Here is a 284,276-nt window from a genome sequence, read left to right as displayed (position 1 = left end):
AGGAGGGGGAGCTCCCTTGGGAAATCCATCCCCACATGGGATGGAACCACCAAGCCCTCCATCAGGGAAGGTGCTAATTAACCATTAATTAACCATTCCTGAAATAAAGACCCAAACAGCTCCTCTTAGGACTCCCAGGAAATACCAAGAATTGCTTTGGACACCCAGGTCATTAACCATTAATTAACCATTCCTGAAATAAAGACCCAAACAGCTCCTCTTAGGACTCCCAGGAAATCCCAAGAATTGCTTTGGACACCCAGGTCATGCTGGGAGAGCTCTCCACACTTGGGCCAAAAATATTCATTTTGTACCCATCCCTGAAGGATAAAAACACCACAACAAATAAAGTCAGTGCTGAAAGGGCAAAGGAGACAATTTGAGCTGCACAGCAAAGGCTGCAGGGGTGATCTGGTGGATTCCCTGATGGAATTCCCAAAGGCCAGCTGGGTCAGGATGGGCTCGGTGCCCGGGAGCTGGTACCTTGCAGCGCCTGCAGGATCTCGTAGGTGGCTTTTTCCCCCAGGCTCCTCTGCAAAGCCTCTGCAGTGCCGTGGCCCTGCTCCCTCTCTCTCCACTTCCTCAGCACCAGCAGCTTCTGCATGGTCACGTCCTCCTCCATGGCCCGGACGTCATCGATGTCCTTCATCTCCATCTGCAGACACTCGATGGCCATTTCCCTCCAGCTCCGGTCCAGCAGCTTGGCAATCACCAGCAGCTGTTGGTCCGTTAAGCTTTTTGCTCCCATTCCATCTGAAAAACATTGGATTTCCCCCAAAACCCGCCCTGACCTCCCCTGGCCCAGCCTGAGGCCGTTCCCTCTCCTCCTGTCCCTGTTCCCTGGGATGAGATCCCAAATCCCCCCGGCTGTCCCCTCCTGGCAGGAGCTGTGCAGAGCCACAAGGTCCCCCCTGATCCCCCTTTTCTCCAGGCTGAGCCCCTTCCCAGCTCCCTCAGGATTCTCCAAACTCTTCCCAGCTCCCTCAGCTTCTCCTGGAGCTCCAAACCCTTCCCAGCTCCCTCAGGATTCTCCTGGAGCTCCAAACCCTTCCCAGCTCCCTCAGGATTCTCCAAACCCTTTCCAGCTCCCTCAGCCCCTCCTGGGGATCCAAACCCTTCCCAGCTCCTTCAGCTTCTCCTGGGGCTCCAAACCTTCCCAGCTCCCTCAGGATTCTCCAGCCCTTTTCCCAACCCCATTCCCTGCCCTGGACATGCTCCAGCCCCTCCAGGTCCTCCTGAGAAACCCAAAAGTGTCCCAGGGCTGGAGGAGCCTCAGCAGTGCCAGCTCTCCAAACATTAACTGCACCAAACACTTAACAACCATTACTGTGGAACTTTCAGATGTTTAAATCGAAGTCTGCCCAAACCCAATGAAGAAAAATCTCATCCCAAAAGAGAGAACTGAAATGAGCCAAGCAGCAGCGAGAGAAGCAATTTCCCAGCACTTGGAAGAGTCTGATACTGCTTTTTTTAGCTGCATTTGAAAGGACAGCTCAGGGGACAATCACAGCCCTGGGACCTCCTTGGCCACCCCTGGCTCATGCCCAGCATCACCCCCAGCCCCTTTTCCACCAGGCACATTCCCAGCTGCCCTTCCCCAAGCCTGGACCATTCCACAGGGAAAAACCCTTGAAAAAGCCAGCTCAGTCCCAATCCCAGAACACAAAATGCCAGCTCAGTCCCAATCCCAGAACACAAAATGCCAGCTCAGTCCCAATCCCAGAACAAACACAAAATGCCAGCTCAGTCCCAATCCCAGAACACAAAATGCCACCCAGGTCCTTTCCCAGCCAGGCCCCACCTGCAGTGCTGCCAGTTTTCTGCTTTTTGCTGCGGAGCTCCTCTTCCTCCAGGATGCTGAGGGCTGGCTTCCTCTTCTTCACACCTGGGGAGGGAGCAGAGGTGCTGTCCCTGCTGTCCCTGCTGTCCCCTGGGCCAGGGCCAGAGAGGGGCACGAGGGTCCCACCCCAGCTCGTCACTCACTGCCTGTGCTCCTCTTCTGCTCGTTCTTGTTCTGGTCATAATGGATCCAATCCCCTGGGAAAGGGCAGAGCAGGGAAATGTCAGCCAGGAATTCCCAGTGCTGGGCCCCAGCTCCAAGAATTCCCAGGCACAAAGCTGGAATCCACAAAGGAATGAACTCCAACCCCTCACATAAAGAGATTTTTCCCCTTTGATTCCAGAGATTGCAAGTTATGATGCAATAACATGCAATTTTTTATTATATTATCCAATCCTCTGGATGATATATAGAGTAATATGTTATAACATGGAATAATGTGCAGGAGGGTTGGAACTAAATGGCCTTTGAGCTCCAGAAGAAACCATTCCATGAGCAGAATGATAATATAACATGGAATAATGTGCAGGAGGGTTGGAACTAAATGGCCTTTGAGTTCCAGAAGAAACCATTCCATGAGCAGAATGATAATATAACATGGAATAATGTGCAGGAGGGTTGGAACTAAATGGCCTTTGAGTTCCAGAAGAAACCATTCCATGAGCAGAGGGATGGAGGAGCTCTGCTGGGAGAGCTGGGATTGCTCAGCCTGGAGAGGAGAAGCTCCAGGGTGACCTCAGTGGGGCTTGGAGGGGCTCCAGGAGAGCTGGAGAGGAACTGGGGACAAGGATGGAGGGACAGGAACAGGGAATGGCTCCCAGTGCCAGAGGGCAGGGCTGGGTGGGATTTTGGGAAGGAATTCCCTGCGAGGCTGGGCAGGGCTGACACAGGGTGCCTGGAGCAGCTGTGGCCAAGTGTCCACCTCCAGGCTGGACCCTGGCTCCTGGAGCAGCCTGGGGTGGTGGGAGGTGTCCCTGGGGTGGGTCTGGGTGGGCTTTGAGGTCCCCCCAGCCCTGCCCACCCCCTCAGGGCTCACTCTCTCTCAGCCTGGCTTTCCACACGGTCTCATCCGAGTCCTGCTCCACCAGGGACAAGGTGAAGTCGTCAGGCTTCTCCAAATACACCTCGAAGTAACTCTTCAGCTTCAACAGGGACCCATCCACAAATTCTATCTCCTGCACAACAGAAATGCAAAATAAACGTAAATATTCACCTGAAATAAATGGAAGGGAAGGCAACTGGCTGGTGGGAGAGATCCCAACCAAACCCCGACTTCCTCAGAGTTTTGCTGTTGACTTTAGCAGCGGGATTTCATCCCAAAATTTTAGGGCTCCAAGAAGCAAACGGTTCCTTTTTGTGGCACACTTCCAGGGAAGCTGCAGTGCAGGAAGTGAGGGATGTGTAAGGGCCTCACCTCAGGAGTTATTTCAGCTTCTGGCTCACAGATCAGTCTGTACTTCTTTCCTTCCTGCAGCAATTTTTGGCACACAGGGGGCTTTTCAATTTGAACAAATTTCCTTTTCGAGTGTTTTACAGCCTTTGAGATATCCTAAAATTTAAAAACACCATTTCAAGGTTAAGATTTCAATGTTGCTCATTTCAGTAAAGGATTGAACATCTAAAACCTGTGTTCAGGTGGCTCCTTGGGCTGTTCTCTGGCCCCAGCTTTGCAGAAGAGCCATGATCTGTTCCACAAACATCCCAAAAAGCTGAGGAATAACCACCACACTCAAAAAGCATCACTAAACCTCCCCAGCTGCTCTGCCACGGGGGTGAAATGAGGTTAAGGGAGTTCACCAGCTGAATAAAAGGAAGCTTTTCGTCCCTGTCCTCAGTGTGATAGGCTGAATTAAAGTCCTGCTGCCGCCAGAGCTCCTGAATGATCCCACAAACCAAATTTCCTAATTCAAGGAATTAGGCAAGGGCAAGGCAAGGAATTTTCCAAAGCTGGTTTAATCCAGGGTCTCTCTTTCCTCTGCAGACACGCTCTGCTCTCCTCAGAGTTATTTCTGACGTGACCCTTGCCAGCAGGAGAGCTGCTGGATGAACCCATTGTCAGCTGCTTTCCCAAATCCCCAAATTTTCACTGGGGACTCCCTGGGCAGCCCATTCCAATGCTTGGCCACCCTTTTCCTGAAGGAATTTTCCCCATTAGCCAACCTAAACCTCCTCTGGCACAACTTGAGGTCGTTTCCTCTTGTTACCCAGGAGAAGTAAAGAATGGAAATGGAAAAGCTCTGAGAGAGACAATTTATTTACAAGGGATGCAGCGACAGGAAAAAGGGGGAATGACTTCAAACTTAAATACTGTAGGTTCAGATGGGATGTTGGGATGGATCATCCCTGGGAGGGAGGGGATGGGATGGAATTCCCACGGCAGCTGTGGTTGCCCTTGGAATCCTGGCAGTGCCCAGCTTGGACATTGGGGTTAAAGACTAGGTTCAGATGGGATGTTGGGATGGGGTTGTCCTTGGGAGGGAGGGGATGGGATGGAATTCCCAGAGCAGCTGTGGTTGCCCTTGGAATCCTGGCAGTGCCCAGCTTGGACATTGGGGTTAAAGACTGTAGGTTTAGATGGGATGTTGGGATGGATCATCCTTGGGAGGGAGGGGATGGGATGGAACTGGACCTTGGAGCTTGGAAGTGGAAGGTGTCCCTGCCCATGCAGGGGTGGGATGAGCTGGAATTTCACTCCCCTTCCCACCCAAGGCACGGAACCAGGACTCTTCACTCGCCCAGCCCACGGGCAGCCCCGCGCCGAGGGCGGCCGTACCTTGATGAAGGAGTCGTTGTTGGTGGCCAGGTAGACCCAGAAGGACAGCGAGGGGTGCTCGTCCACGGCCTTGTAGAGGATGACGGCGCCGTGGTAGCGCGGCGGCTGCTGGCTGCGGATCAGGGGCCCCACGGGGGACAAGGAGCTCACCACCCACTTGACGTGCGACGAGGAGAACTCGGCCGAGGGCTCGACGGCCGCGCCGCCGCCCTGCACGTGCAGCACCGTGAAGGCCACGCCGGCCCCGGCGTCTCCTGCGGGGACGGAGCGGAGGCGGCACTGCCGGGGCGGCCGCGCCTCCCCACCCTCAGAGCCAGCCGAGGGCTGGGTTTGGGTGGCTAAAAGGCTTTCAATGGTCTTTTTGAAAGTCTTGTCATTAACCTGCTGTTAATATTTACGTGTTTCTGCTGGAGTTCCCGCGCGCTAATTATGTGGATAATGATTGTTTTGTGTTGTATGAAGTATAAAATGTGTAAATGTAAAAAAAAATGTAAAATGTATAAACTATAAAATGTAAAATACGACTATGTATAAAATATTAAATGTGAATTACAACTATATATAAAATAAATAAATAAATAAAATGAAATACTAATACAAGTAATACTAATAATATGAATAATACGAATAATACTAATAATACTAAAACACTAAAAATATAATAATAAAAAATAAAATAAAATAAAAATATAATAATAAATAAATAATTATAATTATAATTATAATTATAATTATAATTATAATTATAATATTAATAATACGAATAATATGAATAATACAAATAATATGAATAATACTAAAATACTAAAAATATAATAATAAAAAATAAAACAAAAATATAATAATAAATAAATAATTATAATTATAATTATAATTATAATTATAGCAAAAATAATAGTAATAATATTAATAATATGAATCATACTAAAATACTAAAAGTATAAATATAAAAATAAAAATATAATAAATAAAAATAAATAAAAATAAAAATAAAGATAAATAAATGAATAAAAATAAAAATAAAATTAAAAATAAAAATAAAAATAAAAATAAAAATGAAAATAAAAATAAAAATAAAAATAAAAATAAAAATAAAAATAAAAATAAAAATAAATAAATAAATTAAAAATAAAAATAAATAAAAATAAAAATAAAATTAAAAATAAAAATTTAAATTAAAATAAAACAAAAATAAAAATAAAGATAAAAATAAAGATAAAAATAAAAATAAAGATAAAAATAAAAATAAAGATAAAAATAAATAAAAATAAAAATAAAAATAAAAATAAAAATAAAAATAAATAAAAAATAAATAAAGATAGTGCTAATCCTGTAATCTGCGCGTGGAGCAGCTCCGCGGCGGCGCGGCCGCACTCACCGCGCAGGCAGAGGCAGTGCGGGAAGTGGATGCAGCGCAGCGCGCCGGGCGCCGAGCAGCGCACGTCGAACAGCGGCCCCGCCACGGCCCAGGCCCGCGGCACCAGCGCCGCGAACTTGCTCCAGGACAGCAGCGAGTAGGTGACCCGGGCCGGCGCCGCCGCCTCGAACAGCAGCCCCGTCACGCTGCACTGGAAGGAGCCCTCGGCCTCCAGCTGCACCCTGCGGGGACACGGCGCTGGGCAGAGCTGCCCGGAGATGCCAGGGCGGCAGGGACAGGGTCAGGGGGACAGGGTCAGGGGGACAGGGTCGGGGGGACAGGGTGAGAGGTGACAGGGTCAGGGGGACAGGGTTAGGGGGACAGGGTCAGGGGGACAGGGTGAGAGGTGACAGGGTGAGAGGGGACAGGGCGAGTGGTGACAGGGTCAGGGGGACAGGGTCAGGGGGACAGGGTGAGAGGTGACAGGGTCAGGGGGACAGGGTCAGGGGGACAGGGTCAGGGGGACAGGGTGAGCGGGGACAGGGTCAGGGGGACAGGGTCGGGGGGACAGGGTGAGAGGTGACAGGGCGAGCGGTGACAGGGTCAGGGGGGACAGGGTCAGGGGGGACAGGGTCAGGGGGACAGGGTCAGGGGGACAGGGTGAGCGGTGACAGGGTCAGGGGGGACAGGGTAAGAGGTGACAGGGTGAGAGGGGACAGGGTCAGGGGGACAGGGTGAGAGGTGACAGGGTCAGGGGGACAGGGTCAGGGGGACAGGGTCAGCAGTGACAGGGTCAGCGGGGACAGGGCGAGTGGTGACAGGGTGAGAGGTGACAGGGCGAGTGGTGACAGGGTCACGGGGACAGGGTCAGGGGGACAGGGTCAGCAGTGACAGGGTGAGAGGTGACAGGGTGAGAGGGGACAGGGCGAGTGGTGACAGGGTCACGGGGACAGGGTCAGCGGGGACAGGGTCAGGGGGACAGGGTCAGGGGGCCAGGGTCAGCGGGGACAGGGTGAGCAGGGACAGGGTGAGCGGGGACAGGGTCAGGGGGACAGGGTCAGGGGGGACAGGGTCAGCGGGGACAGGGTCAGCAGTGCCCGGGATGAGCAGTGCCAGGGATGAGCAGTGTCTCCCTCCTGCTTCATCCCAACCCACAGCTGCTCCAGGCTGCTCTGGAGCTGTCCCTGGGCTGTCAATAAACACTCCAGGCTGCTCTGGAGCTGTCCCTGGGCTGTCAATAAACACTCCAGGCTGCTCTGGAGCTGCCCCTGGGCTGTCAAAAAACACTCCAGGCTGCTCTGGAGCTGCCCCTGGGCTGTCAAAAAACGCTCCAGGCTGCTCTGGAGCTGTCCCTGGGCTGTTAAAAAACGCTCCAGGCTGCTCTGGAGCTGTCCCTGGGCTGTCAAACCTGAGGGAGTGTCGTGGTTTGACATGGAAGAAGATTTTCTCGGAAAAGGGTCAAGCCAGGCAGTGATTGGGGTTGGATACTGGCACTTGGGTGACCAAGTGAAGGCTGGACACGCCTCTGAGAACACAGGGGGGTTAAAATAACACCAAGGGAACACAAGGAGTGGTGCTGCAGTGCTTTTCCCCATTTCCAGGGACCCCTGTGACTGGGATCAGGTAAGTGTGGTCCCTTCCTTCCTGCTCTGATGGGGTTGGAGGAGAGCCAGAAAAGCCCTCCCTGTCCAGAGCCAAAATAAAGCCACGACCCTTCCTGTTCTCTCTCCTTCCCCCTGATCTCATGGAATAAAGAATCTGGACAACCACACTGGGGATAAAGCCTCGTCTGAACCTCTCCTGACACTCCTCCCCTCAAGGCCTCGTATCTCTGGGCTAGCCTGATAATTTGGGGGTGAGAGGGGCAGGAGCATCAAAGTGGCAGCTGTGTTTTTTGGGGGGTCTGTGGCACAGGAGGGGCTGAGTATTGATTATCTGAAGCATCAAAGTGGCAGCTGTGTTTTTTGGGGGGTCTGTGGCACAGGAGGGGCTGAGTATTGATTATCTGAAGGGTGGGAACCTGACTGGGGGTCCAAGTTGTGTCTCACTGTGGTTTGTTGGAATTGGGTGTTGGGGGAGGAGGAATGTTTTGGAAGGTTTCCATTTTGGATTTAGTGGTGTTTGTTTTTTTTTTTTCTTTCTATTCCCTTTCATGGGAGTAGTAGTTTAATAAAGTCTCTCCTTTGTTATTAAGCTCGGGCCTGCTGTGCTCTGCTCCTGATCTCACAGCAGATCATTTGGGGGTTGTATTTTCATTAACCATGGCCCAGCCCTCAGCAAATCAGCTGGAAAGGAACGTTTTGCATGAAAGGAACATTTTGCATAAAACTTCCTGTGCCAGGAGCTGCTGCCACACAGGGCTGGGGTCACATCCCACATCAACCCAGAAGGGAGAGCAGCCAGGGACATCCCACAGGGACCACACCAGGGCAGACAGAGGATGGGCAGTGCTGCATCCCAGGGAAAATGCAGGGTTAAAGGGGAGGGAGAAGCAGGGCAGGATGAAAGCAGCACATAAAAATGGGCCTGCAGGTCATCCCAGACCAGGCAGCAGCCTGAAAAACCCTCCCAGGAGCTCTCCTGGACTGGGATCTGGAGGCAGCACAGGCTCTAAACTGTGATTTTTAAGGATTTGTGTGCCCCTTCCAGTAAAAATCCAAATGTGTTTGTGCAGCAAATGAGCTGTTTGCCCACTTCAACCAAAGACTGAAGCACCCTGATGAGAACAATGCAAACTCAAAGCCATTACATTAAAAAAATCCATACATAAATTGTCCTCCAGCGAGTCTCCTGGGGGTCACTTGCTCCTTCTGGTCCTGGAAATAGATTTTTTAAAAATTGTCTTTAAAAGGGTGAGGAGAGAGTAGAAGTACAGTTTGCAAATGATCTCATGCAAAATAAGTGGGTGGGTTTTTTCCCCTCACAAACCTACATTTTCATTCCTGCAGTGCTCACAGGACAGCAAGCAGCTCCCTCCTAGTGGGAAAAGAGGAACATGAGCTCGTGAAAAGCCAAATAATTAAACAGCCAGGAATGAAAAAAAAAATTTTTAAAAAGCCCTGAGGAGATCTGTTCCTACCTGACTCATTGCAGTAAGGTGGGGATTCCTTCTCCTCCTGTTCTTCATCTAGGAAAAAGGAGTTTGGAGGAAACATCTCAATGCCCAGGGGGATTGTACTCCCACATTCACCCAGGACAACCCCACACTTTCATTTGCCTAAATTCACCCCAGGAGAACATTCCTGAGAGTCCTTGCAGGCTTTGCACAGCCTGGGTGTGAAGCTGAACATCAGGATACAAGTTTTCCAAAAAGCTCCTAAATTGCCCAAACTCCTGGGAATTTTCACAGGGATAAAAAAAAAAAAAAAAAATATTTGTCCTGGGATGAGCTTCACGGTACCAAGGTTCCAAGGACAAAGTTCAGCCCATGGCATGGAAACCAGGAACAGCTTTCCTGAAAAAACACCACATTTTCTGCAGGGTGTTTGTCCCTAAAATGATTTTAAAGTGCCTGGACTCTCCTGGCTGAACCCAACAGGATGGAATTCCAGCAGAGCTGACACTTCAGGCCAAAGGCTGTGTCCTGAGGGGTGGATTTGGGAGCAGGGGAGTGGCAGAGCTGCCAGGACCAGCTGATTTCTCCATCCCAAAAAAAGAATCAGAAGGGATCCTGGAGGCTGTCCCTGGGCTGGGAGGGGCAGGGCACACTGGCTGTGTGCCCCAGCCCTGCCATCCCAGGGCTGGAGCAGCACCAGGAGCACTCCCTGCCCCTGGGAGCTCCTGGCCTCACCCCTCAGCCCCCAGGGATGCTCTCCAGCATCTTTTTCCCAAAAGAGATGGAGCTGATGGCTGGGCCAGCCCAGGATCCTCCCTGCCACCCCACACCCCCCTCGGGCACTGTTCACCCCCTCCTCAGCAGGGGAAAAAACACAGGGGCAGCAAACCACACTCACCCAGCCTTCCTCCCCCCATCCCTGCATGTGCCCAGAATAAAACATGGGGATTGTTAAATGATCAGTGTTCCATAAAGCCAGGAGAACTGCTGGCAGCAAATCCCATGGGAGCACAAACCCACCAGCAACAAACACTTCCTTGCATTATTTTCCTGCCCATCCTGTTTGGCCGGCTCTGTTGCCAACTTTTGAGGAAATTTATGGCCTCGTGGTGTTTGGACAACTGCTGTGGTGTACAAATATCCGTGGGTATTGTGTCTGCAGGGTGAAAGCAGCACGAGCTGCTGCCCTTTGGTCGGTGATAGGAAATCACTGGATCCCAAAAAATTTACTGGGAAAGCAAGCGGAGCTAGCATTCCCTAATAAGTGTGAGATTACACCCAGGAGAAGCAGCTGGTTTAAACTGAATATCAGCTTTTAAAAAAGCAAACAGATAAATAAATCATAATGTTCTGCTCACCTGACTCCTGAGCTGCTGCCCTTTGACCACTGACAGAAAATCATTGGATCCCAAAATTTTATTGGGAAAGCAATCAGAGTTAGCATTCCCTAATTATAAGATTATACCCAGGAGAGGCAGCTGGTTTAAACTGAACATCAGTTTTAAAAAAGGGGATTACAGGTAAATAAATCACAACGTCCTGCTCACCTGACTCCTCTTCCGAGCTGCTGCTGGAGCTGTCTTCAGAGCTGGCTTCTCCTTAAAAACAGGCACAGGTGGAATGTGAGTCCAGAACCCATCCAGAGGTTTGGATCCATCAGGGCAGGCAGCAGGATAAATAATGGAACAGAAAAAAAAAAAAAAAAGAAATATTGAAGCAGAGAAAAACATGAGAGCATCAAATCCAACCCAAGGGGAGACCCCTTCTGAGGGGTGCTCAGAATATTGAATTCTCATGTTTTGTACAACCTGGGACAATTCTGGAGCTCCACCCACGGCCCATCCCAGTTAAATTGTGGTTTCCCAAGGCAGGTGGGAGCAGCCTTGGTGGGAGCCGTGTGTCACGTGGAGGCACCAACCCCTTCGTCGTTCTCACAAACATCATTGGAACAGAAAGCAGCACTGGAAAGCCAGGGATGTGGTTTGGGGGGAAATTTGGGATGCAAGAGCAGGCACAGCAGCCCAGGAGTGAGGAAATCCCTGAGCCGTGGTGGCCTCACCCTCCGGGTGCTCCTCGGCCGATCCCGATCCCGACCCCTCCAAGCCATTGGGTGTCACCTCTGCGAGAGAAAGGCAGGGAGTAAAATTAAATAAAAGTCTGAGCAGGATTTCACTCTTTTTTTACCAATTCTGTACTCAGAGAAAGGGAATAAATAACAAAAGAACAGGCATTTTAAAACCCAGCAAAAGAAAACAAAGCAACCCATAAACAAAGCGTTTACACCAAGGTTTTAAAGCCAATTATAGAATTCCCATTCCCATTCCAAAGCATTTCCCAAAATCCCTGTACCTTTTCAATTGCTTTTTAAAGCCAGTTTTGGAATTTCCATTCCAAAGGATGGGCATTTCCCAAAATCCCTGTACCTTTTCAACTGGTTTTTAAAGCCAGTTTTAGAATCTCCATTCCCATTCCCAAAGATGGACATTTCCCAAAATCCCTGTACCTTTTCAACTGGTTTTTAAAGCCAATTTTAGGATTCCCATTCCCAAGGATGAGCACTTCCCAAAATCCCTGTACCTTTTCAACTGGTTTTTAAAGCCAATTTTAAAATTCCCATTCCCAAGGATGAGCACTTCCCAAAATCTCTGTACTTTTTCGATTGGTTTTTAAAGCAAATTTTAGGATTCCCATTCCCAAGGATGAGCACTTCCCAAAATCCCTGTACCTTTTCAACTGGTTTTTAAAGCCAATTTTAGGATTCCCATTCCCAAGGATGAGCACTTCCCAAAATCCCTGCACCTTTTCAACTGGTTTTTAAAGCCAATTTTAAAATTCCCATTCCCAAGGATGGGCACTTCCCAAAACCAGCGTTACTTTTTCTGGCGCCGCCTTTTAAAGCCGGTTTCAAAATTCCCATTCCCCATTTTCCCAAAAATCCCTGTACCTTTTTCATCCGAGGAGAGGGACTCTGCCCCGCTGGAAGACAAAAGCAGGCACACATGAGAACCCTGCCAGCCCTTGCCCACGCCTCCTGAGGGGCAGCATTCCCAGCTCCCTGCCCTGGCATCGCTCCCGGGAATCTGGGAGCTGCCCTGGCATGGGGGATTCCACATTCACCTCCTGCAGCATCCCCCAGCCATGGCCCCCTCCTGGTTTTTTGGGGACGCCTGGCTCTGCTGGACAATTCCCACTGGCACCAGCTCCTGCTTCCAGCCCCTTCTGCCAAGCACCAGGAGCCCGTGCCAAGCGCCCGTTGGATTTGGGAGCGATCCAACCAATCTCCAGGCAGGCAGGAGGGACAGATAAACTCTGCTCAGCAGCAGAGCCGTCCGTGGCAAACACACAGCAGCATCCACCCACTCCTGGGAAGGGGAAAGCTGCTGTGTGTGTCATTGGAACAGGTTAAAATCCCGTTAAAATCCCATTAAAATCCCATCCGTGGCAAACCCACACCAACCTCCAGCCTCCAGCCACCCCTGGGAAGGTGGAAGCTGCTGTGTGTGTCATTGGAACAGGTTAAAATCCCGTTAAAATCCCATTAAAATCCCATCCGTGGCAAACCCACACCAACCTCCAGCCACCCCTGGGAAGGTGGAAGCTGCTGTGTGTGTCATTGGAACAGGTTAAAATCCTGTTTGGGAAGCTTTTCCAAGAGCTCCACGACATCTGTCGGGCAGATCCAGCAAAGAAAAGCTGCCCTGAGGAAGGGAACGGCCCTGGGTGCTGTCACCATCAAGCAGCAGGTGACATCCAGCAGGTGACATCCAGCTCTGCTGCACTGTGGTGGCACCAGGAAATATCCCAAAACCTCCGCCCTGCCAAGGGGCAGCTGGAAGAGAGGGCAGGGAAGCATCACCCAGCCCTTGTTTTGTTTGTTTGTTTGTTTTTTGGGGCTGTGAAGGTCACAGTGATGGTCCAGTGAAGGTCCAGAGATGCTGGGGATGGTGGAGCAGAGGTGTGGGAGCTGCTCAGCTCTGGGGGCTGGTTTTGGCCACCCTGGCAGCTCCTGGAATGAGTGGGCATCGCCAGGGGGGCCACAGCGGGGCACTCAGCCACAGAACTGGGCAAGAAATAAAGAGATGGGGACGGCAGAGGCAGGAAAATCAGTAGGTGAGGATTCCTGAGGAGCTGGGGGAAGCTGGGAGATCCTGGCAAAGCACAGCAAAGGGGCTGCAAAAGTTTCTGGGTCAAGGGCAGGAAGAAGTGGAAAAGTTTTTCTCCCCCCCACTCCCCGCCAAGAAATTACACAACAGTTTAGTTTGCTCTTCCAAACTGCATCTTGTAAAAAAAAAAAAAAAAAAAAAAAAAAGAGTAAATGTATTTATCTGGAGGACTGGATGGAGCCTGGATGCTCTCCAGGGCCAGGCAATGTTTGTACAACCCTTTCACCAAGTGGCGGCTTGCTAACTCGGCACCGCTTCCCGCGAACCCTCCAGCTGCATTTCCCTCCTCCCGCGCGCGGAGGGCGAAGAAAGAAACAAAACAAAGAAAAGGAAAACAAAAACCCCAATTCGGCCAGGCGGGCACGGCGGAGCTCACACCGAACGCGGCCGGGAGCGGCGCGGAGCCAGAGGGGTCCCCGAGCGCCAGAAAGGCACGGAGAGATAAACACAGCCCGGGGGGCTCGGGCAGCGCGGAGGGGCGCGGAGGGACAGGAGGATAAAGGAGGGAGGCGGGGGGAACAGGAGAGAAGAGGAGGGAGGCGGAGGGAGCGCGGAGAGAGGCGGAGGGAAGCGGGGGGAAGAGGAGGGAAGCGGAGGGGAGCGCGGAGAGAAGAGGAGGGAGCGCGGAGGGAGGCGGAGGGAAAAGGAGGGAGGCGGGGGGAAGAGGAGGGAGCGCGGAGAGAGGCGGAGGGAGCGCGCAGAGAACGCGCAGAGAACGCGCAGAGAAGCGGTGAGCGCGGTGGGAGCGCGGAGGGAGCGCGGAAAAAGGCGGAGGGAGCGCGGAGAGAGGCGGAGTGAGCGCGGAGAGAGGCGGAGGGAAGTGGGGGAGCGCGGAGAGAGGCGGTGGGAGGCGGAGGGAGGCGGAGGGAGCGCGGGGCGGGGCGGCAGCGCCGCTTTGTTGGCGGGCGCTGCGCGGAGCCGGCGCGGCCGCAGGTGCACGGGCGCACCGGGGCGCCCAAAGGCACCGGGAGGGGATCTGGGCTCCGCAGGGACCCCGCGCTCGGTGCGCGGCGATGGGGACGGGGCCCGGACGGGACGGGGAGCGGGAGGATGCGCGGGATGCAGGCGGGTGGGAGGATGCGGGGGACACGCGGGGACACGCGGGGACACGCGGGGGCCCATCCCCGCTCACCTGTCGGGCTCCGGAGCCGGGCACGACATCGCGGCGGCGGCACCGAGCGGGAACGGCCGCGACCTCCGCGCGGGGCGGGCGGGGAGCGTGGGACACGCCCACGGACCGGGACACGCCCCGAGACACGGCCCGGGACACGCCCACGGACCGGGACACGCCCACGGACCGGGACACGCCCACGGACACTGACCGGGACACGCCCATTGACACGCCCATTGACACGGACACGGACCGGGACACGCCCATTGACACGCCCACGGACACTGACCGGGACACGCCCATTGACACGCCCACAGACACGGACCGGGACACGCCCATTGACACGCCCACGGACACTGACCGGGACACGCCCATTGACACGCCCATTGACACGGACCGGGACACGCCCACGGACACTGACCGGGACACGCCCATTGACACGGACACGGACACGCCCACGGACCGGGACACGCCCATTGACACACCCACGGACACGCCCACGGACACGGATCCCCCCCGCTCGCCCCCGCCCCGCTCCCTCGTTCGGTGCCCCGTGTGCACCGCAGCCTCCCTCGGTGTAATCGATAAATGCAGAGATTAATTTTCATCTTCTCGGGACTTCCGTGTCACTCATTGAGTGTTTGTGTTATTATTAGACATGGTATTATTATTATTCATGCATTATACATTATTATGTATATTATACGTGGATATTATTATATACATGTATAATGTATATATGTATACATTACATTATGATATTATATTATGTATATTATATAATATATTATATATAATTCTATATAATATAATTATATAGAATTATATATATTCTATATTCTATATTCTATATTCTATTATATTATATTATATTATATTATATTATATTATATTATATTATATTATATTATATTATATTATATTATATTATATTATATTATAGTATAGTATAGTATAGTATATTATAGTATATTATAGTATATTATATTATTATATTATTATATTATTATTATATTATATTATATTATAGTATATTATAGTATAGTATAGTATAGTATAGTATAGTATAGTATAGTATATTATACATGTATATTATTATTATACATGTATATTATTATTATACATGTATAATGCATACATGTATACATGTATTAGTGTACATGTATAATGTATACATTATATTATATTATTATATTATGTATATTATATCATATATAATATATTACATATAACTATATATAATATAATTATATATTATCTATTATCTATTATCTATTATCTATTATCTATCTATTATATATTATATATTATATTACATTACATTACATTACATTACATTACATTATATTATACATGTATATTATATTATACATGTATAATGCATACATGTATACATGTATTAGTGTACATGTATTAGTACACATATATTATTATACATGTTGTTATTATTATTATTATTTATTATTATTATTATTATTATTATCATTATCATTATGCTAAAATCCCACGAGGGTTCTGGTGGGAAGTTACCTCCCAGATCGTCTCGTTCCCCCCCGCCATGGGAAGGGAGAATTTTCCTGGATTTGGTTGCTCCAAGCCCTGTCTCACCTGGCCTTGGACGCGTCGGGATCTGCCTGCTGCTGGCACGGCTGCTGAGGGGGAAAAAAATGGGCAAGTTACAACAAAAGACAAAATAAAACCAGCCCAAACCTGCAGCGGATTCAGGTGTATAAAACAAACAAAAAAAAAAAAAAAAAAAAAAAATCTCAATCCCGAGTTTCCCTCTGAGAAATCCCAATCCCAAACTTCCCTCTGAGAAATCCCAATCCCAAACTTCCCTCTGAGAAATCCCAATCCCAAATTTTCCTCTGAGAAATCCCAATCCCGATTCTTCCTCTTGGAGGGTAGCAGGAATATCTCAGGAGCTGAGAAGAGACATCTCTTCCTTCTTCTCTGGTTTTCCAGAGGTTTTTCCGCACAGGAGTTCATTAAACTTCTTCTCCCTTTTCTTTTCCTCCTTTTTTCTCTTTCTTCCTTTTTGTCTTCCTTCTTCCTTCCTCTTCTTCTTCCTCTTTTCCTCCTCCTTCCACTTTTTCCTTGAATCTTCTTTTCCTCATCTTCTTTTCCTCCTCCTTTCTCCTGTTACTCTTCTTCACTTTCTTCTAGTAGTAGTAGTAGTAGTAGTAGTGTTAGTATTGTTAGTATTGTATTATTGTTGTTAGTATTATTAGTATTAGCATTAGTATTCGTATTAGTATTCGTATTCATATTTGTATTTGTATTTGTATTTGTGTTATTACTAGTGTTATTACTAGTGTTATTACTAGTGTTATTACTAGTATTATTACTAGTATTATCACTAGTATTATTACTAGTGTTACTGTTATTATTACTACTTTTGCCGGCTATCCATTCACTTTTTGGGTACTATTTGATCAATTCATGCATTTCCCAGAGCTCTAAACAGAAAATGAGCAAGAGGCACCAAAAATCTGTTGCAAACTCCTGGAATCCCCCACTTTTCTGGCGCCATCTGTTTCTCCCTTTTCCCGAGGGCAGCTCAGATGGGTTGTTGAGCTCTTCCAGGGATTCCCATTTTTAAAGGAATTTCAATGGGAATGCATGGAGAGAGCAGCGATTGCAGGAAGCGCCGAGGGCAATAATTCCCTGAGGAATTCCGGTGCCAGGCTGGCCCGGCTCTGCGCCGGAACGCTTTGGTCAGGAAATTCCGATTTCTCATCCCAGCCCCAGCTGAATCCCGGGATTCACCCTCCGCACTCAGCCCGAGGATGGAATTTCTGCTCCTGTTCCACCGGGGAGAGAACCGTGAAGTTGTTAATCACAGTATCAGAAAATTCCTATTTGTGTCAGCCGTTCATCACAGGGTCAGAAAATCACTCTTTGGTTTAGGTTGGAAAAGGCTCTCAAGAGCATCCGGTCGGAGCATTCCAGCTGTGCCAAGGCCACCCCTGCCCCTGTCCCCAAGTGCCACCTCCCCAGGGCTGTCAAACCCCTCCAGGGATGGGGTTCCACCCCGGCCAGGGCCCGACGCCCCTTTCCAGGAAGGAATTTTCCCAATATCCAACCTAAACCTTCTCTGGCGCAGCTGGAGCCTGTTCCCTCTCCTCCTGTCCCTGTTCCCTGGGATAAGATCCCAAATCCCCCCGGCTGTCCCCTCCTGGCAGGAGCTGTGCAGAGCCACAAGGTTCCCCTGATCCCCCTTTTCTCCAGGCTGAGCCATTTCCAGCTCCCTCAGGATTCTCCAAACTCTTCCCAGCTCCCTCAGGATTCTCCAAACCCTTCCCAGCTCCCTCAGGATTCTCCTGGGGCTCCAAACCCTTCCCAGCTCCCTCAGGATTCTCCAAACCCTTCCCAGTTCCCTCAGCCCCTCCTGGAGCTCCAAACCCTTCCCAGCTCCCTCAGGATTCTCCAAACCCTTCCCAGCTCCCTCAGGATTCTCCAGCCCTTTTCCCAACCCCATTCCCTGCCCTGGACAGGCTCCAGCCCCTCCAGGTCCTCCTGAGGAACCCAGAAGTGTCCCAGGGCTGGAGGAGCCTCAGCACAGGGACAATCACTGACCCCAGCCTGCAGCACTGGGTGTTATCTGTCAGAATATCTGTATTACACACACACATGAAATAAGTGTAAAATTATTTAATATGTGTATCTAATACAAATATTTTAATAGATACATAGATGTTACTGCAATGATATCTATAATAAATAAATAAAGCATAATAAATGAACAAGATAAAATAAATACATTAATAAAAAATAAATAAACCATATATTACATATAAAATAAAATAAGCAGAATACAATAAATAGAATAAAATAAATAAACAAAAAAGAACAAAATCATAAATAAAGTAATAAACAATAGATAACAATATATAGAATAGATAAAATAAATTAATTAAAATAAATAAACATACATACAAAAATAAATAAATAAATAATATATAACAATATATAGAATAAATAAAATAAATAAATTAAAATAAATAAACATACATACATGTTTTGGTTCACTGCATTGTTTATTTTTTTATATTTCTATTTTTAAAGATCTGTTATTCCTGCTCCCACATTCCTGCCTGAGAGCCCCCCTTAATTTCAAATTTGTAACAATTTGGAGGGGAGGGGCTCTACGTTTTTCCATCTCAGGGGTGTGGATTTCTCTCTCGGGGTTCCGGATGGTCAGGGTGACCCCAGGAGAGATCCTAAAGAGTCTTTGCTTCCCTGGCCCAAACGCAGCCAAGGGAGGAGTCTGAAACATTTCCAACTGTGCTTTAAATGTTTTTTATTTCTTTTTAATCTAAACATTCTTTCTCTGACCTGCTGAGCTCCGGCTCGCAAGTCCACCCTGGCCTGAGGCAGCTCCCATATTATAATCTCACAAATACCCGTGTGTGTTTGCAATTTCTTCACCAATTTCCATCATTTCTGTTGGATTGTGAATGTCTACCTTAAACCAACAGAAAAGTGTCACCAGCACAGCAAGACACGGAGGGCAAGGAGAAGGAGAAGGAGAAGGAGAAGAGAAGGAGAAGGAGAAGGAGAAGGAGAAGAGAAGGAGAAGGAGAAGGAGAAGAGAAGGAGAAGGAGAAGGAGAAGGAGAAGGAGAAGAGAAGGAGAAGGAGAAGAGAAGGAGAAGGAGAAGGAGAAGGAGAAGGAGAAGGAGAAGGAGAAGGAGAAGGAGAAGGAGAAGGAGAAGGAGAAGGAGAAGGAGAAGGAGAAGGAGAAGGAGAAGGAGAAGGAGAAGGAGAAGAGAAGGAGAAGGAGAAGAGGAGAAGGAGAAGGAGAAGGAGAAGGAGAAGGAGAAGGAGAAGGAGAAGGAGAAGAGAAGGAGAAGGAGAAGAGAAGGAGAAGGAGAAGGAGAAGGAGAAGGAGAAGGAGAAGGAGAAGGAGAAGGAGAAGGAGAAGGAGAAGGAGGCCGGGACACGCCCAAATTCTCCATCCTGTCCCCTTGGACCCTGTCTCTACGGGACACGTGAAAGCACGACATGAGCCACCTGCTGTTTGCAACGTGAAAAAGAAAGTTTATTTTCTGACTCCAACTTTTACACTTTCCCAAAGGTGCCAGTGGATTGGAGAGTGGAGGTGCCACCTCTCCAATGACATTGGACAAACCACCAGCACATCAACTTCCTCCACCCCCACGAAGGAATGCAAAACAATGTGTTGTTTATAGAAATGGTGTGGGAAAGTTCTCCAACAGAATGTAAACTCAGAAGGCTTTAGAAAATCTTAAGAATCAGGGCGACAGAACCCCATTCTAAAAACCCCAAAATCCTACTTTTCCACCCTGTGTTAATTGAAATATCACATTAATCGAACCCTTGTGGTTTGTAATTCCTCGCACAGAGTTGGCAGGTTTTTTCCACGGGTAAAATGGAAGCCGCGGGTGTTTTTGACTTGGTGCCGGGCTCTGGGACAGCCAGGGGTGCGCTGGCCTCGGCACATCTGCCTTCCCAAAGCGGACCCCCGGCCAGATGTTCCGTCCGCCTGCAGGTGGCAACAGCTGGCCAGCCCCGCTCCGCGCCTCCTCCCGGGCCCGGCACCGGGCCGTGAAAACAGCGCCGCGGGGTCATCAGAAACAAAACAAAGTAATAAATGAAGGAATGATTTGTCAGGGATGGTTTTATTCTAAATTTAATTTGAATAATTTAGTCGTAGGGTTGATATTCTTAATAGGCGTGTTGTTTGAAATAATCATTTCAAATAATTGTTGTTTGAAAATAGTATTAGAATGTATTTATATTATATGGAATAATATATATTATTATTTATATTAGCTATATTATATAATTATGTATGCAATGCAATGCAATGCAATGCAATGCAATGCAATGCAATGTAATGCAATATAATATAATATAATATAATATAATATAATATAATATAATATAATATAATATAATATAATATAATATAATATAATATAATATAATATAATATAATATAATATAATATAATATAATATAGTTATTCTCATATGGTTCCTTATTATACCAAATAAGGAAGTAATATTTGAAGAATAAAAAATATGTTTTCATCAGAAACCAAAATAGTAATACATTCAATAAATAATATATTAATTCTTTCTTTTATTTGAAACTGAATGCAAACAAATGTATCATGTTAGTAACAATAAATTTTATTATGAATCATAAACAATAATAACGAGAAACAATAATATCAAATAAGGAAGTCATGTTATAAGAATAAAAAAATAATGCTGTAGCCAGAAACCAAAACAATAATAATAAATTTAGTTAATAATTTATTATTAAATTTACTTTAAATATCACTTAGATAAATAGATAGATAAATAAATAAATAAACAAATAAATAAATAAATTTACTCAGTATATATATAATTTCATATATAATTATTATAAATAGATTATTTCTAGTTATATATATTTATAAATTTAGATATAATTTATATTTCTATTTTTATATGTTTCTTTTTCTTTATTCTACATTATCATTAATATACAATTCCTATTCTATAGCAGCAGGGTCCCCTCCCGAGGCCTTCATCCCCTTCCTGACCCCAGAACCGTGCCCAGGCCTGTGCACACCGAGCTCGAGCCGGGTTTGCTTTCCACCAATGCTGCAATATCATTTTTTTAATTAAAGATGGGGTAACTGCGAGGGGTTTTTTATCTCCAATTTCCATGTGAGCCTTTCATCAAATCCTGAGACTTTTCTCCAAATCCTCTCCCGCACTCCAGCTCTCCTCTGCCGCTGGAGCTGGGAGCATTCCGCTCGGCCCAGCGCTGGTGGCACCGTGAATTTGTCACTCAGGAATCATCCCAAAAACCCAGCGCCTCCTTGGGCTGAAGGAGCCAAAACTGTGTCCCCCAGCTGCACAGAAATGGGGGCACAGCCTGCCTCTGGTGGTCCCGCTGATTTATTAAAAAATCTGGATTTTGATCTAGCACCGATATCCAACTGTGACGGACAAAAACTCCCTAACAGTGTAAAGTTAGGAAGTGTGTGTTTATTGTGTGTGGGATCATTCCCAAATCCACACTGCTCCTTCCAGGTGATGACAGAGCCCTTTTATCCATCCAAGTATTGAACACCCAAAATACAAATACAAATTCATCAGTTTGGTACATCCCATTCCCAAATCCATACTGCTCCTTCCAGGTGATGACAGAGCCTTTTTATCCATCCAAGCATTGAATACCCAAAATACAAATACGAATTCATCATTTTGGTACATCCCATTCCTCACTTCGTGTATTTGAAATGGGTTGGTGTCCCTTCCATGGGAGGGGTCCCAAAATGAGGAAGTCAATGAAGTCTTCCTCCTTCTGACCTTTCCACCTTTCCAATGCCAATCTGACAAATGAACTCTTGGTAGAACTCCCATTCCTTGTCTTCAGTTGGTTTCAGAGCAGAGGAGCCCCACAATTGTCTTATGTTCCTAAAAGCAATTTGTCAATTTATATTCTTCATTATCAACCCAGCTAACTCAACATTGTGCTGACAAGCAATCAGTTATTAACCACTAACTCTTAACCTCATCAAGGCCTACTCATTTATTTTAATTAACTCTAGTAAGGTTTATATAACCGAGTGAAGCAACAACCCCAAGCAGGAAGCCGGGGCTGGACACGGTGAATCTCCTGGGGCTCGGCAGGAGCCACCCACCTCATTTTCCAGCAGGGAATATTTGTCCTTCTCCAGCCATCCCACCGCTTTGTGCTGCCCAAAAGGGAGCCGGCAGCGCCAGCAGCCTGGGCTGGATCCAGGAGGGGCCATTCCAGAGCTTTTCCCTGTTTTCCACGCCGCCTCCGAGGCTGACACGGTTGTTTAAGGAGAGTAAAAATAGCAGGGTCAAACCTCTCCTGCCCCCTCAGCATCCTCATCATCCCTCCTTGCATCTGCACCGTTCCCTGAGGATTTTCCCTGTGGAGCACACAGCCCTCGCTCCTGGAAAAAAACAGCGGAGAGGGTTTTATCTTTTTTTTCCCCCTTCATTTTCTCCCTTTTTTCCTCATTTTTTAACAACCTCCTGCCTGGGCAATGCCCTGAGCAGCCTCAGCTGGGGGTGCTGGATTTTCCCCCAGGAAATCCAGGGAATTCTGTGGATTCCCTGTGCTGGATTTTCCCCCAGGAAAAGCCTCTGGCTTCACAAGGAATCCAGGGAATTCTGTGGATTCCCTGTGCTGGATTTTCCCCCAGGAAAAGTCTCTGGCTGCGCAGGGAATCCAGGGAATTCTGTGGATTCCCTTTGGATGCACTGGGGTGGCAAATGTTGAGTTTGGTAAAAATGAAATTTCTTCAGGAGGAAGGGGAGAACGAGAGGAAAACGGGAAAGGGTTTGCTGCTCATTCCCTCTCCTGACCCCCACAAAAACTGGGATCCCCTGGAATTCCTGGAGGAATGGCAGGGAAGCAGCTGGGATGCAGCCAGGGGTCGTCTGAAATTCCACTCTGGTGGAATGGAAAGCGGTTGGGATGCAGCCAGGAAAAGCGGGATCTCCCGGAATTCCTGGGATCACCTGGAATTGCCAGAGGAATGGCCGAGAAAAGCTGGGATCACCTGGAATTCCCTGGATCACCTAGAATTCCAGAGGAATGGCTGGGAAACAGCCGGGATCACCTGGAATTCCCGAGATGACTGGAATTGCTGGGATCACCTGGAATTCCAGAGGAATGGCTGGGAAGCAGCCGGGATCTCCTGGAAAATTCCAGGTGGAATGGCCGGGAAGCAGCCGGGATCACTGGAATTGCTGGGATCACCTGGAATTGCCAGGATAAACTGGAATTGCTGGAGGAATGGCCGGGAAGAAGCCAGGATCACCTGGAATTCCAGAGAAATGGCTGGGAAGAGCTGGGATCACCTGGAATTCCGGAGGAAGGGCCGGGAAGCAGGCGGGATTGTCTGGAATTCCCTGGATCACCTGGAATTCCAGAGGAAGGGCCGGGAAGCAGCCGGGATTGTCTGGAATTGCTGGGATCCCCTGGAATTGCGGAGGAAGGCCGGGAAGAACTGGGATCCCCTGGAATTGCGGAGGAAGGACCGGGAAGAACTGGGATCCCCTGGAATTGCGGAGGAAGGCCGGGAAGCAGCCGGGATCCCCGGGAATTGCGGAGGAAGGCCGGGAAGCAGCCGGGATCCCCTGGAATTCCAGAGGAAGGGCCGGAAAGCAGCAGGAGGATCCCCTGGAATTGCGGAGGAAGGCCGGGAAGAACTGGGATCCCCTGGAATTGCGGAGGAAGGGCCGGGAAGAACTGGGATCCCCTGGAATTGCGGAGAAGGGCCGGGAAGCAGCCGGGATCCCCTGGAATTGCGGAGAAGGGCCGGGAAGAACTGGGATCCCCTGGAATTGCGGAGAAGGGCCGGGAAGAACTGGGATCCCCTGGAATTCCAGAGGAAGGGCCGGGAAGCAGCCGGGATCCCCGGGAATGCCGGGCTGGCAGCGCATCCCTCCCGCTGCCCCGGCCCAGGCGCGGCCGGTCCCGGGGGTCCCGCCGGGAATTGCCGCTCCCGAGGCGCGCCGGGAGCCCGGGAAGGCACCGGGGCGGAATCACCGCAAATCCACGCCCTGGAAAACACAAAGGGTTTCAAAAGGAAAAACAAAAGGTTTTGGTTGTTCCCGACCTCCACGGGGAGCCTTCCATCCCAATTGTCCTTAGCGCCTTTTAGGGTGTTTCGGTGTTTCTGCCCCGTGTGGGTTCCACGGGGATGCTTTGGGATCGAGGCTTCATCCTAAAATCGCTTTTAGGGCTTAAGGTCGTTTGATTCCAAGGAAAAGCAGCAAATCATCCCTGCTAGGAAGATGTGCAGTCATTGCATGAGTGGGAGCCTTTCCATGGAGTCGGGGGATTAGAATCCTAATTATGAGGAATTATTGCAATGGGAAAACCAAGCCGAGCCAATATTTCTAATGCTTCTGTACAGCAGAAGGAATAAGGAAGAATATTTTAAGTGTCACATGCAAGCTGGAAGCCTGAAAAACCCGTTGATATCAATATCAGTGCCCTGATACTTCCATCTTTTATTTATTGGAGAAAAGAAAATCGTGTTAAATAAATAAATCTTTTATATATAAGATATAGAAATAAAGACATAATAGATAGCAATGAATGAATTTTATTTATTTATTCGATCTGATTTATTACAGAAAACACATTTCCTTTCTGGAGGACACCCAAACTTGTTAACAGCCTGGGAAGGAATCAGAGCTGTCAGGGGGGTTTCAGCCTCCCTCACTTTCCCCGGGTTTTAAACAGTCCAACAGCAAATATTTGCTGGCAGGGGAGATTTCTGAGCTCTGAGGTAATGGCTGGTGGGGTTGTTCACATTTGCAGAGTCATCTCCTCGAGGTTTGGGCCTTATTGCAGTTCCAGATGTGCTTGAGGAGGGGGAGGCACTGGAGCTCAGCTTTGGGTTTGATTCCAGCAGCTCCGAGCTGTCGCCGAGCCCGGCTCCGAGCTCCCTGCTCTGGATGAGTTTCCTCAGGAGCTGCCCTGGCAGCTCCTACAGCAACTTTCAGAACCACTTGGCGCTATTAAGAAGGATTTTAAGGATTATTTTGGCCTTGGAGGAGGTTCCCAGCAGGCTGTGTTTGATTTTCAAAGAATCCTGGAAAGGTTTGGGTGGGAAGGGACCCTCAAACTCATCCACAGCTCCCACCATCCCAGGGTGCTCCAGCCTGGCCTTGGACACTTCCAGGGATGTGGCAGCCACGGATTTCCTGTCCAACCTCCACTACAGCAACCATTAGCTCCTTCATTTCTGTAAAAGCCTCAATTATCACAAGGCTCAGATCTATCAAATGTTAAAATATTGAAGCTGAGAGCGCTGGGCTTGTTCCTACCAACATCCAAAGCTGTGCTTCCCTCCATCAATCCATGGGATTTTTCCAGCTGCCAAACATGAGGCTTTCAGAGTCTTCCCAAAAACCAAACCTCAAGTCATTATGAGTTTGTTGTTTTTTTTTTTTCCTGAGCAGTTTTCCCATATTTGAGGGGAAAAAAACACATCAAGGCAAATTCAGATGTGAAGCATCACTGTGCCAAGAGCATTTTATGGAGCAGTTCCTGTGGGGAAGAGTTTGGAGGTCCCCAAATGCCAAAGGTCCCAGGGACAGTGACACCATCAAATGGTTGTTTTGCTGTGTCAGCGCTTTGGCACCACCCGAAAGGTCTGGAAGTCGAACCTTAATGATCTGCTGCTCCAAAAGGATCGATGGATTTCTGCAGGGGTCATTTGCAGGATCAATAGTTGTCCATCCCCTGCAAAACTGGAGAAAATCAGCTTGAAAGCTCCTTCCCAGAAAGAGCACGGCAGCTCCGGGTTTTACCTGACTCCAGGGAGCCTCAGAGTGGGTTTCCTACAGATTTTGGGATGGGGGAGGCAGGATGTGGCCACTAATGATGAATTTATTCCTGCTCACAACTCCTGCCCCAGTGCTCGCTGTGCTTGGGGACAGAGAAATTCCAGCTTGGATGGAGCTGGGAGCGGCCTGCTCTAGTGGAAGGTGTCCCTGCCTGTGGAATCCTGCTGCAATCCTGCTGCAATCCTGCTGGAATCAAAGATCCCTGCCTGCCACCACACTCCCGCTCCCCACAGATTTCCAAAATGTAGCAGCTGAGGCAGCTGCACCTCCCCAAACGCCCCAAACCCACCGAGGGTGCAGCCCCTCCACCCACAGCCACTCCAGGCTGAATCCCCTGGCCCTGCTTCCTCCTGAGCCGGTGTTCCTGCGTTTTCCCAAGGCAGGCACGGGGCTGAGGCAGCTGGGGCTGCTGCAGGGCACAGCTGCACGCCAGGATTGCAATTTTTGATTCCTTCCTGTGCCCTGCTCGCTCCAGCCACAATGCTTCTCGTGTGGTGGAGCAGCTCCCGAGCCGCTGCTGCAGGCTGAGCAGCAAAGCCCAGCTCGCAGCGCCCAGGGCCGGCCAAAACGTTGTGTTTGAGGAGCTATCAACAAGCTTTAATATTTCATGGAGCTCGGAGGGAGCCCCAGCTGATCAGAAATGCTGTTGAAAGGCTGAGCTCTGTTAACGGGAGGGCAGGATGCACCAGGAGCCTGCTGTTTGCTCCCAGTTTGCCTCCAAAACGCCACACCGGTTATTGTCAGCTCTGCAGGGAATGGGGGCCCTGGAGATGCTGCTGGGCACCCCAAATCCTGCTGGCCACGGGCAGGGATGAGCCCCCAAAAAGTCACCCCTGTGTGAGGCAGCAGCTCCTAGAGCAGCTGGGGCTGCACCCGCTGCTGGCACCTCCTGCCCTCCTCTCCCAGCCCCTGCCTCCTTCTGCAGGGAGAAATGTGCCCAAAATGAGGGCACAGATGCAGAATAAACCCCTGAAATTCAGAGAGAAACAACAGCTTTTCCTGGTTTGCCAGACGCCCGGCACCACCGACACCTCCTTCCTCAAACTCCGGATCACGGCTGAGAATTTTTCCCCTCATTTTTTGGCCCCGAGCACTCCAAAACTTGTCATAAACACAATTACCCAAAAGTGGGGCTGACAGCAGGGGGTGGCTTGTAGCTATCAGCAGGGAAATCATCACCAGGCGGGTAAACAGGATAAAGGAAACAAATGAACCCCCCGTGAGGCTCACGTAGGTGGGTCAGCAGCTGCCTATCAGATTTGGCAGGGTCACCCAAGAGGAAACCAAGCAGAAAAGGTCTGGTCACTTTTTGCCGCGTTACTGGCTTTGATGTTAGTCAGCTTTTCCATGATGACAGCTCCCTGTCCTCTCCCTTTGGCTGCAATGTTGCAATTAAGCTGGAGGTAATCAGCAAACCGCACAGATGAGGGGCTGTGCTCATCATGGGGGAGGTTTGGGACATCACTGGGTGACACAGGGACCTGTGAAACCTTAACAGCAGGAATAAAACCCAACCAAAATGAAGAAAGAAGGTCTCACTGTGCCTGCACAGGTACCAGGGCCCCAGTCTGTCAGTGCCTGCTCTGACTCTGCTGTTGCCTCCCGGTGGGCTCTGCACCCCGAGTTGGTCAGGGCTCAGGTGTCATTTGCCTTGATGTCCTTGGCTCCTGCCTGTCCCTGCATCCTCAGATTCACCCTACGGGCTCAGGCACTGCCCATCCACACATCCCTGCATCCTCAGATTCACCCTACAGGCTCAGGCACTGCCCATCCACACATCCCTGCACCCCTGGGTCCACCCTACAGGCTCAGGCACTGCCCATCCACACATCCCTGCACCCCTGGGTCCACCCTACAGGCTCAGGCACTGCCCATCCACACATCCCTGCACCCCTGGGTCCACCCTACAGGCTCAGGCACTGCCCATCCACACATCCCTGCACCCCTGGGTCCACCCTACAGGCTCAGGCACTGCCCATCCCTGTGTCCTTGGCTCCTGCTCATCCCTGCATCCTCAGATTCACCCAACAGGCTCAGGCACTGCTCATCCACACATCCCTGTGTCCTTGGCTCCTGCTCATCCCTGCACCCCTGGGTCCACCCTACAGGCTCAGGCACTGCCCATCCACACATCCCTGCACCCCTGGGTTCACCCTACAGGCTCAGGCACTGCTCATCCCTGTGTCCTTGGCTCCTGCCCGTCCCTGCATCCTCACATTCACCCTCCCATCCTTGGGTGCCGCTCATCCCCACATCCCCGGCTTCCTCCCCGTGCTGGGTCCCGCTGTGACCCCCCCGGCCGAGCCCTGGCCGCGTTCCCCGGCCCCATTAGTCGGCGAGCGGCGGCCAAATGTCCTCCCCATCAATATTGGATGCGGCCCGAAGGCGGCCGGGCGCGGATAAAGCGCGGCGCTGCGGGCGGGGCGCGCAGCGGGGATGGCGGGCGGCCGCTGCGGCCGGGGCGGCTGCCTCGGCCCGGCGGCGGCTCCGGGGGCGGCTCCGGGGGCGCCGTGGGTGCCGCGGGCGCGGAGGCTGGCGCGGAGGCTGGCGGCGCTGCTGGTGCTGCTGGCGCTGCTGGCCGCGGGCTGCGCGCTCCGCCGCCGCGCCCGCCCCGCGCCCCGCCGCGCCCGCCCCGCGCCCCGCCGCGCCCCGGCCGCCGCCAGCACCGGCGGCACCGAGAGCACCGGCAGCACCGGGAGCACCGGCAGCACCGGGAGCACCGGGAGCACCGGCAGCACCGGGAGCATCGCCGCGCCCCGGCCGGCACCGGGCGTGGAGCTGCCGCACCTGCCCAGCTACGAGGAGGTGAAGCACCTGCCCAGCTACGAGGAGGCGCAGCGCTGCCCGCCCGCGCAACGGGGCGCGGCCGCGGGGATGCGGGATGGAGCATCCTCATCCTCCTCCTCCGGAGCCCCGGGAGGGACAGCGGACAGCCCCCGGTGTCCCAGCAGGGATGCGAGGGCAGGATCCAGCAGCGTTCCCTGGTGGGATGGAGGAGCCCCGGGAATGCTCCACGGCGCTCGGTGACCTGCGGGACACCCGGCTCTGCAAAGGGACCCACCAGGGACACCGGAGATTCCCGGGAATGCTGCACACCTGCGGGATATCAGGGATTCCAGGGAATGCTGCACACCTGCGGGATATCAGGGATTCCCGGGAATGCTGCACACCTGCGGGACACCGGCTCTGCAAAGGGACACCGGGGATTCCCGGGAATGCTGCACACCTGCGGGACACCGGCTCTGCAAAGGGACCCGCCAGGGACACTGGGATTCCCGGGAATGCTCCACAAGGGACCCGTGCAGGAGTGGGACAGCCTGCAGGACACCAGGGCCCCAGAGGGACACGGAGCCCTGGAAGGAGTTCCAGGAGGAAGGTGACTTGGGGACATCACCTCCAGAGCAAGGACACGGAGGATGGGGAGCCCTGGCTGTGGTTCGGCGCAGCATTCCCAGCTGCTCTCACCTGGGCTCGAGTTCCCCGGGAATTTTGGGATGGCTGGGCTGTGGGATTTTGCTGCGTGGACACGAGTGGGTGATTCTCACCCTCACGGGTGCCAGAGGGAGTTTTTGGGCCAGCAGGACCAGGCTGTGCCCCCTGGCCTGGGCAGCAGGGGAAGGAGGGAACCTCTCCAAAACCTGCAAATGAAATCTCGGCACATCCTGCCCCTGCTCAAGCTGGGAATGGATCCACGGCTCCTGCCCACGGCTGGCACCTCTCCCATCGGCGAGACAAACCCCAAACCCCGAGGCCAGGCAGGAACCTCCTCCACCCCTGCAGGAGCCAGGAGTGCCTCCTGTGCTCCTCAATTATTCCTGCAGCATCAGCCCGGCTCTCTGACAGTGGAACTGCCCAAAATTTGCATTCAATACCTTTTGTTTTCCTTTCCTTTTCCAGGAGTGCCTCCTGTGCTCCTCAATTATTCCTGCAGCATCAGCCCGGCTCGCTGACAGTGGAACTGCCCAAAATTTGCATTCAATACCTTTTGTTTTCCTTTCCTTTTCCAGGAGTGCCTCCTGTGCTCCACAATTATTCCTGCAGCATCAGCCTGGCTCTCTGACAGTGGAACTGCCCAAAATTTGCATTCAATACCTTTTGTTTTCCTTTCCTTTTCCAGGAGTGCCTCCTGTGCTCCTCAATTATTCCTGCAGCATCAGCCCGGCTCGCTGACAGTGGAACTGCCCAAAATTTGCATTCAATACCTTTTGTTTTCCTTTCCTAGCTTGGCTTGTTAGCACTTGGGACGGAGGGTGTGCTCAGTGCAGGAGCAGCAGCCACGAGCTCCTTTCACTTTCCTCTCTCTCTCTTGAAGGTGTCTCTAAAGGCAAAGCAAACCTGCAGGTTTATTTAAAATACACATTAGAGCTTTTCAAACTGCAGGGCTCCAACTAGCACACTCATTGCTTTATAGAAAGTGAAATAATTCCTGCAAACCCTTCATGGAAAACACAGAAATAATGAAATATTTAATTGTTTTGTACAACCAAGCTCTGTGCAGACTCATCCCTCTCTTCCCCTGAAGGTACCAGCCCCATCCTATTTTCCCAAACTTTTACAGGAGGGCAAAGGCACCTGAACTAAAATGAAAAAGGTCAAATCTCAGGATTGGAAATTTTATAGCACAAAGCAATTCCTGACTGATTTGGATCAATACAAATAAACTTTGGAAATAGAGATTCTCACATGTGATCAATTCATAAAAACCATTTTTCTCCCTGGCTCTTCCCCATCCCCTGCAGAGTAAAATCTCATCTCTGTTATCATGAAAATAAAGAAACTGAGGTCTTCAAATGTTTAATAAAAACCAATATAAAAACATATCTATAATATAAAAATAGTAAATAGCTTCTCTCCAACCTGCCCCCAGCGGCAGGTGATACAAACTTTATATTAATACCAATTAAAATTTCAGAATTAAATTTTAGAAAGCTTTGAGCTTTTCCATAGTTGCTCATTTATAATTGTGACTACTTTCAAGTGAATCAGGCAACAATCACCAGTTTTTCTGCAGGATACAGTTCCACATAATCTGTAAAATCAAATTTTCATGTCAGATGATTCAAACCTTCCTCCTTTGCCAGTCCCAAAGGGTAAAATCCCACAGACAAATCCAGATCTCAAAGTTTTATTGCCTTAAAAACCAGAAAACAAAAGCTATTTTTAATTTTTCCTCTGAACTCTTACAAATATGCAGTAGGAGTTAAACACCCACCTGAGCTTTTACTTTTGCCTCATTTGAGGACTTCATTTTTCACCTAAAGATGTATTTTTCAACCTCCCTTTTTATAATCAGAGAGGATTTACTGTGGCCAAGGTTAAATGAAGTGAATGAACTCAACTCCCACCCTGCTATGGCAAAATTTGGGTTATTTTTGACTTTTGATCCATCACAGCAGCACCTAAATGACTGAATTTTAATCATGTTAATTATTCTCTGTTTTTTAAATTGGTTTATGATGGTTTACATTAAGCAGTCAATAATTAAATAAGAGGTATTTCTTTTTAAAAGAGGGTTTTGAAATAATTTCTTGTTCTGGGCAGTAATGTAACCAAAATGTACCTGAAACATCTGTATCCTTCTGCTATTTATTTTTACTTAATACTGAAAATAACTGAAAACAGGTAAAAATACAATGCAAAACTTTGCAAACCCCAGAAAAACCAGCTTGGAACGACAATCCCCAAAATCCCTGCCAGTAAAATCATATAGGAACATTTTCTCCTGAGAATATCCTGAAATTCTGATCTCATACCCAGGGTCATGACTGTATTTGGAACCTGGTGAAAACAAGAAATAAAAGTGCTCCTCCAAAATATTTTGCTTTGTTTTCTATTTAACACCAGGATGTGTGTGATAAAAAATGGAATTAAACACCTCTCCCATCCCTTCCAAATGTAATTAAAACACCCCAAATATTCTTTTTTTAGCACTCAGGGGAGATCCCCACGTGCAGCAGCTCTCAGACACATTAAAAACCTCCACTTTAATTTGGTTTTATTAAGAAATTTATGAACTGTGCAAGGAAGGGTCACAGAATGCTTTACAAATTTGCTGTATGTACAGATATTGAACATTTTGCTGGTAACATTTGGAAGATACGTAATAAACTTTGTCAGTGATGAACAAACTGGTAATATATTTATAACATGAAGAGAATGCAGCCAGCTTTGGTGCGAAACAAAGGAAAGTGTATCTTGATGAAATAACATAAATTAAAAAAAAATTATTTACAAATCAAGTGCTTTGGGCAGAAAAAATACATGAAATATTCTCTTATTTTAAATATTGTCAATTCTGCACGTCAGATGCTGCAAGTGCTGTTTGTTACTTCCAACAACCCTGAAAGCACATTCCAAAGTATTTTAAACAAAACAAAAAAATCCTTTTACTGCTGAACGTTTTGCTCAGTGACAAACCTGAGTTGCTGAAATGATCTGAAATCATCTATTAAAAAACTCACTAACACATATGTATTCCCTCTACTGTGAGGGAAATATTTGTAATTGAGAGGCTCAAGCTCCTTTTTATTTTTTTTTTGGATTTTCAGCACTTCCAGTTTGCTAAATTTGTTTTAGGGCAATTGAAACCAGTCTGGAGAGGTCCCTGGGGTTGCAGAAATAACCAAACTGCTTCACTTGGGGCTCAAATTGTGATTTCAGTAGAGGCAACCCAGGTTAAAGAATATTAATGGCAATAAAAATTTAACATCACTAAGAGAGGAACTGTTAATTCCATTTTTTCTCATATATGCAGTCATCACTGACATCAGAACACAAACCCAGCTCGAAATGAAAGGAAATAATTCCTCCTGTGTCACCCAAAGATTCAAATCCACAGAAATTCTCACTCCTGTACCCACAAAATGTTTGCTGTGGCTTTTTTTTTTTACAACAAACCAGTATGAAATATTGAAGCAGCACTTTGAAGGTGCCCAAAATGTGAATTATTGCTGCACAGTCACACTGCTCCTTCCTGCAGCACTGGCTGCTGCTCGTTCTCTCTCTTTAGCAATTTCCATCTCTATTTTGGCTTTGATTTTATTCCAGTCCACTTCCAGCTGCAAGAAGAGAAAAATGAAACACACAGAGCTCAACATCAGAGAGCCAGGTCAGTTATTCCATTTAAAAATACAATTACCAGGTGTTGGGTACCCAAACTAATGGAAGATACAAAGGCACAGCTGAGTTCTAACTGAGCTTCACCTTTAGAATAAACCAAGCCTGAGCTATTTTAATAAATCTCATTGTGTCTGGCAATAAAACACAAAAATAACCTGCTTCTAATTTAATTTTATGACATCAGCGTCCTGTTACTGAAAATTTAGCCCTGCATCATTAATTTAGGAGTGCTGTCTCCTCCAAGGAGCTGATAGGATATCAAAGCAGTTATCTGCTCCAAGAGAAATCAGATTCCTGCTGGAAACTGCCCTTCTGCATCAATAAAAGGTTTGGTTTTAACCTTGGCATTTTCTGGCTGTGTTTTGTGCCAGTGAAACCCCAAGCAACACACACAGCACAATACCACAGCACCAATGTGGGCAGAAAAGTTGTTTCTTCCCCAAAAAATGCTTGACAAGGAAAAAAAAAAAAGGATCACGGTGCATTTGATGACCATAAAGCACATCCAAAAATGTCATTGTGCAGCTCAGTTTATTGCTGGAGAATTAACACTGGCAAAGGTGGGATGGGAGAATTTCAAGGGCTGCACAGGGAATTTTCACTTGTAATTAAGTAATGGAATAACAGGGGAGATTCTCCAAGAGGGAAAGTGAAATTAAACACCCACATTCTCAGGTGAAAATATAATAATAACACCTCAGTTCTAGAGGCATTGGCTGGGCCCAGGATTCTCAGGATATGTGTAAGGTATTGAGAACCTGATATGTAAATTAAGCACAATTTTAGATTCTGCTTGGCTGCAGAAAAGAGAGAAAAAAACTCTTTATTTAAGCCTAAAGAGGTTTTAGGCTGTGAGAGGGAAACTGAGACTCTTTTTTATCCCTGAGAAGGAACAGCAGCACAAAATCTTGCTTTTCTTTTCAATTTCTTTCAGATTTTGCTTTCTGTGTCTGACAGGTTCCATGCAGAATTTAATTACAGCTTAAAATTCACATGATGTGGATCCTTCGTATTCACAGATCCAGCAAAGACCTCCAACACTTGGGTGTGGAAAAGGACTTTTTCCCTCCAGAAATCTCCTGAGTGAGAAATTCAAATTTCAATCAAATCTCCAAATTTCCAAATTAAATTTCAGAAAGCTTCAAAAATCTCCAAACTTCAAGACTGAGTAAGCTGAAAAACCATCCTGCTCACACCTTGTCACTGCCAAGGTGGGATTCCTTAGGAAACCTTCTGGAATCTGCAGCTTCCTGCAGGATTTTTAGAAAATCAGGATTATCTCCAATGTCCATCAGAAGCATCAGGGAATTTCTGTGATTTTTGCTCTATAATGGGTTTTATAGAACACACAGAGCTGGAAAAGCTGCAGGGTAAAAATGTTTGGATTCTGTGCTTTATTTTCTGTATTTTCCAGGTAAATTACAGTGGAATGGTTCATTAGGGGCTGACTTTTGCTTAGGAAATGAGACACTCCTTAAAAGTGCTCAAAGCTAATGAGCTTCCCTGGGAAATCCAGATTTATTCCAAGAGTTCTGGGCAGTGTCCATGGAAGGATGGGAATTCCCAGCCCAGGTGTTCCCTGAACCCTCAGCTGCAGGGGATAAAAGGATTCCACACAAAGAAAAGACCTTTTTTTGAGCATTCCTCCTCAGAATGCTGAGGAACAAGGAGGGGAGAAGGACAGGAGGGAACTGTGCCTCTCCTGAGGGAAATGTGTGGAAATATTCCAGTGGAATCCAAGATCCTTCAGGATGTGCCCTCAGTGAAACACTAATAAATTGATTTCCTGGTGATGCAGAAGGTTTCCAACAAATGGATATTGAACTGTTGATCATATTTTAAATCAGAATTGTTTGTGGTTCATAAATATCTTGATTCCTTCAAAGTTTCTTACTGTTTCTATCCATAAAATGCCAGAAATAAATGTTGGAAACCATGCTTCATGAATCATGGTAAAGTTTAACTCCCTGTTTTCTATAAACTGTGCTTTCACTTGTGTGATCTTCACCAGATATTAAATCTATATATTGTGAATCTTCAAATACAACCCATGCCCAGCTATTCCTGGCCAAGCAGCCCAATATTAGGCCAAAACCTGTAAAAAACCTGTAAAAATTCCACGTTTCTGTTCACTTTTGAACTCCAGAAGGAAAAGTGAGATGCAAACCCACCCCACCCTCCAGCAGGAACAACCCTGAGGGACACTTACACCTTCTGCATACTGCAAAAACCTTTGGTTGGTTTCTTTTTTCCCAAAATCCTCCAGGAATTTCTGCCTGTAAGCCAGGACGGTGTCCACGTGTGTCCTGTGCTTCACTGCCAGGTCCAGGGCTCTGCAAGGGAGCAGGAATTGGGCTGGGGAAATGCTCTGGCACCACCACAACCACCCGGGTCAGGGCAGAGATCCCAAATCCAACCCCACATTAGGATCAGGAGGATAAAAGTAGCCAGTGATGAAAAAACCCAATAATTATTCCCACTGACAACCTCATCACATCATTAATTTAACCCTAGGAGGCTTTTTAGCTCATGGAAATGAAGAATATTTCTGAGTTTAGCACAAAAATAATAATGTTTAGTAAGTTTTTTCTAGTCAGAAATAGGTTCTGAACACTCATTATATATTTTATATAACATTTGTAAATACTGCATAAGTGGAAAAGGTCAGACGTTGGATTGATTTAATGAATTACTCACACTTGGTTTCTTCTCAATGGCTTAAAAACACTGATATTTGATCTACAGAGAGTTTTTAGATAAAAGAATATTATTTCCTAATATCCAGCTTAAACCTCCCCTGACACAGCTTTGTAACAAAACAAAATTACAGATTTGTGGGGGAAAATCAACCTTTTGCCTGAAAATATCAATGTAACGGCAGAGAAATTAGGAGTAAACAACTCAGAAAATGTGGGGGTTTTGTTTAAATGACAAATTCCTCCTTTGTTTTCTCAGCCTTAATTCATATTTTCTCCACCTACACAATGCTGGGAGTCTGGGTAGCCACAATTTTATTTTTAGCATCAAGACATTTCCAAGCAGCCCAAATTCCACAGCCAGTCTGGGACATCACTGAGGGCTCCTCTGTGCTAGCAGCGATGAGAAAGCAAACTAATGTTATTTCAAAATGTTTCCAGGAATATTTTGGGCTTTTATCACCAAATGTTTGTATTTTCTAAATACAAAAATGCTGTTTTTTTGGTTATTGTCAGATTTAATTAGTTTTTTGGAACTGGTGGGTGATTAAAAGATTAAAAGTGAGTCAGTAATATAACAACTGATGGAAATAATTAAGAATTTTTTTGTATTTTGTATTTATTATTTTGTAGTTTGCATTTCATATTTAAAATTTTATGTTTTAATGGAAAAAAATCTCTTACCTCTCCCAGTTGTAGAGGTTGATGTTGATTTGGATGGCTTGGTAGAGCAGCCCTGCCTGGAGCAGGAGGGTTTCAGCCTCCTGCGTGCTCCCGCTGAAGAGCAGCACGTGAGCCAGCCTGGACTCCTTGGAGGGCAGCTCCTTGATGGAATGGAGGTACTGCACCTTGTCAATCTGTGAGCAGGAAATTCAGTCAGCTTAGTTTTGCAAGGATTTAATCAGGATTTAATTCTATTTTCTGCCAGAGCTCACCCTGGGTCAGGGGTGGCTCCGTGTGGTGGAAAAATCTCTCCTCCAACCCAAGCTTCCAAAGAAAGGCTCAGCAGTCTCTGTTGTTGGGTCTCAAGGCAGTTCATTGCAAGTTTTCTAAAAGATTTTCTCCTGGAGCTGCTGTGGTTTGCTCAGAGCTCAGGCAGAGGCACACACACACCCTGACATCCTCTCTGACTCCTTCTCCTCTTCCTCTTCTTCTCTCCCCGCCCAGGGCTGCTGCTCTCTTTTATATGGTACATTACATGTTACATGTTCACAGTTTTTCCCCAATGCCCATTACCTATATTAAATGGTGCTTTTCTACTCTAAACCAATCTGTGAGTGCCAACATCACCAAGAACATGGAGGTGAGGAAGGAGAAAGAGGGAGGACAGGGCAGGCACAAATCCCAAATCCATCTTAAACCCTCTGACCCCCATGTACAAAACCAAACCCCCCTGTACAGCACTCAGAAATTCTTCCCTTTACTTTGTGACTACTTCTACTCTAATATCTAAACTTTTGTGACTTCTTGTTCTCCCTGCAAGGTTGGTAACTCATCCCATGGCTCAAACCCAAAATCACAGCTGTTTGCAGCTGCCTGCCAGGGTCTCAAATGCTTCTGAGCAGGGCCTGGAACCTCCAAAAACGTCTTTGGGACATTTTGAGTTCTGCCCATTTCCCAGCTGGCTCCTCACCTCGCCGATGGCTGCGTAGGCGATTTCAGCCGTGCTCATCTCCTTGCTGGCCACTGCCATGGCAGCCAGGCAAGCCCACAGGGTCTGGTCCTGAAATTCCAAATAAAAACAACATGGGAACCTTCAAATGTTCATCGTCAGGCTGCAAACGGCTCCTCAAGGCAACGACACAAGGTTTAGAAATGATGTGGGATATTGCATTTCTCTGTGTGTCCTTTGTGCTCTGTGGCTTTGTGCTCTAAGTCTATTGTTAGGAAATTATTCTTTGTTTCTCAGAATGAGGAATTAGAAAAACTTCATGGTAATAATAATATTACACTTTTAAATTATTATTTTACATATTACTTTTTAATATCTTGGTTATTCATAAATTTTTAAGTAAATACACAAATATATTATGTATTTATTTTTATATATTCATATGCTACTTTTAAAACATTTTTTTATTATTTTATATATTACTTTTAATGATATTTTTATATATCTTGTTTATTTATAAATAAATACATAAAATATAGATATTATTTATACTATATATTACTTTCTAACCTTTTTATTATTATTACTTTAAATTATATTTTATATATCTTCTTTATAAATTTATAAATAAATACATAAATATATATTATTTATTTATATATATTTCATATTACTTTTTAACCCTTTTAATTATTATTTTATATAATAAAATGTAAATAATAATTAGATACAATAAATAAATAAAATATAAATAACATTTATTATTCTGTATTATAAAATACAAATATTATATTTTATATCTTATTTGTGTATATATTTTTAAATAAATATTTATTTATTTTTATATATTAATTTTTTACCCTTTTATTATTATTTTATGTATTACTTTTATAGTTTCTGTGAGGGTTTTTTGGGGTATTTTACCCAACCTTGAGGAAACCCCATGAACTCAGAATCTAGGAAGATCCTAATGACATTTTGATGGATTTTCAAGTGACAACATTACGACAAAGACACACTAATAAACCATATTTTAACATAGTATAGAGGATATTTTATAGACTAATAGATGATATTTTAATATAGTTTAAGCTACAACATCTAAAACTCTATTCAGGCAGGAAAATGTAATTTTGGATGAGCTAGTCCAGGAATTCAGGAGAATTTTGTTGAGTGTGCTCAGTGAGAAATGTGGAAATAAAGACTTTGTGAGGGTTTGAAAAGGATCCTCCTGCCTGAAACCAGAGGGAGCAGCTGCACTGAGGCTGCTCTGAACACATTCCCATATTTCCCAAGAATTTGGGAAAATTCAGATTGTTCAGAGATCAAACACTCTTAAAATCTTTGTCGCATTCCCTTCCCACTTCACTTTTATTTAGAAATTCAGGTGATAAAATACTGAAAGCTCAGCTTGAAATTATCCAGGAGATGAAATTTTTTTTTTTTATGGTTCCAAGCTGTTTATTGCTGCTTTTTCCCCCCCCCGTCAAAAAATTGACTCATTTTGTTATTCCTGATTGGAATAACAATTCTCTACCTGGACTGCCAAAATCAAAATATCCTGACTTGGATGCTTAAATCAGGTGATGTGGACACTACAAATAAAGATTGTTACAATTAATTCTAATTATGCAACCCAAATTAACTGTTATCCCAATTTATCTGAAATCTCAATCTGCTATAACCCAAATTATCAATTAATAATTGGTTACACAAATAGCTGAAATACACATTTAAGGCACTAAACTTTTCTACGAATAAATGGGAAGGAAGGTTTGAAGGGATATTGTTTTATAAACTACCACACTCACCTCATCTGCTCCTGTTGTCTAAATAAACACAAAAGAAAGCAATGGGAAAGGAAGAAAATAAAAAGAAGTGAAATAAAAGATGCAAATAAACAGTAATTGTGGAAATGTCACTTTTCATTGGTTACATTAAGGCCCAGACCTTAAGTTAAAAACCTTTAAGAAAGTTTAAGTTTAGAACTGAATTCTGTGAACACCTGTGTTCGAGTTTAAAAACTTTAAGAAAATTTAAGTTTAGAATTCAATTCTGTGAGCACTTGTGTTCAATCCAGCTGGATTCTGGTATGGCTAAAAATAAGAATTATTATTTACCACGGAACTTATGGAATGATGATGTTATGGCATTAACAAAACCACCTCATTTTCCATGAGTGACAAAGCAGGCTGGAAATGAGCTGCACCATTTGATATGGAGAGATCACCATTGAAGAACACTTAAAACCATCAAAAATGGTTGTGAATATTGCCAAAAATCACGGGTACCTTACTGCAAATGCAAGTGAAGCCGGTGGGAAGGAATGATGATGTGTAACTCCAGAAGGCTGAATGATTTATTATAATTATACTATAATACATTAATATACTATTTAAAGGATACTAAAACTGCAAACCTACTTGTTCTAACTACCATATCTAACTCACTCACAACTTGTGACCCTCTCGTGAGAATCCAGCCCCAGGTGGGTTGGATTTGCCATCAGGCTCAAACAATCCTCACCAGAATCCAACCAAGCAATCACCCCAGGTATGATGGAATTTTTGGTATTTAAATTATCCTGAGATTATAGGAAGTCTCTGGTGTCCCAAAAATGCTGATTTTTTGCAGGTAGGGCTGCTTGGCTCCTCCCTCTGGGTGGAGCATCTCACCATGGGCTGATGGAACTTTCCCAGTCATGCAGGGAGTCATTAATGGCCCATTAACAAAAGATCTCTTCCCAGAGGGAGACATTGTTCTTGGGAGAGATAAGAAAACTGCCCAGCCTCCAACACATAGCAAATAGAATCCATGCTGATTTCACAAATTCCTGGATGAAAAATCCTGGAAGAAAGAAAAATGCTGATTTTTTGCAGGTGGGGCTGCTTGGCTCCTCCCTCTGGGTGGAGCATCTCACCATGGGATGATGGAACTTTCCCAGCCAGAAGATCTCACCCTGGAGGGAGACATTGTTCTTGGGAGAGATAAGAAAACTGCTCAACCTCCAACAGATGGCAAATAGAATCCATGCTGATTTTACAAACCAGGACATCTCCTGGATAAAAAATCCTGGAAGAAAGAAAAATGCTGATTTTTTGCAGGTGGGGCTGCTTGGCTCCTCCCTCTGGGTGGAGCATCTCACAATGGGCTGATGGAACTTTCCCAGCCAGAAGATCTCACCCTGGAGGGAGACATTGCTCTTGGAAGAGACAAGAAAACTGCTCAACCTCCAACAGATGGCAGATAGAATCCACGCTGATTTTAGAAGCCAGGACAGCTCCTGGATGAAAAATCCTGGAAGAAAGAAGGAGGTGGTGGCTGGTACCTGGACGAAGCTGCAGAGGCGGAGGCCCTGCTCCCAGCGGGCGCCGCTGGCGTGGCCGTGGAGGATGGCAGGGAAAGGGGACACGTGCAGGTGCACCAGGGACCCGTCCGCCCTCCGGATGGTCACCTGGCTCCCCACAAAGCTCAGGATCTGTGGGGCCTTGCTGAATTCACTGCGTGGAAAAAGAGAAAAAAAGTCAGTATTTCTTTGTTTCTCTGTGAGGTGTTGTTTTGCCGCTTTTAATTTCAGACATCATCAGAATAAGTATTTTCTTTTTTTTTTTTTTACAAAACCTGAGTTAAAATTATAGGAGAAAGAATTCAAACTTTGCTATTACCTCTCTGCTTTCAAACCTTGCATCATCATTGCAACCCTAAACTTTATAATTTTCCTTATAAATCCCTTTTCCTTCATTTCCCAAGCAAGAAACAGGAGAATTTTACAAGTCGCAAGGCCCGCTTTTACTTCTCCCATGCACCATTTGTTAGGAAATGAGGCAAATAGTTAAAATAAATCAAATTTGGATTAAAAAAGTTGCTTACCTGGCATCTTTTTCATACAGGGTTTTTGGGAGAAGGTCTTTATCCACGTAGACTGTGTTGGGATAATACCAGACTGTGAACTTGGAATCCTGAATGCCACAGAGGATGTTGGAGGTGTCATTCCAGGCCAAACTCTGCACCATTGTCCCTTCATTTACAGACAGCAGAGAATTATCAACAATTAATAAATAGATAAAGAAATAAAGAAGACATTTCAAGGAAAAACTTCAAATTCTAACAGGGTGGTTATTCAGCATTTTTGGTTGCTTTTTTAAGGTTTTAACCCCAAATTTGTAACATTTTAAAAGCTGCTTTGCATGGTACTGCTAGAAAAATTAGCAGAATTTAGATAAAATTTAGTGACATTGTTCTTACCTCTATCATATAAAATCCACAGGTTGGTTTTTTTTTTCCAATTCAATTTCACTATTAATTAAGTAAAATGTTGCCTCTGGTATTAAGTACAAATTTATTTCCCTCCCAGCATCTACCAAACATCAATTTGAATTTTTCTCACCTATTTTGACGATCTTCTGCTCTTTCCCAAACCTTTTCACTGAGGTGATGAAAAGATCTCTGTTCTTATCAATAAAAGCTATTTTTCTCTCACTTGTCAGTCCTTTCTGGTCCAAAGCAATCTCTACAATCTCTGTCTGAAAAGATAAAAAGAGAATCTCTGATTCTTCTTTTGCAGATTTTATATTTGAACATTCAAATTGATTTTTTTCCTTAAATCAAGGCACAAAATTCTTGGATAAAGTGGGTTGGAAAAACACTTTGTGTGTGATTTCTCTGTGGAATAAATAATTCCATGGGGTTAAAATTAAGAGTATTTTAAAGTCCTTTCCAACCCAACACATTCCATGATTCTGTGAGTTTATAAACTGAATTTCATGAAGATTAAAACAATTATGAAGACAACACAAAGCATTAAAAGTCAGCTGAAAAGCTCCTTTCTATTAAGATTTTAAAACCTTTCACAGGTTTTTAGTCCCATTATTGAAGAAAACCATTAGTGATTCTTAATTTTTGAGTAAAATAAAAACATTAAAGCCTTCACTTTACCTTGTGGGTCAGAGGTTTTCCATCACCCAGTGGCTTCCCAGATAAAGCTTCAAAGATGTAGATAACTGAAGAAAAATAATTTTATAGTTTATTAATAAAAGCAGAATTCTTAATGTATTTTTCCAGTGACTCCGTTCTTTTTTGAGTGTAAATTAGTGCAAGTGGTAAAATATTCCACGTGAGTTTTACCAGTGACTTTCACATGGTGGTGAAAAAAATATTAAAAAAAGATTTTTTAAAAAAATCTGAATTTTCACTTCCTATCCCTATTTTTCATTTCCTATCTCAAATGGAGCTTTCCAGAAATGACACCAAATTGTGATAAAAGCCTGCATCCATAATCTAAATAAATCCACATTTTCAATATCAGATTAACTCACAATTTATCAATGCTTGGAAAGAGAGAAAATTGAGAAATGCCTTCAGGGAGTAAAAATGTATTCAATATTCTGTAAATATTCCATGGATCAACTGGAAATTCAGAGCCAAACCATTCTCTTGAAGTTTTTCAATTAATAGAATTAATTTTCAAGTAATTCAATTAATTTTAAGCAAGACCCGTAACTTGAATTAATTTTTATACTGAATAGATGAATGGATGTGTGTGTTTCATACTGAATAAATGTATTTTTATCCGAAATAAAGCAGATTTTACCCTTCTCATCAGCCTTGTCCCTCACTGCCAGGGTGTCATTGCTCAGGGACACTGTCAGGGCATTTAAAATCTCTGTCCTCATGCCTGGGTATTTTGGAGAGGAAATCAATCTGCCTTCATAGGAATATAAATAAAGTCCTCCACCATCCACGAGAAGAAAATGCCTAAAAAAAAAAAGAAAAAAAAACCCCACTACAATCAGTAAATCAGTAAATTATATAAAAAATGGTATTTTCAACAATGGGAAATGTTTAATATTCTGCAACTTTTCTTCCAGCTTCCATCATTCCTAAGCTTTAAATTTTCAAGATATTCTGGAAATTCTGTATGGAAAAGTTTGGATTTTTTAATGTATTATCCTCTTCCAGGAGAAATATTTATTATGTCAAATATTTATTATTTTATCTGGGTATTTTTTTGTTTATTTCTGCTATTTCAATTTGAGCTTATTTTGTTCATTATATATACAATGAAGAAAATATAATCAATAATACTATTATAATAAATAATGCTATTATAATAAATAATAGTATTATAATATATAATACTATTAAATATTAATAATGTATATATAAAGTATAAAATACTAATAAGTATATAACAAAGTATAAAACAGTATAAAATACTAAAAAATTAGTATAAAATACTAATAAGTATACAATAAATAATTCTATTATAATAAATAAAACAATGGATTTATAATACAGATAACATAATAAATACATTTATTTATAGTATAGATAATAAATGTATTTATTTAATAATTTTATTATGTTCTTAATGAGCATTTTAAATTCAGGCACCTTTCTGCTTGGAGAATCAAACTCACAGTCCCTTCCTTCAGGTCAAAAATCAATGGAGTGTTCCAGTTCTTTGTGCTGCAAATATAAGAAAATCAGCATTAAAATCAGTAATTTCCACATATTTCAAACACAAACTTGGATTCAGCACATAAAATACACATTTTTAATCATCAAATCACATGTATTTTATGTAAAAGACACATTTTTAATCATCATATCTTCCTAAAATGGAGATTTTCCAGCTTCAAGCAGCTTTTGGGAAGCCAAGGAACGCTGAGGAGCACAAAATATGATGGAATAATATTATTGCCTTTGTTTCATCCACTCCACACCCCCAGGAGTCTGAAAAATCAGCAAAATTTATTTATATGGATTATTTTATTTGTAAAATATTTAAAAAATATTTCTGACTCTTTTACAGCGAACTGCACTAGAGTTCACTGAGCAGATATTCCACTGAATATTTCATTTAAAAATAAAATTTTAAAAAATGAAAAATAAATATATTACTCTGATTCCAATCAAGTTTTTGCCACTCTTTTCCAAACATTGTGAGGAAGAGGAATTTGTTTTACTCATGAAGACATGTAACAGAAAAATCAGCAAAATTATATTTCTATGGATTATTTTACTTGTAAAATATTTTTAAAATATTTCTGACTGATTTAGAGTGATCTGCACTAGTGTTCACTGAGCAGATATTCCAGTGAATATTCCAATCAAAAATAAAATTAAAAAAAAAATATTTAAAATAAATGAATTCTTGTGCTTCCAATGAAGTCTCTGCCACTTTTCCAACCAAAGTGAGGAGGAGGAATTTATTTTACTCACAAAAACACATAACACTGCAGGGAAAAAACAGCAAAATTATATTGACATGGATTATTTAATTTTTAAAATATTTCTCTTTTACTAGTGTTTACTGAGCAGATATTCCATTGAATATTTCAATTAAAAATAAAATTTAAAAAAAATATTTAAAATAATTGAATTATTGTGCTTTCAATGAAGTCTCTGCCACTTTTCCAACCAAAGTCAGGAGAAGGAATTTATTTTGCTCACGAAAACACATTACATTGCAGGGAAAAAAATGGCAAAATTATATTGATATGGATTATTTAATTTTAAAAATATTTCTGTTTTACTAGTGTTCACTGAGCAGATAGTCCATTGACTATTTAAATTAAAAATAAAATTTAAAAAAATAAAAATATTTAAAATAATTGAATTCTTGTGCTTCCAATGAAGTCGCTGCCACTTTTCAAACCAAAGTGAGGAGGAGGAATTTATTTTTTATTTACTCACGAAAACACGTAACACTGCAGGGAAGTGGCGACCACCAAATATCCAAAATTCAGGGAGGCTTTAATGACCCTGTCCCGGAATTCCAGCAGATCCACGGCCTCGTTGATGACGTTGTGCACCTGAGCACAGGGAAATCTCATGGAATTACACACAAGAGCTGAAATTCAAATTAGCCCATCAAATATTCCTGCTGAGAAAGTCATTTGAGATGGAGGAGTCTTTGAATATTGTTTTGTTAAATTTGTATAACTATTATGATAATTAATACTTATGTTTATTTTTAAATGTTTATAATGGTGTAATGTTCAGTTAATTAAATAGATTATTTAATGATGAATTTTTATTTTGAGTTTATATTTTAATATTTTATATATACCTTAAACATAAATATTTTATATTTATATATAAATACTATATATTTTGAGGTTATATTTTTAACTAGATGAAGTCTGAAAATTCCCACTTTAAGACTGCTCAGCTGTTGATAAATTGAGTATTTGAAATGAGCACGTCAATGTTTATTTCATTGTTATTTAAATAAATTTCGGTGTTATTTAAATAAATTTTGGTGCTATTTAAATAAACACTTCATCCAAACAATCCAGCAATATCCAGCACTGGGTGAAGATGTTGCAGAGCTCTGGAATTTTGAGGATTCCACAGCTGGAAGCACAGGAAATTCAGGAGATGGGCTGGCTGAGCAGGTTGTGCTCTTCTTATTCTGCTTAAAATTTGCTCAAAAAAATCAGAATTTGCCACAGATTTTTCAGCTCAGAGATTTTAGATTGGGGGGGACCTCAAACAAAAGAGTATTTTGTTTTTTTGTGGGGTTTTGGGTTTTTTTTTTTGAAGATGTCACCATTCTGAGGGTGGTAACTTCCTTTTGATCTTCTCCATTATGCAAAACAGGGACTGACCTCAATTATTCCAAGAGCCTGGAAACCATTTCCAAGGATATGTTAATTACTATGCCCACCACAGCATCACTAATTAACTTTGCCATTGTAATACTCAGGAAAAAAAAAAAAAAAATCCATCTGCAAGTTTTTGTAGGATTTGGTAGAGTTTTTCCTACATAATACATAGGATTAAAATCACCGTAAAAGAATGAAAATTTAAAATGAGTCAGGGTTAGCTACGTCTCCTCACTCTTTGAATTGACAAAGAGAATTCAAACCTCACAGAGATCATTCCCAAGTGCATCTGGAACGAGTCGGTGTCTGGGAATGAGGGGAAAATTGGGAATTTTGAGCCCATTTGTGCTGTGTGTTCCCAGACACTGACTCACAGCATCCCACCCACGGTCCAGCCCCAAACCCAGCCCTGTTCCAGCTCTTCCCAATTCCAAACCCAACATGAAAATGAAAAAAAAAAAAAACATTGAAGGGTCTCATCAGGAATTTAGGAACTCGATGCTGAAAAGCCCCAAATGTGTAACTTGGAAAATGTGGAAGGATGGAAATCTTGATTATCCCAGAGAAAAAAAAAACCTTGTGAGTCAACGTCTGGCAACACAAATTCAACCCAAAATCCCCATTTTGCACTGAAACAAACTTTGGGATCGGGCTGTGCAGCTCTGAGGGGATTTTACCTTCATGGTTCTTCTCTTAATTAAGGTAATTAGGAAGTTTTGCCACTCCCAGTGCTGTTCCAGCAGGTGGGCAAAGATGACCTGGCCGTTGGCGCAGGCTCCTGCCAGCTGCGTGCCATCGATGGACCAGGAGATGCCAAAAATGCTGCCAGTGCTGGGCTTCTCCAGGGCATGGGACCACTGGAAAAAAAGAGAAAAATCATCATTTCACTCACTCTGTACTTTTAGAAATCATTTCTTGCCAGGAACACGTTTGCAGGGTCGGGATTTTTCAAGCAATTCCCATTTTTAAATTCCAATATTTGAATTTCAAGGAAGGAAATGTCAATAAATGATGGTTTTGAGATTGGATGTTGCGGAGTCTGGGGAAAAAATAAAGGGAAAAGCAGCGGGTAAAGCAGAAATTCAAAAGTCACAATGTTTTAAGTACATCAGGTACCAGCTTTTTACACATAGTTTATTATTCCAAGTGTGTTCTCATTCATAAATCCAGGTAATCACTACGTAAAATTAAGGTGCTTAAGAAATAATTAAGTTTTCTCCACTCTGCTACTGTCCCAGTGAAGGATTAATTAAAAATTAAAAATTCTGGGTGGAATTAAAGCTCTTTTTTTCCACACCAGGGGCAGTAAGAGGTGATGCTGGCACTGCCTGAAATTCCATTTTCAAGCCTTGATTTAAAGGCTTCACCTTCCCCATCAGCCCCTGTGTGAGCTGCACTTGGGGAGGAAATTCCCAGTTTGGAATTCCAAAGATGGAAATTCCCATTTTTCAGTTCCAAGGAAGGAAATATCAATTTATGAATTCCAAGGATGGAAATTCCCATTTTTGAATCCCAAGGAAGGAAATTCCCATTACTGAATCCCAAGGATGGAAAATTCCTATTTTTGGATCCCAAGGAAGGTTGTTCCCTGGATCCAGGATCCCCCCAGGAGGAACCAAAGGCCACCAAACCAAAATTCAAAACCACCTCAAGGAACTCCAGGAATGTTTTTTTTTTTTTGGAGCTCCTTTTCCATGGAAAGCAGAGACACTGCAGCTCTGATGGGATCCATTCCCAAAACTCCTTTTTTTAATGATTTTTATTTTTCTTCAGGCCACTGAAAAATCACTCAAATATTTCCAGATCATAACCTACATTAAAAAAAAAAATCCCAGAAAATTCCATTTCCAAGCTTTATTTTCCAGCTGTTTTGAAAGCTCTGGGTAAGTCAGAGCACTCCCTGCAGATGGCTGGGGCATTATCACGGCCATAAAATGTTATCACAAAAATCATTTTAGCTCTTCATTTTTCATAGAAACAATTTAAAAACTGGAATAGTTGCTGTGGAATTCCTAAATACATGGAATTTTTTTGTTTGTTTTAGGAAAGGTCTGACTATGACTCCAGGGATGAATGCTGGTCCAACATAAATGCAATTTTTGCCTTCTACTTTTCCTGTGTCATAATTAATTTTTCACTGAATTCTCTCAAGAACAAAGCCAGGACTTCTAAATGTTTTAATTTATTAAAGAAATCTATAAAAGCCGGAACTTGAATTTCCCTTTTCTGATTGCACAATGCAGTAAAGTTTGCAGGATGTTTTCCTCTATTTTCCAAAGATATCAGGCAATATTCCATATTTTTAATAGAATGTCTAGAAAAATTCGATAGAAGAGAAAAATAGAAGAGGATCAGCCAAATATGCAAACTGCCAGCGTAGTAACATGGCCAAAAATCACTCTGTAATACAAGGAAAAGTTTGAAGAGTGTACAAAATGATTTTAAAATTGATGGATGAATGGAAATAATTGCTTTTATTACACAGAATTTTCTCAGCAGAGTGTTGAAGACGGGAGCAAAACAAAGGGCAGGATTTAACAGTCAAATAAACATCGATTTATAGATAAACATCAGCAGAAAATAAATGTTCGACAAGAAGAGCACTAACAATTTGGAAAATAAACAAAAACTTTAAATTAAACTGATCAATCCCATCCAGGGTAAGCAAGTCATTAAGAGAAGATACATAATTAAATTCAGCATTATTTACTGGATGCCCCTATTTACTCATTAAAATTATTCATTTGACCAGTGTTTAATTTTTAATATTTTTTATCAGTGATCCTTCAACACTCCCAAGGCTCTGGGAACACAATTTGCATGTAGGACAGTTGTAATAATTTATTTTATATATATTTTATATATTTCTTATTTTTATATATTTTTTATATTTTATATATAAATACCTCATTTCTTTTCATGATTTTTAATCGAAGAAATCGATTTAACAATTAAAGTTTAAATTTGAATTTAACAATTTAAAATGTTAACATTAAATTTGTACGTTTGGTCTTTACCAGGAAGCTGCTTGAACATCCCAGGGAGGGAGGAAAAAATGAGAAAAAAGAGGATCGAGTGCAGGAATTTCATGGAATGATGCCCCAAAATGAACATATATGCTGGAGGGGAGTTAATGATAAATATTTATTGTCCTGATGGCTCCCTGGGGAGCAATTTGCCAGGGCAGCTCAGTTCCATCAGGCAATATTTACATTCAGGGACATTATTTAGATTTAAAATCCTCCATTTGAAGAGAATAAAACCTGCTCAACACACAAAGCAGCTGCCAGCAGCTACTGTTCATTTTTATTTAAGAATTGAGTAATAAACTCTTAGTAAATAATAAATTCACGTATAAAAAAATAACAAGAATAAAATAATAATAATCCTCTTAAGAAACTTAAGTAAAATAATCTTCATCATCATCATCATCCTCTTAATAAACTCAAGTAAAATAATCTTTTCATTTTCTACAAGAAATAATCCAGTCTGCATTAAAATTCCCAATGACCTGTTCAGTGTTAAATGCTGATTAAAACATTAAAACATTGCTTTTTATCTTGCAGGAGGTCTGAGGCAGACTTAACAGTAAATTAAATTAGAGGTCTATAGATATCAAAAAAAATCCCTTTTAAATCAGCAAACCGACACTTTGCAAAAGAAATCTGTATGTGAGTACTTTTCCTTCAAGATAATGGTAATTAAATTTTACTTACAAATTTATGATTAAATTCTAGTTATATACTGTCAATGAAAATCAGTGAAATCAGAATCACTACAGAAGGTGAAACAGGAAAATTCAGAGTTTATCCTTATGCCTCTTCTCAAATAAATCTTTAATTTTAACTTTATACCTTTTATAACCTTATTATAACCTTATAAATTATTATTATTATAACCTTATAGTTTCTCAAATAATCTTTAAAGGTTCCTCTTCATGAATATAAAATATTTGAAATACACACTGCAAATTCATGCTGAGGTGAACCATGACTGACTGAACACGCCCAAAACACCACAGCAATTTTTCCCCAAAAAAGAACAATAAACACAACAGGAAACCAGGACAATAAAAATCCCAAATAATCAAATTTTGCTGCAAAAAAATCTGAGCAAAAATGTGCAGAACCACAGAGACAATGAGGACAATCTGTGCTCTCAAGGAGCAGAGGTGAAAGTGCATTAAATACATTTCAAATTAATTTAAATGGAGATCAAGTTGCAAAAAACCCTATAAAAATAAGGAGTAAACCTTCAAGGGGGGAAAAAAAGTAAATAATAAAAGTGGTTATAATAGAATATAGAAATATAATATAATAATAAATGGTTCTTCCATTTGCTTTTCTATCAGGTTATTGTGATACACTCCTTTTTATGGTTAAAAATAGCAATTTATGATTAGTTATGATCACCAGAGATGCTTGTGAACTCTGTGGTTTACAGGTAAAGAATTTCATGTCCCAAATGGCAAAATATTATTAAAAATAAAATATTCTGGTCAGCAAAAGGTGCTGGCAATCACAAGCAGTTTCTGCTAATAAAACACCCACCTGTATACTGATGTCCTAAGGAATATTTGCTTTATTATCAATACATTTGGAGTTTTACTCTGGAATTTTCTATTTTTATTATATTTAATAATTTTTTTTCATATATATAAAAATAAATTTACAGAGTTTTACTCGGGAAAATATTTTTAAATATAAAAAAATAAAAATAAAATAGGAAAAAAAATGAAAATATTTAAACATTTATTTATTATATTTGATATTTTAAAAAATAATCTCTATAAAATAAATGTGCAGAGTTTTACTCACCCCAGTTTTATCACAGAGACGTAAAGTGTTGAAAGATCCCACAGCAAAGAATTCTCCATCCAGAGCCCAGGCAATGGAAGTGATGGGATACTCGTGGGGCTGGGAATTGTACAGGGCACGGCCAAAACTGTCCCAAACCTGCAGAAAATTCAAATTTCCACCCCTGGCACCACGCTCTTGGGGAATTTTTGTTAGTCTGAAGAATAATTTCCCCTCATGATTTAGTGGGATTTGAAAAATCACTATATTACAGTTCATTTTTGATTTGTATATATATTTTTTTTGTATTTTTGATACTGTGTAAGTGTAATTTCCCCTCAGGTTTTCAGTGTGATTTGAAAAATCACTATATTATAGCTAATTTTTGGTTTATATGTATATATTTTTTTGTATTTTTGATACTGTAGAAATATAACTTCCCCTCATGTTTTCAGTGTGATTTGAAAAATCACTATATTATAGCTCATTTTTGGTTTATATAGACATATTTTTGGTATTTTTGATACTGCAGAAGTGTAATTTCCCCTCATGGTTTAGGGTAATTTGTAAAATCACTCTATCACAGTTCTACGGTTCATTTTTGGTTTATATAGACATATTTTTGGTATTTTTAATACTGCAGGAAGTGGAATTTCCCCTCATGTTTTCAGGGTTATTTGAAAAATCACTTGCATTTTATATAAATTAATAATAAATAAATAAATAATATATATATTTTAATATATATCTCATTTTTGTTTTTTATATAGATATATTTTTATTTTTTTGTTACTCCAGAAGTGCAATTTTCCCTCATGATGAAGTGTAACTGGAAAATCACCTCTACTATTCCTCACTTTTATTTTATATATACACTTGTTATACTTTCATTATTCCAGAACTATAATTTTCCCTCATGACATAGAAATTGGAGAAATAATTGCCCAAGTTAATTAAGTGTAATTATATATATATATATATGTGTGTGTAAGTACATATATACACATACATACCTATATATACATTAATATAAGAATTAATTTAGTTAGTATTGGTTTATTTATTGCAACAGACTTGCTTTTTGCCATGGCAAATGTCACATAATTCTGAATAAAATATTCTGGATAAAATATTTTGCACCCCTGAATTTTATTTCCTGTAAATTACCCCAAGTCTCTAAAAGATCCCTCTGGAAATTTCCAAAAAAGGAGATTTTTTTAAAAATGGAATTCAACAGAATACCACGAAGTCAATCAAAGTAATAATTTATTGGAGATTTAAATTTTTTTAATTGTATATTTTCTATCACATTCACTACACAATTAAATGACAGAACCAACCCATGAACACATTTAAAAATCAGTTTTTATTTAAGGGAAGATTCTCAAAAGGTGCTTTGTATTTTGGATACAGATTACTGATTACATTTCCTGCATCCAAATTCATATTTTATATTAATAAAATATAAATGGACTGTATTTATATTAGTATCATTAATATATTTTAAAATTTACTGAGGGATTCCCTCAGTAGAAAACAGCAGTTTTATCTCCTCTAATTTGATATGGCATCTTAAATTAATTCAAATAATCACTTCTATATTTGTACATATTTCTTTTTGTTTCACTCCAATTTTACCAGTTTTCCTCCTGCTGTATTAAAAAAGATTTGTAATTTTATCTTACTACACAGAGTGAGGTGTATTTATAAAAAATAAATAAATAAATTTATGTATAATAAATAAATTTATCCATAAAGAATTTTTTTTTTTTTGAAAACTGAAAGATTTCTCATTTCATTTTGGGCTTCCAGGGTAAAATTCAAAAATTTCAGGATATTCAAGAAATTTTTGGGCAGGGAGTTCAAACTGAAGCAGAACTCACCTTGTACCTACAATCCTCCCCTGCAGAAAGAATCAGATCATTTACGGAATTCCAGTCACTTTTCAAAATTAACCCATCGTGGGCTTTCCACTGAAAGGCAAAAAAATCAATTCAACAATGCTGACAGCTTCTATTTTTAATATTCATCAATCCTTGCACTTGAAGATCTTGGAGGTTTTTTTATAACCTTAACCATTTTATGATTCAGCAGAAAAATAAATTAAATAAAGCTTGAACGAGGCAGAATCGAAGCACAAACATCTGCATTAAAATCCTTCATCCAAAAATCCATTCCGATTTTTAATCCGAAAAAATTAAAATTCAACAACACCTTGTTAACAAGAGAAAAGAGAAAAGGCTTCTGTATCTTTATTTCTGTAAATAAATCTTATTAATCAATCAGATTATTAATGGTACCTGCAGAACTTTAGCATTTGGCTGGAGGGGTTTAATAATCAGCTGCTGGCCTGAGGTGTAGAGAACTTTGTCAGAGTCAGGTGCCCAGGACACTGAGTACACTGGAGATCCTGTGGGCATGGAAAAAAATACTATATTTTTAATAAAATAAAAATAAAAATTAAGAAATAATAATAATAACATTATTATTATTATTATTATTATTATTATTATTATCAATATACAATAGTGCATAATAAATAAAATATATAATTACATGCAATATATAGAAATATGTATAAAATATTTAAGTGCATAAAATATAATACATAATTCTTGCATAAATTAGATTTATTATTAGATAAATATCTATGTAGATAACACTGTATTACAGAAATGCACATTAAACGTTTCTCAAGCTTTTTTATCTATTGTCATTTACCACATTCTCAATTTTTTAAAACTACAAACTTCATTTGTAGTTTTAGAAATTGAGAATGTGGTAAATGGCAATAGATAAAGATAGATCTTTAAGCATCCCAAATTCTGTATTTTTGATTCCTTCTATGGCCCAAATGAAGGGTTTTAAGTACAGAAAAGTCCAGAAAACCACCAGGAAATAGCTGCACTTTGTATTTATATTCAGATAAACACAGATTTAATTCACTGGTATATTCAGATTTTATCCACTGATACAATTTTAATCCCAACTGCCACTCCAGAAATACAGAAAATCAAAATAATACTCACCAAGTGACATCAGAAAATAAATCTTTTTACCCCAAATCATGAGGCTGAACACAAAAATGGGTGGAAAAATTCTTGTGTTGCACCTAAATTTGCTTTTTTTAGATTTTTAGGTACCATAATTAACACAGATTTTTGTTTTGCTTCACAAAGATCCCATTCACAAGTAACTTCCAAAATAAATGACAATAAATTCAACTGGCCACAGGCTGGACAGATTTTTCCCAATTAACTGAAACTTCCTTAGACTGAAACTCTCCAGAATTTTGTATCTGGAATAAAGCTGACTGCTCCATTTTAAAATCATGTTCCAGTTTTCAAATTAGATTTTTTGAAAAGAGAATAAAGCAAAAATTACATGGAAAAAGATCCAAGGAAAAAAAAAGAATTTAAAAAAGTCAGACCTGCCAACTATGCAAATATTTTCCATATTATTTGACAAGATTTGTCTCCTCTGAAGAAAAATCAAAGGATTTTGCTACTTGATTCCTTGGAATAAAAGTAAGAAAGTTTAGTAAAAAGCTTTTCCAAGTATTGAACTGAGCAACTGAATTAAAATTGTTCAGATAAACTATTTTTAATGGAACTTTATGGTAATAAAAATCCCCAAAAGGGTTAAAAAATGATCTTACAGGGCAAAATTCTCGGTGACAATTTTGGCATATTAAATTCTATCTCCAAAAATGACTCAGGATTATTCTTAAAAATATGGGAAATTAAAATATGGGAATATTTTGATGAGATTTAGCTGACTAAGTGATTGAACTGCCCTAAAATCATCCAGTATCTCCCCACTTCTCCCTGTGCAAAAAGCTGATTTTATTATGGTTAAACTCCGTTTGAGCTCCCAAATATTCACCCTCTCAATGGAGACCCGGTGTTGTTGCTCCTGAAGATTTCTGTATTTCACAGATTTTCTTTCAGGGAATTTTATTCCTTAAAAATACAGAATTATGGCTGATTTTTTGAACTTGTCAACCATCAGAGCAGACAAGCCCCAGAAACACAACATATATTAAAGAAATGTGGCTCTGGCTGTTTTCCTCCTGGCAATTCCTGGTGAAGATGCCATAAATTCTGTCCCCAGCTGGAGCAGAAATTCTAAATAAACTCTTTTTTTTTTTTTTTTTTTTTGTCCTTTCCTAATGCTGATCTAACAATCAGAAGAGTTTTCTATTTAAACCAAATGTTTGCCTTTTTTATGATGGCTGAGGATTTAACCACAATTTCCAGGGCTTAACAGCAGGAGCTGAGTTAACTCATTTCCTCCTGCACTTAACAAGGACTGGCTTGGGAAAATGCTGCCAACACCCTGGGAAGCCCAGAGGAAAACTGGGCTGCAGGGAAAATAGGAATATTCTGGCAGAAAAGGAGGCAAAAAGGCAGAAAATTGGGATTTGAGGAAGGAAGGTCTGGCTTATCCCACAGCAGACTTGATAATTGCAAGAATTCGTGGGAGATTTTGGATTGTCACAGGAGGAGAAACATTAATTGAAATAATTTTCGATCTGGTGAGGGTGTTTCCAAAAGCATGTAGATATCAGGGATAAATTCCTCCCTGGGGAGGCTTGGGATGGAATTCCCAGAGCAGCTGTGGATCCCTGGAGGTGTCCAAGGCAGGTTTGGGATGGTGGGAGGTGTCCCTCCTTTAATGTCCTTCCAACCCAAACCATCCCAGCATTTCATGAAAATCCTGTGGGTTCCCAACACATCATCCAAGAAATCCATGGAAAAAAAGTTTCCTCATCAAAATGGATCAGTGGAAGCCCAGACAGAACATTTCAGTGTAAGGAGAAGGAGGAACAAAAGGAAGAATTTTAAAGGAATCTTCAGGAGAAATAAAGGCCAAAGACAGAACGGGCACGTGGATCATCACCCCAAAATACCAGCCTGAAAATTTATTTCTAACACAAGGAATGCAATGAGGCAAAGGAATGTTGGCAGTGGGGGTTTTTTCAGTTCTTATTCTAATAAAGGAAGGGAAAAATTGGTTGAACACGATGCACCACTCCTGCAGAATCCTGTCCTGACCCCAGGAATGGCCATGCTGACCACAGGGACTGTGGGATTCTGACTCTGAATTTAAAGGATTTCAGGGCCTCACAAGATTTTAAGTTGAAAACACAAACACAAGGTGACAGTTACTCCATGGGGACTCAGCTGTGCTTTTGTACTGCACCAGAAACTTGCAGAAATAAATGTAAATTCATATTTCAAACTACAACACAGAATTTACTTGATAGGCTTTTTCAAACCTCAGATAAACAAAATAATGCATAAAAAAATTGACAGCACAAACTGAGAAATGTTAAAGACTATATGCTTCAGTTTGAATATTTTTTTTTCAATTCTTGTTCAGTTGGTTTATCTTTTTACCTGACAAACACTGCATGAGCAAGTGAACTTCCTTAAAAGAACTGAAATGCATTTTATATTCACTGCTGTGGTTAAAATGCCTTCCCCAGGTTGAAAGAATTCAGATCATTTGTTTCAGACAGAGATAAGGGCCTGACATTTAACCCAAGCCCAGGTGCATGTGGTTTCTTCAAAAATGTCACAGGGTCACACAGCCTCCATCTATGAAGGCAGAAAAACAAAATTTAGCTGAGGATCTTCACTGAAATGGCACCAAATCCTCAGCGTGGGACTGAAAGTGCTGCCTAAAAATATTGCAACACTTTTGAATTGGAAAAAATGCAATACTTAAAAAAAAATCTTATTAAAATGCAACTCTGATTTACATTTGATTTTAATTAAGGCCTTAACACCCTTGAACAATCACTGCCATATTTAGGGTCTGTTATTTAAATATATTTCAGAATAACAAGTTCTGATGGAGCTTGGAGCACAGAACTCACCTTGCTGAGCCAGAGTGGATCTCAGCATTCCAGTTTTAGACCAGATTTTCACTTGGCCATCTTCCCCAACTGCAAATGAGCACAGAAATCAGCAAATGCCATGCAATAATCAGTCCAAAAATGTATTTGTATTTTACTCAGGAAACACTTCAATTAAAACAAATACAGCTTTTCTTACAGGTGAATTCCTTTTGTTTAGTCTTCCAAACATGCAATAGGAAGTATATGAAGGAAAAGTATTTAAGATTGTCCTTTTGTTATTATCGAGAAATTCTCCTTTCCTGAAAATCCCTGAATTCTTTTCTGAAGCTGCTCCCAGGAAGGGAAAATCCATCATTATTGAAGCATCCCAAATTCTGTATTTTTGATTCCTTCAATGGCCCAGAAGCTGCTTAAAGGAGTCTGAGAAGGCCCAGGGGAGCAGGAGCAGATTTGGTGGATGAAACTGGAGATTTCACAGCTGACAAATGGTGGAAGTGAAGAAAACTCTGTTTAAATGGCTCAGTTTTCTACCATAACTGTGTGTTACCCAATAATCCAGTTTATTTATTGAAGAATTCACTGCTCAACACTACACAGTTAGGGCTGCTGTAACAGCACACAATTCCTGGTGTGGTGTCAATTTTAAAATGCTCTGGTCCTCCCATTTAGGCCTCCCAGCTCAAATTAATGAGGAAAAAGATGCACCTATAAATGAATGGATTCTTCCATTCAAATATAATTTATTTACCACATTTCAGGTTTTTATATCTGGCCAATGTTGTTTCAAAAGTTTAAAAATAAATCTCAACAAAATTAACAAAATTAAAAATCTTATTTGTGCGCAATTGATGCTATTGAAATATAACCATAAAAAAATTTGAAGTAGTGCAGTAGCAATGATTTATTTACTCTTCCTCCAAGTACAAACTGGAAGTGGTGATGAATTCCCACACTCCCCAAAAAGTGTCAGTGTCATGCAGTCTCATTAAAAAAAAAAAAAAAAAAAAAAGGGTTTCAAAAGACAATTTTGACTTTGTCTTTGGAGAAGTTCCTGAGGCAAAGCTGTCTTTAAAAAGAACAATATTTGTGTCCCTCTGGGATTCCAGAGGAACAGGCCAGACAAGAGTTCCTTGAAGCAGCATTGCAGAGGCTGGAAATGAGCAGATCCAAAATTATCTTCAGTTCTTGTGGCCTGAGCTGGAACGTGGCCAGAGGAATCAGCTGTGCTCCATCAGCAGGAGCTGACACACCAGGAAACCCAGCAAGGAGCCCAGCACAGGCATTTCAGCAGCTCCCCCAAAACCAGACAGAATTTGGGAGGAAAAACGCCAAAAGGAACTCATTAACCAAAGATTGAGGACAAAAAATGGTGTAGAGGTGAAGAAATTGTGGGCTCACTCCCCTAGCATTAATATAAACAGGCTGTAGGTGAGAATTACTGATAATTAAGGGATAAAGCACAGGAATATTCAGGATCAATGAGCCTTTCTGGCTAAAAAAACCCAAATCTGCAGAGATAAATGTACCATAAATGTATCAACTTAGCAACTTTTTCTTGTAGCAGATAGAAAAGAAAGAAATCAAATATTCTCCTTTCTGAAGTACAGAACAGCCACAAAACCATCTAAGCACTCTGGTATTAAAATACTTACTTTCAATTGGATTGGATGACTTAAATGAAAAAAGAAAAATACTTTTACTAGATCTATTAATTAGAATGGACAACACTAAGCTAAAATAGCATTAATTAAATAGTACAAAATGAACTCCTAGTAAACAAGGTGGTAACAACCTCTGATAATTAAGACCCAAAAAAAGTAGATTATTATTTTAGTTTTCAAAGCACTTTATTAATACAGGAATGCTCACCTGTAACCAGGGCTGTTCCCTCATAGTTCCACCTTCCTGCAAGGACAGCTCCACAATGTGCTTCTACACTTTTCTCCACTCTTCCTAGCTTGGAAATCAAGTGGAATTTCCCTAAAAAAAAAAAAAAAAAGCGACAGCATATATAACTTACATCATTATAGATAATTAATTATATTACATTATTAATTACATGATATATTACTAAAGCAGTGCTGGTACCTTCTGTGGAAAACACACAAAGAAAGCAACAACACAAAGAGAACATCCAGTTGTTTTCACAGCTCAGATCACAACTATTCCTGCTCCCAGCAGCCACCCCCAAAGTTTGTAATGATTTCAACAGAAGGATCAGGAAGCTTTTCTTCCCAAATAAGGGATGCTGCTTAAATCCAGGAAGATCAAATTTAAACTGGAGCAAAGAGCAGACAATGGAGAGCTTGTAAAAATGAGCAGCCCAGTAACTGAAATAAATGACTTTAAAATAAAATTATTTTTATTTATTTGATCTAAGCTGCCAGACTGAACCACTGCAAGGAAGTTCCTGAGTGCCCAGAACTTTTGGCACTATCATCCAGCCAAATCTCTGTCAGTGCAAGATTTCCAAGGAAAAGATTTTTAACACTGATAAAAAAAAATTACAGTTTGGAGAAATCAGTTTATTTGAAGAGATCATTTAGAATTCCATGGAATCCCAGACTGGTTTGGGCTGGGAGGGACCTTAAATCCCAATTTAACAGACACCCAATGAGCAGGGACACCTTTCACAGACCAGGCTGCTCCAAGCCCCCTCCAACACTTCCAAGGTGTTCATTTAATGCATTCCATTATTTTATAACTACAAAATAGAGTTTATCTCATAAATGTATCACTTATTGCATAGAACACCTCTCAGGTCTGAGATTTTCATGTTTCATGTATAAGCAATAACTGGATTTAGAGGAATTCAGCGTTCATTTCTCCAATTCAATTGCCAAAATGGCCTTCTCTGCTTCTGCATTAAAAACAACTTTTATTTTCTGAGAAATACATATTTTATTTTCTGCACCTTTTTCCATGCAGTGTCTTTGTTCCACCTGCATCCAAGACCTTTTTCACTGGAGAATCCTTAAACCAAATCTCCCAGGAGCAGGAATATTCCTGTGCCATCACCTACAGGACTCAGCATGAAGTGTCTGAGCTCTTCAGAGCCATCACTTTTTTCAGGATAAACAGAATTCCATGGGATTTTATATATTGAAACAGCCTCTACTGATCTAAGCAGAACACCTGGATATTTCTGTGAGCAATTCCTCAGCTCATAAGAGACAAATGAAATTCCAGTAAAAGCTCAAGCAGCTGGGAAGGAACTGAAGGCCTTGGCAAAGTGAAAATATCAGGAAAATGGCAAAGTATCAGATAAAATCCTGTTATCCAGGGAAAACTCCACTGATTTCCCAATCTTTTGCATCCTCTCCCACTCCTCAAGCTCCTACTTCTCTCACAAGGCCCCTCCCAAAGAGGGAAACAGAGGAAATTGTAGCGGGGCAGGGAAGAACACGGTTACATGTAAAAGCAGGATCAACTTTCCAGAATTCCTCTGGAAAAAATGTGATCATCACTTAAAACTGTATCCTAATCCTTCTGCAGAAGAGGGAGATCAAGTTTTCAGGGATAGCAGCTTTACTTCTGTAACTTCTTTGCTTTTCCAACAGGGAGATTCACAATTGCTGCCAGTCAAATGCTTTTTCCATGGCATTCCCATAGGGAGGTTTCTCCATTTCCATGGATTTCTGTTCTTCAACTGAGGCAACAGAGACTTTCAAATTACAGCTTACTACACAAAAAAAGAGAAAATTTGAGCCAAAATGCCTGGAGTAGACAGAAGTGATTCCACTTAATCTCTGGTCCTTTTTTTTTTTTTTAAAGTACTGAAGAAAAAATGTCCTCAACCTGAAAATGACTCCCCAGTTTTGAAGGAATTCCCAATGGGAGAATCCCAGCCTATCCAAACATGGAATATAAAACATGTATGTTTTGTTCATTAACTTCCATGGACTCTTAAATGCTGACCTAATATAAAACTGTAAATAAAAAAAGAAAAAAAAATGTTAAATCACTTACGATTTGTCCTTAATTTGAAGGTTAAAGCCAAAAATATTCTTCATTTTTGTCAAAAAATAGCAGCAAGACCAATGTCAGTAGGAAATAAAAGAACAATATTCCCCAAGAGATGCACTTCAGAAGAAAACCCAAGGGACTAAATTTACATTTGCTCTGATTTCCAACATCTGCAGTTCAACTAGGAATTAATGTAAAGACATTATGCTGCTTTTCCATTGGATTCAGCAAGTTTCCAGAAATCTTTATCACAGAGGGGAGTTTGCTGGTGCAGGAAAATTCACACAGGAAGAAAAATCTGATTGGGCACAAGATCTATTTAGGAAGAGAAAAAAAAGAACCCATCCCAAGCAAACCTCAAAGCTTCTTGCTCCCCAGATAATGCCTTGTATTTGACTGAGATGAGCACTAAAGGGTACAAAGATTTTAAATTCACCTAAACATTTTAAATTGCTTTTGTCCCTGATTTAAAGGCAAGATGTTTTCTGTTTGCCATCTTGTGTTAAGTGAGCAGTTTTCCTTATCTCTTCCACAACCAATCCTCTCTTAGGGGAGACATCTGCTAATAATGGGCTACTGAATGTCACTGAATAACTCATAAGAATTAAGAATATCCCACTGGGAGATGCTCTGCCCTGAGGGAGGAACCAAGCATTCCCAGCTGGATATAATCTGGGTTTTTGGGACACCAGCACGGCTTTTCCTGCTCTGGATTTCCCAGAGGAATATCTACCTCTCCAGAGGAAGACTGCACCCTTTTCTGCGGGATCACTGCTCCAACAGAGCCACACCTGACACTCCAGGAGGATTTTAGCCACAATTCCAATTGCACTGCTGCAAACACCCTGACCAACAGTGTCAGGTTGTGTTCTGACTCTGCCAGTGTTGATTTGGTTCACTGCATTATTTATCTTTTTAAAGATCTGTTATTCCTGCTTCCGTATTTTTGCCTGAGAGCCCCCCTTAATTTCAAATTTATAACAATTTGGAGGGGAGGGTTCCTACATTTTTTTCCATTTCACGGGAGGCTCCTGCCTCACTTAGCAGACCTGTCTTGCCAAACCAAACAGCCTTACCATCAGAACTGGTCAGAACAAAGCTCTCAGCCTGGGATTGCTTCTTGCCACCAATCCCTCTGGGAAACCAGTGCAGATCTATGGGATAAACATCATCTGGAAGCTTCAGCACTCGAGTGGTCTCGCAGGTCACAGGGTTCCATTTCAGGATCTGGTGGTCATCGCTGCAGGAGTAGAGCTCGTCAGCTGTTGTCCAGCCCACACAGCTCACCAGGTCCTTATGTGTCCTTCAGCTAAGGAATCTGAAAATTTACCTATTAAAAATAATCAAATACCCCATCTATTCAGAAAGGACAATAGGAAGATTAGTTTGGTAAGATTGCGTGGAACGTTTAATACTTCAAATAAAAAAAAAAAAACTTCTTTTGTTTGCTCTTCTGTGTGAAGAAGAGCTGGTAAAAATTCAGCCAAAAATGAAGCAAATTGTCATTTCATAAAATGAATATATTTCATAAAAATAAAAATTCTTATCATGATGTTAAGTTAAAGTAATGGAAACATGGCTAAAACGTTGGGTTAGTGAAGGGTCTTAGTGCAAAATACAAGTGCAAAACATCCAACTATCATTCAAAAGTGTTGGTTTATTAACACCACATCATATTTAAATGTTCAATATCTCTTAAAACATTGTCCTTAAAGGCTGCAGTCAATGACAAGGGGAACAAAGGAAGAACAGAAAAAAAAAATAAAGGCATCTGCAATTTACTAATATTTCACTGTAACTTCAACAACAAAAGAAAAAGTTTTCTGGAAGCGTCTAGTCAGAATGAACACGATGTTCCATGTTTTTTTCTGTGACAAAGGATATGTTTTGGCTCCTTTAAAAGGGAAGTCTTCAGTCTCATCTCAGTTGTTCAGATGGAGCATTAAAACCATGTGTTATAACTGTAATAAAACAAATACAAACTGTATAATTAATGTAATATATATGCATACACAAGCAGCCAAAATGAAAAAGGAAGACACTAACACTACCATTAAAAGTTCTGAAGTTATATTACATCACTACTGGGGAAAAATAAGCACCTAGAAATACCTGAGTTTAAAGAGAATTTTGTTTTCACATTTTTCAACTTAATATGGACAACTTGAAGAAAAATTGATGCTATGAACAGTGAATCCTTAAAGTTGGAAAAAACCTTTAATATCAAGCCTGAAACATCAGAGGCTGGAGCACTGGAGATCCCTTGTGCAGACACACAGCCAGGAAAGGGAAATGTGGTATTTTCCTTTCAAAGCCCAGAACTTTATTATAACTTTTAAAGCATTTTAATCGCTCTGTATGTGCTACTAAAAGGCTGAACGCCCACCCTGGGCCACCCACAGGTACATCCATCACTGCCAGCCCACGTATTCCCTCCGTCCCAAGGAATCCAGCAGGGCTCCGCTGGAATTTCAGGAGCGATGTGGCAATAACCGGGAATTACAAGCAGGAATTATAACTAGGAATTATCCCGATTCGCAGAAATCGAAGTGCCTGACGCCTCCTCCCTTTCCCATCCGGAGCTGCTGGCCCTGGAGATGAGGATCAGGGACAGCGGGGAATGCCAGAGGGAAGGATGGGGGCAGCAGGGAAGGAATGCCAGAGGGAAGGATGGGGGCAGCAGGGAAGGAATGCCAGAGGGAAGGATGGGAGAAGCAGGGAAGGAATGCCAGAGGGAAGGATGGGAGAAGCAGGGAAGGAATGCCAGAGGGAAGGATGGGAGCAGCAGGGAAGGAATGCCATAGGGAAGGATGGGAGAAGCAGGGAAGGAATGCCAGAGGGAAGGATGGGAGAAGCAGGGAAGGAATGCCAGAGGGAAGGATGGGGGCAGCAGGGAAGGAATGCCAGAGGGAAGGATGGGAGAAGCAGGGAAGGAATGCCAGAGGGAAGGACGGGGGAGCAGCGGGGAGGAAAACCAGCGAGCTGGATAAGGGAAGGCAACGCGAAAAGACGGGGGCAGAACAGGAAAGGGAAGGAATACAGCCGGACGGGGGGCATTAGAAGGAGACCCCAAACCCTCGGGGCAGCCTCGGGCAGCACCGCCCGCGCCAGCACCCGCTGCTCCCTCCTTTTCCAGCTTTCCAAGCAGCAATTATCCAACCCCTCCTGGGGGCCGGGGCTGAGCTGTCCCCCGGAGCTCTCCCTGCCCTCCATCCGCCCGTCCCACGCCCGGCCGGGGGTCACGGCTCCCGAGCCGCTCGCCCACCGCCGCGGCGCTGACGCAGCTGAGGGGAGGGCGGCCAGCGCGCCTTTACCTGCGCGGGCAGCGGCGGGGAGCGCGCAGAGCGGCGGCCGGCGGATCCCGGGGCGCTCCCGCGGCCGGCGGATCCCGGGGCGCTCCCGCGGCCGGCGGATCCCGGGGCGCTCCCGCGGCCGGCGGATCCCGGGGTGCTCCCGCCTCCCTCTCCCGCTCCCGTCGCCTCAGGAGCGGCGCTCCCGCTCCCCCCGCCGCCCAAGCGCCGCCGTCGCTATGGCGACTTCTCGCGAGACCACATCATCTTCATCCTCCTCCTCCGCCACCTCACGGGTGCCCCCCCCTCAAGGTGCCACGGCGCCGCCCGTTGATTAATTAAACCCGCCTCAAAATCGCCGCGCTCTCGCAGTTTTTTTTTTCAATTTTTTTTTTTACTTGTAAAAAATTTTTTTTTTACAATTTTTTTTTTTTGGTGGTATTAATTTTAAACCAGCGCGCGTCGCCCGGCAACCAGGCGCCGCCCACTGACCTACTTCTAAAATTAAATTTAACCCGTTTCTCCGCCGGCAGGGCCGCGGGGCTGTGTCCCCGCGTTGCCCTCAGCCCCTCGTGTCTCGCAGCCCTCCGCCTGTGCCCAGCAAAAGCCGCTCCCGGCGGGTTTCTGGGCGCTTTCCCCTCCCCGCCGTAACGAACACAAGATGGCGGGCGGGGGCGGCGGTGCCGTTCAAACCCGCGGGCCCGGCCCCTCCCGTCCCAGCCTGCCCCGCGCTTTTTTAACGAATTTCGGTTCGAGTTCGCCGTTTCGGCGCCATTTTCGAGCGTGGAAGCGGCCGAGCTTCTACGGCAGCCGCTGCCGCCGCCTCGCCGGGGCACGGAGCCGCCGGGACGAGCAGGTACGAGCTCGGCGGGAGGAAGCGATGGTGGCTCGCCTCAGGGCGGTGGGGTGGGGGGGCTTCGCGGCGGAGGAGCTGCCCTCAGGGGGGTGCTGAGGGGATGGTGCTGATGAGGGGGGAAAAAAAGAGATGCTGCGAGAGTTGAGGGGAGACAAGGGATGCTGAGGTGGAGAGGAGGATGTTGGAGGGGAAGATGCTAAGGGAAGGTGCTGAGGGGGAGACAGGCGGCGCTGAGGCGGGGGGTGCTGAGGGCATGGCCGGAGGCGCTGGGGGACCGGCGGGTTCTGCCCGCTTCCCTCCTCGCCCGGAGGGAGCAGAAGCGGCGGCAGCGCCTCTGCCCGGGCTGGGCTGTCCCCGCTGGGGGCTCCTCCGGCGGGTCCGGCCGGCTGCTGCCGGCGCCGGGCTCTGAGGAGCGGCTCCCCGGGGCTGGGCAGCCCGAGGGCTCCCGCGGTGCGCTGAGGGAGCCCCGCGGCTCGGAGCGCGGCGGGGAACTTGAGCGTTTGGGTAGCGCAGAGACCCGATTTTAATCTGCTGAGAGCTGGGACCCTTCTGGCTCCGGCTCTGCTGATGCTCGGAGGATGAGAGAAAAATCCCAAGAAAGCCCTTAACGATTCGCGTAAAAGAGCTGGACTCGATGATCCCCGTGGGTCCTTTCCAGCTCGGAATATTCTGGGATTGTGTGACTTGGAAAGAGCGTGACAAGGGTGCAGTCTGGCTCCTTTAGGCTTTAAAAAAAAAGCCCCAGATTTGTCACTGACAGGGCTTGTCTCTATCAGATTTAATCGGCTGTTAATAAGGAAGCTTTTCTGTCCGTCTCCAGCTCATTTTTTCGCCATCCCCGTGAGGAAAACGGCGCTTGGCAGGAGAGATGCTTTTACCGAACACCTTCGAGCTGGCTCGGGGGAGGGGCTGGGCACGAATTTGTTAAATTTGTTAGAGACTATATGGCAGCTGATTTATCGCGATTTAAAAGCTGAGGTCAAGTAGTTCGGCTTGTTCATTCTGGTGAAGTGTCCGAGGCGGGGGAAGGGTTGGGTAGGTAAATAGGTCTATATTGCACAATTCTGTTGGAGTGGAGCAGTTCGGAAAAAAAAAAATAATAAATGTGCTTTGAGAGGCTGTAATTGTCCGCGACAGCCATTGCGGAACAGTTCTGAACGGGGGCATAGACTGAAATTGCCTGAAAATGAGTTCTGTCTCTCATTTCCCCCCCTCCCCCATTGTCCCAAAAGAAGGACTCTCATGAGAGTGTGGGCTGGGGGTAGGTCTGAAAACGTCAAATGATTGGCACCAATTGTAAGATGACTTTCTAACCACGTCAGTTTTTTATCTTGTGAGAAGTAAACTTTCTCATGTCTGTTTTTCTGTGAACTCACTTCGCCACTTGCTGCGATTTCAACTCTTTGGGGAGAGTTTCGCTCCTTTTCTTCTCATCGGGTGCTTTCTCTTCACCCATTTGGGGAGCTGTGCTCGAGTGCCAGCTGATGGCTTTTGTAACGCTCGTCCTTACTCATATCACTTTAACATCCCGACTAGATGAAGGTATTTCGTCTTTGCTTTCTCTCTGAAATGCTGAATGCTGGCAGGAAGGGTTGTGTTGTGTTTTGTGAGCAGAGTGTGTCGATTTAAAATATTTAAGAGTGAAATCTTTGCTATAATCACGCAGGGTTTTTGTTTCTCTATCTGTTTATCAATCTCTTAATAGCCATACAGATATTTAGCACGGATTACTGAAAGTAAAACGAGTGTCAGGTCTGAAATATAACGAGTTCTTGCAGGAGAGTTAGGGACATGTGGCTCCTGGGCTTGTTGTTGAATGTGTCTTTTAACTCTTTTGCCCCCGTGTCCCCACGAGCTGGCAGCAGGTAGATCCACGCTGTTAAAGCCCCTCGTTTAGGGGGGTGATGTGTCTTAAATATATCATTATAAAGCTAACCTCGATGGTTTTGTTTTTTTTTTTTCAAATTTGGATTTTTATCTTCTAAATGCTGCCAGTCTTGAGTTTCTAAATGAGTCAAGCATCTGGGCAGAGGTGTAGGTGAATTCCTCGCCGGGGCTGTAGCTCAGTGCTGAGATCACGGGGTTCTCTTGTTTGTGTTAGCAAAGGAGATAGAGCCCTTCAGTTGTTTGATTACTTGGAATGGAAGGGGAGCAGCCAACAGGGACCGTGCCACGCAAGAGCACCAAAACCTCCACTGCAGCCCGTAGGAAGGGCAGGGAGCCCTTGGAGGAGTCCTCCACGGACATGGAAGTGGAAGATGAAGGCACCAGGGAGCCTGACAAAGAACCTCCCCAAGGTAGGTCTGGGCTGCCTGTGGTGGTGCTGACTGAGCTTCCTTAGCAGCAACTTGAATTTCCCAACTCTTCCAGATGGGATTTGCTCTTTTCCCTTCTACAAAGCAACGCTGAAACCCCTGGCAACTTAAAACCGGTTTTAAAGTGGTCAAAAGAGCTTGCAAAGAGTTAAGGGGTTTGGCCCGGTACAAGTGCAAAAGCAATTTGTAGACTTTCTCCTAATAAAGCCTATTTCGGAGCTCTGATCTGGAACATTGTACTTAAGATTGTGGTACAGCAGCAGGATTTTTCAAATTTATAGGCAGCCAATGGTATGGGATTTCTTGGAATGGTATAAATGTCAAGTTTATTTACTTAACTCTTAAAATGATTTGACTTTCTTTTTCATGAAGCAGTGTGTTTTCTTGAGTTCCTTGAGCTGAGCTTTCGCAGAAAAAAATCTGCAAAACCAGCAGCTGTGTAACTTTTTAGGGAGCCAGATGTGCAGTTGTTAAAGGCAGGTATTTGACAAATACATAGAAATTGGTGGCAAAAACTGCTGCTTGCTGGAAGGAGGAGTTGCTGGTGCCTGAGGAAAAGCTGCTCTGCTGATATCCAGGGGGCCAGTTTGTTTTCGTAACAAACTTCCTGTCTTTGCAGAGCAGCCGTGCTGTCATTGCAGCTTTCAGAGCCTCCTGAGAGATCCCCAAATCTTGCACAGTGGCTCTGAAATGTGGCTTTGCACTTATTCATTAGAAAGGCTTTGCCTGCTCCAGATTTGCAGATTTATTGTGATGGTTGGAGCTGTTGGAATTGCAGGGGGCCTGTTAAAGTGTGTTGGAATAAGAATTACATAATGAAAGGACAAACCCAGCGATGGGACATCTTAAGTAGCTCTTAAAAAACATTTTGTTTGTGGAAAGAAGAATTTTAATTCCACTCAGCTCATATTAATAACTACAGGCCAAAATGTAACTTGTTTCAGACAGAAGTGATGTTTGCTTTTTCGGTTCAACATTTTAAAAGGTGTCAAATCACTGAGAGCTTACAGTTGTTTTTTTGTTGTTTTCTTTTTATCTTTCTGTTTATTTGTATGGGTTTTAGCAGCCTCAGATGAGGTGGTGGATAATCGAAGTTTAGAAGAGATTTTGGGTAGCATCACTCCTCCCCCACCTCCAGCAATGACCAGTGAACCTGGTGCTCCTCGCCTCATGATCACTCACATTGTAAACCAGAACTTCAAATCCTATGCAGGGGAGCAAATTCTGGGACCTTTTCACAAGGTATCTTTCTTTTTCCTTAAGTAGTTTTGAGCTGAAGGTAAGACTTTACTGGGTGGTATTATTCCTTCCTGCATTTTCTTCATCTAAGCTGACCTCAAAATAACTGAAAAAATATTTAAGGTTTAGAAATATTTTGATAGTAATATTCTAAATTAAGTAGAGAAAACAGCTAAGTGCAACTTTCCAATGCTGTGCAATTTTAATTTGTCAGCACAGCTTAGAAAAGCTCTCTTTTCTCTTGATTTCGTTTGCTGGAGAACTTTTAGGGCTGTGTTTGAAGACAGAATATTTTTTTGTGCCCACAAGAGACTTACGTGGCTGAGCATGAAACTTAGCTTGTGAAGGCTGTGAAGTGCAGGGCTTTGGGTTAAGCAGTGCAGCTGGGAAAGCTGAGCTGAGCTGTGGGGCTTTTACTCACTTTTACCTTGGCAGCAGAAGCTCAGCTCTCAGACACTTGCACGCACGAGGAATAATTGTGCTTGAAATGGGTGATGGACACTGGGCAGGATTTATTTCCCTCTGAAGATCACTTTTTTCCCCTTCTCTGTGCAGCGTTTTTCATGTATTATCGGGCCAAATGGCAGTGGCAAATCCAATATCATTGATTCCCTGCTTTTTGTGTTTGGCTATCGAGCCCAAAAAATCCGCTCCAAAAAGCTCTCGGTGCTGATCCATAATTCTGATGAGCACGAGAACATCCAGAGCTGTTCTGTGGAAGTTCACTTCCAAAAGATCACTGACAAGGTATGTATGATCCCAGGCTTTTTCCCTGAAGGAGCTGAAAAACTTTTAATATTTGCTTATTTTCGTTGGAGCTGGGGAAAACTTCAGAGCAAGATTAGTTTACCTTTGGGATATAAACCATCAGTGTTAATTAACTTTAAAAATCCTCTGTTGAGTAGTGCAGCTCTTAAAATCCTAGTAAGGATTCTTTCATTTGCTGCAGGACTAATATGTGATAAATTTCTGTTTGAAAGCAATTTAGAAATTTTTAATCATCATTTTAAAAAGAACTCGTTTTAATTTGTATTCTCGTTTTACTTCAGGTAAATAAATTTATTTTTGCAATTAAAATAATTTAATGAAAATGTATAAATCTGTATTTAGACATATTAGATATTCTTAAATATATAACAAAAATAAATGTATTAAGAAATAAAACCTATTTAAGCAAAACTTTTCAAACCAATTAGAAAGTGTTTTAGGTTATCTACATTTAGAAGAATATAGAACAGATCTGAAACTTATTTACACTTTATGTGCTGTAAGCAAGCCTGCAATTTTTTAACACATTTTTCAGCAAAAATTCTGGACCCCACATTTTACCACTAAAATTTTTTGAAGCTGATATTTTGTTTGAATGAAAAGAAAGTGTAGGCAAATTAAAAAAATATTTCTTTTGCTTGCTGCTTTGTGTATTGATAAAAAATGTAGCACATTTTTGTTGATTTATTGCAATTGTGGTACAAAGAATTTATTTCTCCTAATTTAAATTTCTCTTTTGTGCACACAACCGAACTTTTAAATTTAGGTTCAACTAAAAAAGTGAGAAGTGTACACTGAAATTCCAAAAATGGTGCTAATAAAGAGGCAGCATTTACAGCCTTTTTTAGGAACTCTTTTAAAACACACTTATTTTTATTTCTTTTTGTATTTTTAATAACCAGATTTAAAAACTCATCTATTTAATTTTTAAATTTTTTTTTTTTTGCCTTTGTGTGAACATGCAGAAGCTGAGTTTGATTTCAAACCAGAGAGCAATTTGAGAGCTCTTGGGGGGGTTAATCTGGGTGAGTTTTGACTTCTTCAGGCCTGGCAGCAGCTTTATTTTGGCTGCTGCTCTGGAGGTAGATGGGAGCTCTCTTTTGAAGCTGCTGCTGTCACATTTGTCACATCTTTCGTGTTTGGTTTTTTTATCTCGTGCACTTTTCTGTGGAGCTGAGAGCTCTGCAGTGCCCAGAGCCACTGCAGGCTGGGACAGCACAGCCCTGCAGCCTGGCCATGCACAGGCAATTCCTGCAGCACTTCCCCAGCTCACTTTGGGGGGAGAGGCATCAGAGGAAGACAATTCAGGGGGATTTTTTTGTCCACTTCTCAAAGGATTTTTTTTTCTTGTTGTTTTTCTCTCTTTTTCTAAGTGATGCACTTTTAAGACAGCTCCCACTTCTACAACTCAGAGTCCATGATAAAAACATCTCATGATGAAACTTATATGGTTCATTGTGAAATAGGAGGTAAATTCCCATCTACAGTAATTGTTTCTCTGGCTTTGTGTTTCCTCAAAGCAGGAAGGAGATGACTACGAAGTCATTCCTGACAGCAAATTCTATGTCTCTAGAACTGCCTATAGAGACAATTCCTCCATCTACTACATCAATGGCAAGAAAAAGACATTCAGAGATGTGGGGCTGCTTCTCCGAAGCCATGGGATTGATCTGGATCATAACAGGTTCTTAATTTTACAGGTTGGTGTGTGAATAAAAGCCATTTGAAAGTTGTATTTCCCGTTAAAACTGAAAAAATGCAGGTTTGAAATGTTGCCTGGGAGGCCTCGAAGTGCTGTAGCAGCACATCATGGTTTGCATGCTCTGCTCAGGGTGCAAATCATGATTTGCTGCTGTAGGAATTGAAGGCTCAGAAGCACTGGGGGATCCCCTGTCCCTTTTCCAGGAGGGAATTTGGTGCTGCTGCCTGCAGGACTCGTGCTCGTTCCGCCCTAGCAGCACGTAAATATTGGAGTGTCAAAGAAACCTTCAACCCCAATATTATTGTGCTGCTTCAGCGTGGCAGAGACTCAGCAACTGGGGCTGCTTTTAGCTCTCAACTCCAGCAGCAGGAATTGAAATTGGAATTGTTTCATTGTTTCATCTCCTCTTGTCTGCTGCTCTCGTAGAGACCTGGTTTTACTGAGAAATGGGAGTGGGAAAATGAATTGTGCATGAAATAAGTGCAAGAAAAATCCCCTGAATTGTGTTTGTTATTTACACTTGTTTACCAGCTCCAGAAATAGTTTTAACCAGTGTTTATAACCAGTTACAGTTTACAGACCATACTGTAAAATTAATCACAATTTGTCAATATAATATCATTCATATTCATGTTTGACCTTCAGATTCTGAGGCTTGTTTGCATCTGTTTGCTGCTTTAAAGTCAGGCTGAAAGGAACAACATTATTTTTTTTTCCCTAGTTTTTAAATAATGAGAATTTTGCTACATACCAGCCAATTTAAATGTAAATTAAGCTACAAGTATTTAAATATTAATTCCATTAAATAACTATTTCTGCCATTACCTGTAATTACTAGCAAGTCCCAAATCTACTCTGGCCTAGAAATCAGTGATCAGTAGGAGCTTCCCAAGGTCTGAAATATTTAATAGTTTATTTTAGGCTTGGTTTTGTCAAAGGAGCTTCCAGTTCCCCTCTAAAAAACCAAAATATTTAAAGAACTTGTAGCTGGGTGGCTGTGCTTGCTTCACTTCCTCCAGGCTTTCTGAGCAGTCCTTTTTTACAGCTACACCCACAAAAAGAGGATATCTCTGTTTGCAAGTCTCCATGCCAATTAATTATTTCCTCCAACACTTTATTCCTGTATTTTCTGCTTCAGGATGGAGAGAGAAGCACCTCCAAGAAAACAACCTGCAGTAAATACATACTTTTTTAAAAAAATACAGTTCTGAAATCTCATTTTGCCAAAATTTCCAGAAAGGAGAAATGTAAAGTGAAGGATGAAGCAGGGTGGGAATGCTGGTCCAGAGATACCTTTGGAAGGGACTATTGATAGCTTCATTTATTTTATATTCCCCCCTCCCCCAAAATGGGATTTGTGTTCTTCTCCCACAAATTGTTTCAATGAGGGGAGCATCCCTTTTTTCCTAAATGCTGGAATTTCAGGCTTTCTACCCTACAAAGGGAAATAAGGGGAAGTAGAGCAATGATTTTTATAATTCACCACCACCGTAATTTTTATATTTCATCCCACCAGGCTTTGTCTCAAAAACTGCACTGAGATTTTCTGGTTTCTTCAGCCTTTCTGACTGAGGACAGGCTCTTTCTCTTTGCCTTTTTAAAGTGAAATCCACTGATCTGGCTGTCCAAAATTCAGTATTTCCACGTGGGAAATGTAGCAGTATTTTCCACAGAATGACAGCAGAACTTCAACCCCCAAATCCTAAAATTTATAATTAGAAGGCTATGGATTGTTATCACAAGAATTACATTTTTTCCCCATAATGTTTTCCAAATTATTTAAAATTGAAGGGATAAATAACAGGTTTATTTGGCTTTTACTCTTTTTTTTAAATAGCAAAACTTAAGAGTTTAATTAAACTAAGTTTAACCAAGTATTTCTCATTTAAAATAATTCATAAATCTCTTCTTTTTGATTATATAAATCAGGTGTAATTTAAATATTTCATTAGTACTGCAGATTTTGGGGAAAAATATTAATGAAGGATTATCAAATGCTGGTTGGGTGTGTGACAGAACATTTGCTGTCAGTACTAAAGAAAATGTTGTAAGAGAACATATCCTACATTAATACCAACACCTTTAGAATTTTGATTTTATCTTGCTCACATAATTGCCATTGCTCAATGGAAAATATTTGTTTTTTAGAAGACTGCTTCAAGGTTTTTTTGCTTCCTTTCCCCCCTTTCACCCCCTATTTTGCAGTGTTTTTCTGCTGATTTTTGTGCTTTTTAGGGTAAAAGTTCTAAGCTGAGTTTTGAACTAGGTGTTTCTGCTGATGCCAAACTGAAAATATCAAATCAAACTGCTGCTAACTTCTGTGAATAACATGACAAAAAAAAAAAAACACTGTGGGAAAACAAAAAATGTCAGAGTAATTGAGTAGTTCTAGAGAAATTACAAATTCTGTGCCTGAACTTGCAAATTGAAATAAATCTGGTTTCAGAATTCTTCTGCTTCCAGTGGGAAGCTGCCAGCACAGAACAGGAGGAGTTTGTCACTTCTGGGATCCTTAACTCCAACACTCCATAGTGCATGTTTTTAATAAATTTCTCTGTGCTTTTAGTACTTCAGGAATAGCCAATTATTCTGCATCGTTATAATAATTATTATTTAAAATAATCACAGATCTGTTGCATTTTTAATGAGCTTGCCACAGCCTGAAACTGCAGCATGAAAAAATGCATCTTGTCACTTAGAAAAAGAGAGTTTGGGGGAAAATCTGGCACCTTGCTGCTGCTTTTCTGTCTTCCACACCTTCCAGGAGCTTGGAGAGGTGTAAGAACAACAAATAAAATAATTGAGCTTTCACTGGAAGCCTTGGAGCCCTGCTGTGGCCAGGCTGACAAACTCAGAGTGTTTGTGCTGTTCTCTGGAAGGGTCAAACATCTCAGCCTTCTGTGCTTTCCTCTAAGGAAGGAGGAGAGAAATGGGGGAATGGCAGGGTTGGAAGTGAGGGAGAATATTTGGGATCTGTGGCCACCTCTGGGATGGACAAGGTGAGAAGCAGAGTCACCAAAAAGGGTGAAAAAGCCAAGTGGAGCTGCCCAGGTAACCCCCCCCATCACTATGCTGCACAGCAATATTGCAGAATTCATTCTGCATTCATGGCAGCAAACTTGTAAATGGATTTTAATTTATTTCAGAATCTTACAAACAAATTAGAATTGTTTTAAGTCAATTTTTATCCTAATTGCAATGATTTTCACTTGAATATATTTGATAAACCTAATTAAAATATTCTCCTGTCATCTTGGGTTTAAACAACTTAAGGGATTTTATTTGGTAACTGGTTTGTTTTATTTTGTAACTGGGTTTATTTGGTGTCTTTTGTATTTTGGAGCTCAGTTTTATCCTGTGGCAAGATGGGGTTGCCAGGAAGGAAATTCTGTCAGGTTTTTCACCTGCTCCTGTGTGGAAACAATGTGGGAGTCACTTCCAGGGGAGTGGGAAGGAAACGAGGGAGAGATTTTCTTCTCCTTTTGAGATAAACCAGAAATTCCCAATTGTTGAGGTCTGTGCTCCTGATGGGAGCTGAGGCTATAAATGGGATTATAAATGGGATCATAAAATATCTGTGCTGCCAGCATTGGGAACGAAGAGAGGATTGTTCCTGTAAGAAATTCTGCAGAAAAACATGGAAAAATGGGAGGAGAAAATGAGTGATAATTGAAGAATTTCTTTAGAACACCCCAATAAATCAAACACTGCAGGTTGGGTTTGGCTTAAATTCCAAAGTGATTCTGGATTTTCACTCACTTTGTGCTCTTATGTTAAACACAGGAATGTCCTTAAAACTTGTAAATTTATTTCCAGAATGCAGAATTGCAGTTTTGTGCACACGACTGAATGTTGTATAAAGGCTCAGTCTGAGATTTTCCTCATCTCTGGCCAGTGGTGACATTGCAGATTTTTATAAGTGCTTTTATTTTGTACTTGACTTTATTTCCCACTCAGTTTTCCTGAAAAGGAAGAGGTTTTGGTGCTTTTTCCTCTCCTGTATATCCACCATGTGGTAAAAATGAGATAGGATTGCAAGCATTTAAATAATAGCAACAATAACATGGAATTACAGGAAAAAAATCCCAAATTAATCTGTTGTAACTTCCCAGAGCTGTGTTACAGCAGGAACATAATGAGGTTATGGGAATATTGTCTCTCTCAATACATATTCCAAAATCCATGGATGCAGAATTGCAATTCATGGGCAAAGCTTTGCGAGATGGGATAAAATAAATAAACTGAAGATACAGAAATTTAGGACTTTTTGTTGCCATTCTTTACTGCTTAAAAATGAGAGCTACCATTGTGGTAAAGTAGGGGGGAAAAAAAACCCCAAAGCCAAGTATGAGCACATAAAAGAAAAAAATTGAAAACTGGAAGAGAGGGTGAAATCAGTGGAAGCTGCAGACAGAGAAAGACTTGTCTCATTTTGCTGCCTAAAGCCTTTTGAAGAGAAAAATACACTTTTGGTGCCTTGTTATAAGAAATTGATGGCACAAAACAGCCAGGAAATAAAAACGTAGTGAGAAAATAAAATTCCACAACATCCAGGCTACTTTTCCTCTAAATTCCCCTTGCATTCTGCTGCAGTTCCAGGTTGTGTCAGGCAGGTGGAACTGGAGCTGAACAGCCAAAAGCTGAACTCAGGAGCAAGAACGGTGGGCTAAAGGACCCAAGGAAATACAGGAATTAGGCTTGGAGTTTCTCTTCCAAATGTCTAGAAAAACAGCTTTATAATAAACATTCCAGATGTTTTAATGGGATTTTTCCTTTGAACAAATCCTGTGTCACTCTGGCTTTGCTCCTTGTGATGCTGAGGAGTTTTCAGCTCCTGGAGAAGCTCTTGCAAAAATCTCTTCACTTCCATTTGCTTCAGGGTTTGAGAGAAGTGAAACATTGCTGTGCTCTGGAAAACAGAGTCAAATAGAATTTGACTTTTACTAAGAGAGGTTTGCCCTGTACTGGGTCACTTTTGGCTCAATTCCATGGTAAAAAGGTCAGAAAATGACTGAAATTGGGGTGTCATTTGAATTAAGATAGTTTTTTGTTTTTTTTTACATTTGGACAAACAAATAGATTTTAGCTCTGGCTGCTCTAATCCTCCACAAAAATGTGAGTTAAGGTGGTTTTTACAACTGCAAGCACTGCTTACATTAAATTTTCATTGCCTATGCATTTATAGTTCTATTTCATTACAAATATCCTTTAAGCTTGTGATGCTTGAGAAATTCAATTATGTCCTAAACACTGCATCCAGGTATTAATTCCATTTCATTTATGTCATACCATAAAATTGCAAACTGATTGGTGTAATACTTGATTTAGAAAGCAAATTATATATATTGATAAGTTACAATACTAAGGTACTATTATTGTTAAGTATTAATTTACAGGATAATTGGAATTCAGCTGGAACGGTTGGGTTACAGTAAAGTTTACGAGATTTTGGTCTCAATAAGAAAACTTCCTTTTATGAAGGTTTAAAAAGCCTTAAAAGCTTTTCTATTATAAAAGTATGCTGATGTTACAGTGAAACTACTAAAATATTGTTCTGAATTTCAAAAAAAGTCTTAAAAATACAAAATATACCTAAAAATACCACGTATCATAATCACAGTTGTCATACATTAAATTTTCTGGTGGTTTAATGGGTTCTTGAAACAAATTAATATATTTTGACCTGTCCCCAACCAGGTAAGGTTCTCCTGATCCATAATGTTGCATTTTCCAGGAAATATTTCCTCTAAAGACGTTTCTTCTGAGCACAACTGTGATTTTCACTTCAGTCAGATGTCACATTTCTCCATCTCTGATAAGTGGTGGAGGGATCCCCTAAAAAAAAAAAAAAAACCACCACAAGTGCACCACAAAATTCCCCTCAGAAACCACCCAAACTTCCCTGAGCTCTGCCCAGGGCACGGTGCATTCCCAGCTACTGAATTCCAAGCTATCCCAAGGTCCTCAGCTTTTTAAAGCTGAGCTTAAGACAGCAGAAATTGAGACTCCAAAATCCTGGAAAGCTGGTTTTACCTCCTTGGTTTCATAATTATTCTGTGGGACATTGGCAGAGAGCTCTGGGGGTGCTGCAGTGACAGTTTGGACAAAACTCAGGCTGTTCAAGGTGCTGCCTTCCCAAAGCTTTATCCCAAATACTCAGGGATGAAAAGAGGAAGCAATAATCGAGAAAAATATCTTCCTAAGGTTCTCCAGAGCTCATCCTGCCTGAGGGCGGGGCTGGATGGGATTTTGGGGAGGAATTCCTGCCTTGGGAGGGTGGGGAGGGCTGGGATGGGATTCCCAAATCCTGGATCCCTGGAGGTGTCCGAGACACCCTGGCATAGTGAGAAGTGTCCCTTAAGGCCCCTTCCAACCCAAAAAGTGCAGTTTGTTCTCCATGAAGAGTTCTCAGCTTGCTGTCAGTGATCTTTCAATGCCAGAGGCTTTTTGCCATCCCTGTCTGTTCCAGAGCAGAGCTCTAGGTTGGAATGTGGTGGCTGCATCCCAAAACTGCCTGGTTCTTGTTCTGCACTCTCCCAGTGCCCCACAGTGCCAGTCACAGCACCAGGGGCTGGGATCCCTGCCGGATTTGTGACTTTGTGCCATCACACTCCAGAGCTGTGGGGAACAGGAGCCAGTCCCTCCCACAGGGAATGTTCTGGAACACGGTGCAGCCAATGGAGTTGCCTCTGTAGGATCTTGTGTCTAGGCCACAGCTGCAGGAAAAGCCTCATGAGTAGGTCAAACCTCTTTATCAGGAGTTAGAAAACCTCGTTAAATATCCCAATCTGTATGTGCCAGAAAACCTCAGGTTAGAGCTGTGGTGAGGATCAGCTGTTTTCCTGCTTTTAGAGAAAATAGTGCTTGTGGGCAAATTCCGAATTTTAAACCAGTGCTGGAACGTGCTGCTGGTGTTTCCAGTCCTGAAACTTCTTTTAAACTTTTTCTCTTTACTTAAGTACAATAGAAAATTAAGTTCTTAAATTGAGGAAGTATCTTAAACATCACAGCTGTGAATTATTCAGCTGTGCAAAGGACACAGGTTCCAAATTGCAGGGATTTATTCCTCCTGCTCTTCAGCAGAGGAGCCACTTCCAGCTGAGCAGGGCTCTTGCCTTATTTTACAGCCTGGTCTCTAAGCAGGTTTGTCCTGATTTGCCCCCGGGCTCAGCTGATGGCTTGGAAATGTTTCCCCAGATGAGGTGGTGGTGTAGCATTCCCAGTGGTTGTTCCCTGAGGAATTCTGTGGGAACTCAACTGCTGGGATGTGTGTGATGCTGCAGAGCTGGCATTGGCCACATGGATCCACATGGATGTGGAAGACTCCACACGCTGCAGAACCCAATTACAAAATGGGTTTGTAATTCCATTTAGAACTCTTGCACTGAGTGTAGAACCTTCCCAAAGGGCTTGGTGGGTATGGGAACGTGGAATCCTGGCATGGCTTGGGTGGGAAGGGACCTTAAATCCCATCCAGCCCCACCCCAGCCTTGGACTGGGATTCCTTTGCATTCGCAAGCCCCAGTGTCCAGCCTGGCCTTGGGTACTGCCAGGGATCCAGGGGCAGCCCCAGCTGCTCTGGGCACCTGTGCCAGCGCTGCCCACCCTGCCAGGGAACAATTCCCAATTCCCAATCTCCCATCCAGCCCTGCCCTCTGGCAGTGGGACCCACTCCCTGTGCCCGGTCCCTCCAGCCCTTGTAAACATTCTCTCCAGCTTTCCTGCAGCTCCTTCAGGCAGGAAGGTCACAGTTCAGGCACCCTGCATCTTCTGCAGCAGATCCGAGGCTGATTTTCCCAGGAATTTCTTCCCTCGTGGCATTTGGTTCCTTGTTGGCATTGCCCATGGCTGGCTGTTGACATCCATTTTGATTGTGTGAGCAGAGCCTGCATTTCCTCTCAGTTTTACACATTGCTTCCTGTGCCGAATCCCTGAGCCCCAGGAAGACAACCGAGGGCAGGAATTGCACAATTCCAGGGGTTCTGCTGGAGCCTGGGCAGAGCTGGCAGTGCCAGCTCCGGGGAGCTGCCCCAGCTCCTTCCCTCAGTGCTCCACAAATGTCTGCCCCGCCTTGGTTTCACTTTCACAACCTCGGGGCAGCTCAGCGCTCAGAGAGAGCAGGGAGCCCTGGGGCTTCCAAATCCACACTTCATGGATCGAGTAAGGAGCACTGCTAGTTAATTAGGAAACACTTAAATGCAGCTTTAGCAGTTGTAAAATGTTCATATTGCCCAGAAGAGCAGGGACAGGTACAACCTTTTTACTCTCCTTTATCAATGAAAGGGAACCTTTCATTTCTTTTCTGAAAAAATATTTTTAAACTTTTTTCTGGAAATTTTTTTTATTTCTTAAATCTGGGCTGAACTAAAAGGATTTCTTTATATATTAATAGTATAAATATTAAATAATAATGCTTTATTATTTAATTAACAACTTATAAATACACTTATTTTTACCCTCAATAAGCAAATAATTAACTCACATTAGTGGGCTACAGAGAACCCTGACAACTGCATAATCTTCTTTCTTAGAGGTGGTTAATTCTGTTTAGCCAAATAATGAAAATATGATTCATTCCTTGCTTGTCCATAATTGCCATTTTCCCCTGTTAAATGCAAGGTGGGTTTATGATTTACACCACTGACCACGAGGGCTGTGAACCCAGTGTAAAAACCTCCCAGTCCTGATCAGCAGGGAGTTAAATCTCTCCTGTGGTTGTTTCCTCGTGGATGTAAACAGAGGAAATGCTGTAATGCAAGAAGGAGAAGGACTTCTGACAATCCCAGAATAACTGGGGAGGTTGCACAGTTTCCTCCCCCAAGAGCTGACAGGCAGTTCTGGGGAGAGAATCCACACTTTGTGGCAAGGGAGCAAATGGGTAATTGGGGTTTTATACAATCCAGCAGCAGTTATTCACAAATTGATTGTCTTGCTTTTTGAGATGTGCAAGAAATAAAAATAAGAGTTGGGTTGGGCTTTTTTGTCTTGTCAGACCTGCAGCAGTAACACAAACTGTCTTTGTCACTGGCTGTTTTATCCTTTCTAAATCTTACTTCTGAAAATTCAAATTATTTTTAATACCACCTAATCAATTAAAATTAATGCGGTTCATAAAGGCAAATTACAAAAAGGAACCCTCTTATCTAAAGAATCCTTTTCACCAGGAAGCCTCAATTAAATTCAATTAAATTAATTCCAGTTCCAGTTCATCCATCAACCAGGATTTTATGGACTTTCTGTTTCAAAATAGATCCTTCAGGGACTTCAATCCTGATTCAACTCTCTTGCCAAGGGCCTGCTTTATTCTCTTTTTATTTTAGGTTGGGGAGACACATTTTGAATCTTTAGAGAATGAAGGAACGGTCAGACCTGAAGGGTGGCTCCACTTCACCTTAGAGAGGAAATTTCTCTTCATATTCTTTGTTTTCCCAAAGAAATGGGAAGGTTGGACTTGATCTTGGACATCTTTTCCAACCTCAACAATTCTGTGATATTCCAGTTTGAATAATTTTAATTGCTGCCTTATTTTATTCTTTTTTTAAAACATCTCATGCTCATTCCATAGATTTTTTTCAGAATACTTTCCCTATCCCCTGAAAAAAAATAAAATTTAAGACGAGCCCCACCCAACTTTTGTTTCCCAAGGGGGAGGTGGAGCAGATTGCCATGATGAAGCCCAAGGGGCAGACAGAGCACGACGAGGGGATGCTGGAATATTTGGAGGATCTGATCGGATCGGCACGGCTCAAGGAGCCCATCCAGACCCTGTGCCGCAGGGTGGAGCTGCTCAACGAGCGCCGCGGGGAGAAGGTGAGAGCAGCTGGGGAGAAAAGGACCCTCAGAGCTGGCAGAACCAGGGGACACAGCCTCGAGCTGTGCCAAGGGAAATAGAGTTGGGTATTAGGAAAATGTTTTTTACAGAAAGGTGATGAAGTTCTGCCCGGGGAGGTGGTGCAGTCACCATCCCTGGGTGTGTTTAACAAAGCCTGGATGTGGCTCTGGGTGCCAGGGTTGAGTTGAGGTCTTGGGGCTGGGTTGGACTTGATGATTTTGAAGGTCTTCCAGCCTGGTCATTCTGTGAATTCGGTGAACTCTTGGGGCATCCCAAACATCCCAGCATTTCTGCACGCAGCCCTGTGGAGAGTTCATAATGCACAGAATTACTGCTGATGCCTCAGGTTTAGCTTTTCTATTTTTCACATTCTTTGCTGCTTTAGTGTGGAGTTCTGAGCTTCACATTATGGGATGGTGAGCTCTCCTCACAGAGCAGAGACAAAACAATTCCTGCTCCAGCTGGGCACCAAGGACAAATGATCCAAACCTCAGCCCAGGAGCACAAACAGCGTGGGCTGGAGAGAGAAAAACAAGCAGGGTGGGACTGATGGGCTGGAGCTGGAATGGGACAATGAACTCCAAGGTGCCAATGGAGCAGAACTGATCCCAGGGAGAGCCCCGGGAGCGCTCGTGCATTTTGGGACCATTTTGGGTCATTTGGGTGCAGCCCTGGCTGGGCTCTGGTGCTGCCCAAGGTGGATCCATGGAGGAGATCCTTGAATAAATCCCTGCTTTATTCTGGGACTCTGCCCAGCCTCTGCTCCAGCTCAGCCTGCACAAGGCATCATTGCTGCTGCTAAAAATCCTGCTTTTGTAATTTTATTGGTGCATTTAGAGCTAAAAGGACTAAAAAAGCTCTAAATAAATTCAAAGTTTGTTTTTCTTCATGTATCCGTGGTAAATCCTGTGGCAGACGTGTTTTAAAGGTAAACCAACACCTGTAGTTGTAGAAATTAAATTTAAAATAGCCACTCAGAAGGTTGAGTTAAAGGAAATCACCATACAATTGCCTTGCAGAGGTAATTCATGATACCATTGTTCCAGAGGATTTGTGTCCTATGAAGGGTTTGGAATTTTGTCCTCATGGTTTCCTCCTGTAGTGCTGGCCCTGCCTCAGCTCTGCTCCTCTGTTTTCTGCAGTTAAACCGAGTTAAAATGGTGGAGAAAGAAAAAGATGCCTTGGAAGAGGACAAGAATAAAGCCATTGAGTTCCTTTGCTTGGAAAACCAAATATTTAAGGAAAAGAATCAGTTGTGTCAATATTACATGTAAGTAATTCTCAGGGTTTTGGGTTGGTTTTAATGTGGTGGGGCTGCTGTTAAACTTTGCTTCAGTATCTCTAATTAAAAATATTTTCCATTTCTGACTCCAAATTATTGTTATTTTTTGATATTTTACATAATTCTGTTGTTACACTGAGAATTGGAACTGGACATTCATTGTGAAGATGGGAAAAAGTGAGAATTTATTGCTTTATTTTCCTAGCCATGACCTAAAGAAACGAATAAATGACCTGGAAATGCAGAAGGAGAAAGTTAATGAAGAAACTAAAAGTGTTAATGAGAAAAGCAGTAAACTTGCAGAGGAAACCAAAACCAAGAATAAAACTTTGAAAGAACTTGAGAAGTGAGTACTTTAGGGATGTGTAGTTCTGTGTTTTACATGTTTCCCACTAAAAAATATAATTATCTGATGACCAGAGTCACTTCTGGTACATCTAAATACACAAAGAAGCATTTAAATTAATGCACAAAAATAAATGAAATACACAAAAATAAATGAAAGCAAATGCACATTGGTTTAATTTGGTCTGGGTGAGATTCACAATTACAGTAAGGAAATGTCTGATCTTTTTAATGGATTTTAAATATTTCTTTGTATTGACTATACAAAAAAAGAATTAGTACATACTTTTTAGATTTACAGCCCTAATGCTTAAGGACATGGATTTGGGAATTTTTCCTGGATTCCTCATGGATCATTTATGCATAAATTGTGTTTCTTAAAGCTGCTTTGCCTGGGTGCTTATCCCCAGTCCAGCTGCAATATTGACCTGCTCACCCTCAGGAAGTTACTGGGGAGAGATGGGAATTACTAATTCTGTCAAGAAAAAAAGGAAAATTTCTGAAAATATGTTTAATATTGCTTGGGTAGTTGATCATCTTCTGATGGAGCATCATTTTCCCAGGGAAACTACTGGGAATAAAGTGAATATTGGGTGTTATTAATAATAAAACCTGAGTAATATTAGTTTAATTTTTTCATGTTGACTTATTAAACCAAGCTTAATAAGCCTTATTTTTTTTTCTGTATGAAATAATTCTTTTTTTTTTCTTTTTTCCTCCAGGAAATCCAATAAAATTACACAGTTTATAGAGGAAAAGAAAGAAAAGTTCACTCAGTTGGATTTGCAGGATGTGAAAGTGAGGGAGAATCTCAAACACACCAAGAGCAAGGCTAAAAAACTGGAGAAGCAGCTTCAAAAGGACAAGGAAAAGGTAGGGGTTGGATGAGCTGGACTGGCTTGGAAAAGTGCAGTAATTTTGGGAGAAAATGGGAAGGGCACGATGAAGGTGGGAAATGGGGTTGGAATTATTTTAATCAGATATTTTAAGCCATGAAATCAGCCCAAAGTTTCATTTGCTAATCACTCACTGCAGTGACCACTCCATGAGTGGAGTTAATTCATGGAGCTGTGTCACCCACTTGGTCCCTGAGAGCTTTTGGGCTGCCTTTGGATCCAGGAGGGACTCAGGAATTCCTGTCCAGCAGCACAGGAGCTCAAAGGCCTTTCCTGTGCAGGTGGAGGAGCTGAGGAACATCCCCTCCGTGAGCACCAAGGCCATCGAGGACGCCACGGCCAAGAGGGACCAGCTGACAAAGGCCAAGGACAAGGAGGAGGCCAAGCTCAGGCAGGTCCTGGCCAGCCTGCAGGAGGACACCAAGGGAATCCAGAAGGAAAAAGAGGTTTGGACAGGCAGGAATTACCCACCTGCTGTAACTTCACTCTTCTGAAGGAAAGCAGCACCAGGCACTTGTAAAATGCCATTTATTGACAATTCCACTGTTCTCGTGGCAATTCAGAGGAGCCTTGGTGGGAAATGAATCTTAAATGAATAATTACAGCTAATCCCTTGGCTGTTTTTTGACTGCTCAAACATTATCAAGTAGCTAATTTATAGATTTAATATAAATAATACACTCTGTTTTTCTGCCACCAAAACATTTAAGCCAGTGGTGTTGCTTAAGTAAATAAATACATATATTCTGGAATGATCTGTTCCCAGCCTTTCCCACACTGTCTGTGAATTAATGGACAACTACTACATTTAGTTATTGGTGGTGTTGTTCAGTAGCTGGAGGCTGGAAATTTATCTTGCAAATGTTCAGGGTTCTTTTCTGTCCTTGAAAACGTGGATTCTCCATGGATTTGAGCTGTAATTTAGTTTAATATGTAGGGCTCCTCCCACCTTCGAGAAAACAATCCAAAGCTGGTATGGAAATGCTCTGTGATAACTCCCTGAAGTTCTTTTATAATTAGGAAAAGCCTCGTTAAATTCCCTGCCATTAATGTTGATTAATGAGGCAATGCTGCTTCTCCCAGAGAAGTGTTCCCTGCTGCCAGGGCTGGAAAATCTCACCCCATGTGCTGTCCCCTGTGCCCACTGAGGGGCTGAGCTGTCCCTGCTGTTCCTGCAGGGCAAGGAGCAGGAGCTGATGGAGTTCAGCAAGGAGGTGACCGAGGCCCGCGCCAACATGGAGATAGCGCAGTCGGAGCTGGAGCTCTACATGAGCAAGTACAACTCTGCCCTGGCTCAGCTCAGCCAGGCCCAGGAGGCCCTGGAGAGCACCTCCAACACCCTGAAGGAAAGGAAAGCTGCCATCAGAGACATTGCTGAGAAATTACCCCAGGCTGAGCAGCAGCTCAGGGAGGTGAGCCTTGACTTTCCCATTTCCAGTCACACACAAACCAAAGGCCCGCTCTTCTCTTTGGCAGTAATCGTGCTGAAAATAAACCACGACCCATCTCCTCTAAAACATCACTGAAAAGCTGTTTTCTTATACTTTACTGGTGGAGCAAATACTGGATTTCAGACTTTGTTAAGCCAGTGTTGACTTAACTTAAATCCTACATATTCCTGCAAGGGAACAGATTGAATTTGATACTGAGATGTGGCTGCATTTCTGAGCCTTCCTAAGGGTGCTGAGGCCCTGGCACAGGTGCCAGAGCAGCTGTGGCTGCCCCTGCATCCCTGGAAGTGCCCAAGGCCAGGCTGGACGAGGCTTGGAGCACCTGGGACAGTGGAAGGTGTCCCTGCCATGGCTGGCAATGGGGGAACTTTAATGTCCCTCCCAACTCTAACTATTCTTTGAATTTAATTTCTTGCTCCTCAATCATTCCCCAAAGAACAAAGCCATGCATTGAAGACTCCCTGGATCCAGTAGATTTTGGGAGGCTAAGCCAATGTCTTTGCACCCCCAGAAAGAGAATGCTGTGGAGAAGCTGGAAAAGGAAGAATCCAATACCAAGGATCTCGTGCGAAACCTGCGCCTAAAAGTAGAGGAAGCCAAAAGTTCTTTAGCACAAAGTCGCAGCCGAGGAAAAGTGCTGGAGGCTCTGCTCCAGCAGAAGAAATGTGGGAATATTCCTGGGATCTATGGAAGGCTGGTAAGTGTTAGAAGGCTGCTACAATTCTAGTGTGGAACTTTAGAGGAGCTGAAATGGTGTTCCTGTGATGAAGTGTGGGACGCCTCACTTCCCTGGCATTAGGAATTTGGAGAGGGATGCCTGACTTCCCTGGTATTAGGAATTTGGAGAGGGATGCCTCACTTCCCTAGTGTTAGAAGTTTGGAGAACAGAGCTGTAAATCCCATGGGCTTGCTGTAAAATCAAACATTTTCAGTTCTTTCCAAGCAATGTTACTTTAAAGTTCTGAAAATTCAGAGCTGAGTTTTCCATTCCTGTTGCACATCAGTGTAATTATAAAAGTGCTGGTTTTGTATTCTGCAGTTTTTGTCCAAGGAGAATTACCCTGTTTCAGGAAAATCAGTTTATTGCAATTTTAAGAAGTGCATTCACGGATTTACTGGGACACGACTCAAAAGGGCAGCTCAGGTGCCAACTAATGAGTGTTTGCCCCTCGTCCCTCCATTCTCAGGGAGACCTGGGAGCCATTGATGACAAATACGACGTGGCCATTTCCTCCTCGTGTGCAGCCTTGGATCACATCCTTGTGGACAACATTGACACTGCCCAGATCTGTGTGAACTTCCTGAAGGCTGGAGGGATTGGAGCTGCCACCTTTATAGCCCTGGACAAGGTGAGTCCCATCCTCGGGAAAACAAATAATATTACTGTTAATTGCAATCTAATTACATTTGTTTTGAAGCCTTAACATCCCATAGAATAACCGGGATGACCTCAACATTTATCCCAAAGATTCATTCCTTGATTTCCTGTAGATGGATGTGTGGGAAAAGAAAATGCAGAAAATCCCAACTCCTGAGAACGTCCCGCGGCTCTTTGACCTGGTGAGGATGGAGGACCCCAGGTTTCGTGTGGCCTTCTACTTTGCTCTCAGGGACACTCTGGTGGCCAAAAACCTGGAAGACGCCACCAGAATAGCATTTGAAAAGGAGCAAAGGTGGAGGGTGGTAACCCTGCAAGGACAAATCATCGAGGTGTCAGGTACTGCAGCCCCACCGGAGCTCCATTGGAAGCACTTTGTGGGTGATATCACAGCCCAAGGAGTTCTCTGAGCTCTTTTCATCCCTTTTTCGGTAGGAACCATGACTGGTGGGGGAGGAAAAGTCATGAAGGGCAGAATGGGCTCCTCAGTTGTGACAGATGTCTCAGAAGAAGAGGTGAGTACATCATGGAAATGGAATTCCAGCAGAATTCCTTCGTTTGGCCAGCTCTGACACATGTGTGTCTTTCAAAGCAGCAGGAGCAGTCTGGGATGGAAGATAATTAGAAAAGGTTACAAAGCCAAAATTCCCAATGTTAGCAGAGTTTCGAACGCTTTGAAGTGCATCAGGGATAAAAGGGTTGTCATTGGCAGGGGCTGCCCAGAAGGTTTGGAGTCCCCATCCCTGGAGGTGGCACTCAGTGCTCTGGGCTCAGGACAAAGTGGTGACCTGGCATAGGCTGGACTCCCTGTCCTGGAGGGCTTTTCCAGCCTCAGGGATTCTGTGTTTGTTCACAGCCCAGCCCATTATCTAATTCAGTCTCCCTTTGATAGCTTGGACATGACACCATTTTAGAGGAGCAGGATACCATTTACTTTTCCTGCTGAACTTCATTTAGGTTTTAAAAAATCTGGAGTTTCTCTTGTTTCTCACTCCCCAAGCTGAAGTTTCTACTCCACTTTCTCCTGTGTTTTAAGAGCTGTTGAGCACAGGGATGAGCCCTGGCTTGGTTTTGTCATGGTGACACCAGTAAATAATCCTCTCATTCTGTGTAGATCAGCAAAATGGAATCCCAGCTGCAGAGGGATTCCAAAAGAGCCGTGCAGTGTCAGGAGGAAAAATCCCAGCTTGAGGAAGACATAAGGAAACTGCAGGTGGACATCCGGGAAATGAGGAACACCTTGGAGAAATACACAGCAACTCTCCAGGTGAGAATCCCTGAGCTGCTCCCAGCTCAGCCCCACACAGGCTGCCTGCTCTCAGGGAGTTTTCAAGGACAAGATTCCAGCCCAGTTCTGTGTTCCCTGCAGGGATTTTCTGAGCAAGAAATTGCTCTCAAAAATCAAATCAAGGAACTCGAAGCCAACGTTGCTGCTGCTGCTCCAGACAAAACCAAACAGAAGGAGTTGGAAAAAGCCCTTGATGGTTATAAAAAAGGTACATTTTTTGGAGAGGGGATTTCAGATAAAAGTTGTAGTAATCTCTTTTAGCAATAGAGGAAGGAATGGGTTTGGGTTTGTGCTTCAGTTCACTATCTTGGTTTGTGACCTTGTTTTTCTAAGATGTTTCTAGAGATCAGAAAGTAAAACCCCTTTTCTTTGAAATTGCTCAAGTTCATGTTTTAGTCAAGCTAAAGTAAACATGAATTTCAGTATTTTGTTCTTTACTTAGATTTTTGTGGTTGTATCACACATTCATAGAGAAACTTAGTTTAATCAGGGCTAAGAATTGTTAATGAGGAGGCAATGGTATAAAAGTCAAGGGAAGGTTTTTGCCTTCTAACCAGGCTCTGCCATGAGTCTATAAAATAAACCCGTGCATTCTTTGTGGGAGCACATCCCTTTAGTGCAGTGATGCTGTTCAGCAGGGGCAGGAACCACACAGTCACACCAACTCCTGGGAAGTGCTTCTGGTCAGTTCTTGATATTTACCTTTTGAGCATCTTCCTGTTAATTAAATGCAAACAACGAGCTTGGAGTAACCTCTAATGCACCACCTCACGTATTTAAGTACTCTGTGCACATTAACTAATCCATGTTGAGTGGGTTTTGTGGCAGGAGAGCTTTGGTGGAGCAGTGGCAGAAAGAAGCGGGTGGATTTTGTTTGTTAAACTGTGGTCATTTGTCACAACGTGGGGAATATGTGCACTTCTCAGTAGAGAAGCAGAGCAGAGCTTCCATCTGAAATCACTTCCATGACTGTATCCCTTCAATCCTGGTGCCCTTGAGCAGTGCCAGGCTGGCACAGGGCCCCTGACTCCCCTTTTCCACGCACAGATTATGGGCGTGTGGCTGAGCAGGCCGGGAAGCTGGAGGAGGAGGTGAAACGGCTGCACCAGCTCATCATGGACACCAACAACCAGAAGCTGAAGGCTCAGCAGGACAAAATCGATAAGATTGACAAGGAAATTGATGAATGTTCCTCAGCCATCACCAAGGCTCAGGTGGCAGCCAAGAGTGCAGACAGGTACAGCACAGGGAGCCCCAGGCTGGAGCACGCAGTGTCTGTGCTAAGCGGGGCTCAGGGAGGGAAAGGGAAGTCAAATTTTGTACTTTCTAATGGTTTAACAGTCACATTTAGTCAGCATTTCTCTAGTATTTGCCTGAATTATTTCTTGAATATTACCTAAACTGAAATATTAGGAGAAAGTCCAAAATAGCACTGGACTGGATGTGCTGGAGCAGTTCAAATCTGAAGGGACTGATCTTATTAGGAGCTCTGTCAGGAAATAAAATGGGATCTATTTTTTATGGGAGCTCACTACTCCATAGAGATTCCAAACTCCTAAAGAAGAAATGAAGTCATTTAGTGAGGTCTGGCTGCTGAGGAAGACAACTTTATTTTCCTTGGATTCCTCTGGAGTGTGGGAGCTGGTGCCTAAACCAGCACTTCCTCCTTGTTGCCAGTGAAATTGTGCTCCTGGGTTATTTGCTGTGAGGTGCACAAAGCTCCCTGTCCCTGGGCAGGAACCTGAAGAAATCTGAGGAGGCTCTGCAGCGCACGCAGAAGGAGATGGAAGAAAACGAGAAGGAAATGAAGAACTTGACAGCAGAGCTGACAGCACTGGAGGAAAAAGCCACCGAGGTGATGAACGAGTGCAGGCAGGCTGAGGTGAGTCCCGGGACCACTTTGGGCTCCAGGGAAATCAGGGAGAGGAGTTAAATCCTCCCTGTATCCCACTGATACCCATTCTCTCTGCAGAGCAGCCAGGCTGTGGCAATGGTGTATTTTTATTTTTTATACTCACCTGGAAATCTATCCTAAGTCTCCCCAAAGAAATTGCTGGGTTTAAAAGTCACTTAAACATAAATTTTTCCACTTATGTAGGATTTTCCCATGTAGATCTCTGTGAGAGAGGACAAAACCAGGATGGCTGAAATGCTTTCAAATAAATCTAAGATTTGATGTATTTTATCAGCTAAAAATGAGTGTAGGACCCATTTGATTCAGATCAGGAATGAAAATACAAACTGCAGCATTTTCTCAGTCATTCCAGAATTCAGGGATAGGTTATAAATCCAAGAATATTTATTTGTTTCCATCCATAGCCGTGAGTAAATTAAGTGAAAACACACTTTGCACCCAAAAAAGGGGCAGCATTTTTGTGGGTGATTGATTAATGCCCTTTCTGGGGGCATTTGCCATTTTTCTATTCAGGAAGCTTTGCCAGCAGTGCAGGAGGAGCAGAAGAAATTACTCCAGGAGATGAAAACTATTCAAGATGCTGAACATGCCCTTCAGAGTGAGGCTCTGAGCATCAAGCTGAAAATTGAACAAATCGACAGCCACATTTCCACCCACCAGGGAAAGGTTAAATACTGGCAGAAAGAGGTAGGGAATGGTTTCGTTCCTAAAACTTATGTCAGGGAATTTGTGGAATGGTTTGGGTTGGGAGAGACCTTAAAGCTCATTCAGGGACACCTTCCACTATCCCAGGTTGCTCCAAGCCCTGTCCTGACCTTGGGCACTTCCAGGGATCCAGGGGCAGCCACAGCTGCTCTGTGGATGTCAGGATGAACCCTCAAAATCCCCTTAGAAAACAGAGCACTTGGGAGAAAATTCCTCTTCAGACCCCATCTTATTGCTGTGTATGCAGGACCAGGACAATAGGATACAGGGAATGTATTCTCTTTTTCACATCCTATTTTTAAAGGGACTTGTGGGAAGAATCTTGGAGTGTCTGGAGATCAGAAGCTTTCTTGTAGTAACCCAGAAAAACCTCCTGTTAGAAACAGCTTCCCAGGCGCTGTGTTTGCATTGCAGATCTCCAAGTTATCCCTGCACGACATCGAGGGCGAGGCCCCCGAGGAGCTGCGGGTGCTGAGCCAGGAGGAGCTGGAGGCGCTGCAGGAGCCCGACGTGCTCAGCAAGAGAATCGCGCTGCTGGAGGCACAGCGCCACCAGCTCCGCCCCAACCTGGGCGCCATCGAGGAGTACAAGAGCAAGGTACAGCCCCGCGGGCACGGCCAGCCCCGGGCATTCCGAGATCCCCAGTCCCCCTCCCTCCCTCCTTTTGGAAGCCTGGAATTTGCCTGTTCCTGTTAGCAGCTCGTCTTCAGCCAAGGAAGCTGTTTCTAGGAGCTTCCATGTGCCTTTTGTGTCCCACACCATCAATATCAGGTGACAGCGACTTCCTAGGTGATCTAGAAATCTTTTCCAACCTAAACAATTCTGTGATTCTCCTGGGAATGTTTGTTTAACAGACTCAAGTCTTCACAGGCAAGACAGACACACAGTACTCAGATTTTGCCCTCCTCACATCACTAATAGTGAACCATTCAGCAGATGAAGTCTTCTTTATTTTGACACACGTTTGGTTTTTATGTTTTCCCTCAGCAGGAGAGATGGGAAAAGAGAGACAATCTGGGGGTTTTGTTTCAGGGCTGTTAGCCAAGCTGGGAAAAGGAACGTTCAAATGGTAGGAAAAGTGATGTAAACACTAAACTGAGGAGGCAGCTGCTCCAAGTGCCCTTGGCTTTGGTTGTTTTCCCCTGCAGGAAGAGCTGTACCTGAAGCACGTGGAAGAACTGGACAACATCACCAGTGAGAGGGACAAATTCAGAGAGGCCTATGAAGAGCTGAGGAAACAGAGGCTGAATGAATTCATGGCAGGATTTAATGTCATCACCAACAAGCTGAAGGAGAACTACCAGATGCTCACACTGGGAGGGGATGCTGAGCTGGAGCTTGTGGACAGTCTGGATCCGTTCTCAGAGGGAATCATGTTCAGGTTTTCAAAATGCTTTATTAATTTTTAATCATAGTCCTTTTTCAACCTGTTTTTAAAGCAAATGCTCATTGACCATCAGTGAACCAAGACGGGCACAATGTGGGCAAATAGTGACAGAAACCACAACATTGTAGCTCTCAGATTAATTTGTTTCTCTTGGAGAAATCAGGAACTAAGCAGTTGGTAAGCTCTGAACTCATTTCCCAGCACTTCTCAATTCCCAGGTCACTTCATTCTGCCTAGGGAATGATGGCAGTGTTCTGCCAAGAATGCTCCCAGGATAAATCCATGAACTGGGAGTTCAGCTGGGCAAGGCAGTGAGGAACAGCCCCGTGTTACCCAGCTGAGCTAGGCAGAGATCAGTATTCCTGACAGACCCAACTCTTGCTCTGTTCCAGCGTCCGACCTCCCAAGAAAAGCTGGAAGAAAATCTTCAACCTGTCAGGAGGAGAGAAGACCCTGAGCTCCCTGGCCCTGGTGTTTGCCCTGCACCACTACAAACCCACCCCGCTGTATTTCATGGACGAGATCGATGCCGCCCTCGACTTCAAGAACGTCTCCATCGTAGCATTTTACATCTATGTAAGTTCCTCATGGCTCATCCTCCTGAGGGGCTCCCCCTCCTCCAGAAGGGACAAAGTGGCCACACAATTCCTGGCAGATTTAAGGTCTGGGCTGCTGCAGTTTTACTGCTCCCTCTGGCACACACAGAGTTCCCCCAAAACCATCGGCTGCTGTCAGAATCCACAAGTTTAGCTGTTAATGATGTCTCCGTGGATCCAGGCTCGTGATTTCCTGAGTTTCCTTGGATTTATACTTCCATGTCATTCCCACCAGTGTCTTTTATCTATATCTTAATTAGTAGTAATTAATTTCTTTCATGCCTTTAAAACTTTTGCCCTCAGCACATTTAATCGAAGCAAACCCCTTACACGGCTCCAGTTCAGGTAATTAAACACTGAATATTCAGTTATTATTATCTGCAGTTTTGGAAAGAAGTGACAAAGATTAGGAGCAGCTACTTCAGATTAGGGAAACACTTGGAAGTTCCCTGCCTGCAGCTGCAGTTTTAAACTTGGCTTTGTGTGCCACAGCAGGACAGAGGGGATTTTGGGAATGCCAGGCACTAACACAAATCACTTCTGTTTCAGGAACAAACCAAAAACGCCCAGTTCATCATCATCTCCCTGCGGAACAACATGTTTGAGATTGGAGACAGATTAATTGGGATTTATAAAACCCAGAACACCACCAAAAGTGTGGCCACCAACCCCAAAATCCTGGCTCTGAAAGGACTGGAGGAACTTGGTCTCCCTTTGGGCAGTGTAGCCCAAACATAGGGAGGAAGCAAATTCCAGCCCCATGGCTGCTGTCTAATCATTTGTCTGATTTCATTTTGTATCATAGACTTTGTTTTGTTTATAAATTCTAAATAAATGTTATAAAAATTTGATCTTGTTAACATAAATCCAGCATCAATAAATTCCAGTTTTTGAATGTCATTCAAAAAAATTGAGGAAAGGGAGATGGATGTAAATTGGTGAAAATAAGAATGCATCAGGTTGGGCAGGGGCAGCACCAAAAACACAGACAGCAATTTAAGGAATCAGTGTAATTTACTACATAATTCAAAAGTGCCAAGAGTTACAGGAGAAGCTCAGCAGTGCACCTAATCTTTGGCAGAGAATTCCAGCATGTTAAGGACCGAAATTCCGCAGCTGTGGATCAAGGCAAAACTCGCCTCTCCTCAGCAGAAGTGAATCAGAACTGTAGTTCAGAGGGGATCCATGCAATACAGAAAAGGGAGGATACAGAAACAGAACAAGTGTAGAGCTTTAACAATACAGCTTTTAAGTAGAAACTGAAAATAATGCTGGATTGCTGCATGAGGTTTTCAATCTAAACAGCCGACTCCTGCATTGGGGCCTGCAGGTAGGTGCAGAAATGCTGATAAATGCGCAGCAGGAATTCCCAGAGTTGCGCCAGAGGAGCTGAGATGGTGTCACATGAGATTTCCTCATACCATAATATCGCAAATGAAATCAGGAGCAGCAGAAAACCATATGGGTCCTTGTGCCATAACAACAGAAGTGAAGTCAGCATCAGTATAAGAGAAGGAAGAGCAGATAGTGCTCGATTTCTACAGCTTTTGCGAGCCAGGCTGAGCTTTGGTGTGCGGATCCTGTGCACCTGCCCTATTTCAGTTGGAGACCACATGTACTGCAGCACCTTCTTCATCCTAGGATAGATCTCCACAGGTTCAGGCTCCGGGAGCTGCCTCAGCCTGAGAGCGTGGAGCCGCAGCTGCAGCTCGTTCATCTTCTCCAGGAAAAGCAGTGGGGACTCCTCCATCACAAGGGCCAAGTGCAGCTCCTTTAGCTCTATCTCTTCTAACTTCAGTTTCTCCACCTCCTCAATGAGGGGATCGTATTTCTCCAAAATGCGGCTGTCGAGTTCATTCAGTGCACTCAGCAGAGCTGCTTTTTTGTCCTCCAAGACATCACCGAGTTCCTTAAAATACTTGAGCACAGCTTCCCTGTCACTCTGCAGGGTGCTCTGGCACTGGGCCTTCTGCTGCAGCAGCCTCTCGGCGCGCAAGAACACCTCGGAGCGGCAGGGATCCGCCAGCTGCCCCAGGAGCTGCCCCGATGCCACCCTGGCTTTCCTGTAGGCGCTCTGGAGGTCGTCGATGTTGTGCCCGCGGTGCTTGCCGACGGTGATGCACAGGCCGCACACCAGCTGCCGGTCCCGCAGGCAGTAAATGTTGAGCGGCTGCCGGGGGTGCGCCCCGCACGTCCCGGTGCTGCCGGTGCCGGCCCGCTCCTCCTGCTGGCACTTCTCGATCACGGCCTTGAGGGCGAAGTTGATGGGCAGCGCCTCGATTCCGGCGGCGGGCACGGCCACCGCAGCCCTGCAGCTGGGGCAGCTGAGGCCCGCGGCGGGCTGCAGGAGCTCCCGCAGGCACGGCCCGCAGAAGGTGTGCGAGCACGGCAGCACCCGCGGGTCCACGAAGGTGTCGCAGCAGATGGGACAGGTCAGCTCCTCCTCCAGCCGCTCCATGGCCTGCGGGGACACGCACACACACGCGCGCGCGGCGGCCACAAGGACCCGCAGGACTTCGCAAGGCAAAAGGAGCTTGTTCCAAAGCGCTTCTCTCTTCTGTAGACAACACCGTGAACATTAATTCCACTGGTCTTAAAAGCATTTCACCTGGTTGCTACACTGGACTTGGGTCAGTGGGGTAGAACATATCTATAAACAATATGAACAGAAAGCAGGATAATCGATTGTTTACATTCCTCTCGGACTTTAGCCCAGGCTTAGCCTGGCAGAAATCTTTCCTTTTTTCTCTCTGACTGAACTGAGAATATCCCCACACACACAGGCAGCGGGGATTGAGCTCTGCTCACAGCAGTCACCCACGAGCCCTAGCAGCACATCTCCTAACCAGGAATTCCCTGCCTCAGCACCTGGGGGGGAAAAAGGATGGAAGTGAGCAACGGTTCAAGGAGCACAGAAATCCCAAGCTGCACTCAGAGCATTCACCCAACCGTATCCAAATCATCCATAGCCAGCCCTTAAAAACCCAGGAAAAGCAGCAATCTGCCACTAAAAACTGCTTCCAGTGGGAAAAGCCAGAACTAGAATTTCTGAAGAACCTCAGAGCTATGGAAATTTTCTCCCTCCAGCAGTAACGTTTTCAATGCAAGCAGAAGTACAGATTTTTTTCTTTTCCTCCACTTGTTTCAAACGTTACTTTTGTAACATGAAATAGTTATAAGTTCACTAAACAGTCACGCTGAGAAGCTCTCAAGGCTCTGGCACACGAAGTCCAACTCAGCAGCCCTCAGAGGCAACACCACACCAGGAATTACTCCTGTCGCTTTAAGCACCAAACTGAAAAATTAACTTTCACTTTCCATTCTCTGCAACGTTTCCTTGTTCTGTTTCCCAGCCAAGTGAAATCGCACTGCAAAGTCACAAGTAACACTACAGCCTGTTTTCATAACAAATTACAATCCTGCTTTTCCTTCTGCTAAAAACAGGGAAATTGGTACCAAAGTTCCTTCTCTTTGTGCCACACTTTCGTCCCTGTTCATCAGTTCCAGCCAGCTCTGTGGCCTTTGCTGCAATGCAGAAATTGTCAGAGCATTCAGGATCAAAGCCCAGGGTCTAACGTGAGATCTGCAGCTGGGCTCAGGCTGAGGGAAGGCAGGAGCTGAACAGCCAGACCCAGTTCTTTGGGAGCTACATCAGCACAGAAATAAGCCTGGCTTATCTCAGTGGCCTAGCCAGGCTAGGGTCGATCAGGGCAGGCAGCCTGGGCTGCTGACTGAGCCCCTGGGCTGAAATTGAGGTGAAATGAGGCCAAATGATCAACTGTGATGTTTTATTAATGGCAGCAGGAGTTCCAGCTTTGAAGGAGAGGAAGGAAAGAGAGGAAAAGCTCAGGATCAGCACCAGGGATCCCACACTGGTACAGGAGGGAAATTTCCTTCCTAAAGAACACACATCCAACTTACCTGAGCTATGGAAAGGGTGAGAGAAGGAGTTGTTTGCTGCCAGAAAAGGAAAACTTTCACCAAACGTCTCTTGGCTGTGTCAGGAATGCCCTCAGAGCTGCAGGAGGAACATCCTCCCCAGCATACGGAGCTGCCCTGCCCCAGCCAGCCCCAGGCCTGCCCTGCTCCAGGATTTCATGAATGTTCATTTACTGACTGATTTCTGCCTGCAGACTGCATTGAAAGGTCGGAAACAGACTGGGAACACAACGGAAAGGACAGAGAAGACACCACAGAGTTCAGCAGAGAACAGAAAAGTTTTCCAGGGGAAAAAAAAAGCAGCAGGAAGCTGGGAAATGCTGGTTTTATCTGCCACAGCACGGACACTGCTGTGGAATCCAGCAACCACCAGCGTGTAGGTAAATAACTGCTTTAGGGGACAATCCCACCCCATGCCACTGTGAGGATTTAAAAGGTGAATTTGGCATTGGATAATGGCTGTGAGAGCCCATTCCAAGGGCAAAGCCCCCCCAGGAACGAGAGCTGCCAGCAAAGGAAACATCTGCACTCTCCAGATGTGGCACTGCTGAGTGCAAACCAAGGCACAGCCAGGGCTGTTCTCTGCTCTTTTAAAGTCAGAAACAATTCAGTGCCAGCCTTGGCTTGTAAGGAATCCACAGCAATTTTCACTCAACTTTGGTACTCTGCCTCCATCTCAGAGATGTTTCAAGACCGGTACAGGCAGCATTGCAATGCAGACATTTACAACAGGAACCTACGCTGGGAATTTTAACAGCAAACTTCAAGAAAGCGGGAGAAACCAGGGCAGGAATTTGGGTCACTGTGGGTCCCTTCCAAAACCCTCAGGGCATTTTATGATTCTATATCCCGCTCTATCTTTCGGTTCCATTGCCAAGAGTAACTCTGCACCCCTTGTAACCGTGTCGAAGCCCCCGGCCATGCATTTACCTGTTCTTTACCGCCCAGCCCCGGGCACTGGAGCCGGAACGAGGAGCACACACAGCTCCGGCTGTCCCCTGCACGAGTGGCCGGGAAAGGGATCCACACCTGGAACCTGCGACTCACAGCGACAGGGACGAGCTGAAAGACGAGAAAGGAGACTCGGAACCACGCGGTGCTCACCGGGCCGGGCCCCTCGGGCTGCGGGGGAGCACCGCCTGGGCGGTGGAGCCGCTCCGGGCTCCGCTGTTCGGATATGGAGCCGCTCCGGGTTTCGCTGCTCGGCGGTGGAGCCGCTCCAGGATCACCTGCTCGGCGGTGGAGCCGCTCCGGGTTTCGCTGCTCGGCGGTGGAGCCGCTCTCGCCGCCCCGCTCGGTAACGGCCGCGGCCCTCGAATGGCGATGGCGGGAGCGGGGCAGGAACGGGCGGAGCCGAGGAGGGAAGAGATGGAGGGAGGGACGGAGGGAGGGACGGGGGAAGGGATGGAGGGAGGGACGGAGGGGAGGGATGGAGGGAGGGATGGAGGGGAGGGATGGAGGGAGGGCAGGGCCGGAGCCGCCGCCGGGTCCCGCCCTCGGCCGGCGGCAGCGCGGCGTGGGGCGCTGCGGTGGCGGAGCCGCGCGGGGCTCACCGGGCGGGACCCGCGGCAGGGATCGCTGCAGGGCGTGGAACCGCGGAGGGGAGCCCGCTCCGGGACACGAGGGGATGGAACAAGGAGGGGATGGAACAGCGGAGAGGATGGAACAAGGAGGGGATGGAGCAAGGAGGGAATGGAGCAAGGAGGGGATGGAACAAGGAGAGGATGGAACAAGGAGGGGATGGAACAAGGAGGGGATGGAACAAGGAGGGGATCCCGCTCCGGGACACGAGGGGATGGAACCGCGGGGCTGAGCCCGCTCCGGGGCAGGAGGGGATGGAACAAGGAGGGGATGGAACAAGGAGGGGATGGAACAAGGAGGGGATGGAACAAGGAGGGGATGGAGCAAGGAGGGGATGGAACAAGGAGGGGATGGAACAAGGAGGGGATGGAGCAAGGAGGGGATGGAACAAGGAGGGGATGGAACAAGGAGGGGATGGAGCAAGGAGGGGATGGAGCAAGGAGGGGATGGAACCGCGGAGGGGATCCCGCTCCGGGACACGCGCGGATGGAACCGCGGGGCTGAGCCCGCTCCGGGGCAGGAGGGGATGGAACAAGGAGGGGATGGAACAAGGAGGGGATGGAACAAGGAGAGGATGGAACCGCGGAGGGGATCCCGCTCCGGGGCAGGAGGGGATGGAACAAGGAGGGGATGGAACAAGGAGGGGATGGAGCAAGGAGGGGATGGAACCGCGGAGGGGATCCCGCTCCGGGACACGCGGGGATGGAACCGCGGGGCTGAGCCCGCTCCGGGACCCGCGGGACACGCAGGGGGAGCCGCGCGTTCGTCCCCGCTCCGCATCCCAACCTCATTCCTCTGCACAAAATTCACCCTGAAGGCGGAAAACGGGAGATGCGGAACCGCAACTTAATTTAAATGATTTATTCTTTCCTCTGAAGCTCATTTATCTGTGCTGGGCTCGCTGAGAGGTTTTTAGGTCGTGCCAGGACACAGGGCAGGGCTGGGTGGGATTTTGGGAAGGAATTCCGCCCTGGGCGGGTGGGCAGGCCCAGAGGAGCGCCCAGTGAAGGCTTTTCTCATATTCCACGTTATTCTCTATTAATTTACAGTTCACAGAAGTTGTTCTCAGCTGTTACAAAGTGAACTTGAAAGAGAAATGGAACTCATTTAATGTTGTGATGCAAATCACAAGGCACCATCATTCCAAACTTACCTAAACGTGTCTTAAAACTACGCTGTAGAGAATATTAGACACATATCTGGGAAACAGCCAGAATTACATTGCAAGAAATAAAAATCCTCAAGCTCGAATCACAAATTACCCAACACATCAGGAAAACCATAAGGGGAAAACTACAGGAGCAGAAAATAAGGGAGCTTTTGACAATAATTCACAATACTGAGAGTAAGAACATATGTTGGTTTTCATCTATTTGATGGGCTGAAATTAAGATTTAAGAAGCAGCGTTTCAGGTGCAAACTGGCTCTCCAGGAATTAAATCAGTGATTAAACCCATGGTCGGCATTGCTGATAGGAAATCTGACCCTCACCTGCCTTTCCACCAAATTCCAAAACTCCTGGAACACATTTACCAATAATTGGCATTTCAAGTTTCCCAAAATTGCTCCTTTTCTAGTAAGAGCAGCTTTCAGTGCTTTATAGAAATTTAAAATTGAAAGTATTGACATTTTAATGACAACTTAAAGAAAATTCTTCCTCAACTTTGGGGCACACCAAACCAGCAGGGTAAATACAGGATTTATAATGGATCCACTGGCAAAAATGGGAATTATTTGAGGGAAATGAAGCTCCCAGCCACTTTCTGTGGATAATATTCATTTTATAATATGAATTTCCCAGCGCTTTCTGAGCCCCCCGAGTTTTGTGGAGCAGTAGCTCCAACTTCCCGTGGGCGAGTTTGTAAACTCGACGCGTTTTGCCGAGTTTCCTCTCAGCAGGATTTGCTCCAGATGAAAATTCCTTTGATCGCTTCCAGCCAGGAGCAGCTCCCTGCCAGGGAGGATCCATCCCCAGCCCAAAGCGCCAAAATTCCCCGAATTTTCATCCCAAAGTCAGGAATGACTCTGCCAGGCTTTCATTTGCCTCAAAATCCTTTTCATTTGTTCCGTTTTCTGACTTTCTGTACGGAAATCAGGATTTTTACCAGCCTGTCCCACTCCCAAAGCAGAAATTCACAATTCCTGGGAAGGAAGATGGGATAAGCTCTGTGCAGGGAAGGCTGGAAAGAACCAGGGAAAATTCCACTTTCAGCAGAGAAAGGATCAAAACTTCTCAAGAAACCCCTTTCAGCTTCTTCCCAGGTCCTAAAATTCCAGGGCACTTGTTTTATTTTTTTTTTTCCTTAAAATAAAAATTCCCACCTGGCACAGCTGATTTGTGGATGCATTTTTGCCCTTCTAATATTTTAAATCTTTTTAAAATTCGTTATCCTAAACTCAGATGAAAAGATAATTTTCTACTCTAAAATAAAGGATAATATTTACTAATGCATAATATATTACAGGATAATATTTCTACTCCAAAATACATTTATAATATGTATTTTAAAACACATATTATAAATAAGGATACAACATCCAAATTCGGTGCTCAGCATTCCCAAGTTAATTCTCATTTATATCCCAGGATTCCCCAACAAATCTCCCTCTGCATCAGCTCAAAATGCAAATTTTGGGAAAAAAAAAATCAAAAAAAGCGGCTGGTGCCACCCTGTGGATATTCGGAATATTTCAGATTCCTTTATTTTGGTGAAATAGCCACAGATCTGCTGTAAGGCAGGAAAAGAATTTCCCTGTTAAAAAACTCACCCAACCCCCCCAAATCCATAAGGGAAAAAGCTGGAACAGCTCAGGGGAAGTTTTCAGAGTTTTATTCCAGCCAAGAAGTGCCCAAAAATGCATTTTTTGGTATTAAATACGGAATTTTGGGGGTATTCTGTTCTTGGGAAAACAGAAGTTTGCCACAAAGACCTGTTCTTCCCTTACCCCAACCAGAAATGTTTACAAAACATTGATTTTTTCTATGGAATATCCCTCACAAAGGTGTTCCAGGGTGAAAATTGTAATTTACTGCTGAGAATATTCCTTGCAACTTCCAGAAAAAAAGATTTCACTTCCCTCCTCCATGGATTCCCTACGCTTTCCCACGAAATCAGCCCTGATTTATTTAGTGAATATAAAGAGGTGCTTAAGTAAAAGTGAAGTAAAATTGTTATTTTTTTTAACACTTACAGCAAAATGCCTCCATGCTTCCAGCCTGCACCACACGAACATTTAACAGGTAAAAAAAGCTCAACCCAAAGCCTTTAAAAGTCATTTTCTTCAAATAATCTCTGTGTTCCACGCTGAAAAAAAAGTGAATATTCCATAAAGAAAGAGGCAGAGCAGAGTTGCAAGTTTTAATGTTTATTTTCCCCAAGACAGCCTAGCCTGCACTCTACTTGGATAAATTCACAAGCTAGTTTTCCGCTGCTTCTAGTTTTAAACTTTTAACCATGTTTCTGATGACAAGGAATGCTGCAAAAATACTCTAGTCCAACAAAGAGTTATGATCACAAAATAATCTTTATCCATTCTACAGTGTTTCAGAATTACCAGCTGATTTGAAAACACAAGGTAGATAGAGATGCTAATGGTGGCTAACCCGGGATGTTTGATTATAGCAAACTGTTGTTCATGCAACACTTGTGCTCAAAGGGGAAGGCACAGCATTTCCTACAATGAGCCACCTTATCAAGAGTTCACTTGGTACAAATTTGTAACATCACCTTGAATTTAGTGTGCACCACCTCAAAACTGAGGCATTCCTCCAATTATAAAAACACTTGCATCCTTTTTGTGCAAGTTTTAAAAATACAAAGTTTTTTTTTCTTTTTTTTTTTTCCTCTCTAAAGTGGCTCAAAATAGATTGTTCATGGCTGCCTACATCTAAGATAAAAAGAGTCTAAAACAATTGGATTAGGCATATTAAAGGTGTTCAAACCATGACTTGATTTGTACATCTATTCACACCTCTTTTTTTCGCTCTTTATTCAGCAGTACATATGCACCAAATTTCATTTTTAGACGTTTCCATATCATTTTCATAGAAAACAAAGTTTGAAAACAAGTAACATTGAAACACAGCACGGTATCCTACCACAACAGAAACATTTTGGTTACAGGACTCAACGAAATCTAAAAATGAACTATGCTGGAGATTATCACATGCAAAGGTCTTCATGTTATCTTTGAAAATGAAAAGGATGAGGTTTTATTACCACATTTTATACTGCTTTCTACTATTATGGCAACTTGTGTACTGCAACACAGTCTAGTTTGAAGGGAAATGGAGGATTTTTTTGTTTGTTTGTTTTTCCATGCAAAAAAATCTACAAATTAGTTTTGATGATATGGAAAAGCTTTTCATAACATCAAACATTCATCTGGTGCAAATGCACAGGGAAGCCTTCCTGAAATTCTGACTTTACAAAACAACTAAGAAGCCGTAACAGGAAAAGAAATTAAAAAGAACTGAAAGGAAAAAAGGGAAAATAAAACAAAAATAAAACAAAAAAAGAGGAAAACACAGGCTGCAGGAGTAAACCAGAGTCTGCTGCTAAACCGGTCTCGGTGTGTCCAGTGTAGGTCGACACTTGTGAACTCATTGGGTGGTGTTGGGCTCTCGGCCCGAGGCGACTCAAGCTCGCACGCTCACAGACACTCACAGGCACTCTCCTCTCGCACGCCTGGCACGGCCTGGCACGGCCTGGCACGGCAGGGCAGGGCTGGCACGGGGCAGGCGCTGCAGGGCGGGCCGGTCCCGCGGGGCGGGCTGGCCCAGGCGCCCTGCTGCTCTCCACGCTGATGATGAGAGTGCTGCTCCCCCCGCTGCGGAGGCTCCTCCTCAGGCACCGAAATCTGTGACCTGTAGCCCTTTTTGCTTGGAACAATCTAAAGAAGCATTCGGTGTGAAGTTTGTCGTTGCATTTTGCCACTCATTCTCACTCGCACCCACTCGCCATCCCGACTTCATTTGGGCTTTTCTGGGATTCCAAATGAAATCGTCACGTTTGACTTGCCCGATTTAATGCAGCAGCGGATCCCATGAGCCAAGATTGATGGATCAAACCTTTTTTTTTTTTTTTTATTCAGTGCTGCATTGTACCTAAACTTCCAAAATACCACTCTAAAACTGGAACCCTTCTGCTGGTACGTTGGCAGATGAATTGAAACCAAACGTTCCGCCTTGGATCGCTTCCGGAACAAGGCTTGGATCTTCATCAATCTGGAATGCAACGGGAACATCGTGAGCAGGGACGCAGCAAATCCTCCCTTCCCAGGAGCTGGGCAATCCCAAAAGCAGCTCTCTCTTCACCTCCTTGCATCCAGTCCTGCCATCCCTGCCCCAATTTAGTGAGAGCACCAAAAAGAAGTGATTTAAACCCAAATGTTTTAGCTTGTATTTGTCAAGAAGTGCTACGTGGCACCCCAAACGCTTTTGTTGACAGAACTTTCTCTCCTGGAAAACCTTCTGTCCATCTCAGAAACTCAGAAACTTTCTGTCAGTCTCAGAAACTCTCTCAGCTCTTAGGAGACCAGCAGTGCTAAACCAAGGCAGGACTAAGCCCAATTTGTGGTTCCCAATCTGACACTGGATTAAATTCCAAGTCCGGCTGTAAATGCCAAAGTTGAGTTGCTAAACAAGACTCGGATCTTACTGCTCACATCAAAGTGAAACTCCAGCACAAAAGAACCTTCCAAGTGAAAAGAGGCCATGAAAGCAGCTGAACCAAACCATTTCTGCAGCTGCCAGGGCTGCCCTTCCCCTCCCTGCCTCAACTTCCTGACTGGAAGTGCACACAAATCAGCCTCCCTTTGATTTCTGTGCCTTGGCTGAACCAGAACGACGTTCCTGATCAGCACATCCCACCCTGGAATGATTCAAACTCTCCAACTACTCTGTTTCTCCAGCAGCAGCCTCAGCCTGGAGCTTATCAAATGGGAAATGTCAAGCTGAGAGTTCAGGGAACTATTCACAGCCTGGGATTTTAATCCCTGGAGATGAGGCTTAAATTAGGCCCCAGATCTTCTTTAGATGCTTCAGCAGCAGCAATGGCAGGAGGTTCACACCAGGGCTCATTCCTCAAGTGCCACAATTCTTTCTCCTGCAGCAGATTTGTAATGACAACAATTATTTGTAAATGAAAACAGTGAGCAGGGAACTGCACACTCACATCATCTGAGGAGAAGAACTGGTCAATGATCTCATAAGCCAGTTTGTAGATGTCTTCATTTTCATGGTTTTGTAGCTGTTCAATTTTCTCCAGGCCTGCAACCAACACAGAAGAGATCTCAGAACACCAAATTCAGGCCAAACAACTTCCAACAAAGAAATTAAAAATACATCTGGGAATAGTTATGAATGATCTGGTTATGAATAAAATGCTGTTAAACCCACCTGGAATATTTATATATATTTTATACAGATGAACACAGAAGCTGAGCACATAGAAATCCTTCTGAAGCTCTGACAAGCAGAGTTTTGGCACAAACACCTCCTTCCCCCTCCCAGCCATCACTTAGCCTTTCTGCCCTCCCTCAAGATTTGGCATTTTAAAGATTTTTCTACTCCATGTTAACAAATCCCACAGTTTTTTACCTGTGCCCAAGTTTAATATCAATGTTCTTTCGTCCCTGAAAAGTTCAGTCAACTTAAACCACAACCAACATGGAGAAAGTCTCAAAACCATGAGGGAATTCATGTTATTTCATTTTCACAACCACTGTATGTAGAATTATTTTTTCCAAGTTCACCTGGACTCGACTTGTGCATGATTAAGGTAAGCACATCACCTCCACTTTGATTAATTTACTTTCTGTTAATTAGAGTAATTTGTCTAATATGCAGACTGCTACAAAATTAGCAGCTCATGAAATTTACTGCCATTTACTGCTCCTCCACATTTTATTTGATCATAAACTTAGGAAAAGCTGTGGGCTATTCACCTGATAGGAATGAAAATGGTGCTTTAAAACAGGTTTGCTTAAAATATCTGTGCCAACAACAAACCCATCCCGAGCAGGATGCCAAAGAAGCAATCCCTGGAAAAGTTATTTAAAATCTTGCTCCTCCTACCTCCACACTCTTCTATAAGATTGGCTATGGTTTCTGCTTCCTCTTCAGCCATTTTTAATATATTACTTAGTCCATCCAGAACCACTTGCACAACTTGTGCATCTTTTACTGTCAGCAGGTTGCAGAAGGGAGGAATTACATTTTGTTGAATTAAGTAAGCCACCTGAGGGGGGAACAGCAGGAGTTACAGCAGGAACGTGGCAGCAGCACAAACACACCCCAGCAAGCCCAAACCTCAGTCACCCCCAGCCCAGAGACTCTGCAGTGGCCACCCCAGCAACCCCTTTTGGCACCTTCAAAAGAAACATCTGGCTACTAAACTACAAATAGGTTTGAGATATGTGACATCCAAGGAGCAAATACTGTGAATTTTTCAGAGTACGTAAGGAGTTTTAACCTCGCCTCTGAAGAGTGACAGCACCACCCCAACCCAACAAATCTCTTACTCTGGGCTTACAAGGGACTTGTGTACCCATTGCTTACTGTCCTTTTAATTTTCACATGCTCATGGTGTGGGAAGGAAGGTAAAAAGAAATGTAGAATGGTGGAGAATCCCATCAGAGCCTGACTGAAGTCACTCATCCCAACAGAGCTCCCAACAAACCCCAGGGATGCTCCTGACCTCAGGTCACCCCAAAACAAGGGGAGGTCACTCAAATCCCACGAGGAGAAGGGACAGTTACTGAACAGAGAGGAGCAGACACCCATAACCAACCCCAGCACCTCCCCAGAGAGGAAATGGAGCTTTGCCCAGAGCTGGACTCACCTGGTCTTTTCTCCCACTGATTGTTAAGTTGCTTATTGCCCAAGCAGCTTCTTTCTGAGTCCCAAAATCCCCCTGGAAGCACAACCAGAGACAGGAAGAGTCATCCCAGGGTTTGTGTCAGGCAGGATTCCCACAAAAGCTGCATTAGTTACTTACAGTCCCCTCTGCAAAGGTGTCACTGTAGCAGTTTTGTGTGAGAGTAACAAATAAATCCCTCCCGTTAGAGTCCCTCTGTGTTCATCCCCTCCCTCCAAGCAGGGCTGGTCTGGCAGGGAAGGGAATGCTGCTGACACCACAGCCAGCAGGAGCTGCAGCACTGCACTCGGCAGCTCTCACATCCTGCAGGGCCAGCTGAGCCCTGGGGCTGGGATAAAGCTGCACACGCTGCAGCTGGGGCTGCTGCAGCAGCTCAGGCCTGGGATCACATGGAAAAGTCTCCAATCTCTCCTCACACATCAGTAAATTGGCAATTAAGAGAAGGTATTTGTGACCAGCTCTGGGTTATTTGTCTTTTCCCACAAATAATTCCCACATGCTTTTAGCTGTTCCCGACTCCTGCCACGGCAGATCCTTGGCAGCACGGAATGGTTTGGGAAGTCACTTTTTAAGAGGCACCAAGAGCTGGAAAGGAATGCAGGATTTGAAGCCCACCACCAATCCTTGGGATCTGACCTTATCTAGAAGATGGATTATCATTGGAACAAGGTTTGCATCTATCACTGCCTGAACTTGCTGCTGGTTTCCTGCAGTGATGTTAGATAGGAACCACACTGCTTCCTGCAAAATAAAGCACCAGGAATAACTCACAGAAGGATTCTACATCATTTATGTCCACTGCAACTGGCCAACCTTAAACACAACCAAGCACTCCTTCAGCTGGATTGTGCAGAGCTGAATTCTGGCAGAGACAAACCGAAGGGACAATCTCACCTCGGGAGACTCCACAAGACTCCTCAGTCTTTCACTGTCACCAGCTTCAACCAAATACTTCAAATTAAAAGGAGAAATTGTTTGGAGACAGAAAATGCCAAATGAGCACTTCTGATTGCTGCCAGCACTGCCAATTAGCAGGTTCCAGCTGATGGCCTGACAGAATCCTGTCTTGAGACACGACAGTGCAGGAGACAGCTCTGCACCTCCTCCCCGAGGTCTCTTCTTAGCTTCAGGAAAATGCAGCACTAAGCACTGAATTAAACACTTTTAATCACTGAATTAAACACTTGATTTTTAGCAATACTCTGAAGTTTATGGCTCTTTATGCTCATTCTGTTCATGAGCCCAGGACTCTCCTCCCAGGCAAAGCAAGAACGGATCTCTTCCCCAGCAGCTCCTCCCCCAGTTAAATGCAGAGCCCTCACCTCCCTTTTAGAGTGGGAATACAAACTTTAACAAGAAGTAACAGTTTTAAATACCAATTTAATTATATTCAGAGTATCAAACCTTTTAAAATCCTACTGCTGACAGATTTCTCCTTTCCTATAAACGCTCCAGTGTTCAACTCCCTTCTCAGTGTCCCTGAAGGAGAGCATTTCAGCAGAGAATTCTCTCAGAACCAGCTTCAGCAGCTCCGTGACTCTCTGAGATCAGAGCAGAGGATCACTGGTGACCCTGGAGACCTTTGGGCTGCCTGGGGCTCTCTGGTGGCTTTTTGGGGCTTTAATCACCGGCAGTGTTGCAGAGGGGCCCCGAGGTGCCCAACACGCCTCAGATGCACTCCTGGCTCAGCACTGCCATCAGTGCCCCCACGAGAGCCCCCACACACCCCACACACAGCCTGCCCAGCTCTGCCTCAGTTCCCCCCCTCACACACACACTCCATCCAAACCCAATTATCTCCGTCTCATCACTTCTCAGAGAGTCAGGTTAATTAATTAAGGTGACATTTCACATATTGAGAACTCCTACTCGAGTCAACAGCCAGATTTATAACAGAAAACTTTGATTTCCTGCAAACATTGACATTCCTGTCAAGCACAAGTCTGCAGCTCCTAAGAGAGTTCCCTGTGAATATTAATTTCCAGAAAAAAAATCAGTATTTGCTGAAATTTGCCACAAGCTGGAGGAAGGAGTTGATTATTCACATCTTTATGGCACTACACCACGTGGAACCCAAACTCAGTCAAATCTAAAAGTTCTCAACCAGGTAAAATCCCTGGTGCTGCTCACCTTATTAATTTTTTCTTTGGGATGTGTCAGAAGTGCTGGGAAATGTGAGAGAGCTTCACAGTTGAGAACCACCTGTGTCTGCTCATCGGTGCCAGTGACGATGTTCCCCACAGCCCTCAGGGCAGCAGTCTGAAAACAAAATATTTCCTTTCAAAACAACTCCTGCAACAAAGCTCAGCACCTCAAAGGCTTTATGCAAATGCTGCAGGAAAAAATATTTGTTAAATTTCAGTGTCAGCTTGTTTTGGTTCGACAAAGAAGCGAGTTTTTTTAGGAAGTTAGGGTTAAACTAATTAGTGGTTAGATTTAGATATTAATGTTTGGAGTGATTATTGGATATATTTTGAGAATACAGAGGGTTAAAAGTAAAGAGTTTTTAGGGGAATTTATTTTTTGGTTTTGATTAGTAGAAGAGTTAAATTCTTTTTTGTTATTATAGGTTGGGTGGGGGAGTGCAAATGATGTCGTTTAGAAGTAGGTTTAGGGCATGAAGGGATTGGAATTAGGCTGGTTTTTGTAGGTAGAAAAGTAAAAAGAAATTGAATTTTTATATTTTTTTTTAAGAGTGAAAGAGAAATTGTGTTGGTAGAAGAGAAAGTAAAGCGAGAAAGAGAACAGTGTTTAGTTGTGGGAGGTGCAGTTTTAAGAGTTAAGATTTTAGTTGTTTTAAGAGTTGAAGACCTGCGACAGTGATGCTACGAGATGGAGAAGCGTGGACAGAAAAATGAACATGACACCAAAATCAAACCATAGCAGAGCTATAAAAGGAAAGCGTTTTGTGCAGCAGCAGCACATTTTGGGGTCCAAACTGACCTGCACTTTGACCTCCTGGTGGCTGAGGAGAGGCACCAGGTGCAGCACGATCCCGGAGTCGATCACCATCTGGATCTGCTCGTTGCCGGCGTCCGTCAGGTAGGAGAGAGCCCAGACTGTGTCCACCAAAATCTGCAGCCAGAGCACAGAAACAGCTCCAGGACAGGGAACGCTCATGGATACACTGACAACTCCCTGCCCTGCCTGCGTGTGCCCAGCACATGCACAAAAGCCACTTCAAGCAGCAGGAAATGTGAATATTTCAACTGACAGCTGGCAAAAATATGGAGTCAATGTTGTTTCAGCTGACAGCTCTTGACTGGCTCACCAATACAGGAGTTTCCAAAATTTTAATAATTTAATTTCACCTCCTTAGAGACAAGAAAATGTAGTACAGTTAATACAGTGTTGTTTTGGTTTTGTTTTGTTTTTGCAGAGCACTGTTGCCATTAACTTAGCTACAACTTCTTTTGGAAGCAAAGAATTAATCTTAAATTCTGATTTATTTAGAAAGCTGACTCATGCCATAATTTCAATGAAGTTTTGCTCATTTACTTCACTTTTAAATAAAATTTCATATTTAACACCTCCGAAGTTACATCTAACCCTGACATTTGACATGTGCAGCATACACTGATTTTTCATTCATTCACACCGATTTTCATTACAAATTTAAGTGCTAAGCAAAAAATTCCTGTATTTCTCTGTGAATGAATGCTCACAGGAATAAAAATAGAAAGCAGTTTCAGTTGCAAGTGCAGGGAAAATACAAGCAAATAAACACTTGCTAAGACAGAAACACCAAGGGGGAAAAAAAATCACTATTTAAAAATAACACCAACATTTTAAAATAAGCAGTTAATAGATATCTGAAGAAGTTTGCCCTAATCGAGGGGAACATCACAGATTTTAAATTTTATTTTACATTTCAGCTAAGAAAGCACGGGAGGAGCTGTTTAGAGGGGTCACTCACATTTACATCCGTGTGGTGAATTAACACGCAGAGCGCTGGCAGGATCTGAGGGGGGAAAGAAACACCTGAGGGTTATTTTGGGAGCAGCCCCAGGCCCAGCTGGAACCCAGCCCCTGCAGAGCCATCCCATCACCTCCTGGATGGTTTCCATCGGTGGAGGGGGGTCTTTGTGGCGGCACAGGTTCACCATGACCCAGGTGACGTTCCTGAGGAAGGTGATGGGGATGGAGGGGCTGATGAAGGACAGCAGGGGCTTCACTACTCCAAGACTAATGACATAATCTCTACACTGGGGTCCATCACCTGTGGGACACAAGAGGGGTGTTTGAACAGAAAACATGCCAGCATTTACAGATTTGAACAGCAAACATCCCAGCCTTGACAGATTTTACCAGAAACCATCCCAGCCTTGACAGATTTTACCAGAAACCATCCCAGCCTTGACAGATTTTAACAGAAACCATCCCAGCCTTGACAGATTTTACCAGAAACCATCCCAGCCTTGACAGATTTTACCAGAAAACATCCCAGCCTTGACAGATTTTAACAGAAAACATCCCAGCCTTGACAGATTTTAACAAAAAACATCCCAGCCTTTACAGATTTTAACAAAAAACATCCCAGCCTTTACAGATTTTAACAGAAAACATCCCAGCCTTTACAGATTTTAACAAAAAACATCCCAGCCTTTACAGATTTTAACAGCAAAACATCCCAGCCTTGACAGATTTTAACAGGAAACATCCCAAACCATCATTTAGAGATTTGACCAGCAAACATCCATCCCATTGTTTAGACTTCTGTTCTGTTAAAATTTACAGATTTTACCAGCAAACAACCCATGATTTACAGATTTATGGTGGTGGGTAAGGGAAAGGGGTGGCAGACAACACCAGACCACCAAGAATAGCGAGATCCCAACATATTCCTGAGGATTCCTTGACAAAATCTCCCAACAATAATAAAACATCTCCAGAAGTTGATGATGGCAGGAGTAACAACAATAATAATAATAGTAACAATAATAAAACATCCCCAGAGGGTTGGGGTGGCAGGAGTAACAAGAATAATAAATAATAATAATAATAATAAAACATGCCCAGAGGGTGGTGGTGGCAGGAAGAACACCCACCTATGATATTTCCTAAAGCCCACACTGCTTGCTCACAAACATTTTGATGAGGTGAATGCAGCAGTCTCAGGAAAAGCGGCACAGCATCTGAAAAGTACAAAAATAACCCAGAAAAATGGTTAAAAATGCATCTCAAAAGAGCAAATAATTCACAGAATTAACTCTCCTGGTCAAAGCTTCACTAATTTCCCAGATGATGCTAAAATAAAGCACTGCAATGATTCTTCCTCTGCTGCATATTCTTACAGAGCCTGCACTGGAGAATATTAAACTCCTGACATTTAATTTGTTTGCAAGTCTCAAGTTTACTGAAGCTTGTCAGGATCCAAATTTAGTTTCATTTATTGAATTCAGAATTCTCTGCTAAGTTATGCAGCAGCCCCAAGTGCAAAGGAACAAGAGAGACCAAACTCAGGCACTCCAGTGAAGCAACTGGAGAATAAGCAGGAATGGAGTGGGAATTGAGGAGTGGGAATGCAGGAGGAGGGCAGGAAAGGAATCCACACTGACATAATTGATCCTGTTTTATTCTCCCCCAGCATTGAGGTGCTTGCTTACACATTAGCCCAGTCTGAAAGGAACTCATTTATTCCATATATATCAAGAGAAAATTGAAATTTTTAGCTAGATTTTTTCTTAATGTAAACCATGTGTTTGCTAGAGTAGCAATTAATCAGCAGGATTCTTATTTCCTGCTAAATAAAGGTGTTTACAGTGTCTGTATGCAAAAAAACATCTCCAGCAAGCAAATTAATAATTTCTCATGGAAAAATGACAAAAAAGCATAATTTAAATTGAAATTAATCATAATTTCATATGTCACAGCTATTAAATTAACTAACAGAGTGCAATACAGACCTAAAGGAATCACTGAAAAAGTGCTTAATCCATTGATAAATTAAAGTGTGCTAGATCAGGGGTGGGACAGATTATCTATTAATTAGATTTCCCAAAGAAAACTGAGGTTGCAACTGGGAAAAGAAGAGGATGGAGAAAAAGGTGAAAGTATTACCAAAGCGACATCCTGTAAGAGTGAAAATCAAATTACATCAAAGTTCACAGGCTCTTAACACTTGAGTTTCCAAAAGTAGAAGCAACTGATCTTGCAGCCAACATAATTTTTGTGTGGTTTTTTTTCCTTAAATCTTAGGAAAAACTCATTTCACTGTATCTTTGATTCTTCAAGAAGCTCTGGTTTGTTCACTCAATGAAAACCTCTGCCCACTCAGTTTTGATTTAGCAACAGAAGCTCTGCTTCAGGACATGCTGGGAGTCCAGAACAAAGTTTGCTTTGCCTGGTAGCTCAGATTCCACCAACAATTCCTTCCCACGTTTAGATGCCTCAGAATAGGAAGGACAGGTTTTGTAATTCAGCTTAGTTTTGGAAGAGCTCAGTGTCAGGCAGCCTCTGGTCTGTAAATATTCTTCCCTCCTCTCAACAGGGAGCTTTTCAGGGGGGTTGTTTGGCTTTATTTCAAGATTTTTGGTGACTTTTGGTGGTTTTTTTGTTTGTTTTTTTCAAGTTTGAAAAGTGGAAGCCAGCAGATATCAACTCTTCTGAGATATTCTGACTTCCCAGCTGCTGCTCACCATCAGGAAACCCAAATGGGTTTAAACCCTGAGGAAATGAAGCCCAAACCAGGTGTGTGAGGTGAACACCTGGCAGCAGCAAATGCCAGGTGTGGATGGCAGCAATCCCCCCTCAGGACTCACTGGATTGAACTACAGCCTGGGTTTGCTCCGAGGTGCCAGAGGCAATGTTTGTCAGAGCCCACGCAGCTTCAAACTGTAAGGAAGGACTGCAGAGAAAGGAAAAGCACAGTTGTTATTATTCACATCTGGGCCACATCAGCTAAAGGGCAAGAACTGGTGCAGGATTTTGAGTTTTGGCAGTACTCACTTGTCATCTCTTTCAAGACAGTGCACTAAGATTGGTAATATTCCTGATTTTATTAGGTCATCGATGGGTGGATTGCGGTCACTGGACAGCAGCTTCCTGCAGAGAAATGGATAAAAAAATCAAATTACAGACCTGGAAAGGTCTGAAAAACCAGGGAGCTGTTTAATCCAACTTTCCCCTCAAAAAGGGAGCACTGCTGCCACTGGAGCAGGTCAGGAAAGGCTTCCCCTGGTTGAGTTTGGGAATCTCCAATGGAGCCCCAAACTGCTCCTGCTGGGCTGGGAATTCCTTCCCAAGGGTTCTCTCCTCCTCCCACAGATCCACAGGATTTGTTTCTTCCTCTCCAAGTGAAAATAATCCCCCAAAGTGAAATTATTGAGCCACTGGAAGAGCAAAGCCATCACATCCATTGGCTATTTCATTCCATGCTTTCTGCTCTCTGGAAGTTTATCACCAGCCAGGAAAATAAGAGATAAAGAGTTATTCAGCTCCAACTCCTACAAAAGGAGACACTCAGCTTTTCTGCACTTGAAGCCAAAGATTTTACAGCCCTTTCAAGTGTGTATTTTATTCTCTCAGAAGCACCAAATCTGCACCAAGACAAATCCAGGTATTTACATATAAAGTAAATCCACACTACTTAAAAGGTCTGTGCATTCTGATTTCTTTACAGTTCTATTTTCCTTTTAAAAATCACTTCATTAATACAATTTCAGTTAAGCTAGACCCCATTTTCTGACATTAAGAGCATAAAATAAGAATAAAATCAGGATATTTGAGCAAAGTGTGTTCTTACCTTGCTGCCTGCACAGCACTTAACTGAATACCCTGGTTGTCACTTGAAGCATTCTAAAATAAGAGAAAATAGATTTTTTTTCACACATCTGTCATCATGCCAGGAAGAATATTCAAACAATTTAATTATTTTTACCTGTACTATTGCCTCCAAAGAAGTGTTTTGCTAGAAAACAGAGACAAGAAGCAGTTAGAAATTCCAAATGTCTTTTAAAGATGCAAAAAGAAGAAATTATTGCAAGTAAATTCTTACCACTCTGAAGTCCCCATCTATATCAGAATCCTCACAGATATCCTCATGGGGAACATTCCTTCTCTTTAGGAGATGCTCATCTCTTTTGTTCTTAAAGAGAAAATGATGGAATACTTTTAAAACTTGGATTTAGGGAGGGGTGTTAAGATGGGAAGAGAAACTTCTGTTTCAAACAATCATAAATATACCATGACTGACATTGAAATCTTCCTAAAAAATTGGGAAGGACTGCACAGAGAAGCACATTTTGGGAATTCCTCCTAAAAAATCCTGCATCCAACTTGGCTGGAAGTTTGATGTGCACACATCCATCAACATTCCAGGTAATTTGTTATCATTTCTAGCAGGACACAGCAATTCCCAAAAGTTCAAAAGAAAAATAATTCCAGTTGTGATTCCAGTTTTGATTCCTTTTTTCCAACAATAATTCCAGTTTTACTTTCACACTTTTTTTTACTCTTCCACACTTACTTCTAAGGAAATAATTTTCTGCCTGCAGAGGTGCAGGAACAGCTGATTTTCAAAGGAAAAACTGAATCTTTAAAAACCTTTGGAAGTGCAAGAGTGAGTCCCTTAATTAGGTTAAAAATAAACTCCTGGTTTTCAGGACAGAAGTTGTGGAACTCCCATAACTACAGAACTTTTGAGTCTTTAATGAAAATTCTTACATTTTATCAGAGTAACAACAAAGTCAAATCCCACCTGGTAATAATCATAATATAAAATAAAAGCATAATAATATAAAATACAAGAACAAAAACTGTGGGTCATCTCACCTTTCTCAACTCCACAACAACTTCATTTCTTTGTCTTCTCATAGTCTGGAAAGAACAAAGATAAAAAAGATAATCTGAATTTAGATCAATTTAAAAAGTTATTGTACAACTATTTCAGTTCATGCACTTTAAACACAACTTTTACACACAGGGTTTAATTTTCATTATAAAAACAGATCTTACAGGAAATGGAAATAACTATAATATTTCTGTTATTCATAGTAAAACGTTCTTCTAAGTCTTCTTGTAGAGGAAAGATGGAATTAGGAATAAACCATGTTTTTCAAAGGGCAGAATGGAAAGGAGTTGTAAAAAACAGCACCAAAAGCATTATAAAGACCATGGCAATCTAACAATAAAGTAACTTTATAAACAAGCTCAAATTAAGAGACCCTACAAGCAAAAATGAGTTCCAGAACTGTTATTTATAAATGAAAACCTTTGTCATTTAACTGCAGTATTTTTTTGTCATTTTCTCTACAGCTGCCATTGACAGTACTCAGGGAAACAAATCAATTGTAAATATACATAAATGGGTTTATTGCTGCGTGTGCTACTGCAGTGAAAACAGAGAAATAAATCAGTCTGGAGTGATTTCATTTGAACACTTTGAACTCCACAGCGAACCGAGAACAGCAAAATTCCAAACAATTCCATTCTTATTGTGCCAAGCCCAGGGAAAGCTGGAGGAGAGCTGAAGATAAGCATCAAACCTCACTTCCAAAGCATCATTATCTTCTCAAAAAGAAGGTGCAGCTCATCAGATCGGATTTCAGTCGAGCACTGCAGCTCCCCAAAGCAAAAGGTTAAGGACAGGAAGAAGTGGCAAAGCAGGGATGGTTCCCTGCTGCTTTGGGAGCAGAACTTTGCAGGGGCTGAGGGGAAAATCCAACCTCCCCCAGGGACAGCTTCCTGCCCTGGGAAATGCAAAGTGCCAGGAGCAGCTCAGCAACCTGGGAGAGCCAGAGGAGAGGAGCTCAGGCATTTTTTTTTGTTGTTGTTGTAATTTGTTTTGTCCCACTCAATTGTCTCTGTGTCAGCAGCAGCAGCTTTGCTGTGAGCAGCAGTGCCTCCCCTGGGGTCTGGGAAGAGCCACCCCTGTCCCAGAGCAGTTTTTGGGTGGGAATGCTGATTTTATATTATATTTTTTGCTGGTAATACCCCCAGCCTGGGATTCCCCAGCAATGCCCAGCCCCCAGGACAGTGGATGCAGCTCAGAAGAGCAGAGGCAAGGCAGGAATAACTCCAGGGATGTTTCCCTGAGCTCCAGAAGCTGATCCCCAGCTGGATCCCACCCAGCACTTCCAGGCTTTGCAAAGATGCTGCAGCTTTCCACTTGTCTTAGGTGCTCCAGGCTCCTGCTCTCAAATGTTCACTGGAGTTTCTCCAAACTCCACTGATCTGCCATATCCAAAATGAAAATAATGTGAGGAAAGCCTCTGATAATCAGATTGCAGAACTGTACCACGCCCCCGATGATCTCACAGGGCTTTTAACACCTTCCCAAAGCTCAGGCAACAAAATCAGCATTCCCACCCAAAAGCTGCTCTGGGACAGGGGTGGCTCTTCCCAGACCCCGGGGAGACACTGCTGCTCACAGCAAAGCCGCTGCTGACAGAGACAGTTGAGTGGGACCAAAACAAATATTACAACCAAAAAGCCTCAGATGGGTCATTTAGAAAATCCTTTACTTAAAAAATCCTATCTGCAGGTGATCAGACTTTAAAGGATCCTCTGCCAGGACAAGAAGAATGTTCTCCCTCCTGGCATAAGCTGTCAGGAATTCCTGAATTCCTGCCTGCACACCTTGGAATCACAAAAGCCTTCACATGAAAGACAATCCAGCAGTGAAGATACTCTGAAGAACGATTTACCAAACCCTGGCTCCACTAAAATCACTGTGTAAACACAGTCTGTTGACAGAATAGTTACAGGTCAACCTGGCACTGCTCATCCTCTGAGGAGGAGGAAAAGCAGCACAAATGAGAACTGCAGCCAGCTCGGCCATGGCCTTTCCCAGTGCCACCAGCCCAGCCAGAGATGGAACAGTTTGGAGAAAGTAAAATGCCAAACAGAGCCAAGGTGGACTCGTGCAGCTTTTGGAGAACAGCTCCAAGGGCAGAGATGAGGGATGGTGGTCATGGCACGTGGGGAGTTATTGCTTCTGCTCGGGGGAGATCTGAGCTCTGTGAGTCAGCTCCAGCTCACACCACCACAGGAAACCACTCTCACCAGAAAGGGCTTTACAGCAGAGCTCAGAAGGCCCGGGAAGGGCTCCACTTGAAGAACACACACCACTCTGTCAGGAATTCACGTGGCTCTCCCAGTCTCTGGATCCTGTTTGTCATTTGTACATCAAAAATCAAAGGAGCCGGTCTATTTCTGTCGGCCTACGATGGTCATCCCTCCATCCTCCTTTTTTCAATTATATTTAGCTTCAGATTTATCATAAGGGTTATTTCTGACCATTAGTCATAACTGAGTCCCTCAGCTTATCATTAAAATCTCGTGGTAGTGATGCCTGCAGGATCCTGGGACATTCTGGGATGCACCAGCCCTTCCTAAACACTCCTGGCAGGGGGATCCCTTCCCTGAAGGGATCAGGAACTCAGCCTGTGCTCACTCCTGGGTGGGGTGGGGATTTTTTGCTGTTCTAAAACGTTCCACTCCATTTCTGCACCTCCAGCAGGGAGGTCTGACAGCACAGGAGGAACTGTAGAACTCTGGCTGCTGCTCTCGTTCTCCCAGGGAATGGTCTCCAAAGGCTCATTGTTTCTGTTGGGGAACTGCAAAGTCAACAGTTATTGTAAATAAAAAATGAGTTGGTTGTGCCATCCTTCCTTCCTTCCCAGGAAGTTGCTACCAGCACCAGTGTGGTCTGGGATTCCAAATAAAAACAAAACACACCCCACAGGGAACAGACAGCTGAAACCAGACTATTTTTCCTCAGCTATATCCAGTGATTCAGGCCCTCCTCCATCCATTATCCCCCTCCTATAAAAATCCCATCTCAATTCCAAAGTGGAGCAATGAAATCTGCTCTCAATATCACTGATAAAAACGCTTTGGGATCATAAAGCCAACCCAAGACACCCCCAGAAGTCACATCTCAGCAACTTCAGAATGAAAATGGCAGTCTGATAAAAAATAAAAATCAATATGACATTACATGTGCCACCAGGCCCATTTTTCCTGGAGAAGCTGTGCATGGCAGAGAAAATGCCTTAAACAAATATCTCAGTATCATTGGAAAGTGACAAGATGGATGAGCTTCACCACAGAACTCCAAGTCAGCTTAAAGGAACCTATTTTTATCTCACTGAGTGAAATTCCTGCTCTCCTTCAGTTCTTCCATATTTAATCCCAAGCAGACTATTTTGTGTGGGATACAGAAAGGGCTGAAAAGCTTCAAAGTACCTGCAATATTCAATATATCCCACACCACCACCTTTCCTGCACTCCCCTGGAGCTTCCCTGGTGCTCCCAAATACATTGGTATTTTGGAAGTCCACTGAATGATGCTGGCAACTCTTAAAATCCTGACATGACTGATCTTCAAGCATCTTGATGCAATGGCTGCTCCAAAATTAGTTTTGAAGTGCTCTGCATCACGGAATTCTCATCGTTTCCCTTCATGCATCTCTCAGTTGAGGAGCAGAAATCTCAATTTAACACCTCTCCTGTGCTGGCACTGTTCAAGCAATCCTTAATCTCCTGCCCAGCAACACAGGTGAGGCAGGGGAGAAAAGATTCAGCAGATTCATCCAGGATTTCCAGAGAAATAAAATGCAGAAAATATTTTTTATTTAATTAAAAAAAAAAAACCCTCTTAAATGTCAGATTGCAATGCTGCAGCAGGCAACAATCACCAAGAGAAAATGAAATGTTGAATCACCAGGTGAAAGAAAATGAAGCAAATAAAACATCCCAAAACTCTGCAAAACTTCCCAAATCAAGACCCCTAAATGCAGGAGTAAAAAGGCATTACTTAAATTCAATTTGTCCATAAAACTCCAGCACAGCCACAGTGATAAATTTGCACTTATCTGGCCTTTGTATAGTAAAGATCTGGAATTTAACTCCAAGATCTGTGGTATTACCATTAAAAACAAAGGTTGGCTGGGTGTCAGCACAGCTATCCCCACAACAACCAGTAAAAACCAGCTCAACCCTTCTCATCCAAGGAAAAAAAACCCAAGTAAAACCTGTTCCTCACTGAAGACAAGATGAAAAAAGTCACTTTACCCTGCTCCTTAATGGATCAGTATTTGCATAATTTAATATGAGTCCAGATAAGCCCTTCTTCAATTCAGACTCTGGGGTTGGAGGTTAAAACTGTGGCCACACTTCTGCAGTTTTTAAGGTTCCTCTTTGTGCTGAACCAATTTTATTTATCCCCCACAGCTCTAAAATCTTGAGGACCCTAAAAAAATGTTGCAAGCACTGACCAGAAATCTTAAATTCCCCCCAGAGATGCTGCCTCAGCTCCAAATTACTGCTCCCCCACTATTAAAAACTTTATTACGTGTATTCCTTTGAGCAGGAGCAGAAACCAGGGAGAGGACAAGGAATTCTTGGGGATTTCTGGTCCCAGTGAATCCCTGAATTCCCAGTGTCACCACCAATCTGTCATCCCCAAACACATGGCAGCAATTATTTACAACATGCCCGTGCAGGAAATGTTTACCCAAGACTTCAGCATTGAAGGAATTTTGTCAAACACCTTATGTAAAACAGGTGCTTCTGCTGGGCTTTGCTTTTTTTTTTTTTTTTTCCTCTTTTTTCCAGGCCAGAATTTGTATTTTTAGGAGCATATTGGGGAAAAGAAAACAAATAACTGGAGTAGCCAAAAAGGTGAAAAATGTTTGGTACTTTAAGGGATAAAATGTAGGAAATTCCCTGGTTTTGGTCAGAAATAGAAGAACTTCCAGTGAATATGTAAAACCTGGAAGGCAAGGGCAGTGTGACAGGAACTGTAACTGTCAATGGACTGATCTGAGCACATGGAATTAAGAGATAACATTTTTAGGAAGTTTGCAATTCACAACATGGCAACCTTTCATAACCTCTCCAGTTGGCATTCACCAAAATTCGGGCGATTTCTCATTTCTCTAGGGGTAAACTGTAATGGAAAATTAAAAAAAACCCCGATAGTTTTGTAAAAACAACCCAGGGCCAATTTCAGCGCAGATAAAAAAGGGGGAGGAGTGAAGGAGATAAAGATCAAATGTTGGTTTCCTCTGCCAAATAAATACACAAATTTCTGCCCAAACAGCCCTGCAAGCCGGATTTTGGAGGTTGGGTGGGAGTGGGCAGCAGCAATTCCCTCAGCCTGATGCCCAGTGTGATGTGTAAGCAGTTGATGAGCAGCAGGGACAGCCAGAAGCCTGAGCTATTGTATGAAAAATAGCCCTGCACCGTGGTTATTTTAGGGAGCAGGCATGTGCTCCAGGATTTGCTGGATAAATGTCACTCTCTAAAATTTAACACGACCCAGCAGTGGGTTTGGGCTGTGGAAAAAGGCGTTTCAGTGCTGCAGCAAATTAAAAAAAAAAAAAAAAAAAAAAGATTGAAGAGCTTGCCTGCCTTCTGACACACTCCCACGTGGTGTTACCTGCGTGTCCATCTTGAACCTTCCCTACTTCAGCCCTTTCCCGTTGAAATTCTGCACCAAGGCACCTGAATTCCAGCCTGTGTCTACTCATGAATCCCATTTTTCACTGTAATGGAACATTCTGTGTGCATTCCTAAAGATGCCTTCCTGTAGCTGCCTATTCAGTGGTAACAAAATTGATATAAAAATAAATTAGTATCTAAGGCGAGGGGTTGCCAACCAACCTCACAACACTGTTAGCAAGCAGAGCAATTAATTATCCCCACTCACAATATTTTTGCCAAAAGTTTGGGCATAACTGAGTAATAAAATGTTCTATCAATCTAAGTGGGCAGGTTAAAAATCCAGGTGTTACAGACTCCTGGGAAACTGACGTTTAAATCAATACAGGGAATATAAAGGAGTTTTCACTTTTGAAACATTGTAATGTCTTCATATATAAGAGTAGAATATTATGGAAAACACAAGGGACACTTTGAAACTAGCAAAAGACAGCCACGAGGAATGCCAAGATTCTTGTCCACAACCCTGAACAGACAATTTTAACCTCCAACCAGCACTCCTGGCCGAGTGTTTAAAGGCGAGGATTGATACCTAGCTTTAAAATTTGCTTATTTCCTAAGGAAACCCCAAGTTAATTACTTATCCTGCTGTGTTTAGGAAGCACCTACAGAGCTCGAATAATTGAACCACCAAAAAGTTCAGCGTTCAGGGGCTACAAGGCAGAACGGCTTGAGCAGAAAAGAGAAATACAAAAAAAAAAAAAAAGAGAATTTAAAAAATAAGAGTTTTTTTAAAAAAATAATCTTGCTATGAAAGTTACGGCGTTATTTATTTAATTAGGTATCCTGGAAACACGCAGCAGAGTAGGGCCCTAATACTGACTCAGGCTTTTAGGAGCTGCTGGGAGAAGAATTGTTCCAGCAGCGATTCCGCCGAGCCCACCCCGGAGCGGGGCCGCTGGGGCAGGGCCGGGCCGGGCCCCGAGCCCCGGCGGGCGCAGCCGCCCGGGAGGAGCCGCGGGGCCGGAGCGGGGCCGGAGCCGGGAGCGGGGCCGGAGCCAGCTCGGAGCGGGGCCGGAGCGGGGCCGGAGCGGGGCCGGAGCCGGCTCGGAGCGGGGCCGGAGCGGGGCCGGGAGCGGGGCCGGGAGCGGGGCCGGGAGCGGGGCCGGGAGCGGGGCCGGGAGCGGGGCCGGAGCCGGCTCGGAGCGGGCTCGGAGCGGGCCCGGAGCGGGCTCGGAGCCGGCCCGGAGCCGGCCGGGAGCGGGGCCGGGAGCGGGGCCGGGAGCGGGGCCGGAGCGGGCCCGGAGCCGGCCCGGGCGGGCGCGGCCGCTGCCCCTCGCCGGGAGCCCGCGGGCCCGGCCGCGCCCGGCCCTCAGCGCGGCCTCGGCGGCTCCTTCCTCCCTCCCTCCCTCCCTCCCTCCCTCGCCGCTGCCGCCTCCCCGCGGCTCAGGGCCCCGCCGCGCTCACCTCCAGGTCGCGGCCTTTGTTCTTGAAGTTCTTGAGGCGCTGGTTGTCCAGCTTCTCGCTGTCGGCCATGGCGGGGGGCGGCCAGGGAGGAGCGCGGCCCCTCCGCCTCCGCCCGGGCCCGTAGCGCGCCGGGGGCCCGGCGGGCCCGCAGTCGGCCTCAGCGAGCCGGGAAGGGCCGGGTGGCGGGGCGGGGTGGCGGGGCCGGCGGCGGGGCCGGCGCGGGGCGGGAGCGCGGCCCGGGGCCGGGCGGTTGGAGCGGGCCGGGCCGGGGCCGGTGCCGGCGGCCCGATCGCGCCGGTGCCGCCGAGCGGGGGAAGGGACGGGGCGAGCGGGGGGGGAGAAGGGGGAGCCTCGCTCTGGGCGCCGCCGCCCATTGGCTGCGCCGCGCGCGCCCCGCGGCCAATGGCGGCGGGCGGGGAGAGGGCGGGAGCGGTGACGCAGCGCGGGCAGGGGGAGGAAGGAGGAGCCGCCTCAGCGCCGCCGCCATCTTGGGCGCTGAGGGCTGAGGGCAGGGCTGGGGCGGGACGGGCGCGCCCCGCGCCTGCGCTGCTGCCGGGAGCGGACCAAAATTTATCTTTTAATCCTTTTCCCAACGGCGCTTGCATTTCGCTCCCCTCGTGGAGCCGGCTGTTTAAACATTCCGCTCGCTAGGCTTGGCGTTCACTCCCCTCATGGAGCCGAGAATTGGCGCTCTCCTCGCCACACTTTACATTCACTCCCCTCACAGAGCCCAAAGTTAATAGTTTAATCCTTCCCCTCGCTAAAGTTTGCATTTGCCCCCATCATGGAGTCAAAAATCGAGTTTAATCCTTCCCCTCACTAAAATTTGCGTCTGCCCCCATCATGGAATCAAAAATCGAGTTTAATCCTTCCCCTCGCTAAAATTTGCGTCTGCCCCCATCATGGAGTCAAAATTCGAGTTTAATCCTTCCCCTCGCTAAAATTTGCGTCTGCCCCCATCATGGAGTCAAGAAATCAAGTTTAATCCTTCCCCTCGCTAAAGTTTGCATTTGCCCCCATCATGGAGTCAAAAATCGAGTTTAATCCTTCCCCTCGCTAAAATTTGTGTCTGCCCCCATCATGGAGTCAAAAAATCAAGTTTAATCCTTCCCCTCATTACACTTTGCATTTATTTGCATCATGAAGACAAAAATTACACCTCAATCTTCACTCTCTTTACACTTTCGTTTGCCTAGAGTAATCCCCCTTCCTCCCAGTCTTCCAGAATTTTAGCAAAAAAAAAAAAAAAAAAAAAAAAAAGAAAAAAGAGAAACAGTATTAAAAACAATAGAGAGAAACACTTGCGGAGCAGAGGGGATGGTAATTTTGTTCCTACTTCTGAAATTCTACCTGGAAAATAATGCCTGTGTACCATAACTAGAAGAATTCTGTGGAGTATGTGTGTGTGTATATATATATATATATATATATATAATATATGTATGTATATATATATATATGTACTGCCCTGACCCTGCATATAGTCTCTACTTATTTTTAATGATTGAAAATGAGCCCTGTAAAGTCTTCCATGTTGACAGAGCTCATTATAATTTTCCATGACACTTGTTGAGAAAAATCAAAGTTATGACAGGGGATGTTTTTCCCAAGTGTGAAAATGAAGTCACCGAGTCCCTCGGAGACTGAGGAGTATCAGGAAAGATAATTTGATTTAGCTCCTGAGGAAAACAATGGTTTTTCAGACTATGTGTGTTTTATCCCTGGACATTTCCCAGAGGACGAGGCTTGGATCTAGATATTTCTCCAAAAAAACCCCAAAAGTCACAGAGGCTGAGTCACCGCAGCCCCGTCTGTTGCACAAATGTGGCAGCGATGTCACAGCAATATGAGGAGGGTAAATTAGTCGGGGCTAATTAATGCTGGTGCTATTCCATGGAGGCATGGCTTGTCTCAGAGGATATAAAACATTTTCTCCAAGAGTGGTGTAGGACAGCAACCCTTTCACATCCCAGTCTGGATGGACAAAAATGACATTTTCTTGATACAGCTATTTACTTTTTAAAATGTAATGCGGATTTGCCACGTGGTAATGTTGTAAAAGAATACATAGAGATAAAATTTTAAAAAATAGTATCTTTATTTAGTGCTCTGTTTCATTTACAGAAAGAAGAGAGAGCTCGGATTGTTCAGCCCAGAGACGAGAAGGCTCTAGGGAGAATTTAGAGCCCCTTCCAGAGCTTAAAGAGGATCCAGGAGAGCTGGAGAAGGACTTTGGAGAAGGGATGGGGGACAGGACACAGGGAATGGCTTTGAACTGAGAGGGCATAGGTTTAGATTAGATATTAGGCAGAAATTCTATGATGAATAATGAAACTGGACTCTGGTGTGAACTATGTGTTCCATTCCTGCCCAGTGCTCAGAACTTGTCCGAATATGATGGTAAAAAAATCCCCCCTGTGTAAGACACAGCCTGGAATTTTATGAACAAAACCCTTTTATTCCATCGGTGCCCTTTCCATCACCACCTTTTCCATGTTTTTGTTACCCCAGACGTGCCCATCCCACCCCTGGTGTGGGAAGGATGGAATGGGAAAGGCAGCACATCCTGGCTTAAATTTTCCTTTAAAAAAGCATACAATTTTCCTATTAAATTCTAGTCCTGGAGAATCTTCCTCCAAATCCAGCCCAAAAATCATCTTGCTGTACTTTGCTGCTTTTATTATATATATAGATTAGTAAAAATATGTAAAATATATTACATTTTTAAACTTATATTAGTATTTACTAATATTTATTAGTTAAAATATGTAAAAATATAAAATTTATTTACTAACACCCCATTTCCTTTCTGTGTAACTCCATATAATGATAGCCAAAACAAACTTTGCTCTTGCTAAGTTATGAAGGAAGACAATCCTCTGGTGGTCTTTTGATCTGATATCATCCAAGGAATAATTTATATTGTGATTTCATTGTAGACATCAGAGATTAATCAAGTGCATTTTGTGTAACTGTAATCTAATTAAACTGCTTGGCTTTCAGAGGAATAATTTCTGTTTGATTTTACCTCAGGATCACAGTACAAAAACACTCAGAAGACCAATTTCAAACCCTTGATCCAGTGTCACTGGGCTGTCTTTTAAAAAAACCCCAAACAATTGGATATTTTGATTCTAAATCAGTTTTTTTTACTAAATCAGGTTTTTTTTTTACAGTTTTTTTTTTACTGTAGCTGCCTACAACATAATAAATTATGCATAAAACACAAATTCTCATGGTATGGTGCTGTTCAGAACTTCATGTGATGCTACAGAACAAAGCTCTGCTTCTTTAATATTTTTTGCATATTTTTTAGCTTGGAAAATAATAATGCAAATATCAAGGTGGGAATTAGGATCTGCTCACCTTCCTATCCTTCAAGCAACAGATAGATTTGTTTTACAAAGGGTTCACATTTTCTTTACAATTCACAGTTTGTGAATTTTGAACCTCATTATGCAATTAGAAAATGTTTAATTCTCAGCTTATCTTAAACACCTCTTTTGAGGAATAATGTGAATTGATCTGAATGCTGTTCCTAATATATTAGTAAAAACATATATAAAATAGATAAAATTTATTTATTAACTGTACACTTAGGTGAAAGGAGCTCCTGCAAATGGCTTTTCATAGCCCTATCTCCCTCCTGTAAGAAACAAAATGTCATGTAAAGCTGCAAAGATTTGTGTTGCACACAGAAAAACACCCATTAATCCTGGGGTTTAGCCAAATGGAATAGCTGCTATTAACAAAGAAGCAGCCCGCTGCTGGGAGGATATTTTATAATAATCTTTCAGCTGCTGTGCTGACTTTTGCAAGAGACAGGTTGGAAGGAGGTTTTTGATGGGAGTTGGCTGACGTGCTTTGGATGAGAGGAATAATCAAAGATTTGACCCACAGACACCTGGACAGCTCTGCTGTCTTCCTTCATAACTTAGCAAGAGCAAAGCTTGTTTTGGATATTATTATATGGAGTTACACAGAAAAGAAACGGGGTGTTAGTAAATAAATTTTATATTTTTAACATATTTTTAACTAATGAATATTAGTAAATACTAATATAAGTTTAAAAATGTAATATATTTTACATATTTTTACATATTTTTACTAATCTCTATATATAATAAAAGCAGCAAAGTGCAGCAGTGTTTGCTCCCTTGTGGAGGAACATTTTCATTCAAAAGCTGCAGAGTTCCTGTGCTTGTTTCCCTTGGGTTTGTTCATTTAGAACCGCTGGTTACACTGTGTTCTGCTTTTCTTTCTATTTAGACAAAAAGAAGTATTTGCAATTCAAGAAAAGATTCTTCAGTCAGGGTGGCACTTATAAACTCACTTTTTAAAACCAGCTTCTTACCATGATGGACTGCACAGGCTTGAGAAGGAAAATCAGCTTTAGGTGTTGCCAGTGTGCCAGGGTTCGCTGCTTTTCCATTTCTAACCCTTTCTCTGGGTGGGCCACTGGGATCCTGGAGCTGCTCCGGCCCCTCTCACACCTTAGGGCAGCCAAGGGCTGGCTGTGGCACTGATTTTTTGGGATCTCTCCCTCATTCCCACCAGCCCTGGGCTCTGCTGTGTCCCTCAGAGCTGCCTCGGGGATCTCATCCCACGAGGCCTCTGAACGTCAAACACCCCCAATGAGCATTTCCCCACGAGTTAAAGTTAAAAACATTCCACGGGGGGATTGCCTTTAATTTGCATCATTGCCCTTGCTACAATTCAGCCCTTAAACCTTCAGCTTTTAATGTGCTAAAACAGAGCTTTTGCAGACAAATTTGTAGGTCACGATGTGACCATTGGCAAAAATATTCCTTGGTACCAGAGCTGGAGTAGATCCCAAAAATCCATCAGCTGCAAATAGTTCAAGAAGAAGAGGAGTCAATCCTCAATCAGCAGATTGTGGAGCTGCACTTCCCTGCTGGTGTCCAGCTGCTTTGCCTTTCCAGCACAATTTCCCTACTAAAGGAAATTTTCCTTAAAAAAAAAAAAAAAAACAGTATAATTTTCCTATTAAAGGAAAGGAAAAAAATCGTTTGAGGATGAAAAAAAAAGTGAAGAAGTGGTTAGTGAAATGAGTCATGTCAGTGTGCCCTGGAAGATCCCGGGATGTGTTTTTTCCATGTTAAAACAAATCCTTGTAGCACTGCTGATGGTGGGACAGTGACAAAAAAAAATGCTTCTATCTCTGCTGGTTTGGGGTGAGTTCAAGCATATTTCTAAAAGGAAAGGAAAACTTCTGATCTGCTGGCAGGTCTGGGAGCTCCAGTATTCTGGATCCTGTTCCACTTGACTGCAGGAAGGGAAGCTGCTTTTCCATCTTTAATTCCTCAGGTTTCCAAAAGGAAGGCTGATCACTGGATTTGAAAAATCAATCTGCACAAATGCTCAGATAATTCAGTGTGACGTGTTAGGTGATGTGGTTCATGCTGGACACAGAAACACTGACAGGATCATGAAAACGGAGACTTTTTGGGGAGCAGCTGAGGTTTAAACTCTTATTTCTGGCTTTTAACACTTCTAGGGAGCAAACCCAAGACACAACAAAAATGTAAATGTCCAGATGCAGATTGCTGCTGTCAGTGCTGTGTCTCAGGCTCGGTTTGAAAGGAAACTCGAATCATGGGCTGAATAAGGAATTTTGAAAGACTCGGGCTTGGTATTGAGCAGAGAAATGAAAATAATCCAAGTTTGCATCTCTCTTTGTTCTGCTGTAATGGAGAAAATGAGAGCTCTGAGCAGCAGCACTAACGAGGCCCATTCTCCAAGGCTCAGGACTGAGATTTCCTTGATTTTCTGCTGGCTGATAAATGGTAATATTTCTGTTCAGCTTTTCTTTGGAGGGGGAATAATGGGCACATCATTTTTCCTGAATTACGGAGCATTTCAGCAGCTTCAGGGATCTGTGCCTCTGTCAGATCACCCAGTTCAACCCTTTCTTTTAATGCTCATTATTCCTCTTTATATTCAAATCTCACTTCGGTTATGAACTGGTAACCAGGGCTCTTCCAAATCACCACCGACTTTGGAAAAAATGGGAATTCCCATTTAGGAACGTGCTTGTTTGGGCAGTTTGGACATCACTCATTGTTAGGAATTTTCAGTGCCACAAAGTGAAACTTCATCTTAATGCCTGATGAAAAAAATGTGGGCTTTACCTACAGAGCAGAAATTATATATTTGTATATACATATATACACACATATATATATTTATATATTTTTATATTTTTATATATTTATATTATATATATATGTATTTAATATATTTAATATATTTGTATTTACCAAACTGAAAAGCATCTCTGAAAATAAGCCCATCGGGGCTGCACTGAGGCAGGTTTTGTTTAAAAAAAGCGATTTTTGGCTGCTTGGTTTAAGTCTCAGAGAGTTCTCGCGCTCCGTTTGAATTTGCAACCCGATAGTTTCGTTTTGACGAGCTGCAGGAAGCCTCACACACCACAAGATGTCTCAGCGAGGAAACACATTTTATACAAATATTTTTTAATAATATTACTCAATTTTCTGGTGTTTTTCTCGGTTTTTCCTCAGTGCTTGACGGGGGCTTTTCAGCAGCACACGAGGAAGCCCAGCCTGTAAAAATTCACCCGTTAGCGTGGGCAATAAATGGTATTTTAAATAATCAATGATCCAAATGACTCAGTGGAAAACCTTAAGCGTCAAAAAGAAAGGGCTCAGTGTAGGTGACAGCTAAGAAATTTTAAATTTTAATGTGTAGGTTAAATTGAAGAGTTATTTGAAACTATAATTCATTTCCACAAGGTTTGACTTCAATATGTTAATTATTTTTAACTATTCACACTCAGGATTAAGACTGTTTAGAGTTGCTATGAGAAGACAGTTCTGTGCAGAATATTTTCTCCAAAGTTGCAAAGTTACATAATCTTTATGGCCTGATATTATTTTATCTGTGAAACTGCTGCCTTCAGCTTTGACCGTTCAGGGAGAGCACAGGGAAGTTCCCCCTGTGAGCTCCAGGAGGGATTGCACACATGAAATGTTGATTTTGAAAGAGGAGCAGCCGCAGCTTTTGCATCAGAGTGCAAAATTAATGGCTGGGAAGGAATTTTTATTTTATTTTATTTTATTTTATTTTATTTTATTTTATTTTATTTTTTGCTTTCTATTGCTTTGTGTATTCACAACATTCAGTACTCTGGCCTAAGAATTTTCTCACTTTTCCTTTCGCTTCCCCTTTTTCCTGGTATTGCAGTCGTTTATCTTCCCCCACCATCCCTCCAGATTAACTCCTTAAATTCTTCTTCTGTAATTCTTTTTTTTTTCACCTTTTCAGAGAATTCAAGCTGTTTCAATACTGATGGGCACCTAAGAACTGCGTGACCACCTACAGACATTTTAGGTACATTAAACCTTTATTAATTAATCTTCAACAAAGGAAATTCCACGTGAATTCAATCCGAAATTATTCCCCTTATTGTTAATTCTCAATAAAGGAAAATCCACGAGAATTCAATCCAAAATTATTCCCTTTATTGTTAATTCTCAATAAAGGAAAATCCACGTGAATTCAATCCGAAATTATTCCCTATTGCTGGGAAAGGCATCCAGCCCTGAGCCACCTTGTGAGGAGCCAGACATGAATTTATCATTATTAATGAAGCTGTTTGCAGAACGCTTTTATGTTTTGTGTTACATCCAAATGGCAGAGGGATTTCCACAGCCATCTGGGATGGCCCTGTAAGAAATAAAACTTCTCTGAGTTCCTCAGGGAAAGCTGAGGGACTCACATTCCTCAGTGATAAACGTGTGTGCTTTAGATAAAATACCTGAAAACTATTGATTAAGGCACAGTTACCCTTTAACAGCCAAGCAGAATTTCAGAGGAGATTGGCCTTTGTCTGGATCGATAAAATCCTTGCTGCTGTTCCCAGCTATAATTGCTGAAACCAAACAATATGCATGGCTCAGGTTTCAGAGCCAGGTGGTTTATCAAACTCACAAAATTACTTATTTTTGCAGGTATTTTGCCAGAATCAGGGTAATACAAGGCCTGGAAACTTCTCATTGGCCAGGCAAATAGAAAGGATAAAACAAAGTAAAAACAAGTCAACAAGAGGTTAAAACAAAAGTAAAAACCCAGAACAAAACGATGATCTTTGCACCAATGGAAGCACCTTGTGAGGCAGTTGAATAAATATGAGGAGAACAAGGAAATAATAAAAATATTCATCAAAAGCCGCGGCTCATAAAGCATTGTCAGGAGGTTTGCATGCATGGTGGGAGAGGAGAGCTTTGAGGAAGGACGTGGCAGAAAACAGTGAAACGGGGCTGTAAATGTCTGTAAACGTCTGTAAATGTAAATGTCTGTAAATAAATGTCTGTAGGTCACTCCGAGGAGCGGCTGGGAGCAAAGCCAAAAACCCTGGGGAAATCTGATCAGGAGAGACGGGAGCTGCACTGCCCTTGGCACTCCTGGGAAGGACAGGACAGGGACAAAGCTCTGCTGGGGACAGACAGGGAGGGGACCCCAAGGTGACAGGGCTGAGGGGTGGCGTGGCAGCCCAAGTGCCACAAACTCCTGGGGACTGAGGTGAACAGGGTTTATGCCTTTATTAGTGAAGAGGTGTGCAGTCTGTATGTGACACCCTGACCAGCAGACCGTCCTCTCTCCTTTCCTCCTGGCACACGGGGAGCCAAAGGGTGAGGGGACGAGCCAGGATCTGTTGCCGAAATTCAGCAGCTGCTGTCCCCTCTCCTCCCCTCCTGGTAACACCAATGAGAAGACCTGGATCAGAAGGCTGCTGAGAATAAAACTCTGATTTATTCCAAATACCCCGCTCTTTTATACAGACTTCTTCGTGAGGACCAACTCCATTGGTCCTGAAGGGAAAACAACCAACACATTGGTGCAAAGTGCTTGATGCACAGTGATGGAACTTAACTATAAACAATGTGAAAACAAGAGAGATAAAGAATTATTTACATTATTTTCCAGCTCTTTCTCAGGCCTCTGCCTGGCTAGAAACTCTCAGTTTCTTCCTTTGACTGAATCTGAGTCCCACACACCAGGAAGAGCTGCTCCTTTGTTCCTGCATCCCACAGCCCAGTCCAGTCCTCTGCAGGCTCTGGTGACAGGTCAGACACAGAGCAGGGATGTGGTTCCCTTTTCCCCATCCAGCCCCCTCCTCTGTGCCCATCTTCTCCATTTAGGGGTGTTTTCATCCCCAAAACCCCCTCCCGTGATTCCACTGGTCCCTCTGTTTTGCATCCCAGTCCTAGAACGGCAGTGTGGGTGGGGAGTGTAGGTGATCCCTAGGAGCAATTAGCTAATTAACATATTAGTCAGTACTTAGCTCAAGCCAGCAGTGTCCCAGTGTTGACACAGGAACCAGCAAGGCTGTTTTGATCATAACAGGGATGAGCAGGAGCAGCATGGGAACACCGAGCACTACTGTAAATGCAGGCGAACCCAACGGGAAGAAATGACAATGTCTGACTCAATTCAGAAGGCTGAGTGATTTCTTTATTATAACTATGCTAAAATACATCAATATACTATATAAAAGGAGGATACTAAAACTACAAACTACTTTCCCTGACTCTAACTCACAACTTGTGACCCTCTCTGAACCCAGCCCCAGGTTGGATTGGCCACCAGGCTCAAACAATCCTCACCAGAATCCAACCAAGCACTCACCCCAGGGAAACAATTCTTCAAACACATTCCACATGGGAAAAACAAGGAGCAGAAATAGAAATTGTTTTCTCTTTCGTTTCTCTCTGTGCACCTCTATGAAAAGTCCTGAGAGGGAGAGAAATGTGCTTGCCACAGAGCATGGCTGTGGAACGGAATACTGGAGAAACTGAAGCACGAGGAATGCCCAGTTTACTAAAATCCCCTGCCTTCAGAATGTGTCTGGGCTCGCTGCAGTCCATGAATTTCCATTTGCAAATGGTCCCTGCAGTGGGGTGTTTGCTGAGGGCCTCCACCCTCCAGAATTTACATCCCAAATTACAGCCACTTGGTTAATCCAGGCTGTGGCACCTGAGGAGATGGATGTCCAGAATCCAAGCAGGTTACCTGAGCTAATTAAAATGGAGGAAGCCTGATTGTAGCAGCACAAAACTCAGCATGGCCCGTTTAGTTGGGGGAAAAAACCCTGTTTAATGTGCACACAGCACTTCAAAGTGGTGCTGTCTCCTTTGCAGCACCTAGAACTTGTTTGACACAGGAAAGTCTTTCCCTTGGTTCAGTTACTTGTTGGAAGTGAGATGGCACAGGGCCATTTTGACACCAGTTATCAGAGCCATCAACACCAGTTATCTGACACTGGAGGAGCCTTGTCTTCATTCCTTAGACAGCACACTTCTCCTGGATTCTAAATTATTGGATGTTGTCTCCCAGGCAAAGCAGGAGGGAGTGCTGCTATCCAAATTATTCTGCTGTTCCACACCTTCCCTTAAAATGACATTTCATCCCCATTTCACCCCACTGGACCCATGTTCAGTTCCTAAGCTCAGAAACCTCAATGTGACTTCAAACCACAGGGATCTTACCAAGGAATGGCCAACAGGACGGGTCCCATCCTCTGGGTCTCTCAGCTTTTAAATGCTGCCATCCAAACACATCTCCCTGGGAAGGTCCTGCAGGATTTGGGGTTCAGATCCTTCTCTTTTTGTGTTCCACTCGTTTTGTCACGCTGACTCTTCTGTCAGCACAAAGGATGGGGGACAGCAACTCTTTAAGGAATAGGAGCAGACACTGAAGGATTGGAGCCCTTCAGCTCCACAACACCTGCATGAGACTGCCGTATTTAAAAATGCAAAACAGCAGGATGAGCCAATGAAAACCCAAATTTGGAGCGAAATAAACAGCTGACCCCAAGATCTGACCCCAGCTCTTCAAGGCTTTTCATCCCATGAAACGTTTTCAGCTCCCAAACTTCAGCTCCACTGCCTCCAGGCTCTTCAGATTCTGATTTCTCACCATCTCAAAACATCCCAAACCCTTCAAAAATCCTAGAAGTTTTTTAGTGAGCGGTCTGTAAAAATTCTGAATAATTAAATAAGCCAAACTTATGCAGAAATAAATTATTCCTGTGCTGTGGGTTGGATTTTAGCACTGGCAGAATTCCTGAAAATTCTGCTCATGGTGTTCAGTCAAGCAGTTCAAACTCCCCAAGAGGGATGGAGCTGGAAACTCTGGAACCTTTGGAAGTCCCTGGGTACTGATTTCACCACGGAACATGTGATGGGATCAGATATCCAACAATTCCCAGGCTTGCCCCAGTGATGGAATCTGAGGTATTGATGATTTTGAGATTGTAGAAAGTCTCTGTCTGTCAGTCCCCTGCCAAAGCAGAAGCCATAATTGGTCTGTGCTGGTTCCAAGGTTGTTTATTCTGTTTATCTCTCACATGTTCTGCTGCCCTGCCCAGCTCTGTCCTGCAGGGCAGCGTGTGGGGCTCTGCCCTCAGTGGGATGTGACAAACATTAAATACCAGAAACTCCCTGGGTTGGATTTACAAGAACGTGCCAATATCTGTCACCTACGTTGGACAGTGTGTCCCCAGCCTGAACCAACAGAAAAATGCCAACACCACAGTGAGACATGGAGGGCATGAAGAAGGAGAAAAAGGACAAGGCACACCCAATTTCCTCCAGCTTGTCCCCTTTGGACCCCTCATCTAGAATCCTAAAATTTTACTTTTGCATCCATGCCACACTTAATTATTACTGATATCAAACACTCAGAGCTGGTAATTGATCCTGTAAGATTGAAAACTCTTTTCCATGGACAGAGATCACAGCCAGTGTCTCTGGGGGCTCTGTCCAGGGGGTTCCTGACCCTGCCAGGGTCCCAGGGCAGCCAGAGGGAAGCTCTGGACTCCCACACCCCAGGGGCACACAGAGCACTGGGGTGAGCCTGTGCTCGGAGCTGAGCCCCAATTCCCTTCCTCTGCACCTTCCCAAGATGTGCTGAGTGCCAGGGAGGTTTTTGCTCCAGGTTTTTTTGCAGTGCACTCCATCTCTGTCCCATCCTGAGGGAGCTGAGTGCTCTGCTGATCCAAGCAGATGGAAAAGCCCCGGCAGCTCCAGGAGCAGAGGAACCCGTGAAGCTCTGGATTGATGTCCCTCATCAATGGAACATTTATCCCCAAAGTGGGGATCAGCTTTTTGTGCCTTAGCAGCCCTGCCTTTAAGGGATGGTCACTTTTCTCTGTCTCACTGAGGTTTCTAATTCAACTTTCAGGCATCTAATTCCTCTGAGAACCTGTGCCTCCAAGCCAGTTTGACTGATACTTATTTCAAACCATTAAAATGATTCCAAAAGGTTGGAGTCTCCTTGGGCAGTTAAAACAGGCCTGCCTTCACTTCTCTGGGAAACCAAGCTCTTCAAAATGCCATTTTTAAATACTTGATATTCTATAAAGTGAATGGAATTGAGTTTATTCCTTTCCTTTGAAGCACAATGTAAAACATTTCTTCGAGTTGATGTGTCATTTAGTGTAATTTGATAACCCGCAGAAGGGCCTGTGTGCCAGAGAGCTTATTTTCATTTTTAGTTGTATGAGCTGGTCTATTTTACTACTTCATTTCTCCCTTCAGAACTTGCTTCTTGGCTAATTAGAGACCCTGGTGCACCTTCATTAAATCTCTCAGGAGTGTTTCTCCCTCAGGAAGTCCTGAGGCTGCAGAACTAAATTCTGCTTTATAACAGACATGTGATCAGATTAGGAGAATTCACCCTACGCACATGCAAATGTTTATAAATGTGTCAATATGAAATAGTACATTTTTAAACTTTGATTTTTTTTGGCTTGGAAAACCAACATTAATGACTTTTAAAGATTTTTTTAGGGACAGAAGATGGTATTTTGTATTGAGCCCAAATCACCAGAGCGGGCAATGAGAAATCCAGACATTTACTCTGCTTTTAGCAAGAGTCTCAGCATGACTCAGGATTCAGCCCCTGGTAATTAATTAGTCTCAGTATTAATAACAGCTACTATTGGGAAACTTCCCTTTGTTTACAATTTCAGCAAACCCACCTGATGTTTTTTGTCTATGAATAACCCGTGCATGAGACAACAGGGAATGTCTGGGTGATTTTATTGCTGCTTCACCCTTTTATAACTGGACATTCCTGTCTGTTTATTAGTAAGAATGAAATATAAACTTCCTACTTCCCACCTACTTCCTTGGTGTAATCTGTGGGAACTCAAAATGTCCCTCAGACATTTTTGGAGGTTCCAGGCCCAGGTCAGAAGCATTTGAGACCCTGGCAGGCAGCTGCAAACAGCTGTGATTTTGGGATTGAGTCATGGAATGATTTACCAACCTTGCAGGGAGAACAAGAAGTCACAAAAGTTTAGATATTAGAGTAGAAGTAGTCACAAAGTAAAGGGAAGAATTTCTGAGTGCTGTACAGGGGGGTTTGGTTTTGTACATGGGGGTCAGAGGGTTTAAGATGGATTTGGGATTTGGGCCTGCCCTGTCCTCCCTCTTTCTCCTTCCTCACCTCCATGTTCTTGGTGATGTTGGCACTCACAGATTGGTTTAGAGTAGAAAATCACCATTTAATATAGGTAATAGGCATTGGGGAAAAACTGTAACCATGTAACACATAATGTACCATATAAAAGATAGAAAATCACCATTTAATATAGGTAACAGTCATTGGGGAAAAACTGTAAACATTTATCATGTAATGTACCATATAAAAGATAGAAAAGCACCATTTAATATAGGTAATAGGCATTGGGGAAAAAATGTAAACATGTAACATGTAATGTACCATATAAAAGATAGAAAAGCACCATTTAATATAGGTAATAGGCATTGGGGAAAAACTAAAAACATTTAAAATGTAAAACCATATAAAAGATAGCAGCAGCCCTGGGTGGGGGAGACAAGAAGAAGAAGAAGAAGAAGACGAAGATGAAGAAGAAGAAGAAGATGGAGGAGGAGGAGAAGGAGTCAGAGAGGATGTCAGGGTGTGTGTGTGCCTCTGCCTGAGCTGTGAGCAAACCACAGCAGCTCCAGGAGAAAATCTTTTAGATAACTTGCAATAAACTGCCTTGAGCCCCAACAACAGGAGACTACTGAGCTTTTTTTTGGAAGCATGCATTGGAGGAGAGATTTTTCCACCACACAGAGCCCACCCCGACCTAGGGTGGGCTCCAGTAGCAATCCTGAAACAAAAAACCAGGAGCACAAGAGGATCCCTACCAGGACTTTTCCAGAGCCCAGGCCAGGGAAGTCAGCACAAATCCAATGGGATTCAGCTCTTCCCTGGCTGATCCCTGTGAGGAGGGCGGTGCAGGAACAACGGGAGCAGCACGTGGATCTCTGGACAATGGGAGGTCCCAGCTGCACCTTGGGGACAGCACTGGAGCCAGGCTCTGCCTGGGGCTGGCCAAGGAGCTCGTCACCACCTCTCTGCTGGAATTGTTTCCAGAGCGCAGAAACAGCCAAATTCTCTTGTACATAACTGAGTTAAAGCTCTCACCTCACTCTATTTTTAAGTAAGCAACACATCTATGGCATTTATTACAAAACAGCATTTGATCACTGCTCACCAAATGGCTTGGCTGGTTTATATCTTGAAAAAAATTGATTTGACTCTTCATTTGATTTAACCACTTAAACACTGCTCACTTATTTTATTTCCATGTGCTTGACTGCCCCTTTCTCATCATTCAACTTGAATAAACCCAAATAAATACAAAAATAATAATAAAATGCTACAGAGTCTCATCTCAGGTATGAGATACCCATCAGGTATATCAAGTTTCTGCAGGTACAACAGCAGAATTTAATATCGCCAAAGTCCTTTATAAATATTTACGTATAAAAGTTCTTCAGAATCTGATATTCCAGATTTAATCTGTCCAACAAAGAGTCACCAGAAGCGATGATAGAAATCCTTAAAAAGAGTTGAGTTCCTTCAGGGTGATGAAAGTCTCCTTTGACTTCTTGTACTGCCTGGCAAACGTGGCCACCCTCTGGAGAGCTTCTGCCAGCCCGTCGCCCGTGATGGCACAGCAGGGCTGCACGTACCAGTTCCTGTCACTGCAGTACTTCTTCATCTTCAGCTTCCTGGTGACCTCCTCGGCGTTCAGAGCTCCAGGCAAATCCTGCTTGTTGGCCAGCACGACCACCGGCACGTTTTTTATGGATTCGTTCTTCAAAATGAGCTCAAATTCCCTCCTGGACTCCTCCAGCCGCCGCTTGTCAGAGCTGTCCACCACGTACAGCAGCGCGCCGGCGTCTTCCAGGAAACTGCTCCAGAGCTCTCTCATGTTCTTCTGTCCTCCAACATCCCAGAATGTCAGTGTGAAATCTTTCCCTGCTTCGATCATGTCCACGTTGAAGCCAACCGTTGGCATTGTTACAAAAACATCGTCAGACCTGAACTTGTAGAGCAGCGTGGATTTCCCCGCCGAGTCCAGCCCCAGCATCACGATGTTGGCCCCCTTCATGGAGGGCTTGGCGTTGTGGAGGCCCATTTATCCCGGAGAATTCTGGATTCCAGGGATATTCCCCTCTTCCCTGGGCCCAGTTTGTGTCGCTGCCTTTCCCCCTGCTGAGGTGAGGCAGAAGCAGAGAGGGAGAAGAGGCAGCTGGGAGCTCTGGAGCAGGCGGATCTCTGCACAAACACGCTGCTTTTATCGAGGTGATAAGGAGCCACGGGGCTTCGGAAGCTCCGTGCCAAGCCCGTGGGTGGGACTGGGATGAGTAACCACGGCCCCACTGGCACAGGCACAAAGGTTACAGGCTGCCAGCTTGTTTGAACAGCAGCCTGATCCATGGATTCCCCGATCACAGCCAGGTCCTGGCTCCCAGAGAATCCCCCTGAGCATCCACAGACATCTGGGGGAAAAATGAGATCGAGGCCTTAAGTTTTAGCTTTTACATTCTGATATTTTATATTCAGATTCTGTGCTGCTTTAGTGTGGAGGTCTGAGCTTCATGCTAAGTGTTGGTGAGCTCTAGAGCAGAGACAAAACAATTCCTGCTCCAGCTGGGCACCAAGGACAAATGATCCAAACCTCAGCCCAGGAGCACAAACAGCGTGGGCTGGAGAGAGAAAAACAAGCAGGGTGGGACTGATGGGCTGGAGCTGGAATGGGACAATGAACTCCAAGGTGCCAATGGAGCAGAACTGATCCCAGGGAGAGCCCCGGGAGCGCTCGTGCATTTTGGGACCATTTTGGGTCATTTGGGTGCAGCCCTGGCTGGGCTCTGGTGCTGCCCAAGGTGGATCCATGGAGGAGATCCTTGAATAAATCCCTGCTTTATTCTGGGACTCTGCCCAGCCTCTGCTTAGGGCAGCCTGCACAAGGCATCTAGACATGAACACAAGCAGTGAGGAGGGGAGATTTAAGATTTAAGATTTGTCCATACTTAGCAAGCCACAAAATCAGCAGGTAGCTGATTTATCAGTGCAGCTCATCTCCCACAAACTGATCTGAGGTGGTCTCAAATGTGAGTTCCAGCCCATGGTCTCGATGAAACCCTGAGAGAACTCCACTAAAACTGGGCTCTGCTCTAAGCAGCTGCCTCAGGGACTCCTCCTGCCAGGGCTGTAAACTCCGGGAGTTTGTTTGTGTTGTTGGTGAACGAGTTTAACTGCGCCCCACAAGGTGGAGCCTGATGCTCTGGTCATCACTGAGATCCCGCTGCCTCCCATTAAAAATTCCTGTTACCTTCATTTCGCTCTACTCCGTGCTTGCCCAATGAAGATTTCCTTCAGGAAAGGGTCAAGAAGCGAGGAAATAACCAAGCCTTGATAATTTTTTTTTTTAAATAACCAAGTCTTGATAAGTTTTTTTTTTGGCCACCATTCCAAGTAGCAGAACAAAACAAGAGGAGATAAAAATACAGTCAGCTATTAATGAGTTCCTATTGACTGCTCATTTTCCTGATAGTGCATGCACCTTGGGCTGCTCTGACACATCCTGACTACTGCAGGAGTTGCCCTTACACCCAGGAAAACATTTCTCTTTGCTTCAGAAAGTCCAGAATCAGCAAAAAGACGTAAAGGTCTTGTAGCAAGCTGCTGACTGATAGAGCAATCATTTCGATAATTACGACATTGGTTGCGTAAAATCCACCTCAGCCCTGACAGACAAGTTATAATCTGGTTTTCTCTTGAGACTAAAAGGGTTAGAGTAACTGGGGGCAAAGAGAGATGACACCCACACACTCACTGCTGCACGTTTGTCACAGTTAATAACACGCATGGATTATGTGTAGGGTTTTTCAGGAGCGGGTCAGGATGTATTAAACCAGGGAAGAAAGTGTTTGCATTTCTTTACAAATGAATGGACGTGAATGAATTGAAGGGTGGGGAGGCAGCAAACTGCAGAACACCGGGTTAACATGGCAAATGGACCACAATTCCCTGATGAGATTCCAGTAAAATAGGAATATTTGCAGCAAGGCAGGCATGGATGGTCTGTCCCCAGGTGTGATTCAGAGATCACTCACACTTCTCTGCTCCGTGTGCTCCACCTGCACAGGGTGCTCGTGGTCCCAGCTGTGATTTCCTCCACCAGCTTCACTTCAGAGCAGGGATGGAGCAGAGCCTGGCTTTTTACGAGGTAATTTGTGGTAATTCGTGTGGGGCTCTGCAGGTTTCTGACCGTGCCAGCGGCGCTCCCAGGAAGGATTCCTGGAAGGATTCCTGAGCTGCTCCCGAGTCAAACAGCAGTGTGGCAAGCACATTTCTCTCCCTCTCAGGATTTTTCATAGAGGTGCACAGAGAGAAAACAATTTCTATTTCTGCTCCTTGTTTTTCCTATGTGGAATGTGTTTAGAGAATTATTTACATGGAGTGAGTGCTTGATTAGATTTTGATGAGGATTGTTTGAGCCTGGTGGCCAATCCAACCCACCTGGGGCTGGGCTCTCAGAGAGGGTCACAAGTTGTGTTAGAGTCAGAGAAAGTAGTGTGTAGTTTTAGTATCCTCCTTTTATATAGTATATTAATGTATTTTAGCATAGTTATAATAAAGAAATCATTCAGCCTTCTGAATTGAGTCAGACATGGTCATTTCTTCCCGTTGGGTTCACCTGCATTTCCAATAGTGCAGGACAGAACAGCCAGAGCACCGCCGGCCTGAAAGCCAGCTTTAAATAATATATTTCCAAATTATTTCTGCTAGTAGCTTTAAAATGGATTTATTTTCCTATACACCTGTTATTACGGTACTTTAAAATCATCATATTGGACTATTGGTTATTCTAATTAGTAATATTTAATGAATATGAGAATTTCCCACCTTTGCAGATTTTATGATTGGCTTTTCGCAAATATTACAATGAATATTATATGTGTAATGTTAGAAAGTTGTGCTGTATGAATTCTCTTAAGTAGTGTGTTAAATGTAGTTTTAGGTTACAACATAATGTTAAAATAGAGACTATGGATGTGGGGGGAGGTTTTTTTTTAGGATGAGATACTCGCTTCGAGGAACACCTGAATCTTCCAAAGGAGAGGAATTTATGGCTTCTTATCAGAATAAACTCATTTCTTCAGGCCTTGCTCAGACTCAAAGACGCCAGGGGATTAAAGGAAACAGTTGACATACAACAGAGTTTCTTGTTTTAAATAGAATGTATGCATAACCATAAAGAATGTATGAACATGCAACAAGTGTATTGGTTTAAGGGTGATGCTTTTCCTGACTTAGTGTCCGAGAGCATCCGGACGTCCGTAATTCTTTGTTTTTTATTGTGTCATTGTCCTAACTCTAAGTGTTATTACCCTAATTGTATTATTATTATTATAACCATTTTATTATTATGAAACTTTTTACGTTTTAAAAACCAAGCGACTGGCGTTTTTCACACGGCCAAGGGTGGGTTTGCTCCGCCCGGCTGCGACCGCCCCGTGCGTGCCGAGCTTGCCTCGCGGTCCCGCTGCAGAACCCGAGCCATAAAAACCCGGGAGAGCTGACAGAGCTGGAACCCGCCCGGTACCAAACTTGGCAAACCGGGGAGCTGAGCGTGAGCCCCGCGCACCCGCGGCTCCTCCGGGCAGCCGGGATGAAGCGGTGAAGTGAGTGCCACGATGTGCTGGATGCGGGAATGAGGCACGGGATCCTCCCTGCGGGCACTCCCAGAGGCTCGAAGGGGACGCAGCCCCGCCGTGCCTGCCCTGCCTGCGGCCGGAGGGGAGCCCAGGAGCCGAGGAGGCGGCCGGGGAGGAGCGGGCAGCGCCCGGGCACGGCGGAAGAGGAGGCGGCTCCTTCCCGCTGCGGCCGGCCCCGAGCGCCCCGAGCGGGACACGGTAATGGGGATGGGGAACGGGATGGGATGGGATGGGATGGGATGGGATGGGATGGGATGGGATGGGATGGGATGGGATGGGATGGGATGGGATGGGATGGGATGGGATGGGATGGGGATGGGGATGGGATGGGGATGGGGATGGGATGCAGCCCTGGGGCAGCCCAGGCGGAGCGAGAGGCGTGCGGGGGTAGCGCTGCCGGGGTGATCGGAAATCCCAAAAAAAGGGCTGGAAGGTGTGCCCGGGCTCGGTGCGATCAGAAATCCCAAAAAAAGGGCTGGAAGGTGTGTCCGGGCTCGGTGCGATCAAAAATCGCAGAAAAGGGCTGGAATGGGTGCCCGGGCTCGGTGCGATCAGAAATCCCAGAAAAAGGGCTGGAATGGGTGCCCGGGCTCGGTGCGATCAGAAATCCCAAAAAAAGGGCTGGAAGGGGTGCCCGGGCTCGGTGCGATCAGAAATCCCAAAAAAAGGGCTGGAAGGGGTGCCCGGGCTCGGTGCGCTGCTGGAGTGGATCAGAAATCCCCCAAAAAAGGCTGGAATGGGTGCCGGGCTCGGTGCGATCAGAAATCCCAAAAAAAGGCTGGAATGGGTGCCCGGGCTCGGTGCGATCAGAAATCCCAAAAAAAAGGCTGGAAGGGGTGCCGGGCTCGGTGCGATCAGAAATCCCAGAAAAAGGGCTGGAAGGTGTGCCCGGGCTCGGTGCGATCAGAAATCCCCCAAAAAAGGCTGGAATGGGTGCCGGGCTCGGTGCGATCAGAAATCCTAAAAAAAGGCTGGAATGGGTGCCCGGGCTCGGTGCGATCAGAAATCCCAAAAAAAGGCTGGAAGGGGTGCCGGGCTCGGTGCTATCATAAATCCCAAAAAAAGGGCTGGAAGGGGTGCCGGGCTCGGTGCTATCATAAATCCCAAAAAAAGGCTGGAAGGGGTGCCCGGGCTCGGTGCGATCAGAAATCCCAAAAAAAGGCTGGAAGGGGTGCCGGGCTCGGTGCGATCATAAAGCCCAAAAAAAGGCTGGAAGGGGTGCCGGGCTCGGTGCGATCAGAAATCCCAAAAAAAGGCTGGAAGGGGTGCCGGGCTCGGTGCGATCAGAAATCCCAAAAAAAGGCTGGAAGGGGTGCCGGGCTCGGTGCGATCAGAAATCCCAAAAAAAGGGCTGGAAGGGGTGCCCGGGCTCGGTGCGATCAGAAATCCCAAAAAAAGGCTGGAAGGGGTGCCGGGCTCGGTGCGATCATAAAGCCCAAAAAAAGGCTGGAAGGGGTGCCGGGCTCGGTGCGATCAGAAATCCCAAAAAAAGGCTGGAAGGGGTGCCGGGCTCGGAGAGGGAAGCACATCCCGCTGCCGTCCCCTCCTGCCCGGCCGGGACCTCCCCGCTCATCCCCGCCCTTGGAAAAGCGAGCACCGATGATCTTGTAAAGTTTCTTTCTAAAATTTTTTTTTACGTAAAAAACCTTGAAGTGTTGTTATATTAGAGCACCGCAGCTCGGGGTTTTGCAACATCGCCTCTAGTTTCGATTGGTTTTAAGTTAAAAATTTAAATAGAAAAGAATCAATGGCTGGCTTGGGCTGGAATGACTTTTAAATGTTATCTCGCTCACCGTGTGCAAGGACACCTCCCACAGTCCAGGCCGTGTCCAAGCCGGCCTTAAAGCCAGCTTTAAATAATATATTTCCAAATTATTTCTGCTGGGAGCTTTAAAAAGGATTTATTTTCTTATACACCTTTTACTATGCTATTTTAAAATCATCATGTTGGACTATTGGTTATTTTAATTAGCAATCGTTAATGAATATGAGAATTTCCCAACTTTTTCCTGACCAAGCATGTCCCCTACCTGTGTGGGATATGGATCCAAATCCCTGTGGAACATTGTGAGCCTCGCATGTGTTGCCTCACATTTATTTCAAATAATATAAGTGTAATAATATAAATGTAATAATATAAATGTAATATAGAAATGTAATAATAGAAATGTAATAATAGAAATAATAGAAATGTAATAATTATAAATGTAAAAAATAACAAATAATAGAAATGTAATAATATAAAATAAATGCGTTGCCTCACATTTATTTCAAAAGTCACCGGTTTTATCTTTTTGGCACAATCTGGGCTGGGAAGAAAATGAAAGTAGCGCCCTGGAAGGAGCTGCCGTCCCCTGCTGGGAGGGAGAAGCTGCCGGCACGGAGCCTGGAGGAGGAGGAGGAGCTGCAAGGGCAGAACCTGCACCATGACCAGAAGTTCTCAGACCTCGCTGACTCACCTGCCTCCCTTTGCTTCAAGCACTCGAAATAGGAGAAGGTGGGGATTTATCTCCCTCTGTTTCCTCAAAGACCTGAATTGATGTTTATTTTCCTTACGTAACAGGATTTGTATCCAGTTTTGTTGTTCACACTGTCACGACACCAGGTTTTCTTCCTGTAAAGGATCAAAACAATTTATAATATTTTTCTCATTAAGCAGCCAAGATCAGTTTTCACTGATATGCTTTAAAGTTGATCATCAAAATAAATGTTATTGATCTAAAATCAGATAATAAGCACTGATACATAACCGAGGTTATTTTCTTCCAGTATGTATTTCCTGCTGTCCACTGAAAGTCAGATTGATGCATAAAAAGAGAAGATCCCTATTAGTTAATTACTGATTTTGAGAGGAATCAGTCCAAAATTCTTCTATTCAAATGCTTTATATAAAATTGCTTTGATCCGTTTTAAGGCCATTGTCGGTGAAATATTCTCCAAATGCTTCGTTTAAAGGATGATTAATTTCAAATCAGATCCTACACAGAAACACTAGGCAGGTGGGCTCTGGAAAATCAAATTCCCCTGGATTCCAGAGTGCTGTTCTGGGGTTTGGATTTATTTGCCAAATCTAAAACATTTATGAGCCCTGTGGTGATATTTTTGAAGATAAGGAGTAATTAATTGCGCTGTGAAATCAAACCTTCCATCATCCTGACTGTGTCTTTGTGTGTGCTCGTGCAGGATAAATATTATTACTGCAAACATCAGAAACCATTTGGACTTCCCACAGGCACTGGAGTTATTTTGGCTTAAAGATGTCTAAAATAAATGCTAGAGCACGTGTGATTTTAGGGAAATAAAACTACACGAGGGTACAGGCCTGGGGGTCTGGTTTTAAACTGGGTTTTGTGAAGATTTATCCATTGGAATCTCTAATCCTGACATTGCAGCAGCGGCTTCAGCACGGATTCCACAGGAGTTTGGAAGGACCTGCTGTGGATTTGTGTGCCTCAAATCCAAAAATTACCTGGCCAGTGATAAAAACAGTCATGATTTTGGTCGATACCAGCTTTAGCACGCAGCTTGGTTTAAGGAAGTTGATTTTTACCTTCACCCCCCTCCCTGGGAACAAGGAACTGCTCAAACCTTGAACGATGATGAAATCCTTTCTTCCTTGTCTCACGTGCTCCAGCTCAGGCAGATCACTCAGACTTTGCCTTTAACAGAAACACCAAAAATCTGAACCTCTGAGCATCCATTTCCTGGCGTGGTGCTGACATCCCTGGGATCACCGCCCTTGGAGCAGGATCCTGGCTGGAGAGCAGGTCTGTGCAGGGTGGGGGGATCTCCAGGGGGAAAGCCACGAGCTTTCAGTGCTGCAGAGCAGAGATTTCAGCCCTGCTCTGCAAACCCTGCTGGGCAGGGGCTCCGTGTCCTGCTCAGCAAACCCTGCAAACCCTGCTGGGCAGGGGCTCCATGTCCTTCTCAGCAAACCCTGCAAACCCTGGAAACCCTGCTGGGCAGGGGTTCTGTGTTCTCCTCAGCAAACCCTGCAAACCCTGCTGGGCAGGGGTTCTGTGTCCTTCTCAGCAAACCCTGCAAACCCTGCTGGGCAGGGGCTCCATGTCCTTCTCAGCAAACCCTGCAAACCCTGGAAACCCTGCTGGGCAGGGGTTCTGTGTTCTCCTCAGCAAACCCTGCAAACCCTGCTGGGCAGGGGTTCTGTGTTCTCCTCAGCAAACCCTGCAAACCCTGCTGGGCAGGGGCTCCGTGTCCTTCTCAGCAAACCCTGCAAACCCTGCTGGGCAGGGGCTCCGTGTCCTTCTCAGCAAACCCTGCAAACCCTGCTGGGCAGGGGTTCTGTGTTCTCCTCAGCAAACCCTGCAAACCCTGCTGGGCAGGGGTTCTGTGTTCTCCTCAGCAAACCCTGCAAACCCTGCTGGGCAGGGGCTCTGTGTTCTCCTCAGCAAACCCTGCAAACCCTGCTGGGCAGGGGCTCCGTGCCCTGCTGCCATCCCTGGGATCAGGGCCGTGACAGCTGGATGAGGAATGCTTGGTTTGGCTGCTACCACAGCACAATCCCAGCTGGCACTTCAGCCAGCACAAGGAAAAGGTAATCTCTGACTACCAGTGCACTGAATGCTGCTTTCCCCTTTCCTTTTCAGCAAGGAAGATGCTCCAGGATTCATGGGACAGATTCTGAGGGGCGCCAGCAGATCCCGACCATGATCCTGGACCTGGCCAGCACCTTGTACAGGAGACCCCTGAAATGGATTTTCCTGTGGCTGCTGGTGTTTGCCCTGACAACCATGTGGTACATAACCTTCTCCTCCAGGGCTGGCCTGGAGAACCTCAACCCTCTGTACTTCTACGAGCACGAGCCCGTGTACCGGCGGCCGCGCCCGTTCACGCTGCGCGAGCGCCCGCGCTGCGCCGACCTCCGCCCCTTCCTGGTCATCCTGGTGGCTTCCAGCCCCGGCGACCTGAAAGCCAGGCAGGCCATCAGGATCACGTGGGGCTCCCGGGATTCCTGGTGGGGCCAGCACATCCTCACCCTGTTCCTGCTGGGGCAGGACACGCAGAGGGAGGACAGGGCGGCGGCGCTGGCGGTGGAGGACGAGAGCATCCTCTACGGGGACATCATCCGCCAGGATTTCGTGGACACTTACGACAACCTCACCCTGAAGACCATCATGGCGTTCCAGTGGCTCGCCGAGTTCTGTTCCAACGCCAGGTTCTTCATGAAGACCGACGCCGACGTCTTCATCAACACTCCCAACCTGGTGAAGTTCCTGCTGCAGCTGAATTCCTCGGAGAACGTTTTCACCGGCTACCCCCTCATCGAGAACTTCGCCTACAGAGGCTTTGACAGGAAAAGGTACATCTCCTACCAGGAGTACCCCTTCAAGCTGTATCCTCCCTACTGCAGCGGCCTGGGCTACATCCTGGATGGAAAACTGGCTCTGAGGACTTACGAGCTGATGGGCCACGTCAAGCCTCTGAAATTCGAGGATGTTTATGTGGGAATTTGCGTAAATATCCTCCAAGTCAACATCACCATTCCGGAAGATGCGGAACAATTCTTTCTCTATAAAATCAACTTCGATATCTGCAAGTACAGACATTTGATTGCAGTTCATGGCCTTACATCAAGCGAACTGGTCCAGTTTTGGCAGGATTTGTCATCCAGCACTTCAGAAACTTGCCTTTGATGGTGGATTTATTTAGAAATTTCAGTTTGCTGTAAGAGTGGCCTCTGGAGATGAACTCTGACTGCAGGGGCAGCGTTTCTCTGGGGCATTCCAGTGCTCTTCAGTGAAAACAGGGGCACAAAGCACTTTTCCAGGTGTGCATCCCACACCCAGAGGGTGCCTTGGAATGCTGTGTCCCTCTGCCTCTGAGCAGCCCTGGGATTTCTCCCTGAATCTTCTGGAATGCAACAGATCCCACCGAGGAAAGGCGTTTCTTTTCAGAAAGCAGCTTGGAGGATTCTTCCTGAATTCCTGCCCGGACTGGTTTTATTGCTTTATAGCCACTCTCCTTTGTTTGCTCTCAGCGTGGAATTTAACCCAACCCAACGCTTTTGTTTTTTTGATGTGCAGTCCTGAGACTGTCACACCTCGTTATTGAAATATGTTACCTCCACAAGGCTTCCAGGAGTGTTCCCAGCCTGGGGATCCTGTGGGATCTGCAGGAGCTGGTGAGAAATGCTGGAAATGTGAAGCACTTTGTGTGTCCATATTAAACTTGGGTGTTTCTCTTGGGTGTTCCCAGAGCGGGGAGATGGAGCGGAGCTCACGATCAATTTGGACATCCCAAAAACATTGGGATCATCGATCCCCCCACCCCTCTGTGTGTGTGAGATGCATCCGAGGAGTTTTGGAACCCTGTTGTGATTTATGCCTGTTTCTAAACGAGTTTTTTGGTTCCAGTTTTAAAATTGGGAAAAGGAAGAAATTCCCCCGTTGCTACTTTAAAGGAGACCCAACTCCTCCCTGTGTGTAAAGACCGTTTTTTTAATCACTTTATTCATATCAGCAAGGCCCAGTTTTCAGTAGTTTACACTTCTAATGGACAACGATACAGGATTTGCAGTTGCATGAACAGAATTAACCTGGACACATCCACTACACGGGGGAGGGACTGGGGAGACGTCCTGGCCACGCTCCCAGGGCTTCCCCACAGCCCTGGTGGCTCCCAGGGACAGAGCTCAGGGTGCCCAGGGCTGACGGGTGCCTCCAGCACCCAAGGGACACCGCTGGCTTCTGCTCTGCTCCACAGCTGCTCCCGGGGCTGGGGTGCAATTTCAGGAGGGGCTCGTGTGGTTTTTTTAGGGATGAAAAAGTTTTGGGGACAACACTCTCCAGACAAGGGTTTCAGATGTCAGTGTTCTGATGGTGAAAAGGTCAAAGCTTTTAAAAATTAAAGGCTATTTTTTTTTTTTTTTTTTTTTTTTTTTGGGGGAGGGGATACAGTATTGCATAACTGAGGGAATGATGCTCTTGTATTCCGAGATCCAGGTGAAATTCCAGCTGTGCTGTGGCTTTAGGAACTGGGGTTTGGTTGTTCTCTGGGAGAATTGCCTTGTTCTGTGGTTGTTTCACACCTCAAACCCCAAACCCCTCCGCTCTTCTCTCAGCCTGCCGCGTGAAATGCTTCGAAATAAATTATTTACCACAAGATCACTGACACTACAGCACAGCTTGTATTGCTTTCTTTCCAAAATAAAAACGCAATCGTGGCTCTGCTGCCTTCAGAAAATGGATAAAGCAGAGAGTGCTCGTGGTGAGGGAGGAATGAGAGTCCTGGGGAGGTGAGGATGGCCAGAAATTCTCCTGCCACCTGCAGGAATTTGGGGTTTTGGTGCCCCAAATGCCGACACTGCTCACAGGTTCCAAGGCTTAGGTTTATACACAGTGATCTCTTTGTGCCACCTGAAGTGAATTATCATTTACAGTGCCAGCAGCATTGGAAAAACATCCATCCTGCTCCTGGTTTTCCTAAAAAAAAAACAAGCAACCTCATTTCCAAATCTGGCTTGTATATGATTCTGACTTTATTATTGCTTAAAAGGCTGTGAAATTCCAAACTGAGCTCCTGTCTCTGCTCAGAGCCATTCTTAGGGAGGTTTTTGGTGTGAGCAGCCTGGCAAAAGGTGAAAAACCTTAAAAGTACAAAATGATCTGGGCACTGAAGTGGGGGTGGGCTGGTGGCAAATTTTTATTGCATCTGCCTAGAATATTGTACTAAAAACAAAGTGTAAAACACAGACTAAAGGTTTCCCAATTTCTTCTCATGCAGCTGTATGAAATCAGAATTCGAAATATTTGTGGTTTTTATAGGAAAACTCTGGGGTTTCCTGACACAGAAAGTCTAACAATAATAATAAAAATAATATTAATAATAATAATATTAATAATAATAATTAATTGGGCAAAGATGTTTGGAAGTTGCTGCTGGGTAGGGAGCACAAGTGGGTTCCAAGGTGAAATTCCCAGTCTGGCTGTTATTTCAGGGGAGTTAAAATGCTGCAATGCTCTGTGTGCATCCTGGCACAAAGAAATTCCCCATAAATCAGAAGGGAGATGTAGGGGCAGCACTCCCTGTGCTCAGTACAATAGGAGTTTTGGGATATTTCCCTAAATTTTGCCTCACATTTATGGATGATTGGTGTCAGAGAAGCTGCCTGTGTCCATGGATGCAATCCAGATTTATCCACCTGCTCCCCTAAGCCTTGTCCAGTCAGCGCTGGAAAATTAAAAGTAACAAAAGTTCAGCTCATTATGAATTATCTGTACATTATTTTTTTTCTCTGGGAGTTTTGGAAAGGCCGTTTAGGAATATTTTGGGCACAAGGGGCAGCAGCTCTGGGCTCTGCAGTGGCCAAATTCCAGCAGAACATTCTCACTTGGAATTTTGTTCAGAGGCCTAAAATCCTACTTGGGGGGGATGAAAGGCTGGTGAGGTGTTTTTTCTGTAGTATAATCACTGACTAAATGCTTCTCTGTGTAAAACAAGTATCAGCTACATTAGCAATAAATCCATATTCTTTAAAGCAGGGCTGTCCCGTATCCTGAGACACAAAATTCCCTTTTTTTTTTGTTTTTTTGAGGCTGTGGCATTGGTGTTTCTGCAGCCAACACTGCTCAAGCTGATGCAGCACTTTTAATTCTGCCTCCTGGATTCTAAAACCTTCACAATATTTTTAATTTCACCGCTGGGAATGGTTTAACCCTGCAAGAACAGCAGCAGTGGGAGTTGGAATCTATCTGCTGTGGGGTTTGTGGGAATGTCTCGGGCCAGCAGAAGGAGCCACGGGGCCACCGAGCCAGGGACAGCCCCGGCCCTGCCTGGAATTCCAGAAGGATCCCAGGGATGGATGAACTCCTCAGCAATCCCTGCTGCAGGCTGAGGGAATCATCAGAGCATCCCAGGGAGTGAGCTGGGAGCTGGGACATCCCTGGGAACAGCCCAGTTCAGGAACTGCCCAGTTTGGGAATATCCCAGTTTGGGAACAGCCCAGTTTGGGAACAGCCCAGTTTGGGAAAAGCCCAGTTTGGGAAAAGCCCAATTCCCCAGCACTGGCAGCTGGGACGTCCCTGGGAACAGATGAATTTGGGAACAGCCCAGTTCAAGAACAGCCCAGTTTGGGAACAGCCCAGTTTGGGAACATCCCAGTTTGGGAACATCCCAATTTGGGAACAGCCCAATTTGGGAACATCCCAATTTGGGAACATCCCAATTTGGGAACACCCCAGTTCAGGAATATCCTAATTTGGGAACATCCCAATTTGGGAACAGCCCAGTTCCCATCCTGGCTCAGCACAGGCTCAGCGTCCATTTGTCACCTCCAGCCATCCATGGATGCTCTTTGGCAGCCACTCCCTGTGCCCTGAGGCTCCGGATGTCCCCATGGGATGAAGCCACCAAGCTGCCCTGGAGCTCCCAGCTGTGCCCAGGCAGCTCCCAGTTTTTGGGAGGAGAGCAGCAGCAAGGCTGGAGCCCTGCTGCCACATCCAGGGGGATGTTCCTCTACACATCCAGGGGGACATCCCTGGCCACATCCAGGGGGATGTTCCTCTACACATCCAGGGGGATGTTCCTTGCCACAGCCAGAGGGACATCCCTGGCCACATTCAGAGGGACGTTCCCGGCCACATCCATGGAGATGTTCCTAGCCACAGCCAGAGGGACATCCCTGGCCACCTCCAGAGGGACATCCCTGGCAGCCCTTCCCAGCTGGAGGATGCAGTGTTAAGGCAGTGGGAGAACCCTGCACTGGTCAGGTTGCATAAGCAATATGGACAATAGGAATTCATCCTGTCAGCCTCCAGCTGTGTCACGACAGAGTTTGGCACAAATCAGCACCACTGGAAAGTCGGAAAACGCCTTCACTTGGAGGGAAAACTTCCAAACCTTCCAGCTGGGAGCACAGGTAGGCACTGCACGTGGATGTGGGAGGGCACACAAAGCCTCTCACCTCCACCAGTCCTTCCTCTGTAAACCTGAAGCAGCTGAAGCTCCTTTTTTAAAGCAAATGAAGCAAAAACCCCCGGGCTGAGCAGAGACCCTTGGCATGGATGGCTCTGGCCAGGACAGCCCTGCCAGGGATGGGGAGAGGAAGCTGAAGGTGCTGAACAAGGGAACAAGGGGAACAGTGAAGGGGGCAGGGAAGGCAAACTCCACACCCTGAGCTCTGCCTGGAGCTGCTCCCCACTGCTGCTGGGCCGTTCCAGCCCAGGATCCAGCCCTGCCAGGGAATCATCGCCCAGGGGCTGCACTGGCAGCACTCTGACCTCAGCTACCTTTGCACGCTGAACAGCTGAAGGAATTATTCCCAATTCCTGACAGCTGCTCAGCTGAGCAGCCAGGCTGCAGCTCAGCTGCATGAGGCCAGGGCATTGGAAAGTCAGGAAGCTCCCATCCCATCCCCTTATCCCATCCCATTATCCTATCCCATCCCATTATCCCATCCCATCCCCTTATCCCATCCATCCCATCCCATCCCATCCCATTATCCCATCCCATCCCATCCCATCCCATCCCATCCCATCCATCCCATCCCATCCCATCCCATCCCATCCCATCCCATCCCATCCCATCCCATCCCATCCCATCCCATCCCATCCCATCCCATCCCATCCCGTCCCGTCCCGTCCCATCCCGTCCCATCCCATTGTCCCATCCCATTGTCCCATCCCATCCCATCCCATCCCATCCCATCCCATCCCATCCCATCCCATCCCATCCCATTATCCCATCCCATTATCCCATCCCATTATCCCATCCCATCCCATCCCATCCCTGCTGCACAGAGGCTGCTGGACACTGCTCAGGGCTCTCCCTGGACTTCAGCACGAGCACAGGGGTCCAGACACATTTTGGAAATGCCACCAGAGCCAATTGAGGGCTGAGATTATCCCCAGACAAATTAAAGGAGGGAAGTTTGCTGGGGGAGAGCTGACCTAGGGCAAAACAAGACAAAGATGGGGGATTCCTTCTCGAGCAGAAGTTTGTGCTCTTTGAGTTTTTGCCTTGAGAGACCCCAACCCCCTCAGCACCTCCCCACACAGCTCAGCCCCACCCCAGAGCCCTGCAGGTGAGCGGGGGGCAGGCAGCTGGGGAATGAGGAATATTTCTCCTTCCCCAAGGAACAGGCACGGCCAGGAATCCATCACAGCCCCGACCCAGCTCCACAGCCAAGCACAGGCAGCCTCCATCGCCCTGGAGACTTGAGCAGATGGTCCAGGACCATGTTCTGGGAGATCCCAAGGACTTCTGTAAGGCAGGATAAGCATAAAGCAGCCACCCAAAATCCTGCCTGCCCTGTCCCTCTGCCATGACACAGCTGGCACCAGAGGTGCAGCAAACCCAAACTGTTCCTCATTCCAACCTACAGCAGTCACAGATCCCAAAATACAATTAAATACTGAAAGTTAGATCTAAACATACTTTTAAAATCTAGATTTAACACAACCTTTCATCTCTACAGTGCGTTGATGCTGCCTGGCATTTGCATGTCATCCCAAAAACCCGTTCCAGAGGGGTCTGCCCTGGGATTAACACCACAAATCCATCTGGAAGTCTTCCACAAGCTTGACTTCCAGCTAGGTAGCTCCGAGGAACGCCCTGCTTGGGTGAGCTTCCCAACAGTCACCAGGGAAATCCATTTTCCCTCACATCACTTCCCAAGTCCGCGCCGCAGAAATAAGGTCAGGGTGATTCCTGGTGGAGGACAGACATTCTGCCATCGCTGCTGAGCTCTGTTCCCATCCAGGAGGTTCAGAACTCCCAGGGCTTTGCTGAAGTTCACCGTGAGTTGGTTTGGATACAATATGGCCTAGAAGAGCTGCTCTGGAGTAACGCACACCCGGATCAACGTGGGCATTCAGGAGCTCTACCTACTCACATGCTCGGCAGGGCTTTATTTTGGGGTGAGGCTGAACAAAGCGAGAGCCAGCAGTGGCAGCAGGCTGAGAGTTGGCTCCTCTTCCTCCTTCACACCACAAACCCTTCCAGAGATGAGGAGCACGAGGGCAGCTCCTGAGCGGTGACACCACCAGGGAAAAGCAGCAGCACCGCCCTGACCCCGCCGTGCCAGGGGCTGCCACACCACGGGGGACCGACCCAACCAAAAACCTACACGGGATTCCTAAAGAAACGTGAGAAACGGGAGCTTCCAAGGGAGCAGCGAGGGCACGGGGCGGGGACACGGGGACAAACTGGATTCTTGTGGTCGCTCAGCGTGGATTCGTTGTATTGCTCCTTCTGCCAAGCCACGAGCAGAGCCCGGAGGGACCGGCTGCCGCGGGAGCGCCCGCGCGGCGTTCCCGGAGCTTCCCAGCACGGCCAAACTGTTCTGAGTCCTGAGCGGGCCCGGGGGCTCCTCACTGCTGCTCCTCTGCTTTGCTGCTACTCCTGAACTTCACCACCATCACCGTGATGTTGTCGGGGCAGCCCCGGTAGAAGGACTGCAGCACGATGCTCTTGGCCCCGAAGTGCGGCTCGTCCAGGCGCTCCTTGATGAACCTCACGGCCTCCTCATTGCTGAAGGCGTCCCACAGCCCGTCCGAGGCCAGGATCATGAACTCTGGCTGCAGTTTGTCCAGGTCAAAGCTCAGGATGTCGGGGTCGGGGATCACCACGTTCAGGTTCTTCAGGGGGTAATCGCCCAGCGAGCGCGACATGGCCAGGATGCCCTGCACGCGCCACGAGCCGTTGAAGCTGATGAATCCACCTGGGGGGAAACACAACGCTTGGAGCAGCTCTGGGGACATCCAAGGAGCTCTCTGGGACATCCAGGAGCTTTTGGGACATCCAAGGGCTCTCTGGGACATCCAGGAGCTCTCTGGGATAGCCAGGCAGCTCTTGGGAACATCCAAGGAGCTCTGGGACATCCAAGGAGCTCTTTGGAACATCCAAGGGGCTCTTGGGACGTCCAAGGAGCTCTTTGGGATATCCAAGGGGCTCTTTGGGACATCCAGGCAACTCTGGGACATCCAAGGGGCTCTTTGGGACACCAAGCTTCTCTTTGGGACATCCAGGAGCTCTCTGCGACATCCAAGGAGCTCTTTGGAACATCCAAGGAGCTCTTGGGAATATCCAAGGAGCTCTTTGGGATACCCAAGGAGCTCTTTGGGATATCCAAGGGCTCTTTGGGACTTCCAGAAGGTCTTTGGGACATCCAGGCAGCTCTTGGGAACATCCAAGGAGCTCTTTGGGACATCCAGGAGCTCTCTGGGACATCCAAGGAGCTTTTGGGACATCCAGACAGCTCTTGGGAACATCCAGGTAACTCTGGGGAACATCCAGGCTGCTCTTTGGGACATCCAAGGAACTCTTTGGAACATTCCAAGCTGATTTTAGCACTAAACCTCCCTCAGGCTCAGGCCAGGCCTCTCAAAGCCAGGCTTTGGGCAGGGCTGGGGCTGAAGCTCTGGGGATGCTCCTGGTTATCCACGTGGAGATCCCAAGGGATGGTCACTGGGCTGCTGAAGGCTGCTCTCCTTACCCCACCCAGCTGGGTAAGGGGTGGGTCACCTGCAGCCACCTCCGCCCTGGGACATCCCAGTGGAATTTTGGGTGGAAAACAGGAGATCTGATCTGCTGCCATCTCTGCCTTGGGACATTCCAATGAAATATTGGGTGGAAAAGGAGAGATTTGATCTGCTGCCACCTCTGCCTTGGGACACCCCAGTGGAATTTTGGGTGGAAAACAGGAGATTTGATCTGCTGCCACCTCTGCCTTGGGACATCTCACTGGAATTTTGTGTGGAAAACAGGAGATCCTCTGCCCTGGGACATCCCAGTGGAATTTTGGATGGAAAACAGGAGATCTGATTGATCTGCTGCCACCTCTGCCTTGGGACATCCCACTGGAATTTTGGGTGGAAAAGGAGAGATTTGATCAGCTGCCCCCTCTGCCTTGGGACACCCCAGCGGAATTTTGGGTGGAAAACAGGAGATCCTCTGCCCTGGGACATCCCAGTGGAATTTTGGGTGGAAAACAGGAGATTTGATTGATCTGCTGCCACCTCTGCCCTGGGACACCCCAGCGAAATTTTGGGTGGAAAACAGGAGATCCTCTGCCCTGGGACATCCCAGTGGAATTTTGGATGGAAAACAGGAGATTTAATCTGTTGCCACCTCTGCCTTGGGACACCCCAGCAGAATTTTGGGTGGAAAAGGAGAGATTTGATCTGCCGCCACCTCAGCTGGGCGCGTCCCACCTCTCCCAGGGGAAAATGCCCATTTTAGTGACAAGTAAAAGCAGAACCTTCCAACAACTCACCAGCTCTCTTAATCCTCTTCCTCTCCTTCAGCTGGTAGGGCTTGTGGTCGTGGGACAGGGGGATGGCATTGCCATCCTTGTCGCAGAGCACGCCCCGGGAGTCGCCCACGTTGGCCACGGTCAGCTCCTTGTCGGACAGGAGGGCGATCAGACACGTGGTGCCTGCAGCAACAGCAGAGTGGGGAAACGTCAATTTAGGGAATTTAGAGATTTTACAGGAGCTAAGGTTTTAGTTAGAGATAAGCCTTACTAGTTTTTTTTTTTTTTTTTTTTTTTTGGGAAAGCCCAAAAATCAGGAATTTATGGAAGGAGAAAAGTTGAACCTGCACAAGGGGTTTGGGGAAGGGCAGAAAATGAGCAATTTAAAAATAGTTTTATTCATTTAAAATAAATGAGTTAACCTTGATGGAGTTAAGAAAAATGTGAATTATAAGGAACCACTTGAGGAAGATCAAACGTTTCACAAAAACAAGGATAAAAATTCAACCTGCACAAGGGGTTTGGGGAAGGACTGAAAATGGGGCATTTAAAAATAATTTTATTCATTTAAAATAAATGAGTAGGCCTTGATGGAGTTAAGAGTTAGTGGTTAACTAATAACTGATTGCTCGTCAGCACAATGTTGAGTTAGCTGGGTTTATAATGAAGAATATAAATTGACAAATTGCTTTTAGGAACATCAGACAATTGTGGGGCTCCTCTGTTCTGAAACCAACTGAAGACAAGGAATGGGAGTTCTACCAAGAGTTCATTTGTCAGATTGGCATTGGAAAGGTGGAAAGGTCAGAAGGAGGAAGACTTCATTGACTTCCTCATTTTGGGACCCCTCCCATGGAAGGGACACCGACCCATTCCAAGGGACAAATACACGAAGCGAGGAATGGGATGTACCAAAATGATGAATTCGTATTTGTGTTTTGGGTATTCAATACTTGGATGGATAAAAGGGCTCTGCAATCACCTGGAAGGAGCAGTATGGATTTGGGAATGGGATGTACCAAACTGATGAATTTGTATTTATATTTTGGGTATTCAATACTTGGATGGATAAAAGGGCTCTGCAATCACCTGGAAGCTGCAGTGTGGATTTGGGAATGGGATGTACCAAAATGATGAATTTGTATTTGTATTTTGGGTGTTCAATACTTGGATGGATAAAAGGGCTCTGTCATCACCTGGAAGGAGCAGTATGGATTTGGGAATGATCCCACACACAATAAACACACACTTCCTAACTTTACACTGTCAGAGAGGTTTTGTCTGTCACAGTTGGGTACTGGTACTAGATCAATATCCAGATTTTTTAATAAATCAGTGTGAGGCAGAGAACCACAGGGACTGCTTTTAGATGTGAAAAAAAAAAAAAAATCACATTTTTTGTCATGAAATGGATATTCCTGATCAGCAGGGAAATGTCGTTCCTGTCATGGAATGCCAGGATGGTGGAGGTGGGGACGACTTCCAAGACTGGGGAGTCCCAGCTGTGACCCCCCTGAGCACTGAGCCCACTTAAAATGGGAGGAATATTTCCCATTTCCCATTTTCCATCTCCTCTCCACTTCCCATCTTCCCCTTCCTGCTTCCCTCACCCAAAACCAGCAAATATCAGCTAAAAAAAAAAACCCATTCTGGGCCTGGCACCTGGCTCTGGATGCAATCCCTAAATATCAACATCTCCAGGACTGCCTGACAGCAGGGAAAAATGAATTCCATCTCTTTTTTTGTTGTGCAGTAATGAAACTCAATTTTTTCCAGTATTCCTGGGGAAGAAGGGCCATCCATTAAGGAAAAAAAAAAAAAATTCCCTCAGGACAAAACCACCTCCAGAACCTCTCAGCAGGCTGGAATTCCCTGGCACGCTGGAATTAAAAGCCAAAATGCCTTTAAATCACCAAAATTTGCCACAGATCAGGCACTGACCACCTCAGATATTTAGGGATGCTGTGAATCAAAGGAATGGGATTAAGAGCCAGCAAAGCTTTGTTGGGAGAAAATATTCTTGCACAAAATTACCCCAGCCTTAGCTAGTCAAGAATGCCACTTTTTAAACTAAAGGATTTAGAGATTAGGAGAGGATTTGTCCCCATCTGTCACTTTTGGCCTCCTTTCATTTTTTAAAGATTCCTTACTCAAACCTCACAGAAAATCTTGCCAGCATTTGACTATTTCCAGACAAACTCATTTTATTTGTAGCTCCGATGGATTGATTTCCTAAAGGGCAAAAATCACAAAAAGAGGGAAAGATCCACACTGGGATGTGGAACTCCACCAAGGCTGCACTTTATTGACAGTGGATGTTGCCAGAAAGGCCAAATTAACACCCAAAATGGTGCCAAACCCAGAGCAGCTCAGCTTTCTCCTGGCAAATGGATGCAGCTGAACTCATCCCACTTTGGGAAACACCCCAGGGGTGAAAGGATTTACCTGGGGGTGCAAAAATGGACTTTCCAAGAGGGATGGGAAAGGTTTCCTGGCTGGAAAAGCTGCTGGAAGTGTTTCCCTGCCCACCACACCCAAATCGGTGTCAGAGCCCTTGGAGCCCCTCAAGCCCCTCCTCGTGCAGCGTTCCTGGCTGGCAGCTGCTGGAATTCCACCTGCTGGAATTCCACCTGCTGGAATTCCACCTGTGTGTGGGAATCCAGGGAAGGTCTGGGACCCTGGCAGGGGTCAGGAACCCATGGACAGAGATCACAGACCACATTTCACAGAAACAAAGACAAAAGCTCCACCCGCACCAGGGTATTTGGGGAAAATCAGTGATTTTTGGGGCAGGAACATGAGAATTCTGAGGAAGCACTTGAAGAGGAACAAACATTTCACAGAAACAAAGAAAAAAGCTCCACCCGCACCAGGGTTTTTGGGGAAAATCAGCGATTTTTGGGGCAGGAACATGAGAATTCTGAGGAACCAATTCAGGAGAACAAACAGTTAAAAAAAAGAGAACAAAATCTCAACCTGCACAAAGTGTCTGGGGAAATGAGTGATTTTGGGGGCAGAAAAATGAGAATTATGAGGAATCACTTGAGAAAGATCAAACATTTGACAGAAACACGGACAAAAGCTCCACCCGCACCAGGGTTTTTGGGAAAAATCAGCGATTTTTGGGGCAGGAACATGAGAATTCTGAGGAACCACTTGAAGAGGAACAAACATTTCAAAGAAATAAGGACAAAAGCTCCACCCGCACCAGGGTTTTTGGGGAAAGGAGCCATTTGGGGGCAGAAAAATGAGAAATCTGAGGAACCACTTGAGGAGGAACAAACATTTCACAGAAACACAGACAAAAGCTCAACCCGCATCAGGGTTTTTGGGAAAATCAGCGATTTTTGGGGCAGGAACATGAGAATTCTGAGGAACCAATTAAGGAGAACAAACAGTTAAAAAAAAGAGAACAAAATCTCAACCTGCACAAAGTGACTGGGGAAATGAATGATTTTGGGGGCAGAAAAATGAGAATTATGAGGAATCACTTGAGAAAGATCAAACATTTGACAGAAACACGGACAAAAGCTCAACCCGCACCAGGGTTTTTGGGGAAAATCAGGGATTTTTGGGGCAGGAACATGAGAACTCAGGCGTACCTGCCTCGTCGTAGGCCAGGGCGAGCTTCTCCAGCATCTCCCTGTCGATGGAGAGGATCTGCTGCTCCAGGATGCTGTGGTAGGACAGGACGCTGTTCTCCTTGTCCCGCTCGTAGTCCTGCAGGTGCTGCCTCAGCACCTCGGGCAGCCGCGCCTTCACGTACTCGGCCGCCGACTGCGGGCACAGACACCCAAGTCAGCGGCTGCCAGGCGGGTTTGTATTCGAAATTTTTATCCCAAATTTGAAAGCAAAAAGGGGCAGAGCGGAATCAAAATTAACGGCGTTATTTGAAATTATTATTTGAAATTTTTATCCCAAATTTTAAGGCACAAAGTGGCAGAGCGGAATCAAAATTAACGGCGTTATTTGAAATTTTTATTCGAAATTTTTATCCCAAATTTGAAAGCAAAAAGGGGCAGAGCGGAATCAAAATTAACGGCGTTATTTGAAATTTTTATTCGAAATTTTTATCCCAAATTTGAAAGCAAAAAGGGGCAGAGCGGAATCAAAATTAACGGCGTTATTTGAAATTATTATTCGAAATTTTTATCCCAAATTTTAAGGCACAAAGTGGCAGAGTGAAACCAAATTTAATGTATTTATTCCAAATTTTTATTCTAAGTTTTAAGGCATAAAATGGCAGAGTGAAACTAAATTTAATGGCTTTATTCTCAATTTTTATTCCAAATTTTAAGGCACAAAGTGGCTGAGCGGAATCAAAATTAACGGCGTTATTTGAAATTTTTATTCGAAATTTTTATCCCAAATTTTAAGGCACAAAGTGGCAGAGTGAAACCAAATTTAATGTATTTATTCCAAATTTTTATTCTAAGTTTTAAGGCATAAAATGGCAGAGTGAAACTAAATTTAATGGCTTTATTCTCAATTTTTATTCCAAATTTTAAGGCACAAAGTGGCTGAGCGGAATCAAAATTAACGGCGTTATTTGAAATTTTTATTCGAAATTTTTATCCCAAATTTTAAGGCACAAAGTGGCAGAGCGGAATCAAAATTAACGGCGTTATTTGAAATTTTTATTCGAAATTTTTATCCCAAATTTTAAGGCACAAAGTGGCAGAGTGAAACCAAATTCAAGTATTTATTCTAAATTTTAATTCTAAATTTTAAGGCACCACGTGGCAAATCATGATAAATAAATTATTAAATGTAACTATAAACACTATTTATTTTATTAATAAATATTATTTATCAATACTATTTATTGTATTATCACTGTTTAATATTTTAATACTTTAGCACTTTATTTTAATACTTTAGTAACATTTGATATTTATTACTTTTGTTAATTATGTCCATTATGGACTCACCACTGCCCTGGCAGCTCATGGATTTAAGAAATAATATTTATTATTTAAGAAATAATATTTATTTATAAATATTATTTATAAATACTATTTATAAATAAATAAATAATATTTACTTTATGTATTACTTTTTATTTATTATGTTACCACTATTTCATATTTTAATACCTGAGTACTTTATTTCAATACTTTATTAATATTTAATATTTATTCCTTGTATTAATTATGGCCATTATGGGCTCACCACTGTCTGGAAGCTCATGGATTTCAGAAATAATATTTATTATTTAAGAAATAATATTTATTTATAAATATTATTTATGAATATTATTTATAAATAAATAAATAATATTTATTTTATATATTACTTTTTATGTATTACATTATCACTATTTCCTATTTTAATACTTGAGTACTTTATTTCAATACTTTATTAATATTTAATATTGATTCCTTGCATTAATTATGGTCATTATGGGCTCACCACTGCCCTGGGAGCTCTTGGAGCCCCTAAATTTTCCTTCAGGACCACCCTGTGCAATATCAAATATCCAAATTCATGCTTGGATTTATTAATAAATGTATTAATTTATTTATTCATAATAAAGAAATAATTTTATTTGCAGGTGCCCCCCCCCCCCCCCAGCAAACGAGTGCAATTGCCCTGGATTTATCAATTATTTATCGATAATTCCATCAGAAATTGGAGAAAGCACAGGACAATTTTCCAAGTGAACACACCAAGGCAACAATTTCCGTTTATCCTGAATGTGCCCAGGCTGAAATGCAGGAAATTCCATGGAAACTGAAATAAAAAATTCTTTTTTTCTGCTCAAACAGAGGCCCTGGAGTCGCCAAATTTCCATTTGATATGGAAATATCAAATCCCACCCCGAATATTTGTTCTGACAATCACGCACACACACCCCCAAAATTAAGAATATAATGAGAATATATAGGAATATTAAGAATGTAATGAGAATATATAGGAATATTAAGAATATAATTAAGAATATAGAAGTTGAATGTAACAAGAATTAAGAATATAATGCGAATTTAAAGGAATTCTTCCTGCAGCGAAAAGAAAAGCACCGGCATTTAAATGGCACATACACAAACCCTGAATGTTAATTAGAAAGCAAATCATTACCCATGCCTCTTTTAGGAGAAAAATTAGGATTAGTGGGGAAATTAAAGTGAAAATTAGGCCCAAAGCAGGTTTTTGATACAACTGCTGTCAATTCTGACAAATAATTCTGACAAACACCCACGAGGAAAGGGCCCCAGTGTTCCCCTAATATTTGAATTTATCAAAGGGCACCATTTCTTTAATGGCATGAAACGAATCATTGATTGACGTGCTAAAATAAAATAAAATGAAAATAAAAAATAGGGATGTCAAGATTTCACCCGATCTTGATGTTAATTGGGTGGAGCTATTAACAGAGATGAGCTGAATATGAAATTAAGGTCTGTTAAAAAAAAAAAAAAAAGGGTTTTAAAATGCCTGAAAAAGATTTGGCCATTACCAGGTAAAAATGCAGAAAAACCCAGGGCCCAAATTCCAATTTATTTCCTAAATTTTGTGAGTGAAGGCCAGCCAGGAGCATTTCACCCAAGCAGGATTAACTGAAATGGTTTTTATATCTCTGTAATAAAATCTAATCAAAAAGGATAATTTTTATTCAAAAATTTAATTTTAATTTTTTATATTGGCAGAAGAGAGAGAAAGAGCAATAACCCTAAAAATAATGCTCAGAGTGTCATAAAATCTCTACATGTACACAGGTGTTGGGCTGCTTATTTTCCTTTTTTTTTTTTTTGTGGTACAGCAAAATGCTGCATTTTGGATTTTACTGAGCTCATCAAGTTCCACGCTGAAGGCAAAAATAAAATAAAACAAAATAAAAAATGAGGTTTGCGAAATGACTCAACTTGAAATAAATGACATTTCCAACTCTGTAACTGAAAGCTTTTATTAGGAATTAAAATGCCTTCAAACTACTCCAGGGGATTTCCACAGGTGCAGAAGCTTTCCCAAAGAGCAGGGAAAAAAGGTTTTTTCTTAAAAAAAAAAGGGTTTTTTTTTAAGTGAAAAACCAGTTTTACCAGAAGCCTTTCATTCTGCTCCTGTAGTTGAGGGAAAAAAATGTATTTATAGCCCATTAAAGTCAATTAAAGAGCAAGAAACATTCATCTTTCTCTGCCATTGTGCACTGAGGGAGAGCAGTGGAATATTTTGGAATATTTTGGATATTTTAGCCTGAACGGACTCTCCTGATTTAGAGATTTCACTTTGTGCCAAGCAGAAAAGATTCAGTCTGGGTGAGTTACACAGGAGACAAAATAAAAAAAATAAATTTAAAAATCTGTTTTCACCTGCTTAGAATTTCAGCAGTGTTCACCAGCTGGTCACAAACCTGTTTCTCACTCTTCCTAGCACAGAAATATTCCATCTACACGGAATATTTCTGTAATTCCCATAAAATATTTCTGTAATGCACATGGAATATTCCTGTATTTCCCATGGAATATTTCTGTAATTCCCATGGAATATTTCTGTAATTCCCATGGAATATTTCTGTAATTGCCATAGAAATTCCCACAGAATATTTCTGTAATTCCCACAGAATATTTCTATAATTCCCATGGAATAATTCTGTAATTCCCATGGACTATTTCTGTAATTCCCACAGAATATTTCTTTAATTCCCATAAAATATTTCTGTAATTCCCATGCAACATTTCTGTAATTCCCAGGGAACATTTCTGTAAATCCCATGGAATATTTCTGTAAATCCCATGGAATATTTCTGTAAATCCCATGGAATATTCCTGTAATTACCATGCAACATTTCTGTAATTCCCATGGACTATTTCTGTAATTCCCACAGAATATTTCTGTAATTCCCACGGAATATTTCTGTAATTCCCATGGGATATTCCTGTAATTCCCATGGAATATTTCTGTAATTCCCATGGGATATTCCTTTAATACCCATGGAATATTTCTGTAATTCCCATTGAATATTTCTGTAGTTCCCATAGAAATTCCCATAGAGTATTTCTGGAATTCCCACAGAATATTTCTGTATTTCCCATGGAATATTTCTATAATTCCCACGGAATATTTCTGTAATTCCCATGGCATATTTCTGTAATTCCATCCAACACAACCCCAAATCTCAGCAAGCAGCAAGCACACAGAATTTTGCACTAACACGTGTAAAATCTGATAATTTTGCCTTCCCCAGCCGTAATCCCCCGAGGAAGCAGGAGAGCTCCTGGAGCAGGAGGTGGTGTCCCTTGGAGCCCCGGTCAGGCTGTTCCTCCACGAGATAAATCTGATGTTGGGACAGTCCTTCAGCTCCTGCCTAAATCTGACCTTAAAAAGTTCTCCACGAAGAAATCCCATCAATCATCAGCCTCGTGTTCCACCCAAAGCTGTGAGGAGGAGGAGATGGAGATAAAACCTAAAACATTTTGGGTGAGGAATGTGGGGACCCAGCACATCCCTCTGGCTGTCCCCAGACCCTGGCACAAACTCAAAAACACCTGTGGCTTCCATTTTAGCCTGTGGAAAAAGCTGCCAACTCTGTATGAGGAATTACAGACCACAAGGGTTTGAGTAGTGTGATATTTGAATTAACACAGGGTGAAAAAGTAGAATTTTGGGGTTTTTAGAATGGGGTTCAAGGGGACAAGATAGAGGATTTGGGCGTGTCCCGACCTTCTTCTCCTTCTCCTTGCCCTCCGTGTCTTGCTGTGCTGGTGACACTTTTCTGTTGGTTTAAGGTAGGGACACGCTGTCCAACATAAATGACAGATATTGGCACGTTATTGTAAATATAGTCACATAATTTCTGATATAAAATGTAAATGCTGCCCGAGGTGACGCACAGAACGCCACGGCCGAGCTGCTGGCCAGAGCTCAGCAGGGCAGAGAGAGAATGGTGACACTTTTCTCTTGGTTTAAGGTAGGGACACACTGCCCAACATAAATGACAGATATTGGCACGTTATTGTAAATGTGGCACACATAATTTTTGGTGTAAAATGCAAACACCGCCCTGAGGGCAGGCAGAATGCCACGGCCATGCTGGACAGAGCTCAGCAGGGCAGAGAGAGAATGTTCTAGAGAAGGGAAAATAAACAACCTTGAGAAGATGATCCTGCACATCCAGACTCCTCCTTTGGCTGCACGGGCTGGGAAAATGAGGATTTTTACAATTTACACTCTTGGGGTCACCCCAGACCTGGGGAGCCTCACCCAGCAGCTCTTCCAGAGGGACCCGGGAATGGGGACACCACTGGGACTTGGCTCTGTCCCTGCCACAGCTGGGACACAAAGAGTTAACGGGGAAAGGTGGAATCCCATTTCCCTCCAGGAATTGAAATTTCTGAGGGGAGCAACTCGCAGATTCAATGAGCTCTGGTTAAATGCAATTATGGTTGTTTTCTCAGGTCCTCCCCTCTCTCTGTGTTTGAAAAATCCACTGTGTTGACCCAAATAATGAGCTGGAGGAAGCCAGGAAAGATGGAATGAGGAGCAAGGAAGTCAACAAGATCTGGGGTGGAAAAATGATAAATTCCAGGGTGGAAAAATGATAAATTCTGGGGTGGAAAAATGCTAAATTCTGCTCTCCCTGTGCCCAGCAGTCCCAGGGTGACACTGCAGGGACACACTGCTGCAGCTGGGCATGGAGCAGCGCGGGTGACAATCCATGAAATCCCAATTATTTTCCATTTCGCAGCGAGGAAAACACTTTCACAAGCCACATTCCTGGGGCCTGTAAAACTAATCCGGAATAAAGCAAACTTTTGTGTCCTCTCTGTGTGCTCCAGGAACAGCAGGCTGCCAGGAAAAGAGATTTTTGGGATCATGTGGGTGATAAGCAGCTGAAACAGGAGATTGGGGCACAACTTAGTGCTTAAAAAGGCTCCTGGAATCCTGAGATGTGTAAATAGTGGGGTAATAATGATTGACTGGGGGAAGGTTATTAGGGAATTGTTCATGGAAAAACCTGTTTGCTTGCAGCACCTGGAATTTGAGGATCGACAAGAGTATCTGAGGGTTTAAGAAAACAATAAAAAAGGGGGAAAATTTATTTTAAAAGTTTTTTTTTTTCTTCCCCAGAGAAGGAAACTTTCCCTCTGAGTCGCTCAGCGAGGTGAGGATGTGAAGACTCTGAGGGAAGAGGTGCTTTGGCTGTAGTGACAGAGCTCCTTTTCCTAAAAACAGGAGGAATCTGAGAAAATTTTTGGGTAATTTTTCAATTTCTAAATTTTAGAAATTTAGGAAATTAGTGATGGAGGGAAAAAAAAGAACGGCCAGATCAGGGTCTCAGGATCCCACCCTGCTGCAGAATTCAGCTGCAGCTTCTCCTCCCGAGCTGAAGGTCCCAGAAACTCCCATTAAACAAAACACCTCCTTCAGGAAGAAATGACAAACCTTCCAGGGTGGACAGAACTGATGGCACAGAGTAATTACATTAATTAAATGGCAGAGGCTCAAAGACAGGGACTTCATTAAATAGAGCAGCCAATTTGAATCCATAAATAGTTTCCAAAGCCTGTTCCTTTTCCAGAGGCATTTCACTGCACAAACTTGGAGAGCTGCACCCTGGGGAGCACGAGGGACATAAATCAGGCCCCAAATAAATCAGGCCCCAGTTAAGACAAACACCAGTGCCTGGGTGTTTTTCCTTCTTCCCTCTACAAATGTACATGTGAAAGAATAAAAATAGGATTTTTCCTGCCTGTGGGATCAGAACATCTCTGGTTATTGAGCCCAAAGGCACGTGGGGAGCAGGGAATGGTCTGGAGGTATTTCTGTTCATATTCCTCAAGTTCATGAGCATGCCAAAAGATGGAAAACAAGGATGGGGGAGGCAGATGGAGGAGAAAAGAAAGGAGACAGATACTGATGGAAGAGAGAACAGGAATCTGATGCCTGGTGCAGGCTGAGCTGGAGCAGAGCTGGGCAGAGTCCCAGAACAAAGCAGGGATTTATTCAAGGATCTCCTCCATGGATCCACCTTGGGCAGCACCAGAGCCCAGCCAGGGCTGCACCCAAATGACCCAAAATGGTCCCAAAATGCACGAGCGCTCCCGGGGCTCTCCCTGGGATCAGTTCTGCTCCATTGGCACCTTGGAGTTCATTGTCCCATTCCAGCTCCAGCCCATCAGTCCCACCCTGCTTGTTTTTCTCTCTCCAGCCCACGCTGTTTGTGCTCCTGGGCTGAGGTTTGGATCATTTGTCCTTGGTGCCCAGCTGGAGCAGGAATTGTTTTGTCTCTGCTCTGTGAGGAGAGCTCACCATCCCATAATGTGAAACCCAGACCCACACACTAAAGCAGCACAGAATGTGAAAAATAGAAAAGCTCAAACCTGAGGCATCAAGCAAAGTGGAACAGCCAGAAAAAGGAAAGATAAAACCAATTGTGTTCAAAGAACACCTGGAGGTGGCACTCTGGGCTGGTGACAAGGTGGGGATCGGGCACAGGTTGGACTTGATGGTCTTGGAAACCTTTTCCAACCCCAGTGACTCAATGCCAGGGAAATCTTTCCAAAAGATTGGAAATCTTTTCCTTTAAATGAAAATTTCCTGAAACACAGTTTAATTAAGTAAGATGGTACGTAGTCATTGTGTTTCTCCAGCTTGTTAGGACACGGGTTGTTAATTGCACTTATTATCAAGGCAGAAGGTCTATTTTCTCCATTTTCATCTCTTGCTATTTTCATCTCTGAATGGACCCATCCTGAATACAGAGAGGAATAAACAGTGCCTGCCACGAGCTGAGACCTCCAGCACCGACACTCTGGGTGACATCAGAGTGCTGCAGCCACAACTGAGCAGATTTTATATCTTTTATGATATCTTTTTTATACCTTTATTCCTGGCCAGGCTGCAGTGCACCCAGCCAGGGCCATTCCAAGTGAGAGCCGTGACCAGGTTTCCTCTCCCAAGTGAGGCTGATGAAATGTCCAAGCTGTTTCTTTCCCTTTACTGCTTCACTTTGCAATTTCCTCCTATTTTTAAGAGCAGTCCCAGCAGGGATTAAAGGTCCATGATAGCACACTATAAAAAAAAAACTTCAAAGCAGCAACTGGAAGTGATTCTACTTCTGCATTAGAAGCTCCTTGAAAAAGCTCCTGCTCTGAAGAGATAACAGCACAGCTTTGATTTTAAGGCTTTTGTATTGCTTGGAGTGTTTGTATATTAAAGTGACACAGCCTGGAGTTTTCAGATTTCATGGCAAGCCTTGAGACAACAAAAAGCAAATAACCTTTTATGGAGAGCGTGGAGCGAGGCAACTCACACAGCCCAGCTCAACATTTTGGCAACCTTCCCGAAAATATTCAACCTTTCACTTCCAGGAGTTTAAACAGAAATATAAGCAAACCTGAGCCAGCGTTTCGGAAGAAAAACAAATTTGAAATTCAGAGAAACCCAAGATATCCCAGGGGCAGGTTGGGCTTTCATCCCGCGGTGGTGAACCAGTCCTGAGCCAGGTCTCTGACAGCCTCTGAGGTGGAATTTCTGAGTTTATTCCTCAGCAAAACAGCTGCTAGCAAATCAATGTTTTGCTGTCACTCAGGCACTGATTAATTATCTCCCAAAATCATTAATATTTCTCCCCAGAGTCTCTGGGCTCTTTGGTGCCGTGCTCCGTCCCTCAGCCCAGCGCTGCTCCCTCACTTCATCCCTCGGGATTGGGGAGCTCCGTGGGGATTTCTCTTCCACCTGGATCATCTCCACAGAACTAATCCCACTCCACCAGGTTTCCCATCATTTTCCAGGCAGTTTTTCCCATATTATTTCCCGGAGAGTTCCCTAAGAGCTGCCCAAGGATCACGGCTGAGCCCCACTCCCAACTGATGACTTCCCAATCTTGAAACTCTTGGCAACTCTTGGACTCCAACCCAAGCCAGATGGAGCATCACCCGAAATCTTCTCTCATCCTCTCATCCCCCAGAACTCCAGGATTATTCCCAGAACGATGTATCCAAGGTGTTATCCCTGTTTAGCACACCTGACCACTAAACCATGTCCAAACCTTCATCTCCAGGTGCAGCTGCTTTTAAATCCACCGACACGACCCCTTCCCTCCAGGCACTGCCTGATCCCAGCTGCTGGAATAAATCAATTTAAATAATAAATCCAGATTTGTTCCCAACAACACTTTAAATAATAAATCAGAACAATTTAAATAATAAATCCGGATTTGTTCCCTAAACACTAAAGGGGTGAACTGTGGTGAAGCCAAAGGAGAAGAGGAGAATGGGAAAAAACTCAACAGATTGAAGTGTCTAGACAGATCAGGACAAAAAAAAAAAAAAAAGTGAGAGAATAATTTTGGGCAGGAATTGCAGCTTTCCACCCCAAAAAAAGTGGGTTTGTTTCCTGACGACCGACAGCGGGACACAAACAGGGAATGAGAAAACAACATCTGAAAGAATCGTTGAGGCTCAAAGAAATGCTGCCAATATTGAGCAAAAAAAAAAAAAGGGTAAAAAACAGGGTTTGGGAAACTTGTGGGTGTGATAGAAACTCATCTAAATTGAGAAAAATAAAATACCAGCAGGAAATGTTGAGGGGGGGAAAAAACCTGGTGTGTGGAAGAGTGAGAAACTTATTTTGGTTTCAGCCAATTAATGGCATTTCGGAGGGAGAAAGTCAGGAAGAGGGAAAAGGGACAAAAGGGAAGGCTGAGAACCAAGGAGCTTGTCAAAGGAAAGGGAATTTTGGGAGATTAGAGGGAAATTAAAGGAAAGGGAATTTTAGGAGATTAAAAGAAAGTTAAAGGAAAGGGAAATTTGAAAAGGAAGGAAAGGGAATTTTGGGAGATTAGAGGAAAGTGAAAGGGAATTTTGGGGGATTAAAAGAAAGTGAAAGGGAATTTTGGTAGATTAGAGGAAAGTTAAAGGGAATTTTGGGAGATAAAAGGAAAGTTAAAAAGGGAATTTTGGGGGATTAAAGGAGAGCGAAAGGGAATTTTGGGGGATTAAAGGAAAATTAAAGGGAATTTTGGGGGATTAAAGGAGAGTGACAGGGAATTTTGGGGGATTAAAGGAAAATTAAAGAGAATTTTGGGGGATTAAAGGAGAGTGAAAGGGAATTTTGGGGGATTAAAGGAAAGTTAAAGGAAAGGGAATTTTGGGAGAGGAAGGAAAGGGAATTTTGGTAGATTAGAGGAAAGTGAAAGGGAATTTTGGTAGATTAAAGGAAAGTGAAAGGGAATTTTGGTAGATTAGAGGAAAGTTAAAGGGAATTTTGGGAGATTAAAGGAAAGTGAAAGGGAATTTTCGGAGATTAAAGGAAAGTGAAAGGGAATTTTGAGGGATTAAAGGAAAGTGAAAGGGAATTTTGGGAGATTAAAGGAAAGTGAAAGGGAATTTTGGGGGATTAAAGGAAAGTTAAAAAGGGAATTTTGGGAGAGGAAGGAAAGGGAATTTTGGGAGACACCTTTAAGGAGGAGCTTTGCTGAGAGGCCAAAAGAAAGGAGAGGTAAAAAGATGAAAATCTCCCAAGATTCACCCGTGGCCTTCTGGGGAGTCCAACCCCTCGGAGCAGGCTCCATTCCATAAAAACCTCTCCCATTTTCCCAAGGAGAAGGAAAATCACGGCTCGAGACCTTCCTGCTGCTGCTCCAGCTCCCGGGAGGTTTCTGCTGGCAAATCCTGGGTGCCCTGACAGGAATTAAATCCATGTTTTTTTTGGAAAAGCCTCTTGGCTTGGGCTCAGGAAAGAACTGTGAATTCCAGGTGGCTTTTCCAGCTGCAGAGCCCCAGGAAAAGCCTGGAGCTGATCCCTGCCCAGGAGTTTGTGCAGCTCAAAATCAGATTATTTTGCCTTGCTTGGCCTTGGGATTGAATCTTGGCTATTTTAATTCCACCCTGTTGTAGGGAGCAGAAAATTCCCTGCAAAATAAACACTGAAGGGGATAAAAATAAAATAAAATAAAATAAAATAAAATAAAATAAAATAAAATAAAATAAAATAAAATAAAATAAATAAACTCCTCACCTTAAGGAGCTGCTGACAATCCTGTACCAACCCAAAAATATCCCAGGAGGAAAACCTGGGAGGAAATGAATGTGTTGCTCTGGGAGGGGAAAACGCTGCTTTAAAGGAAACATTTGATTTAATTTCCCCCCAAAGAGGCTCCACCAGAACAAAGCACATGAGCAAAAAGCCCAGGAAAATTGAATCAGGGCTATTTCTGAACTCCTTATCCCAATTTTGGAGCCCATAAACTGCCTTTCCCCCACACGTGGCTGCAGTATTTTCATAAAGTGGATTTTAGTGAAGTAAGAAATCAGATTTCCAGGAGCAACGACTGCAGGAAATCATGATAAAATGCTTGATGTTTCCTGACACTTAAAATAATATTCTAATCTGGTTTTCTAAAGCTTTGCAATAAACTCTGCTGCCTGGAAATCAGGTGGAAATCAGAGGGCGAGTGAATCCAAGCACAGAATTATGCAATGAATGTTTTCATTGCATACAATTAGGGCACATTATATTTTTTTAAGACCTGCAGATTAAATTACCTGAAAAATGAAATATTTAACCGCAGCAATCAAATGAAGAACTAAAAATGGAGTTTCTCTGAGTTTTATGGCTCAGAAGCTGTTTCACAAGAGATGTTCCCTCACCCCCATCCGTACACAGATTTTTTGGAGAGCTAATGGGGGAAAAAATCCTGCATTTCTTGTCCATGGAGGTTATTTTGGTCACTATTCCCCTTTCACATGCACACGAGGAGCTACAGGCTATTTTTTGGTACCAGAATGATCTTTATCCTGCTATTTTTATTTCTCTTTTTTTTACCCTTGGCCTCTCTGCACAGATTTCCCACTCCCATTCCTCCCCCAATCCCAGTTATTTGCATCCTTTCTTACAGAATCTCCTTTTATTCTCCTTAAAAGTCCTTAAAAACTTGGGAGTTTAAGGCCTCAACTTTCCAGCAGAGCCCAAACGCTGCTCCCCAACCCTCTGCTCCTCACTGTGCTATTTTTGCATCGTGAATTTTGAATATTGAAGTGCATTTTGTAGATTTTGGGGCTTTATGATCTGCTGAATATTATTGGGCTTGATGATCTGAAAGGTCTTTTCTAACCTAAATTATTCTGTGTTTTTTTAATATGTGAAATAATCAGAGAATAAATAAAGTAGTGAAGCTCAGCTGGGCCTAAAAAACAAACTCTGAGGACTCCACATTTGGGGAATATAACTGGGGTGGAATAAAACTCCTTAAAATCTTGTTAAATTGTACTTTATATGCAGCAGGAGGATGTGCTTGAGAGAAAATGCCTTTTCCTGCTGATTCCTGTGGTTTTTCCTTTGGCCTTTCTCAGTGCTCACAGGAATTATTTAAAATAAAATATGTAACTATAGGGTCAAGAAAAAAGCTGCTAAAATGTTTTCATAGGTAGGAGGCCAAGGAATAATCAGATTTTCTCTTAGAAACCGAGCGAGGAACGCGCTCAAACAACAACTCTTGGTGATTGAGCCTTGTGGATTTTTAAAGTGAAATCAATTATGAGGAAAATCTGTTTTTCTCTTGCCAAATATTGCCAAAAGAACCCGCAGCTCGTTCCCTTCTGCAAGGACTAACAGGCACTTAACCTTGAAAGGCAGCTCATAAAATCATTTCCATGCAGTTTGTCCGGGTATTCACACGGAAAACGCCATGAGCTGGAAATCCCACAGGGAATTTGGGAGAAATCCCATAGGGAATTCACAATAAATCCCATGGGGAATTGGGGAGAAATCCCACAGGGAATTCACAATAAATCCCACAGGGAATTTGGGAGAAATCCCACAGGGAATTCACAATAAATCCCATGGGGAATTTGGGAGAAATCCCACAGGGAATTCACAATAAATCCCATGGGGAATTGGGGAGAAATCCCACAGGGAATTCACAATAAACCCCACAGGGAATTGGGATAAATCCCACAGGGAATTCACAATAAACCCCATGGGGAATTTGGGATAAATCCCACAGGGAATTCACAATGAATCCCATGGGGAATTGGGGATAAATCCCACAGGGAGTTCAGGATCAATCCCACCGGAAATTTGGGATAATTCCCACAGGAAATTTGGGATAATTCTCACTGGGATTTGGGGATAAATCCCACAGGGATTTTGGGATAAATCCCACAGGGAATTGGGATAAATCCCACAGGAAATTTGGGATAATTCCCACAGGGAATTTGGGGATAATTACCACAGGGAATTGGGATAAACCCCACAGGGAATTGGGATAAATCCCACAGGGAATTCAGGATAAATCCCGCAGGGAATTCAGGATAAATCCCACAGGGAATTCAGGATAAATCCCACAGGGAATTGGGTATAAATCCCACAGGGAATTCAGGATAATTCCCACAGGGAATTGGGGATAAATCCCACAGGGAATTCAGGATAATTCCCACAGGAATTGGGGATAAATCCCACAGGGAATTCAGGATAATTCCCACAGGAATTGGGGATAAATCCCACAGGGAATTCAGGATAATTCCCACAGGGAATTGGGGATAAATCCCACAGGGAATTCAGGATAATTCCCACAGGGAATTGGGGATAAATCCCGCTTTTCACGTTTGACTCTTTCCAACTCGAGGTGTTTTGCATAAAACAAAGATGCCAGATTTGGAGTTTTTAATCAAACACCAATTGGTGGAACAGGAAAGAAGGGAAGCAAAAGCTTTTCCTCAATATTTCCATCATTTTTTTTGGAACCTTCTTGTGACTTTTTGGCCATGAACAACTGCAGCAATTCCAGGGGGAAAAACAGGGGATGCAAATCCTGAAGTTTCTGCTTTGTGGGGCATTGGGAGAGGGAAGGAGAGAGGCTTTTTCCACGTTTCCACCACTGGAATATATAAAATATATCTTAAGAAATATATAAAATATTAAAAATATATTAAAAGATAGAATATTTAATAGAGAAATCTACAATAACTAGATAGTGCACTATATAATATCTTAAATATGTTATAGTGTATATATATTTTATATATTCTCTATTATCTATTCTAAATTATAGAATATCTATGTAATATATATGTAATATATATTATGTATATAAAATAAAGAAATATAAATCTACCAAATATGCTGACAGCTGGAAATCTGACTAGTAGAAATCTGCATTAATACCCCAAACAATTCACCCCAGTGGGAGCTTTGTGGCACCAATTATTCCTTTGAATAGAAAGAAACCAATAAAGAAACTAAAAAATCCTTCAGCCAAGGAATGGCCAAGGAATAATAAAAAAAAAAAATCAAAGTATTCCCATTTCCAGGCCTAAATCTCTGCAAGGCACAACCTCTGCCTGTCTCTGAGCAAAAACCTCTATTTTGTACCTCAGGCATAAATAAAATACAGTTTGTGCTGATCCCAGTGCCTTTTCTGGCTGGAATGAATACTTCAAAGCATTATTTTGGGTGTAAAAATAGAAAGTTTTGGCCTGCCTGAAGTCTGGGTGGCACCACTGGATGTGGCAGGGTAAAACTTGGAGTTTTTTTTTGCTGGCTGGCCTCGTTCTGCAGGATTCAAGAGCTCAACCAGGTCACAGAAAGACAAAACCAAGGACATGAAGCATTTAAATCAGTTTGCGTGGAGGTTTCCTGGGAAAAATTGAGTGGCCACGAGTAAAAAAATTCCTTGGAAGTGAAGGAAAATGGAAGGAAGCTACAGAGCAATGGTGTGAACAGAACAGATCTGACAGAGGAAAAGAAAAAATCTCATTTTCCTGTATGGAACATGATGTGCTATGGATGGAATTTATGTATATAATTTCTATATAATTTCTAAATAAAGTGCTTGGAGCATCCCATTCCTGGTGGTATCCCATTCCAGGGAGCAGTGTAATCATTCCAGGCAGCATAATTTAATTAATTTTTCACCACTGCCTGTACATAGACGTAGAACTGAAGGAAAAGTCAGCCTACCTTAACCGTAACTCATAAATCAAATTAAAATCCACTGTACTGAAACCACTGAGAGAGAAAATGCTTTATAAATAGACAACAAACCTTAAATTCACAGATCTTTTCGCAAGGAAACAACACGAAATATTATTAATTCCAACATCCTCGCCAGGGCTTTGTTTGCAGGTTTATTTTGGGGGAGATTTTGACAAGGTCCCTCTTTGATGTGTCCCTTTCAGGATTATTTGAGGAGGCATTTTTGGAAGCGGAGTGGACAGGATGTTTGTGAATTCTGCTTCTGAAAATGGAATTATTGCGTCCCGATGTGCAAAGCACAGGCTTTGCCCTGGAAGCTGCCAGGAAAAAAGATGGAATAATATTCAGGCCATGGAAATTGCTGGTCCAGAATCCAGCCTGGGGGAGATTTTCACATCCCACCCCCAACAACATCCCAAAGACAGGGATGGGACCTTGGGAAACAGAGCCTGGACACATCCAATAGAGGAATGTTGGTAGAAAATTGAAAGAATGAGGAAAAAAATTAAAAAAAACCCAAAAATTGTTAAAATGCCGGTGGTTTGGGAGGAGAAGGGACATGGAAAAAGAGGAATGTGACCTGATAAAACACCAAGGAAAGCCCTGTGGCCACACTTCTGTCCCAAAAATTCTCCTTGGCCACACAGATGCAAGGCAAACTGATTTAACAGCAATTATCCTCTGCAGGGCCAGCCCTGCTCCTTCCCACCACGCTCCCATGGCACTGACATTGCACCCCAAAAAAACAAAAGGATTGCCCTTGAATGGGGTAAATTCCACGTTAATAATCCCACACTTAATAATTAATAATCATTAATAATGTTAACCATGTTAATAATTCCACAGTGCCACCTCTGCTGCTCCTCATCCATGAGCAGAAGGATTTTTCCAGCTTTGTTTCTCTAGCCACTAAATCCCAATATCCCTTCATTTTCCTTGCCAACTGTCAGGAATAATTCTGTATTTAGCCACCAGCAAATTTGTAAAAAAAAAAAAAGCTTTTCATCATTGCCACTTGCTGTGGTGCTGTCCAAGAACATTTCCAAAGGCTGGGCTGAAATTTGGGATTGCTCCAAGATGCTCCTGTGGGTCAATCCCAAAATCCAGAGCTTTGTTGTGGGTTTTAATGAACTCCTCCTTAATTGCATTGCACGTTCCACATTTCCAATACACGGCATGAGGTGAAAGGGAGGGAGAGGAAAATCAAATTCAGTGAGTTTTATTTACAAAATTCCTTTCCTTTTTCCTTTCAGTGCAGCCACGAGGGTTTGGGAGGGAATGTGAAGAAACAGAACATGAATTTTCCCAAAGCACCTGACTGAGGAGGAGTGCAGCTTAGTCCTGTGAGACTGAGGAAATCTACTGAGAGAAAAGAATAAATCACATAATTCTTTCATGGAATTCAGTGGGGAAATAGGAGAGCTGGGGAGAGAGTTACCCAGCTCTGATCTGCTCAGAGTGCAGATTCCTGCATGGAATACCCCTCTGGATAAATGATTTTTTATCTTATTTCACCAACCTTCATGAAGAACGAGAAGTGTCAAACCCGAATATAAAACAAAACTCCTATAGGCCACAATAACACAAGAATTGTTGAGTTTCTCCTAAATAAAGAACCTGAGATGAGAGCTCTCCAATAGTGGAGCTAAATATTTGTAGAGAGACACTTTAGGAAGAGATCAGCAGGTGATGAGGAAGTTCTGTCCCAGCTGGCAGCGTTTCAGGGGAGTGACATTGGTACCCTTTAAATAAGTGCTGACAGCTGGGAAATAAAGCTCTGCACTTGGCAAAAAATATATTAAAAAAAAAAAATAAAGAGATGAGGGGAAAAAAAAAATCCCTGCTAAAAGAACAGGAGGTGATTTATGAGTAAGAGAAGAAAAGGCATCTGGTGCAGTTGTGAAGGTCAGGAGCAGAGAGAGGAAAAGGAGCAGGAGAAGTGGGAGCAGCCTGGCTCAGGAACAGCAGGACAAGGGCAGCAAGAAGGGAAAACTGGGCTGGGCTCAGAGCTCCGGACAGAATTCCCAGCCAGGGGCAGGAGCAGGAGGATGAATCCAGGTGGTTTGCCCAAAAAACTTGGCCTTCTGCAGGTCTGGTGGGAGCAGAATCACGGAATCACAAAGTGCTGAGGGCTGGAAGTGATAGTAAAAGGGTTTTAAAATCATGGGGATTTAGGGTTAAAAAGGAAAATTAAGCTTAGTAGGCCCTGAAAAAAATAAATACCCTGGGTACATGAAGGCTTTGTACCTTGCTAGAACTGCACCTGTGTAGCTAGTGCATGATAAATGATATAATTGTTAGATGTGATGATTGTTTAGTAATTAAATATAATTACTGTTTAATCATAAGAAACTGTGGTCATGAGAAACTCATGTCAATGTTTACAATAGAACAATATAAGTTTAACTATGAATATGTAAGTTATATAAGGATAGAATATAAAATACGTTCCGCTCAAAAGCCGTGTCGGTGTCAGATTTGGGTGCAGTTCTAGCAAGGTACAAGGCCTTCATGTACCTAGGGTGCTTATTTTTTTCAGGGCCTACTAAGCTTAATTTTCCTTTTTAACCCAAAATCCCCATGATTTTAAACCCCTTTTACTATCACTGAGGGCGGCAGCACTTGGAATATCGCAGGAACGACCTCCCTATGAGCAGAACAAGCTCTAATAAAGACACTCACTGCCTGGCTGGATTATATTATTATAAATAATAAATCCAGCCCCTCTAGTGCCAGGCAGCACTACACAAACACCCTCTTGCTTTACACACCCTGCACCAAAATTCCTCTCCCCAAAGCTGTCACCTCTTTGAACTCCAAACGCAACTCAGAGCACAGAAAAAGTGTTTAAAGATAAATAATGTGCAGCCCTTGCCAGAAAAGCTGGGAGGGAAATGCAGCAGGGGCTCTCCATCCTTCTGGCTTTGTTGTTTCTGACACAGCAGCGGAGTGAAGGAGGAGATGATCTGGTTTGGGAGGAGGAGTTGTGGAGTAATTTGGGGATTTGATGTTCTGAAGCCTGGATGACACAGAGAAGCCAGGGTTTGTTATCCCAGGAGCAACATGTATTCCTAAGAAATGTTCTTCACTTGGAGAAGAACAATTTGCATCATTTGGCCCATTTTTTGGGGGTGATGCAGGATTTATATATCTGTGATGGGACCCAGAGGAACAGTGAGTGCTGACGGGATTTCATCTACACAAGGCTATTTGTATTTTTAGCTTTTCTTTTTATAAAATAAAATAAATTATATTTTTAACATTTTTTTTTTCTGGCTTTTCAAAAGGAAAATAATGGACTCAAACACAGGTGCTGGAGTTCAGACATGATATAAAAGTGGCAAGCCTCGTGTACACAAAATCATCTGCCTGGTAAATCTGCAGTAACATGATCTGTTTTCATAAATTCTTTATCAGGGCAAGCCTGGCACTGGGGTTGGCGATGCTGCTGTTCCAAATATGCACAGAAATTAAATCAGCTTCACAATCCTGGGGCCTGGCTTTACACTGAGGGCTGATGTGGGTCCACCACGGAAAACAAGAACAATTACCCAGGGAAAATGCTGCAATAAATTGCAATAAAAGGCAAACTGTTCACAGCCAGGCTCTCCATCATCCCTGAGCAGCTTTTACCACCCAGAATGATGGGGAAACTCAAAATCCAGCTGCTTTCAGGAGATTTGGGAGCCCACCCAGAGGAAAGAACTGCACAGACAACTGGAATTTCATTGATTCCAAGGTGAAATCCAGCTGGAATGAGCATTTTCCTACAGCCCAGCCCTGACTCCGAGGTGAATTCCAACTGGAATTCCAAGGTGAAATCCTGCTGGAATGAGCATTTTCCTACAGCCCAGCCCTGACTCCAGGGTGAATTCCAACTGGAATTTCATCAATTCCAAGGTGAAATCCTGCTGGAATGAGCATTTTCCTACAGCCCAGCCCTGGCTCCAAGGTGAATTCCAACTGGAATTTCATTGATTCCAAAGTGAAATCCAGCTGGAATGAGCATTTTCCTACAGCCCAGCCCTGGCTCCAGGCTTTTTCCTGCAGGTTGTGCACCCCGAAAAGCATCCCACAGCTCTGTGCTGTTGATGCCTTAAGTTCTAGCTTTGCATTTTCCAAATTTACTGAATATTTACTGAATATTTACTGAATATTTACTGTATTTTCCAAATGTACTGAATTATAACCGCGTATAACTCTGAATTTCACAGAAAGGGCAGCAGCTCTGCTCACAGCTCGGGCACACACAACAATCCTTTTCCAGAACCATGGACACCGTGGCAAATTTTGGGATGCAACCAGCAGGGAAGGGAGGAGAGCAAACTGGGAGGACAATTCCAACCTGGAGCTGGAATTGGACAATGAACCCCAAGATGGAAATGGAACAAAATTTATAAAAATGTGAAAAATCCTGACTCAGGGTTGATCTTGGGTTTAGCCTTGCTCAGGCTCTTGTGCTGCCCCAGGTGGATCTGCTGCCCTGGTTTTTAAGTTTTCTTTTACAGTTCTTTTGAAAGTTTTAAATTCTCATAAAATGCCTTTAGCCTTCTGATAATGTCTCTGCATCCAGTCAAAAAGAATGAACAAGAAAACTCAAATAATTAACAGGCCACAATAATTGCAGTGAAGTCGGGAGAGTTTAAAACCCTTTTGTGATTTTAATTCTCGGCAGGACTCTGCTGCCTGTGGTTTTGCAGCATTCTTATCTATCAATATATTCAGTTTAGTGCAATAATCCCATCCAGCACAGCCAAGCTGACAAGACAGATTTTACTGCAAAACACAGGAGATAAGGGACAGATATTCCTAAATGTGGTTTTCCTCAAAGCTCCTTTGATAAATTACTGCATTTTGGGCTTCACCAGGGAGTTCCACCTCAGCTGTGAATGCAAGGTGTGTTTTATTTTTATTTTATTTTATTTTATTTTATTTTATTTTATTTTATTTTATTTTATTTTATTTTATTTTATTTTATTTTTTATTTTATTTTATTTTATTTTATTTTATTATTTTATTTTATTTTATTTTATTTTATTTTATTTTATTTTATTTTATTTTATTTTATTTTATTTTATTTTATTTTATTTTGTTTTGTTTTATTTTGTTTTGTTTTGTTTAATTTTAATTTTATTTCTTTTTATTTTTATGACCTGTGACAGAATTCCAGTGAATATAGAAACTGGAAATAGCAATAAAAAAAAAAAAAAATCCCCATGGAGCAGGGCACCCTCTTTATGTCAAGGCACTATTTGATGATTTTGTCAGGATGTTGGAGCCAAAGGAATTTCTGTTTCATTTTAGGAACCAGTTCCTGGAGAAAAGTTGCCTCTTTTTAGATCCACACCAATCCTCTCCAGCTGCAAATTCCCAGTGAGAACAGCCTAGAAACCAACTCTGAGCTTCCTCAAGGTTTAACTCAGGGTTGCATCTGTGGCCCTGGGTCTCACACACGGCTCTGGGGGTGATTTTGGGGCTGGGAAGAAACTTCCAGCTCCTTCTCCCAGCTCCTTTTTTTCATCTCCTTTTCCCATCTCATTTTTCCCAGCTCCTTTTTTCCATCTCCTTTTCCCATCTCATTTTTTCAATCTCCTTTTTCAATCTCCTTTTTTCCATCTCATTTTTCCCAGCTCCTTTTTTCCAGCTCTATTTCCCAGCTCCATTTCCCATTTGCTTTTTTCCATCTCCTTTTTTCCATCTCCTTTTCCCAGCTCCTTTTCCCATCTCCTTTTTTCCAGCTCCTTTTCCCATCTCCTTTTCCCATCTCCTTTTTTAATCTCCTTTTCCCATCTCCTTTTTCCCATCTCCTTTTTTCCACCTCCTTTTCCAGCTCCTTTTCCCAGCTCCTTTTCCCATCTCCTTTTTTCCATCTCCTTTTCCCATCTCCTTTTTCCCATCTCCTTTTTTCCATCTCCTTTTTTCCATCTCCTTTTCCCATCTCCTTTTTCCCATCTCCTTTTTTCCATCTCCTTTTCCCATCTCCTTTTTTCCATCTCCTTTTCCCATCTCCTTTTTCCCATCTCCTTTTTTCCATCTCCTTTTCCCATCTCCTTTTTCCCATCTCCTTTTTTCCATCTCCTTTTTCCCAGCTCCTTTTCCCATCTTCTTTTTCCCAGCTCCATTTCCCATCTCCTTTTTTCCATCTCCTTTTCCCATCTCCTTTTCCCAGCTCCTTTTCCCATCTCCTTTTTTCCATCTCCTTTTCCCATCTCCTTTTTTCCATCTCCTTTTTCCATCTCCTTTTTCCCAGCTCCTTTTCCCATCTCCTTTTTTTCCATCTCCTTTTCCCATCTCCTTTTTCCCAGCTCCTTTTTCCATCTCCTTTTTCCCAGCTCCTTTTCCCATCTCCTTTTTTCCATCTCCTTTTTTCCACCTCTTTTTTCCAGCTCCTTTTTTCCACCTCTTTTTTCCAGCTCCTTTTTCCAGCCTTGCCCTCCCAAGGCCTGCCTGGGAAGGCTGAGCAGTTCCCAGCTTTAACCCAGGGAAGCCAAAGCTTCCCTCAGGAGCCCCAAAAATAGGAATATATTTCTATTATTGCAAGAAATGCATCATGCAGGGTCAGTGAGCACCTTCATGTGATCTCCTGTCTCCCCTCCAGCCTAATGGAGCAGCACCAGAGCATTTCCCTTTCTGCCTCCTCAGCTCCTCCAAGATAAATATTAATGGCCAAGCACAGAGGAACACTCCAGTGACTCCTCTGCAGCTAGTTCAGACTAAATAACCCTTTAAAGTGGTTTTTTCCCCCACTTTAAAAGTGTTTTTTCCTTATTTTCTATGCTTTCCTTGCGTTTCTCCTCAGTGCCACTTAAAGGCATGTACAAAACTGTGTCTGGGGTTGGTGCAGAGTTGCCACATGTGGGCAGAGCAGAAAAATGCAATTTTCTTTTTGCTGAAATTTTTCCTGAAACTGCAAAAATGCAGTTTTTCTTCTTTGCTGGTAAGAAAAGCCCCCTCCCAGGGATGATTTTGCAAGGTGGATTTTATCTCTGAGTGTTCTCCCTCCAACAACACCACCAGCAACCCCCATGCTCTGAGAAAATGATGCTCAGGGCCCAAAAAATATTGCACAGCAGCCATTAATCCTGTGTGAAAACACAAATTACACATCCAGGGCCCGATGCTGTTAAAAATCTCTTGGCAAATATGACATTTCTGCTTTCAACACGGGCTAAAGGCAGTGGGGATGTGCCCATGCCCTGGCAGGGCCTCCTGTGGAGCTGGTGTTTCACCTAAGGTTGTCTTTCTTTCCTGTAATGAGTAGAAAATTAATTAATTAAGGAGAGCAAAGCCTCTTCCAATAATGCACAAACCACCCCTCGAGGCCCAGGGTTTGCTCCCTCCCTCCCTCTGAGAGCTCTGGGTGTTTGAACAGGGTATTTTTAAAAAAGTATTTTAACAGGGCATGTTAAAAAAAGTATTTTAACAGGGTATTTTAAAAAGAGTATTTTAACAGGGTAATTTAAATGGGGTGTTTTAACCAGGGTGTTTTAACCAGGGTATTTTAAACAGGGTAATTAAAACAGGGTGTTTTAACAGGGTATTTTAACAGGGTGTTTTATTATTTAAACAGGGTATTTTTAACAGGGTATATTAACAGGTTATTTTAAACGGGGTATTTTAAACAGGTTATTTTAACAGGGTATTTTAACAGGGTGTTTTAAACAGGGTGTTTTAACAGGGTGTTTTATTATTTAAACAGGGTATTTTTAACAGGGTATGTTAACAGGTTATTTTAAATGGGGTATTTTTAACAGGGTGTTTTAAACAGGGTATTTTAACAGGGTATTTTAAACTGGGTATATTAAGTAGGGTGTTTTAAAAGCGTATTTTAAACAGGGTGTTTTAAATAGGGTGTTTTAAACAGGGTATTTAAAATGGGGTATTTTAAGTAGGGTGTTTTAAAAGGGTATTTTAAACAGAGTGTTTTAAACAGGGTATTTTAACAGGGTGTTTTAACCAGTGTATTTTAACTAGGGTGTTTTAACCAGGGTGTTTTAACAGGGTATTTTAACCAGGGTATTTTAACTAGAGTGTTTTAACCAGAGTGTTTTAACTCTGTGGTCCCCAGCATGAAACAGGGTCCAAATCCCCAAGTAAATATAAAATTAATAATCTGGCGTCTGCACATTCTAAGAATAGCTCTGGTGTACATTCTGCTATGAATAATTCCTTGGTTTAGGGAAGCTGAAGAGCCTTTTAAAGCTGAGACCACAGAGTCTGCACTTGGGACAGAGACAGAGGGAGCTGGGGGCACTGCTGCCCAAAATAAACCAGGCCTGGGTCATTTTTCCTGGATTGTTTTGCTGCCAGAGAATTTGTTTTTCAGGATGATTTTCTCCCATTGCTGCAACGCTTGACGCATCCGTGCTCCTGGAGATCCCAAGGGGTGATTTCCATTGCTAAATCTTCACACCTTAGACCCTAAATCCAGGGGGAGTGGGACAATCCTGGATCCAGGAGGGATGGGGGGGACTGAGCAGTGCAGGAGGAGCATATCCAAAATGGGTTTGTGTCCCAGACTGCCCAAAAAACCACAACATTTCAAGGAGCTCCAATCAAACCAGCCAGGAAAATACAAATTCCAGACGCAGACCTTATTCCTTTGCAGCTGTAGCAACACTGAAGAATTGGTTTGGGTCAAGAGAGACAAAATATCTTTGAAAAACTGATTTCAACAGGTTAGAAATAAGGCTGGGCACTCCTTTGATTCAGCAAGTTAATTAAACAAGGAACTTGTTTTCCTTGCACATGGACCACGGCAATTTCTGAGGGTGAGGCTGGAGTGAAGGGTTAAAAGTGTGCCAGGCAGTGCCACCACCACTGATTTCATCTTCTTTTTGGGAAAAAAAAAAGACTTTTTAAACTGAAATGCTGCTGAATATCTCACCTGATACACAGAAAAGTCAGGGTTTGAATCACAGCTAATTGCCCAAAGGCTCCTTCCTTCCTTCCAGGCAGGAAAAAGAGAAAAATCACAGAACGGTATCTTTGAAAACAGAACTTTCTGGCTCAAAGAACACTCTATAAATAGTGCAAATCCTCCTGCAGTGCTGTGTCACCCAACGGGCTCCAGGCAAAGCCACCTGACTTGGGGACATCGCTCCATGCCACACTTAACCAAAAATCCCAACACAGGAGTGCCCAGGGAATGCTTGTCTTGAGGGAGGGCAACAAAATAAAACCAAATTCAGGATTTTTTAGAAGGGAGCAAAATCCAAGTGCCATCTCTTCAGCACTACTGAGCCTTCAAGCCCTCGGTGGGCATTAATAAATCAGATTATTCAACTTGGTACAAAGTAAAGAGAAGTGAACATTTATATAACAGATGCACAAAAAAGGTTTCTTAGCACTGCTGCTGTTTGCCACAGCCTTTCCACAGGAACAGGCTCAAAAAGCCATTTTCTCCTCATTTCTTCCTTCCTGCTGAAAGCCACAATTATTCCAACAACTCCACATGCTCTGCCCTGGCAGTTTGTGAATTGAAAGCTGAGTTGCTGTTCATTAAGGCTGGCTAATTAAAAGTGACTGTATTTATCAGGAAAACTGCACGTTTTGCTCCCTGAACATCACTGGAACTCGGGGCTGCAACTTTGGCTGCTTCTGGAAGTTATTCACAGCAGCTCTTGTCAAACAACTTGTTTTTATGTATTAGAAATACATTACAAAACCCAAGATCAAGGTTTTAGAGCAGAAGGTTATCCTTCTTCTTCACCTTCTTCGTAAGTTTAAGTAGTGTTGTGTAATTAGATTGTAATGAGATCGATTAGAATTGTAGTTAGATAAAAAAGTCCACATTACAGGCCACAAGTAGTTAGTTATGGAGTGGAAAATAAAAATAATCGAAGTGTGATTTCTTAATTAGGCAGTTTATCCTTAAAAAAACTTACAGGAAGAGAGATACAACTCCACTTTTAGTTTGTTAAAATAAAGTACTGTAAAGCTCACCCTATGACTATGATATAGTCATAGACTATATATAAATATAGACTATATATATAAACATAGACTATGATATAAATAAAAATAATAAATCTCACACATTTCATCCCAACTTTAATAAAAAAACCCCAAAAGAAGCCACAGGGGTGTATTTAGAACACCACAGGACCGAGTCACTCTGCAAAAAGTGACACCAAGGTGGATCCACTGCTGTCCTTTCCACATACCTGGGAAAAAGCAGATTTTAAGGCAGGTATCTATAAGCACAGCCCATTTCTGAGCGCTAATAATTCAATAAAAAGCTCTTTTTTTTGGCCCAGCAGGCCTGGGGGGGATGGCTGGGATGACAAAGAGGGAAAGTTTTGCAAGAACAATTCCCTTCTGTGAGCACACCAGCCAGGCAGGCAGATTTGGGTTTTTTTTTTTTCAGTGTTTTGTTGTCCTGCACACACAACTCATTGTTCTTTGCTTTTCCTCCCCTCCCAAGGGCTGGGGAGTGCCTTGGGGCTGGGCTCAGCCAGGGATTTCTCTGGAATTCCAGCAGAGATGGGAGAGGCACTGCAGGACAAAGCTGGGTGCCAGGAGATCAGCAGGGAATTCCACAGACAGCCGCAAAAAAAAAAAAAGGGATTTTTTAATTCAGAAATACATAGACAAAATTTAACTGCACTTTGTGTGTTGGCCTGATTTTTAAAAGTGTTTTCTTTTATAGCTCTTTTGAACGTTTTCAAGTTCTCATAAAACTTCTTCAATTTTCTGATGTGATTACGTGTTTCTACTGGGGTTCTCACACACTGTTAATGTAAATAATAATTATTTTGCATTCTTCTTTGCAGGAAGAGAGAGAACTGACAGACTGTTAATTTAACCAGTGTGGCTGGAGAGGTGGTAATTCCATCCTCCAATCCACAGCCACCTCCAAAATTCTGTAAATACCAAATACTTGAATAAACACTCTTTTTCCTTCTCATTTGAACTCACCAAGCATCTTAATTTGTACTTCATTTGTGATATTAAATCTATCCAGGTACAGAAAACCAACTTTTCCAGCAAAGGAATAAATCAGGACAGAAAAAGCAGAGGGAAAATGGCAGAGAGGGCAGGGCTGGGTGGGATTTTGGGCAGGAATCCTTCCCTGGAATGGGTACCCAGAGCAGCTGTGGCTGCTCTCGTGTGAAAAATGCAGATTTTATGATTGGCTTTTTGCAAATATTAAATCGAATACGATGTGTATTGTGTTATATTGATTAGGAGTGCTGTATTAACATTTTAATAGTGTGGCAAATGTCATTTTGTAGTTAAAATAGGAACTATGTGTTGTATGCCAACTGTTACCTTTAATCCCCACAGTGTCTTCGAGTCTGAGCAAGGCATGGAGAAATTATTTCCTTCTGGTAAGAAAACCATAAATTCCTTTTCTTTGGAAGATTTAGGTGCTCCTCAAAGCGAGTATCTCATTCCCAAAAAAAAAAAAAAACTCCCTCACACATCCATAGTCTCTATTTTAACATTATGTTTCACCTAAAACTACATTTAACACACTATGTAAGAGAATTAATACAGCATCATTTTCTAACATTACACGTATCATTACATATTATGTTACATATAATATTAATTGTAATATTTGTAAAAAGCCAATCATAAAATATGCATTTTTCACACTATGTATGTGGGTTTTTTTTTTAAAAAAGAATGAGATACTCGCTTTGAGATAACAGCCAGAAAACACCTAAATCTTCCAGAGAAGAGGAAATTATGGTTTTCTTATGTCATGGGGATTAAAGGAAACAGTTGACATATTCCAGACAGAGTTTCTTATTTTAAATAGAATGTATGCATAACCATGAAGGATGTATGAATATGCAACAGTTTATTGTTTTGAGGTGATTCCTTGTTGTGGCTTAAGTGCCCAGGAGCATCCAGACTTCTGTAATTCTTTGCTTTTTATCGTCTTGTAATTGTCCTAACTCTAAATTTTATTACTCTGATGGTATTTTTTTTGGTGACCATTGTATTCTTATGAAACTTTTAAAACTTTAAAAACCAAGTGGCTGGTGTTTTTGACACCCTGTTTCCCTGGCAGTGCCCCAGGCCAGGCTGGACAGGGTTTGGAGCACCTGGGGCAGTGGGAGGTGTCCTTGCCATGGCTGGGTGGCATTAATGTCCCTTCTAAAAAAAAACCCATTTTTTCCTCTACTGTGGAGAAAAAAAACTCTCCCCTCCAAAATCTGCTGTGTGAACACCGTCCCTGGTTTAAAATCCAAGGTCAGATTTGATTTTAATCAACCTCTAAAGAGGTTTTTTTGCAGGGCAGATGAGGCAGCCAAACAAATCCTCCTCCCCTTTGCCACGTCTGGCAGGATGAGCAGCACACTGTCCCGAAATATGTGCAGGAGAGAGAACAAACAATGTCATTTCTGTCACTTACTCGGATTTTTCGAGTGAATTTGTGGGATTTGGAGCTTTGCTTTGCCCTGGGTGGCTCTTGGCACTCGGACAAAACCACAAATCTGGGTCTGACCCAAACAGGGTTGCCCTGGGAGGCTGATCCAGGAATTCCCTGCAGGGAATGAACATCTCACAAAAAAAGCAAAAAGCACTTTAAAAGCACTTGGCACACTTGGTTCCTCCTCAGGACCTGCATTCTTCTGAACTTCCTTTTATACACATGAATAAAGCACAAATTAAGATTTCCTCCGTGGAAGTTATTTACAAATAGAATAATCTTAACGGCATTGGCTTTTAAAAAAATGGATATTTCTAAAGATTTAATTATTTAGCTATTTTGATTATTTAGTTACTTTAATTACTTAAGTTTATTTAGTTATTTAAATCATTTAGCTATTTTGATTATTTAGTTATTTTATTATTTAGTTATTTTATTATTTAGTTATTTTATCATTTAGTTATTTTAATTATTTAGTTAAATTATTTACTTGTTTATTGAGTTCTTTTAATTATTTCATTTTTTGAATTATTTAGTTATTTTCATTATTTCGTTATTATTTAATTCTTTTAATAATTATTAAAATACTTCCCTTTTGTTGCATTCTGCCTGAGTTTAGTCCTAATTTTCATCAGAGCAATCAGGAGCCTTAAATATCATTAAATAAACATCACTGCCCAGACTGATCCCACTGCAGACAGACACACTTAAATAGATAAAAAAATCACCTTAAAACACCCAGCCTAGACAATGACTTGGAAAATAAACAGATTTATTTTTATAAATAAATTATCCAACCACTGATTAGTTTTAACCCCTTGGGTCCCAAACTCACCGGATCAGAGCTGAGTTCCACCTCTGCCAGGTTCCCCTCAGCAGAGAGAGCAAAACTAATTAACACACCTTTATTGCCAGAAGAAAATGGGCTGGTTTGAGGCTTATTTAGCAAACCTGCAGCTATTATTAGATTGTCTCTGACTTTTCACGGAGCAAACATCAAGTGGGATGGCTGCTTTCACATTAAAGCAATTAGAAATTCAGAAATCTGGCTGGGATGGATGCCAAACGGGTCAGGAAGCACAAAAAGCCCATTTGGAATTGCACACATTCCCCCATTGAAAAAAATGAAAAGAAATGGGATGGTGAGAATGTGTGAAGTGCAAGCCACGAGGCCAGGAGAACAAAAAGTTGCTCAATAAATGTAATAATGGGGCATTTCAGCAAGATGGAAATGATTGGTCTATTGGAATTATTGATCTATTCAGTATTGGCTTGATGGAGGCAGCAGCTGAGCTCCAGCTTCTCCCCAGCTTAATTTATAGTGGTACCACTGTCAAATAAACAAAAAAAGAGGAGCATTGGAGCATTTTGCAACTGGATCAAATAAAAATGCTGGAATAACACGGCACAATTTTGATTTATTGGGAGTTTATCAGCATGAGAGCCCAGGCAGGTGTGGTGACCTGGAGCTCCATCCCAGCTCCCTCACGGAGCTCTTCACCCCAAAATTCCCATTCCAGCTCTTCTTTCTCACTGGCAGCTTTTCCATTTTGTCACCCCTGTTCTTTTCAAAGTTTTAAAGTTCTCTTAAAAGTTTTCTATACCTCCTGATGTTGACGTATTTCTACCAGATTTCTCACACACATTTTACATGTTCATGTAAATAATGATTGTTTTAAATTCCCCTTTGTAGGAAGAGAAAATTGATGGGCTGTTGGCTTGACCAGTGTAGTTAGAAAAGCAGCAACCCACTGTCGCTTTTAGAAATCTATTTCTTACAAAATCAGAAATAAAACTTCCTCTTTTCCTTCTTTTGCATCTTAAGTGAGCTTATTTCAGCCACCCTGTCTCCACCAGGTGCCTCTCACTTCACGAGTTACCAGCAATAAAACAAAGAATAAACCACTTTAACTCCACAAACACCACCCACATCCAAAGCTGCACACACGGAATTGGTTTGAAGCTGAGCAGAAATTTCAATATTGAGGATTTATTTGAACCCAGCAGCCACGAACGCTCTGAGGGAGGTGTTCCACCACAGAGACCTTCTCCAAGTGGCCTCTGAGGGACACACAGGTGCCAGCCAGTGACCTGATATAAATAAAAAATAATTAATCTCACACATTGAATCCCAACCTTAACAAAAAAACCCCAAAAGAATCCACAGGAGTGTATTTAGAACATCACAGGACCGAGTCACTCTGCAAAAAGTAACACCAAGGTGGGTTCACTGCTGTCCTCAGCACCATCCCAGCTCCCTCATGGATTCTTTATCCCAAAATTCCCATTCCAGCTCTTCTTTTTCACTGGCAGCTTTTCCAAAGGGCCCCATTTCAGCCACCCCACCCTGTCCTCACGGGTTACCAGCAATAAACCAAAGAATAAACCACTTTAACTCCACAAACACACGGAATGGGTTTGAAGCAACTGCTGGGAGGAGCTCCAGGGCTTTTCTCTGGCTGCTTTTTCCTGACAAAGCCGCCCACAAACAACAGCAAACTCCCCCAAAATACCGAATTTTTGGACTTGGAGAGGCAGTGCCAACCCACCTGCATAAACCAACCTCATTTCAAGTCTGCCCTGCTGGGTTTTTATTAGGACAGCACCCAGGGGAGCTGTGGAATTAGGAATGCCATCCCTTTTTTTTTTTTTTCTTGTGATTTTTTTTTTTTTTTAATTTGAAAAACAAAAAAAAAAAAAGGGTTTTTTTTTGGTCTCCAAGTTCTGTTTCCATCTCATTCCCTGCAAAGAAAGCAGCCTGGAGAACTCAGATCTGCAGCATTGCATCCAGGGAGCCACACATTATTCAGCCAAGATAAATCTACACTTTTTTCCCCCTCTGTGAGCAATCTGAAAAACGGATGGATTTCAATTTTAGGGCAAAAAGTTTCGAGCAACCTTTACAAAACGGGAGCAAAAAGTGACTGCAAGGAGCTCTCCCACCTGCAGCTGCCTTGGCACAGCAAGGATTGGAGATAAGCATCCCTGGCAGTCAGTTTGGACACCTGTAACAATAAATAAATTAATTAAAAATCACTGATCCTACAACAGCTTGGGTTAGGAAGGACCTGAAAGGTCGTTCATTCCAGATTGCTCAGGGTATTTCTGACACAACCCACGTGTAAGAAGTGGTTTTACTTTAAAGATGACCCCCTTAGCTGTTTAAAAATCTCTATTAAATGTATTTTCAGGGTAAAAAAAAAGCTGCTTTTACAGGAGCATTTTGGAGCTTGAGGTGCTGCTGTTCACATCCACAAATGCTTCTCCCCACGCCCGACTCATGAAATGAATTTCTGTGCAAATTCCATGTCCAGAAAAATGTTTTACTAACTCTGAAGAAATCCAGAGACAGCGTTTTACAAACCTCCCTGCTCATGCTGCAAAACCACCTAAATCCAGATTGTCAAATTCCATTTGGAATTTGGTTTTGTTGAGACAGAAGTGTTTAAAAAGCTGCATGTAAAATAAGAAAACCTAATGCCCACAGAATGAGTAATTAGTACTAAAATCCCTCACACAGAGCAGAGTTGAACCCAGATATTCTTATCTTTACCAAAATTCAATTAACAAATGAATTGGTTTTGGTTTTTTGTGGGAGGAAAAGGAAAAATGGGGAAAGGAAAAAAAAAGGAGAAAGGAAAAAGGGGAGAGGAAAAAAAGGGGAAAGGAAGAAGGGAAAGGAAGAAGGGAAAGGAAAAAGGGAAAGGAAGAAGGGAAAGGAAGAAGGGAAAGGAAGAAGGGAAAGGAAAAAGGGAAAGAACAGGACTTTTCTTGTTTCACTGTTATTTTTAAACTTTCCCTCAAACCTCCCTTGGGACTGCTGAGATCTTCAGTTTTATTTTTTGATAAATGAAGAAGTCAAACTCTCTTTGTGCTGTCCCTTCATGCCATAAATTCTGCAAATAAAGGAGGAAGGCTGGGATAAAAAATTCCAATTTCCAGGGCCAGGAATCCCAGGAATGCACCTGAGACTCCAGCCCAGCCTGACTTTGGCCCCTTTGGAATCCAGCCCCAGTTTACAACAGCTCTACTCTTATCAAGTTGATGAAAATAAATTCTAATTAAATTGTTTACTAGCTCCAGGAGGTTCAAATGGCCTGGGATATTGAAAATCATCACTCCTGAAAGAGTGAATGTTTATATGGATACTTCAGAGTACACAAATTCCAGCTCAGGCAGCTTAAAAGCCTGGAGTGCTCCAATCCATCCCAAGAGATTCCCTGAATTTATTTGGAATATTTTTCTACTCATCACAGTGCTGTGCTGCAGCCTGATCCTTGTGATACAACAAAAAATGCAAGTATGCTGCCTTTTGTTTAAAAAAAAAAAGTTGTTTAAAAGTAAAACTATTAACAAAAATTTATTTCTCAAAGCCTGAGAACTTACTAAGTTCTAATTAAAATGTTTACTAACTCCCAGAGGTTCAGATGGCCTCAGATATTGAAAATAATCCCAAAAAAACCTGAGTGAATGTTTACAAATTCCAACTCAGGCAGCTTAGAAGCCTGCAGTGCTCCAATACATCCCAAGAGATTCCCTAAATTTATTTGGAATATTTTTCTGCTCATCACCTGTGGTGCTGCAGCCTGACCCTGTGTGCAGCCACTGTTGTGATACAACACAAAAAGGCAAATAATTTCCTTTTTTTTTTTTTTTTAATTGTTTAAAAGTGAAACTATTAACAAAAATTTATTTCTCAAAGCCTGAGAATATACTCTATCACCTTAATAAGTTCTAATTAAAATGTTTAGTAATTCCAAGAGGTTCATGTGGCCTGGGATGTTGAAAATCATCACTCCTAAAATAGTGAATGTTTACAGAATACAAATTCCAACTCAGGCAGCTTAAAAGCCTACAGTGCTCCAATCCATCCCAAGAGATTCCCTAAATTTATTTGGAATATTTTTCTGCTCATCACCTGTGGTGCTGCAGCCTGACCCTGTGTGCAGCCACTGCCCAGAGCTGGGGTACAGCACAAAAAGGCAAATAAGTTGCTTTTATTAAAAAATAATTGTTTAAAAGCCAAACTATTAACAAAAAGTTATTTCTCAAAGCCTGATAATATACTCTATCACCTTAATAAGTTCTAATTAAAATGTTTAGTAATTCCAAGAGGTTCATGTGGCCTGGGATGTTGAAAACCATCCCTCCTGAACAGTGGAGGAGGCAGGGCACAGCGATAATTCCACATTTCTCAGCTGCAGTTTGCTGCTCCCACAAATCCCCAGGGAGCAGGGATGGGAGCTGTGCTCCCAGCTCGTGGCCACCCGCAGAGCCACGAGAGCAGAAAAAGCAGAAAAAGCAGAAAAAAAAGCAGAAAAAGCTTTGCTGGAGTGTTTTGATGCATGTCCCTGGCAGGCTCTGGAACCCTGACATTCCAATAATGCCATCCCTGGCTGGAACAGCTCCATGAGTGCAGGAAAAAAAGGCACCTCTGATGTGTTTTCCAACTGTTTATTAGGGAATCAACATCCCCCGGCAGCAGAGGGCTGAGTGGGAGCTCATAATTACAAAAATATTTACATTTTTGCTGCTTTTGACCATTCATTATCTCTCTTTTTTTTTTTTTTTTTAATTATTCTCTAACATGTCACCAATTCTTGCTGCACAAAAATAATGCCTGTAGGTTCTTTCCTAAGCTTTAGGCAATAATAAAATCCTCTTCAGCTTTCTTCATTTGATTTCCCCTCCTCTGTGTGGCTCTACAGAGGGAGGATAAAGCACAAGCAACCTCAGCCACAATGTAATTAATTTAATTTCTCTTTATTGCTCCCAACTCGTCCCTGGTCACCTTGAAATGCCCCTCACTGCTAGGAGCAGCTTTCTTGCAATACACAACTTTAATTCTAGACAGATCAGGAGGCTTTAAATGTTTTATTAAGGTAACTTTGAAAGCAAAAACCAAAAAAAAAACCAAAAACCACTTAACTCGATCTTCTGGAGCGCTTTCATCAGGAGAATAAACCCTGTTACGTTCCCTAATTTAACTTTTTTTTTTCCTTATTTAAATCAGAGCACGCTGCCCATCCTCACATCCCCATTCTCTGAGGAGTTGGGCTCTCGGATCAAAAGCTTCCAGGAGATTTTCCGTTTTTCCAGGCCGTGTTTTTTCAGTCTCAACAGCAGAAAATGAGAGAGAAGAAAGAGTTCAGCGCCAGGAGCCCAGCCTGCAGCCCTGCCACTTTGATTTCTTGCAGATTCTCCTTTGTGCTGCTCCAGAGAGGGGCAAATTCTCCCAAATTTTCAGATGCTGCCTGCAAGGAGAGGTTTTTTCCTGAGGAACAGGTGAGCACAGGGCTGATGCTCCCCGAGAGAAAAGCTGGAATTTCTGGGGTTAATTCACTCACGGCTGTCCTGAAACCACCACACCTCTGGATAAAAGAAAAGTCTTTTCTTGTTTTTTAAACTTTCCCTCAAGCCTCCCTTTGGACTGCTGAGCTCTTCAGTTTATTTATTTATTTTTTTGATAAATGAAGAAGTCAGTTTTGTGCTGTCTCATAATGCCATAAATTCTGGAAAAAAAAGAGGAAGGCAGGGATAAGAAAGCCCCACTTCCTCCTGCTGTTTAGATCACTTTTGGAATTAAAACCACTGTCTCAAACCAAAAACATGACCAACAGCTCAGGGTTTGACCCAGGTTTCTCATTTTGGTTGGAAAAAATCACCCGGATCCAGGATCTGGAATGAGAATTGGTGCTGCCCTGTCTCAGGTGCCATTAATTTCTTAATAATCCCATTAAACAAAGAGCCTGAGACCTGCAAAGTCCAGCAGGAAGGTGCTGGTGTCACATTAAATAACAGAAGGCAAGCAGGGGGAATCTCACAAAAAAAAAAAAATTTAAAAAAAAAAATTAAAAAGAAAAGAAAAAAGGAGCAGTGGGAGAAAACAAGAGAGGGGCTACAAATTTCTATTTTCAGTCGTGGTCCTGACTTGTATGAGAGCAGCCAAGAGACAGAAATCGGAGCCTGGAAAATGAGCAGGAAACACCTGTTCACACAGGTATAACATGGTTTTGTGACCCACTTTTGAGAGACTTTGAATCAGAGGCCCAGGGAGGTCAATCAAAGCCACTGAGACAGCAAAAATGCAAAGTATTCAATTTGTGTATTAAAAAAAAAAAAGTCTGGATTGAGCGCTGCTTGCCACTGGAATTGTATTTAGCTTTCCTGTCGATTGGAGGTGCTGGGAAACTCAGCAACAAACCATTCCAGTAAAAATATCTCTTTTCTGTAGCAGGTTTGAGGTTACAGCCTCTCCTATTATTCACCCACACCATCTTCCCTCTCTGTCAGGTTTCTCCTTAATAAGATGGACTGCAGCGTGCCAGAAAAGCTTTTAGATTTAAAATTTTTTTTTAAATTTTAAAAGCTGCACTTGAGACAACTCTCCCCAGCCTGCAGCTGGAAACTTTCTTTGGCTCTTCTGCCACAGCATCTGAGGCTGGCTGGGCTCAGCTCTCGATGGAAAGTTTGCATGGACACTTCAGAACAAAAAACTCAGGCAGCTTAAAAGCCTGGAGTGCTCCAATCCATCCCAAGAGATTCCTTAAATTTTAATTTACTCGGAATATTTTTCTACTCATCACCTGCAGCGCTGCAGCCTGACCCCAGCTACTGCCCGGAGCTGTGGTACAACACAAAAAGGCACATAAGTTGCCTTTTTTTTTTTTTTTTTTTAAATTGTTTACAAATAAAACTGTGAACAAAATTTATTTTTCAAAGCCTGAGAATGTACTCTATCACCCTAATATGGTAATGAATTAGAATGATAGATGTAAACAGCATGTATGTGCCTCTGAAGGTTGAAGAAAAATGGATTTATTGAAGTGGTAACCAGCTCCTACCAGGAGTTTCTCCTAAAAGCAGGGAGAAAAAAGTGTGGTTTTTTTTAAAAATAATTGATTATTTTGCCGTAATTCTCTTTGAAGATGTGGTTACCTTGAGCAGAATTATCTCCAATTCTTGTCTGTCTATAATTCCAGTTATAAATGGAGTCTGAGGAGAAGGTTCCTGATCTCATCACATTATTTGGCTTCTTATTCAGCTTTTCATTCTGCTTTTACTTACAGTAATGACATCCACAAAAAAAGAAAAAAAAAACAGGGAAACCCAACCTCACACAACTAAACACTGGTAGTAAATACCATTCTGCCTCAATGCAAAATAAAAATAACGTGAACATATCAGGATACATAACAGCTAAAAAAGAATTCAGGTTGATGATTTAAATGTTTGTTAATTTAAACCATGTCAGAGAGTGCTTATTTAAAGCACTGATTGAAATAATTTTATCCCGGAGGCAGGAGATTACTCCTGCCCTCAAAGTTAAAAATAATATCCCCATTAACCTCAGCAACAATTTCCTAATTGCCAAGGATTCCAAATCCTTCATGCAACGTTCATCCTCTGAGAATTCCATCGTTGCTTCACTTCCCAAACCACTCCAGGGGCTGCAGTCCCAAGCCTCGAAAAAAGTCAAATTTCAGGCGTGGCTTTGATATGGCAGCATCAAACATTTAGGAGAACAAGGGTGTGGTACCCCAAATTCCCTGTAAACGAAGCAGCACCTGGCATTAATGTGAAATATGAAATGTGAAATGTGAAATATGAAATAATATTAAATAATATATATTAAATATGATATATGAGATATGAGATATGAGATATGAAATATGAAATGTGAAACATGAAATAAAAATATGAAATAGAAATATGAAACATGAAATATGAGATATGAAATATGATATGTGAAATATGAGATACTAAATACAAAATATGAAATATGAAATATGAAATGTGATGTATGAAACATGAAATCTGAAATCTGAAATATTTCCGGGGTCTCTCCTCTGCTGGTGATGCCAACCAGCACTGGCACCATGGAGCAGGCAGCTCCATGTTCCCTCTTCCCTGAGCAACAGCAGCTGGAATTTGTGCCAGCAGGGCAAAGTTTAGTGCCCAAAACACCCGAGTTACAACACTGGAAGGGTTTTTTTGGGAGCCACAAAGGAGCTCTCCCAAAATATGGGGCCTGACCCAGGAATCACCTAAAATAAATCCAGTATCAGATAAAACCAGGATCATCCTGACCCAGGAATCACCTAAAATAAATCCAGTACCAAATAAAATCAGAATCATCCTGACCCAGGAATCACCTAAAATAAATCCAGCACCAAATAAAATCAGATTCATCCTGACCCAGGCATCACCTAAAATAAATCCAGCACCAAATAAAACCAGGATCATATTGATACAAGAACCACCTAAAACAAATCCAGCACCAAATATAGAACCAGGATCATCTTGACCCAGGAATCACCTACAACAAATCCAGCACCAAAAAAACCCAGGATCATTCCAACCCAGTACCAAATAAAACCAGGATCATCTTGATACAGAAATCACCTAAAATAAATCCAGTACCAAATAAAAACAGAATCATCCTGACATGGGAATCACCTAAAATAAATCCAGTACCAAATAAAACCAGGATCATATTGATATATGAATCACCTACAATAAATCCAGCACCAAATAAAACCAGGATCATCCTGACCCAGGAATCACCTCACACACAAACCCAGCCCCTCAGGCACTGGATGGATTCCACCAGTTTGGCATCTCCACCAAAGTGCACATCCCTGAGTTAACTCCACTTTGGGGAAATGGGATTGTCTCCTTCCCAGGGCTGCTGCTTCTCTGCTTTTTGGGAGCTGGAGACTGGATTTTCCAACATCTCCTGGTTTTTTCCCCCTTTTCTTCCACACCTACCAAGAGCCAAACTTCAGATGTGATTTCTCTTTGTTCACCAAACTTCACCCAGGATTTCCTTTTCCTTCCACACCAATAAAGGGCCAAACTTCAGCTGTGGTTCCCCTTTTCTCCCACAACAATAAACAGCCAAGCTTCAGAAATTAGGAATAAATATCCAATGAAAACTAGTTTTGCTTGGTGGGATTATCCAGCCTGTTGCCCAGCTTCCCTGCTTCCCAACAGCAATAAAACCACGGGAACCACATCACATATATGCCACATTAAAAAAAGAAAAACAACACAAAAAGCACTTCTACATCCTACATAATGTCCTAGACATCTCCAAAACCACTTGAGTAATAAAAAAAAGGGATAAAAATCAGAAAAAAGCCATTCACACTGCAAAGCAGATGAAAGCTCCGGGGTATAAACATCAAGAACACTAAAGAGACAAGCATGTTCCCTCTCCCCTTTCTCCTACTCCCACACTTCATTCCTGAAGCACAGAGCCTTGGACAGAGATTTTATTTCATGCCAACCACAATCAGAAATTTCTATACCTCAGTGTTTGTCTGGAGGGAGCACACATTCCAGGGAAAATGCAGTGCATGCACAGATTACCCGGAAATAAATCACATTCCCATTTAAAATGAAGTTTAAAGAAGTGGCACAGCACAGAGCTGTATTATGGGCCACGCACTTTCCCTCTGAAGAAATGCTTCACACCCTCCAGGAGTTTTCTATCGGGAAGAGAATGGAAAAGTAAAGAGATTTATTACATTAAAAAGCATATTGATTGAAAGCAGTGCTGTATGACAGCTTCAGCTATTATAACAGAACTTAATAAAATCAAATGTTTACCCCTGAAGGGGATTCGGAGGAAAAAAAAAATAAAAAAGGCTTTATCAACACTTCTGACAATGAGCAAATTTGCAAGGGATAACATTTTGGTCCTGAAAGTAAATGCAAATAAGCGCTCATTTCTCCAGGGGAGCTTTGAGTTTGCCCACACGAGGAGCTGTGGCTAACTGTGATGTGGCTCAGCAGTGAGAACACGTCCTGGGATTGTGTGGCTGGAGATGGCAGCTGCTCCCACAGCTGGGGAGCAGCCAAGGTCACAGATGATGAGAGAGGCGATGTTCCAGCAGCACAGGCACTTTGTAGGAGCAGCAGGACACTCCTTTGTGCTGCCACGCTGCTCTCGGGGCTTGGTGACAAGCCTGACCAAAGAATGACACTCCTTCCTCCCTGCCCTTGGCCCCTTTGCTCATCCCTCCTTCCTCCTGACCCTTTGCTCATCCATCCATCCCTCCCTTTGTCCACTCTGCTCATCCCTCCTTCCTCCTGACCCTTTGCTCATCCATCTATCCATCCCTCTCTTTTTCCACTCTGCTCATCCATCCCTCCCTTTTTCCACTCTGCTCATCCCTCCTTCCTCCTGACCCTTTGCTCATCCATCTATCCATCCCTCTTTTTCCACTCTGCTCATCCATCCCTCCCTTTTTCCACTCTGCTCACCCCTCCTTCCCTTGTCCACCCTGTAAATCCCTCCTTCCTCCCTGCCCTTGTCCCCTTTCCTCACCCCTCTCTCCCTTTGTCCACTCTGCTCATTCCTCTTTCCCTTTTTCCACTTTGCTCACCCCTCCTTCCTCTTGATCTCTTCGCTCATCCTTCTTTCCCTTTTTCCCCTTTTCTCACCTCCTTTCCTTTTTCTATTCTGCTCATCCCTCTTTCCCTTTTTCCACTCTGCTCACCCCTCCTTCCCTTTGTCCACTTTGCACATCCCTTCTTCCCCTCCCTCCCTCCCTTTTCCCACTCTGCTCATCCATCCCTCCTTTTCCCACCCTGCTCTTCCCTCCTTCCTCCTGCCCTGGTCCCCTTTTCTCACCCCTCTTTCCCTCTGTCCACTCTGCTCTCACCCTTCATCCCAAAATCCCAGCTCCCTGCATCCACCCCCAGCTGCTTTTTTGGGATGGCTTTTCCACAGGAGTACAAACACAGGTGAATTTCTTCTCCATCACGTTATTTGTTGGCAAACCACTCCAGACCTGAGAGCCTGCTCTTAACGGCGACTTTCTGCTCTTTTTGGTTTTTAGCGAGACCAAAATATTTCCCTTGATCCTTCCTGGATTAGGCCTGATCTGGTCCAAGCTGTGTTTTCCATATAAACATCAATTTCATGGCATAAATGAGCAGTTATTTCAACTAAAATTTACCAATCTCACCAGTCTTACTTACCCTGAGTATTTGTCAGTATTCTTGCGCCTGCAAACCATTTTTCTCTCACAAACTGTAATGAAATTTGCATTTTTTCAAAGCTATTCTGCTTTCAAATGAAACCTACTTTTGGCACGAGCTTTAAACTGCTTGAATAGAACCAGCAGTGTTTAACACCAGCTACAAAACAGGAGTAAAAGCACATAAAACAGCCCAAAAGAGGAAAAAAAAATCTGCAACTTGTTACAACTCCTGATTTTACACACAAATGAAAACAGCCTGGAGATCCAGCATGGACATTTTTGTCAGGATGAAAACTTCCCTTTGGGATTGCCTCATTGTAGCCTTTGCTGTTTCATGAGCTTCTGAGTGAAGTGAAACTCTACAGGGTCATAAAGAAAAAAGGTCATTAAATGCTGATGACCTTCTCCTACATGGGAGAACTCCTGGGCTGGGATGGAGCCAGAGGAACTGGTCTGGCCAGCTGGGCTGGGAGCTGGTGAAGCTGAGCAGGAGGAGTGTGAGAACCCCGGGCTTGGTCTGGGGTGGTGGAAAAGTCTCTCCTCCAACCCGAGCTTCCAAAGAAAACTCTGCAGCCTCTTGTTGTTGGGTCTCAAGGCAGTTTATTGCAAGTTATCTAAAAGATTTTCTCCTGGAGCTGCTGTGGTTTGCTCACAGCTCAGGCAGAGGCACACACACACCCTGACATCCTCTCTGACTCCTTCTCCTCTTCCTCTTCTTCTTCTTCTCCTTCTTCTTCTTCTCTCCCACCCAGGGCTGCTGCTGTCTTTTATATGGAACATTACGTGTTACATGTTCACAGTTTTCCCCAATGCCTATTACCTATATTAAATGGTGATTTTCTATCTTTTATATGGGACATTACGTGTTACATGGTTACAGTTTTCCCCAATGCCTATTACCTATATTAAATGGTGCTTTTCTATCTTTTATATGGTACATTACGTGTTACATGTTTATAGTTTTTCCCCAATGCCTATTACCTATATTAAATGGTGCTTTTCTATCTTTTATATGGGACATTACGTGTTCCATGGTTACAGTTTTTTCCAATGCCTATTACCTATATTAATTGGTGCTTTTCTACTCTAAACCAATCTGTGAGTGCCAACATCACCAAGAACATGGAGGTGAGGAAGAAGAAGGAGGAAGAACAGGATCAGCCCACTTTCCTCCATCTTAGAACTTCTGAGCCCCATGTACAAAGTAAAACCCCCCTGGACAGGTGCTAAAACCCCCCTGTACAATACTAAAAAATTTCCCCTCTGTTTTGTAACTACTTTTACTATCCTATCTATCCTTTGTGACTGCTTGTTCCACCTCCAAAGTTGGTAACTCATTCCATGGCTCAAACCCAAAATCCCAGCTGTTTGCAGCTGCCTGCCAGGGTCTAGAATGCTTCTGACCAAGGTCTGGAACCTCTAAAAATGTCTGAGGGACATTTGGAGTTCCGACACAGGAGGAGCAGCCACAGGGAACCTGGAGCCCCAAACTCTTTTAAAGCACACAGTCCATCCCAGGAGGGCTGGAATGGGCACAGCTCCTTGGCACACAGCATTCCCTGAGGGATGGGGGACAGAAGTGTGGCCACAGGACCAGCAGGGATGAGGAACGGGGCTGAGGAGTCTGTGGGGCACAGAGCAGGAGGTGCTGTAGGGCCCAAAGGGTGGTGACTTCACTTAAACCTCGAGAATTTACCGGAAAATATTGCAGTGAAAAACTGGAGCAAGAGGCGTGTGACTTCGTGCATAATTAGAGCAGCTGCTGCCCTTGAATTGGATTTGGGGAGATTCAAAGCAGGAGGAGCACACGAGCATTTTGTTCCTTTTCCCAGATTTCTCAGGAAGAGGGAAGAGCAAACCTGAACCTCTGAACGTCGAGACTGAAGAACAATTAGTGCCAGGTACCTCTGGATTGCCTTTCCTACAATGGTTTGGGGTGGAAGGGACCCTAAAGCCTCTCTCATCCCATGGGATGCTCCAAACCCTGTCCAAGCTGGCTTTGGACACTTCCAGGGATGGATCCCAAAACCTGGCTGATCTCACAGCACGATCCCACTCATTTCTGAGCAGCCCAACGTGTCCAAAGGCTCCTGGGGCTGGGGAAAAGTGGAATTTCACTTCAGAGCAGGCTGAGGAACACACAAAACCCCCAGATGAAAAGGGGCAGGGCTGAAAAGTCCTGAGAAGATGAAGAAAAAATTGAGAAATGTTAAATCCAGCGGATGGGAATCCTGCCATGAGCATGGGACATCCCCACAGTGCCAAAACTGCTGCAGGGAACTGCAGCCACCAGCAAAAACCAGCCAGCAGCAAAACACAGCAACCCCGTGCCAGGAGAATTGTTTCAAAAGTGAAACTGCCAGAAGCCAAATCTCAGTTTTAAGGCACAATTTACACCGTAAATATTTGGGTTTCTAGCAAAAAGGGAGGGAGGAGAAATCCTACTCTGCTCCAAAAGAGCTGCTGGAAACACGACATTGGAGGCAGAGCAATCTGCTGGTTTAATTAACCCACATGGCAGAGGACATGAATTTTTTTTTTTTTCTCCCACACTATTAAACACAAAAATAACCAAACTCCTGAGCTATGGAACAGAAATGATTAAAATCCCACTGCTCCAAGATTGTTTCCTCCCCATCCACAGCAATTCCCAACAGGAACACGTCCCGTGGAGTTCCTCAAGTTCAGGGGGAAAACTTCAATGACTTTCATAATCTGAAAGCATCTTATAATCAAAATTGATTTCATTAAACCAGTGGCAATCTGTCGGCAGCCGAGAGCCCAGACAGGGAAAGACCGATTAAAACAAGCTGGCAAAACATATTAAAAATTAATTGACTTCTTGATTTTTATCAAAAGTGAAAAAAGGCTCAATCCTACACCCAACGATACAGCCCTGAATGGCAGCAATTAAAGTTTCTCCTTCCAATTACAGCTTTTTACAGCATTTTAATCAATTTTTGTACAGCAAATGAGCGTAGAGTTTAACCCTAAATCGAATCAGCATGGTGCTGTAGGGCGAAAATCATAATCCTGGAGCATGACATGCAACAGTGAAACTTAGATAAACTAAACAAAACGACAGCAATGTTCCTGTAGATCATTTTTGACTTGTATTTTAGGCCACTGCAGGGGAATTCATAAGCAGATTTGGGACTTGCCTATCAACGTGACCTCACCTACGTAAATATTTATTCAAATATTTGGGCACATTGCAGAGAATTCTAGATTAGAAACCAAAGGAAATGGCTATAAAAGGAAAACCATGCTGGCAGTTTCTGTTTAAAAACTGTAACCCCTCAAAGACTTCACCTTACAACTGGGCTGTAACACCCAGAGAAACTCCAAAGCTCTTGTTTGATTTATTCCTACCTTTTATAAAAACCCCAAGCCATCAATCCTGAATGGCCTCGACTCAAAAGCCTGACAGATAAATTTTCATTGCTGAGATTGTTTAAGTAGCGCAGCATCACAGGGATGGGGCCGGAATGAGAATGAGCAGATTAAAATAACACAAAAAAAATGAACTGAAATTGTAAAATTGGCAGCTTTCTCTTCTTTCAGCACAGCACAAACACCTTCTGCTGTTAGGCTGAGCGAGCTGGACTGGAATGCACAGCAGGTTTATCCAAACCCAGCTGGCACAGTGCCCTCTCCTCCAGGCCTCACCTCAACATTCCCATTTCCAGAGGCTCCTCAGGACTCTCCACGTTATCTTCTGACCTTTCCCGCTTTTATTTCTTTTCTTTTTTTTTTTTTTTTTTGGATGTCTTTCTAAGTTAATCAGTAACCAGCACTTGGTGCTGCTGATTTCAAGGTCCTGAGCCCATGGAGCCACTTCCACTCCGCTCTCTCCTTCCCCATTCCACCTCCCCCAGCCTTTCCCTGCGCTGGGAATAAAAAAATAAAACTAAAAAAGGTGTATTTTCCATCCTGAAACACTGGCTCAGCAGCTCCAGAACCCAATTATTCCAGGCAGGAAAAGCTCTTACCCACAGCTACACATCATGAGGGACAAGCCTTGCCATGTCCCCGTGCAGGAGGTGGAGGGAAATAAAAAAAGACATTTTTTATGAGACAGTTACTGAGCTGTAATGTGCCACATCCGTTTACAACTGCAAACAAGCCCAGGCAGGGGAAGGTACTATCTATTACCATAATTATTTTTAAAATCTTCACCCCACAGGGTTAGGAAAAACCCGATGATTTACAGCAAAGCCATAACTATAAAACTGCAGATGGGAGCTGAGCTATTTTGCCCTTGTCTAATGCTGAGATCTCATTAAACTGCGTGCTTAAACCTTAAATATTTGAGAGTAAATGGTAGTTAAAATAGGGAAATCATTCTAATTAAGCAGCCAGGCTTTCCTCTGCTCAGCTTCCCAGCTCATCATTTGTTATTTGGTCATTTGTGGAGTTTGACACTGCTCCATCTTCCAGCCTGGACAGCCCCAAAATTCCTCAATAAAGGGAATAGGGCAAGAAAAAAAAGCACTCAAGCCATTTTTAAACCTTTAAAAGAAGCTGATGAGAGAACAGAATTTTTTTTTTTTGTAAGTTCAGTCACCTGAAGGCTGATCCTTTGGCCAAAGTCATTCAGTGAGACAAGAGGCAGCAACTTTTCTTTATTCTTTCTAAATCTACTTCTTTGACCTTTGCTTGCTCTGCATCATCATTATCATCATCACCATCACAGCTCCAAGAAACTAACTTTTAATGAAAGCTTGCACGACACACCCCACATCCAATTTTCTCTCTGAAATATTCTTGCCTTTCAGAAGTTACTGCAGCAAACCAGAGCATTAATAATTATTTTTGCTTACTCCTTTCTCAAGCCACACACAAAATCCCAAGCAATGTCTGCCAACCTATCCAGGCTAAAACTGGAAGAGGAAATGACATAAAAGTAGAATTTATGCAAATGCTGGTGATATGAAAGCTGAGAAATCTTCATAAATTAGCAGGGCACAGTAATTGAAGCTGCTTGAATCACACTCCTCCATCCTTCCACTTCAATGGGATATGGCAGGAAGTAATTAATGGAGACAGGCTCCCTTGCATATAGCTGGAAATAATTAATTGGGCATCTCATTTCTGGTATTGGCTGTTTGGAAAAAAAAAAAAAATTCTCCCCATATAGAATAGTTTGTTTCACATGTAACCCCAGGGATCAGCTGTTCTTTATTCTTTAAATATACATAATGGGAGCCCATATGGAAAATTTAACCTTCACAAAGGCTTTGCTGCGTGCTTAGATGAAGTGTTTCACAGAGCATTTGATGTTTGTAAAAAATTAAAATAAATTAAGACCTACAAACCCCCCCCCCTTTCAAATAGAGACTTAAAATGCAGTATTATGTACTCGGGATTAAATAGAGCATAAATTTTTATTTCTTCCTGTTTTCCACTCAGAATTACAAAACCTGCTTAGAAGAAACCTGTTCCTCATTATTTCTTTTTTTTTTTTTACTGTATGCACAGCACACAGCTCATGTTCTTCTGAACAGTTTTACCAAAAATCTAAAACTTGAAACTAATTAGGTCCTCGGATTTATTTTTGTAGGAGTAAAGGCCATGAAGAACACTTAGGATTCCATTATGAATAACAGATGCGAGACGGATGCATTTATAAACCACTAAATTTAGAAAGATTCGTGGAGAGTTCTGCTGAACCTTTCAAAATTAAAAACCTCCCTGTACTTTGCCACTGAATCCATCAGAGCCAGTTCTGAGGAAGCAGAACACAAAAGGCCAAATGAGTTTTCCACGCACCCAACATTAACGCATGAATTTCGAGATGCCCAACAAAGCAGGCACATTAACAAAATGCCAACATTCCCTGTGTTCCTTGGGGGTTATTTAATACCCTTCAGCTTGGCATTTTGTGCAGGGCAAGCTACAAAATTAATGAAAGAAATCAGATCCCCCTTTCACCCTGGATCCCACAAGCTCGCAGTCCCTCTGTTTAAAAACACCACTCGGACACTTCCCCGATTGTTTGGGGCCGCTCGGTTCCCACAGGGAAATTCAGATTACACAAAGGCACAGCACAAAAGAGCCAGATGGCCCCAGTGAACCACTCGGGGCTCCTGATCCTCCAGGAAAAGCTGGGAACACTTTGGGACACATGGGCATTTCCACCCGTGTCCCATGGACATTTCCGCCCGGGCCCCACCTGAAAACAGACCAAAAAAAATAATTCCAAACTTTGGGACACATGGATATTTCCACCTGTGTCCCATGGATATTTCTACCCGTGCCCCACCTGAAATCAGACAAAAAACCCCCAAAACTTTGGGACACATGGACATTTCCACCTGTGTCCCATGGACATTTCCACCCGTGTTCCTCCAATGCCCAGGGACAGTGAGCTGGCCCAAGAATGCCAGGAGGAGTTGGCACAGCTGTGCCCCACCTGAAATCAGACAAAAAAAAAAACCCAAAAATTTCAGGAGACATGGGCATTTCCACCTGTGCCCCACCTGAAATCAGACAAAAGAAACCCAAAACTTAGGGACACATGGGCATTTTCACCCGTGTCCCTCCAATATCCAGGGACAGTGAGCTGGCCCAAGAATGCCAGGAGGAGTTGGCACACCTGTGCCCCACCTGAAATCAGACAAAAAAAAACCCCAAAACTTTGGGAAACATGGGCATTTCCACCCGTGTCCCATGGACGTTTCCACCCGTGCCCCACCTGAAATCAGACAAAAAAAAACCCCAAAACTTAGGGACACATGGACATTTCCACCTGTGCTCCTCCAATGCCCAGCGAACTGACCTGAGAATGCCAGGAGGAGTTGGCACAGCTGTGCCCCACCTGAAATCAGACAAAAAAAACCCCAAAACTTAGGGACACATGGACATTTCCACCTGTGCTCCTCCAATGCCCAGGGACAGCGAGCTGACCTGAGAATGCCAGGAGGAGCTGGCACAGCTGTGCCCCACCTGAAATCAGACAAAAAACCCAAAAAAAAAACCCAAAAGAGGGCTCAGCATTTTTTATGAAGCTGACAAACCTCAATATCCAGAGAGTCTGTGTTAATTTAAAGGGGGTAAACCAGCCGACACTGCGAGGAGAGCAGAGTCCCTTCCCAAGCCTGGCAGCGGCTCCCGATGCCAAGCCTGGATTTTCCAGGAGCCCTTCCAGGTTCAGCAGGGCAGCAGCTGCCACCCCTGTGCCACCCTGTCAGTGTCTGGGCGCTGCCAGAGCTTTTCCAGGAAGGATTTGGACTCTTGGATCGGGGGGAACAGCTGGAGGAACATTCTCTCTCACAATTCCCAACATTTCTGCCCATCACCCGAGCTGGAGCCGCTTTGCCACGCAAGGACAAACTCCTCGTCCTTTCCTTGCCCACAGTTACGAAACGCCCAGTGCCTTGTGCCACACCAAAAGCTGCGTGGCAGCACCACATCCTAAAGGCAGAGGAAGCTGCAGTTCCAACATCTGGCACCCGCCAGGCTCCGTTGGAGCATCCCAGCCTGCTCCCTGTGCCACACCAAATGCCAGCTTTGCTGCCTTCCCACCGGGGCTGGCGATGCCACCAACTCCACCACACCGTGCCCCAACACCGCGCTCCTGCTCGGCTCGCTCCCTGGGCGGGGAATCACCCAAAGCACATTTTAAACACACACACACTCTCTCTTTTTAGGGTCCTTCAGCAGCACTGCCGCCGAGCCCGGCTCTGCCCGCTGCCAAAATCACACCACAGCACGCTCGGCTGGAACAAAAGATGACTCCGGGGAGTTTGTGCCCATCCATCGATATTCCACGCACGTCAGAGCCACCTCCGGCAGCCTTGCCTTCAATTAAACCTCGAGCACCGCAAAGGGCAGAGGGGCTGGGGGCGCGTTTGTGCCGTGCTGAGCGAGGAAGGGGTGAGGAGGGATGAAGGCAAGGGAGGATTACACGGCCCTTTTCCGGAGACATCCGCCCCCCTCCAAAAAAGCAAGGAAACCCCCCTCCCCACAATGTACAAACCTGGTGGGTGAGAACACATCCGCGCCTTGCCTTGGACCGTCCTCCCTCCCGCACCCCCCTTTTATTTTTTTGGTGGTGTTGCATTATCGCTTTTTTTCCAGCTGAGCACTTGCCTCTCCTCCGTGCCCATCAAATATCCCGAAGATGGAGGGGTGAGTCTTGTTCACCAGGTCGGTGATTACTTCGAACCTGTCCTCCATGTGATCCCTGCGGCCTTGGATGGAGTAGACAGCCACGTTGTGGCTCTTGAACTCCCAGGTCTTGGAGAACTCAGCGTCCAGCACGTCTAAACCCCCGAGCCTGTCATTCTGCATGATCTCGGCCACCTTGCCCTTCACCATCTTCACCGCATCCCTGCTGGACTTAACAATGGTTTTCACCTCATCCGTGTGGAAGAAATAACTCCACAGTGCCAGGCTGATGCACAGCAAGAACAGGGTCTCCGGTCTGAGCAAGAAGTAACGCATGATCCGACCCAGCAGAGACAGCAAAGTCATTGTATCCTCTATCATTTATTATCGCGACCGTGCCTCCGCACACCATGCAGCGGGGCGGCTCCGAGCCGGCGCCGCTCGCTCAGTGCATGCTCGGCCGGCCGGGCAGCGCCGAGCCCCGCGCTCCGCCCCGCGCTCCGCTCCGCTGCGCCGGCCGCGGCCCCCGGCCCGCGCCGGTGGATGCGCCGAGCCCTCCGCCGCCGGATGCCGCCGGAGCGCCGCTGCTCGCCGCGGCTCGGGCCGGGATGCGGCTGCCAGGGCCGCCCGCGGTACCTGCGCCCCGTGGCCCCCGCGCCGCCTTCCTTCCACCCGGGCGGAGCGTCCCGGCCGCCGCCCCCGCCGCGCCGCCGAACTACAAATCCCGGCAGCCCCCGCGGCGGCGCGCCGGCGCGGCCGCGGGGTGGGGCATGCTGGGAGATGTAGGCCGGGAGCTGAGCCGGGAAAAGGGGAAAATTATTTGATCGCGGTGATTTTAATAAAAATAAAAATTTTTTTTAAAAATTAAAAAATAATCAAAATTATTTAAGGAAAGTGTAATTAAAATTATTTATTTAAAGTGATTTTAATAAAAATAATTTTTAATTAAAATAATCAATTATTTATCAAAGTGTAATTAAAATTATTTATTTAAAGTGATTTTAATCGAAATGATTTTTAATTTAAAAAATAAATTATTTAATTAAAGTGTAATTAAAATTATTTATTGAAACTGATTTTAATAAAAATAATTTTAAATTTAAAAAATCAATTATTTAATTAAAGTGTAATTAAAATTATTTCTTCAAAGTGATTTTAATAAAAATATTTTTTAAATTAAAAGATAATCCATTATTTAATCAAAATAAAATTAAAATTATTTATTGAAAGTGATCTTAATCAAAATAATTTTTAAATTAAAAAAATCAATTATTTAATTAAAGTGTAATTAAAATTATTTATTGAAAGTGATTTTAATAAAAATAATTTCTTAAATTAAAAGATAATCCATTATTTAATCAGAATACAATTAAAATTATTTATTGAAAGTGATTTTAACCAAAATATTTTTTAAATTAAAAAATTCAGTTATTTAATCAGTATGTAATTAAAATTATGTATTCAAAGTGATTTCAATAAAAATAATTTTTTAAATTAAAAAATAATAAATTATTTAATAAAATTGTAGTTAAAATTATGTATTCAAAGTGATTTTAATAAAAATAATGTTTAATTAAAAATAATAAATGATTTAATCAAATTGTAATTAAAAGTATGTAGTCAAAGTGATTTTGATACACATATGATTATTTTTAACCTTATGACCTTTTAACCTTATAAGACCCAACTTAATAATAAAATATCACAGAACTCACAACCTATAAACCTGTAATATCGATAAACAATAATAAACATCCCGGTCCAAACACAAAGAAAAAAGGCGATAAAAATTCAGTCATTCTTGAGCCAAAAATCCCAATTTCAGGGAAGTGGAGAATTTTCCGTTTGGAAAATTGGGAAAAAGCATTCCTTGCTCAACAGCTCCTCCTCCTGCTCGCCCGGACCTGAAACCATCAATTGTTTTTGTATTTTATGGGTTTAGATATTTGTATCTATTATATTTATATATATATATATATATATATATATATATATATATATATATATATATATTCATATATTTATATATTTATATATATTTATATATGTATATATTTTTATATGTATATATTTACATAGAAATATGTATTTATATATATATTTATCTTTATATTTATTATATTTATATATAATAATCTGATACTGCAAACGTGAATTCACTCTCTGTTCAGCGCTCCAATACACAGGAGTTGTGGGTTATAAATGGAATAAACTTTGGAATTATTTTCCCAATTTGCCCACAGCAGTATTCAGCTTTTCTAGGCAATGTCACTCAATAGAGAGTGGGATAATGTAGAAATTCTCACTATTTCCTAGCCTGAATAATACCAATATTATAATCATTGTCATTTCTTGCTGATAGTAAATAAAATTCATTTTAAGTGGAACAAACCTAATTTTGTGAATGTATTTACGAGCATAACTTAAATAAATATAAGAACACTGAAAAACTGTTTAATTTCCTGTAGTTGCAAACTGAATTTACCGTTATTTCACCCTGGGGTCGAGCAGTGAGGACACAACACTGAGGGCTCACCAAAAATCATTACAAGAATCATTTAATTTGATGGAAATTTCCTCATAAAAATACTCCCAAAATCTGTGGGATATCTTTTCCATAATATTTTCTGGGATGCTAAAATCTGGGGGATGTTTCTGCTGCTGTTTCTGCTGCCCAATTAAAAGGTTTTCTCCAGATTTTCAGGTTCAAATACTTTTATTGGCATAAATCAGATGTGCACAATAATGTGATTTTTTGTAGATTAGTCCCGGAAAATATGAAAGCAAAATATTCCCCAAAACCTGTGGATTCACCTCCCTTTTCCTCCGCTGAGCTAGAAAAATCAGAACAGAAAAATCAGCAGCAATAATAACAACGATAAAATCAGAATTTTTCATGTCAGGGCTGCAATGCAGTAAAAGAAATCTTGTGCTTTTTCTCACCAGAAAGGTGCAAAAATTTGATTTTAGGAAATTCAGGGTGACACAGGCCCAGCTCTCGGAGGAATAACTCGGTAATATCAGAACCTGCTTTGTGCATTAATTTAATGAGCTGAGCTCTCCTGACAGTGCTCTCATCTCTGTTGGTAGAAATGACATTTTTTGCTGTTATTGCCGGGGTTTTATCTGGTAGGAATTGCAGGGAAATTCAGTGTACCCCTGAGGAATCCCATCCCAGTTCTGTTCTGCATCTCCCCTGGCGAGGAACATTTGCAGACGTGAAATGCAAAATTTTCCACACAAGTTGCTCCTTTCTGCTTTCCCAGGATTCTCAATCCCGGGCCATCTCCGTGTGTAAAATCTGATTTTTCTTGATTTCCTCGTGCCATCGAGTGACCTCGGTGTCAGCAGGAAGGAAAGGCACAGGGAAATTTCTGACTGCTGTTTTAATATCTTTTATTTAAACACAGAGTTCTGCTGTGGAATGGTGTGCACCAAAACACAGGCTGAATTAAAAGGCTTTTATCAGTGCAGTGTGTGAAATGATTTTATTTATTATATAGCATATATACAATGAAATAAATGCAATATTTACAATGAAATATATCATATATACAATGAAATATATATAATATATACAGTGAAATATATACAATATATACAATGAAATAGATACAATATATACAATGAAATATATAAAATAGACAATGAAATATATAAAATATATACAATGACATATATAATGAAATATATATAATATATATTATATAATATATATAAATATATATAATTAAATCTCTAATGAAATATATACACATTGAAATACATATAATATATACAATGAAATATACACAACATATACAATGAAATATATACAATACACACAATTAAATATATATTTCACTATTGTGAAATTATAATATATATGATAGTGAAATTATTATCTATAAATTAGCAGTGAATTATTAAATAGAAATTATAAATATGAAAACATCCTGGTTAAATACCTGCAGGTGCCTGGGGTGGAAATCCCACACCTGCCTTACTCAGAGAACATAATTCTTGATTATAAATATAGAATTTTCATTTTAAATATAAAATTTTCAGTGTGTAGGATGCAAATTACACCTGGAATTAACAGTATATTGAGAAAACAAAAATCTATCTTGTTTCCCAAGTAAACTATGGGATGTTGTTCATTAACCTTTACATCTTCTTACTCACTTGGAATATCAAACTACCTGGTGGTCCATCGAGGAAAAATGCCAATATTCATTTCATGGAAAAGTTTAACAGAAGAAAATTCTGAGGTTTATCCACTTCCAGAGCCTTAAATTATCCCAATTCTGGAATTGCCACAAAAATTTGGCCACTGAAGTGGCTGGGACTCTTTGCTTGGTGGCAGCACGACACCTAAAATATTGATTTGGACTCCACCTCTCCAGGGCATGACATATTTTGGGAGACAGAGATTATTCCAAAAAGATTTTCGCAGTCATTTTCCAGGTGTGAACTCCCTGAAAATTGGGAAATGTCCGAGGTACCAGAGAACAGCCAGAGAAAAAAACTGGAAATGCTCCTGACACCCAGAGCTGCTCCCTGCAGTGATCTTTGGTTTAGCCAGGAGCAGCACTGCAGGTGCAGAGCCCTGGCGGTGTTCGTGGGGTATTTCTGTATTTCTGGGCAATTAATGCCTCACAAATGTCAAAATCTGGGGTATTGATGATTCTGAGATTGTAAAAGTCTCTGTCTGTCAGCCCCCTGCCAAAGCAGAAGCCATAATTGGTCTGTGCTGGTTTCCAGGTTGTTTATTCTGTTGATCTCTCACATGTTCTGCTGCCCTGCCCAGCTCTGTCCTGCAGGGCAGCGTGTGGGGCTCTGCCCTCAGTGGGATGTGACAAACATTAAATACCAGAAACTCCCTGGGCTGCATTTACAAGAACGTGCCAATATCTGTCACCTACGTTGGACAGTGTGTCCCCAGCCTGAACCAACAGAAAAATGCCAACACCACAGTGAGACATGGAGGGCATGAAGAAGGAGAAAAAGGACAAGGCACACCCAATTTCCTCCAGCTTGTCCCCTTTGGACCCCTCATCTAGAATCCTAAAATTTTACTTTTGCAGCCGTGCCACACTTAATTATTACTGATATCAAACACTCAGAGCTGGTAATTGATCCTGTAAGATTGAAAACTCTTTTCCATGGGCAGAGATCACAGCCAGTGTCTCTGGGGCTCTGTCCAGGGGGTTCCTGACCTGCCAGGGTCCCAGGGCAGCCAGAGGGAAGCCCTGGATTCCCACACACAAATTCTCCCCTTTTCCAGAGAATTCCAGGAAAATGGAAATATGACCTCAGCAGTCTGGAATTGCTCTGCAAACTGGCAGCGTTCTCACAAACCTTCCTCAGATCGGGGCACAAATTGATAAAAAGCAGCAGCGAAGCAATCTTAATTTTCTTCTTCATTAATTTTTACTCTGTTTAGCAGCTGTTTTGTGTCTGTGGTGCAGACTGTTTAATTTGCATTAAGCAAAAGGCTGCAAAATTGATTTATACATTTGAATGCCTCGCATTTTCACTCTGAGGCACTTTTGGATGCAGAACATGACAGGTTTAAATTCAGGATTAAATCCTTAGGCCAGGTTTGTCCCAAAGCTGGGGTGAGAGGGGAGCTGAGGTTACAGGTGCCTTTTTTGGTGACTTCTCTGAGGTTAAAATTAGCTGTGCCCTCAGCTGACTGCAGAGTGTAAAATCCAGATTTCTCTCAGTGCCTTGGCTATTCCTGAGGTTCATTCCAGCCCTGACACCTTCCCTTGACCCAATTCTTGCTAAAACCCCAAAAGTGAAGCCTCCTGAGGCAGGATTGAGATAAATCAGCTCATTTCCATTTCCTCAGGCAAGGCAGATGGATGGGTTTGGTGACTCCCTGAGTGGCACAGAGCTGGCAGCCCGAGCTCCCTTTGTCTCTGGGAATTTGGGATGGATTTTCCCCCTGCTCCATCTCCACAGGAAACTCTGCCATTACTCAATTCCAAAGGCTCCCTTCTTTATCACCAGGCTTTGGTGATGGAGATGAAGAAATATTCAAATAAGGGCAGCGAAAGGTTTTTACTTGTGAGGAATTTGTTAAGAATTGCCCCATTTTTAAAGTGGTGGCATTTGCATTGGAATCTGCTCCAACTGGGGCTGTCAAAAAGTAATAAATGAATAAATAAAGATGACGCATTCCCACCTCTAGGGCTGGAATGGGAGATGTTTTTTGGAAATGATGGGAAAAGGAAGAAACTTTAATGAGCTGAATGGATGTAGCCACAACCTCCCTCACACAGCCATAAATAGCCTTCTTCAAAAATACAAACTACCAAAGCACAGAAATAAATACAAAAGGAATTTTAATAAAAAATTATGAGTCAACAGTTTGGGACACTCAGAGAAGATTTAAACCCATCCAGTGTCAGGGACAGGGACGAGCTGCTCAGAGATGTTTGTGCTCCACTGAATCCTACCCAAAGTTGGGGTTCATCAGCAGGGAATGCAGCAGGGAGAGGGATAATTCCCATTTACAGCTCCCACCACACAGTGTTTGAAGTGCTGCCTGGGCATCCCCAGGTGTTCTTGAGCCCCCCCAAATTTGGTATCTCTCTCAAGTCTCACACACACTCCAAGCACACTCTCAGACTCTCACAGGCAGGTAAAGAGGGGCTTGTTCAGCAGGAGCACCCAAAATCAATGGCTCGGACTTCAGATTGTGAATTTAACAGCTTTTGACCAGAGCTGAAGATTTTGTGAAGTGAGAATTTAAATAATGGCACTTCTATGAATAACAAACATAAAAGTCAGGTTTCAACAGGCACGCTGGGATGGAGGAAATGCAGGGATCATTTCCCTGTCACTTCATGCACAGGGACTTGGTTGTGCTGCCTGTCAGGTGAGAGATTCCCTGAACACTTCCCATTAGACATTAACATCGTGTGTTTGAATTGGTAACATGGCACAACATGTCAAAAAAAAAAAAAAAGAAAAAGAAAAAGAAAAAAGATTGGTTTTATGTGGCAAGCACATTTCTCTCCCTCTCAGGATTTTTCATAGAGGTGCACAGAGAGAAATGAAAGAGAAAACAATTTCTATTTCTGCTCCTTGTTTTTCCCATGTGGAATGTGTTTGGAGAATTGTTTACCTGGGGTGTTATTACTTGGTTGGATTCTGGTGGGGATTGTTTGAGCCTGGTGGCCAACCCAACCCACTGGAGAGTGTCTGGACTCTCAAGAGAAAGTCATGAGTTGAATTGGAGTTAGAGTCAGAGAAAGTAGTATGTAGTCTTAGTATCCTCCTTTTATACAGTATATTGATGTATTTTAGCATAGTTATAATAAAGAAATAATTCAGCCTTCTGAATTGAGTCAGACATGGTCATTTCTTCCCATTGGGTTCATCTGCATTTACAGTAGTTTTTACTGTCAGTTGTTGAGGTGAAGCTGAAGGAAGCTACTGACATTTTTGCTGCTATGGATTTTGACAGGAAATTTGCAGGTTCACAGTCTTGGAAAGTGTTAAGTACTCGGATTGTCTCAGCTCCACGAATCTTCCCAAGAGCTCAGTGTGTTGCAAGACAACTGTAAACAGCTTCAAGAAACCTTCAAGCCATCGGCTGGGGCATGTTTGAAGCCACACAGTGCTTTTAAAAATATTATTTAGTGATGCCAAAATTCAAAAGGCTTTAATCAGTAATTTGGCTGTAGTATTTTACCTGCTGTCATTCTGTTTCTCTTTCTTCCCACCCTAAATAAGAACCTGGATTTTTGGCCTGTAAAATCTGTCTTCCTCTTGATCTCAAGTGATGGATGATGATGTATTTTCAAAGTGTGGCAGCTTCATCTTTTCCTTTCCCCCTCTCAATAATGTCTAGATATTATTTAAACCTTCAAAAACGCTTCCATAAAGGAAAAAGCCTCACCTATACTCCCTTCCTATACAGAGAACTAGGAGGCTTCATTTTGGTGAAAAAGGTGCCTTATTTTAGGAGTTATTTGCCAGATTCTGAGCTCTCAGGGGAAATTGCTGACCCCACGGTTTCTGCAGGTATCTGGGAGGTCACTGAACTGGTTTGTAAGGAATTATCATTTATGCAGTGATTACTGAAAGGGCTTGTGGCAATGCTATTGATGCCTTGTGCAGGCTGAGCTGGAGCAGAGGCTGGGCAGAATCCCAGAATAAAGCAGGGATTTATTCAAGGATCTCCTCCATGGATCCACCCTGGGCAGCACCAGAGCCCAGCCAGGGCTGCACCCAAATGACCCAAAATGGTCCCAAAATGCACGAGCGCTCCCGGGGCTCTCCCTGGGATCAGTTCTGCTCCATTGGCACCTTGGAGTTCATTGTCCCATTCCAGCTCCAGCCCATCAGTCCCACCCTGCTTGTTTTTCTCTCTCCAGCCCACGCTGTTTGTGCTCCTGGGCTGAGGTTTGGATCATTTGTCCTTGGTGCCCAGCTGGAGCAGGAATTGTTTTGTCTCTGCTCTGTGAGGAGAGCTCACCATCCCATAATGTGAAACCCAGACTCACACACTGAAGCAGCACAGGATCTGAATATTCTAAAAGCTAAAACCTGAGGCATCAGTATAATGGCTTATCCTGGGCAATATGTTGGGCGTGATGGGAATGGCGTGGTTTGGCCCAAAATAGCTGCCTGGGCTGGAGCCTTCAGCTGTCAGAAGTGTCTCTCCTCCTCCCCACGTGGTGAGATCTCCATCCACAGCACCATCTGCTTCCTCAGGTTGCAGATTTGCTGTGTTGGAGCTGGCTTTGAACGGGGGAAATCGTCTGACTGACGTTTAATTTTATGACTTTGCTTGAATTTCCAATTCCCACATCACTCCTCGCTCTCCTGAGGCACCAGAAGCTGCCACCAGATGTGGGAATGAGCTTCAGACATCTGTGGGCTTCCCTGCTGCTGCTTCCAGCTCCTTTCTGCATGTGGAAAAAGCTGGTGGGAGCAAGAAGATCTTAAATCCACTTTTCCTCCCTGCCAGCCTCGGAACTTCCAGCATTCCCAGCTCCCAAGATGTGCCACGTTCCCAGTTTCTGTTTGGGAAGGTGGGGAGTGACTGGCAGCTCCTTCAGCTGGTGGAAAAGGAGCAAGAAAAGAAGGAGCAGTGGAAGGGCTGGGATGTAATTCCACAGATCCCTCTGCTGTTTATCTGCTGGATCAAGGGATTTATTTATAGCTCGTGACTTCTCCAAAAACATTGTTCTGTGCTGACCTTCCTGCTCAAATTGGAAGTCAGGAGAGCAGCTCTGCCAAGTAAATGAAACAACTTCAAAGTACAGAGGGAAAGCTTCTTGTTGTGTTGTGACTCCGCTGTTAATGCTGTGCCTCGTGGTTTTTTTTGCCTTATTGCCAACTCTGGTCACTGTGGAGAGCTGAGATTCTCCAGGACAACCAGGAAACCTGGGATGTGGAGAGAAAATCGCCTCGAGTTCACTTAAGAAGGGAGGTGAGGACACACAAGGAGCAACCTGATCAGCTGCTGACAGCAGCAGCTCCTCATCCCGGGCTCTGGCTCCCAGCAGCCCATTCCCAATCTGTTAGTAATGCCCCACAAATAAGGAGCAGGGATTTGCACTTTTCCTGGTGGCAGAATCAGTCATTGCTTCCACTGTCCCAGGTGCTCCAAACCCTGTCCAACCTGGTTGTGGACACTCACAGGGATCTGGGGGCAGCCGCAGCTTCTCTGGGAATTCCATTCCAGAGCCTCCCCACCCTCCCAGGGAAGGATTTTTTATTTTTCTACTTCAACTTCTGAGCATAAAGAATGTGCCTGAGGACAGGCAGCTGAGCAGAAACACCTTAATGAGAGAATTAATCCTGGGCTTTGGAAGCAAAACCAGAGAACTGCGTGCACATCGAGCAGTTTCTCCTTCCTGCTCCTCGCCGTAATGGGAAAAGCAAAGGAGTCAAGAAACAATTTCCCAGCTTGGCTGAGCATTAAGGAGCAGCACTTTGTGTGTAACAAATACGTGCTGCTGTGGATCTGAAACGGAACAGGAGGTGGCTGAGGCAATTCTGTGAGAGGAGCTGGGCCAGCAGCCAAAATTTGGGTTCTGCTGGTTATGTTCCCAAGCAGGAGCAACAGGAATTAATTCCTGACTTGATCTATGTGAGGACAGAGAAGCAAAACACAGCATTAATGTGCAGGATCTGGAGGCTGCCTGCAGAATTACCCATCTTTCCTCGATTGTTTTTCTTTATCTGGTCTGTCTAGAGATGAAAATTCGTGGAAATCTTGACTCACAGAAGCCTTTGGGAATGGAGGGAGATGGATTTGCAGCCTGAGAAAGAAGACCCCACTCCTTCAATGCCTTTGCAAGTGTTCTCTTCAGCAAGAGTTGCTTCAATCACACATGGAACAGCAGAACTATGGGAAAAAAAAAACCCTAAATGATGGAAATTAAAGAGAAATGAATACAAGAGAAGAGACATTAACACATAAGAGAAATAAGAGAAATAATACTATAAGAGAAATGAATAAAACCGACACCTGAATGCACAAACATTCTGTTCCTCTAGTAGTTATTACATATTATTTGGAACAATTTAGGGTATTTTTCTTTAACTTCCCAAGTTTCTTGCTCTCAGGAGTATCTGCAGTGCTGGAGCTGCAGTAAATGTTGCCTTGTGTGACCTTCAGCTCTGAGTCACCACAAAGAGCTCCCTTCCAAACAGTTTGGAGTCACAAGTTGGGAAGATGTGAGGAAGTTCAAGTGTCCCTGTCTGGGGAATTTGATGGCAGCTCAGAAAGGCCTCTGACCCCAATAAAATGGGTCCTTAAATGTCTGAGAAGTCTTACAGAGACAGATATCAAGGCAGAAGGGGAAAAAAAAAACACCAAAAAAAACCCCCCAAAACAAACCACCAAACAAAAAAAAAAAAAAAAAACAGTCAGACAGAACCTCTCTGAAGGAGCAAGAAACCCTCATTTAAAATGAAAATAAATTTTAAATGTTGGCTAAGTTATATTGGGGTGAAATAATGCAGATTTGAAAAAGTTGCCATTTCTCAAGCTGCTCCATTACTTCCTTGAGGTTCGCTTATTCCTCTCGGGTACCAAGGGACATTTAATGAAGTGCTGGGGCTTAAAATGGCTTTTTCCAAACAGCCAAATTCTGCTGAACAATCTGAAATGGGAAGGTTTTTAACTGAGACCCTGCTCTGGAAATCTTTCAGCACAGAAATAGCCCCAGTGACCTTCAGCCCAATTCTGGATTTTTGGGAATGTGTGGAATCTGGGGGCTGCCTGGCAGGGATGTGGAATTTGTACAGCCCAGTGCATAAATTAAAAAATGGGAAAATCCAATTTAATAATTCTTTCCACACTCCTGCATCGCTGTTCACTACTAGCTCGTCTCACAGAATATATTTTGACAGCAAATTGCTCAGTTATTTAATCACATTCTTAGCTGTGTGTTTAAAAGATAAATAGTGTAATTTTCCCCTTGAGCTGTATTTTGGTGTGTTTAAGTCCATCAAAGTTGTAAAAGAACATGGTGTAAAGGTGTAAATATTTTAGATTTTTTCCAGTGTCAGAATTTCAGAGCCTGCAATTCTCTGCTTTCTCAGTGTTCCCACATAACTCCTTAACCCCACTCTGCCTCCTGACAGCCTCAGGATTTAGTTTTAAAATAGGCCTGGATTGGTCTTTAATTTAGATTGTTAGAACTATTTTAAGAGGGTGTAGAAGATTTAAAGTTGCTATAAATTTCTGCTTCAGAAATCACTTATATTAATTTTAGGGCTTTCATAAAACCCAAATTTTTCACTGAAATATTTGAAAATGATTACACCTTTTTTTGGGTTTGGTTTTTTATTTGGCTTTATTTTTGGCTTTTTTTGTTGTTGTTGTTGTTTTTTTTTTTTTTTTTTGTGGACAACTGTTTCTTGGCCATGTTTTAAATAAAAATCATTTGCAAGAACACCACAATCATTTAATCACATCCAATCTTGGCCTAATACATGAATCTGTGGCAGAATTTTGGCTAAAAGGACAATTTTGTGTACTCAGAGCTTTCCCTTTTCTCAGCAAATTAAGATTATTTTGATAAATCTCCTTCATTTGAAGTTGGACTCTGCATATGGAGACAGGCAGAGGAGGAGTTCCACATTTAAGTAGCAATGAGACAAACTATGGGTAATTTTTTCCTTTTTTTTTTGTTAAAATTGACTTTATTTTCTCTCTCCATCAAACAATATTTCACAGAGGCCCTCCAGGGTTACACCTGGCATGAAGAAAACGTGGCTGAAAGGATTGAATTTATCTTGAAAATAAGATCCAGCAGGTCCTTCTGACAGGGGAGCAAGCCAGGGAGGAATGTTTGATAAAAAAATTTACAGAACATGAAATGGACTTTAATAGCAACTCTGTAAAGTCTTGGAAAAATCAGTCCCTGTGGCAGAGCCTGCTTTTATGGTTTGAGGCCATGAAAGTGTTTGAGGCCATTTGTGTGTGAGGGAAGAATTAAAAATGGAATTGATCATGGTTCATAAATCCCTGAGGATCCAAAAGCTCCGCTCTGGGTACGAATTCCTGCTGGAAAAGGTTTTGCTGGGTGTTGGAACCCTGGTCACTGAAAATTCCAGATTTCCTGTGCTGCCAGGCTCTGACCCTGAGGAGAACTCTGCATTGACCTGGGGCTGTGGAGAAGCTTCCAAAATGGAATGATGGAACTGGGATTGTGGGGGTGGGGTTTGGATAGAAGTGTGTGATAGCACAGGGTGAAAACTCAGAGTTTGAGGGTTTAGAATACAGGAATAGAGATAAAGCAAGATGGAGGTTTTGGGGTGGAGGCTGCTCCTTCTTATCCTCCTTCTTCTCCTTCTTCTCCTCCTTTGTCTTCTCCTTCTCCTTCTCCTTTGTCTTCTCCTTCTCCTTCTTTCTCCTTCTCCTTCTCCTTCTCCTTCTCCTTCTCCTTCTCCTTCTCCTTCTCCTTCTCCTTCTCCTTCTCCTTCTCCTTCTCCTTCTCCTTCTCCTTCTCCTTCTCCTTCTCCTTCTCCTTCTCCTTCTCCTTCTCCTTCTCCTCCTCCTTCTCCTTCTCCTCCTCCTCCTCCTCCTCCTCTTCCTCCTTCTCCATGGGTTTGGGTGGTTTTGTGGAATTGGATTAAAAAGTCCTCGTTGAGGGCTATGGGTGGTTGGTTATTGGGTTAAAAGTAAAAATAATTTAGGTGTCATTTCTTGATTGGACAGTTTATCCTTCAAATGCCTTGTAGAGAGAGAGATGGGGCTCCATGTTTAGTTTGTTGAAGTGCTGCAGAACTCGGGTTTGTGAGACTGTGACATGGATAAGAACTAACAAACACCTGAGTCCCAACAAGAAATATCTCACATTTAATCCCCACCCTGACAAAAAAGAAATTAAGACTTGACACCTGGGAGAGTTCCACTGGAAAGGTTGGCAGGAAATAAAATAAAGAAATAAAATTTGGCAGATCTCTGTCCTGAGGTGGGGCTGAAATTATCCATCACTTGATCACCAGGGCTGCGTTTTCCAGGAAATCTCCACCCCTCTCTGGTGATTTAATGAGTCAGGGAGCTCAGATTTAAATTTAGAGAAGTGGCAAAACCTCTTTTTTTTTTTTTTTTTTCCAGGAGAGAAAATGTCCTCGTTTCAGATTGGATGAGGAGATGGGATGAAAGGCTTTCATAATTGCTCTTTTCAGGCCAGTCTGTATTTAATCATTAAGATGGATATGTACAAAAGAGGATATTTTTACATCTACACTAAAATTCTGAAAATTCCACAGTGGAAAATGGCTCTTAATAAGAGGAGAAAGAAAAGAGAAATACTAAAAATGATCCTTGTGCAGCTCTGAGGGGGCCGAGGCAAAACAAAGATTAAAACTGCAAAGTTCCAATTCTTATTAATTAATTTACCAAATAACTGTATCATATTGAACAAAAATCCACCTTTTTGGTGTGTGGAGAGAAATAACTCCCCTCTGGGAGTGCTTGATTCCATTGCAAATAAATCTGCACAACAGAAACCTCTGTTTTGCAAAGTGTGAAAGAGTTTCCAGAAGACAACAATAAAACCTGGGAAACTTCACAGAAAATAGGATTTTATGGGAATAGATAACTGACCAGGAAAATCTCCCCACAGAAGACATACCCACTATTACACTGAAAAGAAAATCCTGTTTCTTTCTCTGGACCACAGTCCCAGAAAAACTAGGACATCTGTAAAGAAATATCTAAATAAAAGAGGATTCATATCCAGGGAAAGGTCTGAACCTCTGTCAAAATAATATGAATAAAGCAGCAGCAGCACTGATTATGTTGGCAGGGAAGAAATGCAGGCTTGCTTTCTACAAGAAAATGCATCAAGATTAAGAAAATGCTACAAGAAAAATCAAGAATTTCTTAATCAAGATTAAGAAAAATCTGCCTCAAAAATCTCATTCTCAATTGATCCATTTTGCCACCCAGAAATAAAAGAGAAGGTGGATCCACTTTTCTGAGAGGTGTTGCCACCAAGCGTGGCCAGAGCTGACTGAAAGAAGCTGAAGGTTCCAAATTTGTGGGGCCTGAAGAACAAAAAATACAAAATAGTTTAGCAAAAGATGTATTTCTCTGTATTTCAGCCTCCCCCACGGGCTGATTCCTCAGTGGAACAGAAACTTCTGGAACCTCCCCATTGCAATTTATCACCCACATCCCTTTTTCCTTCTACAGCGCCATGGAATTTTCTTCTTCCTCAGAGTTATAAAGCACCGGGGATCGAAACAGAATTTTAAAAGTGTGGAGATACAAGAAAATTTAGTTTAAATAAGCTTAAGAACAGTTTCCTGACATTGATAAATACTCTTTTGAAGCAAGTTTGAGACAAATACAGGCAGATTGATGTGGCTACTTTGGGGCCTAAAAAAAAAAAATCACTGAGCTCATCTTCTCCTCCTGAATATTTTCCTAAAAAGCCTAAATTTTAATTCCCTGTTTTCATCCTAAAAGCAGCTCCCTGGACCTCACCCTACACTGATTTATCTTCCAGAGTCATCTTCTGCACAGCCCAGGGGATTCTCAGCTCTTGCCTCTGGCTGTTGGCACGGCTGGGAGAGGGAAGCGAGCACACCCCATTATTATATTTATATCATCATTAACCCCAAAATGTCCTTTCGATGATTCCCTGCTGGAATGTTCCTTTGCACATTCCAGGCCCTGAGCACCACCCCCTGTGGTCCCAGCATGAGCTGGAGGAAGGTTTCCTGCTGCAGGGATTTAAAATTCCTTGCTGCTCTCTAAAGAGCCCTTCCAATGTCTGCTGAGCTGGGCTCAGTTTTGTGGCAGCTTTGGGGTTCCCTCTGCTGGGGATGGAATCAGGGAGCTGAATCCTCCTGGAGAGGGGATGAACATTTCTGGGGATGGAATCAGGCTGCTGAATTTCTGGAGAGGGGATGAACATTTCTGGGGATGGAATCAGGCAGCTGAATCCTCTTGGAGAAGGGATGAACATTTCTGGAGTGTGTTCCCACTGTTCACAAATTCCAAACTGAATGAGGAGAGGAGAGGAGAGGGAACAAGAGGCAATGGCAGCGTGAGGGAATGTGAGATCCCTGAGCAGTGGGAAATCCCTGGTTCCCATCCTAGGCCACTTTGCTGGGCTGTCACTTTTAGCAGGGTGTTCTGAAGGAATTTTCTGCAGATTAATGACAGGCAGAACAGTCTTTGAGTATTCCAGTTCATTCTTTGAATGAATAATCTGGTGGGGAATCACAAAATAGAATCCCAGACTGGTTTGGGTTGAAGGGACCCTAAAGCTCATCCCTGTCCATCCCCTTCCATTATCCCAGGTTGAACACTTCCAAATGTACTTTGTTTTCTTTAAAAGTCCTGTTTATAAAATCTCCCACAATGTCTGGCAGACCTGTGCTTGTTAAGACTACAAACATTTCCTCTACAGGTGTAAAACTGTTATAAGATGCTGTTATTTCTTTACTAGAAGCAAATCAAATTTCTTTCTTGCTGCCTCAGTCAGTTCTTGTACAATGTGTGCTGAAGATCTACAAGATAGTGAGGGTGATTTAAAGGAAAAATACAGAATAATCCTGGAAATGAGAGAACAGCATGGTCAGAATTGGTCTCAAGAATTCCCAGTTTAATCAGCTCCTAGTCTCAGCTCTGCCAGTCCCTCATGGCTTTGTATCTGTGCCATTCTAGATTTCAACCTGATTCAGGCAGCTTTTCCTTCCCAGTTAATTTGCTTTGCCCCTGAGAGCACAGCAGGTCTCAGGTGAGGGATGCCCCAGCCTGGGCAGCACGGGGGAGGAACTGAGGGGGGTAAATATTGGTGCCAGCTCACAGAAAGCAGAGCCCAGCAGAGCAGGTGCTGCCTTTCCTCCAACCTGGAGACGAAACTTGAGATGGTTTTAGCAAGGAGGTAATAGAAAAGGAGATCTTCATTTGAAGGCCTTCGGGGCAGTTCTGGGTTTCAGAGCTGCCCTAATTCCCTGGCCAGCTTTTATGGGACACTCATCTGTGACAGTGTCAGTGTCACCCTCGAGCTGCTGGCTGTGCCCCATCCTCTGGGCCAACTCCTTGCATATTCCATGCACATCCCTGAGCTTGTGCAGATCCGTGCTCTCACCTGGTTAATGACCTGCCTTGATCAGGGCTGAGGAAGCTCCTGGACTGGTCTGGCAGGTGTGGGGAGCTGTGGGAAATGGGGTGACTCTGTCAGGCAGCAATGTCCTAATTAAACTCCGGGATTTGCATCCCAAACAGCAGCAAGTCGGCCCCAGCAGTGCAGCCCAGATAAATTCCTGGTCGAGTCCCACAGATTCCTTATCCAGTTTCTGTGGGGTGTCCTTGTCTTAGGCTGCAATGCAGGATGTAAGCAGAGGTGTGTGTGCTACCCCAGCTGCTGAAAGCAGGTGCAGCAGTGTTCTTCATCTCCTCCACGGCCCATCCCTCGTAACGCTGGGGGACATCCTCTGTTCATGGGCCAGCTGCTAGGACCATGTGGGGCAGTTTTCTTCTCCTCATGGGGCACTTTTCTTCATCTCTTCCACAGCCAATCCTCCCTCTTGTGGGTCTCAGATTCTGTCAAAGAGAGAAACGGAGAGTTTCTATCCAGCAGAAGCCTGGGAAAGAGTTGGAAAAGAATGTAAATAATTCTTTATCTCTCTTGTTTTTCACATTGTTTATAGTTAAGTTCTATCACTGTGTGTCAAGCACTTTGCACCAATGCTGTGGGTTGTTTTCACTTCAGAACCAATGGAGTTGGTCCTCACGAAGCTCTGTATAAAAGAGTGGTGTATTTTGAATAAACCGGAGTTTTACTCTCAGCAGCCTTCTGAGTCAAGTCTATTAATTCCTGTCCTGCCTCGACAGTGGCACCCTCCAGGAGAACTCTTCTGTTCATGGGCCATTAATTATTAATTATCTCCTGTCCATGGTCACTGAGTGTCCCTGCATGGCTGAGAAAATTCCATCATCCATGGGGAGATGCTCTGCCCAGGGGAGGAGCCAAACATTCCTACCTGGATCCAATCTGACCTGGGAACAGCACAGCAGCCTTTGCCCCCTGCATTCCCAGAGGAGCAGCTTCCTTCCCCCTGCATTCCCAGAGGAGCAGCTTCCTTCCCCCTGCATTCCCAGAGGAGCCCAGGCCCATCTCCCCCAGCCCTGGAGCTCCAAGGAAAACTCCCCCCTTGTGCAGGATCCTGCTCCTGATGCTTTGTGAAAGCTGCCCTGAGCAGAGGCTGGGCAGAGTCCCAGAATAAAGCAGGGATTTATTCAAGGATCTCCTCCATGGATCCACCTTGGGCAGCACCAGAGCCCAGCCAGGGCTGCACCCAAATGACCCAAAATGGTCCCAAAATGCACGAGCGCTCCCGGGGCTCTCCTGGGATCAGTTCTGCTCCATTGGCACCTTGGAGTTCATTGTCCCATTCCAGCTCCAGCCCATCAGTCCCACCCTGCTTGTTTTTCTCTCTCCAGCCCACGCTGTTTGTGCTCCTGGGCTGAGGTTTGGATCATTTGTCCTTGGTGCCCAGCTGGAGCAGGAATTGTTTTGTCTCTGCTCTGTGAGGAGAGCTCACCATCCCATAATGTGAAACCCAGACCCACACACTAAAGCAGCACAGAATCTGAAAAATCTAAAAGCTAAAACCTGAGGCATCACTTCGACAGAAGCCCATCTGTCACTCCAGGAGCACTGCAGCCATCATTTAATCAGACTACTAAAAAAACTTGGTAGTGAAAAGGGGACATTGGTGATTTCCTTTATAATTTGAATATTTCTGCTTTGTTTTGTTAATTTTCCCTTGCTAGGAACAATTGCTGTGCCTGGTGTCACTTTTATCATTGAGTTTAAATTTGTTGGGAGGGAAAGCACAGGGAGCAGCAATAAAAAGAGATTTTGAAATCCACTTGTGTGGGGAACACTATCAAGAGATCTAAAACAAGGGTCAAAGTTCTACTGGGAGAGTCTCATACCTACTCTTCAGGGTAAAATCTTTGCAAAAAAAAAAAAAATAGCTTTTTTAATGTATTTCCAGTCATCCATCCAAGTTAGAACATGGTTTGTTCTGGGATTTTTTTTGTAGTTGTTTCTTTGTAGAACTTTTGAATATTTTTTGAGTTATTTTTTCTCTGTGCGTGAAACAGAGTCTCTTAGAGCACATGAGATAAAATTGCTTTAAAAGGTAGAGATTTCAGCAAATCCTGTATTCTGAGTGAAGCTGTCCACACCTCATTATGCAGTGTGAAAGTTATTAATGATTCCTTATCTCCCCGTGGGATATCAGCTGGAAAAAGCAGCGGGAGCAGCAGCAGAGCACGCCTGGGGCTTTTCCACTCCTCCATCCCTCCCTGCTTGGGACTGGATCCTGCTCATTCTTTTCCATCCTGCTCCTTCCAATTCCCTTTGGAATTTGGGAATTCCAAATGAATTAGAGGCAGGACCTCTGAGTTGCTTTAGATGGTGTGATTTATTTTTCTTACCTTCCTACATAGGCAGGAAAGGTGAGTTCAGCTCACATCTTCACTGCATGGCTCAGAAGGTCCCAAAACCCCAAGTTACAAGATATTTTAAGGATTTATTGACCAATAAAACCCTGCCAGCAAGGATGTTTATGTTTTTGACCCAATCCTTAAATATTTCATGTTATGGACTCACGCTGCAGCGTGAGCTTTCTTAGCCAAGCGTGTTATGACACACAAACCTGCAGCACTGTACTCTAAAATCTAAACTTTCCTCTGCTTAGCTTAACTGGCTCTGCTTTAAACTATAAATCCAAACTCTTGCTTCCAGCCCCTAAATTTGGAAGCCTTTTCCAAGGTCTTCAATCAAATCCTGGGTTAATTCTAAGCTTTGGCTTATGGCCCCAAAGTTCTGAGAGTTCCCTGCATTTCGGATTCCAACACCACCCCACCTGCAGCTCCTTCCCAATGGATCAGGTAAAATTTTGGGAACACTTCTGGAGCTAAACAAGCCCACACGAGTCTCACTTGCATTGTTTCAACTCAGGGGATTTGTTATTAAAAGTAGAGAATCACTGAAATACTGGAAATCTCTGTGTGGTTTCATACTTGGGAGTGATGGAAGAATCTCCTGAGTTTTCCTGGCTTTTCTGAGGATGGTTTTGGTGAGCACCTTGTCCCACATTTGCAGGAATAAAGCAAACAGGACTCAGTTTCTTCATACAGAAAAGCCAATTCTTTATTCACATAACTCATTTTTATACAGTTTTTACAGGCCTCGTGTTCAACTCCACTTGACTCCTGGTTTTCTTGCCACTCAATTCATGGGTTAGTAACTGGCATTTTACCTTTCCATCAGATCTCTCTGTTCTTGGATTGCTTACATATTTTCTTCACTGGTTCTCATGGGTCACATCCCTTGTTTATGCAAGTGTAAACTTATTTTTCTTAATAGAATAGACTGTTTTGTTAACTGCCTTATGATTGTGTTAGCTGCCTTACGATTGTGTTAGCTGCCTTCATTCTTATGATTTTTCCTTATGGAGAACTTATAAGCTACTGCTATCTTAGCTGGAGTAGCAGGGCCTAAACCATATTTTATTTTTCCTTTTCTACTATCTCTGCCTCTCTGCAGCATCCCACCCCAGCCCTCCAAACTCCACAGAAACCCACGGCTGAGAAAATCTGGCTGGAAGCAGGAACTCCTGAGGGACAAGGGTTGGACATGGAGAATTCGGTTGAAAGGTAGAAAATTGAGCATTTTGACTGCTGCTGCCTGGGGCAGTCCTTCCCCATTGCTGCATTTTCTAGGGGAAAGAGCCAGTTCTTAAAGAGAAAACTTGATTTTGTTGGAAAACACGAGGGGGAAGAGCAGAAGGTTGAGGGGGTAGGGCAGGGTTTGCTGGCAGGTGAGCTCAGGCTGTGTTTGGGGAGGAAAGGTGAGGCTCAGACATGGCTTGTGGCACCTCACCCCCATGAGAAGCTGATTCATATTTGGAAATGATCTGGCTGCAGGCAGATAGTTTAGAACACCAGCTATTATGCAGATTCCTGCCTCGTTTACTTGCCCAATTAAATAATTAAAATGCCTCCAGCATTTGCGGCCTGTTCTTATTTTGCAGCTTTTCTGAGGAAATCTCACTCTCCTTTCCTTACACAAACCTCGTCCCCAAATTCCCTCCACCCTAGCCTTTCTGGATGAGATTTGGGAGATGCAGAGATTGGGAGCTGTTGGAAAATGATTCTAATCAGAGGTTGCAAAAGAAGGTGATGGCTTCACTGCAGACCTTCCTGTGCCACATTTTTGTGGCTGCTTAACCCCATAATTCTGCGTAGACATGAAATTGTCCCTTGTAGGAGCTGAAAGCCCCACAGGGGCAGAGGTGTTTTGGGAGGTTTGAAATCAGGGAAGGTATTAACTGTGAATATTTTTTGTTTTGCTTGGCGTGCTCCTCCCTGCAGAGTCCTTGAGCTTGGGCTCGCCTCCAAGAACCAGGTGCCGTGTCCTGAGCGGGGTGCAGACAGAGCATAAATTATTGCATAAATCCCAGTCCTGTGGCCACAGGAGATTTCAGCAGCAGGAGGAGGGCGGGGAGCGAGTGGAGGACACGCTCTGGGATTGAGGATCAAAGCTCCTGGGCTCTGCCTCTCCATCCACACGGGAGCTGCTCCCTGCCCAGCTCCGCAGCATCCCCTGCCCGGCTGCGCTGGGGCACGTGGACAGGTGAGTTCTGCTTTTTGCAACCCCAATTTTTCCTCAAAGTGATGCTTTCGGCGGGAGGAGGCTCAGCTCTTAGCAAAAGCTGTGGAAGGGCAGAAATGGGATGGTTAATGAGGATACTGCCACAAGTAATTGCGAATATTTCAAAGTGCAGAGGCATTTGTTCCGCTCACCTGGCAGGAAGAAAAGAGGTGGGGGAGATATGGAAGCAAAATGTCACTAAAATCTCTGGGAAATAGATTTTTTTAGGATAAATTCCCACTTTATTTGGAACTATGGAGTTAATTGTATGTCATTTCTGAGGGATAAACTTCTTTCCACAGATTTTTACACCACCAGGAATTTTTTACTTCCCTATTCAAAAGCATGAAATCACAGTTTTTGGTTTGTTTCCTCTTAGTCACCAAGGCCAGAAAGTGTCAATAACTGAAATAGTCCCATTTCCCCTTTTCCTCCCCAGTTCTGTGTCCTGCTGATGCCATAATGCAACACTCAGTAACTATTAGCATTGATTTATTTTTTCTTTAAAAGAAATCTGTGTTTATTATTATTTTACATTATTATGTATTATCTACAATATATTATATTATACAATTATTATTATTATTATTATTATTATTATTATTATTATTATTATTATTATTATTATTTCATTCTGGCAATGAAATTCAGTAAAATTCAAAGATCAATTCAATCCCTGCTGCAGAAAAAGCTGGATAACCTGGATGTAGTTTCCTTTTATTGGAATTCAGTTTGTGTGGAGTTCTCCATGCTCTCCGTTTGCACCTGGAACTTCCAGCAGCGACTGGAGCATGAGACATAAAATCCAGTGTGCAGTGGTAGGAATCAGCCTTGTAGCAAATTCGGGGTAGAAATCCACAGGTGGGGAGGAGGAGGAGGAAGGACAGAGGGTTTAAAGGGAGTTTTAATTAAGCTGCTGCAAGAGAGCCTTGAGTAACCCAGTGCAAGGTGAAATCCTGGCAGCTCGGCCTGGGGAATGGAATTGCCTCAGCTCAGGGATGAAATGAGCTCTCAGGGAGCCTCCTTGGTGAGGCTGCTGCAACGTGAGGTTCCAATTCCATCATCCCCATCCTTCATGTGCAACGTGAGGTTCCAATTCCATCATCCCCATCCTTCATGTGCAATGTGAGGTTCCATTTCCATCATCCCCATCCTTCACGTGCAATGTGAGGTTCCAATTCCATCATCCCCATCCTTCATGTGCAACGTGATGTTCCCATTTCCATCATCCCCATTCTTCATGTGCAATGTGAGGTTCCATTTCCATCATCCCCATCCTTCAGGTGCAACGTGAGGTTCCAATTCCATCATCCCCATCCTTCATGTGCAACGTGAGGTTCCATTTCCATCATCCCCATTCTTCATGTGCAACGTGATATTCCCATTTCCATCATCCCCATCCTTCACGTGCAACGTGATGTTCCCATTTCCATCATCCCCATTCTTCAGGTTCAACCTGAGGTTCCCATTTCCATGATTCCCACTCTTCATGTGCAACATGAGGTTCCATTTCCATCATCCTCATTCTTCATGTACAATGTGAGGTTCCATTTCCATGATTCCCACTTTTTATGTGCAATGTGAGGTTCCCATTTCCACGATCCCCATCCTTCATGTGCAATGTGAGGTTCCCATTTCCATGATTCCCATCCTTCATGTGCAATGTGAGGTTCCATTTCCATCATCCCCACTCTTTATGAATGTGAGGTTCTCATTCCATCATCCCCACCCTTCATCCCACAGGGATCTCTGGGATCAGGGATGGATGTGAAGAACACCCCGAGTTACCTGTACTGGCTCTTCTGCCAGTTTGAGCTGATCACCTGCAGTTACCTGATGGAGCCCTGGGAGAAAGTTCTCTTCTACTCCTTCAACCTGGCCATGCTGGGGCTGCTGCTCTACACCACCTATGTCTGCCTGGCTTTCCACACCAGCTCGGCCTTCCAGCTCCTCTGCAGCTTCCTGGGAAACCCACGGGAAAATTCTCTTTCTGTGGTGAAGTAAAACCTCCACCCGCCTTTGGCATCCAGGAGTTTCCTTTGCCCATTTTTATCCAGGAGCAGCAAACTCTGCTTTATTCTTTCTCTGTGTTTTGCTCTGACAGCAAATTATTTTTCCTCCAATCAATCCATGTTTTTTACTATTTGATTCTTCAAGAGCTTGCAATTTTAATGACCTGTTGGAATTACAGAGCTGGGATTGGGACAGGAACAACCCCCCTGAAGATTTTGTTATTCTGGGGGAAGGAAAAGCCCTCCTGAAGATTTTGTTATTCCAGAGGGAAGGAATAATCCCCCTGAAGATTTTTGTTATTCCAGGGAAACATGCTTGGATATGGAAAGTTTTCATCTGGAGAAATGAGCATGAATTTGTTCTTGTCTGCCAGAAGAGATGTGCACACAAAAATCCTGGACGAGTGGGAGGTGCTTCCCTGAGCTTGCTGTGTTTTTATGGAATGATTTCAGGATTTTTTCAGTCTCCTTGATTGTTTTCTACAATGAATTATTTGGCTGGCTCGTTATCACGATGCAAACGATGCCACAGATTCGTGTGAGGATGTGCTGCTGTAAAAACTTCTGATGGAATTCTCAGATTCTTGGGCTTTATAAAAACAGCTAATTTTTGGTTTACTTTAGAAGATGAGTAAATCATGTGCATCATCTAGAGAATGTAACACTACAGATTCACTTGTGGGAGGGTGTAAGTTGAAAATAAACCCCTTAAAAACAAAAAAAATACAATGTCTCCTTTTTCCCTAACCCTTTATCCTTCCTTTTCACCTTTCAGGCTCTCCCTGTTTAGTGCCTGACCCATGAACTCCTGAGCTGTAAAAACCTGGATTTGGCTGGGACTGATTTTGTTCCAAATTCTGTGACTTTTTAGCCTTCAAACCAGCAGATTCCTGTGCTGGCAGCTCCCTGCAGTGGGCAGGATGAGCTTGGCAGTGAGAATTGGGTTTGGAATCCTCAGGAGATGAAGGGAGCAGAGCAGGACAACACAGGGTGACAGAAATTCACATTTTTCCACCCACACTGAGGTGAGTTTGGGAGTTTTTCCAAGCTCCTGGAATGTCCTCTCCTTCCAGAGGGTGAGTTGTTGCTGTAGGTGGTAATCCAGGGATTTAGGGAATGAGGCTTGGTCACAGGAGGCGACAAAACAAAGTGAGGACAATAATTATGTCATTTGTAATTATGTCATTTGTCAGCTGCTTTCCCAGTTTATAATTACGGAGAAATAAGGTAAGAGATGAAAATGATTAAAATGATTTCTCTGGGAAAATGAGGACAGCTGTGCTCAAACTTCCAAGTCTTTAAACGATACCCAAGTATCTCTAAGTTTGTAAAAAAAAAAAATCTATTCAATACTTTTGAATTTGGATCCAATGGGATGTTTTATTCAAGTAATATAATGGTTGAAGTAGTAATTAGTGTAGATTTGCTTTCATGCTTAGTCTGTATATTATATTTACTGATATTTATCACTATAATTTGTATTTACTGATGTTGAGGAACAAGATGGAATCTTTTAATTATTAGACTATTTATGGAGACAGTGATTTTTTCCCAGCCTGTCAGCCTCTAATACAAACACAGGCAGTACTTTGCATTACAGGTACAAAATCTGTATTTCTCAAGTCTGTGTCAATAAATATTGCTCAAGATGTGCCAGGGAGTGAGCCTGGGGCAGGAGCAGGTCAGCCTCAGTTCCTGCAGGGCTCCACAAGTGTCAGAGCCTCCCTTTAGGTCAGGGGAGGCTCCGTGTGGTGGAAAATCCTCTCTTCTAACTCGTGCTTCCAAAAAAAGGCTCAGCAGTCTCTTGTGTGGTCTCATGGTTGTTTATTGCAAATTATCTAAAAGATTTTCTCCTGGAGCTGCTGTGGTTTGCTCACAGCTCAGGCAGAGGCACACACACACCCTGACATCCTCTCTGACTCCTTCTCCTCCTCCTCCTCCTCCTCCTCCTCCTCCTCTTCTTCTTCTCCTTCTTCTTGTCTCCCCTGCCCAGGGCTGCTGCTCTCTTTTATATGGTACATTACATGTTACATGTTCACAGTTTTCCCCAGTGCCTATTACCTATATTAAATGGTGATTTTCTATCTTTTATATGGTACATTACGTGTTACATGGTTACAGTTTTTCCCCAATGCCTATTACCTATATTAAATGGTGATTTTCTACTCTAAACCAATCTGTGAGTGCCAACATCACCAAGAACATGGAGGTGAGGAAGGAGAAAGAGGGAGGACAGGGCAGGCCCAAATCCCAAATCCATCTTAAACCTCTGACCCCCATGTACAAAACCAAAACCCCCCGGTACAGCACTCAGAAATTCTTCCCTTTACTTTGTGACTACTTCTACTCTAATATCTAAACTTTTGTGACTTCTTGTTCTCCCTGCAAGGTTGGTAACTCATCCCATGGCTCAAACCCAAAATCACAGCTGTTTGCAGCTGCCTGCCAGGGTCTCAAATGCTTCTGAGCTGGGCCCGGAACATCCAGAAATGTCTGAGGGACATTTTGAGTTTTGACACACAAGGACATCCCCAGCATTTCTGGGCACTCAGGGATCCCACAGCAGCTGGAGGAGCAGGATTTTGGTTGTGTCACTGCTGCCCTTTCCCACGTGGTGCTTGAGGGTGCCCCAGTGCCTGGTGCCTCTTCCACAATAACCGGGATGGGATTTGATGGGATTGAGGGTGGAATTGGGATTTGATTGGATTGGGATGGGATTGGGGTGGGATTGGGATGGGATTGGGGTGGGGCTCTGCTCCCACCCCCAGATCCAGCTGGGCTGGAGCAACAGGACATGGGCAGGAAAGCACCAAAATCCATCAGAGGAATCAAAGGGGCCAAGCGGCAGCTGGAGCTCCCCAGAGCTCCTGATTCATTTTCCTCATCACCCCCTTTCCCCTGCCTGTCCCAAGGCTCCAGGTTTTCAAATATTTCATCCCATTTCAGTTCCCAGCAGTGCCTGGGCAGGTTCCTGCTGGAAGTCTGGGGGGGACAGGGTTTGTCAGGTCAGGCTCAGCTGGGAACAGGATCAGGATCAGGATCAGGCACAGCTGGAGCTGGGCCAGGGAGCTTTAGGGTGGAGAGCAGGAAAGGTTCTTCCCCCAGAGGCTGCTGGGCACTGCCCAGGCTCCCCAGGGAACGGCCCGAGGCTGCTGGAGCTCCAGGAGGGTTTGGACACCACTCCAGGGATGCACAGGGCGGATTGCTGGGGTGGAACAGCTCTTTCCATATTTCCCCAGATTTTTCCAAGCAGCTCCAGGCTGCTCTGAGTGGCCACAACATTTAGTTTTCCTCACTTGCTGCTCAACATTCCAAACCTAAATGAATGAATGAATGCACGGTTGGAGCAGGAAGTGTTCCAAGAGGAATGGAAGTGGAATATTCCCTGCACACCCTTCCCTGAGCACGCCAAGGTCAGCTCTGTCTGTCTGGGGCAAGTTTCTGTCCTGGCAGAAAGGAATGTAAGGAGAACCTTCAGCACCACTCAGATCCCTGCCACGTGAAAAGGAAATATTCAAATTGCACCACTATTGTAAATGCAGGCAAACCTAATGGGAAGAAAAGACAATGTTTGATTCAATTTAGAAGGCTGAATTATTTATTATAACTATGCTAAAATACATTAATATACTATATAAAAGGAGTATACTAAAACTACAAACTACTTTCTCTGACTCTAACACAACTCATGACTCTCTCAAGAGAGTCCAGCCCCAGGTGGGTTGGATTGGCCACCAGGCTCAAACAATCCCCACCAGAATCCAACCAAGCATCACCCCAGGGAAACAATTCTCCAAACACATTCCACATGGGAAAAACAAGGAGCAGAAATAGAAATTGTTTTCTCTTCCATTTCTCTCTGTGCATCTCTATGAAAAATCCTGAGAGGAAGAGAAATGTGCTTGCCACAGAGCACTTAACCCACGCTGGTTCAGCACCAGTGGAAACTAAACAGCAAAATAAGAACCAGCTGCTAAAATCAAACTGCTCCTGCTGCTCTCCAGGAAACCTTTGATGTTTCCAGCCAGAGCACCCTGGTGGATTCCCAGCATCCTCCTTAGGAGTGATTTTATTGTACAACGTTCACACCTTATCTCCCATTAATCTTTAATTTTATTGATCCAAAGAGTTTACACTTCCTAAAGGCACTAAAGATGGTTGTGCTCATGTGGAATTTTAGCCCCTCTGCTGCTGATCACTTCAGGAGTTTTTAGAAGCTTTCTGAGATAATTTCTTCCTCCTTGTTACTGTTATTGTTTTGCACTCCTACAGCTGCACTTCGCTTTCTTTCCACGTGTAATTGCAGTTCTTATCTCTGCTCTCCACTGCCCGACCTGAAAATCCTGCTTGCAGAATGAACCTGTCAGCACTTCCTGGCCTCTGCATCCCACAGGACATTTCCATCTCGCAGGGATTTGCTCAGAGCAGGGGGGAGTTTCCAGCAGATCCGTTTGCTTTTCCAGAGCTGACCTGAAATTCCTCTGTCCTGCTCGGCTGCAAGTTTCTGCTTCACTTCCCTGCTCAGCTGAAACTGCTTCATGCAACAGTTGAGTTCCAGTCTCCCTGAGACAGCCAACTCCTCCTTCCCCTACTGCTGACATTTCCAGCATAGAGCAGAGATAGGATATGAAATGGGATTTATTTAGATATTTTTCCAAGTATTTTTTTCCAGGGATCAAGGTGTGAAACCCCATCCTCAGAGCACAGACCCTCGGCAGGGTGTGCAAACACCACCACAGCCTCAGGAGTTTCCTTCCATCTCACAGATCTCACTGACTAGAAATTAGTTTAAAATTGGCTTTCAAGGCTTTTCAGTCCTTGTTGGGGATTTATGTCATCCAAAATGCTCTCATTTTAGGAAGTTGAATGTTTAAATTGCACACAATCCCTTCAGTTTCTTGCTTTACCATCAGGCTTTGGTTTTGTCATGGAACCCAAACCCTGACAAGTCTTAAACTTCATTTCCTCTTTCTGACTTGGCTTAACCAGGTTCCCATCTTGTATTTAGAAGGAAATAGATTCTGACAGCAACAAGATTCTTTGATCCATGATTATATCCTGGAATGAGCTCCAGGAACCATTCCCAAATGCCTCTGGATTTCCAATTCCCCCACTCCTTTTACCTGCTCTGGGAGGTGCAGCTGGCCCTGAGTTGAGATCAACCTGCAGAAGGAGCAGTTTGCTGACATTAAATCCTCCAACACCAAGTTCAAAGCAGTTTTTGTCTTATTTTTCTTTAGCTCAGTGTTATTTTGAATTTAAATACCAAGAACTGCATGAACATCCAGAGTTTTTCCTGAGTTTTCAGCCACCTTTTCCTCGGAGCAGGGAGCAGCTGCTGGGCCGTGCAGGAACAGTGACACCAGGTGGAGTCTCACCTTCAGCACAGGCACATCCTGATTTTTCCATGGATATTCCTGCACGAGAAGGGAGATGGGATTGGATCCATCTCTGTCAGCCCCAGGTGGAAACTGAACCAGACTCTTCCCACTGGCATTCCAATGAAATTATTCCAAATCCCAAAAACCCAACAGAAGGAATCTTTACCCTAACTTTTTAATAGAAAACTTTCTGACACAATACTCCTCTGGAATTCCCTATTTTAAACTACTTCCAAGAGGAAGAGGCTGAAATAACAGTGATTTTGTTGCAAGTCCCCACCAGATCAGTGTCTCAATGTCTCAGCTTGCAAGCTCCCAAAACTGGCCCAGGAGCTGTCCCTGGAGTGCAGCCAAGCCCAGGCACCTGGCCTGAGCTCAGACGAGTTTTGCCCTCAATATTTCACCTCAGCCATTTCCATTTGGGAAAATCTGACACCCCTGGAGTTGCATCAGGCCATCCACAAACAGATTTTTAAAGCAATTAAAGGTGAAATCATCACCTTAACACACAAGACTTTTATCTAGGAAAAATAAAGTGAAAAATGAGTGTTTGCACACCCCAATCCCCTTTTTCTGTTTTTTCCCCTTAGTTATCCAGCTTTTGTGCTGTAAGCTCTGACTTATACAGCACATTTTTTTCACCATATTCTCTGAGCAAAACATAATCCCAAAGTTCTGCACAGCTTCTCCCATGACTTCCAACTCAAAATTCATCAACATCTGGGTGGAAATTCATCGCTGAGAAGGTCTGACTTAGAATCCTGAAGGATTTCTGTTATATAAAAAGAGCTTTTTGTGGTTTAACTCGGTGATTTTCAGAAGAGCTGTGGGGCAGGTGGCAGCTTTTATCCATGACAGTGAATACCTTTGTTAATTCCAGTGAAAATATTGGCAAATATTTAATTTCTTGGACATTCCCTAAACCCCTCTGAGCTGCCAAAGGGGCACTGGAAACCTGAGAACCTACAAAGAGACCCAACTTTGGTTCTGGGGAGCTGCTCCAGCCAAACAAATCCCAGAAACCCAGGCAAGCCTTGGATTCAGCAGCACAGGATCCTCCTGCTGAGAGATCCAGGAAAGCTTTTCCAGGCTGGCAGCACAGCAAGGAAGGGGGGAAAGGGAGAGGCAAATCTCCAGGGATAACAGGATGAGACAGCACAAAAAATATCCAACATTCCTGAGAGACTCCAGCAAAGGAAGCAGGGAGGAGGAAAAGGATTGATGAAAACAGCACAGTTAAACCCAGATTTTATTATTCCCCCATCATATTATTCAGATTTTATTAAACCACCAACAGGGAGTTTATTATTCTGTCCTCTTTGGAATTGCAGAGGGCAACTGGATTTGAAAATGAACTAAAAAAATGATGAATCAAAGTATCTTGAGAGGTTTTTTATCCTTTATAGCCGATTTATTATTTAATTGCTGTGCATGTTGCTTTTAATCACTCGTCCAGACATGGGATATATTCCAATATTCATCACACTCCACAGGACTTTCCAATCTTTCTGATCAAGGGCTTTGCAGGGAAGTTTTCTTTGTGTAAGGGGAACAGAAATTAAGAGTCTTGAGCTTCCCCAAAATATGGATATATGGAATAATCTACAAGTATCATAAAAGGCTTCAAACCATTGTGCCAAAAAATGGGGAAAACCTTCCTCATGTGGGAAATAAAAGCTGTAACAGTAGCTTGGCACTCTGCCTAAAATCCAGGAAACTGGAATAAAAGCTTTCCCTCTGGACATCCTTCCTTATTTTCTCCACTGCAGAATTTGCATGGAAAGATCCCTCAGGGATGGGAGGAACTTGTAGAATTTATATTGCAATGCTTCTACCAGAAATTGAACTTTAATTGCTGATTCTCTGGAATATCATCCATAAAATATGAATTCCAGGCCATTATTTTGGGGTGCAGTGGGAGTTTTGTCACTTTTCCTGGCCTTGTGATGGTTAGTTATGATCTGGGGAGTTTTTCCTCCCCAAGGGAATATTTGTTGGGTGTAAGGCACTGTCCTTACTCTGTCAGCATTTCTGCCCCCTCCCCTCCAGTGGCGTCCTGGGAAATATGGAGATCTTCCAGCATTTCAGCCAGGCTGATCCGTGGAGCTCCATCATCATCTGTGTCACTCTCCACTGGAATATCTGCATCTAGAAACACACAGAAATCCCCCCAGAAAAACAGCTAAGCAAAGAAAACAAACCCCAAATCACCAGAGCAACCCCAAGGGAAAATGAGGGGAAAAAAAATCAAACCAACAACACCAAAACAACCAACAAACCACAAAACCAAAAACCCAAAGACTCCTCCTAAAAACTCAACAGTCCCCTCATGGAAAAAAAATCAATTCTCTATCAAATCCTTCACCAAGCAGAGATTTTGGGTGCAGGAGGAAAGTTCTCTTTCACTCAAAGGCAAGGAAACAAAACCCATCAGGTGAAACACATCTGTGAAACACTTCACAGCATTTCTCCAGGCATGAAGAGTTTGGAGAATGCTAATAGAAAATTTCAGTAAAATTGTTTTGCCTCAAACATGATTTAAACATGATTTAATTACACCCCCTGAAGGAGTTAGAAAGGTCTTACTTCTGTAAATGTTGACATTTTTCCTTATGGCCTCATCCTCTTCCAGATCTTCCAGGAAGTCCTGGTATTGTCTGTAAAAGATGTGGGATGTATTTACTCCCTGTTCCTTTGGATTGATGGAAATTCATGCAACAAAATAAAATCACAGAAACAAAACCCCATCACACCTGAGAGCATCCCCACATTTCCAACTCGCCGCTGTTCTACCCTCACCCATTAATTCCCAACTCATTTATCTCTAATTTTCTTATTTTCTCCTCTCAGCTGGAGGTAATTTAGGAGCTGCTCTGTCACTGAACAAGGAGAGCAGATACTGAACCTTTCATGATGAAAATTCATGCAACAAAGTAAAATCACAGAAACAAGACCCCATCAGACCTGAGAGCATCCCCGCATTTCCAACTCGCTGCTGTTCTACCCTCACCCATTAATTCCCAACTTATTTATTTCTCATTTTCTTTTCTCCTCTCAGCTGGAGGTTATTTAGGAGCTGCTTTGTGACTGAACAAGGAGAGCAGATACTGAACCTTTCATCATCTGTGTCTGTGGCTTCCCTGTCCCTCTCCAGCTCCTTCAGCTTCCAGTTCCTGCGGCGCTGCCGCTTGGAGCGGTCGTAGCTCTTCTTGATCAGCACCTGCAGGAGAAGCAGCTCCTTTCTGCACCTCCCAAAATCCCAAAGCAGCACCCAAACCCACATTTGGGCATCTCAAACCAGCTGGATTAAAACTCAGCATATATTGAATTGACAGGGAGTTTGTTGGTTCAAATGTTTCCAAACACTTGGGAAATGGCCCTGAAGGGACAGACAGACTCTGGAGTTATTATTCAACACCCAGTGATTGGTAATTGGAATAAAACCAACAATTAATGTATTATCTAACCATGGTAATTGGAAAAAAAACCCCAACAATAAATGTATAATTTAACCATCACTAAAATATTTAAGGAAATAATCCTTCAAAATCAGATGATGCTCAAATTTCACTGTTAATATCCTCTCTTCCTTCAGGCACTGCTCATTATAAAATCACACTCCCTCCCAGCCTCAGGTAATGGAGAGAACTTTGGGATTTTCTCACCACGTCAGGAATGTGTTGGGGGTTCATCTTGTTGGCAAATTCATCATTTAAGTTGCAGTTGGCCAAGTCGAAGCTAAAACAGAAACAGGGTTTTTATTCTGCTTTATAAAAACCCAGACCTCAGTGGATCACGTTTGTACTAAAGGGCAGCACAGTGCAAGGTGCAGCTCCTAAGGAACAGAAATATTTCCAGAGGAAGGGAAACAAATAAAAATCCACATTAATGTGCAGCTCTCCTAAGTGTGAGCAGCTGCAGTTCCCAAATCCTGCTCTGTTGGCACTTCCCAACCTCTGGAATCCAAACTGCCACATCCACTGAGGTTCTGCTGGGTTTAAACCTTTTTAAGCATCACCTAATTTGCCTAATCTTACAAAGAATTCACATTTGTTATCACTGTATATGATATTCATTAGCAAGCAAATAATTAATTGGTGTTTTAAGAATCCTTCCCATTTATTTGTGGCTAAATTTTGATTCCAAGCTGCACTCTGAAGGCAATCAGCTCTCTTATTTCTAAGAATTTGTACATGAAAACTCCTTCTAGAAAAGATTTCCTGGATTAGGACCAGGATGATTCCACCTTTTGCTGCTTTCATTTTGAAATCAGAGCAGTTCAACACTTCTTTGATAGAACATGAATTCAGTCATTAAATACTAATTTAATAAAAGTTTCAGAAAAGAAAAACAGACCCCAAGACCAGGTCCCCAGGATTCAGGATGTGCCCCAGGTGAGTGCAGCAGAAATATTGGTGATCCGTGTCCAGCTCCGAGGTTTTCCTGACCCAGGCTTCAGCCAGAGTGTGCTATGGGAAAGGAAAATAAAACCTTCCTTAACCAAACCCAGCTTAACCCCAACATCTGCATTGATTTAAACTCCACTTGTCATTAAACCTGTGTTTCTGCATCACATATCCAATGCATCCCTTGCTACTCCCCATTGCTCATTACATAAAAGGAAATGGACATGGCAACTCCTTGGAATTCCCAAAGGCTGTTTCTATAAATAGACACCTATTTTAGCTTTTAGCCGAGATCCATTAATTCTGATTAAAAAGAAATGCTTCAACAAAACCAATTCAGTCACTAAAGCTGCAGAGCTAATATTTCAATACCCAGTAACAAGCTGAGTTTAAACTCTGCAAGAGTTCCTGGAAGTGGAATTCACATCCTGCCTGTGCCATTTCCAAACCAAATGGTCCCAAGAAAAGTGGTTAAGATCCAGAACAGCCCAGTCTGACTGTTCCAGGCAGATCATGAATTCAGCTGAGCAGGAGGCCCAAAACATGAATTAAACAGAGACATTCTCACCTTGAGTGATCGAGCCCCTGCCCCAGCACCTTTTTTCTTCTCATGGACCCTGTTGATGTCCATGATGATGAACTCCTCCAGCTGCTTGGGGTGGAACAGGCTGTTGAAGGGGTGGCGCCAGTAGGTGTTGCCATCGATATCAGCAACTGCAAAATGAGCAGGGAGAGAATTTCTTGTGGAAAAAGAACCACTAACCAAAGTGAAGGCAATAGACTGACAAAATTTATTCATCACTATAACAGAATTATTTAGGATGTGGCCCACACTGCTGCAGGAGCAGCTGATCTGTGACAGACTTTACTCAAAGGAATTATTCCCTGGATCTGTGGCAAGCACATTTCTCTCCCTCTCAGAATTTTTCATAGAGGTGCACAGAGAGAAATGAAAGAGAAAACAATTTCTATTTTTACTCTTTGTTTTTCTTACATGGAATGTGTTTAAAGAATTGTTTACTTGGAGTGAGTGCTTGATTAGATTTTGGTGAGGATTGTTTGAGCCTGGTGGCCAATCCAACCCACCTGGGGCTGGACCCTTGAGAGAGGGTCACGAGTTGTGTTAGAGTCAGAGAAAGTAGTGTGTAGTTTTAGTATTCTCCTTTTATAAAATATATTAATATATTTTAGCACAGTTATAATAAAGAAATAATTTAGCCTTCTAAATTGAGTCAGACATCATCATTTCTTCCCATTGGGTTCACCTGCATTTACAATACGGATCCATCCTTTTAGAGGGATTCTGCTGCCCAAGCTGAGCAGCACATCAAGCAAAGCAGAAAATTTCTGGTCCTGAAGTGGCTGAAAATTCACTCCAGATGCCATGTAATTGTAGGGGAATAAAGCTGACACAGGTAAATGCTCAGAACCTCCAGGAGCTCAAACTGAGCCTGCACATTCTGCCCAAGATCCTATGGGAATCAAGCTCAGAGAACTCTCAGCTCACTATGAAATTTCTACTGTACAGATAAATTTAACAACATTAAGGTTCGAAAATCCAAGATTTTGTGGAAACAAACCCACAATAACTGTGCCAGCAGAACAATCAGGTGCTGAGGAAAGCCCCAGACTTACTCTGCAGAGTCCTGGGGTCGATGAGGCGGATGGTGCTGGTCACTCTGATGCACACACAGATCTGGCTCATGTTCCCCAGGCTCTGGGCCAGCTTGGGTGACAGACACACAACATTGTCCTGCAAACCAACACACTCAGTTGACATTCCCATTTCCTTCATTTTTAACCAAATCTCCTGAAATAAATCTTTTAACTTGGTGTTTTTATTTTTCTAGCCCCAGTAACCTCTACATTTCCTGCGTGGATCCCTCCCTACCCCCAAACCCTACAATCTCCAAACCCCAATCTTTCCACCCTAAAGATGAAGCAGAGGGAAGCTACCTTGCATATGGGAACAATTTCCACAGAGAAAGTGCTTTTGTAGTTGTAGACATTACTGTGAATGTCGTGGGAGATCAAACGTTGGGATGATTTGGATCTGTAAAACACGAAAAATTGAGTTCTCAGGAAAGAAGGGACATCACCTGGAACAGGAGATTCCCAGAACAAAGTGTCTGTGTCACAAATAGAAATATAAAGGAAACAGAGGTTAATTTTACCATAGTTAAGTGGAAAACTTGGGATTTTTATAGAAGGGATTTTGTCTATTTTGATTAAAATTCAGACTCCTTATACTTGCACTTACAAAGTTCTTTTAAAAGGGAGGATTTAAGACAGTTCCCCAAAGTTCTGAGTGCTCAAGGCAATGAACAGGAGAGCTGTACCTGGATGGAACTGTAGACTGAAGGAAGTCCACCATCTTCTGGGCATGTTGCTTGGAAGAGTAATAAAAATCCAGGCCATCTGAAAAGCATGGAAACAAATCTATTTCTATTCTATTTTATCAAATATAATTCATAAGCTTTTCTCTACAGAGCTCCCAGCACACACATGTGAAAACATCCATCATAAATCCAGGTCATTCTGCCTCCAGAGCCACTCACCGTGGATTTCTTTGATCCTTAGTGTGTTTTGATGGAGCCTGTGCTTCAAAATCAGCTGCTCCAAATAGTAAAAAGTCTTCTTGTGCACAGTCTAAAGCCAAACAAACACAAAAGCATCGAAGTTATTAAAGGAGCATCAAGTAACAAAGCAGGATTTCTGATTTATATGAAGAGATCACCTAGAGAAAGAACATCCAAGTAAACAAAAATATTTCAGAGTGCTCTACTTATACTTATTTAAAGCTTCCATTTCTCATTTTTGTGTAACTGGTTGCTAGAGAAATCTATTAAAGAAGAATTAAGTATGTGTCCCACTGTTTCAAAACTGCCTTAACATACAGGAGGGTATTTAGTTATGCACACAAGATTCTCCTACCAGCATCATTTTAAAGAATGTTAACACTGGACAGCAAAAAGTTTTTCTAAACTGAGTTGGAAAAAATTCAACAAGCTTGAACACAAAACATATCCCTGTGGCTAAGCCTGAGTACATTTTGTGTGAGAAATCCAGAAAATCACCCAATTCTTTGCCTGACTGTTCTGCCACGAGCAAATAAAAATTCAGTTTGCCTCTACCTTCTGCCTGACTTGCACCACAGCTTTCCAGAAATCCTTGGCTTCAATCCTGTGGCAGTCTTCACACATCTGAGATTGAACAATGTACTCCACCACAAACACCTGCTGCAGAACTGCCCCATTTATCACCTGCAAAACAAAAGTGTTTGAGGTTCAAACTCCGTTTGGCTCACAAATAACTGCAGTATTTTCCCATCTTTACTGCAACAGACAATAACTTTCTACATGCTGATGAATGGCACTTCAGTGACAAAATTTAGGCAAGATAAAAATATAAATTAAAAAAAAAAATTTAAAAATCTTGTTGTTTGCCATAACAGCTTTTTAAAAGCCACAGGGAGAAGGTTATGCTCCAGTTACCTCTTTCTGAACAGTCAGTTTGAGCTTGATTCTCTTGGAATGTGGTTCTGTCCAAATGAATCCTGCATCAATCAGCCGGACCTGCCCGTGGGGAAGGACAAGAGCTCAGTAAAACCAAGCCTAACTCCACAAACAGAAACTTATGGTTCAGTAAACAAGTAAATAATCTGAATTAAAGATATCCAATTAATAGTACTTAGCTAGAACATGGAGGTTGATATAAAACCAAGATGCTCAATCTCAGGTCCTTCCCTCTAATAATATTCTGAACGTAGGGGATGCTTTATTCAACTGAAGCATGTGAATTTGAGTTAATCTAGGTACAGACCTCTGCAACCCTTTTTCCTATCATCATAAACCAGTGAGAACAAACATTGCATAAATAATTTCTGAAATGTGAAAAATACTCTGAAATTGAGGCAGATTAAAAGCACATCAGCTTCCCCCAGTTCATTCTGCTCAGCTCCCATCTCTGCAGTAACAATTGTGACCAGGCTGTGACATCCCAGCAGGATGAGCTTCTCACCTTGCTCAGGGAAGCTTTGATCTTCTTCAGACACAAAGCCAGGAGCTCTCTCGATTCCAGGGCACACTGGATCCAGGTTCCTGGAGGCTGGAGATACCTGGGATGCAGGGAGCATTTTACACCGCATTAAAGCTGCTTGAGCACCTTAAATCACTCCAAGGGCGAGCAGCTACTGCCAAAGCTTTCAGTTTAGTAACACCAATGCAGCTACAATTTTTATAATCATATAAAATCATGGCAAAGCAGCCAAGGTGGCCGAGTTCATTCCGCCAGCACCGCCAAAGCCAACAATGGACCACATCCCAAAATGCCACACCCACATGGCTTTCAAATCCCTCCAGGGATGGGCATTTCACCAGAACCCTGGGCAGCTGTGCCAGGCTGGATATCCATTTCCATGAAGGATTCTTCCCGATATCCAAACCAACTTTTCCCAGAGCCAGAAGCTTCCCCTGAGCATCCTTTTCTCCAACTGAGCCCCCCAGCTCCTCCTCACCAAACCTGTGCGCTTTTGCCTACCTAGACCCCGAGATGGATGCACTCTAGGTGCATTCCAAGGGCATTTCGCTGCCATCCCCAGCGCTTTGGCGGCTCCTCACCTCTCGCACTGCTTGCAGAAGTGCACCGTGCCCTGCTTGGGGATGCCCTCGGTGATGTCCACCTGGGCCCGCAGGCAGCCCACGCACATGTTGGCCGGGTTGGGCGGGATGGGGACGCCGCACTGGCAGCACAGGCTGGGACACGGGGACAAAGAGAAGCACAGTTAGTCACGGCCACGGGCAGTGCCAGCACCGGGAGCGCCAACCCCACCGCTCACATGTGTCCCGGCGCCGGGGCCGCGGCGGCCGGCAGGTACTCCATGGCCGCGGGACGCGCCGCGCTTTCCGGCCGCCGGAGGAAGGGGAGGGGACGGCGGGACCCGGCCCGCGGGAGGGTGGAGCGAGGGGATGGGGAGGGACGGGACGGAGCCGTGAGGGAGCGAGGGACGGGCCGGCGGGGAGCCATGGAGGGCGGGCGGGAACCGTGAGGGAACCGTGAGGGAATGTGGAAAGGGCTGGCAGGGAGCCATGGAGGGCGGGCGGCAGCCGTGAGGGGGTCATGGAGGAGCCGTGAGGGAGCGCGGAAAGGGCCGGCGGGGAGCCATGGAGGGCGGGCGGGAACCGTGGGGGAACCGTGAGGGAATGTGGAAAGGGCTGGCAGGGAGCCATGGAGGGGCGGGCGGGAACGGTGAGGGAGCCATGGAGGAGCCGTGAGGGAGCGAAGAACGGGCCGGCGGGGAGCCATGGAGGGCGGGCGGGAACCGTGAGGGACCCGTGCGGGAACCGTGAGGGAACCGGGAGGGAATGTGGAAAGGACCGGCAGGGAGCCATGGAGAAGCGGGTGAGAGCCGTGAGGGAGCGTGGAAAGGGCCGGGAGGGAGCCATGGAGGGCGGGCGGCAACTGTGAGGGAACCGGCCGGGAATCGTGAGGGAATGCGGAAAGGCCGGCAGGGAGCCATGGAGGGGCGGGCGGGAACCGTGAGGGACCCGGGCGGGAACCGTGAGGGAATGTGGAAAGGGCCGGCAGGGAGCCATGGAGGGGCGGGTGGGAACCGGGAGGGGGCGAGGAAAGGGCCGAGAGGGAGCCATGGAGGGCGGGCGGGAACCGTGAGGGAACCGGGAGGGAATGTGGAAAGGACCGGCAGGGAGCCATGGAGAAGCGGGTGAGAGCCGTGAGGGAGCGTGGAAAGGGCCGGGAGGGAGCTATGGATAGGCGGGCGTCAACCGTGAGGGAGTCGTGAGGGAACGTGAAAAGTGCTGCGAGGGGAAGAGGCGCGGGGAAGCGGTGAGGAGATCATGGCAGAGCTGTGAGGGGCCATGGAGAGGAGGGAGGGAGCCGTGAGGGAGCAGGAAAGGTCCGTGGAGCAGGGAGCCATGGAGGGGCGGGCGGGGACCGTGAGGCAACACGGAAAGAGCCGTGAGGGGCCATGGAGAGGCGCGGGGAAGCGGTGAGGGGATCATGGCAGAACTATGAGGGAACGTGGGAAGAAAGGGCTGTGAGGGAATCGTGATGGAGCCGACATGGAGAAGCGTGAGGGAGCCATGGAGGAGCCCTGAGCGAGCCCGGAAAGGGCGTGAGGGAGCCATGAAGTGGGCGGGAATCGTAACGGGTGTTACAATTCATTAATTAAAAATTAAATTATATTTTTATTTACAGGGAGGAGCCGGTACAGTCTGTTCGCTTTGTATTCTATGTGTGATAAGCACCCTGTGGAAAGGAGGAACCACCGTGGCGGGGTGTCAGAATTAATTGACTTTTAAGGTCGTTTCCAGCCCAAAGCATTCTGGTATTTGATGATTCTGTGACGCCAAGCTCTATTTGTGCATCAGCGTTTGTTTCCTGCAGGTTAGGCCGGAGAAAAATAAAGCTAAATTGCATCAACATGTTGTGTGGGATTTATTTAATGCGTAACTCTTCACATCCTGATGGAAGTGAAGAGTTCTTTCACTCAAGGACTGAAGATCACAGCCTATTGAGCTGTCTGCTATGTTTTTAATTCTTTGGCACATTTTTCTTTGGTGTGCTGCTTGTGTTTACACAGCTACTCACTTCTGCTCCTTTGAAATTAAGTTTGTTTGCAGATCTTTCTGGAGACTTACTATGGAACATATTATTAAAAACAATGAAAGGAAAAAGCAGAATAAATAAAATAAATGTTTCCCTGTCCTGAAGTTTTGTTTCAGAACCTCTGCCACACAGCGGGTGTTACGTAGTTTTTACCATGAAGCCCTGATGGATCACTTGATCTTTGATTTTGGAATAAAACACTTCCAGGCTGGCATTTGGAGAGTCTGGCATTGGGAGAGGGCTAGGACAAAGCCTGTCCTTTATGCAAGCCACATCTTTGAAATCACTGGGAGGAGAACTGGATCATGATAATGCTGGAAAAGTTTCTGTTGCAGATTTATTTTCAACTGCAGGTTTATTTTCTCCACTTAATTTTGCTGCTAATAGACCAAATCCCACCTCAGCTCAAGGCACAGCCTCAGTGAATATCAAAACTGGGTTCTCTGTAGTCATCAAGGTTTGCTTCTGCAAGCTCTGGTTGTCCTCTGGCTTCCGTGGAAAAATTGTGTTTTAAACTGTGTTACAACCAGTTCTGAAGGATTTTATATTTTTGCACTAAATGAGGTAAAAAGCAAAGCAGCCTGAATCTCACCCCTAGTGAAAGCCATATCAGTTTGTAATGATTTCTTATGTGTTTTTCAGTGAGTATTAAATGTTATATTGATTTTATATAGGCATTTTCTGCCTCTACTGCCATATTCTTTCACAGCATTTCAAGGATCTGTGCCACAGGCAATGACAGCGAGCACACCATTTAAATATATGTAAAATTTAAAAGTTCACACTATTTAGAAATGGATTTCAATATAGATTTGCTCTCAGGCTTATTTATGGATGGCTGAGCCCTCAAGAAAGTCCCTGTAGGTGTTTTTGGGAAAGCTGAAGTGCCAAAGCAGAAAAACCAGGAGATTTGTGCCAGAGACAGCAGCTCCCAGCAGCTTCATTTTCAGTAGGAATATCCAAGAGAACGGTAAATTCATGGAATATCCCTGTGATTAATTTAACAGACACCTGAGGTCACTCTTCCCTCACATAAACTGGATCCAGGGAAGGAGGTGCTCCAGGAGCTCCTGGACCTTTCCTCCTGAGGAGCTGCTCTGACCTTCCCAAAGAGGGTTTGTTCTGGGCTGCTGTTTTCATTTCCAGTATAAAACTGCAGGAATTTAATAACACAATCAAAGAATGTTTTACACTTACATTTTCCTATTCACTCCTATATAAATTGGGGATTCAGAGCAGTGTGCACATCACAAACAATAAAAATATCCTCCTTTAACTGTAGGATTTTAGTAACAGCATCCAGATGGGAGCATGGGAAGGGCTGTGCAATAAAATTAAACACCTTTCTGATCTTTACTGCTGCCCAGTTTAGTTCTGAGGAGGATCCTGGAGGTACCCAGTCTGTATTTCTTTTCAAATCTATTCTAGAATTCTTTACAAATTATTTCTCACAAGTGTTCACACATTCCTGGCAATTTTGCTCCTCTTCCTATTGCAGGAAGCCACGATTTAGTGAAATGGAGCAGTTTCCATTCTGACAACAGAGGAATTTCCAGGATTCAGAGAGGAATTAACAGAGGAGTCACCAGGATTCAGAGAGGAGCATTAACAGAAGAGTCACCAGGATTCAGAGAGAGGAATTAACAACAGAAGAGTCACCAGGATTCAGAGAGAGGAATTAACAACAGAAGAATCACCAGGATTCATAGAGGGGAATTAACAACAGAGGAGTAACCAGGATTCATAGAGGGGAATTAACAACAGAGGAATTTCCAGGATTCAGAGAGGGGAATCAACAACAGAAGAGTCACCAGGATTCAGAAAGGGGAATGAAAGGCAGGGCTTTTTACGGGAGCTGTTTCAGTTCCCAGTGCCACCAGGGACATTCTTGGGCAGGAACAGATTGTGCCTGGCCTTTGTGTGGGGTGGCAACTCCCAGGTTTATTCCGAGCCAGGATCCAGCTCCCAGTTTGTAATCAGACATCTCCAAGCTGTCTATTCCTTTGGAAAGCAGGGCTCTCCTTTTCATAGATTGCAGCTGGGAAGTTGCAAATTGGTAATTTCAGCAAGGGCTGCTGCTTGGCGTGTCCTCTGTGGTCTGAACGGGAGGAATAACATTCCCTGATTCCACTGGGACACGGCACTTCCAGGGGCTGCTCGCCGTGTGTTCACCTGCACTAAATTTACTGGGATAATGCTCCAGTTATTTTCCAGTTCTTGCCTATTTCTTCAGTTCTTGTGAGCAATCCAATTAGCAATCCAATTTACAGTGAGAGCCACGAGCATTATCACTGCTGAACTTCAAGGCAGGAACAAAAGGAGCCACAAGAGCTCCTTTAAAATAGCTTTGTGACAGGGATGGGGATATTGTGACATCCCACTCTCAGCTGATGGAGGTGAAACTGTTGCATCACCAGCTTTAATGAGCGTTGTCACAGCACAAATCCCCGTGGGTTGGCTTTCTTTTCATGTGTGTGTGAAGCTTGCACGTCAAACACGTGGGATGCAGTTCAGGGATACCTCTGGAAGTGCTGCCCTGTGTCAGACAGGGGATAACTCCCAGCCCTGCTCAGGCAGCTGGGAGTAGCTGGATGCTCAGCGTGCCAGGGGCAGAGCTGCTGAGTTTGTGCACAGAGAGGAGCAAACAGCACCCTCTGCTTCCTAAATCCCTGGAACCTTCTAAACACTCCTGCTGTGCCTGTCCTGGGCTCACAAGAAGCAGGATTTGTCTTAGTAGCCTTTATAATCCAAACCGTATTGAGCTGCTCAAACAAGGAGACATCCCAGATTAACGAAAGTCGATTTAGATTAGAGATGAGGGAGAAATTGTTCCCTGTGAGGCCCTGGCACAGGTGCCCAGAGCAGCTGTGACTGCCCCTGTGCAACACGGATAAAAAATTAAACTCTACAATTTTAATGAAGATTTATAGCAATGGGTATGTTTATTTACAGCGCTGTGGACGCATGTTGGGACCTATTGTTCTTAAATGGACATGCGTACCTCTGAGAAATCTCAATCTTTTTTATTACTCTTATTAATTTTTATATGCATAGAATTTTACAATAGGTTAATGCATATTTATTCTGCTGATTTTACATTACACTTATAGCTAGTAACACTTGTGCTCAGTTTTTGTTAGAAAGTACAGAAAGAACTCCTGGGTTACTCTGCCTTGTTTGTTTCAAGGCCTGAGGAGTCTTTCTTATTTTTTATCTTTTAGTGTGGAAATTTGCATTCTTTTTCCTTAGCTGGGATAGCTTTTCTAGGGCTGTAGTCACCAGACTAAATAACATATTTAGGAAGCTCAAAGTGGCACATTTTACCTAAATCTAAATGGATTTCTACCCTGTTAAATTTTCACTCTGTCTCACCTGGATCCCTGGGAGTCTCCAAGGCCAGGTTGGATACTGGGGCTTGGAGCAGCCTATGAGAATGGAAAGTGTCTCTGCCATGGCAGGGGAGAGGATAGGATGGGATTTAATTTGCCTTCAGAGCCAAACCATTCTGGGATTCTGGGATTCTGTGAAATTGTGATAACTCAAACATCATGTCCTTTCCTTCCTTGATAACCACGGACAGCCATGGCCAAGGTTTCACTTTAAGGCAAGCATGGACAGGAGCCAGGAGGTGTGTTTGTGTGTTTGTTACCAGGCTGCACTAGGCATGAACCTCAGACTAAGAAATAATTGTTTTAAAAAGATAAATATTTGCTCATCAGAACATGAGGATGATCATACAGGAGCTGTTTGCTTTCCACTTGCCTTGGTAATCTTCCGTGTGCCAGCTAAAACATCTCATCCCATTAAAGGAATCCTGCTGAGAGGTGGGGTGAGCTGAGAGCTGCTGGGAGAGGACAAGTGTGGACATCAGAGAGGTTCAGGTTGGATATCAGGAAGAATTCCTTCACTGAAGGAGTGCTTAAGCATTGGAATGGACTGCCCAGGGTAGTGGTGGAGTCACATCCCTGGAAGTGTTTGAACAGCACTGCATGTGGCACTTTGGGATATGATTTAGTGGGTTAAAGGTTGGACTTGATGATCTTGGAGATCTTTTCCAACCTCAATGATTTTGTAACCCTATGATCAGGAAAATGAGTGTATTTTTCACTCTGAGTTCTCTGATGAGAGAGCATGAGAAGAGCAGTATGCAGGTAAAAATATTTTGCACATTATTCCTGCTCAAAAACTGCACATAAAAATTATGGAGAGAGCTGACATTTCTGGACTTCACTTTCCTGACTTTCTTTGCTTCACTCTGTCTGGCTGGAGACAAAACCAGGGAAAATGCCAAAAATACAGTTCAGTGAATGAAGATTGGTTAAACAATCAGGGAAGGAAAACATGGAAAAAGGAGGAGGAGGACAGGGACTCTCTGTTCACCCAGGACTTTATCAGACCACTGGGACATTTTAGCATTAACCATCTTCCCTGTGGCAACCTAAGATGTGTTGAAATAAATGAGATTTGCTAAATGAAATGACAATTAACACCTTCTTCTTAACCACTCATTATTTCTTTCTGCTTGCTCCAGTCCTCTCTGATGGCATTTTCCTGTTACAATTATTCAGCGAAATAAACTCCTGGGGGGGAGATGTCGCAATTGTCGTGGGATGGATCCTTTCCCACCGCTCCCACCTCGCTGGCACGGGCAGGACATGGAATGCTGACACATCCCTGGGAAAAGGTGTTTGTGCAGGTGCTGCTCAGCCAGAACGTTGCAAAACCAGGGCTCGCTGCATGGCCAAGGGAGTGGAAACTTCCCCAGCTGATCCCGGTGCTGCAGCTCATTATTTATTTAGGAGTATCTGCATTTATATGAAAGATGATCCCCGTGATGCTGGTTTAGCAGTTGAGGATTTCTTGGGGAAAAGAGGCCATGGAGCCAGGGCTGCTGCAAGGGGCTGTTTCAGTGCCCAAGTCCTGGTTTGGCTTGGAAGGGACCTTAAAGCCCATCCAGTGCCACCCCCTGCCATGGGGACACCTTCCACTATTCCAGGGTGCTCCAAGCCCTGTCCAGGCTGGCCCTGGACACTTCCAGGGATGGATCAGCCACTGTTTCTCTGGGCACCCTATGCCAGGGCCTCCCCACCCTCCCACGGGAGGATTTCTTTCCAAAATCCAGTTTGGATGCTGAACTGGGTGTGGGACTCTGAGGTATTTCGGTGGTGCCACTAAAATACATCTGTGATAAGGAAGAGCATTTAATTATCAAAACTAGTGAAAATTTGGATACCAACCCCCTCAGATTGTTGGATAGCACATGAGGCACCTGTGGCCAGCTGTGGAAGGTTTGGGCACAGGAAGCACCTGGAATTTTTGGATGTGTCTCCACACCAAGCCTGAGGCAGCACAGACTGCTGGGTGTAGGTACCCACACCTCAGTACCAGTCTGATTCCACTTGATTTCACCTTTAATTCCCATGTGGGGAGAAATACTGGAAAGGGAAATCAAAAATGCGTGGAGAAAACTTCTTTAGATGTATTATTTACCTGAAGTGAAATACCAGACATGTCCCAAACTTCCCCTGAGCAAGGCACCACCGTGTCCAGAGCTGGACGTGCCGCCTTAGTTTGCAGCATCTTTTTTGGAGCTGCTCCTTCATAAATCACTCCATCTCTGTGCATTTGGCAGGTAATTACTGCCTCAGCGAGGCTTCTCTCTTGTGCAATTTGTACCTGTGGAAATGCAAGGAGCTGCTGGAAGCCCTTTCCCCTGCCAGCCCCATGGGCGAGGCTGTTGCTCCCCATCTTTAATTAGGGTGCTGCAATCCCATCCCAGCCCCTTCCATGCCAGGCTGTTTATCCTGAGCCTGGCCTCACTTGTTTCGTGTCAAATTCCCCATGATGAACGTTTTACCTGCATTATCTCCCCTGGTTCTTTTTTTTTTTAAAGTACCTAAAGCTCCTAAAAATTCACAGAGTGTAACTCATCCTTCAGTACGACCTTGAAATAAAGAGATATTTCTGATTTACTCCATGATTACAAAGCAAAGATAGGAGCTGCCAGAGAAAATAACGGGAACAGCACCCTGGCTGCCAATGGATCTGTTCCTGACCCTGCCACAATTTACCTTCATTTCCTCCCTCTTTGCTCAGTCGTTGTAAAAGAAAGCACAATCTATTGGGTTTTTTTTTGTATTTTGTATTGTTTTTTTAAATATGGATTTGCCAGATTTACCCTATTTTCTGTCATGTAGATATTTCCCCTCTCCTTTTTGTCCTGTTTCCTGAGTTTTTTCCTTTTGCCTGAACATATTCCAGCACTGAGATTCTTGTTTTGATGCAGAGGGTGCATGGGTTTAATTTCATTTTTAAACCCAGACAAATGTGTGTTGTCAATTGAGGAGGGCTATAACTTACATCAGGCCACACAAAACAATTTCCAGAGCCTATTTTGAGCTTGGATTTCCTTATTCCTATAAAAAGGAGGCCTCGGCTGTCCTGAAACCCCAGGATCAGCAGAGTTTATCAGCTCTTACCTGTCCTGATGGAGCAACTGCTGAAATCAGGGTGGAGCAGGCAGGGATGATGACAAGTGGGAATTCTCAGAGTTAATTCCGACCTCCACCCCTGAATCAGAGCCTTCCAGCCAGGGAGTTCCCATGGAGGTTGCCTGGAGGTATTCTCAAGATTTGGGCTCCTCAAATTCAGGCAATAAATTGCTTATTGGCAGGAATATGAAGGACAAAGTTGATGGTGCTTTGGAGCAAGAGATTTCTTTGGGTTTTCCTCTCTGGGTGTGAGGACAGAGTCAAGAGGAGCCAATTTCCTTTTATCTGCTCCTGGTGGAGTCGTGGGATAAGCTCAGATCCAGCCTTTGGAGCACCTCAGGAGGCATCAGACCTCACAGACCCTGAATTCTCAATTTTCTGGGATTATTCTCCCTGAACATTTCATTAATTTCAGCTCCTTGAATCCCTTGACCTCAACAAGTTTGCAGCAGGGCTGCTTTGGGTGGTTTGATGTTGGATCTGAGAATCTGCACTTTGAGCCCAGCTTTGCTCCTCACTTCCCAGCTTTTAGTTTGTGGTAGGATTTCAGGTTATTCAGCTGATGTTTGGTGTTTCAGGGAAGAATAATTAAAATTATTTGGGTAGGGGTTAGAGGACAGGGCTGCTTTTGCTGCATGAATATTGGTCACTGTGTGTGATTAAGAGAAAGTTAATTATTCCACATTCTGTAATATTTAATTTGCAAATCTGCCTGTTCTGCTTTCATTTCAGTGCTCAACCTGGCACATGGCCTCTTGTCCACGTCCGTGCCCTGGGGTGCAGAAATTCATCTGGGAGAATTGTCCCAATTTTGGCTCTCACTGCTGCTGCATGATTGTAATTTGCTATTTGTGTGGTTCTGCTGACTCTCCTACACCTGCTGGGCTTCTTTTACCATGACTTAAGCAGCTGTGTGATTTTTTTCCCTAACTTCCAAATAATTAGGGAATTAAACTTAGAACTGGAGCATCCCAAGTAAGGATTTTAGATTATGGCTGAATCACAACAATGAGAAAACCATAAAAAAAAAGAAGACCAAAAACCAAAAACCAAACACCAACCAAAAAAAAAAAAAACCAAAAAACCAAAAAAAACCACCCCAAAACAACAAACCCCACCATAAAAACAAAACAAACAAACAAATAAAAAAACCAAAACCCAACTTATTTAAGATTTCAAAATTCCATAAGCACAGGAATTTTCCCTGGAATTCTGCGTAAATTGGACACTCAGACGTGCAGGGCCACTGGTGGTGATCCTGATCCCTGTGTTCCTTGGGGAACAGCACTAAGGAAAAGGTCCTTGGGAAGTTGTTTTTGATAGTTTTGGGTAAAAACGGCCCACAGGGGCCTTGGGAAGTTGTTTTTTGATACTTTTGGGTAAAAGCTGCCCTCAGGGGCCTTGGAGGAAGGTTCTGGAGGTTCATGGTCTGGGCACGTCCGTGTGCTGTGTCCCTCAGCAATGGATTTGGGAGGTGACCCATGAAATTAGCCAGGAAACCTTTATGGCAGGGTAAATGTGAGCTCTGATGAGATGAAATTAAGAAAATGAGTTTTAAACAAGAGGTGTATGGTGCTGGCCAGCTCAGCCCCAACATTTCTCGTTCCTTAAATTAATGGGGCATTTGTACTTTCAGGGTCAATGCAGCTGGAATTGGATCATCTCCTGTTCTGCTTTTGTTCTGTTTTCCACTGCTGGATTATTGCTTCTGTTTGCTCCTTTTATTTAGATTATTTTTGGTGTGAACACTTCCAGCTGCTGTGCTACAATTAGCCCAGTGAAGCAATTAACTACAATTAACATGGAACTATAATGAAGCAGGAGAAAAGAGACTTTTATAAAGAGCCTGACATCATAACCCTCACAAGAGAGCTGTCACCCACGTACTGGGCATACTGGTGTTACTGGGAGCTCCAAATTTCCACCCTCCCACCTTAGTGTGCAGCTGGGATCCCATGGAAACCTCTTCCCATCATCCAGGAATGGGTTTTTTTCCCCAGGGAAAAGGATTTCAGAGCTGGAGGAGTTTCCTAAGCTGTGGTGTGGTCTCAAGCTGTCGAAAGTGTTATCTCACTCCCTCTCTCTTTCAGCTGGGGAAAAAAAAAATGCTTCTGTTTTCTGCTGAGTGCCAGAAATCCTTTGAAGTCTTCTGCTGGAACCCAGTGATTTGGAATATTACATAGGGAGAGTTATTCCAGCTTTTCTGGATGCAAGAAGTGAAAAGAGTTGGGAAAATCTCAAAAGGTTTTTAGCAGAGATTGTTTTCAGCAGCTTCTTTCCTTCCTAGTAAATACCTCTTGCCTAAACCCATTAAAATTTAGTGAAGAATGTGAAGAATTCACACAACAAATGAGTTTTTACTTGGTTAAACCCTCCCAAAAAGCACCTGCTGCTGTTTTCCTGCTCCTTCCTGTACCTCCCAAAGCCAAACAAAGGGAACAGGCACAATAAGGAAGAAAAGTGCTTTGCATGGATCCCACCATGGGAGGGCAATGGAAATCCGGAACAAAGTCCTCTCCAGGTTCTGTTTGCCAAATGAAATGTTTAAAGAGCAATATTCCATCAGGTGTGTGCTATTGGAGATAGCAGCTCCAACCTTTGCATTCCTGGAAAAAACTTCTCCTTGTGCTCTGAAAGCTGAGTTTGATGTTGTGGGGGAGAAATCCACTTTTTAAGGCATTAAAAATTATTTTTAAGGAGCAGAACTGATGAGGAAGTGCCCTGGCACTCGCACCATCATATTTTCTAGATGAGCAGAATCTGTGGAGATAGAATTTAAACCCACTTGGAGACAGAATTTATACCAACTTGCTAAGTGAATATTCCCACTTTTCACCTCCAATGTTGGGATTGTAACCTTGACTCTATTTTACAGACACTTTGGAGAGGAATTGTCACAGGTTTTGCCATTTTTCATCCCCTCCAGTGCTGTGTTTGTTACTCGAGGTGTGATTACAGCTCGGCACCTCGTGTTCGCAGGTTCCCAACTGTGATAAACTATCAGGACATCTCCTGTTGGAGCTCAAAGCTCCCAGCTGAGCCCTCAGCACACTCAGGTATTTGTAAATGCCTTAATTTGAAACAGATCAGAGCAGTTTTTTTATTTTCCTCCAGAAACAGGAGAGTTCTTTGGCTGGAGTTCACCCCAGATCCTTTTAAAAGATTCTCAAGCCTCTCCCCAAAACATTCACCACAAAATAATCCTTCTGCCACAGTGCCAGCCTGGCCCACACACATCCAGAGTATTTATGAATGAGTGGAAAGCACAGAAGAGCTGAGTCATGCAGCCAGAGGTCGTTTCTGAAGAATAAAATTTTATTTTTCTTTTGGCTGAAAAAACTGCATACACATGTTCAGATCTGAGCAACCTTCACCACATGTCTTCGTTTCCAAACAAATTTGTGCTCTGAAGCATGCAGGAGCCCACTGCAGCTTGAGAAAGAAGTTGAGAGGGTTTTCTTTTTAATCTAGAACTGTGCAAACATCATCTGAAAGCTATTTACATTTTGAACTCTCGCTTCTACCAACAGGAGCATCAGCTGGTAGAGACGTGCAGAGTGCAGCTGTAATTTATGATTTGGCACCCACGTTTGATTTGTGTGGAGTGAAAACCAAACAAACCTCCCACTGTTCCAAAACCTCCCCACAGGCAATGGCAATAAATCTAATTTCTTCTTTGTGAAGGAAATCTCTTTAAGCCTTCCCTGCAGGTATTAAAATATTGTTTCCACTCTGGAGCCTCTTCCCCTGGTGCTGATTTGCACTTTGCTGCCTTGGTGAGTGGGAGCAGCAAGAAAAGATTTTGATTTTCACCAGAGAAGGCAGGAGGGCACTGAGACAGAGCAGGGCTGCTTCTTCCTAAACTGCAAGAGGAGATGGAGAATATTTTTCCAAAAAGAAAATATTTTAGACCATCCAAACTCAGATGCAGGAACTTAGATGTGAAAAAAGATGGATTTAAGTTCATCTTCCTGTTGCCTTCTCTTCCAAGTTCCTCTCCCATCCATTGAAGCCTGGAAGTCACCAACCAGCCAGACCCGAGCACTCCAATCCTGCTGGAGATCCTCATTTTTTATCTCCTTTAATCTGGCCCCTGGATCGTGTTGGAAGAACTTTGGGTGTCAGGAACCACCAAACAGCCTCTGCCAGAGCAGTTGGATGCAGCTCGTTTCCAAAGAAATGAAAAACTTCATGGATTAAAAGAATATTTAATGGAAATTACAAGTCTAGGAAAGATTTCCCTCTTGGGTGATGCCTTTATGCATTCATTGTTCCCGACTCCACTTGGAAAAGAGAACGGCTGAGCAAAAATTAAACAGGAACTAGGGTTTGCCTTCACTGTTCATTGTTAAATGTGCTTTTTGGCATTGGAAACAATCTCTAAATGCAAGCTAAAAGCATCCATTTAGAGAAAATAGAATGATAAGAAAGTGTTCAAGGCTTTACAGAGGGATTCTGTTATTTTGGGGTTTAAGGATGTTCCAAGCAGATCAGTCCATAGGGAATTCATCAGATTTCCCTGCTGGAAAACCTCCCAATGTCCCATTTTCTTCTACCCTCGTGCTGCCTAAAATGCCAGACCAAAGAGGCTTGGAGACCTCACACCCCTCCAGCCTGGTGCTCACAGTGAGCTTGGGACAGCAGAACTTGTTGTTTTGTCCCTCAAAGCAACAAATCCTAAAGCAGCACTGGGAAAGAGCCTGGCTGAGCAAGAATGAAACTGGAAATGGGGTTTGGTGCTGGAGGTGGGAGCTGCATGGATCCTGTGCCCTTCCAGGACCTGGAGCTGTGTGGATCCTGTGCCATTCCAGGACCTGGAGCTGCGTGGATCCTGTGTTGTTCCAGGAGCTGGAGCTGCGTGGATCCTGTGCCATTCCAGGAGCTGGAGCTGCGTGGATTCTGTGCCCTTCCAGGACCTGGAGCTGTGTGGATCCTGTGCCATTCCAGGACCTGGAGCTGTGTGGATCCTGTGTTGTTCCAGGAGCTGGAGCTGCGTGGATCCTGTGTTGTTCCAGGACCTGGAGCTGCGTGAATCCTGTGCCATTCCAGGACCTGGAGCTGCGTGGATCCTGTGTTGTTCCAGGAGCTGGAGCTGTGTGGATCCTGTGCCATTCCAGGAGCTGGGTGCCATTCCCAGAGCGTTTATGGAAGAGGGGCCGTGCTGGGTGCCTCGCTCCGCTCCAAGCCCGTGGGGGAAGCAGGCAGGGTTTTCCTAAGAGCCAAACTTCAGCAGGATCAGCATTTCACAGAGCTGCTGAGCCCTGCTGGGCCCGGCTCAGTTCAGCACGGCGCTCTCGGCCTGGGGCCCGAAAATCTGCGAGAAGAATTGCAAGGCCAGGCGGACGTGGATGGGCACGAAGACGTAGGCTGTGTACACCACCATGGCCAGCACGGTGACGGTGATGGTGTGGAACATGGACTGCTCCCAGGGCTCCAGCACGTAGCTGCACGTCACCAGCTGGTACTGGTAGTACAGCCAGTACAGGTAGTCCTTCACCCTCTTCACGTCCATCGTCAGCTCCTGTGGGGTTGGAGAGCACCTGGAATGACAGGGAAATAGGGATTACAGCTGGTTGTACAGCCAGTACAGGTAGTCCTTCACCCTCTTCACGTCCATCGTCAGCTCCAGTGGGGATGGAGAGCACCTGGAATGACAGGGAAATAGGGATTACAGCTGGTTGTACAGCCGGTACAGGGAGTCCTTTGTCACTGTAGGACACGTGAAAGCACGACACGAGCTGCTGCTATTGCAAGGTGAAAAAGAGAAAGTTTATTTTCTGACTCCAGCATTTATGCTTTTCCAAAGGTGACAGTGGATTGGAGAGTGGAGGTGCCACCTCTCCAATGACACTGGACAAACTACCAGCACATCAAGTTTCTCCACCCCAATGAAGGAATGCAAAACAATAGGTTGTTTACAGAAAGTTGTGTGAGAAAGTTCTCCAACAGAATGTAAACTCAGAAGGCTTTAGAAAATCTTAAGAATCAGGGCGACAGTCCTTCACCCTCTTCATGTCCATCTTCAGCTCCAGGGGGTTGGAGAGCACCTGGACTGACAGGGAAATGGGGATTACAGCTGGGGTATCCTGTGGAACCACTACACAATCTCATTTTCCGAGGTGCAGGCGCCACCAGCTCTCCTGGATCAAAGGGAACTCTTGGGTTCTGCAGCTGCTGGGCATTCCCACTTCCCAGAAAAGCTGTGGCTGATCCATCCCTGCAAGTGTCCAAGGTCATGTTGGAGCAAGCTGGGATCATGGAAGGTGTCCCTGCCCACGGGAGGTGTGGGACTGGATGACTGGACTCCCTTCCAACCCAAACCTTCCTGTGATTCTATCAATTCCCACATTCCAGGTGTGTTTTCCTATTCGTTCCCTGTGGAGGTCAGGGAAATAGGCATTTAAAAGGAAAGGCTTTGGCCCAGCTTCCAGAAATGTTCAACAAATTCCATAACTGTTCCATAAATTCCATAGTTGTTCCATCAATTCCAGAAACGTTCCATAAATTCCATGTATGTCCCGGAATAAAGATAAGATTAAAACAATTGCCCTGTAAAAACTCCTCTGCTTACTTTTGATAATCATTTTTATTGCTCTGCAATTGTTGGGAATAAAGAAAAGCCAAGTTACGAAAGAGAGAGGGAGAAAAAAGTAATCGCTGATTGCAGAAGGATTTTTTTGCAGCTCATTCCAAAGAAATGAAAAATTTTAGAGATTAAAAGAATATTTAATGGAAATTACAAGTCTAGGAAAGATTTTTCTCTTGGGTGATGCCTTTATGCATTCATTGTTCCCAACTCCACTTGGAAAAGAGAACGGCTGAGCAAGAATTAAACAGGAACTAGGGTTTGCCTTCACCGTTCATTGTTAAATGTGCTTTTTGGCATTTGAAAAAAATCTCTAAATGCAGGCTAAAAGCATCCATTTAGAGAAAATAGAATGATAAGAAAGTGTTCAAGGCTTTACAGAGGGATTCTGTTATTTTGGGGTTTAAGGACATTCCAAGCAGATCAGTCCATAGGGAATTCATCAGATTTCCCTGCTGGAAAACCTCCCAATGTCCCATTTTCTTCTACCCTCGTGCTGCCTAAAATGCCAGACCAAAGAGGCTTGGAGACCTCACACCCCTCCAGCCTGGTGCTCACAGTGAGCTTGGGGCAGCAGAACTTGGCTGTCCCTCAAAGCAACAAATCCTAAAGCAGCACTGGGAAATTTGCAGTCTGGGATTAAAATAAGGATGGACCACTGATACAGGTCAAAAATATTCCAATATTCAGTGTTTTCCTGCTCAGTTCCGGGGGGATGTGGGATTTACTAAAGGGAAGTTTTCCCCACTAATCCCAAAGCATTTCCTTCACTTCCATCTTCCAGTATTGCCTAGAAAGAAAGTTTGTACGATGATTTTGGGGGACAGATGAACATTTTAAATGTAGCAGTGGCTGTGTCTGTGACCAGCTTTTCTTGCAGGGGTTCAGGCTGGGGAGAAAGGCACCACAGCTCCCTGGCCAGCCATGAATGGAAGCAGAACTCCGGAGAGTTCTGGAGTTCCAAGGCCTTAAAGCTTTGGAATTACTGCAGAGCCTTCAATGAAAGCGACCCAGCTGGCAAAGTGGGACTCCCTGGGAGCCAAAGGTGTCTCTGTGCAGACTTTCTGCAAAAAAAGCAGCATTTTCCACTGAGGGGGTGAAACCCTTTCCTGTACAGTGGGGAGGAGGAGGAGAAGGAGAAGGAGAAGGAGAAGGAGAAGGAGAAGGAGAAGGAGAAGGAGAAGGAGAAGGAGAAGGAGAAGGAGAAGGAGAAGGAGAAGGAGGAGAGGAAGGAGGAGAAGAAGAAGGAGGAGAATAAGAATAAGAATAAGAATAAGAATAAGAATAAGAATAAGAATAAGAAGAAGAAGAAGGAGAAGAAGAAGAAGAAGAAGAAGAAGAAGAAGAAGAAGAAGAGGAAGAAGGACCCCCTCACTCCCAGGATTATGGGATTTACACTGGGGTTCAGGCTCTGCTGGTTAAACTCATCCCTTCGTGGGTAAATCCCTTCTGATCCCAAGCCCTGCCCGGAGGAGCTGCAAGGCTGGAGCACTGCTGGGGGTGTCTGAGTGACCAGAGCTGCTGCATCTCCATCCAGAGCTGGACAAGGACTGCCACAGGCAGGAAAAACACCCCCGAGGCTGATTTTAGATATTCCAGGCTGCAGCCTCACCATTACCCCTTGGAGAGCCACATGAATAAAGGATGAGGCAGTTAAAATGATGAGCAGCCCTTTGAATTTAACCAAAGCCCTTGGCACCTTTTTTTCCAGCCTGGGGATTGCATTTCCTTGCAGCAGCCTGGCTCCCAGTGCAGGCAGTAATTCCATCCCCAGGCACTCTGGAATTCCAGGAGGAACACGAGCTGCCTTCCTGCTCTGTGGTCTCCTAATGAATGCTGGAGGTTGGGATAAGTAAAAGGCAAAAGCAAATTGCAGTCTGTGCCCTCACCACTGACACACTGCACTTTGTGCAGGGAAAACACAGCTCCAGCTGCATCATTTATAAAGGAAAACACAGGAGGGAAAAGGAAAAAAAAACATTTTAAAGCAGCTGCTGAGGCAATGAGAGACAAGGCTCCCCGTGGCACGGTCACACAGATCCCTCTGGGCACATTATGAGGAGTAAGGAGGAGCCCCAAACCCCACATCTCCAGAGGTCTGTGGCAGCTTTACCACCCAAATTAATTGTAGCAGCAATCAAAGGGAATAGCAGATTACTAGGCAAACTAAATCTAAAAATCTGGAGGCTAAAAATCTGTATTTTAAACCGGATTTGTCCTAGAGAGGCTTCACTTCCATGCCTGTGTTTTATTCTATTCCAGCTGGCACTCCCAATTGAAAGGACCCCGAGTTATTCACTCATCACTTCCCACTATTCCAGAGCAGGAGATCATTTGTTCTTATGCAATTTTAACTCAACATTCATTTGTCTACAAATTTGGATTGAAACATTCAATGATGTTGGGGCCACGGGACTGTTACAGCCAGCTATGAGTGAAATGAAGAGAATTCAGCTCCTGTTAGGCAATATTCAGATTATTTTCAGCATTGCACCTCCGAGAGAGAAAAAAAAAATGCAAGAAGAGAAACCTGTAAAGCAGCTTTTAGTGTTTTAAGTGCTGCCTGATTTTCTTGCTTGTTGACACATGTCTCTGATTAGGGCAGCTGAAAAGATAAATCATCATCCAAATATCATGGTGTCATTTCAGAGCATGCCTAATCTCCAAAATTTCTTTATTAATGACCTTATCTGCCAGAGTCAGAGCTAGTTGGGAGTTAGAAGATTCCAGTGTTAGGTGCTTTAATATGTAATTTCTGCCTTGAGCAGCTGGGATTTGGGGAATTTTGGTCACATTTTCAATCTGACCCGTGGCCGGACAGCTCCTGCTGGGAAATTCCTGTGGGAAGAAACATTCTTGCAGGGGAACTGGGAGAGACTGTTTTCCAAAGAATGCTTGAAAAACACTTGATGCCCTCAGCAGGAGGGGTTGGTTGAGTTACACATCCAGGAAAAAAGAGTTTCCAGCATATATTCAGGAAAAGTTCATCTGGAGTGGGGAAAAACAAAGCCTGGAGCTGGAGATGACCTCATGATCATTCAACAGGTGATCTCTGCTGCTTTAAATGGAAAGCAGGGACGAGGTGAGAAATAAAAGCAGCAAACAATCAATCCATCCCCAAAATACAAATATTTAATTGGCTAAAAGTGGCCATTTGCTGAATAATTGCTGGGATAGCCCAGCAGCAAGAGTGGATGGGGTTTGCAGCATCTTGAAATAAAAATTCCCTCAGGATTTTTTATTTAAGCTCCCTCTCATGCTGGAGCTTCAATAAAATCCTTCCACAAGTCCCTGAGGGGGTTCCAGACCCACCAGCCCTGAGCACCCACAAGCAGGCAAAGTGCCAGACTGAATTTAAAGCTGTCTGATCTGCAAATAATTTCAGATATTAGGAGCTAAATGGGTAATCACCTCCGTGGGATTGAAATAGAAATTCGATCTGCAAGTTATTGCTGTGGAACTGTTCTTATTTGTAACTTCACTGTGTTCCATGGGCTTGTCCTGCTGAATATCCTGATTTTTCCAAGGCACTGTCTTGTCCCTCTTAATGCTGACATAATTCTGGGATGAGCCCAGCGATTTTATGCAGGTTGACACCTCCAAGTGCAAGCAGAACCAGGAAGGGATTCCCAATCCCATTCCCATTCCCATTCCATCAGGCATTTCCATTCATGTTCTATTCAGTGAGCACCAAGCACGGTGCACAAGGAATGATAGGATGAATGGTTGGGCAGAAATTGAGATGAGGCAGCAGATTCCAGGGAATTCCACATCCCAGAATTTCCTGGGAACCTCAGCCTGTTCCAGGGCATCCAAATCCCAGAATTTCCTGGGAACACCACCTCAGCCTGTTCTGGGAATTCCAAATCCTAGAATTTCCTGGGATCACCACCTCATCATGTTCTGGGAAATCCACATCCCAAAACTTCCCGGGATCACCATCTCAACCCATTCTGGGAATTCCAAACCCCAGAATTTCCTGGGATCACCACCTCAGCCCGTTCTGGGAATTCCAAACCCCAGAATTTCCTGGGATCACCACCTCAGCCCGTTCTGGGAATTCCAAACCCCAGAATTTCCTGGGATCACCACCTCAGCATGTTCCAGGGCATCCAAATCGCAGAATTTCCTGGGATCGCCACCTCAGCATGTTCCAGGGCATCCAATTCCCAGAATTTCCTGGGAATTTCCTGCTCTGTTGCCTCCCCGCGGCTCCGATCCCGTGTCCATGGAGCAGCAGCTCCGCCTGGGATCTGCCTTCCCCTCCTGGCAAGCAAAGCCCTCAGGTTCCTTCAGCATTCCCACATGGATCTTTACATTTCACCTCCAGCTTGTCCTCCCAGGGAGGAAATTCCAGCAGCAGCAATCCCAGCACAGCTCCCGCTGCGGACAAGAAGCACCTCAAAAACCACCTTGACTGCCAGATTTGGATAAATAAACCTCCCCGGAATCCTGGAGTGCACAGCACAGCCTGTGGGGTTTGCTGGAAGAAAAATATAAATTGTCTCCCTGTTCTTTTGAGAGTTTTAAAGTTCTTCTAAAAGTTCCTATGCCTTCTGATATTTACATGTTTCAACAGAGTTTTCTCACACGTGTTCATGTAAATAATGATTGTTTTGCATTCTTCTTTGTAGGTAAATTAATAGACTGTTGGTTTGACCAGTGTGGTTGGAGAGGTGGCAGTTTCACTCTCCAATCCACTGTCACTTTTGCTATTGTATACACAGTAGAGTCAGAAAATAAAGTTTACTTTTTTGAGTTCTTTTTCTTTCCTTGCAGCCTGCTTCTGTGAGTTATTTCGTGTCACAGTGTGGCAATATATATCTTCCAGGAGTGGAAGGGGTGAGGCTGGAAGACAAGGCTACACCTCGAAAACCACCTTGTCTTGCAGATTTGGATAAACAACCACCCCTGGAATTCTGGAGTGCTCAGCAGAGCGAAGCAATCCCAGGTTCTCTCCCTCAGCCCCCTTGGCCATCCATCAGAGAGCTCCAGGAAATGCAAATCCCTTCCACGTGTCCTGTACAACACCAGGATGAGGGTCTGAGCTGGGGAAATGTTGGTGCTGCACATGACTCAGCCATTCTGAGGCTGAATTCCAAGAATCCAAGTTCCCAGAATTTGGAATTCACCCACACGTGGGTGGGCATGGCTTGGCTGAGCCTGTGGGCTTTGCTGGAAAAAAAAAAGAATCTTCCACGAGCGGAAGGGGTAAAGCAGAAAGAGCAATGATGTTTTCAGCCCTGTTTCTGTTTTACCTGCCTCAGGAGAGGGAATTCCAGCATCTTTCAAATCTTTAGCCCCAATTTCCTCCCTGCTGGCCTCCGTGGCAGCACACAGGTGCTGTTTTGGTTCTTTCAAACACCACATAATGCACACAAAGCCCAGGAGATTTCTCTGCCCAGGAAGATTTCCTGTTACCCCTTGGAACCTCAACCCCCTCCTCGAGTGGCAGTGCCACACCTGCACAAAGTCTGAGCCGACTTCCTCGTCCCCACCTGGACCCTGATCTGTGTGTCTGCTCCTCCTGCTGCAATTCTGGGCTCCCAAAACAGGGTTTGGTGCTGGAATTCTCTGCCTGCCTTCTGGAGCAGAGGGTTCTGTCAGCCTCCCTCGCCAGCTGCATGGGACAGCACCCAGAGTGCTGCTGGATTTTCTCCTTCAGTTAAGCTGAGTGCACAGATGGGGTTTATGATGACCTACAACCATAAGGAAAACTCCTTTCCAATGAGATCCACCAATTTTTGACCCTGCTTGCTCTGCAAGCACCCACAGGGGTCTGCTCTGGAAAATTCAATAGCAGCACAGCAGTTGGAAGCAGTTAAATTTGGGTTGATTTCATGCCTTACCTGCCCCCTGACAGGCTGCTCCCAGCAAAGGCACAGCTCAAAATAACCCCTGACTTTGCAGCCTGGCTGATTTATCAGTGCTCAATCCTCTCCTTACTCAGGAACAGAAAAAGGAGAAGATGCAGCTTCTCTGTAACAACATTCCTGGAGCAGCTCTGTCCCATTTTCTTCCAAGGCTAAATTAATTTTTCAACAATTTTTCCTGCTCTTCCCTCCCCTGAAGTTTCCTCAGTTGTTTCCTTACATAACCAGCTGCTCCCTGCAGTTTAGGCACAGATCTTTCCCTTTCCAGCTTTCCTGGGCATGGTTTGGGCTCTGGCTCGTCCCCCTGTGCCAGGATTTGTACCTTGGGGCAGAGCAGGAGAGCAGCTCTGCCAGAGAAGATGGGAAAATGGCAAATTGAATCCCAGGGGAAGGGAAACCTTCCCCTCTATTTTGAGTGTAAGTATAATTTAGGGACGTGGTTTTGAGCAGAACTATTCCCAACCGAAACCCCAAATTTAGGAATGGAGGCCAGCACCAGGTTTAAATTGCCAGCACATAAAAATTGAGAGTTCTTAAAGAACTGCACCAGGAATATCTCAGAGGGGTTTTCATTTGCTGCTGGTGACAAACCTCAGTTCCTTGTGAGATTTGGGACATCATCTACTTTCTTCATAGGCTTCCAAGTTCAGGAGGTTGTGTAAACACATCAATCTACCAACACAACAACTGAGATGTCTGGGCTCTAAAATAAGATCTACTTTCAGTTGTAGCCCTTATTTTATTCAGACTTCTTTGCTTTGCTCTGAGTCATTTCTGAGGCAGCTGAAAGTAACAGCTTGGGTTGTGTGCAACGTGAGGAGGTGACTATTGTCACAGCTATGACAGGTATTAGTGGAAAATGAGACCAAACTCTTGTGCAAGTGCATCTTCCCTGAGATCTCATCAAAGGAAGCAGAGTTGCACCACTCCAGTCACTGCTCTGAGAGAGGAGAAGCAAAAATGGACTTGCAACAGATAAGAAATAAAAGGGAAAACGCACTTTTTCCACAGATTTAACCCCATCTATGCAGTGAGGAACAGCTTCCTTTGCAGGCACTTCCTCGCTGTGAGCAAACAGGTTTGGACACACAAAGCTGTTGATATCCATAAAACAAATGAAAAGCTCCATAAAAATGTGGCTTGGCAGGACCCAGAGCAGAGCCCTGGCTGCCTCCCAGGCAGCTGCAGCTCTGTGGATGCTCTTTGGGCACAGAGGGGTGGCACAAGCATTGCCGTGGGCCCAGGCTGCTCCCCAGGCAGCTTTTCAACATCTCCCATTCCAGCTGGAATCTTGGAATAATGTCCATGCTCCATGCACAGCTTCCCTGCTTCTCCCCACTAAACCTGCGCCAGAAATCACTCCATGGAATTGCAGTTATTTGTACCATGCTCATGATATTCATCAGAGAAAGGAAACCCAGCATCCCAATTCCTAAAGCATTAAAATCCACATTAAAATCCCCCAAAGAGCCCTGTGCTGACTAAGCAGAACCTAAGCATTTATTGCAGGGATTCTCCTCCATATTATCCAGGGTTTATCCAACAGGGAAGGCAGGACTTGCACCTGCTTCCTACAGAAGGCAGCCACCAGCAACTGGGAGAAAACCAGAGAGGAAAAACCCGCCAGCGATGAGCATTCCCAGCACAGCCACCTTCCTTCCCTCCTCCATCCCCCCCGCCCAGCGCGACCTTCCCATTCCCGGTGTTTGACTCGTTTTTAGGGAATCCCTAAGGCAAACCATCTTCCTGCCGCCTGGGAATAAATCCCCGACTGCAGGGCTGCAGCAACAAGTCACGGAATCGCGGCACGGTCTGGCTGAGAAGGGACCTTGCAGTCCATCTCATCGCCGCCCGGCAGGGACGCCCCAAAGCCCGGAGCGCTCGCTGGAGGCGGCAGGTGCGGCAGGAACGGCCCCGGCTCCCTTGAGGGAGGCACAGCAAGCAGCCCCGGGCTCCTGCGGCTGCCAGCCCCGCTCCCGGGCCTTCCCCCCGCTCCTTACCGAGCCGCCGGGGGGGACTCGCCGTGGCAGCGGCCGCGCTCGCCAAAGTCAGCGGCCCCTGCCCGGGGGATGCTCCGGGACGCGGCTCCGCAGCGATGCCCTTGGGCGAGCCGAGCTGAGCGGGGAATGGGCGCCGGCACCGGGAACACCGGGATGCGGGAACGCCGGGATGCACAACGCCGGGATGCGGGAACGCCGGGATGCACAACGCCGGGATGCGGGAACGCCGGGATGCAGAACACCGCGATGCAGAACACCGCGATGCTGAACACCGCGATGCACAACACCGCGATGCACAACGTCGCGATGCAGAACACCGGGCTGCACAACACCGGGCTGCACAACACCGCGATGCAGAACACCGGGCTGCAGAACACCCCGATGCAGAACACCGCGATGCACAACACCGCGATGCACAACGTCGCGATGCAGAACACCGGGCTGCACAACACCGGGATGCACAACACCGCGATGCAGAACACCGGGCTGCAGAACACCCCGATGCAGAACACCGCGATGCACAACACCGGGCTGCACAACACCGCGATGCACAACACCGCGATGCACCGCACCGCGATGCACCGCACCGCGGCCCCGCGCCTCCCTCACCTCCGCTCCGCGCACCGCAGCTCCCCAGCCCGGCGCTGCCCGCGCTTAAATCCCCACCTTTCGCCCTCCCTTCCTCCCTCCCTCCTCCTGCCCTCCTCCCCGTTCCTCACCTCCCGCCCCTCGCTCCGCGGCCGCGGCCCCGGGCCGGTCCCTGCGCCCCGCCCGCTGCCGCAGCCGCTGCGGGAGGAGGAGCGGCGGAGCCGGGCCCGGGGAAACCCGTGGGATGGAGCGGGCTGGCACCTCCGGCACGCCAGCTGTGTCCCTGCATCTCCGTCTTTCCCTGGATCTCCGTCTTTCCCTGGATCTCCGTCTTTCCCCGGCTTTTCCCGGGCGAGATGCGCCAGAGCTGCCCCGCACAGAGCGGCTTCTTATCGCAGCCCTCTGTCGCGACAGACAGACTTTACACCGCAGCCTCCATCGCGACAGACAGCCCTGCAGCGCGGTTATCCTGCCAAGGGCGCCGGCAGGTCCCTGCGAGCATCCCGGCTCCAATGGGATGAGCGGGAAGGAGCTGGGGCCGCAGCGCGGTGTTCCAGCGGGAGCAGAGGGGATCTGGGCTGGTTTCACGTCCAGCAGGTACCCGCAGGTGTCAGGTGAGGGGTTTGCAGAAAGGACGGACAGGTTCCAGAACCTCATCTGAAATGCCCGGAATACAGCACGGCCCTGCCAATCACGAGGCTCGCCTTTGTGTCCTTTATTCTGTTCCAGGGATAAAAAAAGCTTAATGTCGCTCGCAAACATCTACTTTCGAACCTAACTGCTGTTTAAGTGAGAAATAAAAGTGTCAGAAATGCTTTCCCCCCCCGGATTCTCCCGGATTTTCCGGGCACATCTCCCTCACTGAACAATGTCGCTGTTCTGGCGCCCACCGGTGCCTTCCGAGCACAAAGGAATGCAAACCGCTTCAGGGCCAGATGGAACAGCTGGGGTTAAAGCTGTTCTTTTCCTGTCTGAACGCATTTTAACGATGCTTTAAAACTGCCCTTTCCACGGCGAGCACCTTTAAAAGGCGCTTGCACAAACAGGGCTGCGCAGGTGACAAAGGGGCCATCAGGATGTGGCGCTTTCCCTCCCAGCCCGGCCGTGCCTCTTTTCTGCCGCTGCTATTTTTATGGATGTTGACTGTGGAACTGATGCTTGCTTAGCCTTTGATATTGAAACATTCACGTGCAAAGGCTCCGTTCAAAATTTACAGATGGTTGTGTCCCTTTCTAGCTCGGCCAGTCCTGGAGCTCTGTGTTGTGCCTGGGGTGGTGAAATCCCTGAGTGAGCAGAGCTTGGAATGGCCAGAGGGGTTTTGCCAGAGATGGGTGGGTGGGTGTCACCCAATCCCCTAAAAATCCTGGGGATTTTCTATTTCTAACTTTTCTAACTTTCCCATTAGAGCAGGGTTTGAAAAGGAGACGCTTCATGTGTATGAATAAATTTATTTATAAACCTAACCCTTGCATTTACCAACTGCAGGCTGACCCTTCTGCACTGAGCAGGAAAACGTCCCAATGCCTTAAAATCAGGCCTATAAAATAAAAGATAAGGAACACAACCGCATTTAATTGCCAGCTTCCTCAGGGTTACCATCCTCCTGCTCCAGACCTGCTTGAACCTCAGCCTTCCCTAAAAGCCCTCTGCTTGTGGTGGTAAAAATCAGACCAAATTACCTGCATAAAGTAGATAAAAATACAGGAGTTTGTTTCCTTGTCTGCTGCTGCTCTGGAAGATCTGATCCCTTTCTGCTCTGGCCCCTGGGGATTTGTGTTAATTATTGCTGGGGATTCCAGTGTGGTTTTGGCTGCTGCAGGAAACATCCAGCTCAGCCCTGGAGACAGGAATAAAATCCCTGCCCTGCCAGAAAGGCCAGCGGGGATTTGCAGAGTCTGGGAGTGTTCCTGAGCCTCTGGGCTCTGTCCCAGCCCTGCAGGGACACTTTGCACCAGGCCGGGCTCTTCCCAGAAGATCCAATTTCATAAAATCCCAGAATTCCAGAATGGTTTTTGGGTTGGAAGGGACCTCAAAATCATCTCATTCCACCCCTGCCATGGCAGGGACACCTTCCACCATCCCAGGTCACTCCAAGCTCTGTCCAGCCTGGCCTTGTCACAGCTGCTCTGGGCACCCTCCCCACCTTCACAGGGAGGAATTTCTCCCTAAAATGTGATCTAAACCTCCTGCCTGAGCAGACTTGAGGATGTTCCTGCAAACCCATCAAAGCAACAACCCAACCTCTTCACTTTCCTGCAGTGAGAGATCTGGATGTGCCCTTTCAGGTTTTGTCTGGCTGGTGAGGCTGTCTTGATTAATGGGGAGGAAACTTCCAGGCTAAGCAAGGAAATGTGGCAGAGTTTGCAGAATATTCTGGGCCGAGGTGGTTCTCTGGCTAAACCGGAGATTATTGTGTTGCTAATTGTGTTGTCAGCTAATTTGGTGCGTGGTGATCTTGTCCCCAGCCACCCTATCCCAACAAATTAGAGAACAAGCCTTTTATCTAATGTCAGGGCAGATGAAGCCATCAGCACCGTGGGGTGTGGTGACAGCGCTTTGTGGGTGCTCATCCCTCCAGGTGCTTTGGGTGCCACCACAGTGTCGGAACTCAAAATGTCCCTCAGACATTTCTGGATGTTCCGGGCCCAGCTCAGAAGCATTTGAGACCCTGGCAGGCAGCTGCAAACAGCTGTGATTTTGGGTTTGAGCCATGGGATGAGTTACCAACCTTGCAGGGAGAACAAGAAGTCACAAAAGTTTAGATATTAGAGTAGAAGTAGTCACAAAGTAAAGGGAAGAATTTCTGAGTGCTGTACCGGGGGGTTTTGGTTTTGTACATGGGGGTCAGAGGTTTAAGATGGATTTGGGATTTGGGCCTGCCCTGTCCTCCCTCTTTCTCCTTCCTCACCTCCATGTTCTTGGTGATGTTGGCACTCACAGATTGGTTTAGAGTAGAAAAGCACCATTTAATATAGGTAATAGGCATTGGGGAAAAACTGTAAACATGTAACACGTAATGTACCATATAAAAGATAGAAAATCACCATTTAATATAGGTAATAGGCATTGGGGAAAACTGTAACCATGTAACACGTAATGTACCATATAAAAGATAGAAAATCACCATTTAATATAGGTAATAGGCATTGGGGAAAAACTGTGAACATGTAACACGTAATGTACCATATAAAAGATAGAAAATCACCATTTAATATAGGTAATAGGCATTGAGTGATTTCCTTGGGAATTTTGTGCCAAAAAAAGGTTCTGTGGTGCCCTCTGAGGAATTCTGTTTTATGGGGATCTCTTCATGTGGAATTTGGATTATTTATCAGCAGCCTTGCCCTCCTCAGTATCAATAAATCAATATCAATAACAATTAATGTTCTGGGTTAATTGGCCTGCACCCAGCTGGGGGAGGGGCTGGGTGGAATTCTGGGATCAGGAACAAGTAATTAGAAGGCAAAGGAATAATCAGAGCAAGGGCTGGGCAGGATCTGCAGTCCTGGCTGAGTCACATTCTCACCTCTCTGCTTCCTGCTCTGTCCCTTGGCCAATTCCAATTGCTCCAGCCGGGCTGGGCTCTGCCTGAGCCAAGTGTGTGATCTGCTGGGAAAACTGGGATAACTGGGATAACTGGGATTTGTTCTTGACCTGCAGATGCCAGCGTGTTCGTACTACCCCCCTGACTGGGACACCAGGTGGGGATCCCCATCCCAGGGCTGGGAATGCCTGGGTTTCTTCCCAAGTGTTCCAGAGGAAAATCCAGCTGCTCTGGGGGGTTTGAGTTTCCCTCTGGAGAAGGCAGCTGAGTTTGGGATGCTCTGGGAGGAATCCCCCATTGAACACATCCCACCCTGTGGCTGGAGAAGAATTTCACCAGCTTTGAGATCAATCCTGCTCATTCTAACACCAGTTCTCCATGGGAAATGTCCTTAAAATGAGGAATTCTTCCCATGCATGGGTTTTTTATTTAGGTTTGTTTCACCTCCATATAGGTCACTGCTCCCAATACAAACTGGTTTGAGCAGTGCAGGTCTCTCAGAAACTGCTTTTTTGTGTTCAAAAAATTCCATTTTGGGAAGTTACGCTGAGAAAATGTTTGGTTTGGAGCTTTGTGCTTGTCCTGGGATGGCTCAGTGTGTGTGGGGTCATTAATTCTTAGGGCTGGGGTGTTTGCACAGGGTGGGAACTGGACTGGATGACGCCTGTGGGGCCATTCCAACCTGGATATTCCCTGATTTTTGTGCTTCAGCTGCAAACCTGTCCCTGACCTGTGGGAATGCAGGGATTGCCTCTGGCTGCCCTGGGACCCTGGCAGGGGTCAGGAACCCCCTGGACAGAGCCCCAGAGACACTGGCTGTGATCTCTGTCCACGGAAAAGAGTTTTCAATCTTACAGGATCAATTACCAGCTCTGAGGGTTTGATATCAGTAATAATTAAGTGTGGCATGGGTGCAAAAGTAAAATTTTAGGATTCTAGATAAGGGTCCAAAGGGGACAAGCTGGAGGAAATTGGGTGTGCCTTGTCCTTTTTCTCCTTCTTCATGCCCTCCATGTCTCACTGTGGTGTTGGCATTTTTCTGTTGGTTCAGGCTGGGGACACACTGTCCAACGTAGGTGACAGATATTGGCACGTTCTTGTAAATCCAGCCCAGGGAGTTTCTGGTATTGAATGTTTGTCACATCCCACTGAGGGCAGAGCCCCACACGCTGCCCTGCAGGACAGAGCTGGGCAGGGCAGCAGAACATGTGAGAGATCAACAGAATAAACAACCTGGAAACCAGCACAGACCAATTCTGGCTTCTGCTTTGGCAGGGGGCTGACAGACAGAGACTTTTACAATCTCAGAATCATCAATAGCTCAGATTCCGACACTGGCCGAGCTGTTGGCAGCTCCTGGAGCTCCCTCTTGTGCCGAGCCTCACCTGGAGCAGCATTTTCAGTGTTGTCCTAAAATCCCCTGTGCTTTCCTTCCCCATCCCACTGCTGCCCTCCCATCCCTGCTCCTCCCAGCTCCAGCTGCCGGCCTGAAGCCCCGTTCTTACAGCGCTTGTCCCCAGTGCCAGCGCCAGGCCACATCTGGCACAGCTGTCACCTCCGGGCACACCGGAGCCATCCTTCCCACCTCAGCACACTCTGCTCCTTCTCCCTTTCCGAGGGAAAAATGAGAGCTGGAAATGAAAAATACGAGCTGGAAATGAAAAAGGAGAGCTGGAAATGAAAAAAAAAAAAAAAAAAAAAAAAAAGAGCTGGAAATGAAAAAAAAAAAAAAGAGCTGGAAATAATAATAATAAAAAAGAGCTGGAAATAATAATAATAATAATAATAAAGAGCTGGAAATGAAAAACAAGAGCTGGAAATGAAAAATGAGAGATGGAAATGAAGTCACTCTGCTCCTGCCCTAATCCTGGTGGGATTCCTGGTGGGATGTCCTGTGCAGAGACAGCAGCTGGACTTTAAATGATCTGTTCCAACTCAGGATATTCTGTGATTTGAGTCAGGAGCTCTAAAAAAATACAACGTCTTTTACAATTATTTATAATTATTTTCTGTTATATTTCTCCCCCCCTTTTTTTTTTTTATTTTATAGCCCATGATTTGAGTCAGGAGATCTAAAAAAATACAACATCTTTTACAATTATTTTTAATTTATTACTGTTATACATCCCCCTGTTTGTTTTTTATTTTATAGCCTGTGATTTGAGTCAGGAGACCTAAAAAATACAATGTCTTTTACAAATATTTCTAATTTATTACTGTTATACATCCCCCTGTTTATTTTTTGGAGATATTTTGCTGCCTCTGCTGCTTCTGGGTGAGTTGCAGAGGAGGTGCAGAGTTTTAGGCATTTCTGAAGAAATCAGTGGCAATATTCCCTCTGATTTTCGTGCAGATCCAAAGCCTGCAGCGAGTTTATAGATGAGAAAAAATAAAATCTCACTCTCCTTTGCTTTTGAATTCCCTAAATACCATAAACTCCCCGAATTTTTTGAGTCCAGCACGCAGAGGCAATTTTATTCTCAGATTTTTGCTGTGATTTGAAGGTGCTGCTGCAGCACTCTGCCCTTTGCTGGAGCCCCGGATTTTATTACACAGCTCGGATTAAGAATTTGGGTGAAAGGAAATCAGAATTTTCCATTTCCTTCTTCCCAAGGAGTGCTGCAGCACCCGCTGGGCAGAAATCACCTGCAAAGGGACTCGGTGCCACAGGAACAGGCAGGATCCTCCTCCCGGGAATTCAATCTCCTTTTCACTCAATGAATTCATTTTGTCTCATAAATTGATCATTAACGTGGGGAGCTGGATGCCGATGGATTTTCCAGCATTAAATGATGATTGCAGTGAGGGAATAGCAGCCCTGCCCCAAAGGAATGAGCAGCTCTCACCTCCAGCCTGGAATTCCAGCCCGGTTTCTTTCCAGTTTTCCCTGAAATCTGCCACTGGCCACCCAAAAAAACCAAACCCTCTTGAGGATGGTTTTGTTTCCTAAACACACAAGGAAAACAACTTTCCCCTTGAAAAATAAAAAAAAATAAAATTAAAAGAAGGGTGTCCATGACATCCCAGGGCCGCCTGACAAAGGAAAACCCCGGTGAAAAGGGAATTTTATCCCTTTTCCCTTTTGGCTGGCTCGAGTTTCCAGAGGAGACAATGGATGCTTTTCTTAACCCAGACCTCCCAACAAAGGAAATCCTGGAGCGGGCTTTGGGAGAACACCCGCGGGAATATTTTTTACATCCCAAAAGGATTTTTAAAAGCCAGCACCGGGTGGGAGTTGAGGCCAGCATCATTCCTGAGCTGTAATTCTGCTGTCTCCCATAAATAACCGCGGATCTCTGCTGCTCGAAATCTGCATTTCGGGACTCTCCGAGGCTCTCAAATAACTCCCCACATGGTTATTTTTGGGAAATGGGAGCTTTCGGATCTCCTAGCCAGGAAATTTAAAGGGCAATAAATCCCTATTTCGGTGCAAGTGCAGATTTAGGGGATTTGGAGCAATATTTGGTGCAGGGCTTGTGGGATGCACAGAGCCATGCAGGTTTTCCCCATCTCATCTTCTCCCTGATATCTGAATTTTAGTAACACCAAATTTAGCGAGATTGAATTTACAGCCAGATCATTTTAATCCTCCGAATTCAATGGAAATTCTTATGAAGCGGGATATTTTTTTCTAGTACGTATTTTCTATTTTTCTATGTATTTTCTCTAGTCAAGTATTTAAAATCCTGCATGAACCGTTGCTCTTTTTCTATGCAAAGGAAATATTTTTTACCCCATGCAGTATTTAAAGTTCTCAGCACAAATGAATCCCCTCTCCCCCCAAATTCAAGCTGAAAACAGAACAACTATAAAGGCATTGCCCAAAGATTATTTTCTCTTTTGTTTTCAGGTTTGATTTCACCCAAGCATTTAATTCACTATTTGATAATTTGGGGAAAAAAAAAAGGAAATTAGTATTGAAATTTGATCTTAGTAAAGGGAATTTAACATGTGTTGCTCTCATGATCCCACAGAGCTTTTTTTATTTTAATTTTACCCCTTTCCACACTCCCAGCTGCCAAAAATCTGCATTTTAACTACAGAGGGAAACCTGGACCTTGCAGAAATAAATGGACAAATTGCACCGCAGAAATAAATGGACCTTGCAGAAATAAATGGAAAAATTCCTTCTCCTTTGGGTCCTCAAATGTCAAAACTCTCCCCGAAACTGTCCGGACAAATTCCTGCTGAGCCTTGTGGTTCCCAATGAGATGAAAGAGGAGCATCCCTAAAAATTCCCAAAAAAATCTTTGGGGTAGAGCCAAAAAAGACCCCAGCAGCATCCCAGGGCTTGAGGGAAGGGTTGGAATTGTGGGATTTTCCTGGGATTTCAGTGTCTCCTCACTCCTTACAGGGGATTTTACCAATCCCAGGATTTTAGGGAAGGACTGGATTTCTGGGATTTCATTTTTCTCCTTGCAGGCGATTTTGCCAGTCCCATTATTTTAGGGAAGGGTTGGATTTCTGGGATTTTCCTGGGATTTCAGTGTCCCCCCTGCTCCTTGCAGGGAATTTTTGCCAATCCCAGAGTTGGATTTCTGGGATTTCACCTCATTCCTTGCAGGGACTCTGCCAATTCCAGGATTTTAGGGAAGGATTGGATTTCTGGGATTTCATCTTTTTCCTTGCAGGGACTTTGCCAATGACAGGGTTGGAATTCTGGGGATTTCATTTTTCTCCTTGCAGGGATTTTGTCAGTCCCAGGATTTTAGGGAAGGGTTGGATTTATGGAATTTCAGTGTCCCTGTGCTCTTTGCAGGGGATTTTGCCAATGCCAGGATTTTAGGGAAGGGTTGGATTTATGGAATTTCAGTGTCCCCTGCTCCTTGCGGGAACTTTGCCAATCCCCCCTGTCCCCCCTGCAGGTTCTCATTGGCCACAGCAGCAGCTGGGACCAAATAAAACCGATTCTCTCCCCAAATAAAACCAATTTTCTCCCCAAATAAATCCAATTCTCTCCCCAAATAAATTCCCTTTTTCCAGGTGCCATGGAGGGCGGCTCCTCCTGGGAGCGGGAGCGTGTGTAAGGTAGGAGAGAGGTGCAGAATTTAAGGGAATAGGATTTGTCTGCAGAAAAATTCCTGTCTATAATCAATGTATAACTGCGTGGGAATTAGGTTTTCCTCTTCCTCACACATCTGAGAACTAAAAACAATTAAATAAGATAAAGTGCAGTCATATCCCTGATATTTAAAACTGATGGATTGGGGTTAAATTCCTGTTGTGAACTGGAATATCTGGAATTTTAGGGAGCAATACACAAAAAGCCAAGTGTATTATTGTATCTTATTATGAGAAATATGTTAATAATTAGTAGATATTTACATCCAATTAAATGTGGATTAATTTTATTAATGATATGGCATGGGAGCAAAGTTTAATTTTTCCTATTTTGTGTTCACTGTGGATTATAATTTTAGTGGGGAGATTCCAAAGAATGATTTTATATTCAGTGATGGTGAATTAATGTGATGAAGAAATCCAAAATTTCAGTTTTATTTAAATGCATTTATTTAGAATCACAGACTGGTTTGGGTTGGAAGAGACCTTAAAGATCATTTTGTTCCAATGACCTGGCATGTAAAAAAAAAATCCTGAAATAATTATTTAAGAATAATGATTGTAGGAACAGTCTTGCCCATTAAAATGAAAATCAGTTTAGTGATTCCTTGCTCTGAGAATTTAATTTTTGCAGGGTGGTGAGGTATAATTTGGTTATTAATGATGTTTTTCCAGTGTTGGACAGCAGTCCATCCATCTGGCTGGGTTTGGGGCTTGTGATGTGTGACAGGAAAGGTTTGGATTTGGGAACTGATTTAGAATTTCCCCAAAAAATTATTAAATCCCTAAAATCTCTGGGGGGTTTTGTGTGTAAATATTGGCTTTATTTACTTATCTCCAGCTGTTACAGGTCGCTCCTGTGTGAGGATATTGTTCAAAAGGAGAAATTGTTTTTTTTTTCCCTTTTTCCAGGCAGCAGATGATAATTTTTCTCCTTTTTCTCATTTTTTTCCTCCTTTTCTTTCCTCCTTTTTTTCCTCCTTTGTGTCCTCCTATTTTTCCTCCTTTTCCCCTCCTATTTTCCCTCTTTTTTTTTCCTCATTTTTCCTCCATTTTCCCTCCTTTTCCCCCTCCTTTTTTTCCTCCTTTTTTCCTCCTTAATTTCCTCATTTTCTTTCCTCATTTTTTTCCTCATTTTCTTTCCTCCTCTTTTCCTCCCTTCCCCCCCTTTTTCCCTCCTTTTTTTCCCCTCCTTTTTTCCCTTCTTTTTTATTCTTCTTTTTTTCCCTCCTTTTTTTTTTCTTCCTTTTCCCCCCTCCTGTTTTCCCCTCCTTTTTTTCCTCCTTTTTCTCCTTTTTTTCTCCTTTTTCCTCCTTTTTCTCTGCAGCTGCAGGCTCTGGCTGCTCCCTGCCTACCCGTGCTGAGCATCTCTTTCCACACCAACTTCCCAGGAAAATCTTCATGGTAAGGGAAGAAAAAAAATCCCAATTTTGGACCAAAATCTGCCCATAAAATCCCGTTCTGGCTAAACCCACTCGTGGAGAAGGGATAAATAATTTCTAGATAAATCATTTCTATTTCTGGATTGACTTTCTCCCCAATGGCAGCTGCTGAATTTTCTTTTCTTTTTGTTAGGGTTGAGGTTGAATGTGTGAGATGGTGTTTTTTTTTGTTTAGATTTGGATGTTTGTTTGGGGGAGGTTGGGTTTCAGCTCCAGCCAGAAAGGGGCTCTGTTCCTCCTGCCTTTCCAGCTGCTTTAAAAAAGGAACAAAAGTGCTTTTTGTGAGGGGTCACCTGAGAGGCACCACCTGGCCTGAAGGAAAAATCGGGGCCTCTGCCTTTGTCCTTTCTGATGTGAAAGTTTCCTCAAAAATCAGGCAGAAACAAAGGAAAAAAAAAATCAAGATAAAAATTTTGGCATATTTGATACTTTTGATTCCGATGTACCTGAGTTTGGAATAATTGATGCTTCATTTGTTTCCATTTATTCTTTAACTGTGTGTAGTTGGGTTGAATTCTGAAATCATGATGGAATTCTCCCCACATCCTTCCAGGATCAAAGGGGGGTTACAAGAGAGCTGGAGAGAAACTTTTCCCCAAAAACATGAAGTGATAGGATAATAAGCAACACTTTAGGGATAAATAGAACAGATGTGAAAATTTACACTAAAAAACCCAGAAAATCAGGCAGAAACAAAGGAAAAAAAATAAAAATGTTGGCATATTTGATACTTTTGATTCCAAAGTACACGAGTTTGGAATAATTGATTTTAGAGAAGAAGTTTTAGTGAGTGTAGTTGTGTTGGACGCCGAAATCATGAAGGAATTCTCTCCACATCCTTCCAGAATCAAAGCGGGGTTACAAGAGAGTGGAGAGAAACTTTTCCCTAAAGGAACGGAGTAATGGGGATGATGTGGAGTAGAAGAAGGGCAGGCTTGGGTGGGATTTTGGGAAGGAATTCCTGCCTGGGAAGGTGGGAAGGGGCTGGGATGGATTCCCAGAGCAGCTGTGACCATCCCTGGATCCCTGGCAGTGCCCACGGCCGGGCTGGACGGGGTTTGGAGCAGCCTGGACATGTTCCCATTTATTCTTTTTTTTGTGTTGGACTCTGCAATAATTACGGAATTCTCCCCACATCCTTCCAGAATCAAAGGGGGGTTCCAAAAGAGCTGGAGAGAAACTTTTCCCTAAAGGAACGGAGTAATGGGCATGGTCTGGAGTAGAAGTAGGGCAGGGCTGGGTGGGATTTTGGGAAGGAATTCCTGCCTGGGAAGGTGGGAAGGGGCTGGGATGGATTCCCAGAGCAGCTGGGGCTGTCCTTGGATCTCTGGCAGTGCCCGCGGCCGGGCTGGACGGGGTTTGGAGCAGCCTGGACATGTTCCCATTTATTCTTTTTTTTTGTGTAGTTGTGTTGGACTCTGAAATATTTATGGAATTCTCCACATGTCCTTCCAGAATCAAAGGGGGGTTCCAAAAGAGCTGGAGAGAAACTTTTCCCTAAAGGAACGGAGTAATGGGCATGGTCTGGAGGAAAAGAAGGGCAGGCTTGGGTGGGGTTTTGGGAAGGAATTCCTGCCTGGGAAGGTGGGAAGGGGCTGGGATGGATTCCCAGAGCAGCTGTGACCATCCCTGGATCCCTGGCAGTGCCCGCGGCCGGGCTGGACGGGGTTTGGAGCACCGGGGACAGCGAAGGTGTCCCGGGGATGGACCGGGGCGGGATTTGGGATGCTTCAAGCCGAACCATCCTCGAGCATCTCCGGTGTGCCTCATCGGCCGTGCTGTCCCGCAGCGCTGCCATGCCCAGCTGCCCGGCTCCCGTCCCGCTGCTGCTGCTGCTCGCCGCGGTACCCGGAGCGGCGCATCCTCCCGCCTCCGGCCCGGGCAGAACGCCGCTCCCGGCGGCGCCGCCCGGAGCGCAGCTCCCCACGCTCTTCCCGCTGGAGAATTCCACGCTGGACTCGGCCGAGCTCTTCTTCAACTGCTGCGAGTGCTGCCCGCCCGCCGGGCCGCGGGGACCCGCAGGTGTGCGAGCGGCGGGGAGCGGCGAATCCCGCGGCTCGTCCCCGGGAGAGCGTTCGGCGGGGCTGGTGCAGCTCCCGGGGCATCCCAGCCGGCTGCAGCTCTGATGCTGGCCGGGCTTGGCTGGTTCGGGGGGACACTCCTTAGCACAGCAGCCGTGCAGTCTTCTTATCACAGCAGCCGTGCACTCTCCTTATCACAGCAGCCTTGCACTGTCCTTATCACAACAGCCTTGCACTGTCCTTATCACAACAGCCGTGCACTCTCCTTATCACAGCAGCCTTGCACTGTCCTTATCACAACAGCCTTGCACTGTCCTTGTCACAACAGCCGTGCACTCTCCTTATCACAACAGCCTTGTGCTCTTCTTATCACAACAGCCTTGCACTCTTCTTATCACAACAGCCTTGTGCTCTTCTTATCACAACAGTCTTGCACTCTTCTTTCCCTTGCACTCTTCTTGTTTTTCTTATCACAACAGCCTTGCACTCTCCTTTCTTATCACAACAGCCTTGCACTCCTCTCTTTCCCTTGCACTCTTCTTCTCTTTCCCTTGCACTCTTCTTCTTTCTTATCACAACAGCCTTGCACTCTTCTTATCACAACAGCCGTGCACTCTTCTTATCACAACAGCCTTGCACTCTTCTTTCCCTTGCACTCTTCTTCTCTTTCCCTTGCTCTCTTCTTCTTTCTTATCACAACAGCCATGCACTCTTCTTATCACAACAGCCTTGCACTCTTCTTTCCCTTGCACTCTTCTCTTTCCCTTGCACTCTTCTTCTCTTTCCCTTGCTCTCTTCTTCTTTCTTATCACAACAGCCTTGCACTCTTCTTTTCTTTCCCTTGCACTCTTCTTCTCTTTCTCATCACAACAGCCTTGCACTCTTCTTTTTCTTATCCCAACAGCCTTGCACTCTTCTTCTTCCTTATCATAACAGCCTTGCACTCTTCTTTCCCTTGCACTATTCTTGTCTTTCTTATCACAACAGCCTTGCACTCTTCTTCTCTTTCCCTTGCACTTTTCTCTTTCTTACCACAACATCCTTGCACTCTTTCCTATCACAACAGCCTTGCACTCTTCTTCTCTTTCCCTTGCACTCCTCTTTCTTATCACAACAGCCTTGCATTCTTCTTTTTCTTATCATGATAGCCTTGCACTATTTCTTATCACAACAGCCTTGCACTTTTTCTTACAACAGCCTTGCACTCCTCTTTCTTATCAGAACAGCTTTGCACTCGTCTTTCTTATCACAACCTTGCACTCCTCTTTCTCATCACAACAGCCTTGCACTCTTCTTCTCTTTCCATAATCTGCCATAATCTGCTCCCAGACAGGCACTGGGAATCTCTGGATTCCAAAGGGGATGGAAAAGGGAAAGGATTTCAATCCCTCCTTTCTGCAGCGTGGAGCTCTCAGCCAGGTTCCCCTTCTGTATTTGCAGAATTAATTCTCCTTAAGGAAAGGGACAATCCCAAAGCTCTGGCAGCTCCTTGGATGTGCTCAGGTTTTGAAGACAGATTAATTTCTGATGTTTTGTGAACCTCTGAGCTCCTGTGGCTCTGAGGCAGCTCAAAGTTGGTTTTAAAAAGTCTTTAACTGTGGCCCAGAGTGAAAGGCGAAGCTGTGAGATTTGATGATGTCAAATAAAACAAGCAGCTCTTCCCAAGGTGATGGAATCACCTCATATACACTCCTCAATGCCACGCTGCTCAGGTATTGATGAAAATGTCATTTAGAAGTTAAACCTTGGAGTTACTGAGGTAATTTTGTTGATTTTACAGGTCCCAAGGGGGAGAAGGGAGATGCTGGGCTGCCAGGGCTGCCGGGAACTCCTGGCCCTCAAGGTCCAAAAGGCTCTAAAGGAGAAAGAGGTAAACCAGACTGATGGGAAATGCTGCTGTCCTCATAAAATACCACAAAATTATTAAAACCCCCATATTTTTCAAAGCAAAAGAAGATTTCTGCTAGGGATTGAGCCCTGGAGAGGTTTAGCTGGCATCAGTGCAGGGACAGGAACTCAGGTGGTGGCAGTGTTTGTTCAGGTGGAACAGGAGCAGGTGCTCATAAAGACCTCACTCGAAAATTCTTGTTCAGAACAGGACTTCAAAATCCTGGTTCAGTTTGCTTTGGATGAAGGACAGAAGTATGAAAAAGCCACCACGGAATTTGTGTGCAGGTGTAAAATCTGCATTTCAATTTCAATATCTCAGGCAAAAGAACTTTAAGATGTATGTTAGTATATACTAAGCAGAAGTTGAAAATGGTTTCTGATCCTACCTCTACCCTGATTTGCTCAGCTTTAATGAAGAGGAATGAATTGGACTTACCTAGAATTCAGTACTTTAAGCAGATTTTTCATTTTGTCATATAATTTTGTACAAAGCTAAACAATTTGCAACTCTGAAACACTTCAGTTTTGAAATGATTGAGATCAGTTTATCCATCAGTATTCCTGAAAGGAAACCCTGCCCTTTGTCTGGGGCTTGGAGCAGCTTTATCCTGGCAGGATGCTGCTGCTGCTGCCTCTGGAGAATCACCCGGGCTCCCAGCAGCAGAGGCTGGTGCTGTTCAGTCCCTGCAGCCCCTTAGGCAGCGATGTACTCCTGGAAAAAGCTTTTTGGGCTTTTGAATGAGAAATGAGGAATGAGGAATGAGGAATGAGGAATGCAGAGCTGTCACCTTCTCCATCTTCCATTGAACAGCAGCAGCTGCCTCGCAGAGGGGCAGAAATCTTGGAGTGAGGTGGTGCTGGGGGCTGTGGGATCCAGCTGAGGTTCCTGAAGGTGTTTCCTCAAAACCCACATTGCTCACGTCTGTTTTGTGAATGAAGTGAGGGGCACACGCTGACGGTCCCAGTGGGGTGTGATGCTTGCTCTGCTGCACACACCAGCACCAATTAATGAATTGATCCATTAATTCATGCTGGAACGTCCTAGGAGGAAAAGGGGAGCAAGGGGAGCGAGGAGCGAGTGGAAGCCCCGGTTATCCAGGGAAACCCGGGCTGCAAGGTAGGCCTGGAAAATCCAGGATTGCTCTGACCTTTCCCTCTGCTCTGGGTTTTGCAGTGGCGTGGAAGGACCAATCCCTTTGGATGGTCCTTCCATCTCCAGGGCAATCCAATTTTATTGGTTTTAATCTTCTTTTCCCCCCAGGTGAAGCTGGAGCCAAAGGCAATAAGGGCAGCTACGGCTTCCCCGGCCTGAAGGGACAAAAGGGGGCTAAAGGGGACACCTGTGACAACGGCACCAAGGGAGACAAAGGGGACAGGGGCGATCCCGGAGAGCCGGGAGCGGGCGGGGAGCAGGGGGACAAGGGAGAAAAGGGGGACACGGGGGAAAAGGGCTACTGCGGGGAGCCGGGGGGCAGAGGGGCCAAGGGGGACAGAGGGGAAGGGGGCACCAAGGGGGAGAAGGGCAGCAAAGGGGACGCGGGCACCGAGGGCACGCGGGGGGCGGCCGGCAAGCAGGGAGAGAAGGGCGAGCAGGGCCCCAAGGGTGACAAAGGGGACCTGGGCCCCGCGGGCGCCAAGGGCGAGCCTGGCACCAAGGGCGGGCGCGGCGCCCCGGGCAGGAAGGGTTCCCGTGGAGCCAAAGGCGCCGCTGGGCACGTCCCCAGGGCCCCGCGCTCGGCGTTCAGCGCGGGGCTCTCCAGGCCCTTCCCTCCTCCCAACGTGCCCATCAGGTTCGACCGCGTGTGGTTCAACGAGCGCCACGATTACGACCCCGCCACGGGCAAGTTCAACTGCAGCGTGCCCGGCGCCTACGTCTTCTCCTACCACGTCACCGTGCGCGGCCGCCCCGCGCGCCTCAGCCTCGTGGCCAGCAGCAGGAGGGTGGCCAAGGCCAGGGACACCCTCTACGGCCAGGACATCGACCAGGCCTCCTTCCTCACCATCCTCAAGCTGAGGGTGGGCGACCAAGTGTGGCTGGAGGTCGCGAAGGACTGGAACGGGCTCTACGCCGGCGCGGAGGACGACAGCGTCTTCACGGGGTTCCTGCTGTACCCTGATGGTTTTGAGGTCCTTCTGTGAGTTTATAACGTCTTTTCCCTCTCGGTGTGAGAGGAGAAAAGGGCAGCACCTTGGTTTAGTTGTTATTTTTGTGATGTTTTAACAAAAAAACGTTTATATTTGCAAGGCGTGGATTAGTTTGAAGAAGTCATGCATCCTTCGCCCGTTGTCCCAACAGGACCAGCATGGGGAGGGCATTTCCCAGCACAGTTTGTAATTAGAATATTCAAATCATGGAGTGAAACTCCTTCTCAGCTTCTGCAGACTTTGCATGGCCCAAATTCCCTCTAGGAATCAGTTCTGATCACCTCTGATTTTGACAAATGCCAGGATTTGATTTATAGAGCTCAGCCAGGTGGGAACATGAGCAGTAGGTTCCTTGAGATCACCTGAAAAGATTTAAAGCTCTTTTATCCTCGAATCAGTATTATTTAGTGCTTTAGTCTTGGTCTAAAAGAATATTAGATCAATGTAAAAAACCCTTCTAAATCTTGTTCTTAAACAAAAATAAATCTGAAACTTTCAGAAGTAGCTGAGAGATGAATATTTGACTTTATTGGCCTACTCAGACCACCAGGTTCTGAGCCTCTGATGCTGTGGGATCATCCTTGGGATCAGCCAGAAGGGAACATGAGCAGTAGGTTCCTTGAGATCACCTGAAAAGATTTAAAGCTCTTTTATCCTTGAATCAGTGTTATTTAGTGCTTTAGTTTTGGTCATGAATTATATATAAAATTATCTAAAAGAGTATTAGATCAGTGTAAAAAACCCTCCTAACTCTTGTTCTTAAACAAAAATAAATTTGCAACTTTCAAAAGTAGCTGAGAGATGAATATTTGACTTTATTGGCCTACTCAGACCACCAGGTTCTGAGCCTCTGATGCTGTGGGATCATCCTCGGGCTGCTGGGAGGAGGAGGCAGCCAAGAACAGACTTTGGAATTCCCTCAAGGTGTTGTGATGGCTCAGAGGATTTGTGGGAATGTTTAAAAAGCCTCACCGGAACCATTTGACCAGAAGACCTTAATCCAAGCTGGTTTTCACCTTAAAAATACTAAAAAGTAAAAAACATCCTTAATTTTGAGCTGTTTTCCCTCACTTTTCGTGCTGTGGCAGAATGACAATGGATTGATTGAGTATGTGCTTTGTCTCATTATGGAGCCCTGCTAAAAAAAACTTGCCAAAATATTTGTTCCCTTTTACTTCTGCTTTTATTTTGTTTGGTAAAACTGTCCCTTCCTCAGGCTGCAGTGAAGCATTTTGACACTGGTGGAAGAAAATAAATGCTCAGGGTTCTAATCAGGCCAACAGCTCTTGTCAATAATTATAAAAAATTATTCCAAAGCCATAAAAACACCTATTTTGTGGTGTTTTCCATGTTTTTATTTGCATTTATTTGGGATCAAGGAGCTGCTCTTGGCTGCTCAAAGGCTGGATCCTCACTCAGCTCCTGCTCCTTCCATTCTGAATTTCTATTCCCTGACCCAGGTAAGATCCTAGTTCTGCTCTTCTTTGATTTGGATGAAAATGAATGGATTTCATTGATTCAGCCCAG

General features: G+C 44.1%; 11 protein-coding genes, 1 long non-coding RNA gene and 1 other non-coding gene across 22 annotated transcripts in view; 4 read left to right on the top strand and 9 right to left on the bottom strand.

The window, feature by feature from the left end:
- The window catches only part of CARD8 (caspase recruitment domain family member 8), a 16,230-nt gene extending 1,832 nt beyond the window's left edge, over positions 1-14,398 (bottom strand). Inside the window, exons 1-14 of the mRNA XM_077785748.1 lie at positions 14,321-14,398; positions 11,970-12,001; positions 11,085-11,144; positions 10,573-10,623; positions 9,050-9,097; positions 8,903-8,946; positions 8,737-8,786; positions 5,992-6,212; positions 4,614-4,867; positions 3,255-3,389; positions 2,877-3,015; positions 1,984-2,037; positions 1,802-1,885; positions 484-753 (exon numbers count right to left, since the gene is read on the bottom strand). Of these exons, the coding sequence (XP_077641874.1) occupies positions 484-753; positions 1,802-1,885; positions 1,984-2,037; positions 2,877-3,015; positions 3,255-3,389; positions 4,614-4,867; positions 5,992-6,212; positions 8,737-8,786; positions 8,903-8,946; positions 9,050-9,097; positions 10,573-10,623; positions 11,085-11,144; positions 11,970-12,001; positions 14,321-14,349 (1,471 nt within the window). The 5' untranslated portion in view covers positions 14,350-14,398. The remainder of the gene's footprint in view (positions 1-483; positions 754-1,801; positions 1,886-1,983; positions 2,038-2,876; positions 3,016-3,254; positions 3,390-4,613; positions 4,868-5,991; positions 6,213-8,736; positions 8,787-8,902; positions 8,947-9,049; positions 9,098-10,572; positions 10,624-11,084; positions 11,145-11,969; positions 12,002-14,320) is intronic.
- A 17,247-nt stretch (positions 14,399-31,645) lies between these two features.
- On the bottom strand, positions 31,646-63,773 carry IFT80 (intraflagellar transport 80). Of its 2 annotated transcripts, XM_077785745.1 has the most exons (21): positions 63,649-63,773; positions 62,221-62,295; positions 61,411-61,634; positions 58,238-58,348; positions 56,387-56,455; positions 52,803-52,912; positions 52,386-52,475; positions 50,524-50,661; positions 46,384-46,563; positions 44,793-44,911; positions 43,488-43,562; positions 42,685-42,848; positions 42,030-42,094; positions 41,482-41,617; positions 40,965-41,112; positions 40,423-40,594; positions 38,906-38,923; positions 37,116-37,205; positions 36,167-36,339; positions 34,996-35,119; positions 31,646-32,725 (listed from the first exon to the last, which is right to left on the bottom strand). In XM_077785745.1, exons 2-21 carry the CDS (start codon positions 62,253-62,255, stop codon positions 32,612-32,614), a joined length of 2,355 nt encoding a protein of 784 aa, XP_077641871.1. In that variant the 5' UTR covers positions 62,256-62,295; positions 63,649-63,773; the 3' UTR covers positions 31,646-32,611. The 2 variants fall into 2 exon arrangements, with proteins under 2 accessions (XP_077641871.1, XP_077641872.1); XM_077785746.1 differs by lacking the exon at positions 38,906-38,923 and having other exon boundaries at positions 63,649-63,772.
- A 1,940-nt stretch (positions 63,774-65,713) lies between these two features.
- On the top strand, positions 65,714-92,430 carry SMC4 (structural maintenance of chromosomes 4). Its single transcript, XM_077785763.1, has 24 exons — positions 65,714-66,022; positions 66,582-66,777; positions 67,859-68,037; positions 68,590-68,781; positions 70,326-70,502; positions 80,150-80,314; positions 81,479-81,606; positions 81,824-81,964; positions 82,686-82,836; positions 83,141-83,305; positions 84,038-84,271; positions 84,822-85,007; positions 85,498-85,659; positions 85,802-86,027; positions 86,124-86,203; positions 86,803-86,955; positions 87,058-87,184; positions 88,024-88,213; positions 88,714-88,858; positions 89,405-89,578; positions 90,011-90,193; positions 90,745-90,977; positions 91,376-91,559; positions 92,129-92,430. Exons 2-24 carry the CDS (start codon positions 66,621-66,623, stop codon positions 92,315-92,317), a joined length of 3,921 nt encoding a protein of 1,306 aa, XP_077641889.1. The 5' UTR covers positions 65,714-66,022; positions 66,582-66,620; the 3' UTR covers positions 92,318-92,430.
- TRIM59 (tripartite motif containing 59) lies at positions 79,800-96,870 on the bottom strand. 4 transcript variants are annotated; one of them, XR_013340534.1, is made up of 3 exons: positions 96,748-96,870; positions 96,449-96,580; positions 79,800-80,638 (listed from the first exon to the last, which is right to left on the bottom strand). XR_013340534.1 is itself a non-coding variant. In XM_077785753.1 (3 exons), the coding sequence occupies exon 3, from the start codon at positions 94,035-94,037 to the stop codon at positions 92,877-92,879; it is 1,161 nt and encodes a 386-aa protein (XP_077641879.1). In that variant the 5' UTR covers positions 94,038-94,229; positions 96,449-96,580; positions 96,748-96,870; the 3' UTR covers positions 92,575-92,876. The 4 variants fall into 4 exon arrangements, 3 of the variants coding, with proteins under 3 accessions (XP_077641879.1, XP_077641880.1, XP_077641881.1); XM_077785753.1 differs by lacking the exon at positions 79,800-80,638 and adding an exon at positions 92,575-94,229; XM_077785754.1 differs by lacking the exon at positions 79,800-80,638 and adding an exon at positions 92,575-94,136.
- Positions 96,871-100,449: 3,579 nt separating this feature from the next.
- KPNA4 (karyopherin subunit alpha 4) lies at positions 100,450-120,991 on the bottom strand. The gene is made up of 17 exons (XM_077785749.1): positions 120,835-120,991; positions 113,752-113,796; positions 112,976-113,065; positions 112,859-112,888; positions 112,724-112,776; positions 111,928-112,023; positions 111,741-111,826; positions 110,028-110,114; positions 109,029-109,198; positions 108,896-108,940; positions 107,923-108,054; positions 107,110-107,238; positions 105,616-105,720; positions 104,944-105,015; positions 104,178-104,340; positions 103,276-103,370; positions 100,450-102,326 (listed from the first exon to the last, which is right to left on the bottom strand). The coding sequence occupies exons 1-17, from the start codon at positions 120,901-120,903 to the stop codon at positions 102,228-102,230; spliced, it is 1,566 nt and encodes a 521-aa protein (XP_077641875.1). The 5' UTR covers positions 120,904-120,991; the 3' UTR covers positions 100,450-102,227.
- Positions 106,522-106,795, bottom strand: LOC116183986 (small Cajal body-specific RNA 7). The gene has a single exon (XR_004148703.1).
- A 14,748-nt stretch (positions 120,992-135,739) lies between the features above and the next one.
- On the bottom strand, positions 135,740-136,321 carry ARL14 (ARF like GTPase 14). Its single transcript, XM_021541699.2, has one exon. The coding sequence runs from the start codon at positions 136,319-136,321 to the stop codon at positions 135,740-135,742; it is 582 nt and encodes a 193-aa protein (XP_021397374.2).
- A 3,399-nt stretch (positions 136,322-139,720) lies between these two features.
- On the top strand, positions 139,721-146,480 carry B3GALNT1 (beta-1,3-N-acetylgalactosaminyltransferase 1 (Globoside blood group)). Of its 2 annotated transcripts, XM_021541713.3 has the most exons (3): positions 139,721-140,108; positions 142,228-142,407; positions 144,518-146,480. In XM_021541713.3, exon 3 carries the CDS (start codon positions 144,578-144,580, stop codon positions 145,562-145,564), a length of 987 nt encoding a protein of 328 aa, XP_021397388.2. In that variant the 5' UTR covers positions 139,721-140,108; positions 142,228-142,407; positions 144,518-144,577; the 3' UTR covers positions 145,565-146,480. The 2 variants fall into 2 exon arrangements, with proteins under 2 accessions (XP_021397388.2, XP_077641885.1); XM_077785759.1 differs by lacking the exon at positions 139,721-140,108 and having other exon boundaries at positions 142,130-142,407.
- Positions 146,481-151,301: 4,821 nt separating this feature from the next.
- Positions 151,302-206,037, bottom strand: PPM1L (protein phosphatase, Mg2+/Mn2+ dependent 1L). The gene is made up of 4 exons (XM_021541712.3): positions 205,513-206,037; positions 157,725-157,899; positions 154,144-154,305; positions 151,302-152,589 (listed from the first exon to the last, which is right to left on the bottom strand). Exons 1-4 carry the CDS (start codon positions 205,909-205,911, stop codon positions 152,240-152,242), a joined length of 1,086 nt encoding a protein of 361 aa, XP_021397387.2. The 5' UTR covers positions 205,912-206,037; the 3' UTR covers positions 151,302-152,239.
- A 26,237-nt stretch (positions 206,038-232,274) lies between these two features.
- Positions 232,275-243,388, bottom strand: NMD3 (NMD3 ribosome export adaptor). The gene is made up of 16 exons (XM_021541711.3): positions 243,319-243,388; positions 243,101-243,235; positions 242,502-242,598; positions 241,976-242,056; positions 241,616-241,744; positions 241,040-241,130; positions 240,821-240,899; positions 240,438-240,534; positions 240,117-240,234; positions 239,050-239,195; positions 238,432-238,544; positions 237,741-237,813; positions 237,189-237,295; positions 236,662-236,732; positions 236,094-236,223; positions 232,275-234,111 (listed from the first exon to the last, which is right to left on the bottom strand). The coding sequence occupies exons 1-16, from the start codon at positions 243,360-243,362 to the stop codon at positions 234,075-234,077; spliced, it is 1,548 nt and encodes a 515-aa protein (XP_021397386.1). The 5' UTR covers positions 243,363-243,388; the 3' UTR covers positions 232,275-234,074.
- A 747-nt stretch (positions 243,389-244,135) lies between these two features.
- LOC110476602 (uncharacterized) lies at positions 244,136-244,922 on the top strand. Its single transcript, XR_013340537.1, has 2 exons — positions 244,136-244,203; positions 244,698-244,922. It is a non-coding gene; the product is annotated as an uncharacterized LOC110476602 (long non-coding RNA).
- Positions 244,923-254,893: 9,971 nt separating this feature from the next.
- On the bottom strand, positions 254,894-266,845 carry SPTSSB (serine palmitoyltransferase small subunit B). 5 transcript variants are annotated; one of them, XM_021541708.2, is made up of 2 exons: positions 266,778-266,839; positions 254,894-257,139 (listed from the first exon to the last, which is right to left on the bottom strand). In XM_021541708.2, the coding sequence occupies exon 2, from the start codon at positions 257,109-257,111 to the stop codon at positions 256,875-256,877; it is 237 nt and encodes a 78-aa protein (XP_021397383.1). In that variant the 5' UTR covers positions 257,112-257,139; positions 266,778-266,839; the 3' UTR covers positions 254,894-256,874. The 5 variants fall into 5 exon arrangements, 3 of the variants coding, with proteins under 3 accessions (XP_021397383.1, XP_021397384.1, XP_021397382.1); XM_021541709.2 differs by lacking the exon at positions 266,778-266,839 and adding an exon at positions 266,668-266,700; XM_021541707.3 differs by lacking the exon at positions 266,778-266,839 and adding an exon at positions 266,059-266,284.
- An 11,644-nt stretch (positions 266,846-278,489) lies between these two features.
- On the top strand, positions 278,490-282,743 carry OTOL1 (otolin 1). Its single transcript, XM_077785541.1, has 4 exons — positions 278,490-278,715; positions 280,495-280,584; positions 281,650-281,721; positions 281,866-282,743. The coding sequence occupies exons 1-4, from the start codon at positions 278,490-278,492 to the stop codon at positions 282,741-282,743; spliced, it is 1,266 nt and encodes a 421-aa protein (XP_077641667.1).
- Positions 282,744-284,276: the final 1,533 nt, after the last annotated feature.

This window comes from Lonchura striata, chromosome 10, assembly GCF_046129695.1.
Source record: "Lonchura striata isolate bLonStr1 chromosome 10, bLonStr1.mat, whole genome shotgun sequence".
Lineage (NCBI taxonomy): Eukaryota > Metazoa > Chordata > Aves > Passeriformes > Estrildidae > Lonchura > Lonchura striata.
Note: the sequence above shows the minus strand (reverse complement) of the source record. Positions and strands in the feature narration are given on the sequence as shown.

What these genes read in the sequence shown, in the direction of transcription:
- IFT80 (XM_077785745.1), bottom strand. Translation starts at nt 62,255, where the DNA reads ATGAGACTGAAGACTTCCCTTTTAAAGGAGCCAAA. An exon ending in CTGCAGTGTTACGTGTTTTC is followed by an intron (nt 43,563 to 44,792) that starts GTGAGTAAATAA and finishes TTATATTTGCAG; the next exon opens with CACAAAGAACTGGAACACTC. An exon ending in CCTACGCAGCCATCGGCGAG is followed by an intron (nt 36,340 to 37,115) that starts GTGAGGAGCCAG and finishes TCCTGCTCACAG; the next exon opens with ATTGACAAGGTGCAGTACCT.
- SPTSSB (XM_021541708.2), bottom strand. Translation starts at nt 257,111, where the DNA reads ATGGACGTGAAGAGGGTGAAGGACTACCTGTACTGGCTGTACTACCAG.
- SMC4 (XM_077785763.1), top strand. Translation starts at nt 66,621, where the DNA reads ATGGAAGGGGAGCAGCCAACAGGGACCGTGCCACGCAAGAGCACCAAA. An exon ending in ACGAGCGCCGCGGGGAGAAG is followed by an intron (nt 80,315 to 81,478) that starts GTGAGAGCAGCT and finishes TGTTTTCTGCAG; the next exon opens with TTAAACCGAGTTAAAATGGT. An exon ending in ACTTTGAAAGAACTTGAGAA is followed by an intron (nt 81,965 to 82,685) that starts GTGAGTACTTTA and finishes TTTTTCCTCCAG; the next exon opens with GAAATCCAATAAAATTACAC.
- NMD3 (XM_021541711.3), bottom strand. Translation starts at nt 243,362, where the DNA reads ATGGAGTACCTGCCGGCCGCCGCGGCCCCGGCGCCGGGACACAT. An exon ending in CAGGGGCTCGATCACTCAAG is followed by an intron (nt 238,545 to 239,049) that starts GTGAGAATGTCT and finishes CCTTTCCCATAG; the next exon opens with CACACTCTGGCTGAAGCCTG. An exon ending in CCTGGGGACCTGGTCTTGGG is followed by an intron (nt 237,814 to 238,431) that starts GTCTGTTTTTCT and finishes TTTCTGTTTTAG; the next exon opens with CTTCGACTTGGCCAACTGCA.
- TRIM59 (XM_077785753.1), bottom strand. Translation starts at nt 94,037, where the DNA reads ATGGAGCGGCTGGAGGAGGAGCTGACCTGTCCCATCTGCTGCGACACC.
- OTOL1 (XM_077785541.1), top strand. Translation starts at nt 278,490, where the DNA reads ATGCCCAGCTGCCCGGCTCCCGTCCCGCTGCTGCTGCTGCTCGCCGCG. An exon ending in AGGCTCTAAAGGAGAAAGAG is followed by an intron (nt 280,585 to 281,649) that starts GTAAACCAGACT and finishes GGAACGTCCTAG; the next exon opens with GAGGAAAAGGGGAGCAAGGG. An exon ending in AGGGAAACCCGGGCTGCAAG is followed by an intron (nt 281,722 to 281,865) that starts GTAGGCCTGGAA and finishes TTTTCCCCCCAG; the next exon opens with GTGAAGCTGGAGCCAAAGGC.
- KPNA4 (XM_077785749.1), bottom strand. Translation starts at nt 120,903, where the DNA reads ATGGCCGACAGCGAGAAGCTGGACAACCAGCGCCTCAAGAACTTCAAG. An exon ending in CTTTGGAGGCAATAGTACAG is followed by an intron (nt 112,777 to 112,858) that starts GTAAAAATAATT and finishes CTCTTATTTTAG; the next exon opens with AATGCTTCAAGTGACAACCA. An exon ending in TCAGTGGGAGAAAAGACCAG is followed by an intron (nt 104,341 to 104,943) that starts GTGAGTCCAGCT and finishes TTCCCCCCTCAG; the next exon opens with GTGGCTTACTTAATTCAACA.
- B3GALNT1 (XM_021541713.3), top strand. Translation starts at nt 144,578, where the DNA reads ATGATCCTGGACCTGGCCAGCACCTTGTACAGGAGACCCCTGAAATGG.
- ARL14 (XM_021541699.2), bottom strand. Translation starts at nt 136,321, where the DNA reads ATGGGCCTCCACAACGCCAAGCCCTCCATGAAGGGGGCCAACATCGTG.
- PPM1L (XM_021541712.3), bottom strand. Translation starts at nt 205,911, where the DNA reads ATGATAGAGGATACAATGACTTTGCTGTCTCTGCTGGGTCGGATCATG. An exon ending in CCTGGCCTACGACGAGGCAG is followed by an intron (nt 154,306 to 157,724) that starts GTACGCCTGAGT and finishes CTGTTGCTGCAG; the next exon opens with GCACCACGTGTCTGATCGCC. An exon ending in GAAGAGGATTAAGAGAGCTG is followed by an intron (nt 152,590 to 154,143) that starts GTGAGTTGTTGG and finishes GTTTCCCCCCAG; the next exon opens with GTGGATTCATCAGCTTCAAC.